Raw genomic sequence first — 288358 nt, forward strand, 5'->3', positions numbered from 1 at the left:
TTTTTTATTGAGTCACTCTGCCTTCATCAAAAAAATTATTTCTGTTATGCTGTCATTTCTTCATGAATGCACAGTGACTACAAATACAAGTGATTTAATTTGAAGTCTGAGGGCTCCCACCGGCAGCCTTGAGGCTTCCATGTCATGGGTCGATCCCCATGACATGGAAGCCTCTAGGCTGGAGTCCACCATGTCATGGTGTGGGGGAGATCTATGACTTCAAAAATAAATACTTTCTTTTTGAAGTCACTCTGCCTTCATAAAGAAACTATTTCCATTATGGTTCTGTCCTTAACGTGAATAATTTCTTTATGAAGTCGGAGTGACTTCAAAAAGAACCATTTATTTTTTAAGTAATAGGGCTCCCCTCAACCCCATGGTGTGTGAGTGTATGGTGAAGGGTGCACACTTAAATGTATAGGTGCCTGCCTTTGGAAGTGTATGGTGAAAGGGTGCACAACTAAATGGATGGGTGGCTGGGTGTGCATGTAGAGTGTATGGTGAAAGGGTCCACATTTAAATGTATGGGTGACTGCCTGTGTGTGCCTGTATGGTCAAAGGGTGCACACTTAAATGTATAGGTGGCTGGGTGTGCATATCTAGTGTATGGTGAAATGGTGAACACTTAAATGTATGGGTGGCTGCCTGGGTGTACCTGAATGATGAAATGGTGCACACTTAACTGTATGGGTGGCTGCCTGTTTGTGCCTGTATGGTGAAACGGTACACACTTAAATGTATGTGTGGCTGGGTGTGCATGTGTGTGTGTATGGTGAATGGTGTGTGTGCTTGTTTCCAGGGGGCAGCAAAACCTACATTTCAGGTGGCGGGGGTGCTAACACTTCAAATTTTGGCAGAGGTGCTTACTTCACAGGAGGTGGGGGAGGGGCAAACCTATTTGTGTGGGGCATCTAACTTTCTTTATGCATTCTAATGAGACTATTCTAGTGCAACTTCAATGTTACAAGCAGTTAACGAGAATAAAGGGTCTCCGTTCCCCTCTCTACCCTTCCAATCACTTCCCTGGCGTGAAAGTATTAAACCCACATCAAGATTTCAATTGCCTAAAGAATTATACATTTGAATGCAGGTACTAACACTGAAATGCTTTATCTTAGTAATTTCTGGGCCTTTGTTAACAGCAAAATCCAGATGCCGTTTAACATCTGTGTGCTGTACTGTCCGGCAACAGCTCTGTAAGCCAGCCAGGTCAAGTCAACATAGCGCAAATGTTCAAGTGGGATATGGGGGAGAGCTAAAGCCCAGTCAGCTCAATGGTGTTGTGCCACTATTTGTGTTTAAATCCTTGGTTACCTATTGGTGATCTTCATTACTCATAGCCATATTCGTCCTCGTCCCAGTACTTACCTATGAGTCAAGGAACCTCATACGTAAGCACTGGGACAAGGAAAAGGGAAGTGAAGGTAAATTCTGTGCCAAAAAGCTGATTTTGAGGGTTGGGGCAGGGGTTGGGAGCAAGAGGGGATGTGCGGGGTGGGATGGGATGGGGACTGTGCGATAAATTGTAATGGTAATCCATGTCCAGGCTAAGCAGGCATGATATGTGGTATTAGTGGCTAGAGAGGCATTTTGGTGCAGCCAGTGAAGTCATTTCTCAGTTTGGCGTAACTTTATTTTTTTTTAACTGGGCATCTCTGATAAAGCAGTCCTGCTAAGTGTAATTACCTGGTTAGACTGGCATTTGGGTGCTGCCAGTCTAGCCATTTCTTACTGCACCATTGTATATTCTTCTGGGCATCTATGATAAAATAACCAATTGCTTCGACTGGGATTTTGGTGCAACCAGTCTAGGTATTTCTAAATGTGGCCTGGCATGCTTTACTGTAATATGTTATTGCATGTTTAGACTGGTCTACATTGTGCAGCCATTTGGACCCGTTTTCATTGTAGCATGGCATTTTTAATAGCAAAGCATTCCATTAATTACAGCATTAATGTTCCCGTACACTGTTGGTGACTTGCATGTATTAGATTTTTAGATTGGTGTTACCCTACAAAACAATTGCAAACAATCAGTCATATTTATATGTTTTTCCTAGTGCAGTGTGTGGCATACCCCTGCAGCAAAACGTTTGTGCGTATTGTGCAAGTGGGGTAATCTAGGGAATCCCAGATTGTTGGGTACCTCTCTCTCTCTCTCTCTCTCTCTCTCTCTCTCTCTCTCTCTAATCGTCTCTTATTTATTTTTTATTTATTGTTAATTTCATTGGTGCTAGCTGCAGCACTCAGAATGCTTTGTGTCGCTCTTCAGTCCTTACCCCACCACCCCAGCTGAACTAATCTCCATCCAACAGGCCTCACACCGAACCCTTGCCCATTCTGACCCATTTTGTGTATGCAAACTATGACCCTCTGTTACACTCGGTGTTCTCCCGAGTAATAGGTTAATGTCCCTGCAGGATCTAAGACGTACTTATCGGTGTGCTTCTGCTCAGATTGCCAACCAATGGTTGGTGTTTTTGCCACTAATGCCTTTGTTTATGCAGCGTGGACTAGCGTTACAATGACGCGGCAAAAGGTCTGTCTGAACATAGCTAAAAAAACTACTTTTTCTGGCTCTCTCTACTAACTTTGCATCTTGCAGATTTTCTTTGATGCCAATGATAATACGACTACTACCACTAATTCTCAAATATTGTTCTTATCCGAGTGTACGTCTTAGAACGTGTCCCTGACATTGGAAAGATGGTAATGCAAGTGGCTATGAGGTTACGGTATGGGGAATGTTAACAGTGTTGTCCTTGCTTTTCCTGTCACCTTCACAAACCGTGCATAATTGATGCAGGCGATCCATTCACAGCCTGCCAGTTGCCCAAGATGGCCTGTGAATTTCAGGCACGATCCAAATTGCTCAGATGTTAATACATATCTATTTCATGAAACCCAGCCGGTGTTTAATTTGGGGATATAGGAGGGCAATTTCTGAGCCCCTAATTCCAGAATGATTATGTTGTGGTGTTTTGGCAACTTTATTATTTTAACTGGAAGGCAATCAGTCATAGTAATATAACAACAACAGAGCAAGGCTGGGAGCAGTGGCGTAGCACAAAATTGGGGGTCCCCCCTGTGTGCCATGCTGAGGGCCTGATCCCCTCCTCCTCCGCCCCCCCCCCCATGTTCAGCAACAAATCACAGGTCATGCCACACTCTGGGCCGGCCTAGACTACCACGCTTGTGAAATACACATGTCGCACACTAAACTAGGAAAAAAGGTATAAATATAAGTATTAATGTATTATACAGCACACTTTCTGTGAGAAATTGACTTGCACTTGTTTTGTAGGGTACACAAATCCAAAATTCCAATACATTCAAGTCACCAAAAGTGCACAGGAATATTAATGTTTTAATTAATTTAATGATTTACTATAAAAAATGTCATGCCACAATGAAATCATGTCCAACTGGCTGCACAATGTAGACCAGTCTAGGCACGTAATAAACAAATTACAATAAAACAGGCCATGCCACATTAAGAGAGACTGGTTGCACCAAAATGCCAGTCAAAGCAATAACAATTATCATGGCTATTTTATTACAGATGTCCAGAAAAACATACAATCCCACAGTAAGAAACAGCATTGGCGGCTGGTGATTTTTTTAAGTGGAGGGCGTAAATATTTCCCCAAATATGTCTTAGTGACTGAGCATAGTGAGGGAGCCTGAAACCAATGAAAAGGGTGCAGGGGGGGGGAGGGTTTCTCCCCTGCTGATTTTTTTTAAACTAATGGTCTAAAATGTTGCATTTTACAGCACACTGTTTTGAAAAATTGGGTAAAAAGGGAGACAGTTTGCAATTAGTGTTGTAGGGTAACTCATGAAAACAATCCAATTGATGGAAGTTACCCACGTGCACAGGAGCATTTCTCCAACATATTTTCATGATGCCTTTCCCACACTACGTGAAAGCATAAAAATAATGTCATGCTGACCTTGACCATACATTTTCATACTGGCTGCACCAATATATGCCAGTATTCTCATATAAGAGCTTATTCATGTATGCTTTGCACATTATGCCAATAAAATTAGTATATGAAATAGGTTCATGCTGGGTCTGCCAATATATACCAGTACCCCCACACGATACTCCTGTTGGCTTTACGAAAATGCATGCCACAGAGTGACTGGCTGTGCACCAAAATGCCAGTCTAGCTACATAAATCTTATCAGGCTTGCTTTATTGAAGATCCCAATACAAACTGTCATACCACAGTGCAAAATGGCTATGCTAGCTGCACCAACATTCCAGCCCAGCCATGTAATAACACTTATCATGCTTGCTTATCAAAGATGCCCAATAAAAAATGTCATGCAACTGTAAGAAATGGCTAGACTAGCTGCACCAAAATGCCAGTCCACCCACATGATTACACTTATTGTGCTTGCTTTATCATAGATGGCCAGTAAACAATGGCATGCCTTCCCGCTGGGCCCCACAGCTCCTCACACATGCCCAGAATCAATATGATTATGTGTGTATATGAGGGAGTGGTATTTTGTAATGGACATCTATCATAGATGCCCAGCAGAAAATACCATCCCTGTCCCCTGGGCCCCACAGTGCCTAACACATGTACACAGTAATCTATTATGTGTGTATGTGAGGTGCTGGGAGGTCCAGGGGGCAAGCACTGTATTTTTTTTACTAGACTTTAATGATAGATGTCAAGTACATAAATACCATGCCTGTCCCCAGGGCCCCACTGCGCCTCAGACGGAGAGCTGATTTTGGCCGGTGGGAAGGGGGATTGGGCAACAAAGGCATTATTAAAATGCCTTTGTTGTACAACCCTCCTCCCCCACAAGGGGGGGAAGCAAAATGCCCTGACCTTGCATGGCTCATTGAGCATGCGTAGCTGGTGAACAGAACTGCCAAAGGGAAACCACATTTCCCTTTGACAGTTCAGGCAGTCCAGGAGCGCTCCCTTAGCTAGAAAAAGCACCTGATGCATCGCTCATTGTTTCATTGGGCTGGCTCCTCCATTCCTCCATAATGGGAAAAGGGGCCTGTGGGGCAACGCCTCCTCGCCCATTATGGATGAGTCCCCACTGAGAAACAGCTAGAAATGCCAGTCTCTCCAAGTAATTTCACCTAGCAGTATTGCCTTATCAGAGATGCCCAGTGGAAAAAAGTCAATCCACTGTAAGAAATGATTAGACTGGCTGCACCGAAATGCCAGTCTAGCCATTAATAACACATATCATGCCTGCTTAGCCTGGACATGGATAACCATTACGATTTAGCATACACCCCCTGCACCCTCCCACCCCCCACACGACCCTCGCCCTCCCACACGCTAGCATAAAATCAGCTCCTAGGCCCAGAACTACCTCCACATCCCTCTTCTTTGTCCCATTTCCTATGTATGTGGCACATTGCCTCATAGGTAAGTACGGTGATGAAGAAGAGTGGGACTAGGAGTAATGAAAATTACAGGTAACTAAGCCATGCATTACTTCCATGTCCCGCTACCTCATTGCAGTACTTGTGTATGAGGCAACAAAAGCTGTTCTTATCCCTCTTCTTTTTTTCTTGAAATTGTGTTGATGTCCCACACTCTTCAGCCATATTACTAACATCTGTTTCAAACCAATCAAATATATCATCTGACCGAAGCATCGCTAGTTCCTTACAGCATGCCAAAACCATACGTTCTGCAGTTTCTGATGGCAGTGTATGCACAGTTTGCAGTACTTTGTGTCAAAATCATATTAATAATTTAAACTCTAAGGTTTCAATTGTGTTTCAGAGCCCCTGTGCATCCCAAAGTGCTTTTTAATTTGCATTTGGGATGCATCCATTGGATATTTGGCGCAATGCTGTGCTAATTAGTACTATCCTTTGTTTCATAGAATCTTCTGCCCTTTTACGACTAGCCCATCGCGTGTCAGATCATTTTCATATTGACAGGGCTGTTTCCTGTAGGTCATGCTCATGTTTCTCTTCCTGTAGAACTTTAAAGGGAGGCAGAATGCCAGTAAGGAAATTGTGCAGTGACTCAATTGTACCAAAAATAACTTTCTTTTTATGCATGAATGTGCAGCATCAAACAGCACAAGGTTTAAATTGTGTGCACAACAGTGAACATATATAGCTCTGGGCAAGACTTCTTTCACAAGCGCTTGCAGTACAGCAATACATCCAGACATAGTCCGTGCACCATCATACCCGTGCCCACGGATTAACGAAACATCAACTTACAGGGACTCTAAAGTTGATGCCAATAGTTTATAAAAGTCTGCCGATCCTGCTGCAGGAAGTTCAGCAAATGTTACAAAATGTTTAGCTGCAAGACCAGATGATGTAACATATCTAAGAGAACATTTATCAACTCTGCTGACATCTATTGTACAGTAAATAATGATGAACTGAGGATGCTTCTCAGCCCTTTAAGATGGGTTAGCAATACCTTAGAGATGGACGGTGGTTACTCAAACATCAATAATAGAAGAAACACAGGTAGTTGGGAAAAGATATTGTTTTAATATCAATATTCTAAAACAGGGACCACAACGGACATCAACAGACATCTCTCATCATGATCTCTCTCGAGACTTCTCAAAACATTTCATAAAAAAGAACATTCTTATAGTAAAAAATCATCATAGGTGACATTTAACCTGCATATTACTAATGCTATCCTATGTGGAAAACTACAAAAACCTAATGGTGAGTGTGATAGCTTCTACAAGGATCATCTAGGTGTACGATCCATACTCATTTAGGGCAGTGGAAGAAAATGATTTGTCTCTTAACATCAGGTGGGGCAACTAAGCCCTTCACTTAAAATATGCCACTATGTACGTCACTAAATATACAATGTCTAATTGGCTACACAACTATAGGCCCCTGTAGTCCTCTATTATTGGCTACTTTCCAAACTCCATCAGTACCCTCCCAACCTAAGTTGGCAGCATGCAGCATGAAAGTCCAGGTGCAGATGAGCTCATCTTAACTATAGGTTCCCACCAATTAGCATATCCATCCATCATCACCTCAGTGGTCCACTGTCAATTAGGTTTTTGAACTCAGCCTTGAACATTTTCTTTGCTCCAGGGAATTCATGGGAGTGAAGCCACGCTCTACTCTCGTGCGTAGGTGTGACCATCATGCTCGTCCAACTTCTTCTCCCCACATGAGTAAAGACCATGCATTTGAGCTTTCAGTGTATTAAAACACTATTCTTTAATAGACCTCTGATGTCTTCTTGTTTTTGTCCATGCCTTCTGAACAGGATCTCTGTTCTTTCACACGATTTTGTATCCAATGTCAGCTCAACCCTGTCTATGGCCTTAGCTCATCCAACCTCGCCTTTCTGAGTTTTTGCCTGTAATTAACTTGTTTTCAAACTGCACTACACTTGGAAACTGGGAAAAGCGGCTTTCTTTCTTTTGCTCAGTACTGCTATTTTACGTGGTGGAAACATCCATCTTCTACTGACTCCAATATATGTATGTTCATGTTGGCGCCTGCCACAATCTAGTCACTATAAAGCTAGCCTTTAAGAATACTTCATTTGCTTGTGTTTCTTTGAATGTATATATGTGTGAAATAGCTTGATCTCTTCATAATGTCTGCAGCATAAATGTATTCATCTTGATCCCAAGGTGTCATTAATCTCAATACTTTCCTGATGCCTTATAGAATTGTCTACATTCTCTAGTTTCTGCATCTCTTCCCTTATATGTCAGTCTTGCTCTGTATGACAGTGATGGTGATGACGTCCCCAACAGCTTCATCATTCAACCGTCCTGTTTCTTCCGGAATTTCATTCAGACGGCCATCATATTGTCTCGTATGCAGGTATCGTTTCCTCATTGGGAACCTTGCCTCCCAGATTCTCCTAGGTATCGGTATTTTCACTGGTACGGCACCTGTTTCACACTCCGGCATTCAACATACAGGTGCTGTAGGTGAGATGGTTGGGGTGGGGGTACTTAGCTCCTTCTCTACACTCCCCTCTCTGGGTGATTCATCGACCACTCTCCCCTCAGTCTTCATCTCTATACATCCTTTTCTGAAGACCTGTTTCTTTGGGACCCATATCTTTATGACTCCCTTCATGCATTCAGCTGATTTCACATGCTCATCTTTATTCCAATTGATGAGCATGCACTGTCCACTTGGACTGCAATAGATACATCTTCCCACATACTTCTTAGGTTCTTTGGATACAGAACTTTGTTCCCTCAGCACATGGATACTGGCCTTCAAAAACTCTCTAATCTCTTCATCTATTAGATCCCTGGCCTTCCATCCTGATTTAACATTGATCATGATCTTCATCCCTACAGCTTTCTTTGCTGTATTCTTACATTGTGTGATTATTATCTTGATCACACAGAATCCCAACAACACTAACACGATCAGGGCTCCAAGGAACTTGAACATGCCTGCCATCCATTGTGGAACCCAAGAAAAAAGTGATCCAAACCAACTGTCCTCAGCACTGTGCACTGTCATCTATTTCGTCTACCATCTTGACGTGAAACTTCATCAGCATCTTTATGGCCTCAGTCAAAGTGCCATGCGCGTCATCATGAGAATGTATGAATGTGCAACATGATTCTCCGATGTTTTCACAAACACTTCCATCCATAGCTGTGATCATGTCCAAGACGTACCTATTGTTAAGAGGCATCAATCTTATGGCTCTCAGCTCCTCCTTGATAGCATTGAATACCTTTATGGTTGTGTTGATCGTCTGCAGTAATTCCCATCTGGTTATCCGTAACCATTTACTATTTGCTCCAACCTGGATACTTGGCATGAAAATTATCGTGAACACTGATGACGTCTGGCTGAACAGTCTATGCTCATATGGGATAGAGTCAAAAGCTTCTATTGACTTGGCAGAGAATAGTTCTCCCTCTTCATTCGATGAACCAGCTTCAAGGATCTCTTCTTTCTTAGATGAGCATCTGCTTTTGGGAAACTGTCAATGTTCAGGTCCTTTATCAATCACCAATGCTGGAACATGAACATTCGCCAGTGTACATATTCCTCCCCAGTCTTTGGGCAATCTCACAGGATAAACAAGCACAATAATTATCCATAATTACTGCTGTCCCAAATTTAATTCCTGGTACATCAAAAATTTAACCACAGTTCTCATTCTCTCCAACTTTTCTGTGCCATTGTTTCTGAAACACAACTTTGAACTTTCCAACGGCACTATCTGCAAGGCTCCTCCTCTGTCTTCGACCCTAGTCAGTAGTTTAGCAAGTTTTGGCCACAATGGTTTGCCTCCATTCTGCACTATATCAATGGTTTGCTGATAACGACCAATGACCACCCAGGCTCTGCAGATTACCACTCCTTCTTCCCATCCATCTGGTGATAGCACTGATCCCCAAATCTGCATCTGGCATCTGTTCTTCCATCTACAAATTTCTTCTGCAGATTTTCCTGAAACCTCAAGTTTCCTGTTCCCTTTGCGTCTGATTTCTGCTCCTTTCACTCCAGATTTGCCATATCTGATCACAAGGTTCTTCATTTATGCCTTATTTCTTGTCTTTGTATCTTGAATATACTCATCTTCATCAGGATCTGTCCTTTCATTTGCCCATTTGAGATAAGCATCTCGACCCACGAACTGGCCTCTTGTTCTACAAAGTGCTACGCGTGAAAGACAATGTGCTATCTGGACGTCTATTTCAATAGCTATGAAGGTGTTGGACTTACCCATGCTATATGGCAGGAGTGCACACACAAAGCATTCTTCCTTTGAAGTCCTTCTTCTCACTTCTTTCATATGCTGGTTACATAGATTATTCCCCAATGTGCTGTACTGTCCAGGTAATCATTTAGCTCATGATCATTCTCCATAGTATTTCTCTTGGGCCTCATTTTTTTATTATGAGCCTCTGTAATCATGTCATGAAGTGTGTCAGCATGTGTTCTTCTTACTGGACCAACCATAGAAACATTAATCAGTGGACTAGGTGTATTCACGTATGCTTCATATGTAGGAGAAAGTTCTAGAAGCCTTTCCTTATTTCAATGCCATTTCCTAGCATCAGCATGTGAAGATCAACCTCTCTTCAACAGACAACTCAGGTTTATCTAGTAGAGGGATAATAACCTTAGGTTTTGGCTGCCTAGCAGTTGCCACGTTTGTATCCTTCTTGTACATAGGAGGATAGACAGGAATCTTTGCTTCACGTGTCTCTACATAAATCGCAGTACGTATTGTGAGTGAAAGCAATATCACTACGAATATAATGCAGGAATAAATAACACACATGTACGAAAACCTGCACCACGACCTTCGTGCACAACGTGGATGTCTCTTGTGATCTTCCATGATGAAGTTGCTACTGGTGCTGACCATACTTTAAGGAAGAAAAAAGTAACTTTAATAGGGCAACAACATGCAATACACTGGTAATACCTTAATTTTCTCAATACATTCTACAAGCAGCTGGCAGATCTATAGACGATTAACAGGGTTCCTGATGTAAAAAAAAGAATCATCCTTTCTCCAAATGAAATGTGGACTCCTTTCCAACAAGAAGTAGAAGACTACAGTAAGTTGGCTCTGGATCTCTTCCTCTAAAAGTCTCATTCAGGATTTCCTCAGTCTACTTTAGCTGACTAGATTAGTTCAATGACATACACCAATTCCCAATTGATAACCACAAATCTGTCTTAGACCAGATGACATAAAGATTTTTCTTTCAGCATAAAGCAAAAGGGTCCTCATTTCGCAAACTGTTTTCTTTTCTTCTTCACTAAGTCTCATTCAGTCCTCAAGGTTCTCTCTGATTACTCATTCACTTGATATATAATGTCTCTCAATATTCGGTTGTGTTCTGCATTGTTTCTCGGGTCTCTCAGGAAAGTTCTGACATCAGTTTTTCTCCCTACAAAATATGGACATTCTTCAATCAAATAACAAATAACTAGACTAGCCAGTCTATGTGCGTTCTCCGGTGACAGGGGCATCTGTATTTCCCCCACTGTACTCAGGAAGCTGAAGGATTTGTTCAGTGATAACTATATGCAATCTTCTCACAACTGGGCCAATCTTAGGCTCTTGCAGGAAAATAGGAATGCTAGTAGTTCTCCCCACAAGTGTCGGATATGCGCACAATACAAACTCGAGAAAAGCATGAATGATCTGTAAAACTTTGTAATTGGTCACCATATGCACCTCCAAATAGAAAGTCAGTTAGAAAGGAATCGGGATACTGCTCTCTTTTCCAATTGTCGAACAAGAATTCCAAATCTGGCATACTCTTCTGTTTACTCAAGGCTTAAATGTACCTCAGTCCAATGTCAACAAGCACTTTTGTGGCTCAGGAACCAATATCTTCCTTTAACTCTCTAATTTTTAGTAACTAAAAGAGTGTCCCGAAATAAGCCACAGTTCAATGAACTCTTTGCCTTTACTTGACTGCTTCTGCATCCTTCTTCCTCGCTATGTACTTATCCTGCATGTGCTGTGGTTCTTCCATGATGCTTGCTTCCAATGCTTGCTTCTGATGGGTGTGGGCATGCTATGGATTCTTGAACCTGGATCTTTACATTGTAGCAAGGAATGTCCAAACACGTCTGCCTTACACCGTAGCTACATACAGTATACTGTCTTTCACTATAAAGAGGCTACTTTAGCGAACGTGCCACCTTTTCAGCAAAGTTTGTGAGTCTATGATCGGATTTCCGGGAAAAAGTTTGGAAACACGAAACTCTGCATCTCTGGTTGTTGCAACATCTCCTTCTGTGTTCTGCGCTGCCCCACACCCTTTTCGCTTGAGTGGAGCTGAAATAACAGAGATACTTGAAGTAATACACATAAAAAGACACACATAGCTCCTTTCCTAGCAATTCTATTTTTTGCTGGGCATCACTCCCTATCCTATATAGAGGTGTACGAAATATCCTCCTTCACCTCCTTGTCACACTTGTGTGAAACAAGATGGTTTTCCTAAATCTGTCCAATTTCTCAAAGCATATAATGCCGGTGATAGGCAATGCAACCATCCTTTCTTCAGAGTCTGTTTAATTTCTCTATTCTCTTCCTTAAGCAAGCTATTAAGTCTTCTTACAGAGCTTATTCACTCGCTGGTGATTTTATCCATGAAACCTTGTGCCTTTTTTAAGCATCAATCTTATATATCCACAGACTTTTTCTTTGACACAAAATAAGGTTAAAATATAACGCTTATTAACTCCCATATTCTCCATCTAAGAAACACTTTGTGTGCTATGATTCTTAGATATGGTGACTTAATTCTCCTCAAGAGGTACATATCCCTATTGATCATATATCCGAGTCTATATGCAAGTGCTAAAGGAAGTCATTAAATCTCGGTCTAACTCCTTCTTTGTGCATAACGTGTGCCCAATAATAATCTATTCTACTATATGCAAAAACCAAACCAATCCTTGGCACTTGTTGCAGTGAGGTTTTTTCCCTACTAACGTGCACAGGGTAGAGTAGCAATTCCTAAACGCCACCCTCAATAAGGCTACAGGCATCACTGGTTTACCAGTACTGTCTTCTCGTCACAATGCTTTAGAGGGGTTTAAAGAACACCCTCTCCGCGTCCACAAGTCTATCTTATCTTGAGGCCCTTCTCCTTAAGTCTTTTATTCATTAAAATGTAAACATGTATCACAATAATTCAACATACTCAACATCATCATACTTCCATTCACTTCTAAGCATCTCAACTAAAATACCTGCTTCAATACATGCAATACATTGCCTTTCTTCTCTGCTTTCTTAATTTTTATATAAACTAAAATCTACCCGTTTAATGTGAACTGACATATTACAACTGCAATGGCTATTGGGAGTTGTAGTGCTCTAAGAAATGTGTCGATTAAAAATAAATGCTGCACCGGAGAGCCGCCCTCTTAGAGGTAGGCCCTTCTCCTTTTTTTAACATGCTAACCCTACATACACCGTTACTTCCTGGTCTGCATACTCATCAAGAGCGACAATCAGCACCACTAATTCTGCAGCCTTTGCCGAAAAAAGTGAGATGGTAGTCATACACTAGACACTACTTCAAGCTCTCTGTTGGCCCATTGGATCCCCTATATCTTTGCCCACTCATCAATTCTAAACGACTCTTCAAATAAAAGTATGTTCCTCGGCTATCAATGCATTTCCCTTTACCCTTGGGATAAAGTTCCCAACTCAACCATATGAGTGTTCACCCTCTGCCGGGGATTTCAATACAAACATGGCAGGGTTCATTACTCTACACTCAACCTTTTTAATCACTACATTCAATATAATCACCCTATAAACAGATCCTTCTAAAATGTCAATGCGCCATTAGGCTCTTCCTTCATAGCAAATAATACATATTCAATAACTAACATTATAAAACATCCCATTACAACACTACCAGTCCTAATGGCGAAAGCGGCGATCGTCAAAAATTGTTCATACTGAACATGACTTCATTCTTCTGGATCTGAAATTATTTTAAAAATATACAAAACAATATAAATCCTTTATAATAAACCTTTTTAATTCTACCAATACTCCTCAAATAGCCATCCTTATTGAACATACCATAATCATGTATTCTTATTTAAACAATACATACTTAATAAAAAATATTCTATGCCTTTATATCATAACAAAAAAACTAAAATCGTCATACTCAATTTTGTCATTTAATTTTACCCCGATATGTGAACCTTTGTCTGCCTTAAAATACAATAAAAAAAACCAATCATGTCTTTCTCCTATACATAGGCATGTTAAATCCGTGTTTATGCTCTCTCATGTCTTCAAAAGTGACTTACCGTATCTGAAAATTTTGCTGCACTCTTGGCGCTTGTCTACTGCACCTTCTGATTCTGGACACACTCAGCTTCATTTTACTGCTGATATGCAGGCAAGTTTTTCAATCCCTCTTCACATAAACTGGTTATCCTGTATGAATCATTAACCTTTTCATATAACACAGAAGTGTTCTGTAATACCCCATATCTATCCTCCATGCAAAAGTCTTTTCATATACCTTATCTTCATATTTTGGGTACTCCATGAGTTTCCCTAATCCTTCTAGAAGTTCTTACCTCGAGGGTCTCCTTTCTTAATAAAAGAACTGAAAAAATCCCAAATGCTCACATTTGTCACCTATCGTTTGCCTGCTCGTGGCATTGGTGCCACATTGCCTTTTATGTGGCAATGGCCTTATCCTTCTCGCATATAAAGATGAGTCCCCTCTCTGACCATGGGACTGCTATTTTAAGGTCGATTTAGCCGCGTCACTGTTTTTGATGCCCAAAATATTGTGAGGTCTAAATCCGACCACCTTACTTTCTTATGCCTTGAAAGCATTCTAAAAGGCTAAATACATTACCTATCTCCTCATACATTTGCTCTCTCTCCCTTTTTGCCATATTCTATTCTCATCATGTATAACCCTTTGTTTCATCATCTCTTTAAACAAAGCCAGTCTATTAAAAATACAGCTCCTCGGGTTTTACACTGCGCAAGGCTTTCTTCATGCCAGATAACTGCAAACTGTTGAATTGATCATCTTTACCCTTCCCCTACGGGACTTCTTTAGCTCTCGTGTACTGATAGCCTTTGTCGATCTTGTCCCCAATGCTTTTCGAGTCTGCCTCATCCTTCAAATTTGTTCTGGACAGATCTACTTAACAACTCATGTGTCGGGAAGAACTCTTCTAAGTCTTCCCTTGTCACTGCTGGATTTAGGATTCATTACTTCTTTGTCCATGCAATCAATGCTTTGTGCTCTCATGTCCTCAAGTCTGTTCAATCTCTGACCACCCATTCATTTGTTCTATATATGCGTTAGCCCATCAGTTTTGTCTTTTTCCTTCTTACTATCCCTTTTAGATCCCTTTTTATCTCTAAGATATTCTCAGCTATTGCTCCTTTGATGTCGTTTACCTCCTTGTCTCTTGGGACCTTAGAAGTCACATCTTTCTCGCAATATGTTTCTCCATGCCCTCATTGCTGCTTTGCGCAGACGACTCATTACGCCAGTCTACTATATCCTATTACTGCGTTGAGCTCCCTTAATAGGTACAAGCAATCCTTCTTTTCATTATCGCCATCTGTTTTTGGTGTGGTGGGTGGATCAGAAGGCTCCTCAACCCCCTTTGTGCATAAATTAACTATTTGATCACTAGAAGGTGACTCGTCTTTTACCTTTTGATCTATATTTTACAAAGTGCTAGCTCGCTAGTCGCTTGTCTAACTTTTGTTTTCTTGCATATACATCATGCAAATATATCGTCATGTACTGTAGCACTGCCTTCAGTGGCGATCCCTTTTGCTGTTATAATATGCATTTTTCGTCTGCGGTTCTTTTACCTTATTCCTCGGTGTACTAGCTATGCTTAAATATGTGTACTTTCAGCAATGTATAAGCAAAGTAATATCCTTCATATTTGACACGTCACTCTTTGACTGTTCATACTCACTGTTTACTGTTTGCAAAATTCAACATTACTTATTCAATGAAAAACAACATAATATGAGTGTGCACGATCGTTGCTGGCTCCAAACCCTCTATTTATCACATTTCTTACTTTAATCTGCTAAAAAACATCAGCAGTACATTTTTAAATACGCATTTAGTTCCTCGAACTTTCGTGTTTCTCCTCTTTATTTTTATCAACTTCATCTCATATTTTGTCATCATTACATAATCAAATAAAACAAACAAACAAACAAACAGACATACACGACCGGCCACATGCATTTTGTCTTCTCTCATAAGACTCAATTTACCCCTAAAATGTACTCCACACGGGCCGTCTCCTACGGCTTCCTCTATGGGATTTTACGTGCTGTTCCTTCTGTTAAGCTCTTTAAAGCGCAGGCACTGGGTATATTCTCTATCATGGCTCCTCCTCATAATACTTCTTAAATTGTTTAGCCTCTCCTCACATCAATTTCTACTCATCCTTCCTTAAGTTACATCATCTCTACTTCCCTCTGTTACATATTTTCCCCTTATCGTTCTCTTTAACCCCTGCCCATTCACTCTTTTGCCAACTTGCTCAATTTTTACTCACCATTTGTGTGTTTTCAGCGTCCGAATCTCGGGTTTGCCCGCCTCTTCAGTAGCTTACCTTTCTCAATGATTATATCTAACCATCCAATCTCTGCTACCACGTGAACTGAGGTTGCTTCTCAGCCCTTTAAGATTGGATAGCATTACCTTAGAGATGGACGGTGGATGCAGAGGTTACTCAAAGATCAAGAATAGAAACAACTCAGGTAGTTGGCAAAAGATACTGTTTTAATATCAATTATCTAAAACAGGGAGCACAAACGACATCAACAGACATCCCTCATCATGATCCCTCTCGAGACTTCTCAAAGCATTTCATAAAAAATTACATTCTTATAGTAAAAAATTGTCATAGCTGATGTTTAACCTGCATATTACTAACGTCATCCTATGTGGCAAACTACAAAAACCTAATGCTGAGTGTGATAGTTTCTACAACGATCATCTAAGTATACAAGCTATACTCATTTAGGGCAGTGGAAGAAAATGATTTGTCTCTTAACATCAGGTGGGGCAACTAATCCCTTCCTTTAAAATATGTCACTATGAACATCACTAAATATACGACATCTAATTGGCTACACAACTATAGGACCCTTGATCATGCGGTCATCTATCATTGATTACATTCATACCTCGGTCACTACCCTTCCAACCTACGTTGGCAGCACCAGTGGCGCCCTCAGACATTTTTCATAGGGGTGGCCTGATGAGACCACAGGAAATCTTGGGGTGGCACACAGGGTGCCACACAGGGGCAGATCCAATCTCAACATTTTGGCAGGGCTGGATGGCCATTTTGAAAACTGTTAGTGAGACAGAACATTAAAACTATTGTGCTACTGAACCCCCCTCGTCCTAACACCCCAGTCTCTAAGCCCATGAGGCCGAGTAGATATCACGCCTTCCTTTAGCCCATTAGATCCATCTTTCACCCCAACTCACCAGAGGCTTAGACATTATTCTGTAACAAGTGGGGCATGGAGCTAATGTAGTAGGGCCCACATTAAGAAGAGCCTGCGGAAGGAAGGGCACTTGTTCTGCCCCCAGCCAAATGCATCGGAATGACAGAGAGAAGTGAGGGAGGGCGAACCAATCAAGGGGAGTTTGTCCCCTTGAAAAAAGGTTTTAAATAATGGGTTAAAATAGTGCATTTTACAGTACACTTTGTGATAAATTAGGTAAAATGCCACACAGTTTACAATCGGTTTTGGAGGGTAAGAATTAAAAAGTATGTTAGATGCCAAGCCACAAACAATGCAAAGGAGCATTTTCAAACACATTGCCATAATGTCTTTGCTCGCTATATGCCAGTACTCTGCAAGTGTAAAAAAGCATGTTCATATTGATTGTGCTCACACATGTCCATTCTGGTGCACCTATATATGATACTATTCCCACATAGGAAAATACTCATGTTTGCTTTGTCGATAATGCCAGTAACGATACTATAACAAAGCATGTTTATGCTAGCTCTCCCAATACATGCCAGTATCCCCATGTAAGAACATACTCATGTTGGCTTTGCCTTAAAGCCATAGAAAAAAAACATGCCACAGTAAGAACATATACCCTTGCTGGCTACACAAATCCCCCGCTCCACATATAAGAACACCCACCATGTTGCATTTGCTCCCTAATGGCTGCAGAAAATGTCATGCCACAGTAAATAAAACATAGCCTTGCAGGCAGCACAAATGCTCCCACCCCAATGTAAGAATACTTATGTTGCCTTTGGACTTACCACCATTTATAAACTGCAATGCCACAGAAAGAAAACATGCTCTTGCTGGCTAGCCGGTAGGATAGCTCAGCGGGTTGGGCACATGCTTTTGTAATCCGAGTGTGATTCGCAGGTTCACATCCTGGCAAGGCCAACTCTGCCTTTCATACTTCAAAGTGACGACTGTGATCTCTACCCTCCTCTACGGACCTCGTACTATTATGTTGCTTTTGCTCCTTGTTACCTCTCTCTTACTCTGTACTGTACTATTTTCCCTGCTCACCAAGTTGTACCGCCGCCGTGACACTTACGGGTTTGGGCGATGTCAATAAAGGCAATAAATAAATAAAGCTCATTAAATGAGTTTAAACTTCGGCTGGGTGATACATTTGATGGAAATATGTTCTCTGTACATCGCTTTGGAGAAAGCGCTATATAAATAGCATATCATCACACAAATTCCTGCATATGAGAACACTTATGTTTCATGCATCATGTTATGTTCCCCCATGTAAGGATATGTATGTTGCCTTTGACCTTAAACACCAGTAAAATAAAGACCCAAGTCAAAATAAGGAAATATGCACTCCCCATGTAAGAACACTCAATGTTTCCTTTGACCTAAATGCAAGTACAACATTCCGTGCCATAGTAAGACCCAGCCAGGCCAGCCCCACTGTAGTACTTGGAGATGCTAGTCTAAGCTTATAAATGTGATTTGAAAACTGTACGGCTGTAGTGTAGTGTTTGTTTATGACGGCAGAACTGGTCGATGGCATGGCTCTCCTCAAATCTTGAAATCACATGTAATCCTTAAAATGTGAACACCCACGGACACATGGGAGAAGCTTGTTGCTCCCATGGGTCCTTTATGTAGTGTTTGGGTCTGAATTTCACCCACTCTGTATTCTAGGGGCTTAATTCACAGAAGCGTTTTATAATGGGAAAACCCCCAATGGAAAACGCTCTGTGAAGGAAACATAACCCAGCTCAGGTACTCATTTTATGGACATTGGAGCGTGCTTGGCCAGCCTTGTTGGGATTTGAACCACTGGCTGCAGGTTGCAATCAGATCTCCGAGGCGAGTTGGCTGAACACGTTTAGGGGAGCCATAGGGGACCTCTTGCCCCCCTCCTCTGGAGTTTCTGAGTAATGTTTTTAAAAGCAACATGCGCACGTGTCAATAGGAAACCCTCAAAAGCTGTGCTGTTCATATAGTAATCTACGGTCTACATCATATACACGTGTCATTTTTCCGTGTCCACTGTTGTAAAATAGTCAATTGACTTTGTACATGCAACATATTAATATAGACTTGTAGCAGTACAGGCTCCTTTAATATATCTATATATTGCCCGTTCAAAAATACACTCACTCCTCGGCTATTGCTACCCCTAGGGAGTAGGCATAGGGGATAATAGACCTCTGGACCTCTGATGTCTTCTTGTTTTCGTCCATGCCTTCTGAACAGGAGCTTTGTTCTTTCACAAGATTTTGTAATCAATCTCAACTCACCCCCGTGTGATAAGGCCTTGACTTCTTGGCTGATCCAACCTTGCCTTTCTGAGTTTTCGCTTGTAATTCACTTGTTTTCAAACTGAGCCACACTTGGAAACTGGGAAAATCAGCCTTCCTTCTTTTGCTCAGTACTGCTATTGTACGTGGTGGATACATCCATCTTCTACTAACTCCAACATATATATATACATGTATGTTCATGTTGGTGCCTGCCGCAATCTATTCAGTATAAAGCTAGCCTTTAAGAATACTTCATCTGCTTGCCTTTCTTTGCATGTATATACATGTGAAATAGCTTGATCTCTTCATTATGTCTGCAGTATAAGTTTCTTCATCTTGATCCCAAGATGTCATTCATCTCAATACTTTCTTGATCCCCTATAGAATCATCTACATTCTCTAGTTTATGCATTTCTTCCATTATACGTCAGCCTTGCTCTGTATGACAGTGATGGTGATGACATCACCATTCATCTTCATCATTCAACCGTCCTGTTTCTTCTGGAATTTCATTCAGATGGCCATCATATTGGCCCTCATTACGACCTTGGCGGAGAACCATGGTGCTATTAGCACCATGGTCCATGGCGCTAAGCTGCCAACTCCGCCATGGTGGTTGGCGGACTTACCGCCCCATTCCGACCTTGGCGGGGCGGTAAGTCCCCAATCCCCATTTACCCTTCCCCATTCCCATTTTTGCCCCATAGGGCATAATGGGAGTGGGGAAGGCGTTAATTACGCCACCGTAAATTACGGTGGCGTAATTAACAACAAGGACCCTTAGCGCCATGGATTTTAACACCTGCTAAAAGCAGGTGTTAAATCCGCCATGGCGCTACGGGAACTCGTACTCAGGCGGTAAGGGTCGGCGAAGTTTACGATGGCGTAAACCCCTTACCGCCTGGGTCGTAATGAGGGCCATTGTCTCGTATGAAGGTATGGTTTCCCAATGGGAACCTTGCCTCCCAGATTCTCCTAGGTATCAGTATTTTCACTGGAACCGCACGTGTTTCACACTCCGGCATCCAACATAGAGGTGCTGTGGGCGAGATGGTTGAAGTGGGGGTACTTAGCTCCTTCTCTACAATGACACTATAGAATTTGGCAATTTTAACTTCTTCAAGCATTGCGCGCATTGTCTCCTTCACTAGTGCACTAATGAAATCATTCTGGATGGCATGGCTCAAGTAGGTTTCATTTCCTCTTAGTATTAGCAATATGCTGTGCTAAACTATTGTCATACTTGGTCATCATCTTGAGTAACTCCAAAAATCTCCTTCATTGGACATAATTCTCAATCCTGCTTGTTCTCTGTGTCAATGGAGAGGCATACCTTGATTGGCAAGATACAATATGGCATCAAGCAGTCACCTTAGAATACCACGTTTTTTTTTTCTCTCTCTATTCCCTTTCAGCTTACATTAGCCCAGAAACAATGATTCTATCTCTATCTTGGATAATTCTAAATGTGGCTATTTGTAGCTGTTTTTCCGGTTCACAGTGTATCTTGGAATGTTCATGCATTACAATTGTTTCTGTTCCTTTTTTTAAATTGGAAACACCACAGCTAGGATCAGACCAAACCTTTGAAAAGTGCTCTTTTTGTCACAGGCAAATAGCCAACATGCAAAACAAAAAAAGACAGTTACTTGTAGGAGAATACACTAACCACTGCCTTACTACGCAGAATCCACTTGCAACCTGTTTTTAAACCAATCTGGACTAAATCTTCAAACATTGGAGTCGTAGGGACATTTTTTATAGTCATCTTTTAATTCAAGCTGACATGGGCTGCAAGAAGTGATCGAACTAAAGGTGTAGACATTGCCCTGCCCTAAAAGAAGTTTGGTTCTGTGGGCTATTCTAGCTGCATGTCAAGTGTGAACTGCATTTGTACATTCCTACTGCATACCCCAGTTTCCTCAGTATCCATTGCCTATGCTAATTGTGTGCCAACATTGATATATTCAACTGTTTCAGTGCAATCAGCAGTTGTGCGTCCAAATGTAACTTCAGCCTGGGGCTGGGTAACAGCATATGTTGAGTGATCAAGTCCCTCTGTAGATTCAGTAGAGCATTGTGGGCACTCAGTAATGTCAGTGCATAAAGGGTGATCTGTGGAATGTATCATGATAGGAGGAGACGCAGTAGACCGATGTTCATCGGCAGAAGCATGAAGGACAGAATGAGAATGAAGGAGGTTTTCCTGCTGAGTTCTGAAAGCAAGGATTGAAAGAATCTTGTAACTACAATAAGATCATTCAGTGGTTGAAAATGCTGGCATTATTTAAATCAGCAATAACGTACCTTTGCTCCTGCTTGTCAGTGGAACGTTTGGGCTGGATCTTGAAAGCTGACAAAATAACTTGAGAGGATGCTGTGGCTGCAACAAGTTTCTGTTTGCTGTCCTGTTTTCGTATTGTGGTTTTGCTGATGACTCTGGATTCATGTTGCTCTCTTTTCAATACTTCTGCAGGAAGTGCAAGAGAAGGAAAACAACACAGATTAGTGCATTTAATTAAATTCACACAGCTAACATACCTATGACCCTCTAGTTGAACTGCAAAACGTTTGTCTCTCACCATGCTGCGGCTAGTAGTTTGATCAATATTACTGAATACATATTCTTTAACCTGCACAATTTGCATCACATTTGAGCAAAAACCTCTCCTTTGCTGCTACCAAAACAGGGGGATGAGAGGGGGAACGGGGAGTCAAGTAGAGGGAAGAAAGCGGAACCACATAGGGATGGCAGCTGTTGAGGAGGAGAATAGAGGTAGCAGCAGGTACAAAGACATATGGAAGCAGGATAAGGGAAGCGTGAGAAAAACTGGTACAATGAGTGACAAAAGGAGAAAACAGGTAATGATGAGGCTGCGACTTAAAGGTAAAGAGGGGCGAGAGGCAGTACTAGAAAGAGTGGTGAGGAAGGAAATGAAAACAATGGTGCAAAACAGGTCAAATAACATGGTAGAGTGAGGAGAGGAGAAAGAGAAATGTATAAGTAGAGTAGAAAGGGAAGGACAGATGAGAAAGATAGAAGGGGAAGATTGTTGATTAATTACAGGTGGAGGGAAGGGGAAAGACTGGTTGGTTAAATAACAGTTAGAATGAGAAGGAAAGGAGAAACAGATGGAAACAGAGGTAGAATGAAGGAAAACATTGATCTAATGGAAGAATTGGGAAACAAAGAGCGAGGGCATGATGCAGAAGAAGAAAAAGGAGAGGAGATGAGATACTGGGAGCGAAGGGATACAGAAAGAATAAAAAGCAAAGAGGGAGCATGCAGAAAATAAGAAACGGAGATAGTGGTATAAGAGACAGGTGGAGCCAAGAGGCAATGAGGAAAAAGAGGAGACTCCGATAAGTGAAAGGAGAAAGAGGTGAAGCAGAAACAATTAGAAAGATCAAATGCTTCCAGTGACAGGCATTAATGCGAGCTGTGTTCCCCTACCCCACATTGGACTGCTGTCAATTTTTCGGCAATGTTCTGACATGCACAAATTGAAGAGGGTCACCACAAACTCCCCACATCAGTCAAAGAATAAGATACCACCCCCACACAGCCTAACTCTCAAACCTACATTTTCCTGAAGGTCCCCAAAAGTGCCAAGAGACCACGAAAAATATTGTGGCAGCCGTATGCTTCTGTTCTATATAAAACCCAGCATAATCAACAATCCTAACTGTACACAACTTTTGGCTACCATTCTGTTCCACGCTCCTTCCTACTCCTCCCGGGTTGCCTCTGGAACAGGCATAGAGCGCTTCATGAACAAGTATGACAGGAGGCACTACAAAGGCAAGATAACATAATCTCATACTTGAGCAATCTAAAAATCCTTAATTTGTGGTACTGGAGTGGTCCCCAGAGAGCCTTCAAGTAGTGCCAAATGCTAGGGTTCTGCAAATACAATAATGTTCACAGGTTATGGGCATGTCCACAATTTAAAATGGTTTATTGGAGCTCAGCAGCTCAGCTCACCGCACAGGCACACACACAGTGAGAGAGCAATTGAATGATGGCAAGAGGTGTTTGCAAAACCAATAGGTTTTTGCCGCCATAAATGTATCTTCAATATCCAATTCCGTGTACAATCAGACAGTAGATTGTACAAACAATGTATTATATGCAGCCACAGCCGAGGACACAAGTTGCACTTGTAAAGGCGGCAGCTGTGTGTACCTTCTGCCAGGGCCGTCACGAGCGGAGTGCAGGGGGGGCAAACTGCCCCGGGCCTTGCGCTTGCGGCCCCTCTCCTAAGGAGAAGGCAGCACAGTCTCCCGTGTCCTTAATTTACACGGGGGACTGTGCTGTCTCCTCTCTGCCCCCGCAATGATTTTGCTGTTTGTTGCAAAGCTATTTGGCTCCGCAACAAACAGCAAAATAATGGGAGACAGGAGGGCTCAGAAGTGAGCTCTGCTGCCTCCCGTTATTCAGCTGACATCATTGTAGACATGCTGAGTGACATGAGAGGGTTCTTCTCCTGTCAGTCAGGGTGTTCACTTTGCTCAGTGTGATTGAACATGCTGACTGATATGAGAGGAGCTCTCTCCTGTCAGACAGCATGTCCCTGTGTCTCTCCTCCCGTTTGATTTCCTCTGCGCTGTGCTCTCTCCTTTGTCTCTCCTCTGCCAGTGCGCTTGCCACCCACCCCAAGTCTCCTTTATCACTTTCCTCTCTGTTTCTTTGTGTTCTCCCATGTCATGCTCATTCCTCTGTCTCCCTCCACTCCAGGTGGGCTTTCTTCACATCCCGTCCCTGTGTCTCTCTCCTATCCCTGTTACTTGGCTTTCTCCTGCATCCTGCTCACCCCAGTGTCTGACTCCTTCACCGTTATTTTGACTTGTTACACATTCTGCTCACCCCTTTGACTCCCTCCTCTTCCCTTTGTCACTCTACGCTCTCTCTGCTACTTTGCTTTCCCCCATGTTCTCTTCTGCCTGTTACTTGAGTTTACCCCGCATCCTCCTCTCCCCTTTATCACCCTCCTCTCACTTCCATCTATCCCCTTTATCTCCCTTCTCTCACATCCTCCTCTCCCCTATGGCTCTCTCCTCTCACACCCTTCTCTTCTTTTGCCTCTATCTTCTCACATCCTCCTCCCCCTTTGTCTTCATTCTCCCACATGCTTCTCTCCCCTTGGTCTCCCTCCTCTCACATTCTCCTCTCCCCTGTGTCTCCCTGCTCCCACATCCTCCTCTCCCCTTTGTCTCCCTCCTCTCACATCCTCCTCTCCCCTTTGTCTTCATCCTCTCACATCCCGACCTCCGCTCCCTTTTGTCTCCCTTCTCTCACATCGTTCTCTCCCCCTTTGTCTCCCTCCACTCACATCCTTCTCTCCCCTTTGTTTCTTTAATCTCACACTCTCCTCTCCCCGTTGTCACCCTCTCACATCCTCCTCTTCCCTTTGTCTCTGTCCTATTACATCCTCCTCTCCCCTTTCTCTCCCTCCTCTCATGCCCTACTCTCCCCTATGTCTCCTTCCTCTCACATCCTCCTCTCCTCATTGTCTCTTTCCTATTACATCCTTCTCTCCCCTTTGTATCCCTCCTCACACCCAACTCTCCCCTTTGTCTCCCTCCTCTCACGTCCAACTCTCCCCTTTGTCTCCCTCCTCTTACACCCTCATCTCCCCTTTGTCTCTGTCCTATTACATGTTCCTCTCCCCTTTGTCTCCCTCCTCCCACATCCTTCTCTCCCCTTTGTTTCTTTCCTCTCACATCCTCCTCTCCCCTTTGACTCCCTCCTCTCAAACCCTACTCTCCCCTTTGTCTCCCTCCTCTTACATCCTCCTATCCCGTGTCTCTGTACTCTGAGATCCTGCAATCCCCTTTGTTTTAGGGCTTCCACGAACAGGAACTGAAGGGCCCACATGCTTGGCCAGGCCCCTTCCGTACTAGGACACAAGCCACGCCAGACATGTTTCGGCCTTGTTGGGCTTCATCAGGGCTTTGCATCTTGGTTGCCTATGGTGCATTGTTATGCACCTACAATGTTCATAGCTTATTTTTCCTTCCATTGTCCCTCTTATTTACTTTATTTTCTCCTCGGATTGTCTTGAAGCCTTCCTTTTGCCACTGCAGCCCCACACTTTTCTCAATCTCCGTGCCTCTTGCGTGCTACTATTGTCACCTATTTCTGTCATGGTACATACTTCTCCTATGTAACGGTTCTATCCAAACTGATCTGTCCCTGCTTTTTCTTTTGGTGTCCCTTCCCAGGCTTTCTTCCATAACCCCACCTCTCCTCTCTCCTCTCAGTCCTTGTGTTTTTTTTGTGCCTTTTAACCTCTTTGCACTCCCTGTCCACAAAGCACTTCAGTGGCACTCTGGTTTGCTGGAGTTGGCCTCCAATACAAATTGGTTCTGCGCTCTGGATGACAGGGCTGAGAAAGATTAGCACTGGGGGAGATTACAGGATGGCGGAGGAGTTGGCCAATAGCTTGTTTCATTTGCCAGAAACCTCTGTTTTTCCTACACTGTGATTTGCCCCCCAGTGTTCACTCACAGTTGGGAATGTCCCTTTTGCCCAGCGTGGAGGATGAGGGTACGAAGCCGGACCTGTTCTGCTAGTGGGCACTTGGGGTGATCTGACCATTTCAGTTGTAAAGGACAGGGGATGGGCGGGCAAGGGTGCGGGGTAGGTGCATTGCCCTGGCAGATGTATGCACTAGGCACATGCTCGTTCATATGCATTAATATGCAACCCACCACATAGTGTGTTCTATGTTGATGAATTGTGAATAAAAATATCAAATTGAGGGGGGAAAAGTGGATTCTAATGGCCTTCTGGACCATTCGGCCATAGCAGGCGATGGGACCGTGAACCTCATTGAGCACCCTCGCTGTGCTTGAGCCTTTAACTGGGTTTTCAGGGCCACTAAAACCCGATGCAGCCCTTTGTTTGGGTCTATAAAACTTTCAGCTCGAGAGGCCTCCAGCATGAAGCCCTGTGCTATTTGCCACCCGGGCCTTTGTGGGGGATGGTGTGTGCCTGGCACATCGCAGTTGAGCAGCAGAACTAATACGGCCTCTGAGGCCACATAGCAGCCTGTCATCAAGGCTCTTGTGTTGTTGTGTGGCATTCTCTTCTCACATCCTCCTCTCACCTTTGTCTCTGTCGTATTACATCCTTCTCTCCACCCTCTTACATCCTCCTCTCCCCTTTGTCTCTCTCCTCTCACATCCTCCTCTCCTCCCTTTGTCTCTCTCCTCTCACATCCTCTTCTCCCCTTTGTCTCTGTCCTCTCAAATCTTCCTCTCCATCCTCTCACATCTTTCTCTCCCCTTTGGCTCTCTCATCTCACATCCTTCTCTCCCCTTTGTCTCCTCTCACATCCTCCTCTCCCCTTTGTCTCTGTTTTATTCCATCCTCTTCTCCATCCTCTCACGTCCTGATCACCCCTTTGTCTCCCTCCTCTCATGTCCTCCTCTCCCCTGTCTCTCTCCTCTCACATCCTCCTCTCCTCCTTTTGTCTCCCTTCCCCCACTCCTCCTCTCACCTTTGTCTCTGTCCTATTACATCTTCCTCTCCATCCTCCTCCCCCCCTTGGACCTGCATTAAAATGTATACAAATCCATACAAAACCAATTGCAAACTGTATGGATTTATACCCAATTTTGCAAAGAAAGTGCTGTTAGATGCATCATTTTAACCCAATGTTTCAAACATTTTCTGAGGAGTGAGAACCCCCCTCCCCCTCAAGCAACCCTTGTTTGGTGTGGGCTCCGTCACTGTGCTCTGTTTATCCTGCCTAACTGGCACAAACCTTTAAGCCTCTTAAGTTCAGAAATGTACCAGCCTCCACTGTACATCATTTGTCACTGTGTATGATGTGTGTTTTAATATGCACACAGGTGCAGTTTAGTGTGCTCCTTAATGATATGATATGGCATTTATAACGTGCATGTACACAAGTGTTTCTATGCGCGACAAGGCAAGGAGGGGGAAACAAAAGACTAGGACAAAACACAAATCTTACTAGGCCTTGTGTCATTCAGATCGCACAAGAGCGGGGAAAGGGGGAGGGGAGAAGTGCCGAGGGTGGGGTAGGATGCAGAAGTGCAGGAACAAAGGAGAAACAAGAGTGCAGCCAACGGGCGGCAAGTGTAGGCACTCATAAGTGCAGCCAACGGGTGGAGAATAAGTGCAAGAGAGGGACTGTAGGGTTACAGATATAGACCACAAGTGCAGGGGAGCAAAGAGGCAGTGCAGGATTGCAACATTACACTGGGATGTGTTTTCGGTCTTGAACAATGATTTTTAGAATTTAGGGCAAGTGGCACTGTTGAATTGAGGATGTCTGTGATTTATTAGACAGATAGGGCCAGTAAGATAGTCCTTGCCTGTGTTTCCTCAAACTGAATTACCATACCGTGCCACATAGGTTTGCATTGATTAATTTGATACCCTTACATATCTATTACATCAAGGATGTGTTTCCCTTTCTTTCCCCATTTTATCTCACATTATTCATTCACAAATCTAGAAGAGATGACATTATTGTGAATGGGTTACGTTTTATATGCGTTGCATATAGAGTGGGGTATGGGTATCAATAGTGAATGTATATATTTTTCATATTGTTTTATATATTAATTTATGTCTTGGCTTACCTGTATAATTATACACAGACTTAATTAGCATTTTTAAGGTTGAATTTGTAGGACCTATGGCCTACGTAATAAATTATTCATGTTTTAATGTAACAAAAACACTACTCTTTTTGTGTTCTGTTCTTTGAGGTAAATTAGAAACCCATTGAATAGGGCCAAGTTGATGCAAGAATGTGCCTTCTGAACCAGTTGGTTAATGGTTCATTTGGGGGACTCCCTTTTGTGTGTTAGGATTGCAACAGGACAGGCAGCGACCTGGGCCCGAATTCAGAGCTTGACCAGGTGACCACTGCATGGATCAGGCAGGTGATCAGCAAAGGAGAGGAAGAGAGAAGGCAGAAGCAAAGAGACAGGTCTTGAGTTGCTTACGGAACCAGAGATGGTTCTGCTCAAGTTTAAGAGAGGCAGGGGGGGCTGTTTTCAGAGGGAGGCCCCAGCCGAAGAACGAGATCTGCCCTCAACTCTTTGCTTGGAATAGTGACTGAGCCTCAGGGAGTTGGAGGTGGCGGAGCGGAGAGCTCATGCCATCCTATATATATTTATGCATATGATACAAAAGTTAGTCCGGCCTAAACCTTTCTTTCGTAGAGAAATCTAACTTGGCTGTAGTTGATTTGGCGTTGTATTTATAAACCATATTTGGGATCCTGCACACAAACTCAAAGGGAGATTTCTCGAGTCTCCTGTTTGCGGAGGTGCCGCAGCTGGCTTAGTGCAAAAAATTGTAACGGGGCCTCACCAAATGTTTTGCCCGGGCCTCACCACATCTTCTGACAGCCCCGCACTCTGCAGGCAGGCAGCATCCAGCTTACAAAGCACGACTAAGTAAGAGACTGCAATAAATAAACTTCATCATGTCTGGTGGGCTGGGGCCAATGGGCCATGTCTACAAGTTACAATGGTTGCCTGGTGTGTCCTTTGACACATCTAATACCTGGCAGGCAGTCCCTGGCTGTCAAATTTGAGCTGAGAGATAGATGCCATGCATTGCTGCTGTCAAGGGAAGATCGCATCTGTTATGAAATGTAATTTGCTGCCAGGTCAGACTCAGGCCCGGGCCGGGAGGCGGGCTGTGAGTGAGTGAGTGATTGAGTGAGTGAGTGGAGACAGACCCCCAGGGAGCATGTGGCTTGAATATGCAGTATACCCGGGTGAGCTTTCTAGGACAGTGATTTTTCCTTCATCCTTGATGAGCGCAACACGCATCAAGACCAAGCCAGTCGGCAGGCTCTTAAGCTTAGTAATGGTTGGGGTGCAGCAAAGTGCTTCATTGGTGTTTCATTATTATGGACTCGTTCAGCCATCCCCCTCCCCTCTCCATCACATTGTTTGTGCATGTGTGGTGCAGTGTTGGCTATGCTATGGTACTGGTAGCCCGGGGGATTGGGCGCTGGCAGGCACAGCACCCACCCCCGTTGTCAGTCTATGCCTGATGCAGTGTTGGCTATGCTATGGTACTGGTAGCCAGGGGTCTGTCACTGGCAGGCAAACCCCCCCATTGTTTGTGCGTGCATGGTGCATTGTCGGCTATGCTGTGGTACTAGGAATCAGGGGAGCATAAACACTCGCAGGCACAGCACCTCCCCCCCTCATTGTTGTGCTTGCAGGTGCATGTGGGTTTAGGGCACTGTCACCGGGCATCATTCCGGCCTACTACAAACATCACATCTGATGGGAGCATGGCCTGGCCTGGTACCAAAATGTAGCAGCATAACTCCTTGCACCGACCCAGCCAGAACTTTCTGCTATCCAATGTAAGTTCCTTCACAGTGTGTCCCAGAGCCATCTGACTGCCAAGACCAGCTTCTGTTCAGTGTGAGTGAAAGGCTTGGGATTCCCAAGGTCTAGTCATGATCAGCGTGACCAAAGGCCTGGCAACTCCTAAAGTCAATCACCGTCCAATATCGCATTTGCACAAAGTCATGGAAATTCCAAGGTGTGGTCATGGTCATAGTGACCCTATGAGTTTCAGTGTCACTCCCTTGTGAGTACAAAAGTCTCGAGACTACAATAAATACATTTCAGGGCTGTGGGCCAGCCTCCGGGCCTGGGGCAGCAATGCATTCATGGAAATACTCAGCAGCCAGCATAGAGCAGGAAGTTACTTACCTGGGTTCTGGTGGAACGTGACAGTCTCACCCTCTTGACTCTCAAGATGAGTCGGACTGGACTGGAGTCAGAGACTCAGAGTCGGACGATGGACCAATGATGCGAGCAAGTCAGAGTCTTCTGGATCTCTCTGCTGCCTGCAGCTCTGGCAGGTTGCCTGGCCTGCCTCTCTTCTGCTCTGGTCTGCTGACCGACACCGGCGATCAAAGTGGGCCTGAGCCTGGCTGGGGCACTGGGGAGGCCCGGCGCGAGAGTTGGGCAGCTCAGCTGGGTTCGACTCGCCCGTTGTCCTATCGTCAACGTTGCTCGTGCTGATGAGTGAGTCACTCAGGGCCAGGCAGGGGCCAACACCAGCCAGGCAGCAGGGCAGGTAAGGGTGGACTGGCTCTGTCAGTCTGGCTGGCATGGCGACAAGTGTGGTGCAGCCTCTGGTTCTCTCCTCCTCATGACATGTAACTAACTGCTGCCAATGCACAGACTTTGACTTCTCAGTCCTCGCTCGGCTCACTCTCCAACTGCAAAGCAAAGGTCGCTCATGGCACCGGCAGGCACGTGCAATTGTTTGTGAATGGGCTAGATATGCTAGATTGCTACATTTATAGCAAATGTACCTGTAACAGTTGGCTAGCGGCTCCAGATAGTCTGGAGAACTCTCTGGTCTGCAGGCAGCCCCTGGGTCGGGCTGACCCAGCCCTGGGCAGGGGGGAAATGTATTTGGGAAGCTTCAGTCAATGAGTCAGTGTCATAATTATATCACACCATGGTGGCAGGTGCATCACAAAATCAGGCTGGCTTGGGTGACTGCAGGCAATGCACCTGCAACTGCCAGCACATGCCAGCCAGCAGCAGCCTCCTATTCTCCTCCATCCCCAGGCCGGCGCCTCTCATGCAAACTACCAAGCCCTTCAATCTATCTATCCACTTAAGCAAGCAACTTACTAGTAGCAAGAAATGTAAATGGTGCACCACGGTGCACACACTCAGTCAGTACTCAGAAGCTGCCTTCTGCAACTGTCTGAGGTTCTGAACCAGCGGCTAGTGTGACTACTGCTTCAGAGCTTACTTAAATAAAATGCAGCAGCTGGGCAGCCCGCTTGACGCAAACGCGAATACATTGATGTATGAAGAACTATGCAGCACACAGTAGCACCTCTGCACACAATGTGCACATGATGTGACATGCATGCATTCTGATTCTGAACCTGGCCCCCTGGCTCTGGCTGATTTAAATAAATATGAGTAAAATGATGCTGCAGTGTGGTGGTGAGGTGCGGGGGGCTGCGGCAGGACATGTGTGTCTGTGTCTCTGTTGTGTGCGTGCATAATTGCCAGTGAGTGAGAATGAGTGTGTGTGTGTTACTGTGTGAGTGTGTGTGTGTGACAGTGTCAGATAGTGTGTGCGGCTGGGCCAGGAGGCCTGAGTGCATGGCGTGGTGCATGCCACGGTAAAAATTAAAGTACAACAACCACAAACTTTGCCCAGAAAGAGCCAGGGGGCCCTGTGGGCACCAACATGAAACCGAGGGCGCGGGGGGTCGTGCAACTGCCCCTTTCAGCTAACCTGGCTCCACAACTGGTTCATGACAGAGCCGGTCCCCCAAGCCCACATTCAAACCTGTGATCCGTGGGTTAAACACATGTGCCCCCAGCTGACCTATGAACCCAATGAACTATTTTAAAAGGCTATTGGCACTGTCAAATCAATTTTACTCTGTGACCATGAAATTACCTTTAATATCTCTGGTTGCCTCAAACATTCCTTGAAGTTCAAGATTGCAGGGAGATTCTTAAAAGTCAAAGGAAGATGGTCTATCTTGTGGACTACTTTAAAGAAAGATTGGGAGGCCTATGAACCCCTCTACGGAAGGTTCTTCATTACTAGTAACCCGCCTCACTTTGGTGAACTGAACTTCATAAATTCTTCAAAGAACCCTGGTCCTTGATAGTGGTTCCGCTGACAACAACTATGGTGAATATTAGCAGACTTTCTCAAAACATTCTTTCCTCTATTAGACTATAACATACCATTAGGCTAAACTATTATATAGTCCAAAACCACCAAACATGAGCATTTTGTCAAAGCTCATCAGATGGGCTCTGCTTAGCACTGTAACTGCAAGTGCAGAAAAAAAGCATTAAAGAGGCAGGAAGGCTACAAAAATGCGCACCTTTTAAAGTTGCCACAGCTTAAACATGGTAATGATAAACAGGATAAGGCTGATTATTATAGCCTGCCAAATAGAAAATGCATTACTCATGTTTTCTGCTGCAAATTCGTAGTCTAGCCAAAACATACAAAAAAGACTCAAGCATTATGAAGTGTCAATTCCGGAAAATGAGGGAAGTGCATTACAAACCACACAAGAGTGTAAAACAGATACATTCGAAACATATAAGTAAAGTGTGTAGTGCTGATAAAAATACATACTGCAAACAACAATATAAGATGTGAGCCTAGAAATGGATTCCTAATGAAATAACTATTCACCGCAATTCACATATGTTAGGGAGAATTCTCTTATAAGGCTAATTTCCCAAACCTAGTGAGTCCCCCAGCAGTTTTGCTGGATGTTTGGGGTTTGTTTTTTTCTCCTGCTAAGAGTGAGACTCTTTTACTCACACTCTTAGGCATGATTTGAGGTATGTCCCTGACTTGGTATGTGCTTATGGGCTATGGGGTTTTCTTTTTACTCCATAGGGTATCATCGATTTTTTGTGTATGCAAAAACACAGGGTAACACCCCTGTGTTACTCAGTGCAGTAACACAGGGGTGTCATAGTGACCCCCAAACATAGACTCCATACCCTAGGACTGACTACTGTCTCCCAGGGCATTTAAAGTCACCAATGGCTTTACTAGTCCAAAATTGAGAACAGAACTAGTACAAACCATCATATTGTGGAAGTGCTGGAAGGGGTTAATTCGATTGCCCCTGGGTCTTTTTCCAAGGGGGCACTGTCCAGTCCCCCCTTGTCGAGTTTCTGACTGGTGGCAGTGGTTACCACACGCAATATTCCCCCGGAATATTTCCTATGGGATTTTCCCATTGATTTTAAACGCACCACTTTTTGGTGCAATGTTAAAGATACCGCCTGTTTATTTATTTAATATAAAATCACTGGTTGGGTCTTTTCACCAGAACGCTTTTCCAAAATGGTGTTTGTGTTCGTCTCTGTAACTCCAACCAAGGTCGGGCCCTTTGTTCCACTTTTTGGCGGGCTTCTCCGCAGAAGCCCTCTGTAACGCTCACCTGACTCCCACGGGGGCGATGGCCTGGTTCGCGCTGCTGTGACCTCATCTAAGGTGATGCGCAGGGTTTGGAAGACGGACTGGACCGGGCCCCAGATCTGGCTTGTCTGACTCGCAGAAGTATCCTTCTGTAGGTGAGAATAGGGGGTTAACTGTCTGCGGGGTAATGCAATCGGCCTCCCATTTACCCCTCTCACCCTCCTCAAAACCCTGCTGTGCTTCCCCGTAGCATCTCACCTTAGGGTCTGGAAGGACGAGCTCTCCATCCTGCTTCTGATGCAGGGGCGCGTTGGTATCCAGTTACGTCACTGGATTTTCGGATGGGTGAGAACCAAACTTGCTTGGCTTCCAGGTAAGTTTTTCTATAAGTGGTTCCCCTTGTGTCCATGCATTAATGTTCTAATGCTAGTGTCTTTTTCCCCATAGGGGCCGGGGTAAGGAATGCCGGGGAACAAGCACCGACCCGAGGTGAGCGTTGAAATCCTTGTGGAAATTAGGTAAGTCTTTAATGAGTGTTTTGGTAATGTCTTTTCATTCACTCATTAACGCTGATGTCTTTTTCCCCTTAGGGGCCGGGGTCCGAAAATGCCTGGATGCGGCGCGGACCCGAAATGAAAAGGGAATGACCCAACAGGTAAGTCTTGACATGGAGTTTTAGCTTCCCTTTTCCCTTCTTTCTCTCACCTTTGTTCTTGTCTTTTTCTCCCTAGGCGCGGAGGCGCGACTGCGAATCCGGATGGTCGCTGCTGAACATGCAGGCGCCCTGTAAAGGTGAGTAGAATGCGGCGCTGCAGCGATCGATGCGATGTGCTTTTAAAAATAAATGTCTTCCTTTTCAGGATTGTCAGCGAAATGTCTCTTGGATGCAGATTTAGCAGGTGAGGCCTTTTCCTTCTTCTGTTCTCTTGTTCCCTTCCTTTGCAGGCGATTCAGGATGCTGGCAGGTGTGGCAGAAGTCAGGATGCAGGAGCAGACACGGTGAGCGTCCAGCTGCTAGATGCAGAACAACGCGAAGCACGTGTGGCTGATCGAGTGTGGTTTAAATAGCCTTGGAAGAAGTTCCTAGAATGTGTCCTTCCTCCAATCAGGTATGTATCCTTCCCCGACCACGCCCGGGTGGTAAATGAATCCCACAGGTAAAGTAGTTCCTTTCAGGCCTCAAGGAGGCCCGGGTTTTGCAGCATGGTCTGCATCAGGTAAGTGCACCCAAACACTTTCATAATGAGCCTGGCGCCTATGGTGCCAGGACTGACGTTTTCTATGAGTCTGGCGCCATAGGCGCCAGGACGCTGTCCAAAGGGCCCCTATAAGAGGTTGCTGGGACCTTCCCCGGGGACTAGATATCCGCTTTCGGGGACGCAGGGCCTGAGCCGGCTCCCCGGGAGCGGGCATCGTGACACCCTCCAACTGGTGCCACTCTATCTGGGTTCCACAGGACGTGTGGGTGGGGGATTGGCACCCTGGACTGCATTGCCTTGGCAACCCAAGTCGCACTCTGTTCTGATTGGCCCAGTGGTGAGCCGCCCGGCTCACCACTTAGCATGTATGAGTGACAGCTAGGCTGTTGAATGGGGGTTTTCTGCATGAATGGTCGAAACCACAAACTGCACCCGCTGCCAGGAACAACTGCCACTGCTGGAGCTTCCTCACTCTTTAAGGTACTGTGTTCCACCTGGACTCCCTTTCTGCAGATTGCTAAAGGTGACACTTAAATCCTTGGCTTTCCAACTGGGTTGTCCCCCAGACCTTCTAACTTTATCTTTCGCATTAAACCAACCTCCGTTGAACATTTCTGCAAAGACTTGAGAGTGCTTTTTAAACTGTGTGATCTTGGGCACATTTCGCCTTGCTCCATTTAAAGTCGGCCTGGCCTATGAACTTTGGCTCTACAGTAGACTCTGACTTCACTAACTTGCTGTGGTCTTAGAAAAGTGTTGGGAACTGTTTTATTTTCATGACCTGCCTTTTTCTCTACCTTTAACTTAATTATTGGAGTGCCATCTAAGTTACGCGCTCCCATCTGTTTTTACAAATAGTGGTGTTTTGACCTAGACTTTTATAATATTTATTAAGGGAGGTGTGTATACTTTTTCTCATTGTGTTTGAACGTGCTTTGATCTCTAGTGCTTAGTGTATTTCCTAAAGTGTGTTTTAAATAAATAATTATATACTTTTGATACCAAGCTCTGGTCAGTGTTTGCTTGCGCTACTGTGTTTTTAGCCCTATTGTGTATCCTCTGTATACTGCCCTACTCATCTTGAGAGAAGTTTGACTGCTCAACCACAGCTACCAGGTAAATCTGGTTGGTGCAGACTGCTACCAATTGGGTTTACTGCTTACTCCTGTGGTCTCAATCTTCTTGCAGTGTTCCCCAAGGGAACTGCACAGGATTCTGCCTAACAACATACAACAATTTTCATCCCAAAAATGTATTTTAAACCATGATTAGTAAACTGCATAGTGCTTTCTTGCTGATTTTTTTTTACAGCAGAATTAACTTTTCAACGAAAAAATATAAAAAGGTATCTCATATAAAACTCACCAAATTTTGGATGCCACAAAAATAAATAAGAAAGCTCTAAAGTGACAGTGCTAGAGAATATATAACATACATAGGAACAAAAGACAGTTAATCATAAAACCACCCGTTCAATTAACCAGGTGAGACAATTTAATATGAATAATAACAAGATCAGTAAATGAATAGGCAAAATAATTTGCAAGACCAAAAATGTGTCTAATTTATGGAAAAATGGCTCGCTCTGAGTAACGAAATGAAAAAAGATTGAATCCAAAAAGAGAACACATTTGCACTGGTCTTCTTCAATTGCATATCTAAATCAGGATTCTAACAAGGAAACAAAAAACAATCACTCATTACTAAAATATAGATTCAAGAAAAACCCATGAAGGCACGCCCTAAACGCTCACACCAGAAAAACTACAACCCCCTAGGGAAAAAGGCCCAAGAAACTCTTGCAAGGATACACAAATAGGTGTGTCAGCAAGAAGCTCTCCTGCCTTGGAATGTTCTGAGCAAAAAGGGTGCAAGCAGAAGCTTAAAAGGGGACACAGCATCAGTTGTAAACAGTAAAAACCGACATGGCTGGTTGGTGTGACCCTATACATGGTTGGCCTACACCATAGCGGATGCCAGGTCATCATCTCCAGGGAACCAAGGCCAAAGGACCAATTAGTTACATTTGCAAACAGTGCAACTCTTTCATTATATAAGGCACCTGGTATGCTCAAAGACTGGCACAGTGGGAGTCTCAAGGTTGTACTGACCCACACATCCTTCACTCATCCTGATCAAGTCTCTCGGCTTCCAAGGCTTCCACCTTCACTTTTTAACTATAATTTATCCCTCTCTGTACCTCGCATTACAGATCATTTCATTATGAAATAAAGGTGGGACGACCATGATCTTAGATCTTTTATGGTGGATTTGTTTATGGTCGGTTGTCTGGGGTCAAAAGGTGTCTTGCAATTCAGGGGTCTTGGGACTAGGGCAGATGTAGGGGCTATAACTCCTTGTTGGCTGGGTGGGAGTCGGTGGGAGTCAGAGGATAGCTTAGGCTTGTGTGTGATAACATGTACACGAAGGTGCCCAGTGCTGTCTCGTGACCTTGCAGGGCACATTCTTTCTAGAACACACATATTGGCACCAATTTAAGAACAAAGGAAGGTTTCTGTGAAAGTTGGTAACGTGGGCCTCTCTTTGTCAGTGCTTGGGCCAATTCAGATTTTTCTTCAGATTCACTGCCTGTGTATAACACACTAAATGCTGCTTGGCCAAGCAGGCCCTATGCATTCGACTATGTCTACTTAATATCTGCAAATTGGCGTCTGCTTATATATGCGCACATTGCCTAAACAACTAAATTGCATACAATTATGATCGTGTGGGGACCTTTAGACCCCCCCCCAACCCCTTTGAGTGGGGCGACTGCGAATCCGAATGGTCGCTGCTGAACATGGAGGCGCCCTGTAAAGGTGAGTAGAATGCGGCGCTGCAGCGATCGATGCGATGTGCTTTTAAAAATAAATGTCTTCCTTTTCAGGATTGTCAGCGAAATGTCTCTGGGATGCAGATTTAGCAGGTGAGGCCTTTTCCTTCTTCTGTTCTCTTGTTCCCTTCCTTTGCAGGCGATTCAGGATGCTGGCAGGTGTGGCAGAAGTCAGGATGCAGGAGCAGACACGGTGAGCGTCCAGCTGCTAGATGCAGAACAACGCGAAGCACGTGTGGCTGATCGGGTGTGGTTTAAATAGCCTTGGAAGAAGTTCCTAGAATGTGTCCTTCCTCCAATCAGGTATGTATCCTTCCCCGACCACGCCCGGGTGGTAAATGAGTCCCACAGGTAAAGTAGTTCCTTTCAGGCCTCAAGGAGGCCGGGGATTTGCAGCATGGTCTGCATCAGGTAAGTGCACCCAAACACTTTCATAATGAGCCTGGCGCCTACGGCGCCAGGACTGACGTTTTCTATGAGCCTGGTGCCATAGGCGCCAGGACGCTGTCCAAAGGGCCCCTATAAGGGGTTGCTGGCACCTTCCCCGGGGACTAGATATCCGCTTTCGGGGACGCAGGGCCTGAGCCGGCTCCCCGGGAGCGGGCATCGTGACAGCACTCCCCCCCAAGGACCCTCCCAAGGTTGTTCCCTCTGGGGGTTTTGGTTTGTTTGGGAAGAGTCGGTGGAATTTCCTGACTAATCGAGGTGCACTGGGTTCCCACGACCTCTCCTGAAGTCCGTACCCCTTCCAATCAATTAGGTAGAAAAGCTTTGACCTAAACATTTTTGAATCTAAAATGTTCTTCACTTCGAATTCGGGTTCCCCATCTATTTGAATAGGTTCTGGAGGTTTGAGTAGTCGGGTTCCGGGGACCACTGGTTTCAGAAGTGACACATGAAAAACAGGGTGAATTCGTATATTAGCTGGTAAATCAAGTTTAACCGCTACTGGGTTAATTATTGCCGTAATAGAATAAGGTCCCAGATATTTTGGGTTAAAAGTTTGAGGCCCTTTGAGCGGTAAATGTCTGGTAGCTAACCACACTTGATCCCCAATCTGATACGGAGGTGCTTCACTCCGATGTAGGTCAGCATTTTCCTTGTATTTTCTCTTGGCTTTTTGTAAATGCGTGGTTGCCACTTTGAAGGCTTGGGTAATGGTAGAATGCAGATGTTCTACTGCGGGCACTCCGAGGTTCTGAGGTGAGTCGAGGTTCGAGGGTGATGTCCAAACAAGGTATAAAAAGGACTATGGCCAGTTCTAGAGTGTACCGAATTAGTATATGCGTATTCGGCTATCCAAAGAATGTCTTTCCAGTTGCTTTCAGATTGCTGTAACATACACCGTAAGTACTGCTCAAGGGCCTGATTTGTCCTCTCGGTCTGACCATCGGTCTGAGGGTGGTGACTGGTCGATAATCTTACGTCGATTCGTGCCATTTGACAACATTTGCACCAGAAGTGGGAAATGAATTGGCTTCCCCGGTCAGAGATTAGTATAGATGGGAATCCATGTAGCCGAACAATATTTTCGAGGAATTCTTTGGCTAGGACAGACGCTGAAGGTAAACCTTTCAAAGGAATGAAGTGGGCCATTTTGGAAAACAAATCCACAATTACCAGAATGGTATTGTATCCCGAACAAGGAGGCAAGTCCGTAATAAAATCCATTGCTAGGGTGTGCCAGGGTGCTGGCGGTATGTCTAGAGGTTGAAGGAGACCGGCTGGTCTTTTCTTTTGACCTTTATTTTGGGCACAAACGCCACAGGACATCACAAAAGATTTAACATCTTTTCGCCAAGAGGGCCACCAGAATTGTCGTTTCACCTTTTCCATTGTCTTGGCAATACCGGGGTGTCCCTCTATGAATGTATCATGATAACCTGAAATAACTAGTTCGTGTAAATCCTTGTGCGGCAGGAATAAGCGTCCTTGGTAATAAGGTAAACCATTATCTATGGTAAAGTCTGATCCCTTTTGTATCCAATTCTGTATGACTGTAGGGTCCAGGAGTTGTTTCACTCTGACTTGAATGTCTTCAAGCGTCTGTAACGAAGTCATGCCTAGAATTCTCTGTTCGGGAATTATTGGTACTGGTTCTGAGTTTGTATCAGATTCTCCCATTCCAATTCGGGATAAGGCGTCTGCTTTGCCGTTCTTGCAGCCAGGTCGATAGGTAATCACGAAATCAAATTCAGCGAAAAACAAAGCCCATCGGAGCTGCCGTGATGACTGAGCCTTGGCGGTTTTCAAATACTGTAAATTCCGGTGATCAGTGATCACCGTGATGGTATGTCGAGCGCCAAGCAGATAATGCTGCCAGGCTTTAAAAGCGGACTTTATGGCTAACAGTTCTTTGTCAGTGATTGCGTAATTAATCTCTGGTGCCGAGAATTTTCTGGACCAAAATGCTACGGGATGCAGTTGGTTGGTTTCAGGATCTCTTTGAGACAGAACTGCTCCCATGGCTAGGCTGGATGCGTCAGTTTCGACGACATACGGGAGATCTGGACGTGGGTGTTTCAATATAGGTGCAGAGGTAAACTTAGCTTTTAAATCCTGGAAGGCCTGCTCGGCTTCTTCAGACCATTCAAAACGTTTATTTTTCCTCAAGAGTGCAGTAATGGGTTGTACTATGCGTGAAAATTCCGGGATAAACCTGCGATAGAAATTGGCAAAGCCGAGCATGCTTTGAACCCCTTTTACAGAACTAGGTGATGGCCATTTGAGGATGGCATCCACTTTTCTTGAGTCCATTCGGACTCCGTTGGGTGTCAGGATGAAACCGAGAAACTCAACTTCTGTGGTATGGAAAACACATTTCTCCAGTTTAGCAAATAGTTTGTGTTGACGCAGTTTTTCCAGAACTGCCCTAACGTGTTTTCTGTGATCAGATTCCGAAGAGGAGTACACTAGAATGTCATCGATATAGACGACAACACAAACATCGATGAGTTCCCGAAGGACATCATTCATGAAGAATTGGAAGGCAGCAGGCGTATTGCACAACCCGAAAGGCATTACCTGGTATTCGAATAATCCATATTTTGTACGGAAGGCTGTTTTCCATTCGTCGCCTTCTTTTACTCGCACCAGATGATATGCCCCCCGGAGATCTAACTTGGTGTATATGCAAGCGTCCTTCACCTGGTCAAGGAGTTCAGGAATCAGAGGCAGAGGATAACCTTTTTTAACCGTTATCTGGTTCAATGCGCGGTAATCGATACAAGTTCTAAGGTCGCCTTCTTTTTTAGGCACGAAGAACAAAGCCGAGGATGCCGGGGACTTTGACAGGCGAATAAAACCATTGGCGAGGTATTGATCCAAATATTGTCTCAAATGCAGGTTCTCAGGTTCGGTAAGGGCATAAATCCTGCCACAAGGCGGTTGTGCACCGGGCACCAGATCGATTTGGCAATCGTACGATCGGTGAGGAGGTAACGTGTTGGCCTGTTCCTTTTGGAAGACGTCCTGAAAGTCCTGGTATTCCGGAGGTAATTGCATGGAGGCAGAGGTTACAGACGCTAGATTAATCTTCAGGTTTTCTGGGTAGTATGTTTGTGCACAATCCGGGAAGGTCATTCTCTTAGCTCGCCAATCAATTCGAGGATTATGTGTCTCTAACCAAGGAATTCCAAGAATAACCTGGAACTGTGGAGCCTTGATTACATCAAACACAACTGCCTCCCGATGGCCGTCAGGACCAATAAGAGTCACCCCAGTAGTGGAATGTGTTACCGGTCCAGAGGCAATTTCAGTTCCATCGACTGTGGTGATGACATCTTTGCTGGTTTTAGGACGGAGAGGGAGGTTAATCCTAGAGGCCAATTCACGATCCACATAGTTTCCAATAGCCCCACTATCGATGTATGCCTTTATTGCATGCAACCGCTTAGGCTTTTCTGGATCTACGAGAACCATTGGCACAATGAAATGCGAGGTCTGAGAGTTAGTTTTCAAGCTTGGCAAGCGGACCCCTACGCTTGTCGGGCTGAGTCGTTTCCCGAAACAGAGTCTTCATGGTTTTTATCAGCGGCTCCTACCGCTTTTCGGGGCGGTTTTGCCAGGCAATCTTGTAGAAAGTGTCCAGAGTTCCCACAATAAAGACATAATTTTAACTGCCGCCTCCTTTCACGTTCCTTTTGAGTTAAGGGTTCTTTAACCCCTCCAATTTGCATAGGCTCAGAGACATCAACTCCCTTGGGGTTAGCGTGGGTCTTGACCAACACCCGGGTCTCAAACCTGGACCGATCTGTTTTTCTGTTTTGAAGTCTGTGATCCAATTGGACCACTAAGTCTATATATTCTGTGCATTCTTGGGGCGGATTTATAACTTGGGCCAAGACATCTTTAAGTTCTCCGCGTAGACCTCGATAAAATAACGTGACTCTTTTATCCTCTGGCCATCCCGTTTCCACAATTAGTCTATTAAAGGTTGCAATATAGGATAGGAGGTCCTGATTGCCCTGTCGCAGGGATAGAAGTTCGTCATCCAGAGCCTGCCCCTGAGAGTGTCGAGCAAATAACCTTTCCATGCTTGCTTGAAATCCTTGAAAATCAAGGAGAATCGGGTCATCTTGAGTAACCAGTGGAACTGACCAATCGGCAGCGCAGCCGCTGAGATATGACAATACAAAGGCTACTTTGGTCTGATCATTAGGGAAGGCCCCAGGTCTGCATAGGAAGTGCAAACGACACTGATTCATGAATACGGCGAATCGTTTGGGGTCCCCAGCAAAGCGTTCAGGTGGGGCCAGCGGCATGTTTCCAGGTAGATTAATCTGCACAGGGTTACTGGGAACCACAGGAGCGGGGTTCCCTCCGGAAAAGGGTAGAGGAGTTTGTCCAGCTTGACCTTGCAAAAGCTGTCTGGCCAGGTCATCAGTTCTTTCCTTTGATATTATTAATTCCCTCTTGAGGGCATTAGTCTCTTGACGAGCGGCATGTACTTCGGCCCGTAATGCCCCCAGTAATTGGGCCAACTGATCAGTCTCAGAAGTTTCCATAGCGCCTGGGTGGGAATTTGTAGGAAGGCTTCGCGTTCTGTAACGCTCACCTGACTCCCACGGGGGCGCTGGCCTGGTTCACGCTGCTGTGACCTCGTCTAAGGTGATGCGCAGGGTTCGGAAGACGGACTGGACCGGGCCCCAGATCTGGCTTGTCTGACTCGCAGAAGTATCCTTCTGTAGGTGAGAATAGGGGGTTAACTGTCTGCGGGGTAATGCAATCGGCCTCCCATTTACCCCTCTCACCCTCCTCAAAACCCTGCTGTGCTTCCCCGTAGCGTCTCACCTTAGGGTCTGGAAGGACGAGCTCTCCATCCTGCTTCTGATACAGGGGCACGTTGGTATCCAGTTACGTCACTGGATTTTCGGATGGGTGAGAACCAAACTTGCTTGGCTTCCAGGTAAGTTTTTCTATAAGTGGTTCCCCTTGTGTCCATGCATTAATGTTCTAATGCTAGTGTCTTTTTCCCCATAGGTGCCGGGGTACGGAATGCCGGGGAACAGGCACCGACCCGAGGTGAGCGGTGAAATCCTTTTGGAAATCAGGTAAGTCTTTAATGAGTGTTTTGGTAATGTCTTTTCATTCACTCATTAACGCTGATGTCTTTTTCCCCTTAGGTGCCGGGGTCCGAAAATGCCTGGATGCGGCGCGGACCCGAAATGAAAAGGGAATAACCCAACAGGTAAGTCTTGACATGGAGTTTTAGCTTCCCTTTTCCCTTCTTTCTCTTACCTTTGTTCTTGTCTTTTTCTCCCTAGGCGCGGGGGCGCGACTGCGAATCCGGATGGTCGCTGCTGAACATGGAGGCGCCCTGTAAAGGTGAGTAGAATGCGGCGCTGCAGCAATCGATGCGATGTGCTTTTAAAAATAAATGTCTTCCTTTTCAGGATTGTCAGCGAAATGTCTCTGGGATGCAGATTTAGCAGGTGAGGCCTTTTCCTTCTTCTGTTCTCTTGTTCCCTTCCTTTGCAGGCGATTCAGGATGCTGGCAGGTGTGGCAGAAGTCAGGATGCAGGAGCAGACACGGTGAGCGTCCAGCTGCTAGATGCAGAACAACGCGAAGCACGTGTGGCTGATCGGGTGTGGTTTAAATAGCCTTGGAAGAAGTTCCTAGAATGTGTCTTTCCTCCAATCAGGTATGTATCCTTCCCCGACCACGCCCGGGTGGTAAATGAGTCCCACAGGTAAAGTAGTTCCTTTCAGGCCTCAAGGAGGCCGGGGATTTGCAGCATGGTCTGCATCAGGTAAGTGCACCCAAACACTTTCATAATGAGCCTGGCGCCTACGGCGCCAGGACTGACGTTTTCTATGAGCCTGGTGCCATAGGCGCCAGGACGCTGTCCAAAGGGCCCCTATAAGGGGTTGCTGGCACCTTCCCCGGGGACTAGATATCCGCTTTCGGGGACGCAGGGCCTGAGCCGGCTCCCCGGGAGCGGGCATCGTGACAGCACTCCCCCCCAAGGACCCTCCCAAGGTTGTTCCCTCTGGGGGTTTTGGTTTGTTTGGGAAGAGTCGGTGGAATTTCCTGACTAATCGAGGTGCACTGGGTTCCCACGACCTCTCCTGAAGTCCGTACCCCTTCCAATCAATTAGGTAGAAAAGCTTTGACCTAAACATTTTTGAATCTAAAATGTTCTTCACTTCGAATTCGGGTTCCCCATCTATTTGAATAGGTTCTGGAGGTTTGAGTAGTCGGGTTCCGGGGACCACTGGTTTCAGAAGTGACACATGAAAAACAGGGTGAATTTGTATATTAGCTGGTAAATCAAGTTTAACCGCTACTGGGTTAATTATTGCCGTAATAGAATAAGGTCCCAGATATTTTGGGTTAAAAGTTTGAGGCCCTTTGAGCGGTAAATGTCTGGTAGCTAACCACACTTGATCCCCAATCTGATACGGAGGTGCTTCACTCCGATGTAGGTCAGCATTTTCCTTGTATTTTCTCTTGGCTTGTTGTAAATGCGTGGTTGCCACTTTGAAGGCTTGGGTAATGGTAGAATGCAGATGTTCTACTGCGGGCACTCCGAGGTTCTGAGGTGAGTCGAGGTTCGAGGGTGATGTCCAAACAAGGTATAAAAAGGACTATGGCCAGTTCCAGAGTGTACCGAATTAGTATATGCGTATTCGGCTATCCAAAGAATTTCTTTCCAGTTGCTTTCAGATTGCTGTAACATACACCGTAAGTACTGCTCAAGGGTCTGATTTGTCCTCTCGGTCTGACCATCGGTCTGAGGGTGGTGACTGGTCGATAATCTTACGTCAATTCGTGCCATTTGACAACATTTGCACCAGAAGTGGGAAATTAATTGGCTTCCCCGGTCAGAGATTAGTATAGATGGGAATCCATGTAGCCGAACAATATTTTCGAGGAATTCTTTGGCTAGGACAGACGCTGAAGGTAAACCTTTCAAAGGAATGAAGTGGGCCATTTTGGAAAACAAATCCACAATTACCAGAATGGTATTGTATCCCGAACAAGGAGGCAAGTCCGTAATAAAATCCATTGATAGGGTGTGCCAGGGTGCTGGCGGTATGTCTAGAGGTTGAAGGAGACCGGCTGGTCTTTTCTTTTGACCTTTATTTTGGGCACAAACACCACAGGACATCACAAAAGATTTAACATCTTTTCGCCAAGAGGGCCACCAGAATTGTCGTTTCACCTTTTCCATTGTCTTGGCAATACCGGGGTGTCCCTCTATGAATGTATCATGATAACCTGAAATAACTAGTTCGTGTAAATCCTTGTGCGGCAGGAATAAGCGTCCTTGGTAATAAGGTAAACCATTATCTATGGTAAAGTCTGATCCCTTTTGTATCCAATTCTGTAGGACTGTAGGTCCAGGAGTTGTTTCCCTCTGACTTGAATGTCTTCAAGCGTCTGTAACGAAGTCATGCCTAGAATTCTCTGTTCGGGAATTATTGGTACTGGTTCTGAGTTTGTATCAGATTCTCCCATTCCAATTCGGGATAAGGCGTCTGCTTTGCCGTTCTTGCAGCCAGGTCAATAGGTAATCACGAAATCAAATTCAGCGAAAAACAAAGCCCATCGGAGCTGCCGTGATGACTGAGCCTTGGCGGTTTTCAAATACTGTAAATTCCGGTGATCAGTGATCACCGTGATGGTATGTCGAGCGCCAAGCAGATAATACTGCCAGGCTTTAAAAGCGGACTTTATGGCTAACAGTTCTTTGTCAGTGATTGCGTAATTAATCTCTGGTGCCGAGAATTTTCTGGACCAAAATGCTACGGGATGCAGTTGGTTGGTTTCAGGATCTCTTTGAGACAGAACTGCTCCCATGGCTAGGCTGGATGCGTCAGTTTCGACGACATACGGGAGATCTGGACGTGAGTGTTTCAATATAGGTGCAGAGGTAAACTTAGCTTTTAAATCCTGGAAGGCCTGCTCGGCTTCTTCAGACCATTCAAAACGTTTATTTTTCCTCAAGAGTGCAGTAATGGGTTGTACTATGCGTGAAAATTCCGGGATAAACCTGCGATAGAAATTGGCAAAGCCGAGCATGCTTTGAACCCCTTTTACAGAGCTAGGTGATGGCCATTTGAGGATGGCATCCACTTTTCTTGAGTCCATTCGGACTCCGTTGGGTGTCAGGATGAAACCGAGAAACTCAACTTCTGTGGTATGGAAAACACATTTCTCCAGTTTAGCAAATAGTTTGTGTTGACGCAGTTTTTCCAGAACTGCCCTAACGTGTTTTCTGTGATCAGATTCCGAAGAGGAGTACACTAGAATGTCATCGATATAGACGACAACACAAACATCGATGAGTTCCCGAAGGACATCATTCATGAAGAATTGGAAGGCAGCAGGCGTATTGCACAACCCGAAAGGCATTACCTGGTATTCGAATAATCCATATTTTGTACGGAAGGCTGTTTTCCATTCGTCGCCTTCTTTTACTCGCACCAGATGATATGCCCCCCGGAGATCTAACTTGGTGTATATGCAAGCGTCCTTCACCTGGTCAAGGAGTTCAGGAATCAGAGGCAGAGGATAACCTTTTTTAACCGTTATCTGGTTCAATGCGCGGTAATCGATACAAGTTCTAAGGTCGCCTTCTTTTTTAGGCACGAAGAACAAAGCCGAGGATGCCGGGGACTTTGACAGGCGAATAAAACCATTGGCGAGGTATTGATCCAAATATTGTCTCAAATGCAGGTTCTCAGGTTCGGTAAGGGCATAAATCCTGCCACAAGGCGGTTGTGCACCGGGCACCAGATCGATTTGGCAATCGTACGATCGGTGAGGAGGTAACGTGTTGGCCTGTTCCTTTTGGAAGACGTCCTGAAAGTCCTGGTATTCCGGAGGTAATTGCATGGAGGCAGAGGTTACAGACGCTAGATTAATCTTCAGGTTTTCTGGGTAGTATGTTTGTGCACAATCCGGGAAGGTCATTCTCTTAGCTCGCCAATCAATTCGAGGATTATGTGTCTCTAACCAAGGAATTCCAAGAATAACCTGGAACTGTGGAGCCTTGATTACATCAAACACAACTGCCTCCCGATGGCCGTCAGGACCAATAAGAGTCACCCCAGTAGTGGAATGTGTTACCGGTCCAGAGGCAATTTCAGTTCCATCGACTGTGGTGATGACATCTTTGCTGGTTTTAGGACGGAGAGGGAGGTTAATCCTAGAGGCCAATTCACGATCCACATAGTTTCCAATAGCCCCACTATCGATGTATGCCTTTATTGCATGCAACCGCTTAGGCTTTTCTGGATCTACGAGAACCATTGGCACAATGAAATGCGAGGTCTGAGAGTTAGTTTTCAAGCTTGGCAAGCGGACCCCTACGCTTGTCGGGCTGAGTCGTTTCCCGAAACAGAGTCTTCATGGTTTTTATCAGCGGCTCCTACCGCTTTTCGGGGCGGTTTTGCCAGGCAATCTTGTAGAAAGTGTCCAGAGTTCCCACAATAAAGACATAATTTTAACTGCCGCCTCCTTTCACGTTCCTTTTGAGTTAAGGGTTCTTTAACCCCTCCAATTTGCATAGGCTCAGAGACATCAACTCCCTTGGGGTTAGCGTGGGTCTTGACCAACACCCGGGTCTCAAACCTGGACCGATCTGTTTTTCTGTTTTGAAGTCTGTGATCCAATTGGACCACTAAGTCTATATATTCTGTGCATTCTTGGGGCGGATTTATAACTTGGGCCAAGACATCTTTAAGTTCTCTGCGTAGACCTCGATAAAATAACGTGACTCTTTTATCCTCTGGCCATCCCGTTTCCACAATTAGTCTATTAAAGGTTGCAATATAGGATAGGAGGTCCTGATTGCCCTGTCGCAGGGATAGAAGTTCGTCATCCAGAGCCTGCCCCTGAGAGTGTCGAGCAAATAACCTTTCCATGCTTGCTTGAAATCCTTGAAAATCAAGGAGAATCGGGTCATCTTGAGTAACCAGTGGAACTGACCAATCGGCAGCGCAGCCGCTGAGATATGACAATACAAAGGCTACTTTAGTCTGATCATTAGGGAAGGCCCCAGGTCTGCATAGGAAGTGCAAACGACACTGATTCATGAATACGGCGAATCGTTTGGGGTCCCCAGCAAAGCGTTCAGGTGGGGCCAGCGGCATGTTTCCAGGTAGATTAATCTGCACAGGGTTACTGGGAACCACAGGAGCGGGGTTCCCTCCGGAACAGGGTAGAGGAGTTTGTCCAGCTTGACCTTGCAAAAGCTGTCTGGCCAGGTCATCAGTTCTTTCCTTTGATATTATTAATTCCCTCTTGAGGGCATTAGTCTCTTGACGAGCGGCATGTACTTCGGCCCGTAATGCCCCCAGTAATTGGGCCAACTGATCAGTCTCAGAAGTTTCCATAGCGCCTGGGTGGGAATTTGTAGGAAGGCTTCGCGTTCTGTAACGCTCACCTGACTCCCACGGGGGCGCTGGCCTGGTTCACGCTGCTGTGACCTCGTCTAAGGTGATGCGCAGGGTTCGGAAGACGGACTGGACCGGGCCCCAGATCTGGCTTGTCTGACTCGCAGAAGTATCCTTCTGTAGGTGAGAATAGGGGGTTAACTGTCTGCGGGGTAATGCAATCGGCCTCCCATTTACCCCTCTCACCCTCCTCAAAACCCTGCTGTGCTTCCCCGTAGCGTCTCACCTTAGGGTCTGGAAGGACGAGCTCTCCATCCTGCTTCTGATACAGGGGCACGTTGGTATCCAGTTACGTCACTGGATTTTCGGATGGGTGAGAACCAAACTTGCTTGGCTTCCAGGTAAGTTTTTCTATAAGTGGTTCCCCTTGTGTCCATGCATTAATGTTCTAATGCTTTTCCCCATAGGTGCCGGGGTACGGAATGCCGGGGAACAGGCACCGACCCGAGGTGAGCGGTGAAATCCTTTTGGAAATCAGGTAAGTCTTTAATGAGTGTTTTGGTAATGTCTTTTCATTCACTCATTAACGCTGATGTCTTTTTCCCCTTAGGTGCCGGGGTCCGAAAATGCCTGGATGCGGCGTGGACCCGAAATGAAAAGGGAATAACCCAACAGGTAAGTCTTGACATGGAGTTTTAGCTTCCCTTTTCCCTTCTTTCTCTTACCTTTGTTCTTGTCTTTTTCTCCCTAGGCGCGGGGGCGCGACTGCGAATCCGGATGGTCGCTGCTGAACATGGAGGCGCCCTGTAAAGGTGAGTAGAATGCGGCGCTGCAGCAATCGATGCGATGTGCTTTTAAAAATAAATGTCTTCCTTTTCAGGATTGTCAGCGAAATGTCTCTGGGATGCAGATTTAGCAGGTGAGGCCTTTTCCTTCTTCTGTTCTCTTGTTCCCTTCCTTTGCAGGCGATTCAGGATGCTGGCAGGTGTGGCAGAAGTCAGGATGCAGGAGCAGACACGGTGAGCGTCCAGCTGCTAGATGCAGAACAACGCGAAGCACGTGTGGCTGATCGGGTGTGGTTTAAATAGCCTTGGAAGAAGTTCCTAGAATGTGTCTTTCCTCCAATCAGGTATGTATCCTTCCCCGACCACGCCCGGGTGGTAAATGAGTCCCACAGGTAAAGTAGTTCCTTTCAGGCCTCAAGGAGGCCGGGGATTTGCAGCATGGTCTGCATCAGGTAAGTGCACCCAAACACTTTCATAATGAGCCTGGCGCCTACGGCGCCAGGACTGACGTTTTCTATGAGCCTGGTGCCATAGGCGCCAGGACGCTGTCCAAAGGGCCCCTATAAGGGGTTGCTGGCACCTTCCCCGGGGACTAGATATCCGCTTTCGGGGACGCAGGGCCTGAGCCGGCTCCCCGGGAGCGGGCATCGTGACAGCACTCCCCCCCAAGGACCCTCCCAAGGTTGTTCCCTCTGGGGGTTTTGGTTTGTTTGGGAAGAGTCGGTGGAATTTCCTGACTAATCGAGGTGCACTGGGTTCCCACGACCTCTCCTGAAGTCCGTACCCCTTCCAATCAATTAGGTAGAAAAGCTTTGACCTAAACATTTTTGAATCTAAAATGTTCTTCACTTCGAATTCGGGTTCCCCATCTATTTGAATAGGTTCTGGAGGTTTGAGTAGTCGGGTTCCGGGGACCACTGGTTTCAGAAGTGACACATGAAAAACAGGGTGAATTCGTATATTAGCTGGTAAATCAAGTTTAACCGCTACTGGGTTAATTATTGCCGTAATAGAATAAGGTCCCAGATATTTTGGGTTAAAAGTTTGAGGCCCTTTGAGCGGTAAATGTCTGGTAGCTAACCACACTTGATCCCCAATCTGATACGGAGGTGCTTCACTCCAATGTAGGTCAGCATTTTCCTTGTATTTTCTCTTGGCTTGTTGTAAATGCGTGGTTGCCACTTTGAAGGCTTGGGTAATGGTAGAATGCAGATGTTCTACTGCGGGCACTCCGAGGTTCTGAGGTGAGTCGAGGTTCGAGGGTGATGTCCAAACAAGGTATAAAAAGGACTATGGCCAGTTCCAGAGTGTACCGAATTAGTATATGCGTATTCGGCTATCCAAAGAATGTCTTTCCAGTTGCTTTCAGATTGCTGTAACATACACCGTAAGTACTGCTCAAGGGTCTGATTTGTCCTCTCGGTCTGACCATCGGTCTGAGGGTGGTGACTGGTCGATAATCTTACGTCGATTCGTGCCATTTGACAACATTTGCACCAGAAGTGGGAAATTAATTGGCTTCCCCGGTCAGAGATTAGTATAGATGGGAATCCATGTAGCCGAACAATATTTTCGAGGAATTCTTTGGCTAGGACAGACGCTGAAGGTAAACCTTTCAAAGGAATGAAGTGGGCCATTTTGGAAAACAAATCCACAATTACCAGAATGGTATTGTATCCCGAACAAGGAGGCAAGTCCGTAATAAAATCCATTGATAGGGTGTGCCAGGGTGCTGGCGGTATGTCTAGAGGTTGAAGGAGACCGGCTGGTCTTTTCTTTTGACCTTTATTTTGGGCACAAACACCACAGGACATCACAAAAGATTTAACATCTTTTCGCCAAGAGGGCCACCAGAATTGTCGTTTCACCTTTTCCATTGTCTTGGCAATACCGGGGTGTCCCTCTATGAATGTATCATGATAACCTGAAATAACTAGTTCGTGTAAATCCTTGTGCGGCAGGAATAAGCGTCCTTGGTAATAAGGTAAACCATTATCTATGGTAAAGTCTGATCCCTTTTGTATCCAATTCTGTAGGACTGTAGGGTCCAGGAGTTGTTTCCCTCTGACTTGAATGTCTTCAAGCGTCTGTAACGAAGTCATGCCTAGAATTCTCTGTTCGGGAATTATTGGTACTGGTTCTGAGTTTGTATCAGATTCTCCCATTCCAATTCGGGATAAGGCGTCTGCTTTGCCGTTCTTGCAGCCAGGTCAATAGGTAATCACGAAATCAAATTCAGCGAAAAACAAAGCCCATCGGAGCTGCCGTGATGACTGAGCCTTGGCGGTTTTCAAATACTGTAAATTCCGGTGATCAGTGATCACCGTGATGGTATGTCGAGCGCCAAGCAGATAATACTGCCAGGCTTTAAAAGTGGACTTTATGGCTAACAGTTCTTTGTCAGTGATTGCGTAATTAATCTCTGGTGCCGAGAATTTTCTGGACCAAAATGCTACGGGATGCAGTTGGTTGGTTTCAGGATCTCTTTGAGACAGAACTGCTCCCATGGCTAGGCTGGATGCGTCAGTTTCGACGACATACGGGAGATCTGGACGTGGGTGTTTCAATATAGGTGCAGAGGTAAACTTAGCTTTTAAATCCTGGAAGGCCTGCTCGGCTTCTTCAGACCATTCAAAACGTTTATTTTTCCTCAAGAGTGCAGTAATGGGTTGTACTATGCGTGAAAATTCCGGGATAAACCTGCGATAGAAATTGGCAAAGCCGAGCATGCTTTGAACCCCTTTTACAGAGCTAGGTGATGGCCATTTGAGGATGGCATCCACTTTTCTTGAGTCCATTCGGACTCCGTTGGGTGTCAGGATGAAACCGAGAAACTCAACTTCTGTGGTATGGAAAACACATTTCTCCAGTTTAGCAAATAGTTTGTGTTGACGCAGTTTTTCCAGAACTGCCCTAACGTGTTTTCTGTGATCAGATTCCGAAGAGGAGTACACTAGAATGTCATCGATATAGACGACAACACAAACATCGATGAGTTCCCGAAGGACATCATTCATGAAGAATTGGAAGGCAGCAGGCGTATTGCACAACCCGAAAGGCATTACCTGGTATTCGAATAATCCATATTTTGTACGGAAGGCTGTTTTCCATTCGTCGCCTTCTTTTACTCGCACCAGATGATATGCCCCCCGGAGATCTAACTTGGTGTATATGCAAGCGTCCTTCACCTGGTCAAGGAGTTCAGGAATCAGAGGCAGAGGATAACCTTTTTTAACCGTTATCTGGTTCAATGCGCGGTTACCGATAGAAGTTCTAAGGTCGCCTTCTTTTTTAGGCACGAAGAACAAAGCCGAGGATGCCGGGGACTTTGACAGGCGAATAAAACCATTGGCGAGGTATTGATCTAAATATTGTCTCAAATGCAGGTTCTCAGGTTCGGTAAGGGCATAAATCCTGCCACAAGGCGGTTGTGCACCGGGCACCAGATCGATTGGCAATCGTACGATCGGTGAGGAGGTAACGTGTTGGCCTGTTCCTTTTGGAAGACGTCCTGAAAGTCCTGGTATTCCGGAGGTAATTGCATGGAGGCAGAGGTTACAGACGCTAGATTAATCTTCAGGTTTTCTGGGTAGTATGTTTGTGCACAATCCGGGAAGGTCATTCTCTTAGCTCGCCAATCAATTCGAGGATTATGTGTCTCTAACCAAGGAATTCCAAGAATAACCTGGAACTGTGGAGCCTTGATTACATCAAACACAACTGCCTCCCGATGGCCGTCAGGACCAATAAGAGTCACCCCAGTAGTGGAATGTGTTACCGGTCCAGAGGCAATTTCAGTTCCATCGACTGTGGTGATGACATCTTTGCTGGTTTTAGGACGGAGAGGGAGGTTAATCCTAGAGGCCAATTCACGATCCACATAGTTTCCAATAGCCCCACTATCGATGTATGCCTTTATTGCATGCAACCGCTTAGGCTTTTCTGGATCTACGAGAACCATTGGCACAATGAAATGCGAGGTCTGAGAGTTAGTTTTCAAGCTCGGCAAGCGGACCCCTACGCTTGTCGGGCTGAGTCGTTTCCCGAAACAGAGTCTTCATGGTTTTTATCAGCGGCTCCTACCGCTTTTCGCTGCGGTTTTGCCAGGCAATCTTGTAGAAAGTGTCCAGAGTTCCCACAATAAAGACATAATTTTAACTGCCGCCTCCTTTCACGTTCCTTTTGAGTTAAGGGTTCTTTAACCCCTCCAATTTGCATAGGCTCAGAGACATCAACTCCCTTGGGGTTAGCGTGGGTCTTGACCAACACCCGGGTCTCAAACCTGGACCGATCTGTTTTTCTGTTTTGAAGTCTGTGATCCAATTGGACCACTAAGTCTATATATTCTGTGCATTCTTGGGGCGGATTTATAACTTGGGCCAAGACATCTTTAAGTTCTCCGCGTAGACCTCGATAAAATAACGTGACTCTTTTATCCTCTGGCCATCCCGTTTCCACAATTAGTCTATTAAAGGTTGCAATATAGGATAGGAGGTCCTGATTGCCCTGTCACAGGGATAGAAGTTCGTCATCCAGAGCCTGCCCCAGAGAGTGTCGAGCAAATAACCTTTCCATGCTTGCTTGAAATCCTTGAAAATCAAGGAGAATCGGGTCATCTTGAGTAACCAGTGGAACTGACCAATCGGCAGCGCAGCCGCTGAGATATGACAATACAAAGGCTACTTTGGTCTGATCATTAGGGAAGGCCCCAGGTCTGCATAGGAAGTGCAAACGACACTGATTCATGAATACGGCGAATCGTTTGGGGTCCCCAGCAAAGCGTTCAGGTGGGGCCAGCGGCATGTTTCCAGGTAGATTAATCTGCACAGGGTTACTGGGAACCACAGGAGCGGGGTTCCCTCCGGAACAGGGTAGAGGAGTTTGTCCAGCTTGACCTTGCAAAAGCTGTCTGGCCAGGTCATCAGTTCTTTCCTTTGATATTATTAATTCCCTCTTGAGGGCATTAGTCTCTTGACGAGCGGCATGTACTTCGGCCCGTAATGCCCCCAGTAATTGGGCCAACTGATCAGTCTCAGAAGTTTCCATAGCGCCTGGGTGGGAATTTGTAGGAAGGCTTCGCGTTCTGTAACGCTCACCTGACTCCCACGGGGGCGCTGGCCTGGTTCACGCTGCTGTGACCTCGTCTAAGGTGATGCGCAGGGTTCGGAAGACGGACTGGACCGGGCCCCAGATCTGGCTTGTCTGACTCGCAGAAGTATCCTTCTGTAGGTGAGAATAGGGGGTTAACTGTCTGCGGGGTAATGCAATCGGCCTCCCATTTACCCCTCTCACCCTCCTCAAAACCCTGCTGTGCTTCCCCGTAGCGTCTCACCTTAGGGTCTGGAAGGACGAGCTCTCCATCCTGCTTCTGATACAGGGGCACGTTGGTATCCAGTTACGTCACTGGATTTTCGGATGGGTGAGAACCAAACTTGCTTGGCTTCCAGGTAAGTTTTTCTATAAGTGGTTCCCCTTGTGTCCATGCATTAATGTTCTAATGCTAGTGTCTTTTTCCCCATAGGGGCCGGGGTACGGAATGCCGGGGAACAGGCACCAACCCGAGGTGAGCGGTGAAATCCTTTTGGAAATCAGGTAAGTCTTTAATGAGTGTTTTGGTAATGTCTTTTCTTTCACTCATTAACGCTGATGTCTTTTTCCCCTTAGGTGCCGGGGTCCGAAAATGCCTGGATGCGGCGCGGACCCGAAATGAAAAGGGAATAACCCAACAGGTAAGTCTTGACATGGGGTTTTAGCTTCCCTTTTCCCTTCTTTCTCTTACCTTTGTTCTTGTCTTTTTCTCCCTAGGCGCGGGGGCGCGACTGCGAATCCGGATGGTCGCTGCTGAACATGGAGGCGCCCTGTAAAGGTGAGTAGAATGCGGCGCTGCAGCAATCGATGCGATGTGCTTTTAAAAATAAATGTCTTCCTTTTCAGGATTGTCAGCGAAATGTCTCTGGGATGCAGATTTAGCAGGTGAGGCCTTTTCATTCTTCTGTTCTCTTGTTCCCTTCCTTTGCAGGCGATTCAGGATGCTGGCAGGTGTGGCAGAAGTCAGGATGCAGGAGCAGACACGGTGAGCGTCCAGCTGCTAGATGCAGAACAACGCGAAGCACGTGTGGCTGATCGGGTGTGGTTTAAATAGCCTTGGAAGAAGTTCCTAGAATGTGTCCTTCCTCCAATCAGGTATGTATCCTTCCCCGACCACACCCGGGTGGTAAATGAATCCCACAGGTAAAGTAGTTCCTTTCAGGCCTCAAGGAGGCCCGGGTTTTGCAGCATGGTCTGCATCAGGTAAGTGCACCCAAACACTTTCATAATGAGCCTGGCTCCTATGGTGCCAGGACTGACGTTTTCTATGAGCCTGGCGCCATAGGCGCCAGGACGCTGTCCAAAGGGCCCCTATAAGGGGTTGCTGGGACCTTCCCCGGGGACTAGATATCCGCTTTCGGGGACGCAGGGCCTGAGCCGGCTCCCCGGGAGCGGGCATCGTGACACCCTCCAACTGGTGCCACTCTATCTGGGTTCCACAGGACGTGTGGGTGGGGGATTGGCACCCTGGACTGCATTGCCTTAGCAACCCAAGTCGCACTCTGTTCTGATTGGCCCAGTGGTGAGCCGCCCGGCTCACCACTTAGCATGTATGAGTGACAGCTAGGCTGTTGAATGGGGGTTTTTCTGCATAAATGGTCGAAACCACAAACTGCACCCGCTGCCAGGAACAACTGCCACTGCTGGAGCTTCCTCACTCTTTAAGGTACTGTGTTCCACCTGGACTCCCTTTCTGCAGATTGCTAAAGGTGGCACTTAAATCCTTGGCTTTCCAACTGGGTTGTCCCCCAGACCTTCTAACTTTATCTTTCGCATCAAACCAACCTCCGTTGAACATTTCTGCAAAGACTTGAGAGTGCTTTTTAAACTGTGTGATCTTGGGCACATTTCGCCTTGCTCCATTTAAAGTCGGCCTGGCCTATGAACTTTGGCTCTACAGTAGACTCTGACTTCACTAACTTGCTGTGGTCTTAGAAAAGTGTTGGGAACTGTTTTATTTTCATGACCTGCCTTTTTCTCTCCCTTTAACTTAATTATTGGAGTGCCATCTAAGTTACGCGCTCCCATCTGTTTTTACAAATAGTGGTGTTTTGACCTAGACTTGTATAATATTTATTAAGGGAGGTGTGTATACTTTTTCTCATTGTGTTTGAACTTGCTTTGATCTCTAGTGCTTAGTGTATTTCCTAAAGTGTGTTTTAAATAAATAATTATATACTTTTGATACCAAGCTCTGGTCAGTGTTTGCTTGCGCTACTGTGTTTTTAGCCCTATTGTGTATCCTCTGTATACTGCCCTACTCATCTTGAGAGAAGTTTGACTGCTCAACCACAGCTACCAGGTAAATCTTGTTGGTGCAGACTGCTACCAATTGGGTTTACTGCTTACTCCTGTGGTCTCAATCTTCTTACAGTGTTCCCCAAGGGAACTGCACAGGATTCTGCCTAACAACATACAACAATTTTCATCCCAAAAATGTATTTTAAACCATGATTAGTAAACTGCATAGTGCTTTCTTGCTGATTTTTTTTTACAGCAGAATTAACTTTTCAACGAAAAAATATAAAAAGGTATCTCATATAAAACTCACCAAATTTTGGATGCCACAAAAATAAATAAGAAAGCTCTAAAGTGACAGTGCTAGAGAATATATAACATACATAGGAATAAAAGACAGTTAATCATAAAACCACCCGTTCAATTAACCAGGTGAGACAATTTAATATGAATAATAACAAGATCAGTAAATGAATAGGCAAAATAATTAGCAAGACCAAAAATGTGTCTAATTTATGGAAAAATGGCTCGCTCTGAGTAACGAAATGAAAAAAGATTGAATCCAAAAAGAGAACACATTTGCACTGGTCTTCTTCAATTGCATATCTAAATCAGGATTCTAACAAGGAAACAAAAAACAATCACTCATTACTAAAATATAGATTCAAGAAAAACCCATGAAGGCACGCCCTAAACGCTCACACCAGAAAAAATACAACCCCCTAGGGAAAAAGGCCCAAGAAACTCTTGCAAGGATACACAAATAGGTGTGTCAGCAAGAAGCTCTCCTGCCTTGGAATGTTCTGAGCAAAAAGGGTGCAAGCAGAAGCTTAAAAGGGGACACAGCATCAGTTGTATACAGTAAAAACCGACATGGCTGGTTGGTGTGACCCTATACTTGGTTGGCCTACACCATAGCGGATGCCAGGTCATCATCTCCAGGGAACCAGGCCAAAGGACCAATTAGTTACATTTGCAAACAGTGCAACTCGTTCATTATACAAGGCACCTGGTATGCTCAAAGACTGGCACAGTGGGAGTCTCAAGGTTGTACTGACCCACACATCCTTCACTCATCCTGATCAAGTCTCTCGGCTTCCAAGGCTTCCACCTTCACTTTTTAACTATAATTTATCCCTCCCTGTACCTCGCATTACAGATCATTTCATTATGAAATAAAGGTGGGACGACCATGATCTTGGATCTTTTATGGTGGATTTGTTTATGGTCGGTTGTCTGGGGTCAAAAGGTGTCTTGCAATTCAGGGGTCTTGGGACTAGGGCAGATGTAGGGGCTATAACTCCTTGTTGGCTGGGTGGGAGTCGGTGGGAGTCAGAGGATAGCTTAGGCTTGTGTGTGATAACATGTACACGAAGGTGCCCAGTGCTGTCTCGTGACCTTGCAGGGCACATTCTTTCTAGAACACACATATTGGCACCAATTTAAGAACAAAGGAAGGTTTCTGTGAAAGTTGGTAACGTGGGCCTCTCTTTGTCAGTGCTTGGGCCAATTCAGATTTTTCTTCAGATTCACTGCCTGTGTATAACACACTAAATGCTGCTTGGCTAAGCAGGCCCTATGCATTCGACTATGTCTACTTAATATCTGCAAATTGGTGTCTGCTTATATATGCGCACATTGTCTAAACAACTAAATTGCATACAATTATGATCGTGTGGAGACCTTTAGACCCCCCCAACCCCTTTGACTACTATAGTTCTTCCAATGGGACTCACCTCACCCTAAACCGCCTAGGGAGGTGGGATGGGTACGCTCCGTTCCCAACATTGCCCCAATTAGTTTCTTCTATAGTAATGAACTGATCCTCATGCATACGCTCATTCTCCCTTCTCACCCCCTCTTCATATGTTTGGGTTGCCTTTTGTGGTATCCAGGCCCTACACAGGGACCTTAATCTCTCCCCTCATTGCTCATATTCCTCAGGTGTGCATGCCATATAAAAATATCCCCTATCACCTGCCAAGACCAGTGATTTTCTTTTTTTTTATCCAATTGAGCAAGCTGGCGAGACAAAGCTGGCACCCAGATAAAAGGCCCACTCTAATGCCGTGTTCCCTGTCTGGCCTGTCCAGCCTGGATGGCGTGCCATGCCGCCCACCCATGTCCCCTCTTTTGCCTCTTTCCCCCTGCTACAAAATTAACTGTCCACTTCTTACCCTCCTGTCTGCTGCCTCTCTACTTTCCGGTGCACCTTGGCAGTGCTGCGAGCAGTACGAACTTTTACCTTTGTCTGCCCGATCCGGCAGTATTGACCCTGCTGCTTCCTCAATCTGTGATGCCATCGAAGAAACAGAAACAGATGACTTCATTATGGAGGTGACACCATCGATGGGATCTGAAATGCATTAATGGAGATTTGAATCGTGGTGTGCTCTCACATTGCTACACCACCTTCATATCACCCATACTTCTTCATAATCTTCAGGGGCTGGGACAGTGATGGTGTGATACACACTGTACACTTCATCCCCATAGGGGATGGGAAGCCTGAGAGGGATGGCGTGGTCAATTTGTATTTCACTATCTTTTGTATTGTGAGGTACCTTTGAACCCCCAATTGATACCATCATCATTGCACTACTAGGCACTGCTTTGGCACAAAACCAGAGGCCCATTTGGCAGATGCAAAAGATTACCAAGATGAACACAATAACGTGTACCAGCATTTTCACTATGGCGCCTAACCGGGACAGGGCCCAGTCGAATGCAATGTCAAACCAATAATTTCCTTGTATTCCTCCTTGTTTCATCATATGAACTCCTACACCATCTATGGCTGCAACTATATGAGACAATGACCTGTTCTCCGCATCTTTGGGAGGCACGAATGTGCATCAGGATTCTCCAATTTTTCAGCACACACCTCCATCACCCTAAGCATATCGAGGAAGTAATCTTTCTGCATCATCATCAGCCGCAGGGCGCGCTACTTGACCTTTATGACGTTGAACCTATACTTGGTGTCATTTGCCAATTGGACCTGCTCCCAACATACAATTTGCAAGAATATTGCATTGGCCACTGCTTGCATGATGAGTAACAATAGGGAGGTGCAGATCTCTATATACACTCTATATTCTTCAGGGCTTTCAGAGAGCAATGTAGCTGAGGCACAACATAGCTAGTTTGATCTCTTCTTCCTGCACAGCTTCTCGTATTGCCCTTTTCTGGGTTGGATGCAAAACTCTGATGGCGGTAATGAGTTCTGCTCTTCAGTTCTTCTTTAACGTGGTGCAAAGCTTAGATAGCTTGCTCTTGAGAAGCTTGTTGATTCGTTCCACAATGCCGTTGGCCGGGGGTGATACATTGAACATATCCAGTGTTTGATGCCAGGTAGTGCTGTGATCTCTTTAAAGAACTCATTGGGAAAATGTGTGCCGTTATTGGTCCATAGCCCATCACACACACCCCATCTGGGGAAAACTCACATACATGAACTTTGGCAGCACATTTTGTATCCAGGTGTGCAGAAGGTCCTGCTTCAAATCACTGTGAAAAAGGGCAGACCACAACAATCAAATATCGGGACACATTTCACCATTCTCCCATGTCGGGGTAGTCTATGTGTAGCTGGCGGAAAGGCCCAATGGGGCAGGGCAAAGTGCCCCATAAAGTTCGGAGCGTCATGCCTGTGCTGAAATTTTGACACATGGTGCAGTGTATGATCATGTACGTGAGGTGCTCCTGATGTGTTGCTTTGAGCTGTGTGTGGGGTGGTGGAGTTGGTCGAAAGCTAATGCTAACAGTTCCTGGGGCATAACTACTTTACCAGTGAACTCCTGTCTCCACAATAAGTCAGTTTGGGATTGTTTACACCCTCTCCTCATCCATAGTTCTTTCTCCTCAGTTGGTCCATTGGCTTGCAGTTTGATAAGCTGTGCAAAAGGCACTGCGGTATATGAGGTGTTTGGTTGGGTAGTAGCAGGCGTGGTCACAACATACTCAGCAAGTGTGGGTACCGGGAGATAAGATGACATTTTGGCTGCCGCATCTGCAATGTCATTTCCCAGTGAAATGTCATCTGTGTTATTGGTATGGGTGGCACACTTAATGACCGCCACTACAGAGGGTTGGGACAAAGCCGAAATCAATATGTCTAGCAGTGTGGCATGCTGTACTGGGGAACCATCTGCTTTCTGAACCTCCTCCTCTTCCTTTGTGACAGATGGCATGCACTGTTGTAGTGGTGTATACCAAGTCCAAATAAATGGTCACGTGGCACCCTTCAGATGCTTGCAGTGCTTCAATGAGTGCTATGTGCCCTGTGGCTTGGGCCGAGTAATGCATCATGAGTCTTTTCATAATCAGTATCTCATATTCACCTCCTTCCAGGCATACCACTGAGGCTCCTGTATGTCTTTGCCCCATCTCCTGGTTACGTGTTGCTGACCCGTCAACAAAGAGAACCTCCCCCTCCTCCAATGGACTAACTCTCGACTTGAGAATGCCATCTTCCTCCCCTTTGTATGTGACACAGTCATGCATTGCTAAGTCCTCTTCTGTACACATTTCTGTGAAACAGGAGGGCTCACTGTTTTGCATCGCACAATATGAATGTTTGCACTTGAGAGGATATCATATGCTGGAGCTCTCTGTGTGGTCAGGGTGATTTTGATTCTGCAGCGAGTGCTTGCTCGTAGGCGAACAGTCCTTGCAACACTGAGTCGAATGTGCCACTTTAGTAGAACAATGCATTGTGGCCCATTGTATTCTTCTGGGTCAATACTGCAGTCATAAGTTTACTGTTAGAATGTGAGAATATGTAGAACTCATGTGTGTGTAGTCTGGGGTAGTGAGTACTGGGGCTGTATATATCACTTCCTTTAAATCATTGAAATGTGTCATCATGTCTGCTGTCCATTCAAGTTTGTGATTGCATTTTTGCACTTCCTTGAGAGCCTGCAGGAGCAGTCTGGTGTATGCTGCATAGTCTAAAATCTATGCTTTACAGTAGTTACATAGCCCTAAGTATTTTTGCATGTCTTTCACTGTGGTAGGTCCGGGGGTGGCGCACACAGACGCCGCTCTATCTGACATGATTCTTTTGCTGTTGACTGATTTTAACTGACCCAGATACAGCACTTCTTGTTGGCAGTACTGTAGTTTGGCCTTGTCAACTTTGTACCCCTTGTGGGCCAGGAGTTTTAGGAGTGTGATGGAGTCTCTTCAGCAGTGCTGTTCACTAGCACTACATAAAAGCAAATTGTCCACATACTGGATGATTGTGCTGGGTACTTGAATGTGTCCTAAGTCAGTGTGCAATAATCTATTGAAAATGCTAGGGCTCTCGCAGAACCCCTGAGGCAAGTGAGTGTGTTTGTAGCACTTTCCTCCATTGGTAAACGCTGTGAGATACTGTGAATTGGAATGCAAAGGTTTGGAAAAGAAGAGGTTTTTCAAATATACCTCTGTAAAGTGGGTTGTCTCCTTGGGAATATTGCACAAAACGGTGGCAGGGTTCGGAACCACAGGAACTACTTTCTGCACCACATCATTTAGGGATGACAAATCCTGGATCATTCTCCAATTTCCCCCAGTTTCCTTTTTGACATGGTAGATCGCTGTATTACACAGTGATGTGGATGGCACTATTATCCCTTGATTGAGCAGGACCTCTATTGTGTCTCTGATTCCCTCTTCTGCCTCTCTCAATAGTGGTTACTGTTTCACCTGGGGAAGCACTGCCCCTGCCTTTAGTGTTATGTGTACTGGGGTTACTTCCTTTAAATGACCATCACCATGTTGGTTGGTGGTTCACAACTGCTCAGGTACATATGTTAAGTCTGCTTCAATGAAGGGGGCCATCAGGGGCATTGCATTCTTTGGTACTGCACCATGATCTCACAGGGGACGCACATCTCCCAAATTATTTATGCATCATTGTCATTGTTTTCAAATAGTTCACAGCATCAAGAGGTACAGTGGGGTTGATGCAAAGCACTGTGTGCCATTCACAGTCTGTCCCTAGTACAACCACTGTTTTTACTGACACCAACAACCATTGAAGGTCTAGGGACAGGATTGTGCCTGCCACCAAATCAGGGGACGCTACAGGGCAAAAGACCAAATCTGTTGGTACTCTACAACAGCCCTTGGCAATTTGTGGGGCTGCCTCCACAAGCACTGGTATTCCATAGATGAACATGTCTGGGTCTACCGGTATCCCCCAGACCACCACCTAACCTGCGTTTGCATGTATTTTTACCATTACTCGTATTGCCCAAAATCCTGGCGTGGCACAAACAATGCCTTGATCAGTGAATGAGATTGTCATGTTCAACTTACTGAGCATGTCCCTGCCCAGCAAGTTGGCAGAAGTCTCAGAATACAATAAGGGAGCGCACACCACCTCCTTGCCCACCTCCTTTACATCCATATTTTTCATGTATAGAAATGTAGAAATAGCCCCACACAAGCCCTGCATGTCAAGAGTTTTGCCCAATAATGGGAAGTCCCCCCTCATTGATGCATGATTTTGCAGTGCTCAAATCAACCATAAGGCTGAATTGCTTGTTTCCTATCTGTGGCCCCATGAAGGGTTCCTTTTCAGGGTTAAGGGTCATTGACAGTACCAGACACGCAAGAGTTATCTGTGGGCTGTCCTAGTCAGGATATGTATTTGTTCTGGTAAATGAAAAGGGGTTTCCCCCCACCACGGTTGTGCCTTGAAATGGGGCAATTGTACCATTTGGTGTTCTGCTAAATGGGTTTGTGCCACCTCCCTAATGCCCCTGTTGAAATGTGTACGGGGGTGTGTATTGTTGCACTGCCTGCTGCTACTGCTGCACAGGTGGACCAGCTATCTGCAGGGGTAACTGTGTGTAGGCATGGCATACCTCACAGGGTATAGAAGTCATTCTGGGTGCTGTAATTGTACCCCATCCCTTGTCTGCTCCTGCACTCCCTTGAAGATTGCCCCGACTTCACACAGTTCCAACATTGTGAAGATCTCATTCCTTCCCCAAAGCCCCCTCCCCTTGTTCCCCGAAAGCCACCTCTCCCTCGCTGCTGTATTCCTTGCTGCCACTGTAGGATGGGGATACTGTGGGCCCCTACCCCCACTGTCCTTGCCCTCCTTCCAACCAAACTGCAGCTATTCTATCATTTGCGAACTCTTGGGTGCTTCCTGCTGCTTCTGTCTGCAGTAGAAAAAGGGTATTGACTGGTCCCACGAGCTACCCATCTCTGCTCCCCACATTTCTTGAACCTTAAGAATAAATTGAGAGGGTCTTCATCATCGCCCATGGTACATTGCATTATCAACTGTAGGTCAGATGTGTCAGGGAACTCTCACTGCAGCGCGTCACATATCTCGGCACAGATATTGTTAAACAATGGTCCATTGTGTACATCGTTCCCTAAATTCATTCTCGGGTATCCTGCTTTTACCCACACGTCCCCAGCCTAGTCTCCAATAGTCGCTACCTGAAAACATTTTATATCACCGACAAGCACAGGTACTCTGGCTGTCTGCTTTTTAATTGTGTAAATCCACTTACCTGCACCCGCTGTGAGGGACAGGAGCACCTTTATCAAACTGTTTTTATCCATCTGCACCCATTGCACATAGTGCAGCCTGCCTGACCCCTTATGTATGAGGGGCATCTGCATCTTTGCCCCATTCCTGTCAACCCTTTTTCCACCTGCTTTTTTCCTTGCGACTGCCACCTGGCAAAACCTGCTCCTTAACCTACCCTCCCACAAACTCTCCACCCGGGGAGTTTGTTCAGGTGCTTGTTCTGCCTCCTTGTCCTCACTATCCTCGTACTCATCAATTGTATTCCACCCGTCTTCCTCTCCTCGACGGGAGCCTAGATTCTCATATACTAGGCTGTAGGCCCGCTCGCCCCTTTCTTCTTCCTTTTCTACATGCACATTTTGTATGGCTCTGCTATCTATTCTGAAGAAAAAGTCTCCTGCTTTCCACTCATCTGATCTTTGCTCTGTCTACCAGTTTTCCCTTCTTTCTGGGCTGCTCATAATCCCTCATTCTGTGCTGCCCACAATCTAGTGAATTCTATTTGCACCACTGTCAGTGCCACTTCAAAGTTCCTTTTATTGACATCAGAATGTGCTGGGACATCCAGAGGGGATGCATATGGGGGTGATGTTGTCACTGTGGTGGACACATAGGTCAGGTTAGTGTAGCCTACTGTGGGGCGAGTTGTCAATGGGTATATTCCCCCACGCTCCCCTGCTCTCATCTTGCGCTCCTCTTCCCTCAAGATCTTCCATATCTTCAAATATTTTCCAAAGGTCTAATATCTCTTTCGTCTTTTGCAACTGTTTCTCCTTATATTTGGCTCTCAAAATATGGTCATGTCTTCCAGAATTCCCTTATTATGGGAGACCTGCTCTGGCCACAATCGGGGCAACCCCCCTTCTCTTGTTTCTGTCACACATTGCTTGTGATACTTCTCAATTCTGTCACGATCTAGTGGCAGGGCCTTATACATATACTCAATGGGTGTTTTTATTCATTAAAAAGGTCAATCCTTCATCACCTCGCTACCATCAAAAAATCTAAAAAATCCTTTCACCACCGCCTCCTTCTCTCCATGCCCCCATTCACACACTTCACACACTTCACACACACACAAAACAGACTATTATTTGCACAATGCCCCCCCCCCTTGGTCCTCGGCTCTACACAATAAAAACACGTACAAAACAAGGTAAAATCAAACGCTGAAATAAGAATTACTACTATTCCCGAGCCCACTAATTATGCAGGCTAATTATGCAGAGCTCCTACTTGTTTCCTTTTTCCTACATTACACAATATATATGATATCACCTTCTTCCCCCACTCAGGAAGGCTCCTTTACATTCTGTTTGCCTTTTCTTAGTATTCACCTTAAAAAACGAATAATACAAAAAAATACAATAAGCCACATCCACAGCATACCAACAACTTTACCTTCCACATGTTCACAACCTCCACACTCTCCCATATACCCATCCCCTACTTGTTATCACTTGCAAGGGTATAATCACATGCGCATGTTCATCTGAACTCCTCCGTCACAGGGTTCCCAATACCACCAGCCTGCACTCTCCTCTGACCCGCCCCCCGCTCCAAAGAGCAGACAGGAATTCTGCAAAGGTGGCTCCTGTAAATCCACTTGAAAATGCACATTATTTGGGTCTGGTTGCTGTAGGTGCATGCGGCCCCTCCGGAAAAGCAGCCTGGACACCTCCGCAGGCAAGGGGCACTGGGATCACGTTGGGGTCACCAATTGAAGGCACCGCCTTAAACGCTCACACCAGAAAAAATACAACCCAAAAGAGAAAGAGGCCCAAGAAACTCTTGCAAGGATAACAAGTTTTTATTTCGACAAAAATAGGTGTGTCAGCAAAGACCTCTGCTGCCAGGGAACATTGTGAGCAAAAAGGGTGCAAGCAGAAGCTTAAAAGGGACACAGCATTATTTGTATACAGTAAAAACCCACATGGCTGGTTGGTGTGACCCAATACATTGTCGGCCGACTTCATAGTGGATGCCAGGTTGTTGGTCCCAGCCCAGTTTGTCTGTCTTCTGTCACGTCGGGTCTGCTGGGCTCATCATCTACAGGGAACCAAGGCCAAAGAAGCAATTGGTTATATTTGCAAACAGTGCTACTGTATCATTGAAAAAGGCACCAGGTATGCTCAAAAACTGGCACCGGGGGAGTCTTGAGGTCATCAGGTCCTACACGTCCTTCACACATCCCGATCGTGTCTCTCAGTTTCCAAGGATCCACCCTCGCTTTTGAACTACAATGTATCCCTCCCTTTACTTCACATTACAAATCATGTCATTATGAAATAAAGGTGGGACGACCATGATCTTAGATCTTTAATGGTGGATTGGTTTATGGTTGGTGGTTTGGAGTCAACTGGTATCTTGGAATTCAGGGGTCTTGGTACTAGGGCAATTGTAGGGGCTATAACTCATTGTTGGCTGGGTGGGGACAGAAGACTGTTTTGGTATAATACGTACACCAAGGCGCCAATGTGCTGTCTTGTGGCCTTTCAGGGCACATTCTGTCTAGAACACATATATTGGCAACAATATTAGAACAAAGGAAGGTTTCTGTGAAAGTTAATAGTATGGGTCTCTGTTTGTCAGTGCTTGGGCATATTCAGATTTTTCATCAGGTTTGCAGCCTGTGTCTAACACACTAAATCCTGCATGGCCGTGCAGACCCTCTGCTTCGACTATGGCTACTTAATATCTTTAAAATGGCGTCTGCTTACATATGTCTAAACGTCTAAATTGCGTACAATGTCATGATCGTGTGGGGACCTTTAGACAACCCCTTCTCCCCTTGACTATTATAGTTCTTCCAATGGGACTCACCCAACCGTAAAGCGCCTAGGGGGTGGGATAGGTTTGCTCCTTTCCCAACACCCACAATAGGAGAAGTGCTATAGAAATACATGTCTCCCTTCACTTGAATTAAGTCCATTTGGAATCTTAGAACTGAACCACAAGATTAGTGTTGCTTCAAATCTACGATGGGTAAGTTCCCTATTTCCTTTGCGTGGATGCCTCTTAACTTGGGCTAGACCAATCCATTTCAGTAATTATCTATTTTAATTATGACATTCAGCAAAGTGGGTAGCTAGCGGGTAGCTGTCATCTCTAGACTTAATAGAACAAAGATGTTCCAAAATGTGTGGTTTCAATTTGCTCTTTGTGCTACGCACGAAGATTTTCTCACATGGGCACATAAGCACATACACCACAAAATCAGAGCTACCATCAGTACACAAATTGATATAGTGTGTCCAATTAATGTCCCTGACTTTTAAACATTTACTCTTAATAATTTGTGGACAGATACTATATGTCCCACAAGGAAAACAGCCTTTTTGTCGTTGAAGCCAGTTTGGCTGCTTCACTACCTGCAAATGACTCTCTGTGACAACGTCACCAATGCTCTTTCCCCATGTAAAAAGTGCTCTGTGCCTTCGAATTCAGTACTGTTTTAAAATCTATGTCCCTCAAAAAAATATGCCAATGCTTACTCACAACTTTATGAATTTTACTGGCTTGCAGACCGTATGAATTGCTAAATCATATTGTGTCAGATTTACATGCAAAATTTTGTTGGATATTAAGAGGTTTTGTCGGGTTCGTAAATCCATTTTATGTTTAGATTTACTGCATAATTCCTTAGACTAAGCTCTGTGCTGAAATCAGACGCTCCTGGCATCTTAAAACGATTCAAAGTCAGAGACATGTGAACAAATTCATTTAGCTCTTAAAAACTCAGCAAATGGAATTTTGATAATAGTAATCGGAGGAGGTTTGGGTCTATTTGACCTAAAACATTTGAATTAATCACGTTTGATCAAATTTGTTTGACCTTTTTTCAGTCTCAAATGCAGGGGGAGACCCCCATAACCCCCACCCACTTCCCCTCAACCTAATCTACACCCTTACCCACCAATATATATATATATATATATATATTTAATTAAAATTGACTGAAAAAAAATCAATCAAATGTTTTAGGTCAAATGTTTTTAGGTCATTTATGCTAATACCCTCGGAGAATGGCACCATTTAGCATGTAACATGGAATTACCTGCTGTCCATTTTCAGTGCACAGATGTGTGGATTGCATCCTCTACCACAGAAATCTTAAGATCTAAAAAGTCAATACTTTCTGTGCTCACGGACATCACGCATTTTAAATTTAAATCATTCTGGTTCAAAAACTCATGAAATAAATGAAGCTCTTGCCAAATAAGGAACACATCATCTATGAAAAGCAGCCAAATTGCTATATTTTCATTCCCTTTGTTTGTGGATTGTTAAAGACAAGCACTTCTTACCAGTAACCCATCAACAAATTGGCATATGATGGTGCAAATCTAGTGCCCATAAGTTATAAATAATAATCTCCATTAAATAGGAAATCATTTTGCACAAGAACAAAAATAATCGTCTCAAGAGCATATCATTGTGTCTCCTAAAAGTGGCAGATCTACTTCTGAGGAAGTGTTCAGCTGCTCTTAATCCATTGCTATTTTTGATAACTGTGTACAGGGATGTTACATCGAAGGTAACTAAGATAAAATATTGTGCCCACGGTATAGCCTTTAACCTAAGTACATCACCTTTGTCCTTAAGAAAAGAGGGTAAACCGGTTACAAAAGGGAGGAGGAAGGAATAAACAAAACTTGACAAAGGTTCGGTTAGTGACCCGATGGAAGCTTAGTGACTCTCTTAGAAGTTTGTAAGCTTCTTTCTCGTACCTTCATCTATCCCAAAGGACCACATTGCCAGCTTTATCAGAAGGTTTTATTACCAGACCCGCACTTCTACCCACATTTTTATAATTATATGTTGTTATGTGACATATTTTGTGGGGCTTTGAACCAATCAATATTAGTCAAGTCAGCTTTCACCATATTTTCAAATTGGGCAATCATCCTATCATCAACTGTTGGTTTTGTGAAATAGGTCTTAGGTTTCAATTCAGTATAATGGTCAAACAATTTAACATCCAGAACAAACAACTCGCTGTTATAACTCATTGAGTCAGATAAAAAGTCTGAATCTGCTAGGCAGGTTACACCTTCTAGTTCCCCAACACTCATAGTGTAAACTACCAAAACCAAAGTGCAGATTTAACTGCAGTATTTAAAAAATGCTTTTTCAAATATAATTTCTTGCAGAATTTGAACACATCAATAAGCGGATCTACCAAGTAAGTAGTTTGATCAGGAACAAAATAAAGACCCAATTCAAGTAACTGACAAGTATGGTCGTCTATTGGTATATCAGTTAAATTAATTACTGTGTTGGTATTGCAATTCTCCAGTAGCGTCACTGTTTCGATTGAGTCAACATTTGAGTTGAATTCTGTTTCCCTAATTGCTATCCTTTTCCTCTTCCTTTATTCTTTCTTTTTTCCTTTGTCTGCAACGTCTTGTATATAGCCCTACTGATTTACGGTACAACACTGTTTTAGTGATTTACATTTGCTGTGCTTTTATTTCCTCTTCATTGCTTAACTGGGATGTTGATAGTTAATTGTTCCTATTTTTAATCACTAAACTGCAGGATGAGGCAGAGCATACAATGATTCCTTGCGGGAATTCAGGACGAACATATCCTTAGCACTGTCTTCTTTCACACTGACTTCTATGCATTGTGTCTATTTGCTGCATAAGGCAGCATCTTTTGTGGTGTTAAGTCATAAGATCAGCCTAGTTAACTCAGTGATGAGCAATACATACCTTTAGAAAGTCTTAGGTCCCTTAGGCATGTAAGTGACTGGTTCAGCAGGGCAGTGAAAGCTTAGTGGAGAGCACTGGCCTTTATAATTAATAATGTTATCTTATGTTTCTCTTTCAGAACCAATGTCTTTTCCTCCCAAATGCACATGCTGGGTTTATCAATAGTGCAACAACTGTGATTCATTTCATTTTGATCAACCCCTCCAGTTTGATCATAATGACTTCATCATTACGTATCACATTTTCTTTGACCGGTGACTGCGAGGACTACACTTAATGAGGATAGTATGCCAAGTAGTAGAAATATATCTAAGCATCAGTGTCAAATTCATTGTCCACATTAGACATCTAAAGTTCCTTCTTTCTACTTCCAAGATCTGCTGGTGCTGAAGGCAATGTTGATTTAAAAGTCACATCCATTACAACCACCTTCTTAAAACCCATCTCCCTCTTCATAACACCTCTTCCATGCTCCTACAAAACGGATCACTTCTTCTGCCCAAAAGTTACCTCTTTCACCCTTTCTCATGGGGAGGACTCAGCGCTGCACCTGGGCCTTTGTTACAGGAATAGCGCCTGAGCCGGCAGCCAAGAATGGGCGGTAACGGCCAGGGGCCCAATTAAATAATTCTAATAAACATGGAAAATAATTCGCAAATCAATGAATCAAGCTATCATTAATTCTTGAGTAGCACTCCATTCGTGACCTGCCATGGCACAGCCAGACTTTCTTCTGTCACTTAAATTAAAATGCTAAGTAACTCAGATATGGGTACAGGGAGATATAAAATACTGTGGGGTAGTCAGAGAAGACGTGCTGTGAACTCTGACCTCTATTGAGTTGTCAGCAGAACGTTTAGATTTGTAAATGCTTCTCAAACACCAAGCCAAACGCTTGTGTATGTGTAAAACGTCCTTGAATACATCTGGAGATGTTGTTTGGCTGTGCACCATGAGCCTTCCGCTGCTCGATCCTCCTGTATTATATTCTATTGTGACTATAGATGACGTTTTAAGAAACAGCTTATGTTCCAGTGAAAAGTTAGGCTTTGAATGCATACCTTAAAATCTACATATTGAAGTGCGAGGTGACATAATAAGAGGTACTGCAGCTTTTCTCATGTTGTGTTAGATGCTTGTATTGCACTTAAGCCACTCTTTAGCTGCAACAGAGATGTTCGGGGAACATAAGAAGAGAAGCTAGATGGGAGGAGGGAAAGGAAAGAGGAAATAAGGTTGCAAACGGAGGTACAGACAGAACTAAATTATATAGTTTGGGATTTTTCTGTTACAGGTACCAGTCCCGGGGAGCATTTCAGATGACTGAAAGTCCACAAAGAGGCTGCTTTTAGGGCAATAGTACTTTTAAGCTTATCCCCGGCTGGCAGAGTTCATAGGAGATGTCTAAACCGAACGTAATTTCCTTTTCCAGGATACCGTCCTGCAGAGCCAACTTCTTCACAGTTTTCCTGGGAACCCCTGTATTCTCCGCTCTGTGTGGGGCAAGTCATTGGTTAAGGACTGTGATGAGGAAGAGAAGGTCTCAGTCTACTGGGATTACTTGTAAGTAATCACTGTAATACTGCTGGTAAAAAGAGAAGGTTTGTTTGACATTTGTTGGTTGTTTGTATTGCTGATTGGAACCTGGCAAGTGCAGGCATCACCTTAAAATAAAATGACGTGCATTAATAGGAGTAGTGATTTTGATAAAATGTAAAAGAAACACACAGCATGTTATCGTCATGTGTTCTCAGTACTACTTCCTTCTCACTTACAGATGCAGTCGGCAGCCATTTGCATTATATATGATTATGTAATGTGTGTGTGAAGGAGTGAGTGCATGATGTATGGGTGTGTGTGTGAATAAGTGAGTGAACTCTGTGTGTGAATGAGAGACTGAATGTTGTGTGATATGTGCGTTTGTGCTGGGCAGGTAAACTAAGTTTGGTGGGTGGGGGTGGCATAGATGCCCAGTAAAAAAAGTTGTTGATAAATCAAGGATAATATGTGTTATTAAATGGCTAGACTGGCATTTCAGTGGAGCCATTCTAGCCATGTCTTACTGTGGCATGGCATATTTACTGGACTATCTATGATAAAGCAAGCATGATATGTGTTACTATGTGGCTAGACTAACTTGTTGGTGCAGCCCGTCTGTATCTTAATGTGGGCTGTTATTTTATTCTGGGCATTTAGGATCAAGTAACCATGATAAGTATTATTATGTGGTCAGAATTGCATGTTGGTGCAGCCTTTCTAGGTGTCTTACTGTGTCATGATATTTGCTCCTGTGCATCTATGATAAAGTAAGCATGTTTAGGCTTATTATGTGGCTAGATTGACATTTTGGTGTTGGCAGTATAGCTATTTCCTACTGAGGCATGTTATTTTATTCTGCCCATCTATGATAAAATAAGCAGGACAAGTGTTATTATTATGTGGCTAGACTTTCATTTTGGTGCAGCCAGTGTAGCTATTTCTTACTCTGGCATGGCATTTAGTACTGGGCAGCAAGGGTAATGTTAACATTATAAATGTTATTATGTGGCTAGACAGGCCTACATTGTGCAGCCAGTTTGGAAATGTGTTCTTATGAAGGCATGGCATCTTTAATGGCAAAGCAAACAGGAGTCTGCTCCAGTGTGTGGATGCTATCATATATTGGCAGAGCACGCATAGACCTGTTGTCTTTAAACAACATGAGTATCTTCTTATATGGGAATAATTGCTGAGGCTTCATGAAAATGGATTGGGAAATGCTTCTGTGCACTGTTGGAGACTTGCGTCTATTGAAATTTTTAATTGGAGTTATTGCAAATTGTCTGGCCTTTTACCAATTATTGATAGGTTTTATTTCTAAGTTTTCCAGGCTCCTCAGCCCGGAAAACTTAGAAAAAAAAATGCAGCTAGTGTTTATTTTTATTTAAAAAATAGCACTTACCGAGATGCAGCTGCAGCTTTTCTGCCTGTAGTCTCCGGTCCCCGTCCTCCGCGTACAGCACCAATGAAGGAAAAGCCACCCAGTGGTAGCTTTTGTTTACTACAGCTGGCTGGCTTTTCCTTCATTAGTGCCGCAAAAGCCAAAGCGAGCACAGCGGCGGGCATCCATTTCACAAAATGGATGCCCCCATGTGCTTTCTTTGAGCTTGATTTGCTCAAAATTTGGCATAGGGACTTGGAAAAAAGAAATTGGCAATCGATTTTTTTGAATATTGCCTATCTATTTTTGAAAGAAAATTTTTGGGGTGAACCATCCCTTTAATCATCTGTCACCTAGGCCAATCCAAGATAGACACGGTTAGTGTGAGGCAGCAAAAGATCTCTGCTATGGCCAGGTAACTAAACAACTAATACCGGGGCCAGACAACAACACTAGGCTAGCCTACCTAAGGGATATCACAGTGCCCAGATAGCCCGGCATGTGACAAGTCCACCTCTAGAATAAAGCCACCCTCGGAACAGCACTTTTCCCAAAATGCCAGGTACAAAGAAGAGCGATTCGAAAGGAACAACCAAAACATAGCAAATGAAATGGAAAAATTTCAGACTACCAAACCAGGAAATAGACGCACACCAAGGGACAACACACCTGGACGCTCAATGGAAATAAGTGCATTCACTAGAACAAGACCAAAATCACTCTACCTTACACCCTATATGTCAACCCACCACCCACTTGGACAGCCACTGACACTCAATAGCATTAAGCACATCAGCAAGATAACAAGACAACAAGGGGAAAGATGTGAAACACACAGAAACTAAATAAAAGGAAATAACATCACCACACCATTCTTCACAAAAACTGGCAAGACCAAAGGCACCATCAACCATGACAAGGAGAAGAAGACATCAACCAAATTGGGAACCTAACCAAAATACTCAATGAAGAAACAGATTCCACAAACTTGGATGTTTTCAACCACGCATCCAAGCCCTACCACATCATTGTGCATTACTGACATGGGAAACATCATAATGGCCGCCGTAAAGCATGCTGCTTGCCAGAGATCATCCAATAATGCGCAGTGAAAACCTGACAGATAGGCTCCATCCACTTTTGCCTCTGTCAGTGTTAATACAGGAGACCATTGCCAGCCCCATCCTTTGGCTACCCACAGAGCAAAATCAGTGCAAAGGAATATAGTGCTGGTCAAAATCCATTTTAATTGATGTCAAAAATTGCTAAAATCATGGCTCACAGAACCACTAAAAAGGTCCCACCTCCTTGTTGGGGGGTCAACATCATTCTCCCGCACGTATCTACAAGAATCTGAGGTCCACAGAAGTGCACCTATATTTGAACAAAGTATAATTTGAGGACTGCTTACTGGTAAGGCAGTTGTCAAAAATGGCTGCAATACCGGTGCTTGACACTAACCGGCACTAGCGATCTAAATTCTGACAGGAGACCTGTATTTCAGAAGCTAAACAGCTTCCTAAATTAGCTGAGACTTCAAAAGGCTTGCTGGTCAATGAGAATTCTTAACACCTACTCTTCCCAGGCCCTACACCAACAGCACAGGATATCACAGGGTCCTGTTGATTAAAAGGGGAGGAGAGTTTCCCTGCAGCCTGGGGGAAAGATACAATGGATGCCTTCAGCTGAATAGAATATGCTGATTTTGGGTATGAACTGTCAACACTGCTCTGGGGAAGGCCAGACACATGATCTCTAAGTCAAGCCGAGTTCCCGGGGGTGGGGACAAACAAATGGGTGTACTGAATTGAGAGCAAATGTATGTTTTATTAAATTGCTTATAAAATATTGTATCAAGCTGACAGAAATGTACAATTTGGGGATTCTTAATATGAAAAATTCACTCAGAGTTGAAGACGAAGTTGGACGTTGTGGGAGGTTCTGAGGCAAAACCCGGGATTTATTAATATTGTAGACACTGTGTTTATGCTAGGACAATGCAAACTTACAGTAATATGCGCAGAGAGGGGGTGTACCTCTGTGAAAGATTTGATGAAAAACCAATATGGTGAAACCCACTAAAAGCGCAAAATGTTGTCATTTCTGAACCCAAGCTCTTAGAAAGATCAGGGTTAAACAGAGACCTGTCTTAATTAATCTATGATGTGTACATGTAATTTCAACAAACTTGTGTATCTGGGAAATATGTGTTTTGGGTAAAATTGATTTTCTATAAGAAATCAAAGGGGAGTGTTCTTTCCTTAAAGCCATAAAAATGATACCTGATGACACAGGATGACTCACTACTCCGTTCTCCAGTCAGAAGACAGTAAATCCTTTAACCTATCAGAACCCTTAGTGGGTTGGGCATAGAAAGTCAGCCTTCCTACCCACTTTCAAATGAAATAAAAGAACCACTGAAAGCCAAATAGGGACTGCTCTTTCCACTTTCTTGCGCAGCACTTTGCCGGACCAAACAATATCCAGAAGGACCTCAGGCTCCAGAACTTAGACTCCAGATAGACTCCAGAACTTGAAGCAGAGAGGCCTGAACCAAAAGCTGAATTCTTCTCAGCAGGCCTCAGAATCCAGCAACCTAACCAAACTATTCAACAGCCGGGCGAGCTGTTTGATTCTGGCTAGAACCCTGTGCCAGAACCATACCCAGACCAGACCGCTGTGCATTGCCGGTAGCAGACCCAGACCAGACCGCTGTGCAGTGCAGATAGCAGAACCAGACCAGATGCTGTGAGCAGAACCAGTGGCAGAGACCGTCCCGTGGCGAGAGTGCAGTCCAAGGCCCCATCCTGTCCAAAACTAGGAGTGAGTATCCAGCCAGGTCTGTACAGAACCAATCTCTTAGTTTAAAATAATTTTATTTAAACCATTTTAACCTGTCCAGAACTGCACCATAGAATTGTGTGTCCATTCTGTGATTTCAAAATCTGTCAAAGCGCAATTGTCCTTCTGAAATCTTGATTTTATTTCTGAAAATCCACCTCCATAAAAACGTCTGTATCTTTTGAACCGTATGTCCTAGAAGCGAGAATTAACTTTCATTTCAAGGCTAAGAATCTAAGCTTTCCAACAAACCTAATACAACATCCCAACTCCTTATAGTTTTTCTGTAATCGCGATCGATGCACTCGGAAAAAGTGGCACAAATTGCAAACTAGCTCAATTTCACCACATGTTAAAAATAGCTGTCTATTGCTTGCGCTGCTGAAATTCGTTTTCAACCTGATAATCATTCCTGAATCATTGCTAGTGTTGACCTGAACTGATTCAAAGTAGCTGTCACCTACCCTGAATCTCCAATAGGAAATTAAAATAATTTTTAGCATATTTTTCACTTCATTGCAAATCACATGTAAAAGTATTTTTGACCGTTTAAAAGCATACCGGTTGCTCTAAGATTGCTAGGGGGAAACTGAACTGCTTTTGATTGTATTACTGAAAACTTGTGTGCCCTCATTTCCATCTCTTCATATTGCATAGGGGGGGAGTGAGTTGTCATAAAGAAAAAAGTGATCATCTTATCTATTATTGAAACCATATCAGTTTATTTCTGTGCTGCATTCTTTCCATCATTGCTTTTCATTAAAACCATACAAAGTATTCTCTGCTACCTTATCCTTTCTATACCAACTCCTAAGTAATTAAAGAATTGTGCTACTATAATATTATCCATTGTCGATCACTGTCATATTCATAAGAGTGCTATCAAATATTAATTTATTCATAAAAGTGTGATATATATCTATATATAGTTTAATTTTTCAAATGAATCTTTTAATTTGCAAAACAAACCTACTTCTTGGCTCAGTGAGGTCAGGGGGATTCAAAGAGAGGGGCTTTATATAAGGGTTCATCATCCAGATTTATGAACTTGTCATAAAAATATATAAATTAGGGCTTCCATTGGGCATCCCAGAATAGGCATCGACTTAGTTGGATTGCTGAATTGAAGTCACTTACAATCTTGTGGCAGTAATGAACAACTCCAACATGACCACCAAAAGACACAGCCAAAGACCACCAAAAGACACAGCCAAAGACCGAACAGACCATCACAAACTAAAAGATTCACTGCAACCTAGTCCATGCCAAATCGATGTCCAAGCACACAACTGAAATCTACGGTTTGGAAGGACAGACATCCTATTCCTCATTGAAGTGTGGCTAACACAAAATTAGAATAACATATTGCACAACTACCAACCTAACAAATTCAAAATCAAGCAAGCCACCAGCGAAGGAAAAAGAGGAGGAGGGCTCACTGTGGTTTACAATAACAACAGCTCAACCATTAAACATCTCAACCTGCAAATCACTCATCATACACCTAGCCTCAGATCCTCAAACCACTCTAACGTTAGTACTCGTCTACAGGCCACCAACCTACGATGCTACATTCGTAAACACCTTTGTGGAAGCTTTCACCAACATGGCCATTAAGCATAACCACCAAATCATCCATGGAGACTTCAACATCTGGTTCAAAGAAGAGAACATCAACTTGCCCAAAACACTAACCAACTATCTAGCGACAATGAAACTATGACAAATGGTGAAAAGAGCTATGCACACAGCAGACCACACTCTAGACATTATCTTAGGCAACACAAACCTGGTCACAACTGCATCCCCAATACCAGTCTGTTGAAATGACCATCTCAGTATAATCTTTGTAATCCCATCTCCATCAAGAACACCCGACAAGCTCCCTAATAACCCTCCAACCTTGAAATGAAATTGGACAACCATTAACAGTGCAGACTTAAACATCAAACTAGAAGCCACAAAACTGTCACTTACCACCCTAGATGTAACTGAAGAAAGAACAGACGCAATCCTAAAATAAGTCATGAAAACAATAGACATCACATGAGAAAAACCTTTCAACCCATCATGAAAAAAAAATGGCAAGATGGTTCACGCACCATTGCAGAGTGATGAAAAAAACAAACCGGAAACTAGAACAAGAATGGAGGAAAAGCTATGACTAACACAAAAAAAACACATATCAAAGAAAGATTAGACTCTACAAAGCCGAAATACTTAAAGCAAAAAAGACATACTGCAATGAACGGATCGCTATAGCAGGCAACACCCAAAAAGACATGTTCAACATCATAAATGAGATGAGAAACCCATCCATGTACAAAAACACACTGATCCCCACAGAAAAACTATGCAATGACTTTGCCAATCATTTTAAGAACAAAACTACCAACATTCAGCAAATCATACAAAGCAGGCCAAAAAAAACACTTACCACCTCAACCAGCCAACCACGGAGCCACGAACCAGACCTCCTCCTCCCAAGCTCAACAGATAAATTCAACAGCCCAGTGAGCAAAAGCAACACAGCAGGTTCCCTAGCAGATGTCATGATCTCTGCTTCCAAAAGGTCAGGGTTTTCCCAACTCCCTTGGAAGCAAATCCATAACCCAGGTTCCGAGTGCCAACCAGTCCCAATTGGGACCTTTTGGACCCAGTCCTGGCGCCAGTGGCACCAGGCTCATAAATATGCCCAGTCCCAGCGCTGGAAGCGCCGGGCTCATAATGCTTGGGTGGACTTACCTGCAGCAGACCATGCTGCTTACTTGCCTGCCAGTTGAGCCTCTGATCCTCTTCTGTTTGGAACTACTTTTCCTGTTGGGTGGGGCTGGAGCCACTCCCTAGATTTAGAACACTGGAACTCTTCTGGAAGGCAGGAACTCTTTTCTTACCAGGAACTCTTTTCTTACTTAGGCGTGGCTGTGGAAGGAGACACCTAAGCACTACAGGAGGCTATTTAAACCACACCCGGTGGATGAATCTTGCTTTGCGTTATTCTGCACCCTCTGCAGCAGGACGCTCATCGTGTCTTCTGCATCCAGTCCTGGGCCTAAGGAAAAAGGCTTACCATCCTGAATCCAGTCTTCAGCAACACCTATAAAGACAAGAAAGAACAGGTTAGCATTCCGGCATCTGAAAGGCAAAGGCTTACCATCCTGAATCCAGTCTTCAGCAACACCTATAAAGACAAGAAAGAACAGGTTAGCATTCCGGCATCGGAAAGGCAAAGGCTTACCTACTCTTTGTGCGCTCCAGAGGTCTTCATACTGCATTCCGGCATCCGAAAGACAAAAGCTTACCAACTCTTCACACGCTCCGGAGGCCTTCGCCGCTGCATCCGCATCTGAAAGACAAAACAAGGTGCGTTTAAAGACATTGGGGAACTTTAATACTCACGTGCCATTACTCCTTTCCACATCTAATCCAGTGGGTATTCCGGCACCCTGCAGCCGCTCCGAACTCGTACCTGCAAAATAAAAAGACAGTTAGAGCGCATCGTGAAGCAGGCAACAAGCGCTTACTCACGTGCTTCCAGGCGCTTCTATTCATCACACGGGCTCCATCTTCAACTCACTTCAGCCCGTCATCCGCCATCGCCGGAACCCTGCAAAACAAGAGACATCATTACTAAAGACTTTAAAAAGACATTTGAATTACTCGAAACTTACCGTTCGTGCAGTAAACGACGGACAGCAGTCCTCTGAAGTCAAGAGGCCTGCGCTACCTATCCAGTGAAGAAACTGGCTACAGCACCCTGCCCCGAGGCAGATGGAGAGCTCGGCATTCACTTACCTAAGGTGAGAGCGTTAACCTTTGGGGTCTACAGGAGAGGAGAAGAGGAAAGAGATAGGGACACCCCAATAATCCCAGTTCATTAACCCCATATTTTCTATCTGCAGACATCTTACTCTACACGTCAGGCATACAGTGCACAGAGGTCCAGCCCAAAGAGCCAACCGGGTGCTACACATCACCTTTGAAGATACGGTAGTCGCCCAGTCAAGACCGGCGCCTCTGCGAGAATCAGGTGAGCGTTACAGCAGATCCCTGTCCACTGGATGTCTACAAAACCATTCTTTCCCAGAGAACACAGCAGAATACTATATCAACCTCTTCAACCTCTCACTAGCAACAGGAACAGTATCATGAGCCTTTAAATCGGCTTACATCGAACCACTTCTTAAAGACACCGCAGGAAACATGGAAGACCTTACCAACTACTGACCAATTTCAAATATCCCATACCCAGCAAAGCTACTAGAAAGCTATGTCTACAAACACATTTTGCAATATGTGGAAAACAACCATGTGCTAGATCAGGCACAAGTAGGCTTCAGTCCGAGGAAAGGAATGTAAACTGCTCTGCTATCTATCTGGGATGATCTAAAAACCAACGCAGACTCCAACATGAACTCAGCACGAATACTACTCGATCTCTCAGCAGCCTTCACCACAGTCAACCACGACACTCTCATAAAAAGATTAGAAGACATTGGGAACGGCAACACAGCTCTCCTCTGGCTAAAATTATTCCTGACTCAAAGAACAGAAACAACTTGGCTAGCACCATTCAAATCTATATCTCAGTAAACATGTCGAGTCCCACAGGGCTTGTCGCTGTCATCGTACTCTTGAACATCTACATGACACCCCGAATCAACCTCTTCAAATGACATGGCCTCACCTGCTCCAACTACACAGATAACACCCAAATCATCTATAAAATAGACACCAGTAAAGAGGAAAATCCAACACTAGCCCACTGTCTCAATTTACTAAACCAATGGATGAAAAACTGAAATCATGATTACACTCAATGACCTGGCAAACAACCAGCATGTTCCATGGCCAATGGAGCTGGGTAACTCGGCAGAACCATGCAAGGTGGTCAAAAATCATGGAATTCTAATGGACAACGAGCTAACTCTAGAACCACAAGTCAATGCGATAGTTAAGAAATGCTTCTTACACCTGCACAAGATCAAGCAGATACTTCCCTTCTCCTTAATACACACACTTGCCATCATTGCTCTCATCATGTCAAGAATAGACGATGCCAACAGAATCTACTTGGGAATGCCAGATCACCTTTGAGAAAGCTACAAAGAATACAGTACGCAGCAGCAAGACCACTCCTTAAACTCACCAGAATAGAACACATCACACCGGCCTCTAAGAACGCTGCATTGGTTGCCAGTCAAAAAACAAATCTTCTTCAAAACACCCTGTAGAACACTTAGTGAGATCCATGGCCAAGGAGTGGAATTCATACCATCTACAAACCAGCATGAACACTAAGATCCAGCAACAACATCCACCTTGAACGGAAACAATACTCAAAACAAATATTTGGGGGATCAGCATTCTCCTGCATAGCAGTGAAACTCTGGAACTCGCTCCCAAAGGATATATTAACAACAGAGGATCACCTCAACTTCAAGAAGCTGTTGATCTAACACTCCGAACTGAAGAAAACATCTGAGTGACATAATCCATCCACTGCAAAACAAGAGATATCCACGAGAATGAAACTGCCATTGGGCTGTGCCTTGGCGCACACATATTTTGTGGGTAGGCAAGGTATTGACCATGCGGGTGTTTAAGGCTGGCCAGTGTATTGGGTTTGGATGTGCTTGAGGGTGTCCAGTATGTTGACTTTGTAAGTGTTTGAGGTGATCAATGTGTTGGCCTTGGATATAAGTCAAGGGAAACTAATGTGTTCAGCTAGGAGGTTTAGAAGGTAGCCAATGCATTGGATTTGACTAACCGTGCGGGTGGCCCATGCATTGAACTTAGAAGAACGCGATAAAACTGTCCTCAAACCCACTAACAACTCTCAAATATTCTGCTTACTCACGTAAAAAACACAGAACAACATAAAACATACCTCTATTGGAACAAAACATAAGACCATCACAAACTAAAATGAACTACACACACCACACAACACCAAACAGGAAACCAAGCCAACCACACAACTGCACACAACCCTGCACACCAACAAACCAAGAACACAGCATCAAAATATCACAAACCTGCACACACTGATGGGTTTTTCTGAACTGACGCTTCCAACAGCACATCAAAACTCATGTGCTTTTCCCTCTCAATCAGGGGTGGGCTGGCCTATAGGGAACTCTGGAGATTTGCCAGTGGGCATCTGCACCCTGGGCCTCTTTTGTGTGGCATTTGCAAATTTCCTCATAGGCAAATGGTTGGGCTTGCTGAAAATGTGTAATATGGGGCCACTGAGAAAATTACTTTCAGGGCCTCTTTTGGTTCCCAGTCCACACCTGCTCTCAATCCCACTAGCAAAGTCCCTGCACCAGCCCACCATCCATTTAATGTCTGCCAAGGTGCCAAAAGACCACGTAAACTGGCAGCACTATGCAGTCTAAGACCAAATAACATAACATAACATGTAAAGGCCTTTAGGAAAATGTCTCATTTTTCAGGGAAATTATGCTTTCATTAATTGTTCATTCTGCAACATACCAACACACAGACCAGCCCTCCTAGGACCCCGTAAAGCAGTGCTGGAAATGAAAATATTTTTCTTTGGGATCCCACCAACAACATAGGGGGAGGAGCCAAAGTGATGGGAGGTGTTTCTCATAATCCCCCCGCCCCCCTAACCACTGTCGCACAAAAATGTTTGCCTCTCAGAAAATGTATGACGTACACCTGGAAAATAACTCAAGGAGGCAGTGCTTCCTTTAAGTTGCAAGCAAAGTACAAAAGGTATTTAAGTACAGGTTTTTAATTTTAAAAGGTGAACACCTTTTAAAGCTAAACATCTGTACTTAAATATTTCCTGATTTTGTGCAGAGTACAATCTTAACAAGCAAGTTCAGGGACTCCGGATAAGCTTCTGAAGTGGTTGTGTGGTTATGTGTCTCGCTTTTGGATGCGTCGATATTCTGGCACTGGTAACGCAGAGCACGTACTAAAATAAATCAAGGGTTCAAATGGATTTCCCGGATCAGAGACCAGAGGAGGCACGTTTTGCCAGATCCAGCAAAATCCAACTCAATTGACAACACTGCCTGTCTCCCTCTCCAACCAAAAAGCAGAAATGAGAATAATAACCACCCTCTTTTAGATAGGAAAATTCAGTGCATACCCGTTGGCAGAGTTGATGTTGGCCTCTCCAGCAAAGCTCTGGCAGGGAGCAAGCAGGCAGAAATCAATCAGACCAGATTGATAACTCCACAATCAACAGACATCATTCCATCCAATACTACACATTCAAACATGTCTAAGTTGATTACCACCAGTAACATGAAAATCAAAACAACAACGTAAATATGGAGTTCATCTACAAAATGGCAGCCGTCCGCTGCGCATGGGAGTCATTTTAGGGGGGACAGGGGTGTTTGTCCCCACAACTTTCATGGCACACAATTTGTCCCTATTAATTTGGCTGGGGCGCCTTTTCTTCAGATGTCATGTCCCCCCCCAACATTTTCAGCAAAGTTACTCCACTGCTACTGGGTGTTCTAAAGTTTGTTCATTTCGTAACATATCTAGGCAGCGTTAAGGCGAAACAAAAACAAAAACAATCAGACGATACCAATCTTCAACGAATTATTGGCGAATAAATGGAACTGCCAACATCGCCGAGACTATTCGCAATCCTAGGTGTCGGATAATCAATTATAATAAACTTGGTGACAGTAAAACTAATAAAGCTATTACACGCGTCGCATTCCACTGAAGAAAGAGAGCCCGAACGTGCAGCCCTGGCGCGCGCTCCACGCGCCTCTCTCACTGCTGGCAGATGAGGCGCCATCGACCCCGCAGATATTAACATGAATGAATTGTGACAGGTGTATGGGTGCCCATCGTGGCCTGACAGCACGCTGCTAATCGGCTGCTTGTCTGGACCTCGGATACTTCTGTAATTGCCACGATTCCGCCCAGATGAGGCGGAGGAAGAGGAGCGCCCGTCAAACCTATTGCTTGTGATGGATTAAGTGTCGCCTTTCGCCCTCCTTGAAGTCTCTCCGACGCTGGGTTTCATTGCTCGGTAACCTTTCCATGGTGCAAAAAAAACATCACTTCAGACAGAGGTCTAGAGCTCATATTAGCGGACAGGGCAGGAATCAATCTCCCACGTGCGCCCGAAAGGCTCCATTTGTTTTTTTTCTACAGTAATAATGACAGAAGAGTGACTCGTCGATACGGGACAGGAGTGCGATATGCTGTATTTCTAACATTGAGCAGGGCGGTCTGAGGGCAATATTGCGCCTTGGGTGATACACCAGTATAATTCCTCTCACCCGTTTATCCTTGGCTGCTACCCACCACTGCCCTGCCCCCCCTCTCTTTTTATTCTTTTTAACCGTAGTATCATGGACATTTAAATATGTGTGATTTTAGAGGTGTATCGTTATTAAGTGACTATTTATTAGAACTAAATTGATTTTCTAATGTTGTGATTGAATTGACTAAGTAATTTACTAAAGTATAAAGGTTTGTATTTTAGTAAATATACTAATAAAATACAAAAAACAATTTTGTCAATTCAATGTAATAACAGTTTTATTGACGTGCACTTAAAACTATTAAGTAGACACCATATACAGCAACATTAGAATCAGGAATTCTTTTTCATTAGCCCATGTTTTTGTTCACGTTTAAATGAAGGGCTAGCATTGCTGCTGCATCATCTAATTTTCCAATGATTTTGCTCTCAAGAGCCAATAGCGCTCCTCAGTTGCGGAACACATCATTCAGAGGCCGCTACAAAAGCTATAGCAGAAAAATGGAAGCCAAGCGTGAAATAAAGGGAATGCTGGGCTGGGAGAATAGCTCAGGGCAACACACTTGTCTTGGAAACAAGACATTGCAGAGCAGTACTTGAGACGAGTCCAGACTCCAGCATGAAGCACGATCTATAAAACAATGTATTTATATTTTTATTTTAAGAGGTAGGTAGTGGTGAGATAAGAGTCCGGTCCCCGATATATAACATAAGGTTACGGTAAAAATAGTGCATTGAAACTACTTAAAAGCGCTGCATGGGAGGACCGGAGAAGTAGGTAGGCCATGAGTGGAAGCAGTCATGTTGCGTTGCCATATGATCTGAGTACCTAGACAAAATATAACAATACCCGCTAAATGGCATGAGTCAGTGCTTTAAGTGTGCTACGGCAGTCCCCAGAAAGTGGGGCTGAGCCGGGGCCTGCCGGGGGCCCCCGGTCTCACCACACTATGGCGGGACACTTTATCCCACCATGGCTGCAGCCTTGACGGGGGATGCGCCTGCCATGTTCAAGTCAGGCAAGCTGCGACTTACAGACGTTCCACAAGCCTGGCAGGCACTTCTGTCAGTCACTGTAACTTCCTCTTGCAACACCTCGCAAGGGTTACAAAGCTCGCTGAGGGTCAAGAGAGGAAGTTGTCAGTGTTGTTTACTGTTCACTTCAATCATCGCTGCTGTGCTGTTCTTATGGATCCCTGCTGCTAAGTTTCATTAGCCGGGGTTGCAGCGGTGAAGAGATTGTGTGCCAAATATTAAGCCACAGGGAAGTTAACTCCCATTTCATCACTGAAATGGGAGTTAACTTCCCCTGGCTTACTGTACACATGTTCACTTCACCTGCGCTGCGGTGCCGTCCCCTGCTGCTAAGTGAGACTTAAGTGAAACCTAGCAGCAGGGATGGCGCCGAAGCACAGTGAACTGAAGAAGCCAACAATAAGCCTGGGAAAGTTATCTCCTATTTCAGTCATGCTCTAAATAAGAACATGATTGAAATAGGAAACTACTTCCTGCTTATTGTTGGCTTCTTCAGTTCACATCGGTGCCGCAGCAGGACCCTGCTAAGCTGTATTCAACAGCAGCAGTTAATGGGCAGCCAAGACCACCAGCCCCTCCAATCAGAATGTAGTGCACAAAATCATGATTAAATTCTGATTGGTGTGGGGATGGTGCAGTCGGTTCAGGTGGGGTGGGCACAGGGATGTGCACTGCGCACATATATAAATACGTTTCTCTTGTGCTGGCAATGAATGCCCAAATCTCAGAGGACAAAATAAGCCATTAGACCCACTGTACGTTGTCTTTTATGTCACAAAGAAATGTCTGTTTATTCAGCCCTGAAGTATATTGATGTTAGAAGTAAAAAATCACGACCTGTTCACTGTTGAGTGCACATGACCGTGAATATTTGCCCAGGATGGATGTAGTAAGAGTTTTTGTAATCCTGGAGACTGCACCTCATCAGATGATGGGACCCCAAAGGGATTTTAAAGTGGCAACGATAACATATTTGTGGGTACACCACTGCCATGGAAGGGATTTAAATTGGAATTGGTGTACAGTGTGGAGTTTGGAAAAGAAGCAGCATAAAAGAAATTGCAATTATTTGTAACTATTATTTTGAACATTTCCTTTGAGCGGAGTTCAACTGCCAGCTCTGCCCCCTCAGAACTCTGCCTCCTTATTTAGGCCATCAAAACTTAAACCATGCCTATCAGAAAAGCCACACCCCCAAATTAGCCCCCCCCTCAGTTTCTTCTTTTTACATATTCACGTTTTTATTAGATGTTCATATTACACCAATACAAACAAGTATACACAAACACGGGCCAGGCTGTACAAGGACAAGTCCAATATTTACATTAGCTCCAGAAATCTCCCCCATGCCCCTCATGAAGGTTTATTTTCTTTCTTTTGCTCAAGATCACCCTTTCCATTTGAGACATTCTGTGTAGATCATCAATCCATGTGGACTTGCTAGGTATTGTGACATTTTTCCAATCTCTCAATATTATCTTTTTTGCTGAAAGTGCAGCTCTATAAAAAAAAACACCTAGCGGGTAGCTGAAATCTTCCAGTAGGCAATCCTCCCCTAATATTGCAGTCTGAAAGTCAAAATCCATACTGCTTAGTAAAACTCGATTCATTGTTCTTTTGACTTCCAGCAACAACAATCTCACCTTTGAACAGTCCCAGATCATATGTGCAAATTACCCTTCCACAACCCCAACATACATCAGTATCACTCAAACTTCTCTCATGCATTTTGACTGGTCTCCAGTAAACATTATTCAGTATTTCACTTTGCGGACCCTCTTCCCTGGGTTCAGCGATGTCAAAGCAACATTCCCACATATCTTTTCCCACCACCAGGCTGTCACCTCTGTGCCAAGGCACTCAGACCAGACCCTAAGAAGTTGCTCATTCGGGCCCCTGTAACTCAATAGGAATTTGTCCATATTAGAAGCAGAGTGACCCTTTGTCTTTAATGTCAGTAGATGTCACCTAAGAACATCATCATTTGAAATATGACCCGAGCGGCGGGGGCATTACCGACTCAGGTAATGCCCAGGGGTCCATAGTTATAGACCCGAGCGAAGCGATTGCCTTAACGAAGGCCCCGGGGCATTACCTGAGTCGGTAATGCCCCCGCCGCGAGGGTCATATTGCTATTAGTACCCCGGCCTGCATTATATGCGTGACCAGGGCACTAAAAGCATTTTTTTCTGTCCCGAAAAGCCACAGTGTTTCGGGACAGAAAAAAAACAACCAAGAAAATGGCCGCCGGGAAAGGGAAAACAGGAGTCCGTTTTCTCTTTCCATGGCGGCCTTCGGGAGCGGACGCGCTGGCAACACAAGTGTTCCCAGCGTGTCTGTTCCCGAAAAAAAAATAAGCAGAAGGTAAGTGGGGTTGGGAGGGCGGGAGGGAGGGGAAGGGGGAGAAAAAAAAAACTTACCTTTGTTCCTGCCAGGGGACGATGGAAGCCTCCAGCTGTGTGGAGGCACGGAGTCTCCACACTGAGGGAGGCTGCCATTGTCCCCCACCAAGAAGGTAAGTAGGGTGGAGTAGGGAGGAGGGAGGGAAGGGAAAAAAAACAAAAAAAAGCTTACCCGAGTCCCCAGCGGGGGGCAGAAGCAGCCTCTCAGCCGTGGGGAGGCTCGGAGCAGGGATAGCCCCGCTTCGAGCCTCCTCATTGGCTGAGGGGCTGCCACGCCCCCCCGCCGAGGACAAGGCAGCTGGAGTCCCGGCCGAGAATCAAAGGATTCTCGGCCGGGTAAGGACCCGGCGAGAGCCAATCAGAATGTGTGTTGCATTCTGCTTGACTCTCGCCGGGTACTAATTTCCGATATTCACTGTATGTGCAACCCTTTAGCCCTTTTGCAGTAACCAAATTGTTGAATGGCAACCACTTTTCCTCCTCCATCAGGTTTCTGATCCACTGCACCCCACTCAAGAACCAGTCCAGCCAGAAAACTGGTTTCCCATCAATCTTAACTTTGATTTAACCAGACTGATGACCTTGCCCGTGCACTGCCCGTCCCCGAGTTATCTCCTCAAACTTCTGCCACATACTCCTCAAAATGTCTGTCACTGTTGATGCCAATCAGCCCCTTATGTTCATGGATGTCAGTAGTGCCTTAGCAGACAGCGGTGTGTTCAGTTCTGTCTCTGCCCTTGTCCAATCATCAGGCATATTCTCCAGGAATGGTATCAGGTGTACTGCAGAAAATGATAGATGATATATAGCAAAATTTGAGATTCCGAGACCCCCCTCTTGCAGAGGAGTTGCAGCTTACATAATTTAAGTGGTGGCTGTTTTTTCTCCCAGAAGAAGCATTGTAACAGGCTGTCAATCTCCTTGAAACTTGTCTTGTTAATCTTTAATGGTAACATGCTCAAACCATAATTCAAGAATGGTGTAGATTACATTTTGATGGCATTTACCTTCCCCACACAGTGATAACTTCAAGTTGGACCATCTTGTCAGTTCCATCTTCAGCTTTGAAGTTATAGACTTTATGTTTACATCCACCATGTGACGACCTTCATTTGTCAGCCAAATACCCAGATATTTCATTAGTTCTGGACACCATCGGAATCCCAGCCTTGTGACACTTGTATTGGAGCAGGTAGATGACGCCGGCATCGCTTCAGACTTTGCCCAATTGATTCTGAATCCTGAAAATGAGTGAAAATCTTCTATTTGATGCATTAGAGCCACCACCAGTGAGGAGTCCCTGAATCGTAGCACTAACAGCATGTCACCGGCATACAACCATACCTTCTGCAAAACATTTCCATACTGTACTCCTTCCATCTGGTCATTGCGATGGATTCTCTCCGGCACTGGCTCTAATGCCAGAACAAAAAGCAGAGGCGATAGTGGGCAACATTGCCTCGTTCCTCTGCCCAGTTCAAATGGCTCGGACGACCATCCATCAGTATTCACTGCAGCCGTAAGCTTTGAATAGAGTAATGATATCCATTGTATGATATCTGCACCAAATCCATAGTACTTCAGAAGTGCAAACAGGAAACTCTACTCAATTCTGTCAAATGCCTTCTCGGTGTCCAACGAAAACACTTCCACTTCTGAGTTCATTTTATTGCATTCCTGCAAAGTCAGTATTAATTGTTTTTCAGGGGTATTCAGGGATATTCCTTCTACAACAGCAATGTAATCCTAATGTTCACCAGTAACTCTTGAACTGTGTAGCATTCAGAGTGTCATAGAAGTTTCTCCATCCTCCAAACAACCATAAAATCAAAAGGCACTCTCTGCAGTGAGCCACATGTTCATTTAATATAGTGTTTCATGGCCATAGGTTAACACGTGTTTTGGCCTTGAGGCCTTTTCAAAACCGGACAGGTGCCAGTATTAGTTTCTGCATGTTAGCTGAAGCGCTCCTTCCTTTCACAAAGCCAGCCTGGTTTGGATGGATAAGAGGCACCAAACTGTTCTCGACCCTCAAGGAAAGCGCTTTGGCCAGGATCTTATTATCAGTATTGATTAGACTGATTGGCCTGTAATTCCCAACTGAAGTTGGTGTTTTCCCCATTCTTAGCAATGCAGTAATTGATGTGTGTCTTGTCATTGCAGGCAATACATCTCTCCACCTAGACTCGTTGAACACCTCGAGCAGAAGCTCAAAACAACTCTTGGCATGATTCGGGAAAACTCTGCGGGTAGCCCATCCGGTCCAGGGTGCTTCCGCCCATTTAAATGGCTCATCGCCCCCATCAATTCTTCCACCATCAGGGCTTGGTCGAAAGATGCTCTCTCTCCATTAGGTCATTTATTCAAACCACAGCCATCAAGAAAATCACTCAAACGTTCACCAGAATGTAGATCGTCAGAAATATATAAAGTAGAATTGAAGTCAAGGAATTCTTTGTTAATCTTAGCAGGGTCAAATATCAGCCTTCCAGAGGATTGAGTTGTTGCACTTAATGTTCGTTTTGCTTCTTGGACCCTCAAGCGGTGCACCAATAGCCTGTCACATCTTTCACCACCTTCATAGTAACTTCACCTGGTTCTAAATAGGAGATTAGCTGCCTTTTCAGATAATAAATTGTTCAACTGATATCTTTTACGGGTCAGCACCTCCTTGGCTTCTACAACAGTTGGGTTTAACCCATATCTTCTCTCTAGCTGTAGGACTTCAGCTTGCTGGGTGATTGCCTCACAGTTTAAAATGTTTCTACTCCTGCTCGACAGACCTATCAGCAAGCCACGCATTAAACATTTAAATGCTTCCTAGGTCGATATCACACACACTTCTGGTGACCAATTAACAGATACAAAGAATTCTGCTTCCTTCACAATCTTATCAACCAGATCACTATTTTCCAGCAAGGGAGTATTCATCTTCCAGCAATTGGATTTGGGCAATATGAAAGATAATGACATTTCTATCCAAACTGGTGCATGATTTGAGATCAATATAGCATCCATGTCAGCATGCAAGTAATTTTGTGTATGTTGGTCAGCAATCATTAACATATCATTTCTTGAAAAAACATTGTGGCATCCTTAGTGAAATGTAAACATTTTAACAGTGGGGTTGTCTAGTCTCCACACGTCCACAAAATGAAATTCATCAATCAATGCATGCAAAGACAATTAGCAATGGTCCCACTTCTGTCCACATACAGGTCCACTGTTTCATTAAGGTCTCTGCCCAGAATCAGGTCAACCTGATCGACCTCCAGAAGAAAATGGGCAAAGACCTGAAAAATTGACTGTCTCCCCCATTTTGGGCATAGATATTCCATATCTCAATGGTGGTGTCCTCTACTTTAACAGACACGTAAATAATTTGGCTCTCGTCATCCTTTTTGCTTGCAAGAACAGTAAAGGGGAGGCCTTTCCTCAACAAAATACATATCCCTCTTGAATTTGAGCAGTACCAAGATGAAAATACCGAGCCCACCCATCCCTTCCTCATATAATCTATATTTGAGTCTATCAAAAATGTCTCTTGAAGAAAGGACACACCCTTTTGCGTTTATTCAAATCATTGAGCCCATTCACATTCCACGAAATCATGTTTAGACTGGCCTTGCCCTGAACTGTCATCATTGAAAAAATACTCCTTATGCCCGACTCACTCCATAAAAACACAGACAAACTTACAAGGAATAAAAACAAAACAACACTAAACCACTTCCTGGTCTTATCATGGTGGACCGTGGCGCTCCACACAACTTCAATCGTGCTCAAAACTATTCAAAACCCTGTCCTCCCCCCGCATATACAACCCCCCAATTAAGTTCCAACCACTCCCAGAATGTGTCTGCAAAACATGGAGGCCGGTTCTGGATTCAACGCACCAAACCCAATGTTTGTCTCTGGTATGTCCCCATCCACTCAATTTCTTACCCCACTGCCGTGAGTGCATGAGCATTGAATGAGAAAATCTGGAATATGGTGAGAGAACCTGTGAATAGGAAGGCAATATCTAGAAAATGGAATGAGTGCTCAGGCATGTCATGGCAATAGCTGCCTAATAGGGTGTGTTTCTGGGCATATAATGTTAACTTCTTGCAAATAGTTGCATGCCGGGGGGATAAGTCACATGGCGCATGCTTGTTTTGTGAATGGAGCATGCCATGAAACAGATTTGAATCCCTGGTTGCTCCGACTAGGCTCTTCATCATTCTGAGGGCGATTAATAGATTACCATCAGTTGATAATAATGAGGTGATATGCCCCTCTGTGGCCCGCCGACCCTGTAGGTAATGGTCCGTCGCCCAAGCTAAGGGGCAGAGCGCAGCGAGTGTCCCTAGTGAGGGTGAGAGTGCCGGTCATGGAAGGCTTGGCCCACCACATAGGGCATATCGCCATTAGCCTCCGTGTAGTTCTCTACACAGGTGCTAATGTTTCTTAAAACAAAGAAAAAAGAATAAGAAACTGGCCTTTAATGCGTGACCCAACCGCCTATGCAGTGCTGCTGAAAGCCTCAGTCCATTTTCCACATTGATGACTTTGATGTCATCAGCTTGGAAAATGGACTGAGGGGCAGCATCATTGTCGGTGCCGGGCTGCGCAGGAAAGGTACTTTTCTTTTCTTCTTTTGAAGACATCATTAGCACCCACGTAGACAAGTACATGGGTGCTCTGGTGAGTGGGAAGGAGGAGCATGCAAGGAAAGGGGTTGCAGGCTGCCCTGGCAGCTTGGAACGCGGGCTGTGCCATACACTACAGCCCACGGTCTGATCCTCCTGATTGGCTTGTGCCCCCTTTCAGGGTGCTAATATTTCTATGAACCTTTGGCGCATTTGTTTTTTTCTTGTACTTATATTTTATAAACTTTTGGCGCTTTACAAAATGAATGAATTGGTACAAACTTAATAAAGATGACATAAAGAACAGGACACAAAAGAGAAGGAAAAGAGCAAGAGAAATCAGCAAGAAGAGAAATTATATGATGATCCAATAAGCAGTCAAGTTGAGGGTTAAGTGACATTAGATGTTGTCACAAGACAAAAAACCCAGCCATCCCCAACCCAAAAATTTACTTTTGGGGGGGCAGATATTAAAAACTGGCCAAAATAAACAGGCACATGCAAGCAAAAATAGTCTGGCCAAACCAAACTCATACAATTGCCTCCAAACTCCAGTCCTTCGACCTCCTTCAACCTTCTTCTACCACCAGGACCAACTCCAGCACCAAAGGAGAGAGTCAACACCAGCTGCAATGACTCTGGTCTGAAGCCCCCAACAGCGGGAGACATTGCCCGACAGATAACCAGCAGCTCCCCGGCCTCCAGCAACAAATGAGCAGGTGCTCTGAGAGCTGAGAGAGGGCAACAGCGGCCAATGCAGCCCTCCCAATGCCACGGCCACATGGAAACGCCATCGGACCGAGCATAGATAACCCAAGCTGGACCCCTGCAAGCTCCTCCACTCCACCTCTGCCTCCGCTGGCCGCTACAAACACCGGTATTGGCCCAGCTTGGCAGCCTGAACCGAGCACGTCTGCCCAATGGACGAACAGTGCCTCGAGCAGCAACGTTCACCGGCACCAGGGACCCACCTCAGCAACCCGCCCTGGATGGGCAGCCCGACCTGGTTGCATCTGCCAAATGGGCAAATAGCCCCACAAGTTGCAGCAGCAGCCCGTCCCGCAGCACCACATTTTTGGTAAATATATCTTCGCTGAATTGTCCAATCTATGTATCACAAACAGCAGGGAAGACCCCATGCACCCTCCTTTCCCCCCACTTCCCTCCTTACTATATCCCTTTTCCATACGTACCATCTGCAAGTTTGTAGTAAAAGAAAGTGGAAAAACCTTGGCGAAAAGTCATTCAGCAAAAATGCCATTGGGGGAAAAATGAGCTAGACTATAATAATAACACTGTTTAATAAAGAGATAAGAAATGGGTTCATCTACATGAAGCTCTATGAAAAATAGCCAAATTATAAATATATGATGCAAGTACAATGCCAATACATTGAAACGTCTAGTAAATGTTGCTAGTTGCTGCTGTCATTTGATAAAAGATGGCAAATTGTGTGAGTAGCTGGCAACAATACACGTTCCTTACGGTAGGAGCAAAATACTTGTAATAGGTTGAATTTTAACATATCCTGAAAAAACCTATCAAATGGTGGTAACTTGGATAAGTTATTGTAACACTAGGCTAATTGAGCAGGTACATGGTGCAGGTACATGGGCTTGTTATCTCATTATGTGCAGTTGCAAAAAACAAAAACCTTTCTCTACACACGTCACGTCAAAACACACACACATAAACTAAATTGCTCCTGGACAAATACTACATCAAACAAAGGAAGTAATCACCTTGCACGCAATCCCCCCAGTCTTCAAGCTTCCATTTTTTCAAAACCTGGCCTCTTTGCTAAAACTTAAAGGGTGGGAAGAAACATGATGGGTAAACATATTGGATTTCATTTACACATTATTTTGCACGGTGCAAAGCGATTTTGCACAGTAAAGGTACACGTCGTGCTGCGCCAAAAAACAATTTCCGATTCACAGATCAGTCTTTGCGCTGGCCCTTCACACTTTGCCCTGTGCAGAAGTGCTTTGCTTGACACAGAGCACAATTGGCGGAAGGGCAGAATTAAATAGAGGCGGAACAAGCAAAAACGCCATTCAAGGAGGAAAATGAGGAAGAGCATGGGCTTGAGGAGGGAGGAACGGTGAAAACATCAAAGACGCCCCAGCAAGAGTTAAGGAAACCCTATTCACAGAACATATCGCACAATCATCTTGAGTCAAAAGAAGAACGGTCATCCCGCAAACCTACTGCCACCAGTTACTCAGTTACTTGTGCAAAAGCCCAAAGCACAATGCGATCTCAAGCATAACAGCGCAATGCAACACTAATGAGCATACGATTGCCACAATGCCGGACCCTGCATTGCTAGCACTGATACTATTACATGGAAGGAGGAGGAGTCCCAGGATATGCCACCCACAAACAAAATTATTTGGGATGCCAGAAGAGGACGTGCATACTGCATCACTCTCCATGTCATCCTAGACCTGGTAAGGGAGTGGGGGAATCACCTGGTATCACCCACCATGTGCTCCCAGGTTGTTCTAACTCTGGCAAAGTGAAAGCCCTACACTTCCTGGCCACAGGATCATTCCAGCATAGCACAGCCATTGTGGGGGGTATATCATAGCCCACACAATCAAGGTGCCTCCACCAGTTCTTGTGCTGCATCCTTGAACGTGTGTATAGGCACATTCACATGTCACGCATACTGTAGGCAAGGCAGGGAGTGTTCCAGGAATTCTATTCATTTGGAAAATTTCTCCCAGTACATGGAGCCATCGACTGCACTCACATAGCACTGAAACACCTCCGAGACACAGAGCACATATATCACAAGAGGAAACATTGGCATTCCAACAATGTGCAGGGGATCTGTGATGCCAAGTTACACATCATGCATGTGAATGCCATTTATCCAGGATGCACCCATGACAGCTACATTCTCTGCCATCCCCCCATATACCAGGCCCTTCCATCAGGAATCTTCGGAAACACCTGGTTGGTGGGTGAGTATCAACTATCATGCACACACAAACAGTCACATGAAACACAGAAATGGAACAAATGCTAATACATGCAATTAACAACCATTTACTCCTTTGCAGGGGACAGTGCCTATCAACTGTCAACATTACTATTGACACACATCAGGAACCAAGCCACCCCAGATGAGGCACACTACAACGCAGCACACTTAGCCACAAAATGCAAAACATAGTGAAGCCAACCCCTGGCACAATATCTCCATATCATGTGCCCCCCCCCACTCAGTGACATGCATCAAGTGCAAAAAGGGCTCACCTGACAGCCATCTTAGTGATGTTTCCCTATGCACAATTGCTTTTGGTCCTCCCCACCTCCACAGACCATTACCATGTATGTACGTGCTCCTGCAATGGGACAAATCAACAGCTGCCCACCCACCCACTCCACGTGCATGTCTCTGATACCCTCAACATGGCCCCTGTCCAATCATGAAGATGCTCGCCAGGAATACCAGAAAGCAAACTATCCAATCACAGGATTGACAAACATAAATAAAAAGGTAAGGTTACACACCCCTCTCCATCAACAGCCTTTGATCATATCAATGGTAACACATCAGCATTACATATGACACATGAGAGGGACATTCCAGCCGCCGGCACCTGCACCTCACCAGCAACGCACTGCATACTACACACATCACCCACATGCATATTTTTCAACTGAATCATCCACCTATGTGGACTATGACAGTCAGGTGTTTCCCATGCCCATGCATTATGGACAGGGGTGGACTGGGAACCAAAAGGGGCCATGGAAATGATATCCAAAGTAACCTCATACCACACTTCCCAATAGGTCAGTCCACCCCTGATCATGGAGTGGCTACTGGACATTACACATGTCAGTCAAAGGCATGCAAGGCTGTCATGACAAGAGTTAAAATGTAATGGTACACAAAAAAAGAAGCTCCTGCTTCACCCCCTCACCAAAAACATGTGCACAGAAACATCCAGAGGAGACTGACTCCAAGCAGCAAGTCGTGAATGTGCAACCAGTCAGTCAAAGCACATGCATACCTGATCAAGGCGACATGCGCATGGACAATTGTGAAGGGCATCTCACATCTTGAGTGACAGTGACCATCACCCAATCATCACCAAATCACTTCTGCCATGCAAACCCTACAAGTGCCTCATCATACCACAATTGGGATGCACATGTCACCAGCCATGATAATCTATGACAGTGCACAATCGTACCTGGTGGATCAGCTGGGGTGCTGTGAATCACTCACCACCTCCAGCTTATACAAGGCCTCTGCATTGATGCCAGGAGTGCCAGTGTCCAGCAGAGGGAATGGACACTTTGGTGCAAATAGGCTGCTTGGGGTTCCTCTAAGGGAGCATGGCAGTGGATGAGGCAACATATCTGAAATAACATTGGACATATGTTTGGACCAGCTAAAGGAGTCTGTATGACAGACTGCACATTTACACATCAAGGTAAAATGGAATGTTCATCTGTATGTGGGAGGCTATGGCAGTGGTCAACACCATGTCAGTTTATTCCACTGAGAATGGTCGCATGTGCGGTCCCACAGTCCGAAATTGTGCCTACTATCATGAGCAGTTGACTCACTGTCCTTGTGAGCACAATAGCCCTGAAATGATAGCCCAAAAAGAATACAGCCCATCCTAGATGTGGGATGTATTTACCCATGCATCCGAGCCCTACCTCAAAACTGTGCAGTACTGACATGGAAAACCTCATGATGGCCAGAGCTTCCCAGAAAATGCACAGGGAAATGCATGAAGAATAGGCTGCCACTCATTTTTGCCGATGTTATGGGCACAGAAGGACACTGCCTAAAACCACCATTGGACTACCCACACAGTAGTCTGAAACCATTGGGAGTGGCAATGCTGATTGCCAAAAGCAAACCCATAACTGTTGGGAATTCATTTTCTTAAATCCCAAAAATGGGTGCAATACCAGTACTCACCACTATCCAAAAGCCGGCATTTTAAAACAACACCAGATTTTACTTTTTGCAAAACTGAATAAATGAACCCAAAACAGGCCAAAGAAAGACTTACTGAGAGGTGGATACAATCTAAAGTTATATTCTGAAGTGACTTGAAGGTTTATAACAAAACTGGCTGAGCTATGGAGTCAGCAGTTTAAGTTGCACTGGATTTAAAGACACTAAAATCGAAAATGTTTAGATTGAATGAGTGACCTATGTTTGGTGTCACATGCCTTTGTAACTGTTTAAATGTCATAGTTTTAAACTTAGAATCAGCCTTCTAGCTGCATATGTGAAAATGTTTAGTTTTATTTGAATGCAGAAACTGGGGAACAGAAATGACAGCTTAAAGAGATTCCAATTTGCCTGGCAACTACCCCCATCAGGAGTGAAACTTGAGTCACAGCTGTGTTCCCAGGCCTAGCTGCCCTTTTGCTGCTCACACTAAGGATATGCCATCTATCTGATAATTGAATTACCTGTGCTCTACAGGAGCTCTGAACAAAGCCTGTCTTGACTCAGGCAAAGGTTTTATTACAGCGGTCGTAAAATGTAGCTTCCTCTTGGCAGAAACTGGGAGGGGGAGAAACTGGAGACAGAAGCTGGCTTGGCAGAACTGGAAAAACCAGAAATTCAACCTTGTGCTGAGGGTAAACCACACCCCTTTGGAGCCAGAACATAACTTTAAAAAGATGGATCATTCATAGAGCGGACATGTGAAAATTTTATAAATGATACCATAATTCTTGTGATTTTTCTGCCCACAGTTTAAGAGGTTTTTAGAACCGGTGGTATGTTCAGGGGGGTGTCAGCGGAAAAGTGGATATTACTCTAAATGTACACATGTTAAAAATCTGAAACTTCATCAGTTAATGTCCATACTCCCTGCGCACATGTATGTAAAGTTGGGTCAATGTCCGGAATTGCAAAATCAGTTAAAAAGTGAAATATGTGCCATTTCTGAATGCAAGCTCCCAGGAAGAGCAGAGTTTGAACAGGGTATACCTCCTGTAATGCATGATGGGTGCATATGATTTTAAAACAATATGTACAATACCTCTGCAAATATGTATTTGTTTCAAATCTAGATTTGTGTGTAAGTTGACAGGAGGAGTGGACTCTCTGCAAGCCATAAAATGACATCACGCTGACACACACTTCCTTCCCCAATCAAATGAGAAATGGAAGTTTGACCAATTAGAAGCTGAGAGAGAGGTAGGGTCAGTGATGCTAGAACACACCCACATTCTAAAAACATAAAAGCAGACAGACAGGACAGATAGGGACTTTCAAATCCATCTGCCGCTGGAAGCTCTGCCGGAAAAATCCATACTTTACCTCCATCAAACCTCCAGAGAGCCAAACTAGAGACTTCAATCTATCCAGAACTAGAGACCCAGACCAGAGAACCAGAGAGAGCTGACCCAGATCACTGTGAAGAGAGAGACCAGAGCCCAGTCTAAAACCCTGACCAGATCCGTGATGAGGCCCATTTCACTCAAGAATATAGTGTGAGTACCTAGAAAACTGTGCAGAACCAATCTCTTAGTTAAAATAATATAATTCAATCTATTTAATCTAAGTAGAACTGCCTCCTAACTGTCACCTGTCATTTGTAAAGCTGTCACTTGTCATTTTCTAGTTGCATGCTGCACTTGTCATTTTGAGCTTTTAAAATTTGCAATACCAAAAACGACCTCTATTAAATCGGTCATAACTCTGTAACCGTTTGGGCTAGAGACTTGCAGTAACTTTTATCTGAAAGCTTAGAATCGTGGCTTTCCTATGAACCTAGAACCGCATTCCTACCCCTTATAGTTTTACCGCAATCGCGGAACGCGCATTCGCGAATTTTACCGCGATTTGCAAATTTCTTCACATGTAAAAACTGCTGCTGCTTGCCTTCCATTTGCCAGAAATTCGTTTAACCTGCTAACTATCCCTGCCTCATTGCTAGTGTGAGCCTGGACTAATATTAACTAGATACCACTCACCCTGAACCTCTGAAAGGGAATTAAAAAGCATTTCCAGCATATTTCTCATCCATTGCTAGCACATATCAAAGCATTTGGGCCTGTGTTTTCAAAACTCCTATCTGTGTTTTAAACTTCTGTTGTCTAAGCTTGGGGGGGATTGAACTGATTACATTGATTGCATTTCTGAGAACTGTGTGCTTTCCTCCCATTCCCTTGCATTGCATAAAGAGGGGGGGAGTGAATAGCCAGAGAAAAGTGATTACATTGTTTTGTTGAAATCATATTGAGTATTTTCTATACTGCATTTCATTCATTCAACCTTGCATTTCCTTGAACCCTATAAAGCATTCTCTACCACATTATACTTCTGTACCTATTTACCAGTGTGCTACCTTATCCATTTCATCTCAACTCCTTAGTAATTATAAAGAAGTGTGCTAGTGCCAGATTCTCTGTTGTTAATCTGTATCATATCAGATTAAGTGTGATATTCAATTATTAATTTATTATAAAGTGTCATATATATATCTATTGTTTAAATTATCAAATAAACCCTTTTAACTTGCAAAACAGAACTACTTCTTGGCTCAGTGGGGTCAGGGGGATTCCAAGAGAGGGGTGTTATATCGGGGGTAGTCATCCAGAACGCATGAACTGGACATAAAGATATATCAATAAGGGTTTTCATTCAGTATTCTAGACTAGGCGTTAACTTAGCTGTAGTGCTGAATTGAATCCTCTTACAAATTGGGGGCTCGAGCCGAGACGTTGGGTTAGGTTTACCACTTGTGCAGCTTAATACAGTGTGCTAACTGACGGGATACATACATCCGGTCGGATCAAGACGCTGCATTACGCTGTGAAGCATTCCTCAAAAGGGACACTCCAAGAAAAGTTCTGTTCTGCAAAAATAAAATACTAACTTCTGTAAGTCAGGACAGAGACCAATCTCTAAAATGACGACCTTGGTAGATATGAAAATAGCCAGAGAGCACTTCTTACATAAATTATTTGTGAGAGGTGAATGGGCTGAGCAGGGCCAGGATGCCTGGTTGCAGGCCATCACGCGACAGGTCACTGAAACAGGGTCAGACTTATGGAGAGATCAGGGTCCATTACATGTGGCCCTGAGTGAACTATATATGGCTCCTAAGGCCAAAGATGAACACGACAAGATTGTTAGGATAGCGGCATACCTGTACCTATATATGGGAGACATGCAGGTTAGATGTGCTGAAAGCCAAAATCTGGCAAATAGGCAACAGATGGCGTTAGAGAAGGTCCAATCTGACCTGAGGCTGCAGAGGAGCCAGGAGTCAGAAGATGATAGTAGGCAGCACATCATTAAAATAAAGAAGGATATGGATGTGCTGCAACAGGAAAAGGTAGAACAGGATACCAGATTTCTGGCCTTGCAGAAGGAATACCAAGAAGGTTTGGACTCCCTACTGCAAAACCAGAAAAAGCTGGAGCAACAACTGGACTTCAACAGGGTATGTGCTGAGCAGGTAGTCACCCTGCAAGGCCACCTAGATAGAGTGAAGGCAGAGAGCAACAAACTAATTCTGAAAGACCTGGATACCCAGGCAGAGTTTGATCAGGAGCGCCAGAATGCTGGTGCCTTCCAAAGGCAAAGGGACGACCTGGCGGCACAGATGCAGGCTCTTAGTCAGGAAAGAGACGCCATAGGCCAGGAAGTCTGCCATTTAAAAAGGAAAATGGAAGAAAATCACCTGTCCCTCCAGGGGCTGGGTGACCTCCAAAAAGAAAACCAGAACTTGTTAGAGCACACCAGGGGGGTGGAAGAGGCTCTGGCAAGAAAGGAGCAGGCCAATAGGGACATTGCCCAGGAGGTAACCCTCCTGCAGCAAAGACTGGCCCAGTGCTCCAGGACCAATCAGGAAGCACAGAGGGAAAATGAGGCTCTCTGCCAGCACAATGAGAGGCTCCAGCAACAGGTAGCGATGCAGGAGAAACTGATAGAGTCGAGTAAGGCCTTAACAGAGGAACTGAAAGCACAAATTCAGGCTCTTGCATTGCAACAGGGAGCAGGGGCGGATAGAGATGAGGTCCGCTGGGAAAGAGAGATTCCTGACCATAACCGCAGGAGCCCTAACACCAGGGGCCTTCATCTCCCCCAGTCCCTGGACTCTACCACCCCCATGTCCCCTGGCGCACATGAGCACAGGGCCACAGGGATGGCAGATTACTATCCAGCCAGAAGCATGGGGCTCATAGGCCAGTACCATCCAGGAATGGAGGGGCGGGCATCCGGGTATGGGCACCCAAGCATGGTGCAATTCAGTGGGGAACCCCGGGAGAATAGGCCCATTAAGGGCATCCTGAAAACCTCTGCCCAGTTAGGTCAGTGGGGGGGGTACCCAGCAAATCCTGGCAGCAAGGAGGAATCTGAAGACTCCTCTGAACTGCGCAGGACACAGGAGACCAGGTCCCCACATTCTGCCAGCCATTCCCAGGCTCGCAGAATCCGGGAAAACCTGGAAGAACAGACGGGAACCTCTGGGAGCAGTGCCTCTGAGTCCGAGGATGAATGGACAAGGGTTACCCGAACCAAAAAGGCCAATAAGGCAAAAAGGGCCTTGCTTAAGGACCCCTTAAAGCAGATTAAGGCGATCAGGAGCGTCATCACGCCTTACCATAAGAACGCTAAGTATTCTGTTTGGGAGCACTTAGAGTTGTTTGAACAAATGATGGAGACTTTCCATTTGAAGGACAGCCAAAGCTGTATTCAATATGTAAAGTGGACCTTCTCCCCGGAATACTCCAGTTTCTTTGCGGGGCTGGAGGACCAAAATCATTCAAGATGGTCCACCTATAAGGCGGCCATCTTGAAACATTTTTCTGTTCACAGAAATCCTCAAGAGGCTCGCAAGGCAGCCTACAATTTGCAATGTGGGGAGGATCAGGCCCCACAAGAATTTGTGCAAGAACTGAAACGTGCTTTTGCGCAAACCACCAGAAGGGTGCGCACAGATAGTAGAGAGTTTATTAATACGTTTTTCCATGCCTTGCCCAAATATATCATGACCCAGCTCGTGAGGGATTTTCACGAGAAAAGATCTTTAGACTGGGTCATTGAACAGGCTACCCGGATCTATGAGGTGCAGAAACCGGTAGATAGCAAAAGTAATGCCCAGAAAAACCCCAAAGCCAACACCACCCCTGCTGCTGCCAAGGTGGCAGAGGTAAAGGTCACCCCCGTTTTAGATTTGGAGATGGGGGGGCCTAAAAACCTACCTGCACCTAATAATGCTAGGCCCAGAAGGTCCTCGGGCCAGTCACAGACAGGGAGCCAAGGAGGCAGCCCCACAAATGGGGTCCCTCGCTCTCCTGATTATGTAAGTCCCCGTTACAAGGGAAATCGACCCATCCTGGGTTATGTGTGGACTCCTCCAGCCCAAGGGGGGGGGGTCCAGCCAAGCACCTAACCCAGGGAACTTCCCTCCTAACTTCCCACCGGAGGGCAGAAACTCTCCAAATCCTGGGCAGAACTTTTTCCCCAGGTATCCACCCAACTTTCAGCCCCAAAACCATCCATCCTTCTTTCCCCAATTCCCTGAGCCCAGACCACTGAATCCGGGAGAGGGGAGGCCAAGGGTGGAGGGGTACCCAAATCTTCCCAACCCGGGGTATTACCAGAGGAGGGATAGCTACCCTTCCCGGGATCAGCCCAGGGGAGAAAACAGGGCCCCGTATCAGCCTGAGCGGGTTTCCCAGTTAGAGCGCCAGGTTCAAAACATGGCGCGGGATCTGGGTCACATACTGAGGGCTCAGCAGAACCCTCAGATGGGCGTGCCGGCGCAGAACGCACCCAACTCTGGACCTGGTGCTCCAGAACAATGACGGGGGCAGCACCCCGATAACTCACCGGTTCCCAGGGAGGAGGCACAAAGGGAAGGGGGGTGTAAAGCCTTGGAGGAAGCTTCCTTCCTCACTTGTAAACAGCCCCTGGAAACCCAGGAACCGGAAACAAAATCTCTGGCCCCTGAAAGTCTGCCTCCTAAGGAGCAGAGGGGGGGTAGGAGAAACAAAAGACCCGAACAGACTCAGTTTGAGGAGGAGGTACAGATCTTCCAATTTGAGGGAGAGGGATCCTCAGAGGATCCTGGGAAAAGGATCTTCTCCTTCAGAGAGGGGGGAACTCCTCCCAAAGAAAAATGGGTCCCTAGGGATGAAAATCCAGACTGGGGAGATGTGGAGACTGAGCTACCGCCGCCCACCATCTCATCCCAGAACCAACAGCAAGAAAATCCCCTGGTTCAAACCCATCCTGGTGACTGCCTCCAAAAAGGGGGGGGCGGCCCAGAACTGGAACCAGGGGAACCCACAATGGCTCTGATCTCCAGTTGCCAAATTTTTCTTTCAGATTCCCAAGACTCCACAGAATTCTGCCCAAATCTCTTCGCTAGCAATGTCCAAAACCAGAAAGTTAGCCCACCAGTTGTCCAAAAATGTACATTACCTGTGCCCCCTTGAGGAGAAGGAGGGAAGATATTATGCCCCGGTACAAGTACAGGGGCAGGGTACAATCTCGGCACTGGTGGACACTGGATCTCAAGCTACCCTTCTGTCCAGAAGGGCCTTTGACGAACTGAATGCAGGAAGGGGAGAGAATTACCAAATTCCTCTCACCTCTCTTCCGGGACAACTACAGAACTTTGACGGGAAGGAAATTCCCGTTGAGGGGACTGCAGACTTGGACATTAAAATTGGGCGACATAAGTTGAAACACCCGGTCATAGTTGTGACCCCGGAGGGCACCCCTTGTTTACTAGGGAATGACCTACTGAGAAGGTTGTCACCCCTAATAGATTGTGTAAACGAGGTCCTCTGGACCCAGACTAGCCGACCAATAAAATTAAAACAGAGTGTCAACCATGTTAGTTTAAACGGCACCTGCCACATGGTTGAACAAAAATCTGACCAAGTAGAATTTCACTTCCAGAACAACCAAATTCCAGACGTGACAGTAATAGCAGTAAGACAACAGATTGGTGATGGGGAGTCCTCTCTATTTCTGAAAATCAACCTTCCTTCCAGTTTAAGGTGGTATTCCACACTGGAAGGAAACACTCTGAAATTCTTTACAAATCCACAATCAGAAACTCCCACTCCTATAGTCCAGAAAGATGTGAAATCAGCTCAGAGCCTGGCTGATATTCAGCAAATTGGAGAGCAGTTGTTCATCCCGGTTCAGTTAAATGATGGGAAGGACTCTGTTCTCGCTCGAGTGTGTGTGAACAACGGTAAGAGCTTCATCAGCGAAGCCATGTTTCGCCAACTCCCAAAAGATCCAGCCATTCCCACCTTAAAACTGATAGACAAGTGGGAAATGGACCTGGAAGCACCTAATTCCAAACATCTCCTGCCAAGCAGGTGTATGCTCAAAATCTCCATTGGCAACAAGAGCATAGTCCACAATTGTTGGGTCGTGCGAGACGTCCCTGCCGCCTTTTACTTAGGCAGTGACATTCTCAAATGCTTTGCCATTAGTTTGGACCTAATAAACTTCAAAGCTTGGTCCCGATTAGCGGATAATCCCATGAGCTTTGATGATCCACAAAAAGCATTTAGGTCAGCTCAATTGCTACCTTATGCAGTTGAAATTCAGGTTAAAGAGGAAGTCACCATCCCAGAAAGGACCCGACAATTCTCCCTGGAAGTGAAAGTTAAAAGGGGACAAGAGTTGAAAAACCCTGATGCTTACATACATCTAAATGCTTCTCTCCAACAGCAAGGGTTGGGGGTAAACCCAACACCATTAGTCAACATAGAACATGACACCATTCCAATAGAGGTGGATAACAGCGACTTAAAGAGTATTACTCTAGCCGCAGGCACCATTATTGGAATGGCGGTTGATGACCGACATTTCTCCATGGATCTTGGAAATGAACTGTTAGGGCCAATCCCCAAGGACTGCTTTGACAGTGACAGTGATGACAACACAACACCAGACAGGATTTTTACCCGGCATGGGGGGAACTTCCTGGTGTACACTTCTTGCCCTTATGGTAAGGAAGATGTGACTTGTGACTTCAGGAGGGATGAGGTGATTTTCCAGGTCCATGAGGGATGCCTTTCCCACCTGAAGCCTCCAGTCCAAATCAGCACTCTGACCAGGGACTTCTCCACCCAGCTGGAGGAGGCCGCTGAGATAGCCAAGCCAGAAGTCTTTCCAGGCTTCAGGCAGATGGTGGAAGAGAGAGTCAACCTAGCTGATGCCTGTGTGACTCTGGAACAAAAGCAAAAGTTGAAACAAGTTTTCTTGGATTTCCAAGATCTCTTTGCGGTAGACTCATATGACTGTGGTCGCACCGACATCCACACAACAACAATCCCCACGGACCCTGGCATGACTCCAGTGTTTGTGAAGCAATATCGTTTGCCTCTCGCATCCATGGAGTCCCTTACTGAAATAATTAAGAACCTTGAGTCCCGGGGAATAATCCGTCCAGTCCACAGCACCTTCAATAACCCGGTGCTGGGAATATTGAAGCCAAACGGCCAGTGGAGACTCTGCGCCGACCTCAGGGAGCTCAACAAACGGGTCCATACTTCCCGATGGCCACTGCCCTACATTGACCAAGGGCTGGCCCAGATCCAGGGGTCACAGGTATTCACTGCAATAGACCTGACCAATGGATACTGGACCGTGCCTGTCAGCAGGGAGGACCAATACAAACTGGCTTTTACCTTTGGGGGCCAGCAATACACATGGACCCGGACTCCCTTCGGATACCTCAACTCCGGCAATGAATTCAACATTTTCCTACATAAGGCCATGCCCGACCTGGGTGCAAGGGGTAACCTGGCTTATGTAGATGATGTCCTCATCAAAAGCTCAACTGCTGAGGAACACATAGCGGAGATCCGTTATGTTCTGACACAGTTGAGGGCCGCCGGAGCAAAACTTTCCTTTCAGAAAGCACAGTGGTGTAGAACCCGTGTTAATTTCTTGGGGCATGAGATTACTCCTCAGGGTCTCTGTCCCCAGGAAAAGAAAGTGAAAGCACTTCAGAAACTGAAAGACCCCACAACTCTGCGAGAACTAAGGAGCCTCCTTGGACTGACTAATTACAGCAGAAAGTTCATTGAGGGCTACGCAGAGATCACCAGACCCCTGATTCATCTCCTGAAGGGGGGGGTCAAGTGGGAATGGGGTCCAGAACAATCCGAGGCAGTAAGACAACTCAAAAGAAGCCTCTCACAAGCGCCTTGCCTAGCTTACCCTGTCAGAAACAAGGAGTTCTTCCTGGAGACGGGGTTCTCTAATACGTGCTTGACGGCAGTATTATACCAAAAGCATGACAAGGTCAATAAAGTAATCTCCTATGCGAGCAAAACTTTATCCTCTGTGGAGGAAAAATTCAACGATTGTGAGAAGGCACTCCTGGCAACGGTGTGGGCATTGAAGAATTACCGCCCGTTTATCCAGGGGGAACACATCATAGTGGAGACTCCACACCAGCCTCTGCAATATCTCCAAAGTGATAGAATCCGGACCGGAAATGTGAGTAATTCCCGAATTACTTCCTGGATTCTGACAATGCAAGGCTTTCCTGTGGAGGTCCGATATGGCCAAAACAAGAAGAGTCCCCTCGCGCAAGGTCTGGCTGACTTGCATGATTGTGCCAGAGAAAACGGTCTCGAGGACGAAAGTCTAAAAATCAAGGACAACACGGAGGCATACCTTAATTCCCCACACAAAGTCTTTGAAGAGGACAAGTGTGAGGGAATGCCCACTGTCTATGTGGATGGATGCTCTTACCATGTTGACAACAACGGGGAGAAAGAACTGGTGGCTGGCGTAGGGAATGCATGGGTGAATGAGTCCCCAGAACCCTCCGCTGGATACAAAATTGGTCCCCGAAGTAGTCAGGTGGCAGAATTGATGGCTGTGCATCAGGCCATCCTCACTGCTGTCCAGCATCAACTCCACGAACTGGTCATAATCACAGATTCGGATTATGTACGGAACGGGTTCGTGGAGCACCTGTTTAATTGGAAAACCAGAGGCATGTTATGTGCTAACAACAAACCCTTGAAACATGGGAAGTTGATCCAAAACATTGATGATCTGGTCACCTCGAATGAGATGACCATCTACTGGAAAAAGATTAAGGGTCATTCCAAAGTAGAGGGACCAGACAAGACTGGAAATGACTTAGCTGATCAGTTGGCCAAAACCGGGGCCATCCAAGGGGATCTAATTGAGATTGAGTCCCTGTTGGGGGAAATCCAGGTCACTGCTATCACTAGGTCCCAGACAAATGCTCACAACGACCTTCCAATTGCACAATGGAGTAAGGAGACCCCTGATGCTGATTTGATTACCGCTCAGAAGGGGGATCCAATAATTGGTAAATTTTACCAACACCTTGAGGACCCTGAGAACTTTCCCCTGACGGATACCGATTACATTGGGAAAGAGGACCTAAGAGTGTTGATGAAGTGTCCAAAAATGTTCCGAATCCAAGACGGTTTGTTGGTAAGGAAATCCAAAGCTGGCCACGATCAGTGGGTGGTTCCTACCTCATTCCGAAGCCTGATGTTAAGTCACGCCCATGATGCGGCCACCGCCGGTCATAGGGGGTTTCACACAACACTGGAAATCTTAAGAGAGGTTGCATACTGGCCACACATGGGGCAGGACCTCGACCAATACTTGAAGGGGTGTCTTGTGTGTGCACAATTTCAGCCATCATCCCTCACGCACCGTGCGCCTCTCCAAAAGCGGGGGATGACACTGCCATGGTCAGATTTACAAATCGACTTTGTAGGCCCTGTGATTCGCTCGGCTAGGGGGAATAAGTACATGTTGACTGTGACATGCTTGTTTACCAAGTGGGTGGAATGTCTCCCAGCCCCAAATTGCAAGGCAGAAACGGCAGCTGCCTTGATGATTAACCACATCTTTTCCCGTTTTGGTCTACCTCAAAGGATTGAGTCAGACAGGGGTAGCCACTTCACCAGTGAAGTAATGACAAAGATGTGGGAGATACTGGGGGTCAAGAGAAAGCTACACATTGCTTATAGACCAGCTTCTTCTGGGGCAGTAGAGAGATATAACCGGACAATTGTGAGCATCTTAAAGAAGTTTGTGGCAGATTCTGGGCCAAGTTGGGATATCCGATTACCTCTGGTCCTAATGGCCATCAGATCTACCCCTTCATCTGCAACCAAAATGTCACCATTTGAGTTGATGACTGGGCGCAAGATGGTGCTTCCTCAGCATTTGCTCTACAGGACCCAAGAGCAGACACTGATAAATGCCTCCACTACTCATGAGTATGTGGAGAATTTAAGGAAACACCTCCAACATGCTTTTGCTTATGCTCAGCGGAATCTAGAAATATCGGCTGATAGCATGAAGACCCATTATGACCTGAAAACTTCCAGGAAGGAATATCAGGTGGGAGACCGGGTCTATCTATACAACTTCCAAAGGAACCAGGCCAAGCAGCGCAAATTTTTGCCTACATGGAAGGGACCCTTTGAGATCATCGACAAGATCTCCCCTGTGGCCTACAAAATCCACATCCCCAAAGGTCCTTTGGCAGCGGGGGAAGACAAGTGGGTCCACATAAACCAGTTGAAGTGTTGCCATCCCAGGCACGCTCTGCAACAACTGGAGGAATCCTCTGGAATCCTAGCGGGTACTGTCTCAGACTAATTCAGTTCCAATCATAAAACATACCACATCTAGTCTCTAAAATATTGTGATTTGCATGAAACTGTCTCTTAGTTATACTGTTTTTTTTTTCAAAATAAGAATGTAATGTTTCGTTATGATGAAATGCATATGCTGCCCCACTATCTCAACAGTGGTGGAAAAACGTCTATGAGTAGGTATTGCCGCTCTTCCTTTGTCGTCCTAGGAGAAAGAAAACCTGGAGACGGGCCAAGGAGGACGATCCGGAGACCGCGAGCAGAGACGCAACGGGCCCGGGGTACCGCCCAATCTTCCCATCAGGACCGGCGAGGAGAACCGATCGATCAGTACCGGATGGAGGAAAAGATGCTGAACTGTGCCATCTATTGGAAGAAGATGAGGAAACATCCCAGATCTTGCGGTTCCCACCAGTGAAGGATCAGATGGCCACCGCAAGAAGGGGGGCTTGTGGGATGTATTTACCCATGCATCCGAGCCCTACCTCAAAACTGTGCAGTACTGACATGGAAAACCTCATGATGGCCAGAGCTTCCCAGAAAATGCACAGGGAAATGCATGAAGAATAGGCTGCCACTCATTTTTGCCGATGTTATGGGCACAGAAGGACACTGCCTAAAACCACCATTGGACTACCCACACAGTAGTCTGAAACCATTGGGAGTGGCAATGCTGATTGCCAAAAGCAAACCCATAACTGTTGGGAATTCATTTTCTTAAATCCCAAAAATGGGTGCAATACCAGTACTCACCACTATCCAAAAGCCGGCATTTTAAAACAACACCAGATTTTACTTTTTGCAAAACTGAATAAATGAACCCAAAACAGGCCAAAGAAAGACTTACTGAGAGGTGGATACAATCTAAAGTTATATTCTGAAGTGACTTGAAGGTTTATAACAAAACTGGCTGAGCTATGGAGTCAGCAGTTTAAGTTGCACTGGATTTAAAGACACTAAAATCGAAAATGTTTAGATTAAATGAGTGACCTATGTTTGGTGTCACATGCCTTTGTAACTGTTTAAATGTCATAGTTTTAAACTTAGAATCAGCCTTCTAGCTGCATATGTGAAAATGTTTAGTTTTATTTGAATGCAGAAACTGGGGAACAGAAATGACAGCTTAAAGAGATTCCAATTTGCCTGGCAACTACCCCCATCAGGAGTGAAACTTGAGTCACAGCTGTGTTCCCAGGCCTAGCTGCCCTTTTGCTGCTCACACTAAGGATATGCCATCTATCTGATAATTGAATTACCTGTGCTCTACAGGAGCTCTGAACAAAGCCTGTCTTGACTCAGGCAAAGGTTTTATTACAGCGGTCGTAAAATGTAGCTTCCTCTTGGCAGAAACTGGGAGGGGGAGAAACTGGAGACAGAAGCTGGCTTGGCAGAACTGGAAAAACCAGAAATTCAACCTTGTGCTGATGGTAAACCACACCCCTTTGGAGCCAGAACATAACTTTAAAAAGATGGATCATTCATAGAGCGGACATGTGAAAATTTTATAAATGATACCATAATTCTTGTGATTTTTCTGCCCACAGTTTAAGAGGTTTTTAGAACCGGTGGTATGTTCAGGGGGGTGTCAGCGGAAAAGTGGATATTACTCTAAATGTACGCATGTTAAAAATCTGAAACTTCATCAGTTAATGTCCATACTCCCTGCGCACATGTATGTAAAGTTGGGTCAATGTCCGGAATTGCAAAATCAGTTAAAAAGTGAAATATGTGCCATTTCTGAATGCAAGCTCCCAGGAAGAGCAGAGTTTGAACAGGGTATACCTCCTGTAATGCATGATGGGTGCATATGATTTTAAAACAATATGTACCTCTGCAAATATGTATTTGTTTCAAATCTAGATTTGTGTGTAAGTTGACAGGAGGAGTGGACTCTCTGCAAGCCATAAAATGACATCACGCTGACACACACTTCCTTCCCCAATCAAATGAGAAATGGAAGTTTGACCAATTAGAAGCTGAGAGAGAGGTAGGGTCAGTGATGCTAGAACACACCCACATTCTAAACACATAAAAGCAGACAGACAGGACAGATAGGGACTTTCAAATCCATCTGCCGCTGGAAGCTCTGCCGGAAAAATCCATACTTTACCTCCATCAAACCTCCAGAGAGCCAAACTAGAGACTTCAATCTATCCAGAACTAGAGACCCAGACCAGAGAACCAGAGAGAGCTGACCCAGATCACTGTGAAGAGAGAGACCAGAGCCCAGTCTAAAACCCTGACCAGATCCGTGATGAGGCCCATTTCACTCAAGAATATAGTGTGAGTACCTAGAAAACTGTGCAGAACCAATCTCTTAGTTAAAATAATATAATTCAATCTATTTAATCTAAGTAGAACTGCCTCCTAACTGTCACCTGTCATTTGTAAAGCTGTCACTTGTCATTTTCTAGTTGCATGCTGCACTTGTCATTTTGAGCTTTTAAAATTTGCAATACCAAAAACGACCTCTATTAAATCGGTCATAACTCTGTAACCGTTTGGGCTAGAGACTTGCAGTAACTTTTATCTGAAAGCTTAGAATCGTGGCTTTCCTATGAACCTAGACCCGCATTCCTACCCCTTATAGTTTTACCGCAATCGCGGAACGCGCATTCGCGAATTTTACCGCGATTTGCAAATTTCTTCACATGTAAAAACTGCTGCTGCTTGCCTTCCATTTGCCAGAAATTCGTTTAACCTGCTAACTATCCCTGCCTCATTGCTAGTGTGAGCCTGGACTAATATTAACTAGATACCACTCACCCTGAACCTCTGAAAGGGAATTAAAAAGCAGTTCCAGCATATTTCTCATCCATTGCTAGCACATATCAAAGCATTTGGGCCTGTGTTTTCAAAACTCCTATCTGTGTTTTAAACTTCTGTTGTCTAAGCTTGGGGGGGATTGAACTGATTACATTGATTGCATTTCTGAGAACTGTGTGCTTTCCTCCCATTCCCTTGCATTGCATAAAGAGGGGGGGAGTGAATAGCCAGAGAAAAGTGATTACATTGTTTTGTTGAAATCATATTGAGTATTTTCTATACTGCATTTCATTCATTCAACCTTGCATTTCCTTGAACCCTATAAAGCATTCTCTACCACATTATACTTCTGTACCTATTTACCAGTGTGCTACCTTATCCATTTCATCTCAACTCCTTAGTAATTATAAAGAAGTGTGCTAGTGCCAGATTCTCTGTTGTTAATCTGTATCATATCAGATTAAGTGTGATATTCAATTATTAATTTATTGTAAAGTGTCATATATATATCTATTGTTTAAATTATCAAATAAACCCTTTTAACTTGCAAAACAGAACTACTTCTTGGCTCAGTGGGGTCAGGGGGATTCCAAGAGAGGGGTGTTATATAGGGGTAGTCATCCAGAACGCATGAACTGGACATAAAGATATATCAATAAGGGTTTTCATTCAGTATTCTAGACTAGGCGTTAACTTAGCTGTAGTGCTGAATTGAATCCTCTTACATAGACAAGGACAAAAAACTCAAATACAGGCCACCTTGGAAGGGGATAAAAATCGAATACAGTCCACCTTGGACGTGATTAAAAACAAAAAAAATGTAAAAACATGTCGACTGTGTAGCGGGGTGGTAAAAATAATAATAAATGCAAATAAATACATGCACCCTCCATGAGCTCATGGACATCAGGGCTCATGAAGAAGGGGTGGTGGTGGCAAGAGGATAGGGGTGGGTGGTGACATGGCCAATTACATCACCTGCATGGTTCAACTGGAATCTCCATCCTGTGGTGGATCCTGGGATGGTGCACTCTGACAACGCAATGCCAAAGCCTGGTCCTATTGGCTACAGCCATTCATGACAGGGATGCGTGCATGAGGGCCCCAATAGCTATAAGGTCCTGGTGATGGATGTCACGACTGGCCAAATAATCATGTATGCTGACCTTTGACGTCTCCAACTGCATGTTGAGAGATTGTCTCAAGGAATCCATCTCTTGGCGGAGGTTGCCCATGTGGCAAACATTTCATCATGGACAGATTGCCTCAAGCAATCCATGTCTTGATGGCGGGACTCCCTCAAGGTCAACATCTCCACCTGCAGACATTTACTTTGGGATTCAGTGTCTTGACTGTCAGGTGTACTGTATAAACAATGGCGCGATTTGCCTTGTCGTGTAGGAGACACAGTCTTCCAAATAATGTACCTGTCTGATTGTTAGAAACTACAACCAGAATGGTCAATTAATGGAAAGACAGGAGACCGATGACACAGGCGCCGTAGGTTGTGATTACAGGAAAAACAGGAAGGACACCACCAAACTGAAAACAAAGCACGTTATCAGTTACCAGTAGACAGGCAGGGTTCAATATACCACCAAAGCTCTGTATGCACTAACCTGCTAATCACACGCTATGGCAGTAGACAGATTATGGAAAGCAGGCACCTGATCTTCTCTGTAAAGAGAAAGTCAGAATAAGTAACAGACTGTGGTTGAATATAACTCAAAGGTTACTAGATTAAATGTCTTACCAGAATGGACTCCTGTCCGACGGTAAAGAAAAGGGTCCAGGGTAACAGCAGTACTGACAATAATGTACACCCAGAAGTCTCTAGTCTGTGTACAATGTCCCAAAAGAAACAAAGAAAAAAACAAAGTTGAAAATTCCCAGGACCACGTATACAGTTCTGTGTGTTATATCCAAAGTTCCGTGGTTGAGCAAGGTGCAGGCGGCAAGGTTTTAAACGGTATCCAAACGCAGGTTCAGGTGTGGTCCAGAGCCATGCAGGGTGCAGGCAGCATAGAACAAAACGGTATGCAAAAGCAGGTTCAGGTGTGGTCCGGAGTCACGCAGGGTGCAGGCAGCGTAGAACAAAGACAGTATCCAAAAGCAGGTCAAATAGCGTTCCAGAGTCAGACAGGATGCCAGCGGCAAAGTACCAAACAGAATCCAATGCAAGGTCAGGGGCGTTCCGAGGTCACAACAATGAGCACAGTAAGAAGGGCAAGGAAGGGAACGGGTAGAAAGGAAGCGGGAAGGTCCAAGAATCAGAGTAACAAGGTTCACTAACGCCACCGAAGCTCGTTCAGAAGCACCGAAGGAGTACATGGGAGGGGCTTATGAGGAAGGATCATGTGATCGGATTGCATGAACCCTCAGCGCAGGGCGGGACATCCTGTGGTGCAAAGGACTCCAGCGTTGCCAGGCCAACTTCCAGGCACCTGGCTGCGTTCTCAGCACCAAGCATGTTTTGCTCCTTCGGTCCAGCCTGTTATGACTGGTAAACCTGTGTTTAATGCGGGCAGACTCGAACATGGATTGTGATGGAATACGCACTCTCCCAAATGCCTTAGTGAGACAGTATGGGGATCTGACATTGACGTTGGGATTCCCTTGAGGCCAACATCTCTGAATGCAGCGTTTCCCTCAAGTTGTCCGACTCCTGCCGCTGGTGGTCCCTTGAGGCCAACAACTCATCATGCAGGGATTGTCACAAAGCCAAACCATCACCATCAATAGCCTGCCTCAGTGTTGAATGTCCTCTCTCCTCTTCTGCCACAATAGGCGATGTTCAAGATTGTGTGCAGCATTTGAGGAGATGGCATTTTCTGCCAGGCGTGGATGTCCCTGGCCATCTCCTGCTAGACCTTGCACCATTGTGCACATGCATGTAGCAACTGCTCCTGCTACTCATAGTGCCTGGCAGGCACAAGTCCACCAGGTGCACGTGGTCTACCAAGCCCGGATGCCGAAGACCAATCCTGTCACAGTGAGTGAACTGTCATTGGCCATGTGGTAAAAAATGCTCGGACTGACACCAGCCTCCGCTGCTGGCTCCATCATGGGCAAAGGCACACTTTCAGACACTGAAGCCACCATTGTCACAGGGCTTCCCAGTGCCAGACCCAGGGTCTCCTAGCTCTCCACCTCTGACTGAGTAGCCACAAGGAACACAAAGAGCTCCATGGCATCTGGACTACCCAGTGGTGTACCCTCAACCATGTCCCTCAGTATGCCCTCCACATCAGATTCGCAACATCATCTGAAGAGTCGACAGGCTTACTGGTGATGGACTGTAACACAAGGGGTTTCTCACCAGGCACAGCAACCCGTGCTGCATTGGTTGATGGTTGTACCTTATCTGCCTCCTCCTTATCCTCCTACTCCACTCCACTTCCTCATCTGCTGGATTCTCACCGGCACAACGCCAGATAACAACATTCACAGGCCTATCTATCTGGCTGAACAAGCATATGTTAATTCAAATACATCCAGACAAAACAGGGCCTGCTACGCATACATCACACATTGAAACTGGGCACCCTGAAATGTGAAAGGCACAGATGACTGACATTCAATGCTCAGTGCAATCATGTTGGTGCATATCAGGCACTGTGTCAAGCCATGGATTGGAGGAGTAGGTGATCATACATATACACATGCATGAGAGTGGAAGGCCAAACAATAGGCAGATGGAGGTCCGTGCCTCATTTCTGTGCCCTTCTCTAATTCAACTATGCCCTCTTGCAGCATGTGGAAGCATCACGTTTACTCCTGTTGACCAAACCTGCTTGTAAGCATTAGTGTTGTCAAAATCCCCATCCTACCCATTTGTCACATTGTCCAAGGCCAGATTCATGATTACCCATGCTCACATACATCTCAACTATGTGTGAGGAGAGTGCAACATGGACATGGCCAGTGTGAACTTGCTTGACCCCTGAACAATCGACACTCCAAAAGTGGAATGGACATGACTCAAACCTCATTTGGCTAACTACTGCAACTCCTGCCTGGAACACACCCTCATGCGACTTCGCACTGACATCGTCGCTCATCCATGCCCACTGGCCAACAGGGCCAGTGAATGGATAACTCTGAGGGTGTCCACCGCTTGGTGTCATTCCATGTGAGTCATAATGTGTGTTCACAATTCACTATACACAAGCATGTCAATGTGAGCGTGCCCAATGACATGTGTCTTGCAGGCCATTGCCACTTACAGGTCTATTGGTGTCACTAGAGAATTCTGTATACAGTAATGTGTACTGTAAGATCGATGTCAATCGCAGAGTTCAAGCATCCACCTCCTAGGAAACACAACATGTAATGGAAGTGACCATGGACGCATTACTGCAGTACTCATGGATGGGCGAGAAGGATCCCAGCCAACTCTACCACAGCATTTGACAGCATATCATGTGTAGATGGAGGCATATATGACAGACACACATGGCACTCACCTGATGAGACTACACAGGTGTCCATGCCTCCCACGCCAACCACCTGCTCACTGATGCTGAGTCCACTGATTACTTCTTCAAATGGAGTCAGCTCATCCACATGTGGTGATCCAACACCAGCAGCCTGGGCAGAGGCTACATTGCTGCCAAGATTTCCTTTGTCCATTGCTTGAGGTCCCCCATCATCTTGTGGACCTCTTCCGCAGTGCACCTCTCCACACCACAGGCATTGATGTGATCTATGACCTTGTTCCACATCCTCCACTGCTGGGTCACCATAAGGGTACTGTCAGCCCAAGTACACCTTGTGTTTGTCGATGAAATCAGTGAAGATTGTTAGTTCATCATCTGTAAAGAGCCTCTTCCTTGGTGGCCCCTTCTCCTTGACCTGTGCCTCTTCATGGTGTGATGCCTACTCATGCTCTGCAGACTGCCCCATCCTGCCCCTAGTGGGCATTGGTGGTACAAGGGCACCTGTAGGCTCACCACCACATTTAGCAGGCGTCTCCTTCTTCTTCCCTCTTCCCCATCCTCATCCTCTCTGTCTTCGCAGAGACCTCCCACTCATACTGCAAGCCACATTTACAGAAAGTTATTGTAAATCTCAGCGCAAAATCTGGGGTATACCCCCTAAATGACTCTGCCTCTATGCACGCCAGAAACTTCATGTTGTACCCCCTAAATACCACCACCTCCATACACGTGGTCGCGCTGAGTGAAGTGTGGAAATTAAGTGCATAGTGCCCTGATTTCATCACTGCTGCCTAGTGTGTGGAGCAGAGACACCTGTGCCTTGTTGCGGCTCCTGTCTTGCACCATATCTTGTCTCCTCCAGCCATATTTTGCCTCCATACCTCAACATCTCCTGCTACCTCCTAGTGTGTCACAGGCTGCTGACCGCTAGCACTGCTTTGTAGTGCCTGGTATTCCTCTATGGCCTGCTCCCCAGTGGCTCTCCTGGCGGGCATCTGCCATATTAGGACTTCCATGCCTCTACATCACCAGCACAGCACTCCTGTACCTACAGTCAGGGCATCACCTCACTGGCCTACAGTACACCATGCCTGCAACATCCGCCATCGCCCCCAAGGCAAGGCTGTGGGCTGTCAACTTTGCAGCTGCAGAAATTGTCATCCTTGGTGAGCAGGTCCTAGTGAATTATGATGCCCTCTTCATTCCTCAGAGGCAGCTTGGAACGTGTGGCCATCAGAAGATCTGGGCGGACATCATGGCTACCATCAACACAAACGCAGAGTAGGTAGCAGTCCGTATGGTGGGCCAAAGGGAAGAAGTGCTGGAAAGACTTCAGAATCAGGAGCAAGTCAAAGCGGGCCCTTAAGGCAGGTGGATCTGTGGAGGTACGCCATGCAGGCCACCATTGGGTGTCACCCCTTCACCTCCGGATCCTGGAGAAGATAAACCCAATGGTCCATCCCCAGGTCCTTGAACTGTAGGCATGCATCCAAGCTGCTGGTGAATGCTCACAGGCTAAGCATGATATGATGCATCGTTTATAATGCACCAGCACACAAGTGTTTCTAGGTGTGACAATATATGGTAGGGAAGACAGACGGAGGACAAAACAAACACTCTTACTAGGTCTTGTGTCATTCAGAGCTGCTTCCGGAACCTCCGGCTCAAGTGTTAGAGGGACTGGGAGCCAATTCCAGAGGGAGGCACCTGCAGAGGAGAGAGATCTACCACCCACTCTCTGCCTGAAGAATTGAATTGAATTAGTGTCTGACCCTCAGAGAGTTGGAGATGGCTGAGCAAAGGGCACTAGAAGGAAGGTGTTAAGGAAGAGAGAGTTGGATGTAGTGCCAGCCGCAGCCCCAGAAAGCCTTGTGGACAATGCAGAGGGTCTTGAACTTGCAGCCACCAGGAGCCAGTGGAGAGATTTCAAGGCTAGAGAGATACGATCCCTGGGCTTGTGGCAAAGGACAAGTCTTGCAGTCCTGTTCTGGATTCGTTGCAGAGGGTGGAGAGTAGAGAAAGGCAGATTGAGAGGCTGGTGGAGTAGTTCAGCCTAGCCTAGAGAGAACTAGGGCTCTGGAGACAGTGAGCTTCTGGGGGAAAGTGATAAAAGGAAGCATGCCTCTGAGGAGGTGCAGCTGGTAGAGGGACTTCTCTCAGTGAGGTCCGTGATGTGAGGTGAGAAGGATAAAGTGGAGTCAAAGATGACACCAAAGATTTTTGCCTCACAGGAAGGCACAGGCAGAGGGCCCAAGAAGGGTGGACAGAGTGAAGGAGGGAAAGTGGGAGCAGGAGCCCCAATGAGAAGGATATCAATCTTACTGGCATTAATACAGAGATCGTTGGAGGTGCATATCTCCTGAATCACAGATAGACAGTCAGGAATGAGCGAGAGAGGAGAGGAGGATGAGGGGAGCCTAAAGGAGAGCCGAGTGTCATCTGCATAACACTGAGAGTTAGAGGATAAGGTAGAGATGTGGGGGGTCAAAGGGGCCAAGTAGACATTGAAAAGCCAGGGTGAGAGGTTAGAGCCCTGTGGAAAACCACACATGGAGAGAGAGGTGGTGGAGAGGAAGGACCCAAGTTGGACCTGGGAGGGTCAGTCCAGGAGGAAGGAGGTCAACCAAGCCAGGGCCTTATCCGTGATACCCAGGTTCTCACAGAGATGATTGAGCAGGATGGCATGTTTGAACGCGTCAAAAGCAGAGCAAAGATCAAGAAGGATGAGGACAAAAGGAAGGCTAGAGTCGTGATTGGTGAGCAGATCTTCACGGGTGTTCAGGAGAGCAGTTTCCATGCCTCTGGCTGTTCTGAAGCCAGACTGATGGCCATGGAAACAACCAACAGATTCAGTGTAGTGAGTAAGACAGGAGATGGCCAGCTTTTCCAGGAGCTTGTCCAGGAAAGGAGTGATAGAGATTGGGTGGCAGTTGGCGCGACAGGAAGGATCGGCAGAAGGTTTTTTCAGGAGGGGGTGCACAAGGGAGTGCTTTAGATGGAGGGGAAAGTTCCAATGGCAAAAGAGTGATTTCACAAATCGGCCAAAGCTGGAGCTTGGGTGACAATGTGGTTCTTGATGGTTCTGGAGGGGCAGGGGAGCACCTACTTGGATGACACTTTCAAAGATCGGGCTTGTCTAGAAACATCATCAGGTGTGATCGGAGAGAAACGAGGAGGCAAGGGAGAGGCAGCCAGAGGGGTGCCGGGAAAGGTAGATGGAGAGGAAGAGGAGAGAGAGGGCAGGATGGCCTGGGTTTTAATGGTTAAGTGAGTAGCCAGAGCCATGCAGAGGGCCTGGTAGAGAACATGCGAGGTGGAGAATGCAGTAGGATTGGCCAGCTCCTTGCAGATTTTGAAGAGTTTGCCGGGTTGTTAGAGGCTGCAGAAATGTAGGCTTGAATGTGGGCTCTCTTCTTGGACAGGACAACATTTCCTCAGACTTTTGCATGTCCTGCATGGGTATGCATGACATCAGCTAGTTAATGCTTTTCACAGGATGTGCGTTGCACTATGCTTCACTGGCATGCTGGCACTTGCTGATGACGGAATTATGAGATGGACAGGTGTAGATATGAGCACTGTTAGCCATTGGGTACATAATGTACTGGGGTGCATGCACTAAGTGATGCTGGTGGCAAGGCCACTGACAGGTACGGTTACCAGATTGAGATGTTGAGGCCATGTGAGGCACAACCATGCAGGCTCCCCTATGGTTTGTTCAATTGCATATGATAATATTATCATCTTCACTCAGCAGCAGTGACTGACACATGGGCAGGGATGTGTGGTCCTGTAATTTTTGTGCATCTGACTATCCCGATCAACATAGTATGTCATCATGAGATATGTTAGTGTTGGGAGCAAGAGCATTGCTGCTTGATCCTCAGCAACTAGTGAATGTACGTGTTACATGCTTTCATGTCAGACTGTCAGGGGTGCATGTTTCAAGACGTGGTTTGATGCAGATGTACATATGGTGCTATGGACACGTGGTCAGGTGGCCTTTCTGTGGCCATGCCTGCAGGATACACTTGGGTCACTGCTTCATTGTGATGGTGATGTCAAATGAGTTGTTGTCATGTGCATGTGGCCACACCTCAATGTGCTATGTTCACATAATTGTCATCATTGTGCTTTCACTTGTGAGACTGGATCCAATGATTTACCAGAGCATGGACCTGTGTGTGTGAGAAAGTTGCTTGTTGATTAATGCTGACAGCATGCTACTGTTAGAATTGATGGGAGTACACATGCATTGGCACTAATGATTGATACCTATTGTCTTTGTTCCCTTTCCCACAGTTGCAGCAGCATAAGAAAAGGGTTTGCCCGGTGCTGTGGAGCCGCATCCCAGGGGCAGCGACTTCCAGGTGCATGTCCATATCTTGGGTATGCCCTGTTGTTTCCAACTCCTCTTAGGGCAATGTGCCTGGGGGAGCACCTCATTCTGATGGCACTACTGCTGAGGTGGAATCCCAGAGTCCCATCATTGTGGTGGACACCTCAGCAGCAGGGGGAGAGGGTGGTGGTGGTGAGGTTGATACACAGGGGGTCCAAAGCATGGATACCTCATTGTACAGATCGGGATTGATGGAGGAGGAGAAGGAGAAGGATGCTATTGCAGGCCTGCTAACAGTGTCAGGTGGGGGTACCGAGAGGATGCGCAGGCTGCACACCTGGCTCAGAGACAGGAGTCTGTGCAGTCTACTTTGGAGGGGTCAGCACAACCTCCTGTCCCAGGGCAACACTGCAGCAGCACTGCCCACCTTCACTGATGCCTCCACCCAGACAGAGCCCGCACTTCTAGCCGATGTGACAACTTGAGATGAAGTGCTGCCCCTGCTGATGGGTGACTTGAGGCGACAGGCTTCTATGCATGGTGCTATGCAAGCAATTCATGGGTTTCTTGTAGAGCATCATGAGCAGATGGGCCGCCACTTGCCACAACTGGAAGCTGCACTGCTTTCCGGTGGGTACTTTTCTTTGGACAGGCCACTGCAATGGCCCCCTCCTACTCCTACTACTCCCCCTCATATGGACTCCAGTCGAACTCAGCTGATGCCTTCATGCCAACTACCACCATGGCCTCCTGTGACCCTGTCCCACCATCGACCAGTATGGATGTGCCTGTGCCCCTGGTGGAGGTGGAAGTCCCCACTCTGGCAGATGGGGTGGTCACTGAGACAGATCAGGAACAGACAGGGGAACAGTGGAGGAACAACAGGCTCTTGCTGTCAGAACAGATGCTGTACTCCCCGATACAGGGTGCCATGCAGCAGGAGATGGTTATGTTGAGGAGGCAACTAATGGATGGCATCACAACCAGGAGGAGGCAAGCAGTGGCACACATTACACACATAGTGTAAGTGGGACAGGAGGCACAACAGTGACTGTATGCACTGGTGTGTTTGCAGGTGTCATTTGTGAGGCAGCAGGAGGAGAGCTAGCGGGCAAACAAGGCGGCAATAGCCAAGGCCTGGCCTGAGGTGGAAGAGAGGTTGGCTTAGAATACCATCCCGGAGGAGTCTTGCAGGTCAGTGGAGGAGATTGAATCTCAGATGAGGGAAGCCCTGCAAGCCCTCAAGGAAACAACGGAGGCCCACCTGCAAGTGCCAAAAGTGGAGTGGGAGGATGTCCTATAGCTGTCATGTGGGTTTAGAGCACACTCTGTGGGTCATGTTGTTCATTAACTGTTTGCTAGGGCACATGTGTGCATGCTTCATGTGTGTGTGATGTTTAGTATATTGCATTCATGGTCGATGAACGTATGTCGTCTATGTAGAGGAAGGGAGCTGACATGTTTTAGGAATCACGTGTTTCACATTTTTGCCATGGGCATCTGTTGCTTGCCTACTTAAGTGATTTGCAGTACAGCCGTGTTAGCCAATTGTGTACTTGATGTGCGTGGTTGTGTGATACATGCATGCTGTGTTTGACATGGCATTTGTAAATAGGTTCATGGGCATTAAGTAATGTGGGTTGTTTGTGGTTGGTTTGGTGGAATTACTTTAATTGACTTGAACATGTGGACATGTGTTTCACATGTAGGGGAGGGTAACAAGGGATGGTTGTATGATGCCATTTATGTGCAGAGGCATTGCATGTTTGGTGTCGGTGTCTCTGTGTTCGATGAGTATGTTTTTGATTGTGTGTATAATGGTGTCTGTATAGGGATGCTTTTGCTGATGAGTGAAATGTTTCATGATGGTGTTTGGAGTCTCTCATTGGGGATGGCTAATCATTTCGTCATGTGGCTTGCCAGATGTTCCACAGGGTATAGATCTTTGTGGTATCTCATGACAGCTCATTCACCTCTACCCATTCACTACTCGAGGTTCAGTATATTGTACATTGTGTCCTTTCTGGTCCACTGATGTTTTGGTGTCCCTTTGGCACTTGCTTGTCAATGTGGATGTGCTCACACTTCATTCACCGGTACGGCATTTGGGCATTGAGGATGTTGAGAAGGAATGTGGCCTCACTCTGGATCACTGTGCTACATACATCACATTTGCCACTATGTCACCTGTACATCAATGGACCAAATTGTAACTGTAGTAACAGTATGGTTGGCTGTTGTTGTGAAGCTTAGTATGATCCAACAGGGAGCCATGGAAGCGATGACTGTCCTGGATTCAATGGCACTGCTTCTAGGTTTTCATGTTGATGTAGAATGTCTGGCAGGTGTACATCATGTTGGACATAGGCTAGAGAAGTTGAGGTAGGTTAGTGCTCCACATTGAACTGGGACAAGGACGGACTTGGGGTGCTGTCTTGAGTTAGGGGAATGGGGCGCAGATTAGTGGAGGTACTGGGACGAGGAAGGTATTGTGGGTGCTGCATTGAGTTAAGGGTTGGGGCACAGATTAGTGGAGGTACTGGGATGACGGCGTGCTTGTGCATGCTGCCTTCAGTTATGGGGTTGGGGTGCAGATCGGGGCGTACTGGTACGAGGGAGGACTTGTGGGTGCTGCCTTAAGTTAGGAGTTTGGGACACATATCAAGTTTGGGACACATATCAGTGGGGGTACTGGGACATGGCCAGACTTGTGGCTGCTGCCTAAAGTTAGGGGGTTAGAGTGCAGATTAGTGGGGATACTGGGAAAGGACTTGTCAGTCGCAGGACAAGACTGGAAGTAATGGTGATTGCTGGTAAGTAGTCCTTGATTACTTTTTTACCTGGTCCGGAGCAAAGGATTTTCGACAGCGCTGTGTTCTGTTTACCATGGGGGCGTGTTGTGGACATTCCAGGAGCTACTCGTTATTCTTTGCGTTGCATGTTTCGGCGCACATTTATTTCCATAAATCAGCTGCCAGTGCTATTCTTTTCATGCATGCAATGTTCTTGCTTGCGCTAACTACTTAGTGCGGATTTAGCGCTTTTTTTTGTAAATTAGACCTACTGTTTTTGTCCCTTGTCTCCAGTCCTGGGCCTTAATGTAACAGATCAATGCATTCTGGGAGTTGTAGTCTTTGTTGTTTCAACTGGATTAACATTCCAGAAAATAATGATATTGAAAAGAAACCTCAATGGTGCAAAGATGGCATGGAGACACTCATTTTTATCACCATAAAACATCCCACAAACAGGAAAATAAGTTTGGTCACCGGTTGCAAGAACATACATTAATGCCAATCTCTTTGCTCCTATTATGCCTTCCCTTTGCCATTTACTTCGGTCGCCCATCCCTTCCCCCACGACCGCCTACTTCTGCAGACAGTCTTGGCCCTTTTGATTAAGCCTGGAAAAAAAGCCATCTTAGTCCACCATAAGCCCTCAACCCTCATTATGGTATGTCAGTGCTATCCAGAAATGATCACACTGCTCAAGGTTGTGGGGCCATCTAACCATGTTTAGTTTCACCAAGAGATGGAGGTTGGAGCCTTCTTAAAAAAAAAATCTTTCAGCTGAGTATTAAGCCATTGGCTGCATCAAAGTGGGTAAATAGATATAGGGAGGGCCGGCTTTTGTCCTCTGGCTCTGCGCGCGTAGTGTGTTAAATTACAGTGTTCAGTAGGTTAAAATGCAAAGGCGCAAGCCGCTCTCCCAGGTGGCAGACTGAACAGGCTGTCCCCACTGCGTCCCTTGCCCCCAACTGTGCCCAGGGCTGCTGCCCCATTTGCACGCCCCTAGAAGCCGCTCTATTCCGCATTATCAAGTCGTATCTATTTTAGTCAAATGACAGGTTAAACGAGCTGATGAAACTACTCCTGAAATACTTTAAGCAGAACAGCAGCACATAATTAAACACTTAAGGCATCACTACAAGGGCAGCAGCATGATTTACACGGTTTGATAGTTGCAGAGTGCCTTACTGCTATTGGCCAGGCATCTGAGCGCTTTCGGTTGTCTGGGAGACCGCTGGACTGAAGTCTGCAGATCATACTAAACAATACACTGCATTGAAGGGGAAGGGCATTACATGATAATTAATAGTAAGATTTCAGGCAAATGGCAAGTTTTGGCAGGGATAACTTGTTCTGTAACATTATGTTTTAGCAGTTTTAAGGGTACGTCTGTGTGTGGTTCGCTGTGTCATTGAATATTTGGTTGCTGGCTGACATGAGAACAACATTTAGCGTGGAGGCCAGTCAACTAATATGGGGCTGTTGCACTAGAAGGTGCGGCGAGCAGCTTGTACACAGAAATATCTATTCCTCGAACAACTGGTTGAAGTTGTGTGCTCTGCATTTCCATCTTAGACAGTACATTGCATGCATATATGGTCAACATTAAATGATAAACCGTATGTTACCTTTTATATGTTAAAATTGCTAACATTACACTTTGTAAAGTCAGTTAAATTTACAATTGACTCACACAGAGGGAGAGAGGTTACACGGGAAATTGTGCAATACATATATATACTACATACGATTACCCACAGAAATGCTGACATGTTAGTCATTTAGTGATAACTGTTTATTTTTCATTTCTTCTGAAGCATTTTCACATTGTGGTTTTGAATGTGAAATTGCTCCTAAAAATTAAAGGGATGGTCTAGTAAAAATGTTTATTTAAAAAATAGATAGGCCACATAAAAAAAATATACTAGCATCCTCCGTTTTAAAACTTCCTATGTAAAATTTTGAGCTATTCAAGCTCAAAATTCGAAAAAGCAAGCACATGGGCGCAGCCATTTTGTGAAATGGAGGCCCTCCTGTGCTGGCTTTTGCTTTTGCGGCACTAATGAAGGAAAAGCCAGCCAGCTGTAGTAAACAAAGGCTACCGCTGGGTGGCTTTCCCTTCATTAGTGCCGGGACGTGAAGGACGTGGACCGGAGACCAGAGCAGGAAAGCTGCAGCTGAATCTCGGTAAGTGCTATTTATTTTTTTTACAAAAAATAAGCACTAGCTGCGTTTTTTTTTTCTATGTTTTCCGGGCTGGAGGAGCCCGGAAAACTTAGAAATAAAACCGCAGCTTTAAAAACGTTGTATTTATGTTTGCGGTCGCTTTTGAAGCGACCGCAAACATAAATGCAATGTTATTGTGTTGGAAAACGCTGCGGTTTTTCTTTCCAAGTTTCTCAGGCTCCTCTGGCTCGGAGGATCCTGAGAAACTTGGAAAGAAAAACCGCAGCGTTTTCCAACACAACCGCGTTGTGTCTGCCTGAATCTGCTTTACCATTTGGGGCTCTCGGGCTCCCCACGGGGAGCCCGAAAGCCCCAAATTGGAAATGCTAAATGCTGTGTTGTCTGCCTAAATCTGCTTTCCCCCACGGGGAGCCCGAGAGCCCCAAATGGTAAAGCAGATTCAGGCAGACACAACGCGGCATTGCGGAAAACAACCGTGTTGTGTCTGCCTGAATCTGCTTTTCCATTTGGGGCTCTCGGGCTCCCGGGGAGCCCGAGAGCCCCAAATGGAAAAGCAGATTCAGGCAGACACAACGCGGCACACAGCATTGCGGAAAACAACCGCGTTGTGTCTTCCTGAATCTGCTTTACCATTTGGGGCTCTCAGGCTCCCCACGGGGAGCCCGAGAGCCCCAAATGGGAAAGCAGATTTAGGCAGACAACGCAGCATTTAGCATTTCCAATTTGGGGCTTTCGGGCTCCCCATGGGGAGCCCGAGAGCCCCAAATGGGAAATCAGCTGCAGGTAGAAACAATACGCGGCATGTAAACATAACCGCGTGTGTTTCTGCCTGCTGTGGCTTTCACTTTGGGTCTCCGGTGCTCCCCTCGGAGCACTGGAGACCCAAAATGATAGCCACAGCAGGCAGAAACACACGCGGTTGTGTTGGAAAACGCTGCGGTTTTTCTTTCCAAGTTTCTCAGGCTCCTCCGAGCCGGAGGAGCCTGAGAAACTTGGAAAGAAAAACCGCAGCGTTTTCCAACTCAATAACGTTGTATTTATGTTTGTGGTCGCTTCAAAACCGACCGCAAACATAAATACAACGTTTTTAAAGCTGCGGTTTTATTTCTAAGTTTTCCGGGCTCCTCCAGCCCAGAAAACTTAGAAAAAAAAATGCAGCTAGTGCTTATTTTTTGTAAAAAAAATAAATAGCACTTACCGAGATTCTGCTGCAGCTTTCCTGCTCTGGTCTCCGGTCCGCATCCTCCGAGTCCTGGCACTAATGAAGGGAAAGCCACCCAGCGGTAGACTTTGTTTACTACAGCTGGCTGGCTTTTCCTTCATTAGTGCCGCAAAAGCAAAAGCCAGCACAGGAGGGCCTCCATTTCACAAAATGGCTGCGCCCCTGTTCTTGCTTTTTCGAATTTTGAGCTTGAATAGCTCAAAATTTTACATAGGAAGTTTTAAAACGGAGGATGCTAGTATTTTTTTTTATGTGGCCTATCTATTTTTTAAATAAAACATTTTACTAGACCATCCCTTTAAGTATTATGGAACTGAGTGCATGGGATTGATGGGATGACTTGTAGCATATATTTCAAATTGAATGAGGCAATGTATCCTGCTTTCCCACATGCGCTTCACTGTATGCCACTTTTTTCAATGCAACGTTTACATGTTTGGCACATGTAAGGTTTAGGAAACATTGTGATCCGCGGCTCGGTAAGGAAGCAAGAGGGCAGACAATTTGCTGAAGAGAAGGGTGGGTCCAGAAAGGTTTTATAGGTGGAAAAACGGGGCACCGTGCCCACCTGTTTGCTTCGCTCAGGCTTCTAATTTATAACCCCACCCGCTTGGGGTATATTGCTTAAGTGTGCTGATGAGGTATTGCAACCAAGTTCAGATCAGGTTCACTGAACCTCTAAATGCCCATTTTGTGCATTCACTACAGCACAACCTTTGTGGCCATTCCATCTTTCTTTGGGGAATATATTATTAAAATGCAATAATCAAAGTTGAAATGAATATTGATAAGTTTGAGTTCCACCATGGTGAGTGAAGATATGTGTTTGTGTGCTGGGGTTCATATTTATGTACATACATGCTGTTGATAGGGGCAACTACTGTGCTACTAAACAACATACCTGCAATAAAAAGAACTAGTTATGTAAACTAAAGTAGCGTCATCATGATGCTGGTCTAGTTAGTGGCGGTGCATGACTTTCATCACACCAATATCTTTTATAGCAAGAGCAGCATTGCAAGATAAATCATAGCTGCTAGATTTCTCACCCATCTGCTGGTTTATGCACAATGTGCAATGGGAAGTGATATTACTATTTCTCCAAGACTTCTTATAATTGTCCTCTTTTTTTCTTTGCTTTAGTTTGCGATTTCTTTGAGACATATCTTTCCTATTATGTGCCCCCTTTTATCAATGTCCTGTTTTTTTAATCAATTCCTGACCAAAACATACGTCATATTTTAGAATGCACAAGTGTGAAGAATTGCCATCTGACAAGGAAGCAAAGCCCTGACTTTTCTGATTTTTGTTAGTACATAAAATGATGCAAGTAATTCCATCTCAAAAGAGTAATCCACCAACCAGATTCCCCTTTTTGTTAAGTCAAGCCAAAGGCATAGTGCTCTTGTGCCCTGCTGCATTAGTAGCCTGTTCTGCAGCGCCTGCTCTGTTCATGGCGGAGAGCACATTCAAAGGTCACAAGATGCCCACTCTACAGCTGCAGCGACAGACAGTTTTCTGCCGTACAGGGGTGGCATTTAAGATATGCCCCCGTACCAAAACTCTGATGATCATGAGTAACCCATGCTGATGGCAGGGTAAACTCTAAATAAAGCTGTGCCTGAGGTAAGGCATGGTGAATGGTACTACTTATGATCATGGCCGTCACATCCCAATTGATATTGCACACGTGTCTTGCACATGTGTCAACTCCTGTGAGTCAGCTCTGCTGTGGAAGGTGATGTGTGTTTTGTCCAGCTGGGTGGAGACTACCAAATGGCAGTACAAGAACCTGGAGGACCGTGTCTCTTATTTGATCTCTTTGTGAAGGCAGGTAACACAATCCACCAGAGGCAGCTGTCCTAGGCACGGGTATCAAAGCAGCACACCCATTCAGAAGGAGTAGCCTCACAACAGGGTGCTGCATCTGTTAGGGCATTTGTTCTTAGTGGGAAAGGAAGGGGGCAGGATTAGTCTAGGCGGGAGACCCTGGTCAATGGAAGCAGACTTCCACTATCTTGTTTCGCTCTGACTAACTTTCTCTTTCCTGTGCCCTCCACTTCCCCTGGAGCAAAGAACTTTGGGTGTGACATCAGAAGGGCAATGTCCCTCGGTTCAAGAACAGGGATTGAACAACTAGGTCAACCTTCTTTAGATTATCTCAAATCTTCTCGGATCATCTCAAGACACGAGTATTCACCTGAGAAGAACTCACTGGACTTCCTTTGGTAAATATGTGCTTTCCAAAGCCCTTAGCCTGAGGTGAAGGAGCAATACAAGGCGGAAGCAAGGTCTGCCCCCCACCCACTCCCAGGACACATCAGGAGTGACCTTTACTGTGGAACAGGACGTATCACTCTGCGCCAGAAACTCCTGATGCTGGGAAAGGAGACCCTCCCCTGAGCAGGCTTCACAGCAGCTGGAGGGCCAGATCAGCCAAAGCTCTCTCTTCTACCAAACCGGTCACTCAGTGTTTATCACACCATGAATGAAAAGGAAGGCGCTGGTGCTGGTTTTTGGCGCTCCTCCACCAGGTTGAACTATTGTTCGCACTTTGAACCAGCTTGACGCTGCCTTGTGCCCTAGCTAAGCCCATTAGCTGCTGGGCCCGAAATGACTGCTCAGCACCGGGACCTGAACCAAATCACTGGTAAACCACACCGACTCTGACCAGGGTTTATAACCATGGGTCATTCCAGCTAGCCCTTCAATGGCCGCCTCATCGACCTGCACATCGACACCCCCAAAGTCATCACTTCGACGACCTCAACTGCACTCCTTCGGCTGCAGAGAGCGATCACTTTCACCACCACTCGGCACCCAACAAGAACTGAATCCAGGTACTGTTGACACGGAACTGCCCCCTCTGCCCACTTGGGTCCTAGAGACTGATTAGTTCACAATCACACCTGTGTTCAACATCGACAGATCCTTTTTGTGGATAGTAATTCTCCTACCACTCCTGGATCAACGCTCAGAGTGTTAGTTTCCTCTTACATCTTCTCTGTTCTTCCTTCGGGAGGGTTTTTCTACAGTATTTTCTATTCTTTCTACAAGTTGTGTGTTTAATTAAAGTATATATATTTTTATAGAACCTTGTTTGGACATTCCCTTTATTTTGGACTGTGATCCTGTGTTGTTTGGGTTACTACTGGTTCACTGTCACAACCCTCTTAAGAGCATTGCCTTCCCTGAGCCCACGCTACCACAAAAGGTAAAGGAGGTATATCTCTTACCTGTGCCTGTTTTACCTTTATGATTGAAGCCAGAACAATTCTTTGGCTTTGTTAAGCATCGAGTCGGGAATGGTTCAAGAGATAGAATTTCCTGACATAATTAATGATTTTACAATTTGCAAATGTAGATGGAAATATATAGTTTAATCTTGCCAGTATTTCAGGCACATCAGCCTGACTGGCTGCTTCTCATTTCTCATTCCATTCTTTCTATGATTACTTACATGCCTTTTGATGTTTCTGCTGCCTAGTCATGTAATGTTTTTCCAAGGGCATTTACTTTGGACACATTCCTACAGAAATAAAGGGTCAGGTTGAATTGTTAGGGTATCATTGTATGAAATAAATAATTGCTTAAAAATAATGTTACTTTATTTCCTTTCAAAATGAACATATTTTTTGAAAAACAAAGCGAAAATGTCTTCAATATAGCATCCTCTTGGTGAAACAGATCACAGAGATGTGTACTGTTTATATTTTATTAACTAGATAATCCATTTAAAGCACATGCGAGTTTATGTTGAATTTGACTCAAGGTATGTGATCCCTTCATTTTGCGGATTGGGAGGAGGCATGGGTTTCGGGAGGGGGTGACATGCGTTTCGGGGCGTGGGCGAAGGGCATGGGTTTCAGGGGGAGGGCCGAAGGCTGTCTGTCCCCCAGGCCTCAGAAACTGTTAAGTTGGCCCTGTGGAGAGGGAGTGGACTTTGTGTCCTCGTGGCTGGGCAGGAGGGGAGAGGGAAGTGACAGAGTTCCCTCCCACAGATAGGATGGTGCCAGTGAGTGGGTAGGATGGTGCAGGTTTCATGGTTCTCACGCACATGACGGCCCAACGTTAAGGAAAGTATAAGGGATAGCGGGTTGCGGCCGAGCCAGGAAAGGCTTTGCATGAAAGGGGGACATGGTAAAAGCCTCCTGTGCTAAATGATCACTGAACCTGAATATGTAATAAAAAAAAACATTAAAAGTACTTTAGTCATGAGGAAATGGAGCTCACAGTCTTTTCTGCCATAATGCGAGCCTTGCACATCTTTAGCCCCTTGTCTGTTGATGGATCTAGTAGAGTATCGTCATCAAATGGACTGTAAAAACAAGGAAATAATATGAGGCAGGGTAACCAAAAAGGAAACACACCAAACACAGGTTACAAAGGAACATACAAAGCACTTTATTTTATACTGAATCCAGTTACAAAAGAACAGAACAAAATTCAGATAGCTATCGACCCTCAGTACAACACAGCGAACTCCGGCGTGGTTCGGTGTGCTCAGTGAGTGCAAATATTCATTGAAACAGTCAGGCTTTTATACATTTCTCCAGCCTGTTGTCCAGCCTTTCTGCAGGTTAACCATTCCATAAATAAGTTACTGCTCTATGGTCCCTTGCCAGGTCAAATCTAGTTCATCTTAGGTTTATACATTAACAAGAAGAAATGGTAATAATGTATGCTCTAGGCCTAACATTACAATGCGGGACTTAATTTATACAATATAGTTAAGCAGGTGTTCTCATTCAATTATAAATCAGTTTCGGTGATGCAGGTAATCCATTGCACACAGGTCAGCAGAAGGACTAGGTCTCAGCTCATGACCCTAACAAGTGGCCTGCAGGCAAGTTATACATTAGCTGTACAGAGGTCATGACAATCAAGTTCTGTTCTGAATAACATAGGCTACCATTTTAGCTCACATGGTGACTTTATAGAGCAAGAAAACCTAAAATGGCGGCTTGACCCAAAATGACAGTTTACATGGTTTCTAAGGTCAGGACCTTGCAATGCGAGTTTATTCACATGTAGTTTATAAGCAGCTTGTTAGCAGCTTGGCGTAGGCCAATATACATATATTCATAGCAATAGGAGGCACGATATAATTTCTAGTTTGACAAACCCTCCTTTTGGCCTATGTCAAGTGCTAAACTACTTCTGATCTCCCTGCAAATAACTCCATGTGTCATCATCCATACACCCTGAATAGCTGTCAGAAATATCTATCGCCATTAGATCTTTTACTAAGATCTCTTTCAGTACATACTCCTTAGAGGTTTTATCCGGGGCATACACTTTTTGTCCTATTGTACCTATCGCCTGAGCGCAACATCCCCCTAGCATTGAACATATACTTGGTAGACATTGGATACAACAACAAAGAAATAGCAGAATTCCCAAAATAATCAGCAAGACTGAAAGCACTTCCCAACCCCAAGACCGCAAGAAGTCCCAGAACCAAGCGCTAGGATCCCAATTTCCCTCGGGAACATGCACTTCTGAACTAAGAATGTGCAGATTCTGTATTGCCTTAAAAATTTTCGGCCAGGAATCTGGTACGAAAACACAGCAAGTGGACCCCACTAATTTGCATACTCCACCTCGTTCTGCCAGAATGACATCTAATGCCATCCGATTTTGGAGTGCTACCAATCTTATTGCTTTTTGTTCTATTGTCATATTGCAGAGTATGTCCGTGGTCCGATTGATCGTTCTCTCCAGTACCCTTGCTAATCCCCTAATGTTCTCAGAGTTTGTTATTTGTCCCCAAAAGGGCACAACTGATTTTGTTATATCTCCCAATACTTGCCCAGGGGTATCTCCATTCTTGTCCCGCCGTGGGCGAGCCTTAGAAACCTCCAATGTACTAGCTACAAATACCCCGGGTAACAGGATTCCTAAATAACAGGTTCCCTGCCAATCCTTGGGCAACCAGGGAAATGCTAAACTACCACAAACAAAATAAACAGGCCCCCCTACATACAGATGCCTGTTTTCTCCAGTCAAATTTACAATGTTCATACAACCTTCAAAATCTCCCATTGGCCGAGTGCCATTTCTTTGTACACAAAAGGGGACCGAGTCAGGGCTATGATTTATAGAGTAAGAAGGAGGCACAGCGTCCTTATTGCCTATCGAAGCCATTTTAAAGGAAATTAAAGTTTGAAAAGTAAGAGACAGTTTATCAGACGGCCTAATAGAAGCGACATTAGGTTTACTTCTATTTGCAAAAAGCGAGCATCCCAGGGGAGTTAATTCACGTTTCTCGAAATCATTCAAATTAGTTCCATCAAAGTTCCCTGAGATGCTATCATTCCAACGGCCAAAGAATAGTGCTCTAAGAGAGGCATAGCAAGCAGTCGTTAAAGGTAAAGGGTGAATATACCATCCCAGTCCTTTGTTCCCATGTTGCGGTAAATGAGTGCAAATCCAACAATTACTCTTATTAAAAATGGCATGCGTTGCATTCATTACTATCATTAGAGTGTTATTATGATACTTTTGTCTAGGTTGGGAGTCTCTAGGGGACAGAGTGTGAAGGTGTAAAGAGGGAGTCAAAGCAGTCGGTACAATCTCGGTCGGTAGTAAAGGTTTTAGAGGATAGATTTCTTCAAAGTACCAAAGTCCTACAGCAGTAATTGCAAAAATAACAATTATCGTTATCAAAACACAGCAGTACGTTTTCGGGGCCCAGGCACATTGTTCATTGTCCAAGTTGGTCACCCCCTTATTCACAAGTCCAGTGCGGGGAGCAGCAGTGGAGGTGGCAGGCATTGTAGTTCCTCAATCGACGACCCCCATGTTCGTTGCTGGCGACGCTACGGTCGCGCAATTTCTTAGTCCTTCCCAACCCTAGCCAGCAGAATCCCTTTTTTTCCCTTTTGTTCAACAGAAACTTTCTTATACAAAGGAAAACTTTCGATCACTTCTCTTTCTCAAATGCACGGAAAAACCTGTGCCGTAGTTCTATTTTCTTCGTCGAAGGTTGTACCTGGTGGTACCCAAGATTGTTTGGTCTGAAAATAAGGTGTCGTCACTTCCTGAGGGAAGCGACGTATCGGAGGCGACGGAAGTCGCAGAGCTTGAAACAGTATTTTCCGGAAGTGATTTTTCAAAAGAGTGCGGAGACGAAATGGACTGTTCCCCAAGCTCCACGGGCTCAGAGAAATTCTCCGACGCACTCACAGCGCTGTTTGCTACTCCAAGATTAGGGACTGTAGCATCAGCGAGGGGTTCTGCTTCTTCTGTAATGTGTGTCGTCGGGTGAGGAAGTTTCTTGACATGCGTCGCGTGGATCCAGAGTTTCTTTCCAGCCACCCGCACTGCTGTCCGACTGACCAACAGAACCTGTTAGGGTCCCTTCCAACGAGGAGCGAGACAGGAAGACCTTTCGTAGGCCTTCACTAGGACCCAACTTCCAGGCTGTATATCGTGTCCTGGGCCCGTGAACCGTACAGGTAAAGCTGAAAACACCTGGTGATAAATGAAATACAGATTTTTAGTTAACTGGTTACAGTAGTCGGAGAGAAGTATATTTTCTACATCGCGCAATGCGCAGCTTTTAGGCAAACCCCAAATATTAGACGGTCTCCCCATTACCACCTCAAAGGGAGAGAGTCCAGTCTTAGTTTGAGGGGTTGTCCGCATTGAAAGTAACACGATCGGTAAGGCGTCCGGCCATTTTAGTTTGGTGCCGGCACACGTCTTAGCGAGCTTGTTTTTTATGATACCATTGTGTCTTTCCACTAATCCGGCGCTCTGAGCATGTCTGGCCGAATGGAATCGTTTGTCAATTTGCAATGCCGTACATATCTGTAGAATTACAGCAGCAATAAAATGCGGACCATTATCCGACCAGATAACTCTCGGCAAACCGAACCGTGGGAAGAATTCCTTTAACATGGTCTTCGCAGTGGTCATGGCTGTAGCGTCTTTAACAGGGAAAGCCTCGACCCACTTACTAAAGGCGCAAATGACCACAAGGACATATTTTAGATTGTTACATCGCTCCATTTCAATAAAGTCAAACTGAATCACTTCAAACGGGACAGAAGGAGGCCCAAAGCTACCTCTTGGAGTTGCTGTCCCCTTTCCCACATTGTGTTGTAGGCAAATTATGCAATTTTGGACATAATGCTGGGCAATTTTCGAAATCTTAACATTTACCCAGACTTTCTCTAACATTCTCGTGATCTGTTGAGCGCACACATGTGTGGGACCGTGTGCCATGGTAACCATCATTACTATATAGGCATTAGGAAGCAACCATTTCCCTTCAACCATGTCTACCCAACACCCATCATCATCGAGTTTCCCCAAGCACTCAGCCCACCTCTTGGATTCTTCTAATGTGGCATCGGCTTGGATATCCCGTACAGACCCAACACCCTCATCCATTGCATAGGCATCTACAGTCTCCCTTGAAACATACATCTCCGTGAAGAGATCAGAGGCAGTTTGTCTAGCTATTTGATCAGCGAAAGCATTCCCTTTCCCTACATCATCTATAATCTTGCGATGTGCTGCGCACTTAATGATTGCTAACTGACTAGGGAGCGCAAGCGCTGAAAGCAATTGTACTATCAGGGAGCCATGTTGGATCTTGGTGCCATGCGAAGTTAAAAACCCTCTCTCTGACCAAAGTCTCCCAAAGTTGTGAGCCACCCCAAAGGCATACTGGCTATCAGTATATATGTTTACTGTTAGACCTTCGGAAAGCTCACAAGCTCGAGTCAATGCTATAATCTCTGCGGCCTGCGCAGAGTTATGCGTAATTCTCTTGGTCTCCACAACCGTACTCAATGTAGTGACTGCATAAGCAGCTGTGGATATACCATCCAGTAGTTTGAAGCAGGAGCCATCACAAAACAGCTCCCATTGTGGGTTATCCAAAGGAGTGTCCCTCAAATCAACTCTGCCTTTTGTATCTTGTTCAGTAGTATACAGGCAGTCATGTGACTCTTCGTCACCGCAAACAGTATTTTGTGTAAAGGTAGGAGTTCAGCCGGATTAAGAACGCAGCACCCCCTAATTTGAATGTGGGGAGCAAACAAGATTAATTCATATCTTGTCAGTCGTGCGGAAGTGAGGTGTTGCGTTTGGGTTTTGTTCAATAGAATATCTACAGAGTGAGGCACGATCAGGGTTAAATCATGGCCTAGGACCATTCCCTCACTCTGTTTTACAGACGCAGCAGCAGCAGCGACAGCGCGCAAACATCTTGGCAAAGCGCATGCAACAGGATCAAGGGCGGAAGAGTAGTAACCGCATGGCCTATTCTTCCCTCCATGTTCCTGCGTTAATACAGCCAAAGCACATCCATCACATTCATGCACAAACAACACAAAGGCCTTCTCATAGTTCGGTGTGCCCAAAACTGGCGCCGAACATAATGCAGTCTTGAGCAACTCGAATGAATGTTGATGCTCCGTATTCCATGCCAATGGCGAAGAAATACCCTTCTTCGTCAAGGCCAACATTGGTTTTATCACTAGTGAGAAGTTTGGGATCCATAACCTACAGTAAGAAGCCATACCTATCAAGGCTCTAACTTCCTTTTGTGTATTTGGGACAGACATGCCAGAAATGTGTTTTATTCTTTCAGGTGTCAATCTTCTTCCCTCCTTTGACAGGAGATAGCCTAAATAGGCGACCTCCTGGCAACAATATTGAAACTTTTTAAGCAAAGCTTTGTGACCATGCTTAGCTAGATGGATGAGCAACAACACAGTGCCCTCTTTACAAGAGCTCTCAGAGTCAGCGGCTAAAAGCAAATCATCAACATATTGACGCAACGTACAAGTAGGGGGCAATCCAAGGGTATCAAGCAGCTCTTTCAAAGCCCTACTATAAATACTAGGACTCTCAGTATAACCTTGAGGTGCACGAGTAAATGTGAATGAGCGTCCCCCTAAGGTGAACGCGAACAAGTATCTACTATCCTCATGTATAGGAATACTGAAGAAAGCATTCTTTAGATCCACAACACTGAAGTGAGTAGCCGTAGCTGGAATCATGGTTAATATTGTCGTCACATCAGGCACAATTGGAAATTGCGGAGCGACGACTTCATTAATGGCACGTAAATCAATTATAAAACGAAATGGAATTGCATTATCACCTTTTTTGTACACGGGTAAAATCAGACTATTGCACAAACTTCCTGCAATCTCCTCAATCACCCCACGATGCACAAAATCGGAAACAATGCTCTTCAAAGCTCGCTCGCCTTCAACTGAGATCTTATACTGTGGAATACGGGGAAGCTTAATTCCATGTTTCAAAACTATTTTAACAGGCTCAATCTGCAAAACACCGACATCATTGTCATCAACTGCCCACAAACACTCTGGTACATTACTGAATTCTGGCGGCAAAGGTCTAGTCAAGAATTGCGAAACAGAACATTGCTGTGGGGAAATCGTCAAACGCACTCCATCAGAAGAACAATGAATTACTGCATTTAATTCCTTCAACAGATTCAACCCCAGCAAATTCTCTCCACAATTCGAAGTCAAGAGACATGGACAGTGGTCCATAAAGGGACCCAAAGAAATAGGTACCGGTGAAGAAACCGGACAAACAACTGGTGTGCCAGAAAACCCTACAGAAACATTGGTTTGCCCTGACAGTGGAATGTTTGGAACCCGAGAATGAGTGTCTATCAAAAATTGATGTTTCCTATTTCCCACTACCATTTCAACGTAGGGACCTTTCTGATTAACGGGAATAGGTGTAGGTTCCAAACCCTGCTTCGGGCAATCCTAACGAAACAAAATATCATCAAAAGGAAGCTCTTCAGATAGATATGCAGCAGAAGGATGATCAAATATGTTTCTAGTATCCACACTCCAAGTCTGATTATCCTGTGAAAAAGGTTGTTGGGGATCCTGCGAAAACTGGCCTCTACCAGGGCCCCCTACACCCGGGCGACCTCTGGATTGTCTACCCATATTGCCAAATGTGTTATTCGACCTCTGTCGAAGGACAGGGCATTGTGCACGCCAATGACCCTCCTGGCGACAATAGGCACACTGGTTAATATTCACAGGACCCAAGGGCACATTCCCTTGTGGAACATACTGACCTCTAATCTGCAAACTACCACCTCTGGGGCCTCTAACAATTTGCTGTAACAATACTTTAGTCTTCAAATCACCTTTTCTCTTCTCGACTCTATCTTTTCATTATTGACAAGGTTCTCGTAGTACTGAGCCATGTGCAGTACTTCTGATTGGGATGTCGCCTGCCAAGCGCTCTCAAAAGACATAATTTGTGACTGGATGTCAGGCAGAAATCCACGTACAAATTTGTCCACAAATAATCTTTTCCCAGACTCTGTGCCTAAGTCTTGTCCACTGAAATCCGAGAATACCTGTTCGAACCGATTAAAGAACTCGGTAGCACCCTCAGATTTTCCTTGGCCACAGGCCGTAAGCTTGTCCCAAATAATTCTCTTTTCGAGGATTATAGTTTTCAGTTTTGCAATGATTCTGTCAGGCAAAGTTAGTATCACCTGAGGTGGTCTCTCACCAGCTGGCCTTTCCCCATCAAGCCTAACTATGTTAGCCCATGTATCTCCCAACCCTGGTATATCATCTATAGTTCTAACTTGTTTCCACAAATCTACAGGCAGGAGTACAGGGAATAACAAATCAATGTCGCCTAGGGTAAACACTGAGGACTGCAAAACGGACTCTATCTCTTTATAGAACCCTGTCGGATTTTTCCTAATGTCAGGAATAGTTTGTCTAATAGTATTCACTTCCTGTCGTGAAAACGGGACGTGAACAAACTGCGATACATAATGTGCAGGAATGTCCACAGCAGGTGTACCTGCTGCAGCATTAGCAGGAATCTCAACCTTTGGGACAAATGTCGGAGGAACCTCTCTCATAGGCAACTGAGATGTAGGCAACTCCGAACGCTTACTAAGCAACAGAGCTAAGTCGAGCGCAGTTGAAGAAGTGTCAAGTGAAAAAGCTCTCTTATAAATGCTCAATAACTCTGTGGGGCAACTAACCTTTCTCTTTAAACATTCATCCTGCAGGTACTCTATCATTACCTGTATCACTCTCCTCTGCATTTCTAGCGTATATTGACTGTATGTGTCATATACCTCAACTGGAGTTATCGATATGTCTGAAATCCATCTAATAGCATCTTTTGTACAAATTCGCGCCTCCTCAGATGTCGATTTACGACACGGAAGTCGTTTCTGTACATACATACTTTCTTCTTCGTCATCCTCATTCCGTAACCTTTCCAACTCCTTTCTATACACAAATATCCTCTCAACATGCTCATGTACCTTCTCCACAGTGTCTCTTGAAAATGCTAAAGTATTCAGGTCCCTCAACCCCTGTGGGAGGTCTGCATTATTTAATTTACCCCACATTACACATAAATGAACCCCTAAACCTTCAATGAAAACATTTTTCTCAGGAAAATTATCCATATTAGAAAGTGTGGCAAGAACATTAGCTCGATCATCTCTCTCCATACAATGCTTAGCCCATGCAAACAAATCCTGTTTCTTTTCTGTAGGAACATTATTACGAGTAACAATCCTCGACCCCGCACCCTGATCAACTACAAGCGGTACAGAACTACTTGGGAGTGAGGATGCAGGCAAATTCAATGGAGGTACTATTACTGGTGCAATCGGAAGAGGCAGAGGAGCAGGTGGAGGAACAACAACCGGAGGAATAGGAACAACAGGTTGAGCAGGAAGAGCAGGAATAACAGCAGGAAGAGGTACAGCAGGAGGAAGAGGAACATACGGAGGTGGTGCAAAGGCACCAGGCCTTTGTTCATTTAACAATTTGTCGATAAACTCATCAGAAACATGAAGATCTTTAGAAGGATAGATTTTCTGAATACCGAGTGAGAAAGCCCTGTCCATATTCCTAACCGACTCAGACGTGTTTGTCCTGATCATATAACAACGCCTTTTCAGCATTTGTTTTATGAAGGCGCACATGTTTTTCCCTACTTTTAAGCTGCTGCAGCGCTTCTCTTTTCCAATTTTGCAAAACATCAAATGCTGCAGGTCTGGCCTTCTTTTTTTAACAAGACTGACTCTAAATATTCAATACGAGGGATCTCAAAACTACCACTGACTGGCCACTGAAGTTCGGAGGCATGTCTGGTTTGTCTGTGCCAAATTTTATTAAATACTACACTTCCAATGCCATGCTTACAGTACATAGTACATGCCGGTGACCCATCCTGTGGTGCCGGATGGCTAAATTCCAAAGATTGTCTATCGCTGCAGAATAATGCCCTAAAGCAGCTAGACAATTTCCCAGGCATTTCTCAAATACTCGGTGTTACCTGGTCAATAATTGTGTCTGCAGATACAATGCGCCAAATTCAAATTGTCATGGTTGAATTAAGAGTCGGGTAACGACTCACCTGACCAAACCTAAGGAGGACCGATCGGTTTACAAAGGACTTACCTAACAAATTGTACCTTGTGTATGGTGATTTCGGCAAATCTGCCCGCCTCAAAAAATTGACCCTCGTCAAGATGCTGTCTCAGACCACACGGCTATCGTCCAGGGAACGGATCATGCAGCGCTGTTGAGGTGTCACGTCTCGTTCAGTCGGGCCCGTTATGTCACACCGTCCGATCCCGGTCCGATAGCGTGCGTCAACCTTCAATAATCCGGCATCAATCTTGAGGGTCCCTATTCCGGGCGCCAACTGTGAAAACAAGGAAATAATATGAGGCAGGGTAACCAAAAAGGAAACACACCAAACACAGGTTACAATGGAACATACAAAGCACTTTATTTTATACTGAATCCAGTTACAAAAGAACAGAACAAAATTCAGATAGCTATCAACCCTCAGTACAACACAGCGAACTCCTGCGTGGTTCGGTGTGCTCAGTGAGTGCAAATATTCATTGAAACAGTCAGGCTTTTATACATTTCTCCAGCCTGTTGTCCAGCCTTTCTGCAGGTTAACCATTCCATTAATAAGTTACTGCTCTAGGGTCCCTTGCCAGGTCAAATCTAGTTCATCTTAGGTTTATACATTAACACGAAGAAATGGTAATAATGTATGCTCTAGGCCTAACATTACAATGCGGGACTTAATTTATACAATATAGTTAAGCAGGTGTTCTCATTCAATTATAGATCAGTTTCGGTGATACAGGTAATCCATTGCACACAGGTCAGCAGAAGGACAAGGTCTCAGCTCATGACCCTAACAAGTGGCCTGCAGTCAAGTTAAACATTAGCTGTACAGAGGTCATGACAATCAAGTTCTGTTCTGAATAACATAGGCTACCATTTTAGCTCACATGGTGACTTTATAGAGCAAAAAAACCTAAAATGGCGGCTTGACCCAAAATGACAGTTTACATGGTTTCTAAGGTCAGGACCTTGCAATGCGAGTTTATTCACATGTAGTTTATAAGCAGCTTGTTAGCAGCTTGGTGTAGGCCAATAAACATATTCATAGCAATAGGAGGCACGATATAATTTCTAGTTTGACAGGACGGTCTAGTACCGTGTTCAGTATGTCATGGTGTAAAGGTGTGGCAGAATCGTAAGCACCTCCTACCCCACACAAACACATAGTATCATTCATTGCCCTGGCAGCCATATCAGGCACATCGCATAGACCATATAGACCAAGAAAATGCACATCTTCACTATTATTATATATTAGTATAGGAAACTGCACTAATATTATATCATTTGTTCAGGAAGGATAGCTCAGGGGCAATGCGTTTGTCTTGGAAACAAGACACCGCAGCAACACAGGTTCGGATCCCGATCCTGCACCTAGAAACCACTCACTGGTATTAAGCATGTTATAAAAGAAAAATTGTGTAATAATAAATATAAGTGAAATAGACATGGAAATAGCCCAATGGCCTTCATTCTTCAGCTGGATCGGGCATGTGATCAATTCACAGTGACTTTAGGTTTATACATGCAGATTGCACTAAAAAAGAATGACTTTAGAACCTAACCTTCAAATTGTATACAAAGATAGCCCATGTGTAAGTATATAATGGGATAAAGCTGACAGTGATTGTGTGAGCATACACTAAAATTGGTCTTGTGCTTGTGGGAAAACATCAAACAAAATACCAGTGGGACATGGCCTCACTGTGCCTGTACCTTCAGGTACTATTGGCGTAACTACCAGGGGGGTCAAGTGTGCCTTACACCCCTTGTGGCCATGGCTACATGGGAAACTTGGGCTGATCCTACGTGCTTTGGTGGCCTGCCCTGGATTGTTGTCTTCTCCCCTGATGAACACTGCCCACTTTGAGTTTTTACCCCGCTCATCCATAGGCGATCTTTCCTTTATGCATGCTACCTGCTCCACTGCCTGGACCCCTCTACTGCGTCCAGCTCCATCTTTCTGCTCAGCATCTCATTGCTGCCCACACCGCAAGAAATTCCTCCAGGACACATCATGTCAGGAAGAAAATGTAAGCTCCATTTTCAGAAGAGTAGTCCACCTTCTCTGCAGATGAAATGGTGCAGGAAGATGTGTGCCTCTTCTGGAAAATTGGGACCAAGATGACTCTGGGGGACAGCTCAAGGTTGTGTAAGACCATTTGCACAGAAGTGAATGTGGTAGCAGTGCTCCCCTTGAGTCTGGATGGACTACCGCCATGTTTGATGGTTTGAAGGTGTGGCCTGTGTCATAGCAATTGACAATTTGACACTGAGTGTAAAGTTTCAAACGATTTACATTGAGCTTTAGGAAAGGTTGGGATGAACGCCTATGGGGCTTAAGGGGTTGACTACAACAAACGGGACATTCCCACCTTGGGACATTCCTAAATCAACAGTGTAAGGCTGGGAAAAACAATAAAGAGCCTAGGTTCTTCTTATGCTGTTAATACTGATCACCCCCAGGTTCTCCAAATATAATACAGTCTCAGGGATAAAGCGTCCAGTTGCTTTTTGGCTCAAAATTAGGAAGAGGTATGGATAAACAACTATAGGCATGTGGGCTTTCAGCTACACTAAAATAGGGGTTCCCTCCTTGGGATTTGTCTAAATCAACAGCACTAGAATAGGATAAATATTAAAGTGTCCAGATTGTTCTTATCATGGGAAAGCTGGTCTCCCCGGGTTGCCTAAGTGTAACCCTTTCTCAGGGATACTGCACCCAGTCACATATTGGCCCAAAACACACATACAGTGATACGGCACACAGGCACTTCCTTGCCCAAAACTCACAGTAGCAGTGATACCGCACACAGGCATTTGTTGGCCAAAAGCTCACACTAACAGTAATATAGCAAGCACCCAATCACTTCTTGGTCCGAAACTCACAGTAGCAGTGATACAGCACACATGCACTTCTTGGGCCAAAACTCACAGTAACAGTGATACAGAACCCAGTCACTTCTTGGCCCAAAACGCACAGTAACAATGATATAGTGCACAGGCATTTCTTAGCCACTGGTCCACTTGACAGGGGTATAGTGCCTTGCTCACTATTGGTACTCCATATCAGAAGCTTAGTGTATGGCTCACTGCTTCCAGTCCAGGGTTATTGTTCCTTGGGGCATGATAGGGGTTAGAGAGGTCCTCTTTCCCACCATGGTATCTTGTTCTACTCTTCAGCTCATAAGGAATATTTGTAGTTGTGTAACTCTATTGATTGAACCTGGATGTCATTCCATCTACTGAGTAAAAGTAATCATAGGTGGAGGCAGTCCCTGGGTTGGGTGCCTTTATACCAAGCAATGCTGCATTGGCTGGGGTCGATGAAGGGGATAGAATTGTAAGATCATCCTAGGAAATGATGGTAGAAGCAACATAAATATTCTGACAATAAAAGCCTTGGTTCAATTTTTACATACCTACAATATACATTGGGTCATCCTGTGAGACAGAAGTAGGAGAGGTGGGTAGGGTGGTTATTTGGGAAAGAAATGTGTGGCATTTAAGGGATCCCCTTCTATTGCACCATTCTGACTGTAGATTTGTCTCTCACTTCTTCCTACAAAGGATATGCTGTCCTTAAATCCTTTATCTTTCCTTAGTAGATGTAATGTCTTTCTCACTTCTGCCCTCCCTAATATGGGATGGTCTTTCCCTCTTCTATCCACGGGGAAATGGTGCCCTTCACACCCTTCAAGGTCATCTTCCCCTTTTCTATCATTGAGGCATGCAGTGCCCTCGTCACTGTTTCAGCAGTTCTTGTCTCTTACCATGGCTAGGCAGAACCCATTATCGAGACGTCACCATGTGCTCAGGCAAGGGCATAGAAGGATACTCAGGAAATCCACGATCCCCTGGGTCTGAGATCCTACTTCAGGAGCCTTATATAATTCCCAAGGGTCTGTCGCCCTCCCCTTTCTCAGTATAACTCTGCTGCCTCGACCTCTGTCTTTTCCTGGTTTACTTCTCCAAATTGTGTCTCTGTCTTCTCTCTTATCCAGCCTTTCATAGGCCTTTCTTTCCAATCCTCACTCTCCAATGCCCTATGATTTATGTACTCCTGCTAAACTTCGAAGGACCATTGGCTGAACATCTTAATCTCCTCCTCTATCCTGCTTACTGCCGATCTGTAGCTTCACAATCATAGAAATATCCTGATAACTATCTTGGAATCTGGCAAAATTCTCACATTTGCACCAGATCCATGCTCGTCTTCAATGTTTGTATGCCTATCAGCGGTGATGATTCACCTTAGCTCCTCATGGCTCAGGCACTTTGTGAGAGACTTTGCAGATTCCTTGCATCTCCTTGCAGTGGATAAGATTTGTACTGGTTCTCACGGGTGTCACTTCTCACGAGCTGCAACCCCCAGATACATGCTGTACATCTGTACTATTTGTCTCTGTAACACCAGCCACAAAGTCTGCATCATGTTGAACCGCTGGGTTCCCTTGGGACATCTTCTCTCACATCTGGTCCCAAAATATCCAGGGAATAGCAGGGTTCCATTGATCAGCAGTATTAGGCTTATCCAGCAATCCTCTTAAGGTATCCCCAACTTCACGCCCATTTTGTCAATGCATGGGCTATCCCCTTTGCCTCTCTTTGTACCACAATTTGGCATCCGGTACATAAGTACAGCAGCGATTTAGGTCTTCTATCAGCTGCTCCTGGCTCTGAGATCAGGTCGCTCCAGTCAGGATGCAACTCTTTAATATGAGGTAGGTGTCTCCTTTACCCCAACCCTCTACTATTCTGTCTTAACTGCCATGATAGGCTGACCTTCCAGACTGACAACCACTCCTCCATGCCCAATGATTTGGTCAGTGGGCTGAATTTATCACAGTATCACTTACTCTCTGTGCCTTAATGCTGGACTTCATCACTCCCTCACTGGTGGAGCTCAACAAGGTAGAAACATGTGTCCAATATCATGCTTTCGCTCCTTCTGTCTACTTGCCCCTCTTCATCGAAATGCCACCCCTCTGGACATTAAAGCCATCTATCGAGTCTCCCACCACTTGCCACTGCTGACTAACTGACCACAGTCTACCCCATTCTGGAATTAGGCCTTTCATGTACACCCTATATATGGCTGTTCTTTAGTGTTTGTCCCTGTTTTATGTCACATTATACTACCCTGCGCAAGCATCAAAAAGGGAAAAATCATATACAGTCAATGTACATCAGGGTACTCTCATACATGACCTTTAAGCGGTCCTGAAAAATGGACCTAGTCAGTCTCAATAACTTTATTAAAATCTGTATTTCTTTATTATATAAACATTAATACACTTTAAGTAAGAACCCCATTGGGGGCTATGCATATATTGATACAGCGCTAGCCCTTTCCATAATGATAAGTGACCTGGCCGTTTATACAATGTATTTATCTCTGAATGTAGGAATCACTAATCAGGATATGAGCAGCATGTAAGAAAGATTGATTTGGTAAACTGTGTTTACACACAGGTGGAAGGCGAAGTTTCCTAAAAAAACCCAAGACGTCCTTAGGTAAGATCTCAGAATATGGATAGGGTATCCATTCGTTTAGAGGTTGGTGGTTGGAGAAAGAGTGTCCTATTGTAGGTTTTCTTTGCAGAATAGCCAAATTTACTGGGAGGTGCATGATTAAATATACATCAACATTGAAGGTGTACAGAGAACCTTGACCACAGGGTGTTACCATGGACTTAATTTCCAGGTACCCTCCTTGATATGTGTGTTTCTATGGGGATCACTAAAATTGCTTCAAACTACAATAATTACTTAGTTGGAATGAATTGAGACTAAGCCTGTGTTACTCTCTATTTTTACAGAACTTTGCTATAGAAAAATCGATTTGGGGTTATGATGCAATAACCCTACAGGATCAGCTCAGCTATTTGAATTTCATATTACATCCAGGAACTCTATTTCATGCCTACTCTACCATTTCAGCCCCTGAAGAATGTTTAGCTTAGGGTAGCAGGAGAGGGACAGAAACATATAGGGCATTTGCGAGACTATTGTATTGATAAATGACTGCATTGTATGTTCAAGAACACATATATGTCATCCATTGTCTTGGAAACAAATGATGAGCGTGCACTATGAAATTATAACATTTGTGAATGATGCAATGGTGTTTCCTTGATTCATTGTGTAATTGTGTTGTAATTGCCCAGTAATATAGGTTATATTTTGATGCATTTTATAATCTGTATATGATAAAGAAATACAGATTTTAATTAAGATATTGGGACTGAGTAGGTCCATTTTCTCAGGACCTCCTAAAGGTTATGTATGAGCGTACACTGATGAACACTGACTTGATATGATTTTTTCCTTTTGGATGCTTGCATGGATGATGCTACCCAATAGGTAGGAAAGCTCATTTCTCCCTGTTGTAAGGATTGGATTTACCGTCAGGTTATTGGTCATTGTAATAACCCCTTCATCAATGGGCATGCTCTAATTCAATCAATCATACTTTATTGCCTCTATCATTTGCACAGTCTTTACATGTGTGCCATTTCTGTTATAAATGGCATTGCTGCTGTTCAATATATGCATTTAAAAAATACATATTTAATGAAAACATGTATTATTTGATTTGAACAGATTAACAACTTAATTGAACATTGTGTTACCACCCCTTTCCCAATCCAACCTCCTACCTCATCATCATCCTGAAAATAATCAATAATCATAGCATTGCTATGACCCGTCCACCCGTTCCGTTAGCAAATGTTGCATTTCCACAGCTATTCAGTACATGTGTGCAAAGTCAAGCAGTTAGTAAGGCCTGTGTGTATAATCCTTTAGAACCCAAAAAGGTTGAACATGTCCAGTCTGATTGGGGACTATGGCTGTCTGATTTGCTCTGCTATGGAGCGTATTACTGGAGACCCCATTTCTTGGAGGTTGCTGTCAGTATTTTTATTAGTTAATGTTAATGTTAATGTTAATGTTAAAGGACATTTGTACCGAGCACTATCACCACCGTAGTGGTCCCTTGGTGCTCTGGCGGCTCTGAAAGTGGAGGGGAGGTTGAGTTAGTGGGGGGAAGCAGGAAAAGTGCAAGAGAGCAGTGATGTGCTGTTGGCAGCCTCAGGCCAGTGGGTCAGTTGGCTGGGCCTGGGGTGTTTGCAGCCGTTAGCCGTCGTGTACTGTTGTGCAAGGCTATGTGTGTTTTTGTTTTGTTGTTGCAATGTAGTGAAGTTTGTGCGGTTTGTTGTGCTGTAGGTTTTGGTTGTGTTTGGTTTGGAGTTTGAGAGGCAGAAAGGGAAATTGTTAGTAGGGTTGGTTAGTTTGCATCTCTATCCTGAATGGAAGCGCTCGGCTTGCGTATTCTCCCCTGTTGATGCTCTGTCCTGATCTGGGTCTGACTGGCATACAGGTTCCATACTCCTCTAGTCCTTGCCTCTAACATGCTCTCTCATGGCTCCCCTTATCCTCCATTTACACTCTAGTGGCCAGTGCATCTGCTAATGACAACCTCTCAGGTAGTGGGAAGATTGCCAATGTCTCGATAATTCCACACCAATGTGGTATCTGGCGGTAATTAAATTACGGAGCGGACGAAAGTGTTGGTGGGAATGTCTGGATTAGTTGACTCAGTCTCCGTGTGTGCCGCCTGTGTTCCTGTCTGTCTAATGTCATCCATCCAGCTGCCGTGGGCTTTACTGTCCCCGGTCAGGGATGTCTGTGTCTTTTCAGTTTAGTTATCCTTTTTACCAGTTTCGTTTTCAGGTTTAGTCTGTGGTGTTGTAGAGCCAGGTTCTTAGTGATTTCCTGAATTTTAGGTGATCTTCAGTGTTTCTTATTTCCTTTGGGATGTTGTTCCAGGGTTTTGCGGCTAAGTGGTAGAAGGAGGTGCCTCCAGGTTTTTTCTTGTGGTATGGTTTGAGTTCCAGGCGGATTTCGTTGCTCGATCAGAGGGGTCTTGTTGGTTTGTAGACTGTTATTTTCTTTTGTAGGAATTCTGCTCCTTGTCCAGTGATTGCCATATGCGTTATGCACATTGTTTTGAAGGTGATGCGATGTTTAACTGGGAGCCAGTGTAGAGTTTTTAGGGCTGGAGTGATGCGATCTCTTCTGGATAGTTTGAGGAGTAGTCTTGCTGCTGCATTTTGGATCCTTTGCATTTTCTTCAGGATGTATTCAGGTATTCCGAGGTAGAGGCTGTTTGCATAGTCTATTTTAGACATGATTAGGGCAACGATAGTGAGTGTTGAGAGATGCTGAATGACCAGAACTTGGACTACCATTGCATACTTTCAAATAGGTAGGAGTGTGAAATAGGGGTGTTTTTTGGCACCACTCCTGTTTAACCTCTACACTAATGTTTTAGAGTCTGAGTTGAAGGCTGCTCTTACTGTAAATGTGATAGCACTTTATGGTGCTGAGCTTTGGGGATTTGAGGACACCTATTAATTCAATTAAAGGATGATAACTTTATTAGATGTCTCCTCAATCTCCTTTGCTCGGTCATGCCTTTTGCCATCCATGCACTCAAAATCCGAGCTCAGATTGAGGTGTATTTGCATGTGGTTAACCATATGACTAGTCCCACGGCTGTTCTGTCTCTTGAAATCTTGAGGGACCTTATGGTGAGAGAGAACACACATAGGATCCCCTGGCTAAACTACGTGTTTAAGGCCTTACTGAAAGTGAATGCAGGAGACCTCTTTATGAATTTGGGCATTATCTCCAAATACAGTGTTCAGCTGGTCAGTGGAAAGCAAAAATTCATATGGGATACAGAAAGGAGGGAACATCAACTGCTCAAACAGTCCAATTTGGAAGCACAGCACTATCTCCATCCTTGTACAAAGGAAGGATTACATGGACCAGATTGCTTCCGGCATTGGTAGGTCGTTGATAATGCATTTCAGGTTCGGCTTTCTGCTGAGTGGTAAGGTATATAACTGGAGAACACACTCCTCCCTCCAAAGGTCTACTTGCCCACACTGCCTCCAAATAGAAAAGGACACTATGCATGTTGTGCTCCTATGCAGGTTATATACAAAGATCAGTCAGAAGACCCTTTTCCCCTGTTTAGGTATTAGAAACATTAGGCTGATTTTTTAAATACTTATTAGCTGCTGCAGAGCCAACAGTTTAAGCAGCTCTATAAAGTTACATTTGTATTGCCTTAAGGCTGAGAAATCGTTATATAAATGGGTCACCTCCCCCTGTTAAGTATGTGGATCTACTTTTAAACATCATGTGTTGTGTTGTGTTAATATTTTTACTATGCATTTTTGCTATATATGTATATTAAAGTTGATGTTTTTAAAGTGATTGCCTTTTTTAGGGTTGTGTCACGTAAAGTTTTATGAGTGACTGACCAAGTGTCTCCTTTTGCGTTTATTACCCGCAGTGTTATTTTGGCAGTGGAAGAACGCCTAACAAGTAATATCCATGTTATCCTATGTGAAGTCAATACATTCCCTGCTGAGAGACCGAGGAGGGTAACACCCGGATCCCGGGGTTTACCAGGTCCTTGGAAAAGTTCAGTTAATTGGGGCTCAGCCATCCAGTCAGTATGCTCAATAAATGAAAAGGACCATCAGCAATACTAAAGGGGGTTCCCCCATCCACAGCCCTTCTATCACTGGATCTATTAGTAGTATGTGATGTACCATTTTTTGTGTTAGGTATCACAGCAATACTCATATATACAGTATTTATATGTGCAATCTGCCAGTGGTGGAAGCATATGTTCCCTTCAGCACTTGCCTCAATGAGGTGTCGGTAAAATCATGCAACAGATCCTTTTCCCATTTTCCAATGCATCACCATCAGATCCTGATGATGAATTTAAAAGAAACATATAAATCACAGAGTGCCATCCTTTGGATCCATTGAAGAACATCAGCATCTTCTAAAAAGGGGTCAGCAGCCTTAGTGCAGATACTTTGGCCACCAGAAGGTCATGAGTTGTAATATTGAAGCCTTTCCTTCCCTATAAGTTTGGTCTCCTGCTTGTGTTCCTTAAAGATACTAAACCTCTGGTCACTAAGCATGTTTTTTGAGGAAGCACGGGCCCCCTTCCTCCAACCGAAGACCCAGCCCACATCACACATTGGTATATCATGACTGGAAGCTTCCGAACACTTGCTTCTTTTAATTAACTTAATCTAATTTGTGTCATAATATATCTAGGGTGACTAGATTTGAAAAATCAGAAACCGTGACAGGTCACCACCATAAAAGAGAGACTACAATTTGAGAATGGCTGCAAAACACAAACATAGGAATAAAATTCAATAGTTCAGGGCTGGAATCCAATAGGAGGATGTTCTCTAGAGTGTAATGTCATAACTTTGGCATTGATCAGATAACTTGTATTATTAATCAAGGTCATCTTAATTTGAAAAACTATTAGTCATGTTAAAACAGTGTTATAACATGTCTTTGAATTTAGAATCTGCTGGTGCACAATTCTTTCAGACTGTTCTACCTGCGGATGTTCTATAAGGGAGCCATTTAGACCAGTTATCGGAAATTGCACTTTTTTTCAGGGTTACATGCAGGGTAGTTTCTGCAGGCCTCCTGTACTACATCCTCTCCAACTCACCCCTCCTTGCCTAACACATTCCTTGCTCGACATTTGTTAGAGCCAACCCAGCCATTGCTGACAGCAGTGCTACCAGAATAAAAACAGATATCTTGAAGGGGAGTGGAGGTGCTGTGGTTGTCATGGCTTGAAGTAGAATGGGAAAAGCATCAACATAAACCCCCCCAAATCCCCAAGGTGGAGATCAGCCTCGTATTTATAGACAGAACACAGCCAACAGAAATTACCTTTAAGGTCAGGATCCCCATTAATGGTGCATAAGCCCTGAGTAAAGCCCTTTGAAGCTCATGAAAGATGGTAGAATAAACATTGGTCCGAGCAGATGGCTGGTCACATATTTAAGAAGGAATAAGAACCTAAGAATTGGTGGGGCATTGAAAAAGTGAAACTGGGACCACCGTTTTTTCGAATATAAAGTGCATCCAGTGTCCTATCGAGCCCAACCCGTGTTCATTTTAAAGGGGATAAAAAGCCAGTTGGGACCATGACATTTTTGTGATGTAGATAACTTAGGTTATGGCGTTATGGTCAAAATTATGATTCTGGCATTTCCATAAATTTGAGGAATTAGAAATATTGATAGAGGCATAGATGGTGAGATTAATGTTGGAAATATGTAGTGTCAGATCTGTATCTATTACGGAGCAGCCACAAAGCTAGGAAAATGTAGAATTTGAAAATATATAGAATTATGTAGTTATCAGAAATCTTTGCATAGCTGGCATGTTTTTAGATTTTCAGAACCCAAACATGTAAATCCCACATTTCATTTTGGTATGACAAATGTTTCTCCTCCCTCAGCCTACATCATACACACCCCCCAACTCGTGGTTCTATCAGCAGCCAGTGTGCGTCTGGTTGGGAGGTGAAGGGAGAGTGCTAGCGAATCCTTACCATGGTAATTATGATAATGTAGGAGTGTTATCAGCCCTATAAGAGGTCAATTTTGCATCATAAGGGGGCTTTTCCACTTGATTCCGAGAGATAGCCTACTGTCGGACTCTTGCGAGGAACAGCTAGCAAAAAGGCCTCAATCCTTGCATTGAAGACTGAGACAAGGAAATCTAGAAGCTAGCTGGGACCCAATCAGAGGAGCCAAAGGGAGTCTAGGTGCAAGAGAACATCTTTGACTGAAAATCCTTGACCAGATCTGTGCTGTCCTCAGAGGAGCCCTGCTGCGTTTCCCTGACCAAATCCTCCCATATAAATAGAGATATCCTAAATGACATCAAAAGTGTGAGGGGGAAACTGCCAGACATAATCTCCATCTCGCATAGCAGGTGGGGGGGTGTTGTAGTGGGAAAACCTTGGCACATTGTATTAAATCTGATTAAAATGAATTCCACTATAGATAATCACCCTATCCATTTAAATTGAATTGTGTTGGGAGCAGCCCGCCTTAATCCTTTACATTAAATTGTGGGGAGGGGCAAGCTGTGTAGATCCTTAGCGCATTGAATTGAAGTTAAATCAATTAATTCCTATATAGAAAATCACAGGATGAGTGTTGTTAGAATTCGAAACTAACAAAGTTCATGCACAGGGTGTTAGAGCTGGCATACACAATAATTTTAAATTCCTGTTTTATGGTCTAACCCTGTATTTTAAATGTTGTTTTATTTGATTCCTTGATATTCCTACTTTTATGGTGATGCTGCCGAAATAAAGATGATTACTACTACTACTATAGACAATAAAGATTTGGGTGACTGTACTTCTGAAATCCCTTCTGTCCCAAAGGGCGGTGTCATACTCCCAAAATAAGTAACTCTAAAATGCTGCTATTCAAGTGAATGTAAGGGGTGCAAACCAAAATTGCTCATTTATTCCCTTGCATCCCAAACCAGAATAACCAACCATTGCTTCTCATTTGAATGTGTGTTGAAAAACGATTTCCCTTTGAGTTTCTTTTCCCAGCCTTGTTTTTTTAAATAAAATTTGAAAAAGGATTTTCCCATATGAGTTCCTTTTCCCAACTGTGCCTTTCAAATAAAATTCTAAAAAAAACGATTTTCACATTCAGTTTCTTTCTCAAACATTGCCTATCCATATCAAGCCAAAACGATGTTTCCATTATATTGTGAATGTTTCCTTTTGGTTAATTTGCAATTAAATATGATCTAAGTCGTGACTGTATGTTGCAGAATTTTACCTGTGTTGCTTTAATAACAGAAAGTTATTTGGAGTTGTGATGTTGGGTGTTGCCACAGCATTGGTGGTTGATGTTAGTTGATAATCCATTTTGTCAAACCTTAAATAAATATACATTCTTACTGTACACCGGTCTGGTTCCTAGCTCATTTTAGCCATAGAGGGTGTTTGTTGGGGGTGGGGGGTGCAAGACAGGTTCAAGGCCTCACTAAAGTTGAATCTGTATAAGCACTTTGGGTGCGTGCCACCTTGCTTTGGGGAGAAAGGAACTACCTGAGTTGTTTGTGACCGGCTTATTTATCACGACATATGTCTGTGATGAAAGGTCTATATTTAATGTGTGCACACTGGGCCTGGTGCTCATTGCATGTGTACAAGACTCATTTTAAGATTACAAGGTTTGTAAACATCAAACATATATACTCATTCAAACATCCTTAGTATTTATATTTGTGGATACAATGGATATGATATGATATGATATTATATGGCATTTATAACGTGCCTGTACACAAGTGTTTCTAGGCGCAAGATGCAACATATGTTATTCTATTGGACTCCTAGGCTGTTAAGGAATTTTGGAAGAGGGGGGGCTGCAAGGCGAATATTAAAGGTGTATGTGCCAATGCACATTCTCCAATGTACAGATATCCTTATTGAAGTATATCCTCCTGGCCAAGTTTCCCAGCACCATGCGTTACACCTCAAGCAAATCCTGGATTTTGCTTTCAGTTGCATGCTGGAACTTTTAGTTTTGTTTTTCCCATTGCAAGCATGGGCCTACAAGTCCCAGCATGCAGTGTGGAAAAAAACCAGGGCTGGCTCAAAGATACCGCATGGCAGAGGGAACCTTGGCAACTATGTTATATATATAAAGAGGAACGTAGAAACAATTGCAACTCTGGATAAAAGAAGCGAAGACTGCATTAAATTGGATTGAAATATATTACGATTGCAGCGAAATTGTTTATACTTCGCAGACAAGTACACAATCAAGCTTCGGGAATTGCTAGGTATGGGTCCTAGGATGAAGTATATATTCCAGTTAGAGAGGTGGCCATCTTTCAGCCATTGTATTAAAGAGTCCCAGGCCGGAAGTGTTTGTAAATACTGCGGTTATCTCCCACACGGAACAGCATGGTGTTGTGGGCAATGAATACATAATGGAATAACATTCGCTCTGCATTCTTCTGCGGCCATTGTCGGCCATTGTCTGGACCAGTAGTCCAGGGAGACGATCATCTGGCGTGGAGCTCAGGTCATGATATCTCTTGGAAAGCCTGGTTGGTTGGCTGCCACGTGATTACGATTACTTCAGGAAAAATATATTGTAAATTACACAACACTTTTGTACATGGTGGAACGCCTTCTGTAGCTCACGGCCATTGGTAATTGATTGAAGGTAGTTTTAAAAAGAGGGCTAGGTTTTGTCAGGTAAGATTTGTGGCATATAATTGTGTATCTATTGGAGGAACACAGTATCACAAAAGTGAGGGAAACACGCGAAGGGTCGCTGGTCATGGGGTTGTTAATATTTGGTGACATTTGGAAAGGCCAAGCAAACCTTGGCTTTGGGATGAATTGTTAAGGTACCTGTGAAAAACTGATGCATATTTGAATTGCATGTGAAGTGGAGGAGAGGGGGCTGGGGCGAAATGACCACATACCACTATGCAGACATAATGGCAACATTGTGTCAACATCCACACTTAAATAAATCCGTGATTTCGGCTGTTTTTGATAGGAAATGTCACATATTGCGTGTATTTCTTGCATCTTCCACACTTATATTTCAGCACCTTAAGAGGAGCAAAAGGTTTGAGTCTCCTACTTGGTTAAAATAGTCACACCTTCAGCAAACAAGCCCCATAATGACATCCCAAAGGGGCGGACATGAGGCGAATTCCAACCCACTTTGAAATGAAGTTGTATGCGAAATCTGTCAATTGTTTCCCATAGATACCTATGTGCAATCTGTTTTGATAAGCTCACCTCGGAGTGTTCAAAAAAGAGCAATAGAAGATGGTTGTTTTGCCCTTGTGTCTCACTTTCTTTCACTACATATTGGATGTGGAGTCCCACAGTGGAAGCACATCTCAACAAGACTTCTCCAGGGCCAGGGCAAGGAATGTTGCAGTCCTAGGAGTCGTAACATGGCGATTCACCTTACCCTATGAATCGTGCCACTGCCCACCTTGTGCAATCTTGGCTCTTGAAACCTACCACAAAAACATGTTATACAGTGGCATCAACAATACTTCTGAGCTTAACTTTACACATTTTATCAATCGTGAAAAGGTCGCCAAAGGAAGCAATCCAGCAGGCCAACCAATCGTGTCAGTTTAAATGACTCCTATGGCATTCAAACTCCGATTACATACCAGTAATCTTCATCACTGCTGGCCACTGTTGGCCTTACTCTTCTTCAGACCAGTTTTTACTCTTAAATATGCCTCACATTCTCCTGCAAGCTATACAACCATACTTTCTGGACACATACCCAGCCATACCGGGTGTGACACATCTACCAATGTTGGGGTGGAGTTTAAATTCTGGGACAAGGAAGAGTATTACTGGGACTAATGAAGAATACCAGTAAGTAATTTGAGCATTATCTCCATGTCCTTCTTCCTCGACCCAGTCCTTACTCTGCAAGTATACCAAAGATGAAATGCAGAGTCTCTCTGGTAGTCAAAGAGCAAACCACACCGGACAAAGAAGTACTGCACATCCAGCAAAATGTTATTTTTAGTGAACTATTGAAAGACCTTCAATAAAACACTGCACCCAAGACAGATAGGGCACTAGTCTGGACCTCCTGCGCCAGTAGAAGTAGGCAATAATGCTGAACTCAACTGTAGAGAGATTCCCATGTGACTGCCTTATAGATTTCCAAAATAGAGGCACCCATCACCACTGCCTAAACGGCTTCAATGCCACTGGTGCAACCACCCATGACTCCATAGTATCATTGGACACCTTTAAACTATAAACCACAGTAATTCTCCTTCAAACATTGGCTCGTGGCTATAGAGCAGGCTTTCTCGCTGCTCCAACAGGCCACAAAGGCCACACAGATGCTCCCTGAAAATCTTATTGCTGCTGACCATTCCAGATAGGTCCAGGAACGTCATTTCACCAAAATGTCAGGGGTAGCAAAAGTGACATCACATGACCCTTGACCTCCCCAATGACATCACAGGAAGTGATGACACACAACCTTTCACCAATTGACATTACAGGAAGTAGCATCATCTGCCTTCATGCCTTCTTCCATGGAGGAGACTCAGAATTGTCTGGATATTAAGAGTACAGTGCTAGAGTACCCAAAAGGAGCAGAATATTCGGATGATTGGGAACATTTTGGTAGCATAGGAGGCTGTACAGGCAAGCAAGAATGCCTAAGTGGTTTCCATTGGCCACTGGATCCATTTGGTGATCACCATGACCTACACAGCAACAGGGCGGGAGATCTCTAAACCCGTTCACAAACGTATGGACAGATCCTAATACACTTATAAGGCGTTATAGCATAGACTGAATGCTGATGGCCCACTGGTGAAAACATTCGGTATGAGTGCTATAAGGTCCAGTATTCACTAGAGGTGTGGTGCAGCAGCATAGGTTTGGTCCCTGTGGTCGGTCAAAGGCCCCTTACATTCAAGACCTTTAGTATAAGGCTATGGTAAGTACTGGTACTAGAGAGAGAGGGGAATGGAGGTAATAACTGGATTACTTAACAGTAAGCATCATTACTCCTAGTGCTACTCTTCCTCTTCATAGTACTGACGCCCCTCTACAGGTGTATGGAAGGGCCCCTGATCATGGGAAAAATTAACTAAGGATGATCGGAGAAGAGACAGTGTGATACCACTGCACGAGGATGTAAAGAAGCTTCAGGTAGGTTCCTGTCATGGAGTCAGGGCCTCAAAGATAAGCACTGTGAACAAGAAGAGTAGGGCTAAGAGTAACAGAGATTAACAGTAAATAATCCAGTTATATATGTGAGACGGATACAATGCAAATATGAAGCCTATCAGGGCCCACATCCTAACATATTCAATTGAGGGACTCTGAAATGCGCAATGGAAGTGACATCACAGGAAGTGAGCACATCCTACAGAGAAATATTCATGTTTCAATCAATTTCTCTTTCCCAATTGAAAAGAGTGCACAGGACAATCAAGCATTTGCCAAGAATATAGATTTTCCGATTACACTGCTGGCTAAATATAAATGTTGCACACCTTTATTACCTAAACATCTGCAAAGAAAACATGACCTTTATTGCAGAATATCAATATGAGATTTTAGACCACGATGCGAGACTGGTAAGTGTCTGGCCTCAAAAGTGTGCGACCTGTCTTTGAATCCCAGCCGCACGCTTTTTACTTCCAGTGGGTGCAGAACATTCCTTAAAAACTCTAAGGAGGATAGTGAAAAAAATGGTCGGACGCCGTCTGTTTGTGTACAATACATAACATACAATACATAGACAGACAGCAACATGGACATACAAGCCGGCTTTCACATATATATCTGTCAAAGCTCCTTGTGACTTATCTCTGTGCCCCTAAATGACTTCTAATGGGGAATTTAGATTGGTTTCTTTCACAAAATCTATTTTGTCGCCTATATATCTGCTTCAGATTTTAAAAGAATCTCTTCGGACGTTCCTGAACGCAGGCCTTTGGGCTCATCTCATCTTATGGATCGCTCCTCATCCATATACACACACAAAATACATTATAAACAATCCCCTGTTACTCTCACAAAACTAGCACAAAAAAACACTGACTACCTCTAAATTACCCCTTAAAGGATATATATTTTTATTTTCTTCCTCCTTACCGCCTTCCTAACTCAGTCTCCCTATACATACCCCAATCCACTGGTATCAAAGCGTACCCGCCATCATCACACATGCCGACAGCCAAAAAAAGGCCCCCCGGCGAGGATGGGGGCACACTGCAGATTGATTTGCCCTGCCATTCTTGCCAGGGTCCATCTTCCCTCATGTCTATCAGCATGTGCCTCTATCTGGAGGATCCCTGACCCTGGAAGGACAATCCTCAGAGTCCCTGTTCGTGGTCGTCTAGTGAACAGAAGGGTCCAAAGCACTCTTTGGCCCACGATGCGAGACTGGTAAGAGTCTGGCCTTAACACTCTGCGACCTGTGGTTGAATCCCAGCCGCACGCTTTTTACTTCCAGTGGGTGCAGAACATAATTTTTTTTATTTCCTTAAAAACAAAAAGGGGGATAGTGAAAAAAGTGATTGGACGCCGTCTGTTTGTGTGGTCCCCGAACGTGTGCCCTGAAGTCTATCCTATTGGCAATAAAAAGACATTCTATGCGGTTTCTAAAATGGAAAGCGCTGTCTACACCAGGAGAGGCACTGCCACGGACTCCTAAATGCTGCGTTCAAATGCACATGTATTACTGACTTTTTTGCCCATGCTTTGGCTGTAACTGGCTTTTTATCTAAACACAAGAGAGTGACAAGCTATTTGGAAAGCAAATGAGATAATCTAAGTTTCCACTAAATCCTTAAGTGTTTGTTTTGGATAGAAAAGTGGATATTTGAATACTGATACAAATCAAACCATCATAATAATGATGAAGGCGGTGACAGAATCGTGAACCTAAGCACAAAGAAGCTACAAAATAATACATGGAGCACTTCACAGGTTGCTGAGAAAGGAGCATAGTGAGTAGGATCATCTATAACTGAAACCTTAAGAAGAATGGGTTTGCTCTCACACTGCGCACACAATTGAAATAGCACACACAATTGCTGGTTGTATTGATCGGTTTTAATCAACACTGTTGCAGCCTGACACGTGTTTCGAGCTTCCTGCTCTTCTACTGAGGCTGCTTATACATAGTTGTATAGTATAATTATTAGAGTAGAACCATGTATCAAATCAATTACTGTGAATTAAGAAAAAATGCAAGTTATTGGTATGTCTTTTTAACCAATATATTTTTCTGAATGTGCTAACTTTGCCCTTCAGCTCTTTAAATGAGCTCCCCTTTTCTGTCTCATAGGGAGCCCACGGCCAATTTCCGAAATCATTTAGTTCTAACCTCTGGTAAGCGGGGCATTTTTTCTTAATTCACAGTAATTTTGCACGATTATGTAATCCCGTAGTAACTAATGTTTGACTCTATTCTACTCTCATTGTGCAATCATTTTCTTTAGTACACAGCTTATAGACAAGCCAAGACTAAGGTAAAATCATGTCATTTGGTCTTACCCATGTATTTTTGGTTGATGACTATTGCCATCCATCTCACTAAATAATTGTTATTTTATTTTTTTATCTTCTTTCCCCAGAGTGATATCCTTTTCAACCGAATGGCGCATCTTATTGTAAATATCTCCTTTGTATTGTGTCGAATTTAAATGTGCATTCGGTGTATCTGACTTCTATTATTTATTATATAATGTACTTTGGTTGTTTGTTCTTTGTCTGGTATACCCTAACTGCCCTTGCTGTCTTGGGTCCGGGGTAATGTTAGTTTTACTTTTTATTACTGATCTTTGATTTGATACATGGTTCTACTCTAATAATTATACTTTACATCTATGTATAAGCAGCATCAGTAGAAGAGCAGGAAGCTCGAAACACGTGTCAGGCTGCAACGGTGTTGATTAAAACCGATCAATATAAGCAGCAATAGTGCGTGCTATTTCAATTGTGTGCGCAGTGTGAGAGCAAACCCATTCTTCTTATAGTTCTACTCACTAGTGGGTAATTTGGCAGGTTCCCACTCCAGCTCTCAGCCGCAGCCTATCCACAACCACCAAATCTGCCGTCTATGCGCTGTACCCTGCTGGGCCCCTTTTTCTGCCACTCTCTTCCTATAACTGAAACCTTATCTCAGCTCTTCTGAGAGAAAATTCTAAATGTTGCTGCAGCGCAAGGTGCAAACCATCAGATTTACCGGAGTAAAGAGGTGATCGTATTAATTATAAACTGGAGTGCGTTCTCTTCGTTTAGGAACTATATTAATTGGAATTTAGGTATGCATACATGGATAATGCAACAATTCTGTGGTACAACTGTTCAAGTCTGGAAAGTAGAAATAAAAGCTAGCGGTGCATTGACACATGTTTCTCTTGTATTAAAATTGCCCATAAAGCACACCTGATTTCATTCACTCGCCACTGGCCTGCATTTGGTAATGGAACATGGCGATCTGTGACAGTCTCACTTTGACTGGCCCTAGACAAGATAATGCCGTCCGCTTGCATGTCTCCTCCTGGAGATGAAATGATGAAATATGCGCTGCCTCATACCTCCCTTGCGTGTTGCCTTGTGCTTGCATCGCCTGCTCCTGCAGCATAGTTAACAGCCTCCATGGAGAGGCCCTGGAAGAGTGAGTATTCACAAAACATCTTCCCGTGGTCGCAACACACGTATTTACCTGCAATATACATATTTACACACTTTAAAAGTCAAACACAGCATCATCAAACCAGTTTAAAAAAAACTGCAGTCCTTTTGCAGGACAGCTCTCGCCCCCTTCCTGCAGAGTAAGTCCAAGAGGAGAGCTCACAGTTACGTACTAGCCCCTTTTATAGGGCTAGCCGCGTAAGTGTGAATCCCATGACAGGCCCGATTTAGCTGTTCATCACTTTGCAGTTGAGTATCATTAAAATGGCACACCAATAACAACTGTTGTTGCAGCGCTATGAAGCCCGAGTCCGCTGGCATCAAGCAGGATACAAGAATCCATACTTTATTGCCGTACCAGTCGTAGACAGGGAACATGGAGGAGGGAGTAGGGGCCAGGGGGCGGGGAGTCCACGGGGTTCAGTGATGTCATTGGAGAATGCAGAGGCGACTACTTAAAGAGCGGCTGGACAAGCTTGGGTGGGAGCTGAAGGACATGTATGTGCACATTTAGATACACTGGGATAGACTTTGCCCACACGCAAAGCACCACATAGTGGCTGCTGCCTGAGGCTCATACCAACTCCATTGCGACAAATGGAGAGAATCTGCAGCAAATAGAAGAGCCATTTGCAGAGGGAGTGAAAAGAAGAATAAAATAGACGTACCTGAATCCCCAGCAGGGGACGAAGGCAGCCTCCAGCCATGTGGAGGCTGGGAGCGGGGATGGCCCCGCTCCCAGCCTCTACACGGCTGCAGGCTGCCACGGTGCCCGCCGTGGACAAAGGAGGCAGAAGGTAAGTGGGGTGGGGAGGTGAGAGGAAAGGGAAAAAAAAAACATACCTGAGTCCCTGCAGGGGGCGAAGGCAGCTTCTCAGCCGCGTGGAGGCTTGGAGCGGGGATAGCCCCGCTTCAAGCCTTCTCATTGGCGGAGGGGCTGCCACGCCCCACCAGGAACAATGGCGGTGGAATCCTGGCCGAGGGATTCCCGGCCGGGCAATGCCAATCAGAATGCCTGTTTCATTCTGATTGAGCCCTCACTGGGTACTAATTAATATTATCATGTTCAAGAAGTGATAATGTATCAAGCCGGCCCAGATTTAGTTTATTTTAGTTTATTCATTTGTATTGCGCACCAGACCCGAGGGTATGAGGGCACAGGAGCAACAAGGTTATTCACAGCTTGGTTACACATTACAATGCAATACAGTAATTACAATGTGATCAAAGAAGGTTACAGTAGTCATGATGAAGGCAAGAGTTTGCAAATTTACACATATACATATTTACATATTGGGTAGTGGTGGTGGGTTGGATGGACTTAGCGGTCATTGCTCTTTATCCAATGTATGTAGTTGCATCTAAAGTGTGTGTATGTTTGGGGTGTCCTTAGAGAGGGTGGTAGGGAGTTCCTATGTTGGGCTGCTTTAACCTGGAAGCTGTTGCCACCCATTTTGGTGTGTTTGAACCTGGGGACTGTGAGTAGATTGGCGTTGGAGGTTCTGGTGGGTCTAATGGAAGTGTGTTTGCTTATTCTATAGACTAAGTAGCGGGGGGCAGCGTTGTTGAGGCATTTGTGTGTTAGTGAGGCTACTTTGAGCAGGATTTTGTCTGTGGTGTTAAGCCAGTTATGGGCTCTCCTAAAGTTAGAGATGTGTTCTCTCTTGGGGATGCTGAGCGCTGCTCTGAGAGCGTTGTTTTGTAGCGTCTATTTTGTTAGTGACCTGTTTGCTAGCTCCTACATAGAGGGCGTTGCAATGGTCCATTTTAGATAGTACAAGGGCTCTGGCTAATGTAATGCGCTCTGGGTGGATAGGAAGGGTTTGGCTGCCCTTATAAGCTTACATGTGTAGGCCGTGGAGGATGCCATGGAGCTAACCTGTTTGTGGAAGGAGAGGGAGGAGTCAATATAAATTCCTAAGGTTTTCAATTCCCTAGCTACTTTGATCAGGTTCCCGTCTATAATGAAACTGGTGTAGTTGTGGTCCAATTTGGTTAGGTTTGCAGTGGAGCCAAGTATGATGAGTTCAGTCTTGTCATCATTCAGGCATAGACTGTGAGATGCCATCCATGCCTGGATGATGAGGTACACCTTGTTCACCAAGGCCAAATCATGGTTGTAATCTCCCGTCAATGGGTATCATCGGTATAATTAGTGTAGGTGATATCTAGACCATCTAGATCATCAAACAAGGGCTTCGTGAACATGTTGTACAGTGTAGGGGAGACGCATGAACCCTGGGGGACTCCGCATGTAATGGGGATGGGGTCGGCGGCAGCTGAGGTGGAGAAGACAAGCATGGATCTGTTGCTGAGGAATGACTCGATCCAGCCGATGGCTTCTTGGGAAAAGTGGGCAGCTGAGTCCAGGTGATTGCATAAGATTTTATGATCAACTAGATCAAATGCCACGGAGAGGTCAAGGAGAAGCAATAACGCAGTTTTCCCATTGTCTCTAAGAGTGTCAATTTGAGCCTTTAGGTCGATAAGGGCTGTTTCTGTCCCATGTTGGGGTCTGAAGCCTGATTGCAGAATACCGAGGAGATGGTTTATTTCAAGGAATTTTTGGATTTGTTGGTAGGCTGTCTTGTCTAATATCTTGAGCAGGAAGGTGGTGATGGGTCTGTAGTTGGTGGCAATGGAGGGGTCAAGAGAGGGTTTTTTGAGAAGGGGGAGGACCCAGGACTCTTTGAGGTTACTGGGGACAGTACCTGAGGAGAAGGAGGCGTTGATGAGTCTTGTGATGAATGGCGAGAGGTCTCTTGCCACATCTTTAATAATTTGTGGGGGGCAAAGGTCGCCTTGACAGTTAGATGGTTTTAGGCTGAGAATGATTTTTTCCACTTCATGAATGGAGACTTTGGAGAAGCTAAAACAAGATGGGTTGGGCAGAGGGTGTTGGGGCATGGGGCGCGGGGTCGTATTAGTGGGGTTGGTTGGTTTGGCTATGGCGTCTTTCTTATTTTTAATTTTAGTTTGGAGGCCTGTGATTTTATTATTTAGGGCATTTTGGATACTGGTGCACCATTGTTTGTCCTTGACACAAGTGTCTGGAATTACCACTGGTGTTTCCAGTTCTTTAATGATCGTGAACAGCTCTTTGGTGCTGGAGTTGGATTGAGCAATTCTCTGGTTGTAGAACTCTTGTTTGGCAGCTATAATTTCTTTTTTGTATTTGGACGTTATTTTATTGAACAGTATTTTGTTATAGTCTGTGGGAGATTGTCTCCAGGCGTTTTTCTAGTCTAAGAGTTTTGAGGTGATTAGAGAACCAGTGGTTGAGATGCTTTTTCGATTTACGTTTTCTTAGTTTTAATGGTGCAATGGAGTCTAAGACTGTGCGCATGGTTTTCTTATAGCCATCTACAAGGTCGTAGGGGTTAGAGGTGGCAGGGAGTTGGTTAAGTATGGGGAGGATGAGAGGGATCACTTTTTCCACTGTGATATTTTTCTTACTTCTCGTGGGGATGGCTGAGGCTAGCACATTGTTGGTGGTGGGGCTCGAGGCTTCAAGGGTAAAGTAAAGGAGATGGTGGTCTGACCAAGGTTGCAGAGAGTTATCGGTAATGGAGGCCGCGCAGTTGTAGTCTGCTACCCAGTCGAGGGTTATCCCTTTGTTATTGGTGGGGCCAGATACTTTTTGGGTAAAGCTTAATTCAGAAATAGTATTGTTGATGAGGGTAGCTTGGTGATCTTTGGGGTCTTTAAAGCCTAGGTTGAAGTCCCCTAGGAGGAGGCAATGGGAGGAATTTTTTAGGTTATTGGTGAGGATGGTGCTAAGGTCTTCCTCGAAGGATCCTAAGGGTCTGGGAGGTCTGTAGAGTAGGTGGATGGATATCGTTTGGGAGTTAGTAGTGGGCAGCTTAGCTGTGAGTGATTCACAGGATGGGAGGTGGGTAGAGGAGTCAAGTCTAATGTTGAGCTGTGTTTTGGCAATTACGGCCAGGCCACCGCCTCTAGATTCTGTTCTATCCGCTCGGAGGATGGTGTAGTTGTCGGGGATGGCTAACGAGAGAGCTGGTCCTGCGGCTGCATGGAGCCAGAACTCAGTTATGGCTAACAAATCTAGATCTTCTGCTAGAATGAGGTCCGCTATATCTGTAGCATGGGCTATTATAGAGCGTGCGTTAATGAGGGCGCCTTTTATAGGTGCGGCAGTGGTCTTGATGGGGGTGGGGATGGTGGCTGTATTGTAAGTTTTGTGTTTAGGCGTAGTGTTAGGAGGGCTGGACTTGGGTCTTTCCAATGTGAGGTTGGGGCAGGTGCTAATGGTCGTGGGACGGTTAGTCAGTTTGGGCTGGATTGAGTCCATGGCTCGAGGCTCATACAGTTTAGTTAATCTGGCCCGTAATCTGGAATTTCTTTCATAGAAGCTACATGCTAGGGAGGGTTGGGGCAGAATGGTTGTGGTGTAGGGCTCTATGGGGGGTGGTGGAGTGGTACCAATGGTGGCCAAGCTAAGAGTGGAGCTAGGCAGGCATGAGGAGTTGATAAGGTGGAGGATAGTTCTCAACAGTATTGAGTAGATGCCTGGTAGGAACATTTTGTTTGTGGTGGATGGCCTAGTTGGTGGTTGACAATCATCAGATGCTGCGTATGTGGCTACGATGTACACGAAGAACTTTTAAAGTGAGCTGACACAATGTGGGGCAGTGTAGATGCCCAGGCAGGAGCACTAGGTTAGCAACAAGTGTGGGCAAGGCGGTATCAATATCAAATCAGAAGGCACACCGAAGTTAGGCCATGCAGATGCATTGGCAACAGGTGTAGGCAAACAGACTCAAAATCAATTCAGGCATAACAAATCTAGGCAGTGCAGATACGCAGATTCTGATCCGCTAGTAGCAAGTGAGGGCAAGCAATCTCAATTCCGGTTATAAGGCACACGAGATATGAAGCATAAAGTGTATGTTGGTACTGTGAGGCATATAGCAAGCACAGCCAGTCGTGGCCGAGGAGAAATAGACAATCTAAAGGTAACAGAGACAATCTAAATGCAATTTTGTGCTAAATGAAAGAATATGAAGTTTAGAGCTAAGGTAACACAGACAATCTAAATGCCGTTTTGTGCTAAATGCAAAAATATGAAGTCTAGATCTAAGGTAACACAGACAATCTAAATGCAGTTTCGTGCTAAATGCAAAAATATGAAGTCTAGCGCCAAATTAACACTAATCCCATTTAAGTCAGTATAAAGTGGCCAAGACCAAAAGTAAGCACATCTAGGTTCGAAATGGAACCTTGCAGGCAGAATCTAGGCACTGTTTAAAGGCAGATTATACTGTGGGTGCTTGAAACACAGTATAGAGAGTTAATAAAGATGTGTGTAGTAGAATGGGCAGGGCAGGTCGTGGACGCATATGCCGGTGACATAGGAGTCTATGTTGCTAGTGCCACGATAGAATCATGGGAATAGTTTGTGCTGGCTGGCAGATAGCCAAGGGGCGGCTTTGCCGGTACTTGCTTAGCAGGATTGTTTTGCGGCCGTATATGCGGTGTTGCGGGTGGCGGTCAGATGCTTGAGAGTAAGGGGGTTTAAGCAAGGCAGGTGGGCGGGACAGCAGGTGTAGAGCGCTGCGGCAGTACATGCGCGAGTTGCAGGCGCAATTATGTTACATTGAGGACGCGGTGATTCAGCCAGGGGGACTGGCAAACGGCATCTCAGGCAGAAACAGGCTGCAAACAGTGGGCTGGCTAAGTGTGCCGGTGGCCAATGGAGCAGAAGAGGGCTCGGCCAGCCAATCGGAGCGGGGTAGGCTGTGGCCAGGTTAGGTGCTGAATGTGGCGAGGAGTGGGCGAACGGCCATCTTTGAGTGGCTGGGTACCTCGTGTACCGGGGTGACGGCGGATGTTTCAATTCAGCATTTACTGCTGAGAGAGGCTGCTGTGGGTGATTCCTCCGTCTGTCATGGAGGAGGTGATTTCTATATGCCGAGAGGCTGCTTAGAAGACGCAGATTAGGGCCAGGGGCAGCTCTTACCACACTCAGGTGGCATTGAGTCGAGAGAGCAGAGCAGCCTAGCCCCCCCACCACCACCAGAGGGGAAAAAAAGATTGCGTTTAAACAAACTCACATATGGCTGTAAAGGTGTGTTTAAAAATCAGCCCATCGTTCTAAGCCCTTGCAGAGGAGACACCAGGGGTAGCAGTTGCTAACCCAGGCAACCCCCAAATGACTTCCCTGGAGAGATGTGGCATACCTGCTGCAATTACAGACAGATATTCTGGAAGGGGCAGGATAACAAAAGAGGAGGCCATTTTATGCCTGAAAACAGGATTGTACCTTAAGACGATAGCTTTGTGGGAGACCACATGGTAAAGCAAAGAGCAGATTAGGGCTCCCAACTTCCCATTGCTGAAATGAGGGCCACCAAAAAAGCAGTTTCCAAAGTAAAGTGCATTAAGTCCAGAGGCAAAAGGCTAAAATGGAGGGCCCTGAGGGGGCCATCAGGAAGTCAGGAGATGACCTGAGAGGCTCTCTGCAGTCCTACAGGTTCCCATGAAGTGTGCAGTGTCACCCACTGGGCCCATAGTGAGGACAGTGCTAACCCAAGATTAAATCACTGTTGAAGAAACTGAGACCTGTGAAGCCATCCCAAATTCCAAGGGCAGGATTATCTGACCTCTGTACCAAGACACCAAAGAATCCCAGTGTTGGCCATCACATTTCATAGTACCAAGCTTCTGAGCGTTCCGCAGAAATCTTTGTTACTTTTTCCTGGATCCCCTGCCTTAGATACCCTTCCCGCCCAACAGCCATATCACCCAGTGGCAATTGTTTAGCAGCAGAAAGCCTTCTGAACCCAGAACTGGAGGAGGGGCCTGGGGATATCTGATGGGCGACTGGTCCACCAGATTTATCGGATGTGGCAACTAGGCTCTCTGAAGCCACCAAGGGGTCATTAAAATAACGATTGAGCATCTATTATTGATATTCTGAAGCACAATAAAATCAGAAGCATCAAGGGGAAAGCATTAAATAAAGTCTCTGGCCAACTCAAGGACTCAGCATTCTTTCCCCAAGCACCCTTCTACCTGGAAGCTGGTATGGAAAAGTATGAGAAGGTCAAACTTGGCTGAGGAAAACATGTTCACTTTGGGCCAGATAGGTTCAGGATAATCAACTTGAAGGCTGCTAATGGTAAGTGCCTCTCCAAGGACGTTGAGAAAGATTGGTTTAAAGAGTTTACCAGGGAGTTCTCCACCCTGCATCGCCATGAGAGACAGGAGATGGGACTTGGCTCATGAATCCAAGGTGCAGGTGAAATGTACTCCTTGCAATTGGAGAACATGGCCTTGTCCCGCCTTTTTCAATGTTATTGTATGTTCTTCTTTCCCAGGAAAACACTCCAATCCACAGATGTGGCATTCATAGTAATCACCACAAGCACCATTACAGAATGTGAAGAGGGAATATGGGAATTTGAGTCTAGAAATCCTGGAAGCAAGGGTCCTAGTCTTGAAGATGGGCCAGCAGCAGACAAAGATGAGGGTGATGCCTGGGGAACACAAACACTGTTGTAGCCAAAAATCCCTGGACCCAAAACCTCGACTTGGCTGGCACCAGCAGAGACAGGAGCAATCTCTCCAACCCCTTCCTGAGTGAGATGGTTTGGTCTTCAGGAAGGAGCGCTAAACCCAGAGACGTTTTTATGGGAGGGCAAAAGGGGCATTTGCCCCAGGCCCCCACATTGGAGGGGGCCCCACAAGGCTGCCTGATCTAAAGAAGTAAGGTTCCATTGTTCACCAGGCTTAAATAGCACACGCTAGGATATTTTATGACATGCTGCTGAGGCTCTAATCCTATTGCCTGCTGGTTGTTGGCAAGTACATTCTGCCTTGACCAATCCATCCTGTCTGTGTTCACTGTGGTATACATAGTCTGTGTGTTCACTACTGCAGAACTGCTGTAGCATTCTTTTCTTCCTGGGGAATTGTTTTTGTGTACATTTCACACAGGAATGGATCACCATATGTAGCGGTAATATAAGTGTGTATAGGCCCATATTACCAAATTACTGAGAATGTAAGCAGAGGTGCAAGGTCAAATGATGCCACGAAATAGAAAGAAAATACATGTGGCTGTTGCATGAAATGAAAGAAGGTGGGTCAACAAATTCAACCCTTAGAAACTGAGCCAGAACCAAGCAAATCTACAGTCATCCCCTTTCGCGAAATGCCGCAACAAAAAATAGATTGTAGCAGTTTATATATATTTACAGCTGTTGGAAGCTTTCTGTAGCATTTTCATTTGTTAGACAGTACTCACATATTGAGTGCGGCAAGGAACATGGAGAGAGACATTTGTTTCCTCCCCTTTGGCTGGAGGCCATATGGAGACTGAGCCAGCATAATGAGGCAAGGCCTGCCACAAGCCCACATTCCTCACTAGCAGTTGTGTGTGGTCTACGGTGACTGCACGAATATGTGCTGTGTTCCCATATAAGAACATACTCATGTTGGCTTTAATTCCAGTAATGATACTATAAGGAAACATGTCCAAGCTGGCTCTTCCAGTATGCCATTTGCCCCACATAGCATACTGCTGTTGGCTTTGCCATTTAAAATGCAGTGCCATAATAAGAAAACATACCCAAACTGGCTCCAATGTAGCCCAGTCTAGACACGAAAGAACACTTATGTTTGCTTTATCATAGTTGCCCAGTGAAAACATTTAATGTCACTGTAGGAAAGGGCTAGAGTGACTGCACCAACATGCCAGAACATTCACACTGCATGCTCCACATTGGCACCCACCCAGAACATGCACACGCAAACGCATTCATATCCATTGACTCACAAATCACTTACCCCTACCCGTTCTCTCACACTGCATTCTCTACACATGCACCCACCCACCCAGATAATTCACAGTCACATGCATATCAATTCACCCATCAGTCCCTCAGACAAACACCCACCTTTCAGAGTTTCTTTAAAAAAATAAAATTTTTGAAATGTTTCACTTGCAATTGATTACAAGAATTGACAAAAACAAATGGTATGGGCTCCTTTTTAAAATCTGGTCATGGGTGTACCAAGAGTACCGTCAATGGAGTCTAGTCAAGCCCCATTCCATGATCAGGGTACCGTATGTAACTCCCAAGCCTGAGAGTTCCATATCCATGTTTTCTATGGTATTCACTTACTTCTCCTACTCTGGATCACCTTCAGGTTCATGAACTGTGGTTCCACCAAAGAAGGTCATTTCTCATCAATGTTCTTAAGTCCAAAGTGGTGTTATTGGTCGTAAAGGCATTCTTACCATCAGTTCAAAGCAAAAGGATCTTGATCTACACAGACAATATGACTTCAATGTCCCATGTGGACAAGAATGGGAGAGCCCAATCCCTTGAGCTGTGTCCTCTGCTCAGGACCTCAGGGGTTGGATGAGTGCTAAAAGTATAGCATCTTGGGAACACACTTGGTGGGTGTTGTGAGACACCCGAGGGCATCATCACATCTTCACATCTTCCCCCTTGGATCCTCTGCGCAGGTGGCCAAGGAAAGGCCATCACTTTTGGATCCTGACCATGGGGGTGGAGAAGCGAGGGAGCATCATCTGGGTGGACAGATGTGGGAACTGATAGTGGGATGCCGTTTGGGGAGACATAGTACCCCCTTTCTCTAATAATGACCAAACAAACCCTTAACCCTATCTTCATGAGGTATTACAAACCAACTCCCTTGAATTCTTCATACATGACTACAAAAAGTACTGAGACGAGGAAGAAATAACTGGGAGCAGTGAAGACTAGTTACTCTCACCACTTAGGTACTGGGATGAAGAAGAGGCCTTCTGAGAACAGTAGAGGTCAGGCATGTCTTGTTAATGATGGTCAGGCAGGGCTAATTGTGAACTTGCACCTGCAGCCTGTAAAAGGGCTGCAGGAGTGTAAAAAGCCCCACCAAATGAGAGTGAGAGAGGGAGTGGTGAAAGGAGCAGTGGAAGTGAAATTACAGCAGCAGTAGAGAGGCCAGGAAGAACAGCAAGGAGCTGCCCATGTGGAGCATGCTTTTGGTTCAGGGATGAGCGGCCCGAGAGCTGGGAACAAAAGGAAATGTGAAAGGGGAGCCGTGCTGGAAAGCTGCCATTTTTTATATTGCTCAATGTGCTCATTCTCCTGGGGCCAAAAGCTGACACAGGAGTGCCTGAGGGGCAGGAGGTTGAGCCTTGAAGCAAAGACCAGGAGGCCGGGAGACCTGTGCTGCAGGAACTCGCATCAAAGCAACTGGTGAGTTTCTATACAAACAGAAACCCGGTATGCAAATGTTTGAAGATACGTGCAAGGATATTTTGTAACAGAGTGGTCACGTGAAAGGTCGCACGTTGTTGCAGGTCTCCAAGTGGAATCCGTGTAAACCAGAGAACAATAAGACTTGTTAATTTGTGAATTAGCATGAATACCTTGTTACAGAGTAGCTACGGGCTGACAAAAGCACGTTGTTGAAAGTCTCTGAAAGCTGGACTTATTTAAAGACATATTACAAAGACAGATTACAATGTAAAACGAATTGAAAGTGACAACAAAGTTACTTAGCATAAAGTCTTTAAATATCTTGAATGACGAATGGAAAACAATATTTAAACAATGAATTTGCACAATACTGAATGCCGCACTGAAGGAAAACCATCAATTATGAAGAGAATAAACAGAATAAAGCTTTTTCCATACAACTAAATCCACTGTGTGCCAATTCATAAAATGAATGAAACTTACTTTGCAAGCAACTTTCATATATATTACACAAGACCAGAAAACCCAAAGTGCATTATTACCCGAAGTGAATGGAACTTTTTAGACGTGAACTTTAAAAGATGATTATAACTGAACTACCATTTTCAACCAAAACATGTTTGTTGTGCTAAGACCAGCTACATGCAGAGGGTGAAAATGAGGCATAGAACATTAAGAAAATTGTGAAACAACATCATATTAACACATCAATGAAATTGTGTCTTGGGGAAGGGATCCCTGAGGTTGGAACAGTTTATTGTCTTGAGGGTGGAGCCTCAGGATATTTTGTGTTTTGGAACTTTGTGGAAGGGAACCCAGAGTATTGGCCAATCCGATATTACTTTGGAATTTAAGGCAATCCTAAAACAATTGTAAGAACTGCTTTATTCCTGGGGAAGGGAGGTGAAACAAAGCTGCAAGCTGATCCTAGCTCAGAACCTTATGCTGATCACTGTTTTGTTCTTTGCTGACATCCCTAAACGTTGTATAAGATTAGTTGTGAGGGCAAGTATAGGTTTTGGACAGAGACAGATTCCTGAGTTGAACTTATGGACTTTGACTTTCCTTGGTTTTGGTTTGGTAGGGAATTCCCAACGTAGTATAGCGCAAGATCAGCATTTTCCCATCCTGACATTGAAGTTAATAAAAGTGTTTACTTTGAATGTTGAATCCATTGCCTGTGTCTTACTCTAAGATGCCCTCACAGTGTTAACACGGTGAGGTTTCCCTTAGTAGACTCCTAACCCAACCCTTACCCGTGGTAGCTGCATAATCAGCCTGAAACCCCCTTCTTCAGAAGTGGGAATTATCCATCATCAACCTATTTATGGCAACACTTCAAGTGCAGCCCGTTTATGTTGCTGGTGGACAAGGTCCCTCCCTCTCTGTGAGATGCCTTTCTGTTCAACTGTTCCAGGACGGTCACTTTTGTGCTTTCACCTGGGTCTTGTCCCCCCAGTTCCCAAGTGGGCAAACAGAGTTTGATACGCTGACATCGCTCACCTGTACCTCACCTGTCAGCTGCACCGCCTTTCTGAGGATAGTCCAACTCTGATACTCAAGTCTCAACCCCAGTCTCAATTCTGTTCTCACATTGCGATGTCTATTTTGAGAAGTAACTTTACACTACAAAGTGCTTACCTACACTTCTGTGTTCAATCCCTTGGAAATGTGTGTACTCTGTCATGCCCCCACGCCCAATTCGACTACCTCTGCCCCAGATAAATGGGAGAAAGGGAACAAAAGATGAAAATACGATTTCTGGCACAAGCTACATTTGATGACTTCACGCGTGCTGTGCCTTTGCAGTGTAAGAGCACAGGAGCCAGAGCCATTCATGGGGCTGTGGGGCTGTGGGGGGAGGGTTAGCTCGGATTTCAAAATGAAATCATTTTTTTGCAGTCATTCACATTGACTTAGAAAATAAATGATTTCCATTTCGCAAAACCAACATGGAAATCGGCCTGTCAGATAGCAGAGCAAGTAGATCGCTTGCTTTGACATTAGTACAAAGCCTGCCGATGCAGACTCGAATCCCAGCAGAGCCAAACTCGCTTTTCATCCTTCCGAGATCGATAAGGGAGCACCACACACCGTGGGTAATAATAAGCAGCGCTCAGATGCCCGAGGGTTCGTAGCAGATATAAATGCTAAATTATTATTATTTTTTTGTCATGATTTCAAAAATAAATTCTTTCTTATTTCAATCCATGGCCCCCACCCTCAGGGGTCACCAAAGCAGTGCGAGGGGTTGCATGGGGAATGCCAGGAGTTGCAGTTGTGACCCCTAGAGAGCCTCAAATGATGTCATGGCACCGGGATGGTATCTATGGGAACACACATGAGAGAAAGGAGTTACTGTGAGAATTTCGGTGTGGACTGCTACAGATTGTGCGCTTGTCAGAGACACTTTGATTCCAGAATGGGAAAGTCTGATTGCAAATTGAGTAGGTGAAGGGCACACTTTTGTTTCCCAACCCTAAAATGACATAAGTCATTCCAGCCCAGAGACCCGAAGCAATGATTCCCAGGAAAAGCCGAGGAGCGATAACAGGAGGAGAGCTCCCTCACTGAGTCTCATCCAGACCAAAACAAAGCTGGAAGCGCGCCTGGATCTGGACAACTCTGAAGCTCTAATTAAAAAGAGAAATGAGAATGTGCCAGGCAAGAATCTCAAGGAAGTGGTGAATCCAGATGTCAATGGGAGATATAGTTCTAAAGAGCTCAGGCTAGCCCTATCACAGCACATCATGGAGATATTAGAAGCATATGGAAAGTAGACCAACCCAGAGGAGGAAGAAGAGCATGTCCTTAGTCTCTATGACTTCAGGTCTCTACCATCAAGATGATTACAAAAGTGATTGCAAGGGAATGGGATGACCCTGAGAAGATTGTGCCTCTGAAATTCACATGCAAACACTGCCGGGTGAAATGGTGTGAGACATGTGGAAGTGGGCCTAATTGTAGCCTATTTGATGAGAAGTTTGTCCATGGTAGCAGAGGATCTGGCTGTGATAAATTGATTCCTGTGCTGCAGGAGTACAAGGTTGACTAAAGGCTAAAGCGCCTACTCAGTCCTGATACTTCTACAAATCATGAGTAAACCCATTCATAAAGGCAAAACAGGCACTTTTAAGAGATATACCGCCTTTGCCTTTTGTGCTGATGTGGTCCAAGAGAAATCTATACACTCAAGAGGGGTGTGAGTGTGATTCAACAGCAACCCAAACAGCACTGTATAACAGTCCAAACTAAAGGAATATCCAATCAAGGTTCTTTAATCAGACATACCTTTAGAGATAATAACTACATAGAAGAAACTACTAACACTCATCCCTTTCAAAAGAACACACTATATACAAGACATCAAGATGCAGCTCTCTGGGTAAATACACAGGCGGGGAAAAGGCAATAACAATCACAATGTTCAAAATGGATATGTTCTTGAATCACAAAAAGGGATGTGTGTTGTATAGCTGTCTCTAGTGCCCAAAATAGACAAGGGGGGCAGTTATCAGACAATAAAACCTTTTCAATGTCTTGGCAGCTGGACAAAGTCAAACCAGTCTTCTGGGTGCTGTTTGGTAGTTCAATTCAGTTCGAAATGCATCAGTTGTGATAGTCCAGCAGCAAGCAGATGTCAAGGAGAGGCCAAACTGTAGAAGATGCAGTTAGAAGAGATGCTCGTGCAATGTGGATTGTGGGTATCACCAGGTTCGGTTCGACAGTTGACTGGCTGATGATGGGATGCGCAAGTGAGTTGGTTCAATGCGGGGCTCAGAGGATGCGGTTGGTAGAGAACATCAGTGGCTGGTTTAGCGATGAAGAGGCTGGCAGTTCAAATGATGGTTTGAGCTATGCAGGTGCAGTGAGGCTTCTTTGTTTGAGGCTGAGGCAACTTTGCACTTTAGGTGGTGCTGTGCAGTGGCAAACAAGAATTTGAAGTCAGAAAAATGTACTGATCCATATGCCCTTCTGGAGAAACTGAGATGTTGACCGAAACTGTATCAGCCAGTCCAAAAGACCTTTGACAAGAGGACATATTTGCAATCATTGCAAGTAAGAAACCAAGAGAACAATGGTCATCAGAAACAGCTATTCACATGCTGGGTATTCTAAATATGTGTGCAGGCTGGCTGAGTCAGGTGTTTCCTTTTTCCATAGAAATGAGCCTGTGCGGAAGATCATTCAGGGTGATCTGTCAGAGGTCTTCAATTTCAAAGGGACAGTGCTCAGTTGGAACTGTTCTGCAGGAGTGTCCATGTCTCTCTTGCTTGAGGGTCATACACCTTGATCTGGCTGAAACCACTGTAATATACCTTGCCCCCAGTTCTCTTGATCCTTAGGGTCCTCTGATTTGATGGCTTAGGGGGCAGAACTGTTTCTGGTGTTTCCCCATTGTCCTCAGAGGGCTTGGTTTCCTTTCCTGCAGAAGCTATCATTGACTTCAGCTCCCCCAGATTATCGAATCTACAGTTATCCAGACTCAGACTCTCAGCCTGGAGATTGAAAATCAAGGCCATATGAACCTAGGCCTCTTGCATGAGGTGGCTTTGGGAGTGCAGAATGCTAGGACATCATCTACCAGCCGAGAGTATGTGCATCAATTGTGCTCTTTCCAGTCCTGATGTCTAACAAAAGCACTTCATCTCTTGTAATGCCCCCTTCGAACATCTAGATTTCTTATTAGAGGGGTTTGATAAGAGTTTGGCAGTGGCATCTCTGAAGGTCCAGTGGTTTGCCATCAAGAATTTCAGGAGTCCTTGGGGGTGTGGAGTTGCTGGAGGACCTGATTCCTTGGCTTTTTAAGGTTTTTATTTTGTTAAAACCTCTGAAAGAGCCCCTGGATGCCTTGACTAAGCCCCTCTTTGAGCCTCTGGCCGCTGTGGATGTGGGATAGCTGTAGTTCAAGATACATTTCTGGTAGCTGTGCCTTCCATTAGAAGGTTGGGCGGATGAGTAGTGTCGTGGTGTAGACCCTCTTATTTGCTCATTGTATCAAAACCCCTGATTATGAGACCAGGCCGAGGCTTTCTTATTTGGATCTGTACTACATATAGCCTGGAGCATAATGTGGTCCTCCCTGCCTTAGATTACATGTCTGGTTCGGAAGAAGAGAAGAAGCTGTCTTTTCTGGGCTTTTGAAGGGTAGGGCTCCTGTACCTGTCTCTGACGGAGTCCTTTTGTTTTTGGTCTTTTTTTAGCATTTGATGGCAGCAAGAGGGGCTTTATGCCAAATATTTCTACTCTCCATCAATGGATTAGGCTGGTGATAGTAAATCTGTAGCAAGCAATGTGCGCTTGCCCTTCCATCTTTATCAGGCTCTATAGGGTTCTCTTCCAAGGCACTGAAGCTCTGGCGGTGGTCTAGGCTGTGCATAGGGAAGTTACTATTTGATTCATTTCGTTTTCCAATTGAATGCACATTAATAAAGGTGTTGCAATGGTATTCAGGTGGTTTGTGTCATGATGTCTGGGCTGTGTCTCTGCTTGATATATCGCCCGTCCTGATTTGGGGGGAAGGCGATGAGGGTGGGCAGCTGAAGGTAATTAGTAGATTACTGGTGGTAATCCCCAGTGCATCAGCTACCATCCCATGTCACCTTACTCACATCCTAACCCACCTCCCTTTGAAGCAACTTATTTAGGTCCAAGTGTCGGGAAAAGCAAGGGACGGGAGAAAGGTAAGTGCCCTGCCTCTCTTATTCGCCCAGGAAAGAAGGGGATCTGAAGAGGAGAGAAGGCAAAAGGGTGGGGGGGGGGGAGGTGAACAGAGCTGGATACGTCTCCTTTCATGAGGTAAGGAACACCTCCTTAGTGAGTAAGGTGATGAGGGATGTTAGCTGGCATAATAAAGGTTACCAACAGTAATCTAGGCATTTTTGGTATTTATTTAAAAGAAACACTATTGTGCATTCATAATCATGCAGTGAACATTCACACAGAGGTGTTAGGGGAAGTGATGGAGCTTGGGCATGTTGACTACACATTTCAAAAGGCCAGAAAGAGTGTGCATTGGCAAGATTATCTGGGTGTGTCTAGAGGCAGCACCTCTCGTCTACTCTTTCTATGGCCAGTGCATTGAAACCTGAGCTGGCCTTGGGGGAGGTTGTAGTGTTTGTGATGGAAGCTGGGAAGAGCTGGGGAATGGGGGTAGGCAGCTCTGGTCTAGCTATCAATGAAAGACAAGACACAAGAGGATTATTTCCAACACCTGCGTTTAATAAATCTTAACTGACTGTCCCTCCCCATCCTGTCACTTCCGTTTCCCCATCCCACCGCAGCTCCTCTACTAACATAATAAGGAGGACTGTCTCTAAACAAAAGTCAACAATACAACGTCCCTCTTTTTAACCAAACAGTTCCACTTATCCCATTTCCTCTATTAGCCTTGCAGGTCTGATTCTGGTGCACGTGGGGCCGGCCTCACCTGAGCAGGTGCGTCAGTGGTGAGTTCCTTGCAACTTTGTCCTGCTATCCCTCCGACATTTCGCAGTCACCTAGGTAGGAAGCGGAAAAGTATCTGGTGCTCTCCTCTTCATCTTCACTCGTCACTGTTACACCTCCTGCTTCTTCATACGACTTGAAATGTGACACATTCCTGTTGATTACTCTCTGACAATCACCAAATGTCTGCATATGGAATCTATGGCATCACTGCGGCACCCGTAACTGTGCCGTTGGAAATGTCGATGCCAAATACGGTGCGGCGCAGTGATCAGATAGACCACTTTTCCCCTACAATACTCCAACCCCCACTTACCTTTACCGTGGCACACTTCTGTGTGCGCTGCCGACTCCCTTGTACCCCTGTGGCGCCAGTTCCTCCCACTTATGTGCGGCGGTGCTGACTCCGCTGGGTCCTTTTTAAAAATGTTTTCATTTTATTTTTCCTGTCCCCCACTTACCGTAATGGTAAGCGGGGGACACCCCTGCACCCCTCGTCTCCCATTACTGTGACCAAGGAGAGCGGGGTACACACCTGCAACCCCCGCTCTACTTGGACGCAGTAATGGGAGTTGGCATTCTCTAAAATGCAGACAGTGCAGTAAATGCCCCGTAGGCATTTTAGAGTCGCAGTTATTATGAACTTCATTTTGTACTTCAGGGCCTCACCCCTGTCATGCAACTCCAGATCCCCCCCCCACATGATCCTCTTTGGGTGCATATGGCATGTGTGCTTTTGGGCTGCTGTATAATGCCAAAAGTGTCTGGTGATCAGTGCCAATGCTAAATACTTTTCTATATAGGAATACATTAAAGTATTCACAAGCCCAAACTACCGCCAGACCCACCTTCTCAGCCTGAGAATATGCCTGTTCAGTGAAGATAAAGCTCCTGCTTTAGTATGACAAAATGTGCTTGTCTTGCGGTGTTAGGCAGAATTACATGCAGTACCCTTTAGGAACACCACACACAATTAAGACTACAAGTGACAGTACAAATTCACCTTTGGTACAAACTTGTACTACACAGTTAAAGTGGTAGCAATGGCTGAGCATCTAGACTTATCTCAAGAGAAAGTGAGCAGTATCAGATAGTTAGACAAAGGACGGCAATTAGTATGATTCAGGCAAACACTGACTCAAGGTTTTCAAGTAAAAGAATATACATTTATTTCACTCTTCAGTTGTATAACATTACACTATTATAAGCAGTCTAAAAATCACACTCTTAATACACCACACCACTTCCCTTAAATTCCAGGTAAGGTAAGCTCACAAAATGAAGTGGGAGCAAAATGGTACTCCAGCAATGTAAAAGGAAGGGAAAGACAAAGTTATTAGAAATTAAATCAAACCAACAGGTAAGTACTCAGGGCAATTGAACAAGAGGAACTACAGAGATAGAATCAGGTAGAAAAGGCTTAGGGCCAAAGTCAATGGGTCAAAAGTCTTTTGCTCAAGATCACACAGTTCAAGGTAGTTTGCGGTAAAGTTCGTGGCATGGTTTCCAGATGAGGTTGGTTGATAGAAAAGTTAGTTCTCCTCGGATTGGAGAAAGATTTCAAACACTTTCACCGCAGTTGAACGAAACAAGCAACCGGATTTGCACAGTACCTTAAAACGGAGAGGAAGCTGTAGCTGAGGCGGATGTTCCTGGTAGTTCCTGCAGGCTCACGGTTCCTGAAGCGACTGTCAGACTGACAAGAAGTAGGAAGACTGGAGGGTCCTGCGCTGCCCAGGGAAGAAACCAGCAGCAGAGCAAAACAACTAATAAAATGTGCGCGCCTTAAAACCCAAGCAGGGTCCGACCTTCCTGGCTATCTGGCCCACTTTAGCTCTGTACAGCGAATTCGACCAGAGGAGGGGTCCTGGCTTGCAGTTTGGGCGAATTGGTTGGTCCCACCAGCCCAATGGAAGAAGTTTCCTGGAGAATCTTCTCTGTCGTCGGATTCTGGAGATTCGGACCTGCAGCAGGGCTTCACCGGGCGGTTCTGTCGTTGTAGGGGTCCTCTTCTGCCAGCTCCACGTTGGTTCTTTCGTTACAGTGGCGACTCTGCCTTTCCAGTCCCAGAGACCTGCTTTTTATGCAGTTTTCCCCCATTCATACAGCCTGGCTGTCAATCAGACAGCAGGGTGGCTGTCCTGGCAAGGACCGTCCCCTCAGCCAATCAAACAGGAGTGCGACTTGGGTTACCTACCTAGACTATCAGGCACCTTAAGGAGGGCTTCTGTCCAGAACCCCGCGAAAAGACGGCAAACAAAGGAATAATCCCCGGTTTGGAGCACAGAGAAAAACAAAAGAAAGACTTTAACAAAAAGAAATGGTGAATAAACCCAGCTGGAGCCAAAATAAAATGTATTTGGTCAAGCAGGTTTATGTTCGAGGCTAATATAATAGCCTGAAACAATACCATGGTTATATAAGATAACCTCGGCAGAAAAGTTAGGGTAGTCACCACTGCCACCAGCCAAGTCTTAATGTAAAGGGAGCGAAACAATGCTCCAAGAGACACAGACAAAAAGGGATAAGAGTTAACCCTTTCCAATACTCGAAATAAGATGGGGTGGTATGGTCTGTGGTTAAAAGTGACTAAAATAAAGTTAATGGCAACTTTACTTTTTCTGGGGGACAGTCGTCAGCTCCAGAAAATTGAGTCAGTGGGAAGTCTCAAAGACAACCCTATGTCACTGCACTGAAGGTGATGTGTAACACACATGAAAAATATGAGGCCATGCAGTAGGTGAGGCTCCAGTGCTCAAGATCACACAAAAAGTGAAAACACACACAGCAAAACACATGTAAGAGTGGAAAAAAAGGCTCACACTCTTACCAGGTGAGAAAAATAAATCCTAGAAATCCAGCAAAGCTGCTGAGGGACTCACTAGGTAAGGGAAATCAGCCATTTATGAGAATTGTCCCTAACATGCGGCAATGCTGGATCATACTGTGCCAGCGTAGCCCCCAAACCTACAGGGTTTGCATCCACGGTTAATTTAGTCAATCTGTCTGAATTGAAGTAGGCCATGTCCTCTGCCACTGTTTTTTTAGGTTGGATGGACGCTAATGCTCAAATGCTTCCTGGCACTGTGCCATCCACCCCGAAACTCCACCTGGGCTTTGTTGTGCTGAAAAGTCTCAAAGTCTGTATTTAGCGAATACAGTAACTCACCAGACTCAGAAACGAGTGACGATCTGACACATTGGCAGGCCTCAGGGTGTCATTAAGAGATGCAACTTTGTCAGGGTCATAGTGCACAGAGAATTTGAGTTTGGATTTCCTGAATTCGCACTTCTCTTTTTCAAAAGAGAGATGAGCTGCCTCCAGTCCTGTGCACACCTGGTGCAGTGTGGCGCCATGATGTTCCCATGACATGTCAAACTCAAGGATATTATTGCTGTCATTTATACAGTTTGGTATATGGCTGATGACTTTATGGATTTCCTCCTGGAAAATTTCCACCAAGGAGGAGACCCCCAACGTGAGACGCTTGTAATGGTATAGGGCTAGATGATCACAAAGGTGGTTATGTATCTTGATTCTTGGGCTAGCTCCAACTGATGATAGCCCTTATTCAGGTCAAGCTTAGGAAAGATTATTGCTTCATTCAGTGAGTGAATCATATCTGTGATTCTTGGTGCTGATGTCTCTCCCTTTGGATCGCCTCATTTGGTCGTCTCATATCAACACACAAGTTGATGGGCTTGTCACAACTTTTCTTGGGGACAGGAACAATAGGGGACACCCATTGCATAGGCCCTGTAACTGGCTCAATAGTATCCTGATCCAGCAGCTTTTGAAGCTCCTTCTTGACTTGGTGCTGTATATTGATGCAAATGCCCCGGTAGTGCTGTGCGACCGGCTTGACAGATTTATTGATGTGCAGTTTGATCTGACTGTTCTTGTGTTGCCCCATGCCTTGGAAGAGCAATGGGAATACTTGTTAAATCTTTTCTGATGTTGACATGTATTATGAGCCATCAGGTTGTAGAGAATGTGTACCAGCCGCCTATCCACCTCTGTCTTGAAACTCAGAATGCATCCTCGTTCTGCCACTACCTTGATGATGTGCAACTGAACATGCGCTGAGTAACTGCATATGGCCGAGAATGTCCTCACGTCAATACAAGGGCATTTGAGCGCTATAGGGGTATATGTTCACTTCAGATGGCCATAGCCGAGGGGGTTCCAGTAATCTGTCATATAAACTGTGGTGACATTGTTCTGCTGCACTAGTGTGACAGGTGTGTGTACCAGAGCTGACTGATTTCCCCATGACCACATATAACTGATTTTTCGATGGTTGTCTTGTGGCGAGCTGGACTGAATCCCTGAGGGCAATTTAGTGTTCATGTATGTCATGTTTCGCCAGGGCTGTCTGTGTTCTCTAATTCCAGAGAGTTGTATTCACTTCTCCAGTGATATCTTCTGGTGTCTGACATGGAATGTTTACATCTACTCCCATCCACTGAATGTCTGGAAGTGTCACTCCCATATTGCACGTATTAGGGACATGCGTGGGGCGACTGCAGGTATGGCGCTTGATCTGCATTCTGCCAAACTGCCTTAAACTTATTCTCACCTCCAAATGCTGAGAACATTTGTCCCATCGCAAGACATGCACCCCTTATGAGGGAATTAATAGTCGCACCTAAAGCAGAATTGTTCCCATTTTTGCCCATGGGCACTTCTTCTGTTATTGCTGGAGAGAGTTGTTATGACTGACGGTTCCTTCTCTGGTGCATGTATTTTTAGTCTATCCATGGTCTCAACCAGTAGCTCAATAGCAGATTCTCTACGAGCCATTGTCAGTATTTCCTCCAATGTGTGAAGCTTTTGGACCAACTGTTCCTAAACAGGGATGACGCGCAGCCCAGGAAGATGTGTGACCTCAAAGCCTCTTTGTTCGAGTCCCAGTGGAAATCGCGGTCTTTGGGCCTGATGCGCAGATGCATGGCAACGTTGTCCTTTGTTTCACCTCTGCCATGCATGGTGGCATGGGAAATGTCTATTTCATAATTGACGTTAGTATGTGCTGTGAACCATCGTGGTAAGGTCTCTTTGAGTTCATTAAATGTATAAGTTTCATCAACAGGAATATCGTACAGTATATCTCTGGCTGCCCCTCCTACCACTAGTGTCAACAGGCTCATCTTCCTGTGATCTTCCAGTGCCCACAGTGCATCTATGTTCACTTTGAAATTCCTTAACCAGCGTCAGCGTGCCCATCTGGGACCCAGATTGCTCGTGTCAGTCACATCAAAAGTCGCTGGCAGGTGAAGTGATAAGGACTTATCCCTCGCCTGAGGGAACATCGCTGGTGAGGTTGTCGGACCGTGGCTGGGATGTCTTCATCCAACATAGTTCACTGTGGCACACGTGGCTGTATGCAGGCACACAACTTCTCCTCAGATGCGCAGGACACCTGTCTTTGTTCTCAGAAGGGATGCTGTTCTGCCCCGCCCCCCCACTCTCTGGGGGCTCGGCCAGCTGCTTTATTTGGGCCCTGGGCTGTATGCAAGGCATCCTGTTACGGCCTCCTTTTGTCCCAGTCTGCCCGCTCTCCCTGCAGTGTTCCATCGGGAACCACGATGGATGGGATCTGCATCGTGCACCAGTGCACATATGAATGCACAGCTGTGCCGCTTTCTCCAGCCCCTGTGCGGACCGAGGCAAGTGCGCATGTCTGCGCTACCACACAGCAAACGCTCTGGTTGCTGACTCCACCGCCATTGCTTCCTCTGTGGGGGCCACCGTGCACGTGTGTGCTGGCACCAGCGCTCCAGCAGACGCACACGTTTCTATCTAAGATGCCTTGATCTCCCCAGTACTGTGTCCAGTGCACGAGTCAGGGTGCCTTCATCGCCAAAGTGGTGTTTGCGATGAAAGCTGAGGAGGGGGACAGCCGACCCTGCTCTAGCTATCAATGAAAGACAGGACACGGGAGGCATATATCCACGTCCTATGCTTAACAAATCTTAACTGACTTCCCCTCCCCATGCCATCACTTTTGTTTCCCCCATCCCACAACAGCTCCTCCTGTAGCATAATGAGGATGACTGTCTCTAACCAACAGTCAGCATTGCAGAGGTCAGACTTAGGGAAGCGACCAAGGAAATGACGCTTGGACAAGTCACTTTTCTGTGGCCCATCTGGATGCCACTGCCAGCAGCCAGTGTCATTCTGCATCAGCCTGAGACATAGAGTATGCCCTTCTGGGCTCTACACAGCTCAGGGACCAGAGCAGCTGGCAACCACAGTGCTTTGCTGTCGACTTCCCAGACCATCAGCAGCTAAACAAGTCCACGCAGTCCAGGAAGTCAGATCATGCCATCCAACTCGGCTGCCTACAAGTCACTCAGCTGTCAGCAGATGGAAGATGATGTGGACAGACACATTATCACAGGAGTGGGGCCTCGTGGGTGAGGCTCCAGATAAATGCTCTGACTATGTCTATGGCATGTCTGCCTGAGAGCACAACTAAGTCTTCTTACAGCTAGCTCTCATCCCAACACAAAGTAAAGCAAGCATACATGTACACAATTAAATACAGTTGCACTGTAGCCAGCAGTTGCCGCATGTGAAGTGCCACCCTCTGCAAGCTGCGTGCCTGCACTGGCCCTGTACTGCCAATTATGCACATACTTTCTCCCAGGGGTGTTGCTAGGTTTGGAAACGATCCGGGGCTACGCTAATGTCAGGACTGTCGGGACTCGGGGCTTGCTAGCCTTTTGGGTGTAGCCCCTGAGATTCTATCTGGGGCTACAACCAAAAGACCCAGGGCTATAGCCTCGGCTTTCTTCCAGATCCATGCTGCTACTCCTTTCTCTGTCTCCCTGAAGCAATTGCCCACAACCTGGTTTATTCCTGTGAAGACATCTGTGCCCCGTGCATGCATGCTTGACTTGCAGCGGGTGCATCTGCCTCACTCTCCATGAGTCTTTATCTGAACCAGGTCATGTTTCCTCCTTGCTCCCTTCGAATTTCTTAGAAGTCACTCTGCCAGCGGAATGGCATACAGTCCGCAGCCATCTGCACAAGTCTCAAGGAAAGAATCCGGATGACTCATCTTTAGCTAATATGCAGATTGGACAGCCTAGTCTGGTGGCAATTGGCATTATGCAACATACAATCTGTTCTTCGTTGTACTGATAGAGAGCACAATCCCAAACCCTTCTCTACCCTCAGAATGACCTATAGAATTGATCACATCTACCAATTACTAATCTTCACAACCATACAAATAAATCACAACCATATGCCAGTCACAATATTAAACTGCCACTGCACCACAAAACTATAAAAAAAACCTGCAACTGTGCCCAGACCACAGAACATCACAAGCAATGCAACCTCAGACTACCCGTGCAATATCTAAGCATAAGCAATCACTGAACTTGTACATGAGCACATCCCATACTGTACACCACAGCTTACCCAATCAAAAATGACCAACTTTCCTTCTACCTAATTCTCTGCTGTTCAGCAGCAAACAAGGGTCTGTACCCAACTGACACAGCTTGCACTCCCTCTGTGTGATATACATATCAGCACCATTTCCAATGGACGCCTGTAGACTGAACACCTGGTGAACCATGTTGTCTTGCAAAATGAGTATGCCCCTACAATGCTCTAATTACTTACCTGTAATCATCATTATTCCACACCAACCCTTCTGCATCACAGCACATACATGACAAGGTATTTCACCTTTTTTTCTTACCTGCCTTCACCCAAAGTATCAAACCCCTGAATTAACCCAGAATCCTCTTGTTAATACCAAAGAATCCTGATGGTCTGGTCACCAGGGCGATTGAGACAATGGTGCAAGTAGTGTGATAAAGACAAGTAGGAGTGGGAGAAAAGAAGAATTCCTGCAAGTTCTCAGAGCATTCCCTCCACCACCCACTTCCACATTCCATTGCTTACTTGTGAAGTATACCAAAGACATAAGATCGGACCCGAATGGAACAATACCCTTATGCAGAAAACTGCACCAATCCCCGCTAGGTACTCATCAACTGCATCTAGTGGAGTTCTGAAATCATGACTTTATGTGACCATTATTTCATATATATATATATATGCAAGTCCCTTGTTATATCTGTTTACAGCTGCTGAGAAGTTGGGACAAGGACCCCTCACTACTTTAGCTATGGATGCAGGAACCTCACTTTGTCTCCGTAGAGATGTTTTAGTTATTCAGTACACATTCTAAGAGATTGTGAGCAGTGTTACTGTTGCTGAAGCTGAAACCATCTGCACGAATTGTACTGTTGGCTGTGCAGTGATGTACTGCAGTATCAGGGTTCGATATCCGAAGTTGAATCTTCTAAAAGTTGAATGATGAAACCTCCATTTTAAAGCAGCACAAGAATCTCAGCAGGTTGAGAGACTTATTGAGATGTCATATGATCAGAGCTGTAAGTAAACCCTATATCCCTCTTCTAATTGCTCATGAAAAATGTGCTTTAACTGCACCATATCAACCTGGGCAGAGGTCCGGATCTCCTGCATCACTGGGTCATCCTCTTACATTCAGGGGGGCTTGGGGGTTGTGGACATGTCTGCCCCCATAGAGAAAATGTTGGCACACATGTGCCTGTGTATAGAAGCAGTAGTCCAAAGGGATGGGTCAGTGAGGACAGGGTTGCAGCTGGATTTGAGCCAGGCCTCAGCAATTACTGTTACCTTTCACCATATGTAGGGCAATTTGCAATGAAACACCCAGCAAGGTCAGCTAATGACACAAGCTTTAACGTATGGCTATTTTGTGGTGAACCGCATAGACTGCCGCTGGAAGACATTCTGGTTATCACATGATCAAGAATTGACAAAATGGCTGCAAAGTTGAATGGGGACTGAACACCCCCGCTGTGGTTGTAGATGAGGATCTCTCCTTTCATAGGCGAAGTGAAGCCTCCTGGATTCAGAAGATATTGTGCACAAACCCTGGGAGAGTTCTAGAGCTATCACCGTTAGGATGGCATTGGAGGAAGGCGTTCACATTGCACCCGAGCCAGTGTGTGTGTGTGTGTCAGGATGACTGCTGCTTTGCAGGACTACAGGGATGAACAGAAACTAAACTACTTACAAAACCCCACACTACAACAATCCACGGGTGGACTGGGAATCAAAAGAGGCCCTGGAAATTATTTTTAAGGGGACCCCATATAACTCATTTTCAGCAAGCGCAACCCTTTTCCTATGATAACATTTGAAAATAAAATAGGTTACCACAAAAAAGAGGTGTAGTGTGCAGAGCCCTACTTCTCCCCAGAAATCTCTAGAGTTCACTATAGGCCAGTACACCCCTGCAACTATCCAGCAATGATCCCAATTAAAGGTGAAACAGACACAGTCCGAAAGTTATACCTTCTTTGTCTCTACAGGAGAGCTGTTAGCTGAAAGAAGTAGCAACTGTGACAAATCCGGAGGTTTTGTCCCTTCTTCACTGTGGGAGACACCCCCTTTGAGGCTAGGGAGGTGAGCTTGATAAGCAAAACCCTCCCTAGCTGTTTTGGAAAGCAAGACCTCATTGGGAGTGACTCAGCACAAGCGGACAGCGGCTCCCATTCCATTAAGGAACACCCTTGTTCTGAGATTTTATCTGCATACATGGGAATATCAGAAGTGAATCTGTCTGAAGGCTGTGGAACTAAAAGTAATGTAGGAAATACATTTAAACAGTTGGGTTAAGGCAATGCTGGTCTTTAAAGGGGCGGACTGCGGCTCCCATTCCATTAAGGAACACCCTTGTTCTGAGATTTTATCTGCATACATGGGAATATCAGAAGTGAATCTGTCTGAAGGCTGTGGAACTAAAAGTAATGTAGGAAATACATTTAAACAGTTGGGTTAAGGCAATGCTGGTCTTTAAAGGGGCTTGACAAACACACACCTTTCGTATCTGATACCAAGGATAAAAAGACATACTCACTTGAATGGAGGAGACACACTACGCATAGACGAGCTTCCGATGTACTAATGTCATTAGGAGGCAGAGCAGAGCTACGTCTGGAGCCAGCTGTAGCGCACAGTAGGAACCGGAAGGAGGTCCAGCTAGAGACCCGAAAAGAAACCGCGAGAGAAGCCAGAGGGGAATAGAAACTTGGCCAATGAGGCATAGGGCTATGCGGAGCTGGAAAGTCTGATTGGAGCCAGGCTACGAGAAGGACCCGGAAGGATGTCAGACAGAGACCCGGAAAGATACCGGGAAAGAAGCCCAAGGGGGAAATAACTTGCAGAGTTGTCAAGGCCGATAGAAGAAAACCCGGAAGGAGGTCCAGACGTAGATCCATGGAGACACTGGAAGAAACGCAGAGAGAGAGAGAAACGTATCCGACGGGCACAGGGCCATGCAGAGTTGGTAATTCTGAGCAGTGGCAGACCAGATGGAAGGCGTGACCACGTGGATGTGGTGGGTTTGGAGCCTAAGAAACAATGTCGAACTCAGCGAATGCTCGCACCACGAGAAACCAGCGAGTGAGTAAAAAGGTGGTGAGTGAGGAAACACTATGGCTGGTTTACCGGAGAGGACGCTGCGGAGAATGTCAGTGTCAGTGGACGGCAGCCAACTCGCGGAAGCGGGACCTGATATAGAGAAGGTATGCAGGATCCTGCCAGTCCAGGGGCACAGAGATCAAACCCAGTCGAGGGGAGAAATAACAAAGAGTATAAAACTCTATGAGGGGAAACCCAGCCAAGAAGGAGAACCAGACACATATAATAAGAGCGCTTATGGGAACCCTGAAAACCCAAGCCTTGGAATCCACCAAACAGCTCAAAGGCACACGCAGAAACCAGGGGAAAGATGCCCAGGAGGAGATTCATATATCCCTATGGACTGAGTGAGAATCTAGTAACAAGATAGTCATGGAAGCCAGGAGGACCCTATAAAGCAAAGAAAGAGTGAGCTCAAGGGGAAAGTGGAATCAAGCAAGACTGGACTATTTTGGGAGAAATCCAAATAGTGAATGGAGGAAGATTAAGCAAACAGCTCTTCATCTACGAACGTTTGAGAGAATTGACTTACTTTGGAATTTGAGAATTTAGGATAGGTATATCTGAGAAAAGAAATTATTTTTATTTGTTGAACTTTGACAAGATGGAAACTGATAAACTCAAGATTAGGCTCCAGTAAGCAGCCCGGAGGTCAGGCATGTGGGCGGGTGCTGTTGGTGGTTTAGGATAGAGCGCTAGTGCTGTAGACTCAATATGTGCCCAGTTAGACTGACATTTTTCGTAGGTTGTCGCTGTATACTAATGGCAGGGTGTTGAGGCACATCGGGAGTTTCCGTATGGATGGCTATGCGAGCTGTTAGACTATATTTGCATAGCCATAGCCATAGCTAGACTTTGGTTATATTTTCTAAGTGGTAAGGCTAGATTAGAAGTTAGGAGTTGGACAGAGGGCAAGCTTATTTGTTTTGGCTAATATTGACGAGCACCCTTAAATTAGTTTGTTAGGTCAGGAACTTCCTTATTAGCAGCAGATCAGTAGGGCATTTTATTTAATTTAAGTAAAAGCATTTACAATTGAATATGTCTTCCTGTCCGAGTCTTTCTACTGATACGCCACACAATTCAAACAACTTGTACAATGTACAATGCTTCCAAAATCAAAAAATTGTCCAATCAAGGTTCTAAAAAAACAAAATGTTTATTATATTTATTATGATAAAGTTTGATTAAATAAATAATCAAATAATAGTGTGCATTCCACTAACTAGAACATGCTAGAAAAGCTGAGAATGTAGTCTTTTGTGAAAAGGGGTCGATGATCATGGGTGTTCAGGCAATAGATTAGCAATGGCCAGCGGTCGAGTCGGTGGCAAGACGATGGCTCTGCTAGATTTGGTTGGTGTTTGAGACAGGCAAATTGATTGCTTCCAGCAGTCTAATGGATGCTTGAATCAGTTACTCCCATGATGTTGAGTCCAAGATTGGGTTGAGATGAGTCTGTCCGCTTCAATGTGTCAAGCCGACATTTGGATAGCTCGAAATACAGCAAGCGGTGCAATCGTTTTTAGAGTGCCAAAAGTATCACTACAGTGCAAAGTGCATTGAGTGAGGGAAATCTGCTCATAGATGTCTTGAGGTATTAAAACAAGATTCCAAGCTGTTTCTGGACATCTAGGTTGCTGTGAGTCCCAATCAACGGGCTCTAGGACAAGGTGAGACCACCTGTTCTGCATTTCTTACTCCAGGGAGCTTGTCTGGTGCCTACACGGTATCCTTCACCACCAGTGAACAGGTCCCTGATTCCAGAGCAGCCAACATAGAGTCCTTGGTCCACAGCAGGCAGGTCTTCTACAATGTTCCCAGGAGATGGTTAGGGGACAGAGATCTCCTCTGCCTAGACTATCTTCTGTCTTTACCTCTATGGTGGGGAACCTTGGAGAAGGCTATACTCCCAGCAGAGGTCGAGTGAAGCCTTCTTCTCCAAAGATAAATAAAAGAATGATAGATGTCCATCTCTTTTTTGGTCAAAATGTTACAGGGGATTGATCCAAAGCAAACGTGCTGTAAGGAGTCCAATCGCTGTGGTTGTAAGAAGTTATCCTTGCCTTCTGAAATCATACCAAGATTGCCTTGTACTGCAGGAAATGTGGGCGCAATCAGGAAGTAGATGGTGGAACCCCACTCTTATCCCATCTCTTCTTTCTGGTTACTCAAACTCAATTCCGCTGCCAAGTCTGCTGACTTGAAGGGGATTCCACTGGTAAGTATCCTTGTGTGAATGTGGCATTGTTATGTTAGGGCTATCTTTAAATTACCAATTCCTAGGAGATTTCCTGGCGGGGTTTGTTGGGCCATGAGAGGAAGGTGTTGCTCTTTCTGCAGGAAGATCAACAGGCAGCATACTGGACATTCTTAAACATGGCAGCTGTTGAGCCAGTCAAACCAGAAACTCAAACACACCAGCCCTGTTATTGCCTGAGTCTTGCTTACAGAGCACTTGGATGATACCAAATATCTGGTTTCACTTTGCATGATACCAAATTGCGATAGCTTTATCATTGCGTCACATTAATAACTACCATGCCCCAACCAGACAAGATTATATTTAAAGATATAGGTGCCTCCAAACTGACTAAGGCTTATTATTATTATACTTTAGATAAGAGGTGCAGACAGTCAAAATACCATCTTGTGCCTTCAGCTACTTTGCGTTCCAGCAGCTGTCAGGAAGGCAACTTAGACATGTGTATCTTTGTACCTGCCCTCTGCTACTGCAGGGCTGGTACTGAGGGTGCCAAGAGGCTTTCTCAGCCAACTGTGTGGGCACTCTTATTTTCCTTTGGAGCTTTTATGAAAGAGGTGCCCGAGTAGCAGACCTCCCTTTCATTAACATAATTACCTGCATCACTGTTTGTATTTGTATTTGTGTGCATGTGCATGTGTATGTGTGTGTGTGTGTGTGTGTGTGGGTGTGTGCCATGATAGGTTTGATTGTTGTGGTGTCACACAGCCATAAAATAGTGTAGGCCTTAATACAGGGTAATTGTAATGCTCGTGTTAGCTTTTGTTATGGGATATTGTCATTTTGGATATATACTTACTTGTGGTGGTCCTCTTTTCATTAACTGATGAAAGACACCCAATTCCTATGTATATTTCGTGTATTTGTTTGAGCATATATAATTTGCAAAATATCCTACATTTTATTTAGGTTGAGTTTAGGTGGTCAGGTATTAGCCTAAAGTGCTTTTGAAGCGTTTCTCAGGCTCACGTTTGGGTATTGAATGTGACACTATGCCCGTTAAGAGTGTGATTGTGTTGGCGGTAGTGATTAACTTTTGACAGTTTTGAACGGCTACTTCTGTCTGAATTAACCGTATTTGTGTCAATGTGCTAGCTTCATACCATTGTTGTGTCCTTTGCTCTGGTGGTTGTTTTTGCTAGTAGCATGTGTGGGGCACGAGTCTGCCAATACTCCAAGAACGTGCCCTTCTGACCGTCATCTAGTTAGTTATTTGTGTGGCCCAGGGGTCCTTTTCCTCCATGTCTGTGTGCACCATCTTACCTTGGCCTTCATTTCTCTGTGGCTGATTGAGTGGGGATTGGGAGCCAGTTGATGGAGTCCAAGAAGCCTCTTATTTTTTCTTTTTCTAATTCAAAGTGCATATGCTTTAAATCAAAACCGTGTACACTAGTTATACATAGCATATCAATAAAAGAAAAGCAAAAGTAGAACCATCATTAAATAATAAACCACCACATTTCATAATATACATTGCACATGATATCAAAAAGGTAATACGTTATATTAATTAGTTCTATTAATAATCATATTAAACATAGTTATTACATTACGGTCATCAATGTAATATTAACATCAATTAAAATATAGATGTATAATAGGTTGCCTATACTGCCTAAATATTTCTCAGCCTCACAACATACAAGTAAGAGACAGCAGTCATCACAAAGGAGTTAGCCATAAATAAACAAGACCAACTTTGATCAGATTGTATATGGTCTATGTTGGTCAAAAATGTACTATACCACATCACATAAGTTCAGGACAAGCTGTCAATATATGTCAAGCAGTTTTAATATCTGTTTTTACAAAACCTTGCATCTAGAGCAGGGAGTACATTACAAAGCAATTTCATTATGAATCTCCTCAGTCCATCATCAAACATAACCAAAATATATGCACACAGCTTTAAATATGGGAAACTTTGTCTGATACACTCAGAATATTTTTTTCTTATTGCCCAGCTTCTCTAAATTAGTTTTTCTATCCTGAGCTAATGCCTTGGTCTTTAAGTCTCCCATAAGTATTCCCAAATTATGGGTATCAATAAGGAACCAGCCGATATCCCTGTGGAACTTCTCACATGAATTTTCAATACACTGAGAACAACATATTGCCCCGAATCAACATTCAGCATACTTGAAAATAACCCAAATGAGAATGGACATTATCTTTCCCATTCAGTATCTTCAGTTATTGTCTACTTCTAGCAACTCTCCATGTCAACTAAGAAGTCAAGCCTAGCCCACAGTGAACAGCTTCGACTGGAACTGAATTAGAAAGACAAAGGGCCTCATTACGAATGTGGTGGTAAGGTATCACCTGTTAGCAGCAATGTATCCCTTAATAGCACCAACATTTCTAAAAACCTCAGGTGCCAAATTATTTCCAAAATAAATGCAGTGATGTTATTGGATATCCAGATCCCCAGGTATACATATGATTCAACTTCCTCAATCCTACTATTGTCAAGCTTTCAAATAGAATGATTGTCTTTCTTTCTATTACTATTCATAATTAGTATTTTAGTTTTTGCCAGATTAATTTTCTAATGATTAGCCTGGTCATAAACATGCAAAGAGCTCAACGTCCTCTGCAGACCCACCTGAGTTCTTTCTAATATTACAGTGTCATCTTCATACAATAACCAAGAGAAGTGATGGCAACCAACACGAGGGGCAAAATTGTTGCAATTATTTAGCATCTCATGCATATCGGCTACGTATACATTATATAGCAAAGGGGCCAATACACAGCCCTGTTTTAATCTATCATTTTTATGGATACTTTCAGAAAGGGACCCCTGAAGGTTGAGTCTTATTTTTACCATGTTATTCTGATACAATTATCTAATGAAATCAATCAGAGCCGGGTCAATCCCCCACTTCCTTAGCGTCCACCACAAGCGAGATCTACTAACAGTCAAAATCTGCAGCATTATCAATAAAACACAAATAAAGTTTTAAACCAGGTGTAGCATGGTGTCAAGGGCGGCGTCCCACCGGAGTTTCGTACCTGTAAGTGTTGTCAATGAGTTGCCTTTATGATCCGGGAAATCAGCTTGACAAAACCCCAGGAATATGGTATCTAGCGTTGCTAACCCAACTCCCCAAAACCTGTATTTACGTGATGTTGGGACAGTGCAAACACTGACAGGGGAGGCACAGCAAGAATAGCTGGATCCGGTGGCGTGATACCTCAAGGCGAATACAACAGCCGAGGAAGTTGGGGACTCTGTGGCCAAACAAGCAGATGGTAAAGATGGGCAACCAGGCTGCCAGACAAACAGGCAAGGAAGGGCAGAACTGGGCAGCAGAAAGCAAGTTGGTAGGCAGGAGAAAAGAAGGCAGGGAAGGCAGGGATAAGATGGAAGGAGGAAGACAAGGCAAAACAGCAACAACAGGCAGCTGAAAGAGAGCAAGGCAGGTGAAAAACGTAGGGAAGTAGCAGCAACCTAGATTACTGCTGGAACGCAATAAGGTGCATCCTGCCGCTGTAAATAAGCCTGCAGCATGAAAGAGAGGCTTGTCTGTGTCTGGTTGGCAGATTTTGCCTCCCAACGCTATTGCCACCACAGCGCGCAATATGACGGTGACCCCTGACACCAGGATGGGGCATTCCATGATGCAGGGACCAGCGCCAAAGCGGATACAGGCGCAAAGAGACAGGACGCTGATAGGTGAGTGGGTGCGCTAAGCGTGGCTTGAGTGGGATGTTAAAGGGCACAACGGCATGTGTGTGGCATGGGTGCGTGACACATGGGCTGTCTTTATAAGATTCTACAAAGTCCAGATGTTATGTGATGTGCCTGTTCCATAACAATCCGGACTCCTGGATCGTCAACAGATTAGTCTCAATGGCCCAATTATTAAGCTTTTGCAGAAATATAGTATTTTATTTTATTATATTATTGTATTTGTAAAGCGCCGAAGCCAGCAGGCATCAGGGCGCGGACATAAAGACAACAGACTAAGCGAGTGACAGGACAAGAGGCAAGCTAGATCTTACTTAAACTGTCACTCATGGCCTATAATCAATAATTATTAGAATCATCCCTTGAAACGTACTTGTGTACTGGTATGAAAGCATTTCTTTTTCCAGCTGATGTGCACATATTGATCAGCAAGAATCTTTTGAAATAGCGTAGCTATGTATCAGCCCAAAATATAGGAGCTTTTTCATAACCACATGCAGTATTGTGAGAAAGTTGCATCCGGCCTGGCGCAACAGAACACAGTATGACAAGCCTCCTGGCCATTACAATTATACCATTTGTTTCACCTGTCTTGAGGTTTAGGAGGCAGTGACATAAGTATTCTAGTAACTGCTATGTAGTTGGTCTCTAAACCCCTTTGTATCGTTATGGTGGGTGTACTGTGTCCTCTGAACGAATTTGTAATAATGGGACGGCTTGTCTTAGGAGCTCGGAGCAGTGACAGTTTTCGTGGTCCAACACCAGAATCATGTTGCAGATGTTAACGCTGCAGGTGTGCACTGGGCTCCACAACGTAATTGTATTGTTGTAAAATAAATTACACTGCAGTAGAAGTCAGCTTGCATTGAAGCTGCCAAGTTGCAAGCTCTCATGGCTGAGAGGTATTCAGGTTGGGCAGATTGTGCAACTGTTATCATTGTTGGTAATGTGTCTGGTGCCCCACCTAAACGTTGCTTACTATGCTTCCAGAGACGATTGTTGAGTGGCCAAGAGGTAATCTTTGTCAAAGTGCCTCTGTGGCAATGCAAGCACAGTATACAGTATACAGAGTCCCTCCACTTCAGTGTGACTTTTCTAGTGTGGTAGCCTGGCAGTCTGAAGTGTAGCTGAGTGGCTCACTATTGCTCTTCGCCCTGGGCAATCGATCTCTGGCCACCCCTGCCTGCTCTGAAAGAACTGGCTGGTTCCCTGTTGTTTATTAGCCAGAACCCCTGTCATTAGCAGGGATCAGCCACCTTAGCAAGCAGATTCGAGTGCTGGAGGAGCAAGCACCATTGATTGCTCTGGGATGGTCTTCCAGACCAACACAGAGATAAATCACGAGGCGGCGGCATTGCCATTATATTTAAATCTAGCCTATCTATGAGAATTACGCCCTCTCAAGATACCAAATCATGTGAAGTCCTCACAACTAAGCTTCTGCTACTCAAAGTCCAGACCCTCAGCATTCACCTTATCTACAGACCTCCTGGCCCTATTGGGACATTAGAGGAGGACATTTACAATCGTCTATCCAATAACCTTAAAACTACCTCTCAATTACTACTACTTGGGGACTTCAATTTGGGCTTCAACAATCCACTAGACAAACATGCCACGTCCATCACCAGTATTCTATCCGAACTTGGCATAGCCCAACAAATTACCAAACCCACACATAACAAAGGGAGAATTCTTGATTGGGTGGCGGACTACGAAGGTACAGTCAACATCACAAACATCTCCCCACAAACTTGGACGGACCACTTCCTCCTGTCCTTCGAACTCTCTACCATCAGACCACTTCCTCTAGTCATCCCAACTGCCCCTCCTTGCCTAACAAGGAATAAAAAGAGCACCACAGTGGATAAAGTGATTCCAGACATCCTCCCCATCCTCAACCAGCTGGATGATCATCTTGACCCAGAAACGCTAGTTGAGGAGTACAATAAAAGTATGTTAATTTTACTTGACAACATTGCCCCAGTCACACTCAGACCCAGCAAATATAAGACCCATCTGATAAAATGATTCACCCCTCAATTAAAAGACTTACGACAATGAACGAGGAGCTGCAAAACCTCCTAGAGGTTACTCCCGTCAGAAGCCAACAGAACAAAATGAACAGAAATTTCATCCCATTACAAAAAGGAAATACACTTGGCCAAACGTAACTCCTACAATAAGCGTATCTCCAATGCTAATTCTAGTATGAAATAATTGTTCACCATCCTAAAGGAACTAGAGACCCCCATCCCCATTCTGACATCTGTACCAGATAAAACATGGTGCTCAGATATACAAGAGGCACTTTCCAACAAAGTAACTACACTCCAAAATAAAATAGCCACTACAAAAGCCTCTCTTAACCAACCATCTCATCCGAACAACATTAATCCTGACCTCCCTCTGAAGGAACCTCTATCTGACCCCATTGCCCGATTCAACTTCACCAAAACATCCATTCTTGAGGTAGAGAACGTTATTCTCTCAATCAAGCCGTCCAATTGCCAGGGTGACATCTGTCCAGCCCAACTTATAAAAGGCCCTGCAAGAGATCTTGCCCCATTTATCTCCAAACTCATGAATGATTAATTTGCATCTGGCATTGTCCCTTCCAGCCTCAAACAATGTTGGGTGCTCCCATTGCTAAAAAAGAAAACCCTAGATCCACTCATACCCACCAACTACCTTCCCATCACAACAGTTCCCTTTCTGCTAAAAATCCTGGACAAAGTCACTTACAATCAAGCACGACAAACAGGACTCTGACTTCAACATGGAACTGAGACCGCCCTCATCGACCTGAAGACACAAGTCGATGAGCTAAGAGATAAAGGGAAAACAACCCTCCTCTTACTGCTCGACCTCTCGGCTGCATTCGATCTTGTGGACCACAAGGTCCTATGCAGCCCCCTAGACTCAGTCGCTCACTTCTCCAAAGAGACTATAACTTGGATTGAGTCCTTCCTAGGCGATAGGACCATGAGGGCGATCTCCCCCTAAGCAGCAGCAGACCCTATCCCCATTACCTGCGGTGTCCCACAGGGCTCATGTGTCTCCCCTACACTATACAATATATTCACTAAGCCCCCTTTTGATGATCTGGACCTTCTTGGTATCACCTACACGAATTACACTGATGATACTCAGATTCTCCTCCCACTTTCTGGGAATTACGTTAAGGATTTGGCCTTGGTGAATAGAGTGTATCTCATCATCCAGGCATGGATGGCAACCCACGGTCTATGCCTGAATGATAACAATAACAAACTTATCATCCTAGGAACCCACTCCAACCTTAAGAAACTAGGCCAGGATTACTATTCATTTATAATTGATGGCAACCTCATTAAGGTGGCTACGGCGGTAAAGACCCTTGGTTACTACCTTGATTCAACCCTCTCCTTCACCAAACAGGTGAACTCCATGGCCTCTGCCATGGCTTACACCTGTAAGCTATCAGAACTCTGTGACCATAACTGTATCATCCTGGCCAGTGCCCTCATTCTCTCTAGGCTTGATTATTGTAACGCCCTATACATCGGTGCTAACAAATCTATTATCCAAAAGATTCAAATCCTCCAAAATAATGCCCTAAGAGCGGCACTTGGTGTGTCCAAAAGATCACATATATCTATGATAAGACGACAAAATAACTGTCTATCTACACACAACAAACTTCCGTTAAAAGTGGCTTCCCTTACGCATAAATCATGAAACAAAGCAGCCCCTAGTTATCTTATGGATAGAGTCCAGAGGAGAACCTCTACCAGACCTATGAGACTAATCAATACCAACTGCCTCACCATCCCTAGATTCAAGTTCTCAAGGGTAGGTGGTTGCAGTTTACCGGTCAAAGCGGCCCAACTTTGGAACTCCCTGCCACATCGAATCAGAGAAGAGCAACCCTATCTTAAATTTAGACTTAACTATATAAATTGGCTCAAATCTACCGATATTTAGGCCCATACATGTATGACTCATATTGCTGCACCTTTCTTGTATATACGCCTGTATTTAGCTCTGTCTATGTAATCTTTCTGAATATTTACTCTCCATCTATTTATGGACTTATTCCTGCTACGCACATGTACGTTTCCTATGTATATTCTGTAACCTGTTAACCTAAGCCTCGCATATTCTGTACTCCTGCGCTCTGATACCACCGGGTCTGGTGGGCATTATAAATGAATAAACAAACAAACAAACAAACTAGTGTCTGCCGCCACATATGTGCCCCTTGCAAAGCTAAGTGCCACTTCAATTTCCAACTAGTATGGCATTCACTGCAGATGCTGATGCTGTTGATGAAATTGATTTGAACATGAATACATTCCCTATCTTTAAGGAGTATGACTTTGAGGGCTAGGCAGCAGTGTTCAGAACTTACCAGTTCATCCACCAGCCCCTCTATGCAGGCGTGAGATGGTGAATGTATTAACTGTGTCAAGGGCACTTGACAAATAGACACTGACTGGCTGGCATTGGACTATGTGTTAAGCCGTGTACACGCAAAGGTAAATGTTTGTATTGCTCATATAAGTTTGAATAATGTTCTCAGGAATCAATATGTTCTGTTTAGAGTCCATATGTATCCCACATTTTATGAATGTGTGAGTGCAGCTCTCTATGGACATGTGTATGTGACTTTTGTTAAACCTGACTTTGTTTCGTTTTGTTTATCTGTGTTTGGGCGAAGGTTTGGGAATTGAAAATGTTATGTATTCCCCTGGCATATTCCTGCATTTTAGTGTTGGATAGGCGCTGCAAACTGCCATGTTTAAATAACTGTATCTTGCCTGTGCAAGGCAAGATTGTAGATTGTACTGTGCATGTCTTACAATGAATGCTCGTCACCCATTGTGTAGGAATGCTTGTCTTCTCATCTCTCACTTCTGAGGTGTTTCCCTTTTGGCATATGTAAGCGTGTTTTAGGCTCCTGCTTCCTTTGAAAAAGCGGCATTAGCAGATGGAAGCAATTATATTGAACAGGTCTCACCTGCCTCAGAGCATGTGTGAAACTTCAAGGAGCATATTCACCTTCACTAACTATATTACGATATGCTGTCCTCCCTGATAACACTAACTAGCATGAAAGAGTGCATCTGGTGTTGAAGCCTTGTATAATGAGGCTTTGTTCTCTGGCAGCAAAATTATTTCGAGGTGAGACCTTTCCCTGTTGGGACCACCCCTTCCATTGAAACACATGTGTTGCTTTGGGCATAGGAGAATGGTGCACAGAGGGAGTGGGGATTCTGTGTTGTTATTGTTTTTTTACTAGAAATTTCTCACCAATCCACTGGAATCGTGAGTGGTCATTTTTTCCACCATAGGTGTGTATGTGTGTGTGTCTTTCCTTGAACCTGAATGTATTACTTTCAATGCAGATGCATGCACAGTTTTAAAGGGGTCTACATACAATGCTTTCAGTCTCTTCATATTTCTGAGCTGGAGATGTACTATTCTCCAGTAAGAGATACTTAGATGAAAACCATGTTCCCTTCCACATTACACTTGACTCTGCTTGAGTACATGGGTATCCTGAGGATTGCACTTTGCACAGTTCTTAATTAATAGAATCAAATGTATTGAAGTATCCATTTTGTTACACAAACATCCACTCTATATTATGGTTTCCATTGATGGCATTAACAGCATGATATCATCCCAGGTAATAGTACTTGCTATTGCACCATGATCCGAAGTGACTCAGCACCAGCTGCAACCACTAACTATATTTACAAATGATACTTAGCTTTACAAAGGCAATCACACTTTAAATTGGCAGCCAAAGATTGTCACTGCAAGTGGGCTGGCCTTCAAAGAGACAACACTCCACTTTGTGTTTGATATATATATATATAGATATGTATGGAACACAGACCATGGGGATATTAGCACTTGTGTCCCTATTTTTTAATTCAATTTCCCTACATTCCCAGTTGGGTTATCCTCCCATAATTTACTCTGATCAAAATTGACTAATTTTGGGATTGGGGTTGATTTACCTTTTAAGATGTAACTTTTTTTTTTGGGAGGACCAGCAAGGGACACAATGAGCAAGGCATCATTCCGCCAGCACACCCTCAACTCAGAGGGCCTATTTGGAAATAAGTCACCAAGCACTGACTGGTCTTACCTCTATGGGCTGTACTCTTTTTGCCTGGGTCAGTGGCTAAGTTTTCCCTCTAGGTAGAATACGTCCCTTTGCTCTCCATTTGCTAGTGTGTTCCCCTTCCCAATCTTCCCCAACTAACATTCCATAATTGTCCCCTCTGTCCTATGGGTGTTGCATTATATTTCCTTCTAACCCCACCACTGCCTTGTTAGAGGTGTGGTTTTCTGCCATCTGACTAGAAAAGGTGGGAGGAAGCTTCCACTTTCTGTAGAAATACTAATTTAATCTGTATACTCCAATGTCTAGCTCATCTGTGCTACCTTGATAAAACTTATATTTTTAGATTCTGCAATTCGGGTAAACATTCTGAGATCAATTATTACATTCTGATAACTTTTGATATCATACACATTTAGGTATTTGCTGACAATTCTTCACACAGCAACATATAATTACTCTTCGCTACAAACTGTGCAAATATGGTGTCAATCGGATTTTTCATTGTGATGTACCACTTACTTCCGTTTTACACATTTGAAGTATTTTTCTTTTCCTTTTAAATGCATTTAATAATGATTTGGTGTTCAATTGAAGCAGTTCGCCAACAGATGACAAATATGATAAATCACCTAAATATTCCCTTTCCATGTTACCACTATTCAAAGCAAATTGTGTTGGTGTGCATATTCTCAAAGGCCTTTCACCTTGACTAATCCAAGGCAGGTGTATGGTGCTGGGCAGCTGAATATCAGTCACCTTCTCTGTTGACCCCTCATGGCTAATGCATTTTTACAAGCCTCTGACTTTGATGGATTATACAATATGTTACAAATTTTCTTGGAAGGTAATATGTAATCCCATTACATAGCCTCTTGATTAGGGAGTGTTGATACAATCTCAAGAGCAAGCACAGGCTGGATACAAGGAATCCATTATGTGTGTCCTTCATGCACATTCATACTGTATCTGGCCAGGAAAGGTAAACATGCAAAGTGGAATCCATTATGTGTGTCCTTCATGCACATTCATACTGTCTCTGGCCAGGAAAGGTAAACATGCAAAGTATTTCAAGTTCTGTTCCCAACACTTTCCAGGCTTCCCCTTTCCAATATGCTTAGCAAAGTAGAAGTGAAGCCCAAAGACTGCTTCACCTTTAATCTTTCATTTAAAATTGTCTTGGTTAATATTAACCCTGTGAAATGTTAATCAAGGATTCTATACTAAGGTTCCCATAAGGTTACAAAATGGTTTACAAAATGGCTTGCACATTTCAGAATGTTTGTCTGACAGTCTAGAGAAAGTCAGTCACTTTCCACAAATGCATTTTTCTCTGCTTAAAGCTGCACTTGGCCTTGCATCTTCTTAATTTTTTGATCTGTACTGCAAATGTGCAATATCCTGTGCTTGATATTTTGGGCTCATGAATTCACACATAGCAGAAACATGCTTCACTGATATTGATCTATGTTCTCAAAATATCTATTAAAGATGGACATTGAATAGGAAATGCAATTCCAATTCAATTTATGTAGGTAGGTTGTGCAATGGCTGAAAGAAAATATGATATGTCATTCTTCTTTGGACATGATAAATAGCAATTACACAGTCTGATTAATGTCTTTGTAAAGAGTGATTGCATGTCATTTCCCTTGCTCTTGCCAGGAAGGCATTTCTCATTGTATTTATTTGCAGCCTCATTTTATTATAAATCCCTGACAACACAATGACATCAAAGGAAATAACATTGTATGACCTATGGCATCATTGCAGGGAGTGATACCATAGGACCTTTTGCCCAGGTGGCATCACAAGTGAAATCATTTTTTAAAAAATACAACACGTATGATTAATGAAATAACAAATAATTATAAAGCTGACTAAAGGCTATTTTAGTTAACAACCGTATATTAACTATGGTACTTTCCCACCTTTATAATGGGTGCAGTCATGATATGCTGTTTTCCTATGTCAGTACTGACTTATCTAGCCAGTGATTGCCATTTTATATCTGTTAACACAAGTCAGATTTCCATAATATGTACTGCCTATAAAGTGCAAGCTCAAATACAATATAGTGCCAACATCCACCAGGCTAATCTTCATATGAAATGCATAGTCATTGTATGAAAATCTGCAGCCACTCAAGCTCGCTGTGATCAGTGCAGACTGAATTACCCAGGTAATGTCATCCCATGCCACGGAAAGCCTGAAATGCTAGATGCATGATTTAGTGTCTGTTTTTGTAATACTGCAAACTTAACTGTATCACTTTGGTGATTTCAATTTCAGAAGGCATGTCAAATTAAGCCCTGTGAAGTAAAGTGATTTGCCCCGGGCTCACACATGTTGGTGAAGTGAAGAAACCAGGATGGGATATGTGCCTATTTCACCGTCTCCAGTTTAACAATAGAGCACATCTCCTAGTATCCCAGCTGTAATTTTACACCACTATAACGAGCATGTAAATGTGTGTTCTTTCATGAGCAGGCACAGTTGTTTGTGTTTTAAAAAGTGGTTATGTGATGCACCAAACCACATTCTAAATGAATCTGAAAATATAAAATAAATAATTATCGAAACCCATTGAGCAAACAAAGTGCGTTTGAAAGCATGCAGTCTTGCAGGGTGAACATCGTGGTTGCTCTCTTGTGCCTGAACTTTGGATTCCATTGCTCTGGCTGACAATTCAGCATGCTACTTTCTCACCTGACTTGGAGGCGGATTCAAAAACTCAGACGCAGCACGTAGCACTTACGTTTGAAAGTGCTCTGCAGAACAGCATCGGCAGTAGGAAAAGAGAAGCAGAGCCCTTGGTGAGCATCTGTACTGTTGTACCTTTGCCATGTAAATATTCATCACCGAGTTATTATATTGCATGCCGGGGAAGTCTAAAGAAAAGCCTGGTACATACTGACTGCGCTCAATGGGTGTGATAGTTGCGCAGCCGCCCTCTGCCGACACCCAAGCAGTAACTGTGGGGGCAACACACCCCCCCCCCAGTACAGAGCACAGCGATTCAGATACCGCAGCGCAGATGCAAGGGGAGCAGCTTGGGGGAAATCAGTGTACTGTGAAAGATTAACAGAGAAAAGTGCGGAAGCCAACTTCAGTTAGTTGCCCAGCACCAAATCCACAGTCGTGGACAATGGGCCTCATTACGACCCTGGCGGAAATCGGAAAACGATGGCGGAAATGCAATACCGCCATCGAATAGCGCTCGGTGCGACTATGACCCGTCACCGCAAAGTACGAATCCATTAGCGACACCGTAGTGAACGCCAACGCTAACTGCACCAAGTACGCGCGCGCGCGCCATGCCAAACCGTAAATACCACCATGGCGCAAGGGTACGCGAATTCCGACCCTAGCGGACATGTACCTAACGCCATCAAGCATGGCGGAAAGTACCATTCCGCCATGGTGAGAAGTACGGCATCGCGAATCAACCGTAAACGGCCCCACTGAGTGCCTGTACATCGCTCCCTGCCCACAAAGTACAACTCCCCGTAGGTGCAATGAAGTCACAATGCAACCAGTGAAATGTACAAGTCACCCATGCATGCCAACGAACAAAAGATTCACAAGAGGGGCCAATGGGAGCTGCAGGGCACAGATGGCACGAATACAGAAGCCATTCCAATGGACATGACCACAGTCCCCCCCCCGAAACGCACGCAAACACAGGCACCTGTGACCAGCAATATTCCGAAAAGCACAACATTCCACCAGTCCACCTGGCTGACCGGCATCTGTTACACAAAACCCAATCCCCCGCCCCTGAGCATGACAACATTCAAACAGTCATATTGGCAGCCCCCATCCCTGACCTCACTGGGCTCCGTAGGCAAACGCGCCCAGCACAGTACCACGCAACTAAACTCCGAAGCTGGAACCCAATGCAGATCTCATCACAATACATCGCTCCCCAAATAGGAATATGCCACATCACTCGCAAAGAAGAACGCTACACGGCCCATATCAGAATAGAAATTTAATGCACAACAAAATCACCAAGCCCATACAGCCATTAGTCCATGAACTCCAAAACACATATCACCATTGTGGGCTGCATCCGCAAGGAATGACCAGCTACTACTTGTGAGACGCCCTGTTCCATCATGGTACACAGAGCCACATTCACGTACGAAAAGGCAACATGGAAGCGCACAGAACCGCAGGGCCGTCCCAATGGGGAGGCACTAGTCCAGCTGAAAGGCCGAAATGTTGCTCCGAGCCACTAGTACTGCGTAAGGGCATGTGGCCCATTGGCGATCGTCCCATAAGATCGTAATGCTGCTCCACTGATTAACACGAAGCAGCAGGTGTCGGGAGTAAAAGCCATCTGCAGGAGTGGCATACAGATGGCAGTGGCAAAAGGGGAGGAGATACCTGTCAACCAAAAGAAAAGAAAAAGAACAGAATGGCCATCAGAACTACATTCGAACAACTCACTTCAATGATCACACTAAATCCACAGCCATATGCATGCTAGCCCACTCCAAAGGATCATCACCACCCCAAAACCACTTGCGACTCATAACCATCTATATCGAGGTGTAAACACCATCACAAACGAGTGTACCTGTGCATGCGTCAGTCAAAACAGATTCCATCAGATGGGAATGTTAACGTGCATGGACACAAGTGTCTGAAGGCGCGTCGAGACAGGGAGGGCTCAACAAGGCCAGATAGACGATGGTCCCACTATGGCAGCCCTGCATCACATAGCGCAGGGGAGGCGGATAGATTCCAACAAGCCCTGTACATGGCAAAACCTGTATCAAATCACCTGCCCATGCATCCATTCATCATTCCCTCATCCCGGTATAAAAACGCCTGAATATTTACTCACATAACATTAGAAATTTCCATTGAGTCTGTGCGTCATGCAGCCTGCAAAATCCACAGTGCCCCAGCCCGTAATTCAAGTGTTGTGAAGTAACATGTATTTGGGAACGTCCGGCCTCATCGCCCACGTCGCTATTGCGCATCCCAAACTATTCATATCAATCATTGCATCCTCGCCATGGCCCCTGTCTCAAGGACATTGAACAATAGAACGTTATATTTGCAGTCAGACCTGTGGGCATCTCCTCGCCGCTAGCTGAAAACCGAAAGCGCCGCCCTTCGAATTCCTCATTTGCAACATCACGTCGTAAAGGCATCTGTGGCCGTTTGAAATCACAAATTAATCCATCTAGTGCGGCTGTGTGTGAAAATGGCAACTGCCTTCACCCACTAATGGGACTCCCCGCCCGTCGTTGCAACTCGGTACAGTGATGCATGAGGGCCCACCGTTACTCGAGTATTACGTTCCACTGACCCATCACAAGTCTGTTCGCGGCTGCAAAGATTGTATGTGAAACAATGGGACCATAGCCGATTGTACATATCAACAAATGTTACACGGCCATCGGGTACAAATACCTGATTTCATTTGCAAGATGCCATTCCTCGATTTGCAGCGTTGTGTGCGGGACGTGCTCGCCCAAAGGGGAGAGCTGCTTGCACAGGTGGAATGAATCACCACAGGTGGAGGCCATACAGCCTGAAAACACATGAATTGCACACCCGGTCTCCTCCCACAACCACACCGAAATGCTACCGGCAGGACTCGCGATGTTGGCCCTGGGGGACCTGATAGCACTGCAAGTACTCCAACTCCAAGAAGAAGACGAACACCAACTACAACCGGCCGCACGGAGGAGACGCAGGAGGAGGAGGAGGCCAAGGCAGGGCCAGCAAGGGCCGCCAGCACAGCCACTACCACCACGCAGGCAGCCCGCAATCCCACGCCTCCGAGCACATCCGTTCAACCTCACTGATGAGCAGATCCACACCCTCTACCGTTTGGACCGGGACACCATAGCCGCCATTGTGGACATGACACAGGCTGACCTTGTCAGCATGATAGATAGCCCAACCGCCATCCCACCCCTACTGAAGGTGGTGTCTGTACTACACTTCCTGGCCACAGGCACCTACCAGCACACAGTCGGACAGTTGCATGGCATTTCTCAGCCACTGTTCTCACGGACACTATTGCAAGTGCTCGATGCACTCCTGCAGCACGCAGACGACTACATCTCTCTACCACGCTCGGAGCAGGAAATTACCAACACAAAAGTGGGATTCCATGCACTTGCCGGCATACCGGGTTGCATTGGTGCCATCGACTGCACCCATGTGGAATTGGTCGTCCCACATGCCATGGAGGCCCAGTACCGCAACCGAAAACAATTCCATTCCCTGAATGTACAAATGGTGTGTGACTCCAACAGGATCATTACACATTGTTGTGCCAGATTCCCTGGATCAACCCATGATTCTATGGTCTTGAGGAACTCCACTATACCACGCTACATGGAGCGACATGCAGGGAACAGATCCTGGCTACTCGGTGAGTCTCATTTCATGCATGATGATGTGGGGTATGTGATGCGGCAATGACCTGGCAGGAAGGGGGGGGGGTGTGCGTACGTAGCAATGGCATTCCACATCATACGTTTATCGTCCACATACAGGTGATGCTGGGTATCCACTGAAGAGATGGCTCCTCACACCAGTCCGTAACCCACGGGACCAGCATGAGGAGGACTACAACCATGCCCACTCACGTACCCGTGTAGTCATTGAACAGGCATTCGGCCTACTGAAGACTCGTTTCTGCTGCCTCAGCAGGTCTGGCGGGGCACTCCTGTACCGCCATGAGAAGGTTGCAAAGATGGTCATGGCATGTGTCATGCTCCACAACATGTGTGTACGTAGAAATGTGCCCATGCCCCCTGACGCAGAACTGCTAGCACCTGATGATGGTCATGATGAGGGTGGGGATGTGGCAGCACCTCATGGAGTCTGCGAGGCACCGGAGGGCCGTGACATTCGTCAGCATCTCATTGATGCATGCTTCTAGCACTCACGCCTGGTGGCTGATACATGGACACGGGACTCGTGGCACTGTGTGTGTCTGGTACATGCACAATATGGACTGTACGCCTATGATGGCCTAGTACACAAAGATCATTGTCCACACATCTCATTGGTTGATCGTGCACTGTTTATGGCATATGTGATATCATGTTGAACACCCTATCGACCCGCCACCCAAGTGAGCCCAACACACCCCCTCCACCCTCCTACCTCCCCCCCGAACACCAGTGTCCAAAGATGCTCATTGTCAGTGGGCTGTCGCTATTGCAAGCCCCCTCTGCGGGTATCAGGGGCACCCCTGCCTGTGGAGCGCAGGTTCCTCCCAGATCTACGTTGGGGGCTGCCCTGGACGGAACTTGCAACGGATGATGTCTCTGCCTGCTCACGTCCATGCATGTCCCTAAGGGTTTGTGAGAGCTCAGTGAGCACACGGCGCACTGCGGCAAGTTCGGCACATACGTCTTTGGACGTCGCATGCAGTTCCCCCCTCAGGCTCTCGGTGCTTCTCTCCATTTGGACTCTCAGGCTCTCGGTGCTACTCTCCATTTGTGCCCTTAGTGTCTCTGTACTTCTCTCCATTTCTGCCCTAAGTGTCTCAGTTGATGTTTCTATGTCTGCCTTAGTGCCCCCACATTCATCGGCATGGTCCTTGAGGAGCGTGGCCAGTTGCTGCTGTTGCACGATTAACTGGTCGAGGGACTGTTGCCTCTGCTGGGCCATGGCCATTTGCGGGGGTGTCACAGAGGGGCTGTTGTCCTCATGTTGCCTTGCCACAGGCCTTGTGGGGGATGGTCAGTCGTCGTCTTGTGGGTGCCCCTGCGTGGTATCCTCATGTTGTACGGGATGGGACAGACAGGGGGATTGGGACAGGTCATGGATGGATCTGACTTCGACATCCCCGTCTTCTGTGTCAGAGCATGCTGCCATCAATGGGGTGTCACCTATGGTGCTGCTGCCACCAGAGGCAGTGCGTTCTGTGGCATCCGTTGGGGGGACCTGTGGTGGTGGTGTTGTGGGCATGCTGGCTGCTGGGGTGCCTGTTGATGTACCCTCCTCTGTGCTGCCACCTGATTTGTGCTGCTGCGTGTCTTGATGCGTGCAGCTGAGGTGGAGGGTCTTTGGCCGTTGGTCTTGGCCCTCTTTGCAGGTGTGCTGGTAGGGGTGTCCTGATGCTCGTCGTTTGGATCGGACCCTGTGGTGGAGTAAAGGAGGGCGAGGGTTATTAATGGGTCTGAGGGTATTGGAATGGCATTGTATCACATGCATTGGGGTGGTACCTGAGTGTGATTTGGGTCGGGGCCTTGGAGGTGCTTTCATTTGTGTGTGGAGTGAGGGTGCAGTTGTTTGGCAGCCTGCAGTTAGGGTGTGCCTGCTGCACGTGTAGTGGTTGTTTTAGGTGTTTTTAATTATTTATGTATTTATTGTGAGTTTTAAAGTGCGCTATCAGGGCGATGTGTGTGGACGTTCTCCTGGACATGTGTTTCTGTTGCACTATGTGGACACATGGTACTTCACATGATTGGACATTGTGGATTTAGCATTGTTTTATCTGGCCCACCTACCTGAATCTTCGGATGTCTGCACTCCTTTCTCCATCCCTCCGACTCCCTCTATGCTCTCCATTCCGATGGTGGAGGCACAGATTTCTTCCCAGGGGGTCAACTTGATGGGTGATTCAGGACCTCCCCCGGTGGCTGTGGCAATGTTGCGGTTGGCAGAGAGTATGCTGCGGACGCGTATCCGCAGGTCGTCCCATCGCTTTCTGCATTGCTGTGGTTTGCGGGGTGCGGTCCCCACCGCACTTACCCGCTGTGCCACCAGAGCCCATATGGCCTTCTTGTTCGCAAGTGCCGTCCTGGTCATTTGCGTGGAGAAGACGACGGCAGCATTCTCCTGGAGGGTCTCTGTTAGCACGGTGAGTTCCTCACGGGAGAAGTGGACCTGCCGCTTGCGGTCGCACGCTTTCTTCGCTACTTTTCCCATTTTTCTTGGTTTCGCTAGGGTGGATGACGGGTTGGGGTGTGTCTCGGGGTAGTGTTTTTAGTGCTTGTGTGGTTTTTGTGGTTTTATAGGTGTACGGCGGGATGTTTCCCGTTCCGGGTCCATGTTTTTGCTTCCGTTTCCGTATATTTACGGTCACCGTACTTTCCGGTAGGCGCACACTGCGGTGTCCGCTGTGATGGGTGGCGGTATTGCACCTAGGGCGCCGTACGGCGGCGGTGTGGGCCGTTTTGGGGTCATTTCCGCCATCGCAGACTTTGCACTTCCGCCATGCCGTGGTGCTCGTGCCCGATGGGTCGGAATGGGCCGCACTTTGCTCCTTCGTGCAATGGCGGAAACGCTATTTACGCTGTGGCGGTCCGGTCAATCACTTTCCGCCAGGGTCGTAATGAGGCCCAATGACTCTAAATAAAATGGATGGTAAAAGCAGGTGCAGTCGCCTTTATGATTTACTCTCACTGCCTGCTGTCGCACTCTGTTTTGCAGAAGCAGAAAAGTGCATGCCCCTGTACGTGCTATCGTTCGAAATTGCCTCCTTGCAATTAGCACCTTTTTAGAAAATAAGCCCTTTTAAAAGCCGAAACCAAAGTTATTTATTTCAGGCTCACAATAATGCGTTTTCTCACTGAGCAATAAATCACTCTGACGTCTCATTGAGAGGCCAGTAGGCCTGGGGTTGAAGAGGAGTGGCCAGGGCGGCCATCGCGATTGCCAGGGTTAGCAGCTAGTACCCCTGGATGCCGCAAATGACGTGCACGTTACATTATACGCATATGTGAGGCGCAGCTCCTGCCGGACAGTGAGGTTAACCCGTGTCAGGCGGCGGCTGATCAATGTCCCTGCAGTGCAGTGCTGCTGTTCTGCCTTTGGGATATGAGGACACTACGTTAGTTGCATTGATCCACATTCCGAAAGACTGCTTATCTGCTGCTGACAGTGTGCCCTGGCTGCAGCACACATCCTTTTGCTGGCTGTAGGCACTGGGCACCGAGCCCATATGTCTGAACAAGCGCACTCAGAATGTGAGGAGGGCGAAACTAATCTTTTCCGAGTCAGAACTTTTCAGGACAGGCAAGATAGAAATTAAGTGCATTCTAGATATATGTTTTCTAGCAACCTGTCTAATAGCCCCAAGTCTTGTATATGTCAAAAAACCGTACTTAGAAAGGCTCGCTTTTTAGCGTTTCAAGTTTAACACATTCAGATCACGGTTGGCTAGCTCATGACTTAAGTGCTCGCCTCTCACAGGGGGTTAGCCTGTAATTCACAAGTTCAAATTCCAAGGTAGGAGGAACGCAGCATTTCGTCCTTCTGAGGTCGATCAATTGAGTACCAATAAGTGGGGGGAAAAGAACACGTGTCATTACAGTGGTTCGAAGCTTGGTGAATCCAATGTACCATTATACTAGCCAAGGCCAAGTAAAAATGGGTTAAACATGGGACGAGTCCATGTGGAGCACATGACAACAAAGGAGGGTGGGCTAAGCTGTTTAGCATTGCTGGCAGCAGCCCCTCATTTTCAAGAACTCTCTAGGAGAATGACACTGAGTCTCTAGGATGGCAGTGAAGGGAATCGAAGAAATACATAAAACATTCAATTCCTTTTCTGATTATGAAGAAGGAACAGCAGCCTCCTAAAATCCAGCACAAAGCAGAAGTTACCGAGACGACAAGACATCTTCACGGGTCAAATACTACATTTTTTTATTGAAAACAAGATTGTTTTCTCGTGCATTATTTGCAATAACTCCATCGGCTTTTAGGCAACTTTGATTTTTTACTTTTTTGTTTTTTTGTTTGAGATACTCTGATGATTAAACAAATAAAACATACCCCACTCGTTTTAAAGTCCTCTGCAGTGTGCTTGGTTTCTACTTGGCTTTGCTTCTTCTTGGCTTGGCTTCTACATGGCTTGGCTTCTACTTGCATTTCCTTTGATTTCTCGCCGATACGTTTAGAGAAAAAGATGTTGGCTTATTTTTTATTTTTTTACTGAATAGAAAGGTTTGCTGCGTTGTGAACTATTTTGTCAACGAAATGCTCACAAATATATAGTTCCCCTAATATTCGAGTACAAAATATGCCGTTGAATTGCGAAAACCTCCGGGTCTGTTTACAATATTTGTAAATGCGTTTCGCGGCCCATGCGGAATCCTGTTAACCTCTGATCTACCCATTGGATACGCCTCTGCACATATGCCAGTTAGTGCAAAAGATTGGCACAATGTGAAAAACACTTTAGAGGTTGGTTTTATATTATTACTTCGCAATGTATTATTCCTTCTCCATCCCTCTACCTTTCCCTCCCTCTCTCTCCCTTAATGGAGCATCCACAGGTTTGCCATGTGTGACTCATCATTCATTCTCCATCCCTCCATCATTCCCCCCCTCTCTCTGTCCTGATGGAGCATCCACAGGTTTGCCATGTGACTCATCATTTCTTCTCCCTCCCTCCATCTTTCCCTCCCTGTCTCTCGGTTAATGGAGCATCCACAGGTTTGCATTGTGTGATTCATCATTCCTTCTCCATCCCTCCATCTTTCCCTCCCTGTCTCTCGGTTAATGGAGCATCCACAGGTTTGCATTGTGTGACTCATCATTCCTTCTCCATCCCTCCATCTTCCCCTCCCTCTCTTTCCCTTAATGGAGCATCCACAGGTTTGCCATGTGACTCATCATTTATATTCCCTCCCTCCATCTTTTCCTCCCTGTCTCTCTGTTAATGGAGCATCCACAAGTTTGCATTGTGTGACTTATCATTCCTTCCCCATCTTTCCCTCCCTCTCTGTCCCCTAATGGAGCATCCACAGGTTTGCCATGTGTGACTCATCATTCCTTCTCCATCCCTCCATCTTTCCCTCCCTCTCTTTCCCTTAATGGAGCATCCACGGGTTTGCCATGTGACTCATCATTTATTCTCCCTCCCTTCATCTTTCACTCCCTGTCTCTCTGTTACTGGAGCATCCACAAGTTTGCATTGTGTGACTCTTCATTCCTTCTCTATCCCTCCACCTTTCCCTCCCTCTCTCTCCCTTAATGGAGCATCCACAGGTTTGCTATGTGTGACCCATTATTCCTTCTCCATCCCTCCATCTTTCCCTCCTTCTCTCTCCCCTGATGGAGCATACACAGGTTTGCCATGCGTGACTCATCATTCCTTCTCATTCCCTCCATCTTTCTCTCCATTAATGGAACATCCACAGGTTTGCCCCTGTGTGAGTCTGAAATCAGTGCCACTCCATAGAAAGCAAACGCCACACAGTACAAATTTAACGTTTGCCTTCACTTGGGAGTTCACTTCCCATCCTTAAATGTTCATCCCAAAATCTATACACAGCAAAAGCTGGTGGGACTCCAAAAAGGTCTGTACCTTCCCATAAGTGTGTACCTTCCCATGTCAGTATGTTGTAGACCAGTCCTATTGTATGCAAGCCCCAAACCCTGCTCCCCGCCTCAGTTTCAGAGCCAGGGACACAGTACTCTGTCTTGATTAATTTGCACAGGAGAGTGCAAGTAACTGCAAGTATCCCTATGATGGGCCAAACCATCCGGCTGGGGGTGAGAAGCCACGAGAGACCCACTGGCCAAGAGGGACATTGGCAGATAGTTCCACAAAGGCAGGGAGGGCATCGTCCTTCAAAGACTGAGTTAGGATTTAAGATTAGGTGACCTGTGAGTGGGACCTGTGCCCCTAAGATCGACCCAACTTTTCTGAGGACCAGGTTTTCATCGCTAACCCGCCCCCCTCTTTTATTTTCTCTCCCATCCTCTCTGCCAGCATTCTCTCATGGATGTCCCCATGAATGTTGGTTCATAGTGACATTTTCGAACGCCACACGGACACAAAATTGCCAAAAGTTTATTTTTACAAATGTTTTTTTTTAATTTTATTTTTGAAATGGGGGGTTCCCCCAAACCCCGGTTGTTTTTTATTCCCCCCAACCCCCTGTTGTTTTTTATTGACACTTTTTTTAACGAGCGAAACAAAAAAAACAAAATAAAAAAAAAATCACATTTTTTTTCCTGCATTTTGTTTTTGACAAAATGGCATTTCGAAAATATGTTTTCGAAAAATGAACCGGATACCATGAATGTTCTATCCTTGAGGCATCACTTCACCTTTGTGACCTGTGTTTTCATGTGTGTTACTGTGTGGGTCCAAGGGAGTCATTAGCGTTTGTTTTTTGCCCTGACCTGTTTTTTTCCCAAGAAGATGTCCACATAAAGATGTCATGCATGCCTTCTAGGTGAATATGGGTGCACCCTTAAACGCCCTGCAGTAACTGGATGCATGTATATTGTAAAATATAAAAATATGTGTGGACTTGTATGTCAATATTAGTGCAGTGTCTGCATGCGTAGTACTTTATACATGTATCATGTAGGGACGCTCTTCTATAGTGCGTGTCAGGACAGTGACCCGTCACCCATTATGGATCATCCAAGCCAGCCCAGGGAAAACACTGAGCTGAACCTCAGCAGCATCACGCAGCTAATGGAGCACTGCTGGGCTGGCTTCAAATGGAAACCTGTTTTTCCATTGACACTTTAATTGTACCCAAGCATGCATGCCCAATGGGCCATGCAATGCTGGGTGCCATTTGCTTGTCCAGTGTTGCAAGCCCCATTGGACCGGCAGTTTGGGGAACTTCAGGGCCGTTTATCAGGGCTGCACCTGAATCCCCCTGCACGTTCAGAACCCGCGGGATAGGAAGCAGGAAGCTCTCCCTGCTCTCTGGTTTCTGATGGGTGTTGCATGGGAGAAGGAGGCCTATCGTGGCATGCATTGTTTTGAGTAAAGGGCCGTAGGTTAGAAAACGTATGTATGGGTGTATGGTTGGACGCCTGCATGCAAGGGTTTCTGTCTGCAATTGTGCATGTGAAGGAAAGAGTGTATGTTTGTGTGTGCGTGTGAATGCGAGTGTATGTTGCTTGTGTGTAAATGTGAATGAGAGAGTGCATGTTGTATTAGTGTGCAACTGAATGAGAGAGTAGGAGTGTATAAATGTCATATGGGTGCACAGATGCGTGAGAGAGTGTGAGTGTATGCATGCTGTATGATGTATTAATGGATGTGTTCATGCACTGCCCGGGAGCTGGCCTCTAATTGTTGGAGTGGAGGGGGGAGGGCACAGAGGGGTGTCCATTTGTGCAGCAGCAATGATTTGGTTAATTACTGTGGCGTGGATTTTTTTCCTTATTTGTCAATAATGACCTACCTTGGTAGAGCCAGTATGAAAATATTTTATGACTGTGGCATGGAATTTATTAATCCTACATGAGCAGTATGCCTGCATAGCCATACTGGCCTACATTATGTGAGCCAGACTGGACATATTTTCATATGGTGACAAGACATTTTGTTTTGTGCGTTGTGGGCAAAGTGAGGAGCATGCAGAGTGTTCTTAAGTGGGCCATACTGGCCTACATCGGTGGCATTAGTCTCTGCCATATTTTCATACTGAAGCAGAGGATTTCTTCCTGGGCATTAAGGTTAAAGACAGCATGATGAGTTTTCTTACTTGGTCTTTCTGACGTACAATGGTGGCGCAGGTCTGGATATGTTTTTTGACTGCAGCATGGCATTATTTACTGTAAAAGCCTGTGTAAAGATCAGAGCAAAACTGTGCATTTGGGTAGAAGCATCTTACCCTTGTTAGAGTTTCTACTGTTTCAGTGGTGTAAGGTAACTAGACCCACTTTCTTCAGGACAGTCTTCGATAAAGAACACAGTGATATACTCACTACTGTCAGGAGTGTCATGGACAAGCGCTGTATATCTTACCGCACTGTCCTCAATTGCCTCGAGTGGATAATAAGATTGTGGCCCTTTAAAAAAGCAAGGAGTAAAGGGTCACACTTTCGTTGCAAGACTAAATCAATTAGATACGAACATACGTGTTGTAAGCGATATTCAATCAACACTACAGCCAAGTCAATGCCTAGTCTGGGATGCTGAGGAAAACCCTTATTAATGCATTTTTATGTCTAGCTCAGTACTCTGGATGACCACCCTTGAATAACACCCCCCTCTTAGAATCCCCCTAACCCCACTGAGCCAAGAAGTAGGTTTGTTTTGCAAATTAAAAGGTTTATTTGAGAATTTAAACAATATATATATATATATATCACACTTTATAATAAATTAATATCTGATAGTACACTTAGACATATGAGGTTGATCAACAATGGGTAATCTGGCACTAGCACACTTCTTTACAATCAATGAGGAGTTAGTATAGGATGCATAAAGTAGCAAAAATACTTTTATGATTTCAAGGGAAAAGCAATGAGGAATAAAATGCAGTACAGAAATACTTGATATGATTTTAGCAAAAGGTAAGATAATCACTTTTTCTCTGGCAATTCACCCCCCTCCCCTATGCAATGTAATAAATGGAAGGAGATGGAAAGAGGAGCACACAGTTCTCAGGAATGCAATCAAATACAATACGAAATTCAATTCCCACCCCAGCAAGCTTAGAGAAAACAGGTATGAGTTTTAAAACGCAGGCCCAAGTGCTTTGAATGTGGTGGCAGTGAAGTGAGAAATATGCTGAAAATGCTTTTAATTCCCTTAGGAGGTTCAGGGTGAGTGAGAGATACTTGGGATGAGCTCAGGCTCACTTTAGCAATGATTCAGGGATGGTTATTAAGAGGCAAACAAATTTTTAGCAAAGGAAAGCAAAAAGCTGCTATCTTTTTACAGGTAAAGAAATCAGGCCAAATCGCAAATCACGGAAAAATTCGGAGATACGGACGATTAAATAAAGGTAGTTTTTCGGATTTAAAGTAAACTCAAAATGACAGGTGACAGCTTGCAGCTGCAGAATTGACAGGTGACAGTTGTGCAGCTTTAAAAATGACAGATGACACGATTTCTAGGAGGCAGTTCTACTTAGGTTAAAATAGTTTGGATTAGATTATTTTAACTAAGAGATTGGTTCTGCACAGTTCTGCTAGGTACTCACAATATAACTTTGAACTAGGCCTCGTCACGGATCTGGTCAACACGTCTGGCTGCGGTTCTGTCTGCTCGGCGGGTCAATCAGGCACCGGTTCTGCTCACAGCGATCTGGGTCAGCTCTGCTCAGCTGGTCTAGCCTCTCTGGATTCAGCGGCCTCTGATTCTGGATACTGCTCTGCTTTCCGGTCCGGATCAAGTGGATTCTGGATGTAACACTGCTTTCTGGGTACTGGCAAGAGTTCTTGGCAAAAGAATTCAGACATCTCGCCCGGCTGTGGAATAGTTTGCAAATGATTTTGAGGCCTGCTGACAAATACTTTTGCTTGCAGTGGGCCTTCTTGGTTCAAAGTTCTGTATTCTCTGTTTAGCTTGGAAGTCTAAATGTTGGATCTCTGGATGTGAAGTCGTCGGTCAGCATGCTCCGCAGCAAATGGAATTGAATGTCTCTACCTGTCCCAGCAGTCTCTTTTTATGTGTTTTGAAAATGGGTGTGTGCCTGGGCCCAGCTAAGCCTGCCCCTCTCTACTTGTCATTGGCCCAATTCTCCCCTCTCCCAACCTCTAATCATTCGGATTGGGGGAAGGAAATGGATTGTCACCATGATGAGGTCTGTTTATGGGTCAGAGGATCCTCCCTTGGTCAGTTTGCCCACAAATCTATATTTGATTCAAATACATCTTTCCCAGATATGCAATTTGTTGAAATTACATGTGCACATTATATATTCCTTATGGTCCATGCTTGTCCGCCTCTGATCTTACCGGGGGCTTGCATTAAAAAATGACAACATTTTGCACTTTTAAACTGGTTTTGGAATATCGGACATTTACCCAAAATTACACACATGTGCGCAAGGAGTATGGACATTAATTGATGAAGTGTCAGATTTTTAACATGCAGATATTTGGAGTGAGACCCTATTTTCCGCTAGCATCCCCCCAGAATACACCACAGGGTCCTAACGCCTCTCAAAATGTTCACAGAAAAATCACAAAAATAATGGTATTACTTATATAATTCTGACAAGTCCGCACTATGAGTTATCTAACTTTTTAAAATTATGCCCTGGTCAAAAAGGGGTGTGGCTTCCCACATCATGGGGTGGAATAACTGGTTTAATCACTTCCCCCAAGCTCAGCTGCTAGCAGAGGCACTGCCCCTCCCAGTTTCCCCTAAGAGGAAGCCACTTTACGACGCCCCCAATATAACATTTGCCTGAATCAAGGGAGTTGCATTGTTCTGTTTCTTCCAGTTCCCAGGTGCTCCACCCCTAATCTAATCAGAGAGGTGACAACTCCTTTTGGCAAGGGGCAGCAGGATGCAGCTAGGCCTGGGAAGAGTGGCTGAACAGGTTTCTCCTGTCGGGGGTAGTTGTCAGGCAGAATCCAGTTTCACTAAGCCAGGTTTCAGCTAAATGTCACTTTTTGTTCCCAGTTTTCTACATTCAAATCAAACTGACAATTTTTACCTATACATTAAATAATTACTCCCTTCAAGTCATTTCAGAATATAGTTTTACATTGTATCCACCTCTTAGCAAGTCTTTCCTTGGTCTGGTTTTGTTTCATTTGTTCAGTTTTACACAAAAGTCTGGTGGTTTTAAAACACTGGCTTTCTGATAGTGGTGAGTACTGGTAATGCAACCATTTTTGGGATTAAGAAAATGAATTCCCCACAGTTCTGGGTTGCTTTTTTGGCAATCAGCATTGCCATTCCCAATGGTTTCAGGCTACTGTGTGTGTAGCCCAATGGTGGTTTTAGGCAGTGCCCTCCTGTGCTCACAACATAGGCAAAAATGGGTGGCAGCCTAATCTTCATGTTTTCCCTGTGCACTCTCTGGGGAGTTCTGGCCATCATGATGTTTTCCATGCCAGTACTGCACAGTTTTATGGTAGGGCTTGTATGCATGGGTAAAAACATCCCACAAGCCCCCCCTCTTGCGATGGCCATTCTGTCCTTTCGCTGATGGAACTCGCAAGATCTGGGATGTTCGCCTCCTCTTCTTCCAATTCCATGGATAGCACAGTTCAGCATCTTTTCCTGCCTCCAGTGGATCAATTAGTTCTCCTTGCTAGTCCTGATGGGAGGATTGGGCGGTACCCCGGGCCCCTCGGGTCTCTGCTCCCGGTCCCCGGTCGTCCTCCTTGGTCAGTCTCCATGGTTTCATCTCTCCTAGGATGATAAAGCAAAGCGGCAATACACATTCCTAGACATTTTTCCACCACTATTAATGGTGTGGTGAACATGTACATTTTATACATCCAAATGCATTTTGCAGTCTGATTTTAAAACAATATATAACAGGGCACATTTGCATTACGTTACTATATTTTTGATATGTGGAATATTTTAGAGTTTGAACTGACTTACTCTGGAGCAGCCCCCTCTGGTATTGCAGAGGACTCCTCCAGTTGCTGCAGCATGTGCCTGGGATGGCAACACTTTAGCTGATTTATATGTACCCACTTGTCTTCCCCTTCCGCCAGACTGCCTTTGGGGATGCAGATCTTATAGGCAACAGGGGAGATCTTGTCTATAATTTCAAATGGTCCCTTCATGTAGGCAAGAATTTTCGCTGTTTGGCCTGGTTCCTTTGGAAATTGTATAGATAGACCCGATCACCCACCTTATATTCCTTTTGGGTAGTTTTTAAATCATAGTGGGTCTTCATGCTCTCGGCTGATCTTTCTAGATTCCGCTGAGCAGAGGCAAAAGCATGTTGAAGGTGTTTCCTTAAATTCTCCACATACTCATGAGTTGTGGAGGCGTTTATCGGTGTCTGCTCTTGGGTCCTGTAGAGCAAATGCTGGGGAAGCACCATCTTGCGTCCCGTCATCAACTCAAATGGTGACATTTTAGTTGCAGATGAAGGGGTAGATCTGATGGCCATTAGGACCAGAGATAGTCGGATATCCCAACTTGGCCCAGAATCTGCCACAAACTTTTTTAAGATGGTCACAATGGTTCGGTTGTATCTCTCTACTGCCCCAGAAGAAGCTGGCCGGTAAGCAATATGCAGCTTTCTTTTGACCCCCAGTATCTCCCACATCTTTGTCATTACTTCACTGGTGAAGTGGCTACCTCTGTCTGACTCAATCCTTTCAGGTAGACCAAAACGGGAAAAGTTGTGGTTAATCATCAGGGCCGCTGCTGTTTCTGCCTTGCAGTTTGGGGCTGGGAGACATTCCACCCACTTGGTAAACAAGCATGTAACGGTCAACATGTACTTGTTTCCTCTAGACGAGCGAATCACAGGGCCTACAAAGTCGATTTGCAAATCTGACCATGGCAGTGTCATTCCCCTCTTTTGGAGAGATGCATGGTGTGTGAGGGATGATGGCTGAAATTGTGCACACACAATACACCCCTTCAAGTATTGGTCGAGGTCCTGCCCCATGTGTGGCTAGTATGCAACCTCTCTTAAGATTTCCAGTGTTGTGTGAAACCCCTTATGACCGGCGGTGGCCGCATCATGGGTGTGACTTAACATCAGGCTTCGGAATGAGGTAGGAACCACCCACTGATCATGGCCAGCTTGGGATTTCCTTACCAACAAACCGTCTTGGATTCGGAACATTTTTGGACATTTCATCAACACTCTTAGGTCCTCTTTCCCAATGTAATCGGTATCCGTCAGGGGAAAGTTCTCAGGGTCTTCAAGGTGTTGGTAAAACTTACCAATTATAGGATCCCCCTTCTGAGCTGTAATTAAATCAGCATCAGGGGTCTCCTTACTCCATTGTGCAATTGAAAGATCATTGTGAGTATTTGTCTGTGACCTAGTGGTAGCATTGACCTGGATTTCCCCCAACAGGGACTCAATCTCAATTAGATCCCGTTGGATGGCCCCGGTTTTGGCCAGCTGATCAGCTAAGTCATTTCCAGTTTTGTCTGGTCCCTCTACTTTGGAATGACCCTTCATCTTTTTCCAGTAGATGGTCATCCCATTCGATGTGACCAGATCATCAATATTTTGGATTAACTTCCCATGTTTCAGGGGTTTGTTATTAGCGCTTAACATGCCTCTGGTTTTCCAGTGGACCAGGTGCTCCACGAACCCGTTCCGTACATAATCCGAATCTGTGATTATGACCAGTTCGTGGAGTTGATGCTGGACAGCAGTGAGGATGGCCTGATGCACAGCCATCAATTCTGCCACCTGACTACTTTGGGGACCAATTTTGTATCCAGTGGAGAGTTCTGGGAACTCATTCACCCATGCATTCCCTATGCCAGCCACCAGTTCTTTCTCCCCGTCGTTGTCAACATGGTAAGAGCATCCATCCACATAGACAGTGGCCATTCTCTCACACTTGTCTTCTTCAAAGACTTTGTGTGGGGAATTAAGGTATGCCTCCATGTTGTCCTTGATTTTTAGACTTTCGTCCTTGAAACAGTTTTCTCTGGCACAATCATGCAAGTCAGCCAGACCTTGCGCGAGGGGACTCTTCTTGTTTGGCCATATCTGACCTCCACAGGAAAGCCTTGCATTGACAGAATCCAGGAAGTAATTCGGGAATTACTCACATTTCCGGGCCGGATTCTGTCACTTTGGAGATATTGCAGAGGCTGGTGTGGAGTCTCCACTATGATGTGTTCCCCCTGGATAAACGGGTGGTAATTCTTCAATGCCCACACCGTTGCCAGGAGTGCCTTCTCACAATCGTTGAATTTTTCCTCCACAGAGGATAAAGTTTTGCTCGCATGGGAGATTACTTTATTGACCTTGTCATGCTTTTGGTATAATACTGCCATCAAGCACGTATTAGAGAACCCCGTCTCCAGGAAGAACACCTTGTTTCTGACAGGGTAAGCTAGGCAAGGTGCTTGTGAGAGGCTTCTTTTGAGTTGTCTTACCACCTCGGATTGTTCTGGACCCCATTCCCACTTGACCCCCCCCTTCAAGAGATGAATCAGGGGTCTAGTGATCTCTGCGTAGCCTTCAATGAACTTTCTGCTGTAATTAGTCAGTCCAAGGAGGCTCCTTAGTTCCCGCAGAGTTGTGGGGTCTTTCAGTTTCTGGAGTGCTTCCACTTTCTTTTCTTGGGGACAGAGACCCTGAGGAGTAATCTCATGCCCCAAGAAATTAACACGGGTTCTACACCACTGTGCTTTCTGAAAGGAAAGTTTTGCTCCGGCGGCCCTCAACTTTGTCAGAACATAACGGATCTCCGCTATGTGTTCCTTCACAGAAGAACTTTTGATGAGGACATCATCTACATAAGCCAGGTTACCCCTCGCACCCAGGTCGGGCATGGCCTTATGTAGGAAAATGTTGAATTCATTGCCGGAGTTGAGGTATCCGAAGGGAGTCCGGGTCCATGTGTACTGCTGGACCCCAAAGGTAAAAGCCAGTTTGTATTGGTCCTCCCTACTGACAGGCACGGTCCAGTATCCATTGGTCAGGTCAATTGCTGTGAATACCTGTGACCCCTGAATCTGGGCCAGCCCTTGGTCAATGTAGGGCAGAGGCCATCAGGAAGTATGGACCCGTTTGTTGAGCTCCCTAAGGTCGGTGCAGAGTCTCCACTGGCCGTTTGGCTTCAATATTCCCAGCACCGGATTATTGAAGGTGCTGTGTACTGGACGTATTATTCCCCGGGACTCAAGGTTCTTAAATATTTCAGTAAGGGACTCCATGGATGCGAGAGGCAAGCGATATTGCTTCACAAACACTGGAGTCATTCCAGGGTCAGTGGGAATTGTTGTTGTGTGGATGTCGGTGCGACCATAGTCATATGAGTCTACCGCAAAGAGATCTTGGAAATCCAAGAAAACTTGTTTCAACTTTTGCTTCTGTTCCAGAGTCACACAGGCATCAGCTAGGTTGACTCTCTCTTACACCATCTGCCTGAAGCCTGGCTAGACTTCCGGTTTGGCTATCTCAGCGGCCTCCTCCAGCTGGGTGCAGAAGTCCCTGGTCAGAGTGCTGATTTGGACTAGAGGCTTCAGGTGGGAAAGGCAGCCCTCATGGACCTGGAAAATCACCTCATCCCTCCTGAAGTCACAAGTCACATCTTCCTTACCATAAGGGTAAGAAGTGTACACCAGGAAGTTCCCCCCATGCCGGGTGAAAATCCTGTCTGGTGTTGTGTTGTCATCATTGTCACTGTCAAAACAGTCCTTGGGGATTGGTCCTAACAGTTAATTTCCTAGAGCAATGGAAAAATGTCGGTCATCAACCGCCATTCCAATAATGGTGCCTGCGGCTAGAGTAATACTCTTTAAGTCGCTGTTATCCACCTCTATTGGAATGGTGTCATGTTCTATGTTGACTAATGGTGTTGGGTTTAACCCTAACCCTTGCTGTTGGAGAGAAGCATTTAGATGAATATAAGCATCAGGGTTTTTCAATTTTTGTCCTCTTTTAACTTTCACTTCCAGGGAGAATTGTCCGGCCCTTTCTGGGATGGTGACTTCCTCTTTAATCTGAATTTCAACTGCATAAGGTAGCAATTGAGCTGACCTAAATGCTTTTTCTGAATCATCAAAGCCCATGGGATTATCCGCTAATCGGGACCAAGCTTTGAAGTTTATTAGGTCCAAACTAATGGCGAAGCGATTGAGAATGTCACTGCCTAAGTAAAAGGCGGCAGTGACGTCTCGCACGACCCAACAATTATGGACTATGCTCTTGTTGCCAATGGAGATTTTGAGCATACACCTGCTTGGCAGGAGATGTTTCGAATTGGGTGCTTCCAGGTCCAGTTCCCATTTGTCTATCAGTTTGAATGTGGGAATGGCTGGATCTTTTGGGAGTTGGCGGAACATGGCTTCGCTGATGAAGCTCTTACCGTTGTTCCCACACACTCGAGAGAGAACAGAGTCCTTCCCATCATTTAACTGAACAGGAATGAACAACTGCTTTCCAATTTGCTGAATATCAGCCAGGCTCTGAGCTGACTTCACATCTTTCTGGACTATAGGAGTGAGAGTTTCTAAATGTGGATTAGTAAAGAATTTCAGGGTGTTTCCTCCCAGTGTGGAATACCACCTTAAACTGGAAGGAAGGTTGATTTTCAGAAATAGAGAGGACCCCCCATCACCAGTCTGTTGTCCTACTGCTATTACTGTCACGTCTGGAATTTGGTTGTTCTGGAAGTGAAATTCTACTTGGTCAGATTTTTGTTCGACCATGTGGCAGGTGCCGTTTAAACTAACATGGTTGACACTCTGTTTTAATTTTATTGGTCGGCTAGTCTGGGTCCAGAGGACCTTGTTTACGCAATCTATTAGGGGTGACAACCTTCTCAGGAGGTCATTCCCTAGTAAACAAGGGGTGCCCTCTGGAGTCACTACTATGACCGTGTGTTTCACCTTGTGTCGCCCAATTTTGATGTCCAAATCTACAGTCCCCTCGACAGGAATTTCCTTCCCGTCAAAATTCTGCAGTTGTCCAGGAAGAGAGGTGAGAGGAATATGGTAATTTCCCCCCCTTCCTGCATTTAGTTCCTCAAAGGCCCTTTTGGACAGAAGGGTAGCATGGGATCCAGTGTCCACCAGTGCCAAAATTGTACCCTGCCCCTGTACTTGTACCGGGGCATAGTATCTTCCCTCCTTCTCCTCAAGGGGGCACAGATAATGCACATTTTTGGACAACTGGTGGGCTAACTTTCTGGTTTTGGACATGGCGAGCGAAGAGATTTGGGCAGAATTCTGTGACGAGCCTGGGGAATCTGAAAGAAAAAGTTGGCAACTGGAAATGGTTTCGGGTTCTGGGCCGCCCCCCCTTTTTGGAGGCAGTCATCAGGATGGGTTTGACCCATGGGATTTTGGTATTGTCGGTTCTGGGATGAGATGATGGGCGGCGGTAGTTCAGTCTCCATATCTCCCCAGTCTGGATTGGAATCCCTTGGGACCCATTTTTCTTTGGGAGGAGTTCCCCCATCTCGAAAGGAGAAGATCCTTTGCCCAGGATCCTCTGAGGATCCCTCTCCCTCAAATTGGAAGATCTGTACCTCCTCCACAAACTGGGCCTGTTTGGGTACTTTGTTTCTCCTACCCCCCTTCTGCTCCTTGGGAGGCAGACTTTCAGGGGCAGGAGATTTTGTTTCCAGTTCCTCGTTTTCCAGGGGCTGTTTACAAGTTGGGAAGGAAGCTTCCTCCAAGGCTTTACACCCCCCGTCCCCTAGTGCCTCCTCCTTGGGAACCAGTGGGTTATCGGGGTGCTGCCCCGTCATTGTTTTGGAGCACCAGGTCCAGAGTTAAGGGCATTCTGCGGTGGCATGCTCATCTGTTGAGCCCTCAGTATGTGACCCAGATCCCGTGCCATATTTTGGATCTGGCGCTCAAGTTGTGAAACCCGCTCAGGCTGATACGGGGCTCTATTTTCTCCCCTGGGCTGATCCCGGGAAGGGTAGCTATCCCTTCTCTGGTAGTACCCCTGGTTGGGAAGAATTTGGTACCCCTCCACCCTTGGCCTCCCCTCTCCCGGATTAGGTTATCTGGGCTCAGGGAATTGGGGAAAGAAGGATGGATGATTTGGGGCTGGAAATTGGGTGGATACCTGGGGAAAAAGTTCTGCCCAGGATTTGGTGAATTTCTGCCCTCCTGTGGGAAGTTGGGAGGGAATGTCCCTGGGTTAGCTGCTTGGCTGGATCCCCCCCCCCTTGGGCTGGAGGAGTCCACACATAACCCAGGATTGGTCGGTTTCCCTTGTAGCGGGGACTTACATAGTCAGGTTAGCGGGGGAACCCATTTGTGGGACTACCTCCTCGACTCCCTGTCTGTGACTGGACCGAGGGCCTTCTGGGCTGTGAATTATTTGGTGCAGGGAGGTTTTTAGGCCCCCCCATCTCCAAATCTAAAACGGGGGCAACCTTTACCTCTGCCACCTTGCCAGCAGCAGGGGTTTTTCTGCGCATTATTTTTATTTTCGATGGGCTTCTGCACCTCATAGATCCGGGTAGCCTGTTCAATGACCCAGTCTAAAGATCTTTTCTCATGAAAATCTCTCACGAGCTGGGTATTTATGTATTTGGGTAAGGCATCAAAAAATTCTCTGCTATCCGTGCGCACCCTTCTGGTGGTCTGCGCAAAAGCACACTTTAATTCTTGCACAAATTCTTGTGGGGTCTGATCCTCTCCACTTTGCAAATTGTAGGCTGCCTTGCGAGCCTCTTGAAGATTTCTGTGCACAGAAAAATGTTTCAAGATGGCCGCCCTGTATGTGGACCACCTTGAATGATTTTGATCCTCCAGCCCCGCAAAGAAACTGGAGTATTCTGGTGAGAAGGTCCACTTTACATATTGAATACAGCTTTGGCTGTCCTTCAAATGGAAAGTCTCCATCATTTGCTCATAGAGCGCCAAGTGTTCCCAAACAGAATACTTGGCGTTCTTATGATAAGGTGTGATGACACTCCTTATTGCCTTTATTTGTTTCAATGGGTCCTTAAGCAAGGCCCTTTTTGCCTTATTGGCCTTTTTGGTTCGGGTAACCCTTGTCCATTCATCCTCCGACTCAGAAGCGCTGCTCCCAGAGGTGCCCGTCTGATCTTCCAGGTTTTCCTGGATTCTGCGAGCCTGGGAATGGCTGGCAGAATGTGGGGACCTGGTCTCCTGTGTCCTGTAATGCTCAGAGGAGTCTTCAGACCCCTCCTTGCTGCCAGGATTTGATGGGTACCCTCCCATTGACCTAACTGGGCAGAGGTTTTCAGGATGCCCTTAATGGGCCTACTCTCCTGGGGTTCCCCACTAAATTGCACTGTGCTTGGGTGCCCATACGCGGATGCCCGCCCATCCATTCCTGGGAGGTACTGGCCTATGAGCCCCATACTTCTAGCTCGATAGTAATCTGCCATCCCCGTGGCCCTGGGCTCATGTGCCCGAGGGGACATGGGGGTGGCAGGGTCCAGGGACTGGGAGAGATGAAGGCCTCTGGTACTAGGGCTCCTGAGGTTATGCTCAGGAGTTTCTCTTTCCCAGCGAACCTCATCTCTATCCGCCCCTGCTTCCTGTTGCAATGCAAGAGCCTGCGCTTTCAGTTCCTCAGTTAAGGCCTTACTAGACTCTATCAGTCTCTCCTGCATCGCTACCTGTTGCTGGAGCCTATCATTGTGCTGGCAGAGAGCCTCATTCTCTCTCTGTGCCTCCTGATTGGTCCTGAAGTACTGGGCAGTCTTTGCTGCAGGAGGGTTACCTCCTGTGTTGTGTCCCTATTGGCCTGCTCCTTTCTTGCCAGAGCATCCTCCACCCTCCTGGTGTGTTCTAACAAGTTCTGGTGTTCTTTTTGGAGGTCACCCAGTCCCTGGAGGGCCAGGTGATTTTCTTCCATTTTCCTTTTTAAGTGGCTGACTTCCTGGCCTAAGGTATCCCTTTTCTGACTAAGAGCCTGCATCTGTGCCGCCAGTTCATCCCTTTGCCTTTGGAAGGCACCAGCTTTCTAGCTTTCTAGCGCTCCTGGTCAAACTCTGCCTGGGTATCCAGGTCTTTCAAAATCAGTTTATTGCTCTCTGCCTTCTCCCTATCTAGGTGGCTTTGCAGGGTGACTACCTGCTCAGCACATGCCCTATTGAAGTCTAACTGATGCTCCAGCTTTTTCTGGCTCTGCAGTATGGAGTCCAAACCTTCTTGGTACTCCTTCTGCAAGGCCAGAAATCTGGTATCCTGGTCAGCCTTTTCCTGTTGCAGCACATCCATATCCTCCTTTATTTTAGTGATGTACTGTCTGCTGTCCTTTTCTGACTCCTGGCTCCTGAGCAGCCTCTGCTCAGAAGAGTCCAGATCAGATTGGGCCTTCTCTAACGCCATCTGTTGCCTATTTGCCAGATCTTTGCCTTCAGCACATTTGTCCTGCATGGCTCCCATATTTAGATACAAATATGCCGCTATACTGGCAATCTTATTGTGTTCCTCTTTTGCCTTAGGGGCCATATATAGTTCACTCAGGGCCACATGTAGGGGACCCTGATCTCTGCAGTAATCTGACCCTGTTTCAGTGACCTGTTGCGCGATTGCCTGCAACCAGACCGCCTGGTCCTGATGAGTCCACTCACCTCTCACAAATAGCTTATGTAAGAGGTGCTCCCTCGCTATTTTCATGTCTACCACGGTCGTCATTCTGGAATTTGAGTTCCTTCCTGACTTACAGAAGTTTGTATTTTATTTTGCAAAACAGACCGTTTCCTTAGAGCGTTCCTTTGAGGAGTGCCTTGCAGCGTAACACAGCGTGTTGAATCGACCGGATGTATGTCTCCCGTCAGTTAGCACACTGTATTAATCTGCACAAGTGATAGATCTAACCCAGAATATCCTGGACAAGCCCCCACTTTTGTAAGCGATATTCAATCAACACTACAGCCAAGTCAATGCCTAGTCTGGGATGCTGAGGAAAACCCTTATTAATGTATTTTTATGTCTAGTTCAGTACTCTGGATGACCACCCTTGTATAACACCCCCCTCTTAGAATCCCCCTGACCCCACTGAGCCAAGAAGTAGGTTTGTTTTGCAAATTAAAAGGTTTATTTGAGAATTTAAACAATATATATATATCACACGTTATAATAATTTAATATCTGATAGTACACCTAGACATATGAGGTTGATCAACAATGGGTTAGATTCTAAGCTTTCAGATGAAAGTTAAATTTCGTTCCTAGCCCAAACGGTTCCAGAGATACGGACAATTAAATAAAGGTAGTTTTTCGGATTTAAAGTAAACTAAAAATGACAGGTGACAGCTTGCAGCTGCAGAATTGACAGGTGACAGTTGTGCAGCTTTAAAAATGACAGATGACACGATTTCTAGGAGGCAGTTCTACTTAGGTTAAAATAGTTTGGATTAGATTATTTTAACTAAGAGATTGGTTCTGCACAGTTCTGCTAGGTACTCACAATATAAATTTGAACTAGGCCTCGTCACGGATCTGGTCAACACGTCCGGCTGCGGTACTGTCTGCTCGGTGGGTCAATCAGGCACCGGTTCTGCTCACAGCGATCTGGGTCAGCTCTGCTCTGCTGGTCTAGCCTCTCTGGATTCAGCGGCCTCTGGTTCTGGATACTGCTCTGCTTTCCGGTCCGGATCAAGTGGATTCTGGATGTAACACTGCTTTCTGGGTACTGGCAAGAGTTCTTGGCAAAAGAATTCAGACAGCTCGCCCGGCTGTGGAATAGTTTGCAAATGATTTTGAGGCCTGCTGACAAATACTTTTGCTTGCAGTGGGCCTTCTTGGTTCAAAGTTCTGTATTCTCTGTTTAGCTTGGAAGTCTAAGTGTTGGATCTCTGGATGTGAAGTCGTCGGTCAGCATGCTCCGCAGCAAATGGAATTGAATGTCTCTACCTGTCCCAGCAGTCTCTTTTTATGTGTTTTGAAAATGGGTGTGTGCCTGGGCCCAGCTAAGCCTGCCCCTCTCTACTTGTCATTGGCCCAATTCTCCCCTCTCCCAACATCTAATCATTCGGATTGGGGGAAGGAAATGGATTGTCATCATGATGAGGTCTGTTTATGGGTCAGAGGATCCTCCCCTGGTCAGTTTGCCCACAAATCTATATTTGATTCAAATACATCTTTCCCAGATATACAATTTGTTGAAATTACATGAGCACATTATATATTCTTTATGGTCCATGCTTGTCCGCCTCTGATCTTCCTGGGGGCTTGCATTAAAAAATGACAACATTTTGCGCTTTTTAACTGGTTTTGCAATATCGGACATTTACCCAAAATTACACACATGTGCGCAAGGAGTATGGACATTAATTGATGAAGTGTCAGATTTTTTAACATGCAGACATTTGGAGTGAGACCCTATTTAACCCCCCAGAATACACCACAGGGTCCTAACGCCTCTCAAAATGTTCACAGAAAAATCACAAAAATAATGATATTACTTATATAATTCTGACAAGTCCGCACTATGAGTTATCTATCGTTTTAAAATTTTGCCCTGATCAAAAAGGGGTGTGGCTACCCACATCACAGGGTGGAATAACTGGTTTATCCACTTCCCCCAAGCTCAGCTGCTAGCAGAGGCACTGCCCCTCCCAGTTTCCCCTAAGAGGAAGCCACTTTACGACGCCCCCAATATAACATTTGCCTGAATCAAGGAAGTTGCATTGTTCTGTTCCTTCCAGTTCCCAGGTGCTCCACCCCTAATCTAATCAGAGAGGTGACAACTCCTTTTGGCAAGGGGCAGCAGGATGCAGCTAGGCCTGGGAAGAGTGGCTGAACAGGTTTCTCCTGTCGGGGGTAGTTGTCAGGCAGAATCCAGTTTCACTAAGCCAGGTTTCAGCTAAATGTCACTTTTTGTTCCCAGTTTTCTACATTCAAACCAAACTGACAATTTTTACCTATACATTAAATAATTACTCCCTTCAAGTCATTTCAGAATATAGTTTTACATTGTATCCACCTCTTAGCAAGTCTTTCCTTGGTCTGGTTTTGTTTCATTTGTTCAGTTTTACACAAAAGTCTGGTGGTTTTAAAACACTGGCTTTCTGATAGTGGTGAGTACTGGTAATGCAACCATTTTTGGGATTAAGAAAATGAATTCCCCACAGTTCTTGGTTGCTTTTTTGGCAATCAGCATTGCCATTCCCAATGGTTTCAGGCTACTGTGTGTGTAGCCCAATGGTGGTTTTAGGCGGTGCCCTCCTGTGCTCACAACATAGGCAAAAATGGGTGGCAGCCTATTCTTCATGTTTTCCCTGTGCACACTCTGGGGAGTTCTAGCCATCATGATGTTTTCCATGACAGTACTGCACAGTTTTATGGTAGGGCTTGTATACATGGGTAAAAACATCCCACAGTGTATTTGCATTTCCTACTTGCACAATCATTTTCAAACAATACAGTTTCTATGGTTTTTGTCTATTTAGACAAGAACCTTGTGAGACAGGTACTGCTAATTTACCTCAAAATTCATTATGATACTAAACTGTCATATAAGAAGCAACACCTAACATTGGGCAGAGGTTTTGGGAGTCACTGACCTGGGTGACTGCCAGTATGTTCATCCACTTGTTCAATTATATGGACTGAGCGGTCCAATGTAGGTGGGCTGTTGGGCTGTAGGATGGTCCTTAGCCCACTCACTCAGGGTGAGCTCTCAGAGGGACAAGGAAGCAGAGTGTAACAACATGATGCACTTAGCCACCCTGGTTAAATACATATACATATCTTGCGGTATAGTGCGTTAAACTGCCTGTCTTACTCCCATGGGTAATGCCTTGTCGGGGGGAAATTCTCCCGGGGTCGGCTGGGCCGTCCGCGGACCTCCGGGCAGATAGGCCCCAACTCCTCCCGTATATCCCAAAAGAGATAGAGTATGAGACACACGCAAGAAGCAAGGTGATTCTGCTGTTTATTAAACAAAACGGCAGGGATGGGTCAAGGATCGTACGCGTCCGTCCTGACACACTCTCAACATCGTGAGGCTCGCAGGCCCTTTTTACCTTAGTATGACGCGCTACTTGCGTCACCTGAGAAAGTTAGCAAAAAACCTATCGCCACTCTGGATTGGTTCTCCGAGTGGTAGGGTTAGTATAGCATACGTATAGAGAACGTTGTTAGTGGTTAAGGGTCAGTCAGGTGGTATACTTGGGTTGTCCCTTCAGTTTGATACATAAAAATTGTTACATGAAAACCCCTGAGGATTGGTCAATGTTAATGGCGTCAGTGGTAGGAGCCCCATGTTCTGATTGGTCCACCCGCGAGCCCCCCAGTCTGGGACCATCGCTGTTCCCAGCTCGCGGTGCACCTGTCATTTGCAACAATGTTTCACTATGGGTATGTGCAGACAATGTGAGGATTTATTCATAGGCAGGAAGGCCGACTACTCCCACTGCCGCAGATGTCCATTGAGTCGCTTAATTGTATCTGCCTGTGCCTTGAGACGGGGGATCCAGGCGCCTTCTTCCTCCTGGGCTTGGCACCCTATCAGGTTCGGCTTGGTCACGTGAGGTGGGACCGTGGTTGAGGCAGAATTCTGCACAATTAATATTGGATTTTTCACTGTGTGCCTGGCTTATCTTGCAGGTGTGACCTTGGCGTCGGCTTGCGGTATGAGAGTTTGCAACGTTGTGCCCTTGACTGTCTGCTTTCGCTGGGCTCATTCTGCAGGGTCAGCAACCGAACTCTTGCTCATTCAATGTTCATGGAAGCTTTTGCTTGCGGCCTACTTGGGCCTGGTGCATAGGTGGAACCGTTTGATACAGAGCGCTTTAGGTTATGGTATCATATTGCCCTATCCCCAGTATCGTGTCTTCGTTATATTTCTCATTATGATACATGGGTTTAGGAGAAGCGTGAGGAAGCCTTTTTTAGATGAGTTCATTGTGCGTCTTGCGTTTCTGCATTTTGAAAAGCCTATGTGGAAAATAATAAAAATGCACGTCCGTGGGTGTGTCCGTCGCCTACGTCATAGCACTGAGTATGTTCTTCGTGTGGATTGGTGTGGGAGTGTCCAGTGTGTGTGTTTGCACGGGTGTGCTGACCGTTGGCTAGGTCGTCATGGCATCTCTAACGATGTGTTGATTTGGTGCTGGATGGTTCAGTCGAGTCCATCCATGCCGCAGGTGTCGGCATGTGCAGGGCAGGCTGGTGGGCAGGTTGGTGGGCACGCGAGTGGGCACATCCGTATGTTCCTGTACCAGGGTATTTGGTCGTCTGGTAGATGGGCAAACTCCTCTCGTGACAGGTGTCTGGGCCGTGATCCTCTAGGCCAGGGTTGAGAGGGGATTGGTGGGAGCCTTTTGTTCACTTTTCCCACTTCAGCCTGATGCTCGATAGTGCACCCAAGTTGATACCTCCCAGCTCCATTGTTACCGTCACTGAGTGTCTTGCTTGTTAGCAAACGCTGCTCCTGCAGCCTATTTCAATCCACGGCAAAACAATAATCCAAACAGAATGGATTTTGACATCTGCGACTCGTCATGTGATTCTCTAATATGAGTTCAAACGCAAGCGTACGTAACGTGTTGTGTCGCAGCGTGTGTGTCTGTCTCATAGGTCAGGCAGATGAGGCATCCCCCAGTAATTTTCCTTTGTATAGCACTGGGGGCCACGGGGTTGCAATCATTGCTAGGAATTACCTTGCTCTATTCAAGGTACCAAATGACTGCAATGGCTGTGAGATCCTACACCTGAAACTCTGCCCAACTCCTTGTAGCGGCATGAACTTCATCCTGATCTATCACCCTCAAAATATGATGGATACTTTTAATGAGGAAATCATACTACTCCTATCAGATCCAAAGGGTACTAATAGTGCCACCCTGTTCCTGGGTGACTACAACCATTGGAGAGTGAACCCCTTGGACAAAGAGGCTATTTTATTTGAATCCAATTTCGCTAACATCGATCATTTTGTACAGAATTCTGATCCTACCACTGATAAAGGCAATATCCTGGATTGGATTGTTACACGGAATCTGAACATTTAAATTACTAACACTACCCCCTTTATCTGGTCAGATCATTCCCTGATTGAATTTGTTATTGCCTCCCTAACACCTCTCCCCACTCTACCAAATCAACCTAAGACGACCCTGAGTCGGAATCTGAAGAAAATTGGATGTGACAATTTCAAAGACTGTATCACAGACATCATGCTCTCAACCGCAGAGACAGATTCCCCTGACACCCTTGTTAAAAGGTATAATGAGAAATTGTCACTATCTTAGACAAATGTGCCCCTCTCAAATCTAGGGTTGTCCGTGACAATCCTAAGCATCAGAACTGGTTCTCGGTAGAACTTAGCTCTCTGAAAATTAAAAAGAGAAAGGCAGAGAGATTCTGGCGTAAGCACCCATCAATTGACAACAAAAACAGCTGCATGACTCTTGAGGTAGCCTACATAAAGGGTATTACAGAATCCCCAAAAAACTTCTTTAATTTACAAATCCAAGAAGCTAAGAATAAACCCAGGAAACAGTTTGACATACTAAAACTCCTCGAGAAAACCAAAGGCCCTTCTAACGCCTTTTACGCTTACTGACACGGACTGCAGTAGAATACAGAATGCCTTTCAGGATAAAATTCTCAAGGCTAAGGATAAAATTCAAACTCAGATTTCAACTAAGTTAAGTGCCTCCACCTCAGGAAGCACCTTCCCATCTCCCCGACCACACTCGGCTCAACAGGAATGCACTCCTTTTGATTTCAGATCAATGACCTGCTTTGAGTTGGCAACCACCTTGGAGTCCATACGTCCTACCACTGGCCCTGACAACATAATCCCCCCAAAATTTATACTAGAGAATAGAGACCTCTTCATCCGATTCTTGACTCCATTTATTAACACTTCCCTGTACACACAGGATGACCCGCTGAGTATTAAAAACATCATGGTTACCCCTCTACTATAGAAACCCGGTCTGTAACCCAAGGATCCAGCGAACCTAAGACCTATCACCACCTGCATCTTTTTCTGAAAATTCTGGATAAAGAGGCAACTCCCCAGATCCAACTTTATAGAGAAACCATGAACATTCTCCATACCAGGCAATCAGGTTTCCGCCTTGATCATAGAACGGAGACAGCCCTCGTGGATTTACAGAGCCATATGTTGAGCATTATCGATCATAGCAAATCTGGGCTTTTAGTGCTGTTGGACTTATCAGCAGCATTTGATTTGCTTTACTGACACCTGCAACTTTTCAGGCTTGGGCTGCAAATGGATAGCGTCCTTCCTGAATGGCAGAAGATCAAAGGTCTGCTGGGATGATACCTCCTCAAATGTCATGGCATCCATGTGTGGGGTTCCACAGGGGACATGCATGTCCCCTATATTGTTTTATCTCTATATCCTCTCCCTCTGTACTGTCTTGGAAGACTCAGGATTTTTTGTACTAATTATGCTAATGACACTCAGCTGGTCTTGGAGCTTTCTGGGGATTACTCTGGTGACAGTCTTTCTCTTCAAAATATATTACGCCCAAATTGACAAGTGGATCATGAACAATAGGATGTGCCTTAACAAAGGCAAGACTGAGTTGCTTATTTTTAGCTAAGCCCAAGCTCGGGCTAGGCTCTCAAACTCCTACCAGTTGTTATTCATCCGAGACTGTCCTATCCCTGTCAGTAAAAAAGTCAAAACACTTGGTGTTCAGACTGACAGTACCGTAATTGCTGAGCAACATGTCGACCTAGTCTCCAAGAGTTGTGCTTACCATCTCAAACTTCTTAGGAATATCCACCCCTACCTTAATGAAGAAAACTTGGCTACTCTTGCTAAAGCCACCATTCTATCAAGAATAGATTAATGCAACCTATTTCTTGTTGGTGTGGATAAGAAAAGCCTTCAACGTCTGCAAATCATTCAAAATGACATGGTATGAATTATCAAGAACGTTCCAAGAAGGAGCCATGTTTCTGCCTTCTGACAGGAACTCCATTGGCTACAGGTGGCGGTAAGATGCCAGTTTAAAGCAGCAACCTTGCTCCATAAATGCATTCATGAGAAGGCGCCTAGCTATCTGAAATTAGCAACCTCACGGTATGTCCCCTTAACGTCACTAAGATCTTCCAATACTAACCTTGTCCTTCATCCGCCATGTAAGAAATCAAAAGGACTAGGCTGATCATTTGCTAACTGCGCCTCTAAGATCTGGAATGACCTCCCTCCAGCCCAGTATATCAGTTGGTGCATAATGATGTTGTTGGAAATGTGCCACCATGGGTGCGTTCTCACGTCACAGTCTGATACGGGACTTATGCTCTTGAATCCGTTTTTTAATAGGTCTACTTGTCATTCCAATGTACCTAAATTGGCATGGGCACTTGATCAGTAGATCACGTTCATAGTGTTAGAGTTTGTAAACAACTTTTGTTTCCATGGTGTTTTAAGGCCAAGGTACAAAGCTTTTGTCTGTGTTGTCAACAGACATATACTACACTGACCACACAGAGAATGTCCCGAAGGTGGCTCCATATCCCACAGCATACTTTGACGCTCAATCGGGTACAATGGTTGATAGGATTGTAAAAGTGTACCCCGTACATTTTTCCTCTTTTTGATTGCATATCTTGGTATTGGTAGATTTGAAGATAACACATTCAGTATCAGCCTCAATTTCAGAATCTCTCTTTTGATCTTATTGGTTTTATCTGAATGGCTGAATACCACTTTAATCAGTTGTTTCCCTTCCGGCTTTTTATGTTGTTATAACGTGATGTCTCGTGGAATATTTCAAGCTCTTTTTCTAGCATATTTGATCATCTTTACAGGGTACCCCCTATCTCTAAGACGATCAGTCTGCACAACAGCTTGTGTATCATATTCTTTTAATGTAGAACAATTCCTCCTGTAATAAAGAAATTGCCCAAAGGAAAAGTTATCCCTTAAGCTTTTAGGATGGAAACTCAAATATTCCAATATGGAATTCCGATCTGTGGGGTTTTCGGAAGATGGTGGTCATAAGATTCCCATTGCTAACTTGAATCTCGACATCGAGAAAATGAATGACCTCCTTGCTTACAGTATAGGAGAACCTCAAGTATCTATTCCTAGAATTGAGGCATTCCATGAACTCAAAGAAAATGGGTTGCGCTCCCGTGAACACAACCAGTATATCATGTAACTTGCCCATAGAGTGATCAGATTTTTGAAGGAATTATCATCTCTATAGATATATTTGTTTTCAAAATCAACATATAAGTTAGCCAGTAAAGGTGCAAATGTCACCCCCATTGTGGTGCCAGAACATTGTTGGTAAAAACCATCCTTATACATGAAGACATTTCTAGTTAATGCGATCTCTACAAGTAATAGAAAGTACATTCTGGGGCTCTCTCAGGCTGGTGTTAAATCTTTGAGTACCTTAACAATTTGCAATAGTGTCTCCATTTGTGGAATGTTCGTCTACAGTGATTTTATGTCAAGTGTTATCAGGAACTGCGTTTGACGATTAAATTGGACTCCTTTTACCACATTGAGTATACCAGTGGTGTCTTTCAGATAGAAAAGTATTTTGGGGATTTCAGTTTTTAGAAAGAAATCCACAAATTGCGATAATGGCTCTAAAATAGAGTTGATCTCCCCACCACTATTGAGCGACCTGGTGGTGGAGAAATGCCTTTATGTACCTTAGGCAATGCATAGAAGGCAGGAGTCTTTAGATATTTAGGACATAGGAGTTTTCCTTCTTTGGGGCTGATGTGCCCTTCACAAAGAGCCTCCTCTACTGTCCCTGTGATCAGTGTTCTTAGATTGTTTGTTTTTTTTAAATATATTTTTATTTTATCTCAACCAAACAACATTACAACGAAACATAAATAAAACACTTCAAACAACAAAACCAAACGAACAAAAAGTAAGGCACTGCAATCCCCATCCCACCCCCCTATGAGCCTGTAGAGTGTTCGCCATCAGTGTCCGTTCCGTGCGGTGGGGCCTCATCGCTCTCAAGTCCAGCCGAGGCCGATCCCGCACCAAACAGCTCAGCTAACAACAACTTCCATGCCGTGAGAGAGCCTGTTTCTTCCCCATCCCCTGCCATACTGCCATCTTGCCACGCTGTCGTTTCGGCATCCGCCCATTTTTGGAGATCCCGCCACAAGACCTCCACTCGCGGCTTGTGACATTTCTTCCACTCCATGGCTATCCTACGTTTGGCAAGCACATAGGCCAGATCTTTAAGTTTATCAACATGTCGAAGCTTACGCGCCCTGGGATACCCTCCCAGCAGACAAGCCCAAGCCGAATCCACCCTAAGTGTGATACCCCTCCCTGCCAGCTTCCGCGCCACTTCACCCCAGTAAGCTTCAATCACTGGGCATGCCCAGAACATATGTATCATGTCCGCATTCTCTTCGTTACACTTGGGGCACGCCTGGCGCCCACTACCTAGGAATTTGGAAATTCTAAGGGGGGTCATATATGCCCTGTGCGTAATATAGAGCTGTATCTACTTAAACCTGGCGTTCCTCGATACCTTTTTGTGGTACCCCAGGGCGCGCTCCCACATCCCATCCGACATCGGGGCCCCCATCTCCGCTTCCCACTCCAGTCTCAGGTGCCCTAAATCCTTCCCAACCTTTGTCATCAACATCTCGTACAACCTAGAGACCTCGTGTCCGCCCTCTGATGCGTCATACATCGTCTCCAGCATGGCATCCGGTTCATCGGCCAAAGTAGTTTCGGGCCACGTGCTCCGGACCTCCCGGACCACCCTGTGATATGTTACATATTGACCCCTGTGTAGTCCCGACCCTGCCTCCAGTTCATCGAACTCCATCAGGGTCCCATCCTGCCAGATGTCGCCCATTGTAATCAATCCCACTGACTCCCAATACGTCCGGATAATAGTTCTCAGCTGCCCGTCCTCCTTTGCCAGGGCGATCAGAGGGAACTGCGGCATACACGGCAAGGGGTCACCCATCATCCGACAGGCACGCCGCCACATGTTCCTGCCAAGGGCCAGCATCTTAGGACGCTCTCTCATCCATGAGCCAGTCACCCAAATCACCTCCCGCAGATAGAAGGGGGAACAGTCTTTCCCTAGCAGCCTATGTTCGGGGTTCTCTTCATCTGAAAGCCACCTGGCCACATATTGCAGTTGCGCCGCGATATAATAGGCCTCAAAGTTCGGCAGCTTCACGCCACCTTTCTCGTAAGAGTTCTGCAATTTCCATAATGCGACCCTGTTGCGCGTGCCGTGCCACAGGAAATTCCTACACACGCTATGTAATCTAGCGAAAAACTTCCTAGGTATCATATACGGGATGTTATTAAAGTAATGCAGGAGCCTGGGCAGCACCACCATTTTAAGCATAGCTCCGCGACCCATCATTGCTAAAGGCAATCTTTCCCAGAACCTCATGCACCTCTCAATCTTTCCCACAGCTAGTTCAGTATTATACTTGTGTTCTTCCTCGGTCGTGTGATACACGTCAATGCCCAAGTACCGGAAGGAGCTTGTTGCCCACGGAATCCGCAGCACCGGCAACCTCTCCGCCGGTATCCCCACATAACTGCCCAGCGGGAATAATACGGATTTCTGAGGGTTAACCGCTATGCCGGACAACCAGGCGTACCTCTCCAATACCTCCAAGATATACTGCAAATTCTCTTCCGGATGTTTCAAGTATAACAGCATATCGTCTGCATACAGGGATATAAGATGGCACTCTCCTCCCACCTCTATGCCCACCGGATCATACTGCTGCCGGAGGTAAACTGCTAAGGGTTCGAGGGCCAGTATGTACAACATTGGGGACCAAGGACATCCCTGCCTGGTACCTCTGCCTAACTGCCATCTGTCTGACACTACTGCACCCGTACGGACCCTAGCCAGAGGCGCACTATATAATAGCTCGGCCCACCTCATGTAGCATGGTCCCAGTCCGAACTGCCCCATAGCCGCCAGCAGCCATGGCCATCGGACGGAGTCGAACGCTTTAACCGCGTCCAGCGCCACTATTGCCATTTCGCTGTCCTCACTGCCCCCCCATTCCACCACCCTGTGAAGGCGCCTGTGATTGTGAGTAATATTCCTGTTCGGGACATAGCCCGTCTGGTCAGGATGGATCAGCTTGCCTATTACCCTCCGCATTCTGGCCGCCAGGACCGCTGTCAGGATCTTGCTGTCCTGGTTCAGCATCGACAGGGGCCGGTAGGAGCCACAATCATGCCCCGGTTTATTGGGTTTGGGGAGCGGTACTATAATCGCCTCCCTGAGTGATTCCGGCAGCCGCCCCACCTCGAACGCTTCATTAAACATCTCCAGCATGGGCGGGAGCACCTCCTCCCCATACGCTTTATAGAATTCACTGGGGAACCCATCTGCACCTGGGGCCTTACAAGTGGGCAGCTGCCGCACAATCTCCTGCAGCTCCTCCAGAGTGATCGGAGAATCCATCTCCTCTCGCTCTTCGTCACTTATCTTGGGCAGGCCTATTTCTTCAAGTACTACCTCTATCTCCTCCCGGCTTCCCCCCTCTCGATCCTCATATAATGCTTGATAATATTCTGCGAATGCTCCATTCACCCCTTCCTGGGTGTCCTGCTCCACTCCCTTTTCAGTGTTAACTAATCGGATCGGGGATCTTGGGGTCTCGCTCTTATACAGCCAAGCAAGAAGCCTGCCCGTCTTGTCTCCCCCGGCATGCAACCTCTCAATGTACTTCCTGTAATTCAGATTACAAAGCCTGTCCCAATTATCTGCGCACCTCTGTTGCAGATTAATGACCTCCTCCATGTCCGTCCCCCCCTCCCCCAGCTCTCTCTCCAACTCAATCTCGGCTCTACGCAGATCTGCCAGGACTCCTCCCATTAATCCTTTGGATTTAGCAATGGCAACCCCCCTCATTACAACCTTAAAGGCCTCCCACAAAGTACCAGCCGACTTGACGCTGCCCGTGTTCGCTTCAAAATAAGCAACAATCTCCTCCCTCACTTCCTCTCTGAAGACTGGATCCCTGAGCGCTTCCGCCCTAAGGCGCCATGTTGGAATACGCGCACGTGGGGGACAAAGCTGCCAACGCATGACCAGGGGCGAGTGGTCCGAAAGGACTCTCGCCCTGTAGTCTATCTGGTCACACTCCGCGACAACGTCCGGAGTGGCGAAAAAGTAATCCAGCCTTGTGTGTAACTGGTGCGGGGCCGAGTAATGTGAATATTGCCTCACGCCAGGGTGTCTCGTCCTCCACACGTCTGCTAGGCCAAAGTCTACCAGCAGCGCCTGCAGTACCCTAGCCGCCAGGCTGGGCCTGTCCACCCTGTCATCTGACCTATCCTCCTTGGGGTCTAGTACACAATTAAAGTCCCCTCCCCAAATCACAGGACCCCCCATCCCCTCACCCAGTCTAGTGGTCAGTGTCCTAAAGTATGTCGCCGTGTCCCGGTTGGGGGCATAGGTATTTATAACGCACACTACTTTATTTTCCACAAGCCCCCTTACCATGACCAGCCTCCCATCAGACTCCACAACCTCCCCAAGTAGCTTAAACGGGACATGTGGTGCAACCCAAATCAGCACACCTCTAGCATAGGCAGAATATGTAGATCCAACTACAGTCCCTCTCCACTTTCTCCCCACCAGTTCCAGTTTATCCCGTGTCAGATGTGTCTCCTGTAACAAGGCGATATCTATCTTTTGTCTTTTTAAGTACAACATGACCTTGTTACGCTTAAGGTAGCTGTTAAGCCCTCTAACGTTCCACGTTAGTATCCTAAGGTCCCCCATGATTCATCAGTAGCTCCCATCCCTCTCCCAGGTCCACTCGCCTCCCCCCTACCGCAAGGGCCCCCATCCCCAGTTTCTCTCCCAGGCTCATATAAAAACTGACCCACCCCACCCCCCTAACCCAACCAACTGCCCAGCTCCATCCCTGGATCTCAGGCATCCCTGTGTTCGGTTCTCTCTGGAACCCAAGTAGAGAACCCGACAGGGTGTCACCCCACACACCGTGACTAACCTAAACTCAAACTGGGGTACAAAGAACAGTCCCCGGAGGCTCCCCTCCCACACTACCGTATCCGCACACATGGACCATGTTTCGAAGTCCTAACGCATACACTACCATAACAAAGTCCCACCGACTATATTCCAGTCCCAATATTCATCGCCCAACCGGGCCCGCAGCGTCACTTATCTCTTCCCGTTCCATCCGCCATCCGCTCATCTGGCTCTTGAGGACAATTTTGTGCATCGAGCCATTCCATGGCCTCCTCCGGAGTGTCAAAAAACAGTGTCTTAGTCTTAAAGAATATTTTCAATCTGGCCGGGTAAAGCAACATATACTTATACCCCGCTGCCCGCAATCGCCTCTTGACCGCCCCAAAGTTCATGCGACTACGCTGCACTTGCAGGGTGTAGTCGGGGTAAGCAGTGATGGTCGCCTCTCCTCGCTGTATGGTACCCCCCTTACGAAAGTGCTCAAGGATCCTTTCCCGGTCCCGATAGTTAAGGATCTTGGCGATCACAGGCCTAGGTGGGTTCCCCGGCGGTGGTCTTCTGTTCAAGGCCCTATGTGCCCTCTCCACCGCAAACCCCTGCGACAGGGCTCCCCCAGTGATCTCCTGCAGCAGCAAGTTCTCGATAAACTCCGTGGGGTTCTGGCCTTCAGCCCCCTCCGGCAGGCCCACGATGCGAACGTTATTTCTCCGAGCGCGTCCTTCCGCCTCTTCGGCCCTACTTTCCAAGTTACCCACCCACTGCACCAGGGCATGGATATCGCTCTTATATGCAGTGCAGTCCATCACAGTAGGGCCCATCTCCTTTTCCAGAGTTTCCGTACGCTCAGCAAAGGCTCGTACATCGTGCCTCAGGAGGTTCACGTCCTCCTGCACCGCCCCAACCTGTAGTTCCAACGCAGTTTTCAATTCGACCACAGCAAGTTGGAGCTTGGTCTCCCACGTCGCCGTCAGGTCCGCGATCGCAGCGAGGACCTCTTGGTTCGCACCCCCGGCGGCCATCTCCTTGGTCTGAGCTTTATCCCTGCTCCTGGCACCTTCCAGGCCGAGCGACGTCTTGGCATATTCGTCGAGCGTAGGCTGCTTATTCTTCGCCCTCAGAGGTTTGCTCGACATATCTCCAGTCAGGAGCGTCCTTCTGGCCGCGCACCGGTCCAGGCCAGGGAGGCACCGTGCCCATACACCACGACTCAGTTGAGAGTCCCAGCTCGCCCCACAGCCTCAGGCACCGCTGTTGTACGGCGCACCTCCAGATGGGCCAGGTCGCGCTGCCCCCTTCGTTCCGCTGAGAGGGCGCACGTATGCTGTGGTCCCAATCTACCGCTCCTTTGTCCCCTCGTCAAGCGGCCATTTTGTCGTCAATCGTGATCTCGCCACCAGTGCTTCATTCGGCTCTTAAGTACACGTGCGCACCACGAACCCGTGTAAAAATATGTCCTCGCGTGCAGCCGGACTTCATGTTCACAATCTTCCCACTTTCTGCCAAATCACAGCGGTCCTTGCGCGGTATCAGTCGGATTATGTACGGATCAGCGGGAGCTCCCGTACAGGCACGTCCTTTCACATGGCTTCCAAGCCACGCCCCCTGAGTGTTCTTAGATTGTTAGTCGGATCACCCGGCAGTGGTTGGTAATTGTCTCTGTTGTTCAATAAACCTGTTACCATTTTATCATAGTCTGAGGTGTCTACAATTGCACCCCCCTTTATCGACATGTTTGATAATAATTTCTTTGTTGTTACTCAGATTGTTCAGTGCTACACGTTCTCTATTGGATATATTCTGAAATGTACGGTTAGGTTATTTTTCCATTTCTTCAATTTTATTTATTATGGCCTTTTCAAAAGTGATGGATTCTGCAGAGATTATGGTTGGATAGAATGTGGATCTCAGATGCAGGCCCGTCTCATCTGTTTGTTGTTCAGTCTCTTCAGTCTTGTCTTTTTCTCCGAAATATTGTTTTAAACGGATCTTAAGCATAAGGCAGGCTTATTCAATCTTTGTTTCAAAAGGGTCATGCTGAGCTGACGGAACAAAGCTTAAGCCTTTTTGTAGGACTTCCAATTCCTCGTTTGAAAGTGGATGCGTAGACAAGTTTATTGCTAATAATTCTGTTGTGGGAAGATACCTCTCCTTTGGCTCCTTGTTATTCTTGGGGAGTTCTGGTCTTGTCTTCTCCCACTGCCTCTGCCTCATGGGTATAAAAAAGGTCTCCTTCCTTCGTCTTGTCCTCTTTGATTTGATCTGTCATGGAATTGGATGTGTCTATCTCTGGATGGATCTCGGTTCCTAGAGGAATTCCAATCATCCCCTCTTGAAGTACTTGGTCTGCTGTCATCATCCGAGCTTCCACTCGAGAAGGGATATGGACACAACTTCGGAACATTCTCTGTGTGGTCAGTGTAATATTGACAACACGGACAAAAACACCATGGAAACAAAGGTTGTTTACAAACTGTAACACTACGAACATGATCTACTTGATCAAGTGCCCATGCCAATTAAGGTACATTCGAATCACAAGTAGACCTATTAAAAAATTGATTCAAGAGCATAAGTCCTGTATCAGACTAGGACTAGAGAACGTGCCCATGGTAGCACATTTCACACAACATCATCATGCTCCAACTGATATACATTGGACAATAATTGAGAAAGTGACCTGTCCGTGGAGGGGAGGTGACATTCAGTCCTTATTACTAAAAAGAGAACAGAATTGGATATTTTGCCTAGACACAGACCGGGAGGGCTTAAATGAGTCCATAGTCTGGCAGTCCCTGGCTACGCAACAATAACCTTCCATAGAAAATTGAGGTAGAGACCACAGCCCTTGACTGGTATGTTGTAAGGGCTAAAGGCATTAATGTACCCACTGTATAGACCAACAAATAGACAGGACTGTCAATTATTGATGGTCTTTCCCTGTGTCTCCCGTGGCAACCCTTTCCATTGTGCTGGCACCGGTGCATTACCTAAACTGTGCGGGAGCCTGCCCCGTGCCACGTCTGTGGATGGACTGCAGGCCTACAATCCGTGAAAAAAGTGGTAATAGCTACTGCCATATTGAGTTATCTCGTAACAACTCAGCACAGATGTTGGCTCATTACCTTTCTTATCCTAGCCTTCACCGCACTGTTCACAGTTAGACAGGTATCAGGTCTTCATTCATCTATAGCGCTCCATGGACTCTTGTTGTATCCATCTACAACATAGGTGCAACATAGATGTAAAAATGTTGTTCTAAATAAAAAGCTTATCAATAATGACTCACTCGATGCGGGTATACTGGCAAGTGCACTGCTTTCGAAGGAAAACCACCATGGGGGTGCCTGATCTGCCTGACCTACCAGACAGACGTACACGTTGCGACACGACACGACACGTTACGTACACTTGCATTTGAACTCGTATTAAAGAATCACATGACGAATCGTGGATGTCAAAATCTATTCTGTTTGGATTATCGGTTCACTGTTGATTGAAGTATGCCGCAGGAGCAGCGTTTCCTAACAAGCGAGACACTCAGTGATGGTAAAAACAGAGCTGGCAGGTATCAACTTGGGTGCACTATCGAGCATCGAGCATTACATGGGAGTAAGACAGGCAGTTTAACGCACTACAACACAAGATAGTTAATTAACCAGGGTTGCTAAGTGCGTCCTGATGTCCTCTGCTTCCTTGTCCATATCACAGCTCAGCTTGAGTAAGTGGGCTAAAGACCATCATATTGCCCACTGGCCTGCCTATGTTGGACCGCGCAGTCCACATAATTGAACAAGTGGACGAACATACTGGCAGTCATCCAGGTCAGTGACTCTTAAAACCTCTGCCCAATGTTAGGTGTCGCTTCTTATATGAAAGCTTAGTATCAGAATGAATTTTGAGGTGAATTAGCAGTACCTGTCTCACAAGGTGCTTGACTAAATAGACAAAAACAATAGAAACAGTATTGTTTGGCAATGATTGTGCTTGTTGGAAATCCAAATACACATACCTGCCTACCTAATTGACTTAGTTCTGCAACTAAAGTGTGACCCTGTACTCCTTGCTTTTCACAGTGCCACAATCTTATTTTCCACAGACGGCCATTGAGGATGGTTCGGTAAAATATACAGCACTTGTCCATACACTCCTGACATTAGTGAGTATATCACTGTGTTTTTTAACGAACACTGTCCTGAAGAAAGTGGGTCTAATTACCTTACACCACTTAAACCGGTAGACATTAGAAACTGTAAAAACGGTAAGATGCTTATACCCAAATACACAGTTTTGCTCTGAACTTTACGCAGACCAATTAAAGTTATAGGGGTCTGTATAAGAGATCAGACGTCCTTTCGTCTTTGCAAATATACAACGTGGGTGTTACAGTAAATACCTTATTCTTTTAGCTTTTTAGAGATTTTAGGGAGATGTTGATATTGTCTATAGGTCATTAAAATGTAATCATACCAGGAATAGACAATTGAACTATGTCACAATGTCTCTCTCGCCCATTTTAAAGTATGAATGATAGAGAGTTACTGGTGAGGAGGAGACAATAATTTTACCAAGAAGACTGCCCTTTGAAGAATATAGGAAACAACATACCATCTTTGTTCCTTTCTCATTCTGTCCACTTTTTGATAAGCGGCACACCAGCAAAGCCTAGTATTCGTATCATACGAGGCAGGTTTAGTTAGACAGTCACGCTATCCTTGTGTCTCTTGTAATGTGTGTGCAGACTTCTAGACCACCTCCTCTCCAATATAATGATGTGTGTGAAGCACGTTGCAATGCATTGTTGTACAGATGTGTTAGCCCTCCTTTTGTGTTAACAAGTGACTGTCAGGGCAAACCCTGTTAATTTGGTTATTAGGCACCCCTTTGTGAGTTTTAATGTAAAAGCCAACAATGGTTTGTTCTTGTGTGGGGGTACTAGCATATATTAGCAGAACTAGCATGGGCGTGTTCTTAAAGTATAATTACTGCCCTTGAGAGCAAAGCAAACGTCGATTTTGTTAATTGGAAATATTGGCATTTTTGGCTGCAGTCAGCATGAAAATGTTTTTTATACTGGCATACGTTGTGAAAAAAGGCATCATGAACATGTGCTGGAAAATTCATCTGTTACCTGTAAAGAGGCTTGCGTCTATCGTATTGTATTTTCTCATGTGTTTTCCTAGAAAAACAATTGGAAACGATGTGAGGTTTTACACAGTGTGCTGTAAATTGAACCACTTTAAAAAAAAAAGCTTCTGGGGGAGAACAGTCCCAAACTACCTTGGTTGGTTCGGCCCCCTCGCTTTGCTCAGTTTCTCCCACATATTTGTGAGAAAAGCTCACAGCTGTCACTGCACGTGTGCCATGTGCCCATGTGACAGAGCACCAAACGGCTAGAATTTTCTCGGGTAGCAACTTTGTGTATTGTGCATTTGATCCAATATCTTAAGTTAAATCATAAAAAAGCACAGGCAAGTAATCAGAAACAGCCAGGTTCGGTTCCCTCCAGCGCTTTGAAGCAGTCTAAAGGCAACCTGAGTGCTTTATAAGAAAATTATATGACGCTGCATTGAATGACACAGGGTAAAGCTGCAGACCACGTCGAGCCTGTGTTCAGCTGAGGGAGGAATAACTGAGACACATTTAAAAACATTGATGTGAGAACATGGTGAATGGGCACATTGCACGCTAAATTGTACATTACAAATAATATTAATTATCATTCTTACTATTAATAATTTCTCTATGATAGATAAAACATGTACTACTCATATCAGACCTCTGGAAAATGCAGTAGCCTCGCCGGGGCTGTCTGCTGTGCACAGTGATTTTATTAATTGCAGAACAATTAAAACATCTCGTGATTTGACAACATTGTACTGGATGGAATATGTGCATTCCTATGGAAAATATGCCCAGTCTGGAATGTTATTCAGGAATTATACTAATGTGACACATATCCATGTTTCTGTCATTTATATCAGGATTGGGCGAAGGCTGTGTAAATAATGCTGTATATAAAGTGTGGAAGTTTCACTCTGGGCCATGTATGGTGCCTTCACCACGTGCCAGACTTACTTCTCAGTTCTCCGAATTCTGTGATATCCAGCCACTCCCACACCCTTCGCGACATGCAGCAGTTATTTATAAAATACAAATGTGATGAAAGAGTCCTGAGCTGTACATAAACAGTGCAGAACAGCTGGATAGTCTATATTGCTTACCCATCTGTAAGCCTAAAGTGTGTCATTATAACCATTATGTTGTGGACCTACAAGAAGTGTTTACCAACTGTCATAATTTCCCGCCATGTATTGGATAACAGCACGTGGTGTGGTTATCATTCGCTGATGACACCATCTTACTCAATCAGACGGCTGTTGGTCTCCAGTGCAGTATAAACACATATTACATGGACGCAGTAGCGTCCATGTAGTTATGGTTAAATTGGTGTATCCATAGGAAGAGCATTTTTTGGGTGGCTTATAACTTTGCTCCCTCTGGACGAATCCTCACCAAACTTGGCAAAAAAAAGTATATGGCCCACTCTGAATTATTTTGCAAAGTTTGGAGAGGTTTGGTCCAGGGGAGGGGCAAAGTTATAAGGGGGGTCCCAAAACTTGTGTTTTTCCCATAGACATAATGGGAAAAAACTTTGCGCACGCCTACAGCCCAAACCGCTAGACAGATTTACACCAAATTTGCAGCAGGAGCGTGGGCTTGGTCCCGAAAGCGTGCTTTTGCAAATTTGGTGTAAATCCATCCAGTAGTTTTTACCAAAATGTAAGGCAAATAAATTAGTGCTATCTCTGTTCGCTTTGCTTCGCGGACGGACTTCCCTGTTCGCTCCGCGGACAGTGCCCTGATTGGCTGAGCGGCTGACGTGTTCGCTGATTGGACGGCGTGGGGCGTGGAGCACGTCAGATTTTTGGTGGCGCCCGCCATCTTGCATTCGCGGACGACCACGGACAGCGAGGTGAAACTTGGTTTAAAAATTGTATTTAGTGGAGTGTGATGGTGTGTAAGAGTGTTTGGGGAGGGTGGGGGAGTATGAGATAGGTGCAATGTTGTATTTTTTTATGTGCTAGACGCTTTTGTTGTGTTCGATTTGTCTGCGGACAACACGGCTGTTCTGAAATGTTCGTAAATTAATAGAATGGATTTGGTGTCAAGTTGAAAGTGTTCTAAGAAGATGCGTAGGGTCCTGGAATGTTTGCAGTGGGTGTCCTGAAGACGTTGTCTGTATTGTTCGTTGTCAAGCTGAAAGTGTTCTAAGAACACTGCCGGTGTCCTGAAATGTTCGTACATAAAGAAAATGGGGGTGTCCTGATGACGCTGTCCGTATCGTCCTCTGGCAAGTTGAATGTGTTCTAGGAACTTCCTTGTGTCCGCGGACATTAAAATGGTTGAAATGCTTGAATCTATGGGTGTGATATGCTGCGGTGGTTGTGGCCAGGGTATAGAATGTTTGGCCATGCAACCAAGACTCTATGCCCTGGCCACAACCACCGCAGCATATTACACTCATATGCCATGCACCCAAGAGTCTATGCCCTGGCCACAAGCAGCGCAGCATATCACACTCATAGTGGCTTATAACTTTGGGTCAAAAACAAATTTATAAGGAACAATGGTATAAGCCATTATGGGTGTGATATGCTGCAATGGTTATATTTATCATGTTATACTTACTATTTGGTTTAGTAACGGGAGTCCATGTTTTTCTTGTTAATTTCTGTGATAAAAGAAAATAGCATGTTAGTATTATTATTTTATAAAGACTTATTACATTGTACAATCACAATTTTTTTCTTTTTTTACCCTCATATTTAGTAGATGACAAACCAGAGTACTGTGCAATTTGCTCAGTTTCCGTGTTTGTTGCTAAAATCATTGGGTCTGTGGGAGAAAAAAAATCCATGTTGGATTAAAAAAAAACCTTTTTCTGTTATGCTACAGTTTATTTGTTTGTTTGTTTTCAGTGTTTACTTGTTGTTTCTGGCTAATGCTTTATACATTGGATTGTTTTTGGGAGCAGTAAGGTATTTGTTTGGATATTGTAAAATTTTGGAGCAGTTAGATACCAGTAGGTGTATTGTAACTGTTTATTTTTTTATATAATTTCGTGGTATTGCTTTATCTATTTGGATATTTCTAAATGTTGGGACAGTTAGATACCAATTGGCGTATTCTAACTGTCTATTTTTTGCTCTATTTCAGTGGTATTAATTTATCTGATTAGTTGTTGTAGCATCTTTGGGCAGTTAGATAGCTTTTGGAATATTGTGACAGTTTATATATTTTTACTACAAGTGTACTTATGGTTTAAGTACAGTTTAGTTATCACATTTTGGTTTTAAGAACATTAAATAAGCGTTTGTAAGATTTGCTGGTAATCTCTGCTTTAGAGTAACGGTACTATCATTACATTCAAACCATCCATATTTCTTTTTTATATGTGCAGTGTAGTGCCCTGAGTTGGTTGTGGCTCCTGCGTGGTAGATTATACCTATTGTTGTGAAGGTTTTCCTACCAAGTGATATTTGACCATGTGTGAATCCAGTCAGCTTGCAGTTCTTTTTGGTACCATCTGCATTGTAACGTAGAAGCATTAGTATTACGTATTTACTATGTGTTTGTATTACTAACGTGGAGCGATTATCTGTATTGCTGGTCGAACATAATCTACCGTGGTTTGCATTTTGTACAAGTTGCTGAAATGGAACGGATTCACAATTAGGTATTGATATATACACAAAGCGCTCATTGGGGATTTGTTCTTGTGTCACATTGTTGCAGAGAGTGCATGTATGTTTCCACATGTATGAAATCTGGAAGATTTCATTTATAGGTATGTTTTTGTTTTCCAGTACTAATAGTAAGTACATTAGAAATTCTTGTGGATCTTCCTGTGAGTTTATAGTGAATTTCACCATTCCAGCACAGTAGTCCAATTGTTGTCTTATCCCATAAACACTATACGTGTTGTCAGGATTGCTTGCTGCATTTCTGTGAAGTACTAACATTTGCAAACACAATGGGTCTGTACTGTGTAAGTAAATGTTCTCAACAATTGGTGGTAATTGAAATAGAATATTCATTGCTCCATTTGCGTAGCAACTTACACCAACTATATTTGAGAGTTTAAATGGACCAGGTAGTTCTGTATCTGACTGCTTTTTTGGAGTTTGTCTTCCTTCTTTGACCTGGAGTACCTGGAGTACCTGGTTTACTTTCCCTAATTGATTATTTTTTGCTTGTGCTACTTGATGAAGTGTTACTTTCTTTTACTCTCTTTGGAGGATTTGCAGTGACATCCTGTTGCTTTTCTGTTTGATTTATTTTTCTTTTATAATGTTTTACTTTTTGTGGAACAGAATATGTGTTTAGATGGGGAGTGTATAGTGAATGAAGTCTATTGTGTTCTAAAATGCAAGGAATATCAGCGTTTATTTTACTTGCATCAAAGTTGATTAGAAATAGACCGTCAAGTGTACGTAAGCATGATAGTGCTACTAGCTCACGCCTTCTTTAAAGACTATGTTACCAATGTCTATCATTGCTTTGTCTAGGGTAAGACCTTGTGATTTATGAATGGTGACTGCGTATGCAAGAGTTAGAGAAAATTGTTCTCTGCGTACATACATGTCTTTGAAGAGAAGGAATCGAGCTGTTGAGCGTCCTATTCTTTTTACTTCTGAAAGTTTGTCAAACAGAATATTGACAAACTGAATTTTGTTGTCACGTGGGTATGTTTGAAAGCCAACAACTGTACCCAGTGCTCCATTAACTAGTCCTTGGTCCACGTCAAGGTTACGTTTCAGCATTACTCTGCAATTTAAAGATAATTTTAATATCTTTTCCAAGCCTGCTGTGTTTGAGATTGATTTTTCTAAACTATTTAGTCTTGTTGTGGCTTGGTCACACATGGGTAGTGTCATTCCATGTACATCTAGTTTGTCTGTGGCGCTAATTTCCATTATTGGTTGCATTTCTTTACTTAGAATTATTTCATTGAATTTGAAACAGCTTGCAAGAGTTGGCATTAAGGCCATACAATTGACATTTTTGTAGGCTAATTGTTCCATAACATCTGTAGCACATGCATTATCACCATAAAGTGCATGAATGTGCCGGGTTTTCAATATTGCTTCTGCTTCTTTAGAAAGTATACCAACTCTGATACTTTTTAAGATGTTGGCATAAGTGAGATCTGCAGATTGGCACATGTTTTCTCTTAATTCTCTGTATTGGAAATGTTGCCAAAGGTTGACATTTCCAATGCTGCCAACAGTTTTACGGCAGAGTTTGTGTCCTAATGTTTTAAAAATAGGCTCACCTTTTACTGGTGTCAATTGAAGAAGATCTCCGAAAACAATAATGTGTTTTCCTGCAAAGAGTTCTTCATAGTTTGTTTTGAGAACTTCTTGTAATCTGAGGTGAATCAAAGCCAACATTAGGTTGGACACCATGCTCACTTCAACTATTAGTAGCATTTTCATTTGTTTCAATACTCTGCGTAGTTCCATTGCAGCTTCTGCAGACAGTTTGTAATAATCTAATTTGTTTTGGTGTTATACTGGCAGGATAGTAATCGGTGTAAAGTGACACCACCTATGTTGTAGGCAGCTAAACCTGTGGGGGCAGTGACCACAGCTGACAGTTTGTTGTTTGTCAATTGTTGAAGGAACTTACTGATGATTTTGATTAGGAACGTTTTGCCAGAACCAGCTTCACCACTGACATACAATAGTATAGGTTTGTAATTTTGACAGGTGCATTCTTTGTTTTCATGTTGTACACCATGTGCAATTTCTTTTGTTACTTCTTGAAAAATGCTACGTTGCTCATTGTTTAGCTTTGATTGTAGTATAGTTAAGTCTTCTTTCTCTTCATACTGACACATGGTGTTTTCTACTTCTGTCATAGCTAATTCTGCCTCATTTGTTATTATTGGCTCTCCCAGTGGTTCTTGGTTGACTACTGTCAGGGGTGTCATTATGTAGTTGGGCCTGGAGATATTCTTCGTGTTGCTGTTCTTTGTGCAACATTGTTTTGTACTGTGTAAAGTTTACATCAGTTATAGTGCTTTCATTTGCTTTGAAAGCGTCTTCATATGAGTCATAGTTATCTAGTATTTCTTCTTCTTTTCTCCATGGTTTAAAGAGTTGTAGCAGGGACATGTAATATAGTTCTTTATGTTGAGGAGTCTTTAATGACAATTTGATATGATTAATAAAATTTGGTTTGGTGAATTTTACTAAGCTGCCTTCACAATTTGTCACTCTGTATTTACTTTTTTTTTCATCAGGTTTTATATTATTTTTGTATGTGAAGTTTTGGGCTATGTGGTATAGACAAATGGTTTCCAAAGTGGTACTTCTGTTTGGGTAGTATGTGTCCAATAAATTGTTTTTTAAAATGTCTTGACTGTTGGGATCATGTTTGGCTATTGTTTCTATATCTTTGTATGATTTTACAACTCTTTTTCTAGATTTAGCAGGACCAAGACTTAGCCATACTATATTTTCAGATTTTCTATACAAAGCAGTACTAGTTAAACGATCTGCTGCTTCATAGGAGCTACATTCTCTATGGGAGAGCATTTTTATGCCCAAGCTGTATAATTTCGAAGACAGTGTTTTGTCTGATGACAGGTCATTCCAGAGGTCTTGGTGCTCTGTTTTTTCTGCTTTGGTTGAGTATGCTGTAACATATCGTGCAACTGCAGTGGAATTGTCTGAAATGTACTGCACATCTATGTTTGCATTCCATAAGTGGCAATGATTGCATTGTTATCATTGATATATTTTTCATCTTCTGTTCTTTTTATGTAATATGTATTTTTTAGGCGATTTACCTTTAACACTATGTCTAACTGAAGACATGAAGTTGTTCACTTGACCTGTTTTTGTAACCGGTCTATGGAAACCAAAGCGACATTTGGTGTAGTATTTCCCTTTGTTTTCGTATTTGCGACGACAATATTTGCCACATTTGTGTCTTTGAAATTGTAAAATTTATGCATGAAGATCACTATTTGTTGCTTCTGATGGAATTTCACGAGTGACATATTTTTCAATAAACTGTAACACAGTGGCGTCATTGTCTTGACCAAATTTAGGAGTATCATTAATCCATAAAAGCATGTGGATATGTGTTGCTCCTCTGTCTTGGTATTCTTCTCTCCAAAAGAAGTGTTGCACTTCTCCGAGGGGAGGAGCAGTTTTATTACAAATAAAGTGTAGCATAGCAATGAAGCGATGGTGAAAATATCTTGAAACATTAACAGGATCTAGAGAACAAAGTCCTCCAGGTGTTAGTATATCTATGTTTGTTTTGTTTTTGTTTGATATGCGTAGGAAATCATGTAAATCTTCCCATGCATATTCTGCACAACTTAATGTAACAAACCAAGTGGGTGGGCCAAGGTTTCTTATCATACAATGTACATCTCCATGAGGTCGAAAACAGTACTGGTAATAGATTTGTAATATTTGATTGTAAAACCTCATCTTTTTGTTGCACTTTTTGTAATAATTGTGTAGCTGACATATTTTGAAAGTGGGATCCTGATTTTAATGTGTGTGCAACTCCATAACATAAAGTTGCTAGTTCACTTTCAAAGAGTAGTTGGAATATGTATTCCACATTTTGTCTAAATCTGGGATCTTCAGAATACATCATTAATGAGCGGTATTCTGATGCTGTTATTTGAATAGGTCTATCATCGTACCTTCCTACTTTGCCAGTAGGAAAGAGTAGAGGGAAAGCACGTGCTTCTATACTTTTTTCCCATATGCTGATTGTTGATCCTTTTGTTTGACACATTTAGAAAGTTTCTAGTGCATCTTCTACGGTGTCATTAGAGTGTAATGGATGAATTGTATAATGGTCTAAAGTATTGGATATTGTAGCAGGATCTCGGAGCTCAAATTGACCAGCTTCTTGTGTCTCTTGACTGTATTAGCTGTTTTGTTTGAACTTTTTTTTACACATTCTGCTAGAGAGGGATGCTTATTTTGGACACTTACATTTTCATTTGCTCTGCTTCTGTGTTGCTTTCTATAGACTTGATTTTGCGTAGGCATTCTTTAGGGTCTGTTGAAAAAAATAAAGAAGGTATGGGTTGGGGTGTTCTGCAATGTATGTGTGCTGTGTGCATGAGTGTCTGAGTAAGATGATAAAGATGTATGTGATGGTGTGTGATTATGCATTGGGCAACTACAACTCGTTGGGATGTGTATTCTTGAATTTATGTGCTACTAAACTGGGGTTCAGATGACAGGAGAAAGTAAGCTAGTGGTGTGGAGAAGTACAAATAGTAAATCTAATGATATACAATTAAAACAGTTGTTTGTTCCATAATATAAAAATTCTAGGGGCTGAGTTGGGTCATTTGTGTGCCGAAAAATAGGAATTTGTGTGTCATTCTGCTTGTAAATCTCTGTTTAAAAAATGGGGATTTGTGGACAGAATGGTGCACAATCTCTATTTTTAGGGGTAGAAATAGCATGAATTAACCTTACAGTGCGTTTGAGTAATATTATGGTGGTATTCAACTTACTTTTTTCTGGAATGAGCAGGTTTCTTCTTAGTTGTTCATGGTACTTCAAATTCGGCTGCTTCTTTTCAGGAGAATGGTCTTCACTGCAATTGTAAAGGAAACAAATTAGTAATTTTGTTTGTATATAGCACTGTTTTTAATGTAGACATTGATTTTTTTTAATTGACATTGACCCTCAACGCCTTCCGCAAAACCATGAAAACTATCTTATTCACATAATAATCGCACCAGTTGAATACATATCATATGTTCTTAATGCATAAGCTGTATTGTAATGACTAACTGTACCAACCAAAATATCAGTTCTATGCCTTGTGGAATTCATAATGTACCACTGAATGCCACTATTCCTGTAACTAAGCACTTGCAAGTAACAGCGCCTCAATGCCCATGGGCTGCATGCGCGCTATATAAATATAAATAAATAAATACATTTTCATGTTTTGTACAAGTATTGTTGTTTGATATCTGAACATACTGTGTGCATCACTTTTGTTAGAGTATCTTAACTCTTTATATTGTACTTTAAATATGTTAGTTCAACATGTTTTGCAAATGTGTGTGTAAAAAGAAATTAAATAACAGATAGCTTTGGAAGTGACAATTGATTATAGGAGATGGAAAAAATGACAGTAAACTCATTTTATAGATTATACAAGCTAAAAGTCAGTTAATCTGTTTATATGAATGTATAAGAATTTTGCATGTACTATACAGAAAATATGCATACCTGTAGTTTGTGTTCATGCATATGGATATGCATGCAGCTGCAAGTAGTAATCTTGGAGACTTGTACAGTATTTCTTGTAGAAGGTGCTTTCCAATGATACGACACTTGTACTCAGAGAGATTAACAGTACATTTGAAGTGCTGATCCATGATGATGCAGTTAGATGTAGAGGTCTTGGATGTGATTGGTGGATGGTCGTGTGACTTCTTAGCTATATCCAATGAGGGAATAGCACAGGAAGTGAAATGAAAATGGTAGGACTGTCCATGTTACGATATGTCCGCGGACATGGCAGAAGTCCGCGGACATCACGTGTTACATCCGGGAATTTTGGGGTGGGGAGGCATGCAAATGAGAATGAGCAGACCAAGGGATTGGGCAGTAAATTTTAGTGGGTGTGTTGTGCCAGGAGAGAGTTTCTCAGATACTCTTTTTGCTGAGAGAAGAATAGATAGCTATGGCTGTGTGTTTCAGAAAACATATTGTTTGGATTTTGGGAGACTCGTGGATACATTGGTTGAAGGTGCATGCAGAAAGCTGTGGAGTAGCTGTAGATGGTTGGACTTGCTACCTCTCTGTGCTACTTTGGAGACAGAGCAACATCCAGACATATTTGTAATTCATTGCTTAGGGAACATTTTAGGACATGTGTCTGGAATTTCTTTGCAATTTGCAATGAAAGAAGGACTTGGGAAGGTCATGGACATGTTTCCAAATTCTCAAGTAATTTTTTCACGGATTGCGCAGAGACAAATGTGGGTTAGTTCTTCTTCATTTGGTCCACAAATGGAGAAAGCAAGGTGCAATGTCAATAAGGCTGTTTGTGCCTTTCTAAGAGATTTTGGCATGTCCACTTTTCACAATGAAAATATTATGTTTCGTAGCACATACATTTTTCGCAGAGATGGAGTCCATCTTACTTATGCTGGCAATCAGATTTTTCTGAGAAATGTACAAAATGCATTGCAACCTTTTTTGGAATTACAGCATCCATTTTGTAGTAGGTGTTGAGCATTTCAAATTTTTCAAACTCAAACAAACACCACCAAAAGGCTCTTTTCAGAGCCGCCACTTCCTCTCAGACAAAACTGCAATGGTTATGATAGGGCAGCACCCCAAAATTTGATGTTCGCGGACTGACCGCGGACTTCTAGAAAATACAAAGGGCCCTGCTTCATTTATTTTCACTTCTCTGTTTTGTTGTTTTAATTTTTTAGGGTTTTTTATACACAACACACTAGGAGAGGAGGGAAAAGGAGGGTAAGGGGGGGACACCAACCATGGGGATAAGAAAGGGCGGGTGGAGAGAGGAAGATGTAGAGTGGGTTTTACTTGGGTAGTGAGCTGATCTTCTCGTTCTCTGAGACCAGAGCCTCAAAAGCACTTCGAAGTCTCTCCCCTCTGCAGAGTACTGCGTCGCAGTACATACACACAACTGTGACCCTCGAAAGGTAAGGGTCATGAGTATTGCGTATAGCCTGTGAAGCAGTTTGAGGAATATGCTGTCCCACAGGAGTGTTCCTTGTGGTGACAGGATCGGAAACAGAGGATGAAGTAGAGGAAGTCAACCTACTACGCTCCTCACAAGGTACAACCTCGCGAATGGCCCCAGTGTGGAATGACTTTAGGTGTCACTTCATGGTAGTCATCCCAAAGCTGTATGAACCAGCCCTCCCGCGACTGAGTACCATTTTGCACTCTTTGCAGGTGATTCGGTTTGCACGTGCCTTAGGAACATTACCATGAATGGTAAATAACCGCCACACCCAAGTCTCACGCCGATTGCTGGTAGTAACGAGTTCCTCTATCGCATTCACGTCATCCTCTTCATCCTCCTCTGCATCCTCACTCCTGTTCCCCTCTTCAGGCCCTTGGGGAGGTGGTGGTGGTGGAGGGGTTGGGGTGGTGCTGAAGCAGATGTAGCACCAGGTGGCAGTACTGCTGCCATGGATGCCATCCGGTTTCTTATTAAAATCTGGAAAGTTGGCTGGAAAATGCACTGTGTTCTGTAAAATAGCCAGAAACACAATGAAAATGAGCTCTAGGGTGTGACCTTTTATAGGGGTGCTTGTGCGCAGTTCGCAGACATGTGCGCTGTCCGCGGACAGATCGAACACCAAAAAAAGGTTTAAAAAGTCCCAAAAAGTATGTAGAAACTCAGGATAACGACGTGGGACTTGTGCTATGGTGAGTTATTATTGAAAAATATTGTGGATTGCTTGAAAAGGTAGTTTTAAATTGTTCGGGGACACGAACAGTGTTTGCAGTCAGAACACGCGCTCAGCGTGGGTGCGGTCGTATGATAGCTTTGCGAACATGTCCACGAAGGGAGCGGGTGTCCACAGGACATCAAATGCACTGAAACTGTTTTGCGCATGCGCGTTGGTGTTCTATGGACACTGTTCGGGTCCTGAAACTAATTAAAAGTGCATCACAAGTGAAACGAACAATTACGGACAGGCGTTTGTTCTTAGAACAGTTTTAACTCGCTTGCGAACAATACGGCATAGAATCCTCAGGACACCCCATTTTGTTTATTTGCAAACATCTCGGGACACTTGATGTGTTCTGAGAACAGTTTGAATATGCTTACGAACAGCACAAACAGGTCTAGCGTCCTCAGGACACCCCGATTTTGTTTATTTACGAATATTTTAGGACACTGTTTGTGTTCTTAGGAGAGTTTCAGCTTGCTTCCGAACAATACGGACAGGTATAGCATCCTTGGGACACCCCCATTTTGTTTATTTACTTACACTTCAGGATAGTGCCTCTGTTCTTAGAACAGTTTCAACTCGCCTGCGAAGAATACTGACAGATCTAGCGTCCTCAGGACACCCCCATTTTGTTTATTTACAAACATTTCAGGTCACAGCGTTTGTTCTTAGGACAGTTTCAGTTTGCCTCTGAACAATACGGACAGGCATAGCGTCCTCAGGACACACCCAATTTGGTTATTTACGAACATTTCAGGACACCGCTTGTGTTCCTAGAACAGTTTCAACTCACCTGCGAACAATACGGACAGGTCTAACGTCCTCAGGACACCCCCATTTTGTTTATTGACAAACATTTCAGGACATTGCATGTGGTAGTTTGATTGCGGACATTCCGAACACCGGCTCTGTTCTTAGAACAGTTTCAACTTGCATGCGAACATTATGGACAGGTATAGTTTCCTTAGGACGCTCCCATTTTCATTTGCTTACGAACATTCTGGACACCCGCGCTGTAAAAAAACTTTGTTAAAGGGACGTTATGGTTAAGTTGCGCTACTAAAAACCTATGAAATTCAGTGAAAAAACTTTGTTAAAGGGACGTTATGGTTCCAGGTAAAACGGAAAAACCCTTGAAATTCACCAATTATGGTAAGCTAAGCAACCATAACTCGCGCCACCACCGTGCACTGCTAAGCCTAACACCCAGGACATCAAAGATAACATCACAAATGTCATTGATGACATCACTGATGACATCACATGTGCATTTACATTTCATGAAAAGTCTGTACAAGGGATTCTTAGTGTAATGTTAATAAAAAAAGTGTCAAAGATTATTGGAATAAATATCAAGTGCTAATCAGTGCATTAAGCTATGCATTGATATAAATAGCATTCTATTATTAACTTCAATCCAGTATACTAAGGTACCCATGTAGAAACATAGGCATTGTGTGCAGCATACATGATGGAGGTGCAATATTCCTAAGCTTGCCATGTTGAACAGTGAAATGATAACTGTTTTCATATTAGAGTTTTGCGTACAGTGAAACTTGTGATAAGTAGGTAATAAAACCCACTTACTACATAATTGCATTATTATAGACAAATCACAAAGAGACAACACCACATACAAATATGAATATATACAAGGGAATTGAAGTAAGAAAAAAAAACAGCAATAGTAGCAGAAAGTGTTCATAACCTAACTGATTACCTTTATGCAGAGAAATGATTGCTCTGTTTCAAAGCTGTTACTTACCCTATCTATATATATCACATGATGTGTCTGGAGCCTAAGGAAAATAGGGTGAGTACAACATATACATATATGAGCATATACAGGGAAAGTACAGTAATAAAAAAACATCAAAAGTATCAGAAAGTGCTGATAAATCTAATGATAATTTTAATGCACAAAAAGGATTGCTGTCTTTCAAGGTTCTGTCTTCCCCTATGTATATGTTTCATATGATATGACTGGACCCTAAGGGAATTATTGTAAGAACATACTTGAAGGATAAGTTTAGGAATATAGTACATTTACAATTTTTAGTTCCTGACTGTTACTGAAGAAAATCATGTGGCCTAGATATGTCAGGAAAGGAAAAAAGGGGGAGTCAGACATGTGATGTCATCAGTGATGTCATCAATGACATTTGTGATGTCATCTTTGATGTCCTGGGTGTTAGGCTTAGCAGTACAGGGTGGTGGCGGGAGTTATGGTTGCTTAGCTTACCATAACTGTCGAATTTCAAGGGTTTTTCGGTTTTACTTGGAACCATAACGTCCCTTTAACAAAGTTGTTTCACTGAATTTCATAGGTTTTTAGTAGCGCAACTTAACCATAACGTCCCTTTAACAAAGTTTTTTTACTGAATTTCATAGGTTTTTAGTAGCGCAACTTAACCATAATATCCCTTTAACAACGTTTTTTTACTGGATTCCATAGGTTTTTAGTAGCGCAACTTAACCATAACGTCCCTTTAACAAAGTTTTTTCACTGAATTTCATAGGTTTTTAATAGCGCAACTTAACCGTAACGTCCCTTTTACAAAGTTTTTTTACTGAATTTCATAGGTTTTTAGTAGCACAACTTAACCATAATGTCCCTTTAACAAAGTTTTTTTTACCGAATTTCATAAGTTTTTATTAGTGCAACTTAACCATAAAGTCACTTTAACACATTTCGTTTAACTGAATTTCATAATTTTTTATTAGTGCAACGTATCCATAACGTCCTTTTCAATGGAGGAAGACCACTAGCATCCTAGGTTCTCAAAGTGGGAACCCGAGGTGGTAAAAAAAGATTTGTCTTCCCAAACCGGGACGCCACAGGCAGGCGTCCCGGTGTAGGAAGGAAAATCTTTTACCAAGATGGACACTAGGGAAAGGGAAGGCGGGGTGTATAAAGAGAACACAACAGGGCATCGACGGGGGTCAGGAAGACCAGGAGAGAGACACGGGGCATGAGTGGGAGGTAACACGAGGGACACACGGGGCATGAGCGGGGGGGTGGGAGGGCTAAGAAGGAAGACATGGGGCATGAGCGGGGGGTGCGAGGGAAGAAGGAAGACACGGGGCATGAGCGGGGGGAGAAGGGAGACACGGGGCATGAGCGGGGGAGAGAAGGGAGACACGGGGCATGAGCGGGGGCCGGGGGGTACAGGAGGGAGACACGGAGCATGAGTGGGGGGTGGGGGGAACAAGGCAGACACGGGGCATGAGCGGGGGGTGGGGGAGGAAGAAGGGAGACACTGGGCATGAGCAGGGGGTGGGGGGTAAAGAAGGGAGACACAGGGCATGAGCGGGGGGTGGGGGTACAGGAGGGCGACACGGGGCATGAGCGGGGGTGCGGGGGAAGAAGGGAGACATGGGGCATGAGCAGGGTGTGGGGGGAAAGAAGGGAGACATGGGGCATGAGCGGGGGGTGGGGGAAGAAGGGAGACACGGGGCATGAGCGGGGGTTGGGGGAAGAAGGGAGACACGGGGCATGAGCGGGGGTGGGGGGGAAGAAGGGAGACACGGGGCATCAGCAGGGGGTGGGGGGAAGAAGGGAGACACGGGGCATGAGTGGGGGGTGGGGAAAGAAGGGAGACACGGGGCATGAGCAGGGATGGAAAGAAGGGAGACACGGGGCATGAGCAGGGGGTGAGGGGAAAGCAGGGAAACATGGGGCATGAGCGGGGGTTGGAAAGAAGGGATACACGGGGCATGAGCGGGAAAGAAGGGAGACAGGTGGCATGAGCGGGGGTGGGAGGGGAAGAAGGGAGACACGGGGCATGAGCGGGGGGTGGGGGTGAACAGGGGAGACGCGGGCCATGAGCGGGGGGAAAAGGAGGGAGACAGACACGGAGCATGAGCGGGGTGGGGGTGAACAGGAGAGACACGGGGCATGAGCGGGGGTAGGGAAAGGTGAGGCCCCCACCCCCGCTCCTGCCCCGTGTCTGCCCTGTTCCAACAGGGCAGAAACGGGGCATGAGCGGGGGGTGGAGGGGGAAAGAAGGGAAACACGGGGCATGAGCGGGGGGTCGGGGGGAAGGAAAACACGGGGCATGAATGGGGGGTGGGGGGTAAGAAGGGAGACACGGGACATAAGCGAGGGGTGGGGGGAAGAAGGGAGACACGGGGCATGAGCGAGGGGTGGGGGAAAGAAGGGAGACACGGGGCATGAGCGGGGGGGAAAGAAGGGAGACACGGGGCATGAGCGGGGGGTGGGGGGGAAGGAAAACACGGGGCATGAACGGGGGTGGGGGGGAAGAAGGGAGACACGGGACATAAGCGAGGGGTGGGGGGAAGAAGGGAGACACGGGGCATGAACGGGGGGTGGGGGGGAAGAAGGGAGACACGGGACATAAGCGAGGGGTGGGGGGAAGAAGGGAGACACGGGGCATGAGCGAGGGGTGGGGGAAAGAAGGAAAACACGGGGCATGAACGGGGGGTGGGGGGGAAGAAGGGAGACACGGGACATAAGCGAGGGGTGGGGGGAAGAAGGGAGACACGGGGCATGAGCGGGGGGTGGGGTGGGAAGAAGGGAGACACGGGGCATGAGCAGGGAGTGGGGTGGGAAGAAGGGAGACACAGGGTGGGAGCGGGGGGTGGGGGGAAAGAAGGGAGACACAGGGCATGAGTGGGGGGTGGGGGGAAGAAGGGAGACACAGGACATGAGCAGGGGGTGGGGGGTAAGAAGGGAGACACAGGGCATGAGCGGGGGGTGGGCGGTACAGGTGGGGGAGGGAGACACGGGGCATGAGCGGGGGGTGGGGGAGGTACCGGAGGGAGACACGGGGCATGAGTGGGGGGTGGGGGAAAGAAGGGAGACATGGGGCATGAGAGGGGGGTGGGGGGAAAAGAAGGGAGATACAGGGCATGAGCGGGGGGTGGGAGGTAAAGAAGGGAGACATGGGGCATGAGCAGGGGGTGGGTGGGAGAAGGAAGACACAGGGCATGAGCGGGGGCTGGGGGTGGAAAGAAGGGAGACACAGGGCATGAGCAGGGGGTGGGAGTAAAGAAGAGAGACATGGGGCATGAGGGGGGGGGTGGGCGGGAGAAGGAAGACACGGGGCATGAGCGGGGGTGGGGGGAACAGGGCAGACATGGGGGATGAACGGGGGGTGGGGGAGGAAGAAGGGAGACACGGGGCATGAGAGGGGGGTGGGGAGGAAGAAGGGAGACACGGGGCATGAGCGGGGGGTGGGGGGGAAGAAGGGAGACACGGGGCATGAGCGGGGGTGGGGGGGAAGAAGGGAGACACAGGGCATGAGCGTGGGGTGGGGGGGAGAAGGAAGACACAGGGCATGAGCGGGGGGTGTGGGGTGGAAAGAAGGGAGACACGGGGTATGAGCGGGGGTTGGGAGGGTAAAGGGAGACATGGGGCATGATCGGGGGTGGGGGAAGAAGGGAGACACGGTGCATGAGCGGGTGGTGGGGGAAGAAGGGAGACACGGGGAATGAGCAGGGGGTGGGGGGAAAAGAAGGGAGACACAGGGCATGAGCGGGGGGTGGGGGGTAAAGAAGGGAGACATGGGACATGAGCAGTGGGTGGGTGGGAGAAGGAAGACACGGGGCATGAGCGGGGCGTGGGGGTGGAAAGAAGGGAGATACAGGGCATGAGCGGGGGGTGGGGGGAGAAGGTAGACACGGACATGAGGGGGAGTGGGGGGAAGAAGGGAGACACGGGGCATGAGCGGGGGGTGGGGGTGGAAAGAAGGGAGACATGGGGCATGAGCGGGGTGTGCGGGGGAAAGAAGGGAGACACGGGGCATGAGCGGGGGTGGGGAGAAAGATGGGAGACACGGGGCATGAGCGGGGGTGGGGGCGAAAGAAGGGAGACATGGGGCATGAACGGGGGTGGGGGGGAAGAAGGGAGACACAGGGCATGAGCAAGGGGTGGGGGGGAAGAAGGGAGACACGGGGCATGAGTGGGGTGTGGGGGGGAAGAAGGGAGACACGGGGCATGAGCGGGGGTGGGGGGGAAGAAGGGACACACGGGGCATGAACGGGGGGTGGTGGGGGAAGGGGAAGACATGGGCCATGAACAGGGGGTGGGGGAAGAAGGGAGACATGGGGCATGAGCGGGGGTGGGGGGGAGAAGGAAGACACGGGGCATGAGCAGGGGGTGGGGGGAGAAGGGAGACACAGGGCATGATGAGCGGGGGCTGGGGGGGTAGAAGGGAGACACGGGCCATGAGTGGGGGGTGGGGGGTTAGATCGGAGACACGGGGCATGAGCGGGGGGTGGGGGAAAGGAGGGAGACACGGGGCATGAGCGGGGGTGGGGGGAACACAAGGGAGACACGGGGCATGAGCGAGGGGTGGGGGGGAAACAGGCCACACACGGGGCATGAGCGGGGGTGGGGGGAACAGGGCACACACGGGGCATGAGCGGGGGTGGGGGGGAACAGGGCACACACGGGGCATGAGCGGGGGGTGGGGGTAACGGGAGGAACACACAGAGCATCAGCAGGGGTGGGGGGAACAGGGGAGACACAGGGCATGAGGGGGGAGCTGGGGGGAAACAGGGCACACACGGGGCATGAGGGGGTGTGGGGGAACAGGGCACACACTGGGTATGAGCGGGGGTGGGGGTGGGAAAGGAGGGAGACACGGAACGTGAGCGGGGGTTGGGGGGGAAAGTAGGGAGACACAGGGCATGAGCAGGGGTGGGGGGAACAGAGGAGACACAGGGCATGAGCGGGGGTGGGGGGGAAGGGGAGAGACACACGGGGCATGAGCGGGGGGTTGGGGGAAGAAGGGAGACACGGGGCATGAGCGGGGGGTGGGGGGACAAGGAAGACACAGGGCATGAGCGGGGGGTGTGGGGTGGAAAGAAGGGAGACACGGGGCATGAGCGGGGGGTGGGGGGGAAAAGGGAGACATGGGGCATGATCAGGGGTGGGGGGAAGAAGGGAGACACGGTGCATGAGCGGGGGGTGGGGGAAGAAGGGAGACACGGGGCATGAGCGGGGGTGGGGGGAAAGAAGGGAGACACAGGGCATGAGCAGGGGGTGGGGGGTAAAGAAGGGAGACATGGGGCATGAGCAGGGGGTGGGTGGGAGAAGGAAGACACGGGGCATGAGCGGGGGGTGGGGGTGGAAAGAAGGGAGATACAGGGCATGAGCAGGGGGTGGGGGGGAGAAGGTAGACACGGGACATGAGGGGGTGGGGGGGAAGAAGGGAGACACGGGGCATGAGCGGGGGGTGGAGGGGGAAAGAAATGAGACACGGGCATGAGCGGGGGGTGGGGGGGAAAGGAAGACACGGGGCATGAGCGAGGGGTGGGGGGGAAGAAGGGAGACACGGGGCATGAGCGGGGGGTGGGGGGGAAAGAAGGGAGACACGGGGCATGAGCTGCGGGGAAAGAAGGGAGACACAGGGCATGAGCGGGGGGTGGGGTGGGAAGAAGGGAGACACGGGCATGAGCGGGGAGTGGGGTGGGAAGAAGGGAGACACAGGGCATGAGCGGGGGGTGGGGGGAAAGAAGGGAGACACGGGGCATGAGCAGGGGGTGGGGGAGAAGAAGGGAGACACGGGGCATGAGCAGGGGGTGGGGGGTAAGAAGGGAGACACAGGGCATGAGCGGGGGTGGGGGGAAAGAAGTGAGACATGGGCCATGAGCGGGGGGGGGGAGAAGGGAGACATGGGGCATGAGTGGGGGGGGTGGGGGGTTGAAGGGAGACATGGGCATGAGCGGGGGGTGGGGGGAAAGAAGGAAGACACGGGGAATGAGTGGGCGGTGGGGGGGAAGAAGGGAGACACAAGGCATGAGCGGGGGGTGGGGGGAAGCAGGGAGACACAGGGCATGAGCGGGGGCTGGGGGGAAGAAGGGAGACACGGACATGAGCGGGAGTGGGGGAATGGGAGGAAGACACGGGCATGAGCGGGGGTGGGGGGAACGGAAGGAAGACACTTACTAGCCAGGCTCTCACCGCAAACCACAAACAAAGATGGCGGGCGTCTTAAAAATACGATGCACTGCACACTACAGTGCAGCCAATGGGAAAGAACGTAACATGTCCGCGGACACGACGCAACCCGCTTGCCCAATCCCTGTCCTGTCCGCGCAGCGAACAGGGAAGTGTGTCACTAATTTTTTTGACCTACTTTTTGGTCATTTTTTAAAAAACTACTGGACGGATTTTCACCAAATTTGCAAAAGCACACTTTCGGGACCAAGCCGCTGCTCCTGGTCCAAATTTGGTGAAAATCCGTCCAGCAGTTTGGGCCCCCCGTATAACTTTTCCCCCCCTGGACGAATCCTCACCAAACTTTGCAAAAAAATTCATAGTGGGCCATATACTTTTGCAAAGTTTGGTGAGGATTCGTCCAGGGGGAGCGAAGTTATAAGCCGCCCAAAAAGTGCTCTTCCTATGGAAGCAGCAACTTATCCATAATTACGTGGCCATGTAATATTCGGTAGGGCATGGCCTTTTAATCAAATTAAAAAAAACTAAAATAATGGTCTTTCAAGCAAACAGAAGCAAGAAAAATATCTTTGCCTGGAAAATTGAGGATGAAACCATTGAAGTGGTTGACACATATGCATATTTGGTAATTCCTTAGGGCAATACTATGCTTTGTGTGCAGTTGGGGAGATCCATAATGAATAAAACCCACAAGTTGAATGACATTAAAAACTTTGTCAGCATAAAGGGGTCTATTCTATTGGATATCTACTGAAGATTTACTCAGCCAGTATTATACCTAGAGTGTTATATGGCTTTGAGCTCTGCACCAATAAAGAAACAACATGGTGCAAGCTTATTAAGGCTAAACTGTGGCACATGGCTCTCAGTCTTCCAAATTGCACTCCAGTAAAAGCTAATATCATCGACCTTGGTTTGACCTCTCTAGCTACGCAGAAAATAATTAATAGTGCTATTTTCTATCTTAAAATGCTGAGTAACGAGGGCAACCCTAATTCAATGTATAACAACTTTGCGGATCTCCTTAAGATTGACTCCCCATAGAGCACTTTGAAAGGTTGGATTATAGAGGTAAATACTTTTTTGGAAGAAATCGGTTTTGCTTTAGAATCTCCTGTAAACATTGCAGTTGCAACTAAAGAGATTTTTTAAAAAGCCTGTATTTGGGACAGGGATAATAACGGAACCTGACTGTCATGGTCATGAAGTCAAGGGCACAGGCATGCCAGGGTCGCATGCACAGAAGACCTCGGTGGACACTGTCCTGGAGCCTTTGGCATCAGGCTCCTGAACAAAAGTAAAGAACATCAATTTAACACCAAAAAGCTTTTAGTATGGACATAGCACTTCAGATGCATTAACCTTGAACATTCCATCCATTAAGCAGGATTCATTAACCTTGAACATTCCATCCATTAAGCAGCCCCAAGTGTATTCTTGGGTGTGGCTGCTAATGGATTGCCTTCGCACGTGCTCACTCTCTAGGAGTGGCAAGGTGTGACTGGTAAGCCGGCCCTAATGGGCGTGCCCACGATCTCAGCTATAAAAGCTGCCCCGATCCTCAAGACAGACGCTTTGCGTTATTCTGCACTGGCAAGCAACGTAACGTTCACCATCGCCTGAGGTTAGACTTACCTTTGAAAATCATGCTTCCTGGACATCCTGCTTCCTGCCAGCATACTTACCAACTGGGGGAAGCTGATCTTACCTGTACATCTCTCCGGGGAACCAAGTATTCATCTTTACACTTTCCGGAACGCCGATATCTTCATCTTGGCACCGCAGCATTACACGCTCCATCGTCGACAGCAGCGCCTGCAAGGAAAAACAGAAGACAAGGTTAGACATTGAAAATACAGTCAGTTTAAGGTTGCACTTCGCCATACTTTGCGCTTTCCTTAAACCATCACTTACCTGCTGTCGAACATTGCGCTAGCATCCATCTTCCATTCGGCCGCGTCTCGCGTCTCACAGCTGCATTGAGGCCGCATTTCCATCTAAGGGAAGAAAACAGGAGAGAGACATTATTGCGGGCATAAATAGAAGCAACATATAAAGACATTAAACAGAATGAACAGCATCACAAGAGGTCAAGAAAAACTTACCAATCATAAGGAGAAGCATAGTCGCAGCTGGACTGGACTAATCCTTATCAGGGATCAGTGAAGGAACTAGATCCCATTCGACGCGCCCCTGCCAGAAGTAGCAGGACAGAGAGCGTATCTTCCATAATTCACAGGCGAACTTTATGGGCTGACATATGCACACAGAAACCCTACTTTTGGGTGAAGGGTTCGAGAAGTACAATAATCACAGATTGGCGCACTCACACACTCTTATCTCCACACCGGAACAGTATCAACACTTACCACCACTCAGCTTTTCTAGTGAGGGAGAGGCCTGATAGGGGTGATTCAAGTTCAGGGAGGGCTGCAACCGTGCCCCAACACCTCTGCAGAGACCAGGTGAGCGTAACACTAACCAGTAAATCCAGTAAATCTTCATTTTCTTTGTATGTGCTCCAGTCCTTTCCGATAAATAAACCAAATATTTACATTACAAAGATAACTAAAGCGAAGGTCAGATGATTTATTACCCGGTTAAGATTTGGTTCGTTACCCACAATGTCCAGGTTGGGGCGTGTGGACTGATAAACCGTTCTCAGAAATATTATGCCATTTGTACAAAGCTGGGGTTGAGACTTCTAGGAATTTGTTGACAAACTGATTGGCACTTGGGCGAATATATAATAAAGGTTACCTCAATATTTGTTACCCGTTAGATAATTATAGTTCTGACCATCCTTGGGACCTATTATTTGCAGGAAGTAGTAAGGTTCTCAATTATGATCTTTATTATCTATGGCAACAAATTACTAGACTTATAAGTGTAAATCCATGAATTAATGTAGCATTGTGACATGTCTATGAAATTCTATGAATGATATGTTTTTACATATGTGAATATGTACTATGTATTGTTTTTTTGTTTGCATGCATCTTATATTACTGATTGTATGAATGTTAATCTATTTATTATAGTATTAAAATATTTTGCTTTAACCATACCATACCTTTAATTAAATACAAAATAAGAAAGTGTATAATTTGAGCATCTTAGTTGATGCCCAAGCATATTTCCTATTAATTTAATTGTGTTGGCCCTGGAATATGTACACATGCATTATAATCTCACCTTCTGTCATTGACCAAAAATTATCACACAAAATGCAAGTTCTGATACCTTTTATTTAGTTATTATGTTCTTTCTTAAAATAGATCTAACAACATTGCGATAAATGTGAATCTATGAGGGGTCCTCAACTTTTTTGGGCATAATTACATTTTGCTTATTTCATTTTAATGCTTTAATCATTTTTTCACTGCAACACACCCATGCCACATCCCCTCTTAACTCCTTTCCCCCTTTCTAGACCCCTAACCCAAACCCACCATCTATCTTTTTTGCAGTAACAAAATTGTAAACATGTGGCAAAATGTAACTTGGCCAATGGTTGGCTGAAGAAAGTACAGGATACCAGAAATGTGAACTGTTTTCAATTGATACTATTTGGTGTGTTCTCTGCTACAGGTTTTAAGGTGCTTTAGTTAAGCCAGTTATCCCCATCCTGCATTCTATTCCTTCACTCAATGAAGTTTAAACTGTGAATTCTCTATTTTTTTCTATGGGTAGGAACTGTCCGGCGTGTCTTTCTTTGTTACTCATTTCCCCCTAGACCATTTGATGAAGAAGTCAATGGGGTTCAACCTCTACCGAAAGTCCAATAAACGGTATACAAATCTGCATTTTCTTTGATTTTGACAATGGATTAGCATGGCTTGAAAACTTTCTTTGCACTAACAACTTCCAAATTCCAAATAAAATCACTTTTATCTTTGTGACTGCGCTGTAATTTCTCATGCACTGAAGAAGTCGTTTTATCATTTAAACCTTGGAACATGTAAACTTGTTTTTTAATCATTGCTCAGACAACTGCCAAAAAAATGTGCACTGCTGAATAAATCGTTTTCATCTCCCACAAGCCTCACTCTATAACCTTTCTGCAATTTCTCACGTGCTAAAGAATTTTCTCCTTTTATTAATCATTTAACCAGCTGTAAGCTTGCTGCCAATAAGGCAACATTTGAGCAATTTAGACAGCACACAATTACCTTTCCAATCACTTTAATTTTGGTCAAGTTGTGATATGTTATGTTACTGGGACATATTCCGGGCACCACGAACATTTGCATGCAAGAGGCTGAACAGTTGATATTAAATGAAAAATCCAACTGCATGGTTTGCCAGATAGTAACCTCAACTAATGTTCCCAGCACTGATGACTAGCACAGCTTGATTCCTGTAATGTGGTCCCAAACAGATTCCACCAATCAGCTTATTCTTTGAACAGCCGCTCCGCTGACAATCATTCTTTTTCAAATCAGTTTTCTATGTTGACTGAGATAAATGTTGTTCTATGTCAAAATACGATACATCCAAATACACAAGGCATCCTTTCCTTTGCTTTACTGTGCACTCCTGTGCACACGCACTTCCTGTCCCAGACCTTGGAGTTCCACTTATTTGAATTGCTCAGAAGCACCAGTGTCCTCGAGAAATCAATATCACTTCCGGAACATGCTGGAGAGTTGAGAAAGAAATGTGTGCCATTCTGCTGGAAGCTAAACGAACATTGGAACACAAATGGCATGCTAAATGAGGTGGACCCGGGGATGTTGTTGATGGGTTGGGATTAAACGCGAGTAGGTTTGTACATAGACAAAAAGATGAAAACACTCTACACAGCGTCTACCCAAAGCAATTACCAATGTTTGAGAAGCAACAGTAGCAGAAGCGTTAGGCTGAGGATTGCATTCCATCACTGGTTTTATGAGTGTGTCTGATTTCGAATGAAGGAGTATGCCCAGACGTGGATCACTTGCTCATTGTGTCTCCAAATCAAACTGTACCTCACCTCAGCCCAAGACCTAGTAGCAGCAGACCTTCCAGCATGCCTGCAGGCTGTTGCTGCTGCTGCCCTGTTGATAGAAAAGACTGGTTCATTGGTACAAGATTATCCTGTCACAGTTTCTGTATCCCACTCTGTATTGGATTGGCCCTGCTGCTTAAGGGAGGGACACAACATGTATCTAATTCCTGCCTCACCAAGTATGAGAGTCTGCTTATATATGCTGTGAATATGGGCATACTTTGAACTGCTGTCCTGTCTTGAACCCTGCTCCCCTTTTAGCAACCCTGCGGGACGGAGAGCCATATGATTGTGTAATTGTTGTTGAAACAGTTCTCACGTCTCATGCCAGCACACCCGCACTTTCCAAAACAGCCCTGCGCGAAAAGAAGCACAGCTCGGGAAGGGGTTGTTGCTGGGATGGGTTAACTTATACCAGCCCTTGGGGTCAAGGTAAATCGTGACAAGCTGACCCGATGTTCATGTCAGATTGAGGATGTTGCGAATACCACTGCCTCCTTCTTGACACTACTGTCCTGTGAGCAAATAGCCATCCGAACAATGGTTCATCAGACTGCATAAATGGATAAGAAAGTGCAGTGCTGGATACTCTCTTATCCTCACAAGGAGGGGTTTGCACAATCGAGAAGAGCGAGTGCTGCACTTTCTTACCCATTTACGCCATCAAGATCTCTGACATTGCCTTACACATCCATAGTACAGTATGCTGCCTTCACATCAGCCCACAATCCACCTGGACCTTTAGTTCCTGGGTACTTAGCATTCTGGGACCACTGGGCGTCTCCATCCACCAGATCCTACTCATAATCTCAGCTAAAATAAGCTTGTCCTGCATTGTGATGAGTTGCAAACATCTCTACTATCACACCTGCGCCCATTGCTGAGAGGCTCCCCAGACCACTCAGGTGTTTTAATGCAAGACTACGGAGGAAGTAAAATGTTATGACTTGCCAGAATGTGATATCTTATCCCCCAAGGATGTAATGGATGAGACCGCAGTGTAGGTTTCATTGGAGGGGTTTGTGGAGGGCGGGGGGTTTGGTTATGAAAATGTGTGATGAACTCTTCTATTACTTTGCTCCCTTATAATAATGCAAAGACAATGTTAACGCCCTGTTTAACAAGTGCCTTATTGCCAATGCAGGGTGAGATCTATGTTCTAATGCACATGTCCTAAATCATAAGGCTTTAGCCCCTAATATCGAGAGATGCTCACTTCCATAGTTCTCGCTTCTGACGTGTTTCCATTTTGAAATATAGAAGCGTGTTTTAGAGTGCAACTTTCCTAGGCAAGGCTGCTTTAGCAGACAGAAGTTATATAGTAAGCGGGCTTGTATGCCTAGAACCGTGTGTGAATTGAAGAAGTAGCTTGTGCAGCACAACCGGAATGTATCACTGTTTGCCTTCTCTCCTGATTATGCCTAAGACGTGTGTGCTGAGACACTGGTCTTTCACTTGAAACATTGTTGCTTAACGATAACATGCCATCTCTGAGTCCTCCCTCTCCATTGAAATGCATGTGTGCACTCATAAAAAATCGGATGTGTGGAGGAGAAGGGGGTTGCTGCGTCAAGTCGCGTTTGTCCTTGGGTTGTGTTTTGTCCCATGTTTGCTGACTTTGCTGACTGCTATTAAAGTCGTTCACCAATCCACTAGTAGAGTCTGTGGTTCTTTTTCCACGACATGCTGTTACCACACAATAGGAGCAAAGTTATTCTTAAAATGTACAACTAGCAGGAACCTGAATCTTACTGATAGCAGTTATTTGCATGCATTGCTAAATACGCCCTGCAACGTGTGTGCCTCTGTAGACGCTTACTTCTGAATAAAAACAGTAAGATTTATTTTTCAGTCTTCCGTAGTTTTTCTGGACTCCTAATAATTGAGAAAATGTGAATGTGTTAATGAGCTAACTTCACTTACCTTAAAATAACAAGCTTGTCTTTATCTTGATTGGTGAACTCTTTGATTGCTTCCTTTTTGTGCTCTGCTAATACTTGGAGTGTCAGAGAAATAAATATGCTTATTTATTTATTTGGTATGCATGTCTTGTTAATATTGGTAGGAAGCACAGCTTTTGTGACCGGGTTGTCCCCTGCCTAGCTTGACATGTTTTCAAAGGAAACTCGTTGTGGCTGCTATTCATAGCCGTGAACCCCAGCATTATAAACTCAAGGCTTTGTCAAATAATACTATGTTGCAAATGCTGTTATAAACACATTTCTACAGAAGCAAGGAAAATGTCATTGACAGATGCTTTCCCTAATGCGACACCAAGAGCCAACATTCAACAGTGTTTTTGCTCAGACGCTCTTTCAGAGAAAACACTTTCTCAATCAGGCCCTCTATTATCAATCTCAGTTTCTGACTGTGGGGAAAACAGACCAGTTGCCCTTTTCTCTTTCTTATGCTCCATAATCTCGATACATGCTAGGCGCTCCCAGACAGTGCTTTACCAGTTAAGGAGAAAAATACTTACGTGACTTCAGAGTAGAGCTGCCGAGTTGCAGCTACAGACGAAATCCAATCAAGCATCATTTAAAGCCATCATTCCTTTGGAATTGTCTGTGGCTAACCCCGGTCAAGAGACACCCAGCTACTGCTAAGATATCCTGGCCTAGAAGGGGCTTTATGAATCGAATCTGAGCTGGCTTATAGAACAATCACACAGGAAGTTAGGGATCAGCAGTCTCAGTGGATGACTGTTACAAGATGTTGTAGCATTAGAGTATCACTTTAATGCTCTCAGTTCTTGGAGAGGACATTTTCTTTCTCCAATAAAGATATTTTGGTTTGATAAACATGCTTTATATTTAAAACTCACGATACATTTAACCTGTTTTGGGTTGTCTACTATTCCAGGTAGGCACGGCTAAAAAGTGCTGCCACTAAATATGTAGAGAAAGATTTTAATGTTCAAAGTGTAAATTTGATTTGTTGGTGTTGATCTTTTTTTAACATGTTCACTTCCACCTTGTATCTTATGCATGCATCATTTTTATTGCCTTGTCTTATTTTTTGGACAACTAAAGTTTGAGGATAGTGATGAGAGAATATTAACATTTCTACTGAAATGCAAACCTGCATCTTTACAATTTTCCATTTCACTCTAACATTACATTCATTTTAAAAATCACAAACCTAACACCTTGATGAATAAGCAGTTATGTCAATCAACACTGCATTATAAATATGCTGTGTTTTTATAATGCACTTCACTCTGATGCGATTTCATTGTAAGAAATACCAAGAAGGTGAACTGTCTACTTTATGACAAACCTTGCATTGAAATAACTTGTTTTAAAGCGTTTAATGTAACCTGAAATACATTTGAGTAATTGTCAACTATGTGGACATCATAACAACTTATAATGTAGATTAGCATATTGTTGTTTATCATGTGGGTTATTTATTCAATGCATTTTATGTTTGGTTGAAAGGTGGTGCTTGAACCACCTTGCTTGCAAAATAATGTAGGTGAGAGTTGCACATTTTTGTAAGCATACAGTGCTTAGTTTTGCTCTTTTCCTCCTGTATTGCATTCATGGATCTACGCTACGCCATCAACATTTATTTTCCGAATCTCATAACATCGTTTTCTTTTCTTCTTTTAAATGCTTTCCACCACAATTTAATGCTGGGGAGACCCCCTCAGGCCCCTGTATATCCTCTGAACCGTAATTGTTCCCCTTACCCAATCCCCCATCTACATTTTCACGAAATGTATTTTAAAACACTAGTCGTTATGGGATTCGAAAAAAATGGACTTTGATGTTTTGATAGGATACTACATTCAACCAGTCAGTGCTGTATCCTTGGCCGGTCTACTTCCCAGGCAAAGACTTTAACATTCATTTCTTATTATGTGAGAAGCGCAGATACATGGGGAAGGAACTGTGTGACTGTGGTGTTATTTCTCGTCATCTCGTACACAAAAGAAAGGAACTGTTTGTTAGTGGATTGCGTTACATGAGTTTGGAAAAATGAGTTATGTTTCTGTAGAGTTATCCCTCATTATGCGACATGCACAAAGCTAAGATGGTGTTACATTTTAGGAGAGGGGTGAAAGACCGCACAGACAAGGATTTGAGGGCTTAACCGCTCTGTACTTATTCAACATACAACTGCCTTTTCAAACCATGCACTTCCCTTTTCTCTCTCCTCCCCCTTTGGCCCACGTGTTCACAGCACACGTGGCTTTCCCTTAAAGGTAACACCACCCCCAATTATGTTCTTGAGACACGCTCAACATTCTTCTATAAGTCGTGGGGGCCTCCTGATCATCCTTTGTGGGCGCCCCCGTTCACTGCTGGATGGCTCTTCGTCAGGCTCCAGTGACTGTCCTTGTATTCTCCGTCGGATGGTGATTGGTGGTCTCCATGGTTTATTTATTTCCATTTTGCATTCTGTTACAGTTGTGGGATACTCACTGCTTTTCATTAGGAGCTTGAATTGTGACACATTCCTGGCCAGTTCTTGGCCCGCATTTCTTGCTGTTATCATTGCCCCATTTATTGCAACAACGTTGAAAGGGGATGGCTTGTATAGGGGGGTCTATTTTCTTTTGTACCTGTTTCCTTACGAGGACCTCCTCACCCAGTCCTAGTTCTTTTGGTCTGGCGCCTCTCCTGCAATCGGTCTCTTCCTTGACCTCTTTCTTCCTTCCGGTGTCCCTTCTTATAATTTCACGATCAGTGTCACCCAGGTCGGGTGGCATGTTGACAAGTCTGGTCCTCACCTCGTAGGCCATCATTATTTTGGAAGGTGCTTTCCCAGTGGCTTCTTGGATCGTGTTCTTGTAGTCTCTTATCATGCTGCAGAGCGCTTGATGAGGGGAGGTGCCTTCTATATGGGCCTTCTGAATCATTCTTTTGATGGAGGACATGAATCTCTCAACCATTCCATTCAGTTGGGGGCATCTGGGTGTTATATTTTGGTGGTTGAATCCCAGGTATCTTGCAAACGTTGTGAAGTCATGACAGTTAAACGGGGGTCCGTAGCGCGATTTTGTTTCCCCACTCGCTCAGTACTTTGTTGATAGCGGCTACCTGGCGAATCACCATTGTTAGCGTCTTCTTTATTATCAGAACCCCGAGAATTCGTCTAAAAAGATGAGTAAATAGTCTCCTGTGTCAATCGGTCCATACAAGTCAATTGCCACTCAGTCCCATGGTCTTTCTGGTATTTAGGTGTGCTGTATCAGTAGCGAGGGTTCAGCTCTTGTAGTGCATTGTCATGGTAGGCATTGTCGCACCATGGCTTTCACTAGCGTGTCCATATATGGGACCCGCACGTGTCACTGTAGCTGGTTCTTTGTGTTCTCTGTGTCCCTGTGGCTCTCATGCGGCATGTTTACAATTGATCATCTCATCGCGGGTGGTATTATCAGTCGGCATTCCCTGAGTATGATTGCATTGTCTTTCACTGCTAGTACTCGGTGCGCTTTTGCCAGTCGGTCCGATTCGGTCTGATTCGCTTCTGTATTTGCTTGGGCTTGTCTGTGATAGTCTTTCCATTTGTTTTTGTTTGTGTATGGCTAGTGCCATGTATGGGTCTTTGGCTGACTCTTGGGCCACCGTCTCCAGGGTGAGCGCGGCTGGTAGCGCATTTGCTGTCACATAGTTAATGTATTCATGGTCTCCCTCCCTTGATGTCTGGTTCCATCCCAGGTGAAGCAAAATGTAGTCCACTGGGTTGCGGTTCCCCTCTGGTCAATGGACGATGGTGTAGTTGTAGTCCTGAAGGCGGATCCCCCATCTTTCAATCCTGGGCGGAATTTTGGCGTGGGGGTTCCCGAACAACGTGAGCAGTGCCTGGTGATCCGTTACCAACGTGAATGGTTCCAGATCAAAGTTGTGGAAGTGCTCTCAAGACCAGACTGCATCCAGGCTCTCTTTTTCCCCCAGCGAGTATGCTCTCTCTGTAGGGGAGAGGGCCTTGCTGGCGTAGGCCACGATGTGTTTGGGTTCAGTGTCCTTGTCTTTCCCCTGAGCTAGGATGAGGCCAAGGCCAACAGGGTTTGCGTCAACAACGATACCAGTGTGCCACTCTGGCTCAAATTTGGCTAGTCTCTTAGCTTCCACCAATGCTTTATTGATCCCTTTGAATGCTTCTTGACACTTCTCCATCCCTTCGAAGGTAGAGTCTTTCTGTAGGAGCCGTTGCAGAGGCTTTGTTTGTGACGCATAGTGTGGAAGGTACCTGGCGCTGTAGCCAGCCATGCCTAAACATTTGCGTACCTCTGCGGCCTGCATAGGCGCTGCCAGGTTAGCGATAGTACTGACTTTTTCGGGGTTAAGGGCCATAAGTGCATCTGAGAAAATGTCTCCCAAAAACCTCAGCTTCCTTTTATTGATATTGCATTTGGTCAGATTGAAGGTTAGACCCACCCTCTGTAGTGCTGCACATGTAACTACCAATGCTCAATCATGTTCCTCTTGTGACGTCCCATAGACTAGAATGTCATTACTGTAATTTTGTGCCAACTTGATCGTAAGGATTACTTGACGTATGGCCTCCTGAAATATCTCTGCAGCGGCGCAGATGCCAAAATGTAATCTTCTGTAACGAAAGAGGCCTTTGTGCGTTGAGAAGGTTGTTATGACTCTGGAGCCATTCTCTAAGCTTATTGATTGCCCACTGCTAAATCTGCCAAGGTCACAGAACTCATTGCACTCACACAGGCATGTACTTTGTCGTGGGGTAGATCACCCCTAGTTTACACTGCCTCCAGGTATGCTCACAGTGTTGTGTGTGATTTCAGTGTCCTATGTAAGCAGTGTGGGTACCTGCCATTCACTGGTACCCATTTAATGGCTGGAAAATATGTGTCACCCTATTGCATGTGCTACTGCTCCCATCTGCTCTGACCATTGTTAAATGCAAGGGACATAATCTTGCTCAGTGTTAGCAGATATTGCAGCTCATTCAACAGCCTTAAACAGGCCTGTGGCTCCTATTGATAATCATGTTTGTGTTGCAGTCCAACAGTCACCGATTGCCACCCTTTCCAGCCTGGTCATTCTCCAAGACCAAGCCTCTGAAGCAAAAAGGGAAAATTGGATTCAGTGGTTAGGTAAATTGGGGAGAGATTCCCATTGGAATTCCCCATGCGGCTGCCTTGTGGCACTCAAGGTACTCCTCCCCTACCTGGCCCAAGAGGCCCACAGCATTTCTCACTCAGGTAAAAATGCCATGATTAGCACAGTGAACCAAGACTGGGCTGCCTCTGGTTTGGCATCAATAGCATAGGATTATTGTGAAATATGCGCCACATGTTTGACTCATATTGTTGGGCGAGCAGTTAGAGCAAACCTTTCTGCATGTCCAGTACCGGAGGGTCCCTTCTTAAATCTTTAGACAGATTTTATGCAGCTCCCCACATGCATGAATTTCTTGTATAGCCTCCTAGCTGTTGATGTGTTTTCAGGTTCGGTTGAAGCTTATCCCTGCAGGAGGGTGGATGCTGTCATAGTTGCAAATAAATTGGTTGCTGAAATCATATCCCATTTGGGCGTCCAGTTGTTATAGACGGTGACCTAGGTACCCACTTTACTGACCACATTTCTAAGGAAGTGTGCAAGGCACTAGTTTTGCTGTGTGTACCACCCCAATTGAGCAGATTTGAAGAACGCGGCAACAGTGACCTCAAGCTGAGGGTTTCCAAAGTGTGTACGGAAACAGATCTGAAATGGCTACAGGCAATGCCCCTAGCACTGTTTTCCATGCACACTAACCCCCAGCGCAAGCATTGTCTGTCTGCCCATGAGATCCTTGCAGGGCGTCCCATGAGAGTAAACCCACTGCAGCCCCACACTTCCTGAACCTCCTGAATCTGCACCTAGAAGATGACCCTATACTTACTTATTGTCGCATATAGGTCAAAACTGTTCACTCTGTTCTTGTCCAGGTCATAGCATCCTTACCAGAACCAGTGAATGAGCCCTGCCACACTGCCTGGAGACTGAATCGCTGTGAATGTTCACCAGTAGAGGTCTGCATTCCAGGTTATGGTGGCACTGACTACACCAGATACTGCTGACAGCATACTGCTGTGTAGTGTTCCGGTTGGCGTGGGTACATGCTGCCCACTGCCTCAAAGCTGTGCTGCCGAAGACACCGCCTCCACTTCGCCGATCTTATGTGGTCACTTCCTGGCCCCACTGCAACCACTGACTCCTCCATCAGTGGCAACACCTCTAACCTGCCGGGACCAGTCCAACTCAGCACTGCAGGCCTTCCACGAGCAGTGGCAGAGACAGAGTGCTGCTCCCTGTGCACCAGTACTCCCAGATACTGAAGCAGGACCCCCAACCCCCTAACTTATTCACACTTGTGGAATCACTGTGGGACCTGCTGCTCAAACTCCTGCAGCAGACGATAGAATCAACGGAGAGAACAACCCCAACTCACGTTCAGCTCCTTGCCTACCACCCCCAGCACCTGACCCCATTGAATCTTTCAACTCAGACCCGGGAAGATAGGCCCTCTGATCCTGCAGGGGGCCATCCTATACCCAGTAGCATAGGGCCGAGTACCAATCGGCACACCTACTTGCCCTGGATTCGACCACTCGCTGATGATCAATCCCCCTGGGGAGATAGAACACTGGCACAAACTGGAAGCTGTTACCACCAATATGCCAGTGCCTGCTGGGTTTGGACCCTGTCATTATCACCTCTTGGTCAGACTCTTTGCCCTAATGACCACTGTGAGCTTGTGGCTCTGGTATTTTCGATATTTCTTGCCTGAACGTTTAGTAAAGAGGGCACAGACACACCCATGAACACTGAACTGTGATAACATTTTCTCAGCACTTGGAACTCTTTTGAACATGGCCATTTGTCCTGTTCCCGAGCTATCGATTGATGTATTTTGAGATCTGACAGGATTTTTGCAGACTGAAACATACACTCAGCCTCCCCAGATGAACTGAACTTTATCCCCTGCAACAAACTTTGATAGTGCCGTACAAGTCTGATTCGCTGCATTTCAACATTTGGGCTCAGCCCCAGTTACACGCCATGTCTGGTTATTTCACTACTGTTGCTGTTATTGCTGTTATTGTTGGTTTATTGATTCAGTATCATCTCACTGTGGTTACTGCTTTTACAACATGTCATGAACACGATGGTCCTTCGGCTCACCATTGGGTTTACAATGAGAATACATACCTGCACCTCACCTGGCAGTATGACTGCATCTTCAATGTCACTGATTGTTGGGTATTGGCACATCTACCTCATGATTTGTCCTCCAATTTCCTCTTTGCCCCTATTCTTATCAACTGGGGGGATATCTTCCTGGATCTCAACCTGGTCACCCGATCCCCAGGCCCCAGACCCTGTAGCAATTCACATTCCCAGATGGGGTTTACTAGTCATCCAAATGTACCCACCCCGGAGCAGGCATGCAGGAGGACAGCAGCACTTCACCATTCATCTTAGGCTACAGGCCTTGTGTGTTATGTCCACAGGGGTACATTATTCATGGGAATAAGCAAGTGTCACTATTACCTGTCAACCAACCCCAGCGTAGTCATCAATAATGTCATATTTGCCTTTGATCCTAATGTTTCCTGTGCCCAATACAGATAGGCCACCTATTCTGGGTCCTATGTCATCGGTAGGACAAGGTTTATCCCTGGTTGTCCATTAATTGGAGAAGAAGCTTTACATGGGATATGTCCTACCTGTTGTCCAGCACACCCACACTTTTCAACACAGTCACGCGTGAAAAGAAGCACAGCTTGGGAAGGGTTTGTTGCCGGGATGGGTTACCTTATGCCAGCCCCTGAGATCAAGGTGAATCGGGATTGTGTCACAGGTTTCACCCCTTCTCACCTGTCTGTGTTGTTTACTGGAGCTCTTTGAAGGAGTCTTCTTGCGCACAGTTCGGGTTTTGTATAACCCCATGCGGACGCCGTCGGGTTCCAGCGTGCAAACAGCGTTCGAATCCAGGAACGTTCAGGATGTCTGGGAATTCCAGGAAAATGAAGAAGAGTGTACTCGGAGACGGGTACACAGAGGTCTGGGAATCAGGAGCAATGAAAGAGGGGAATGAATGAGGAAGGGAATTAGGGACCAGGAAACCAGGAATCAAGAAGTCAGCGGGAGCGAACTACGGCAACACATGTCTAGCCAAAGCAAGTGGTAGTGTTGAGATGTGCGGGGCCGCGGGGGCGTGGCTTATTTGTAGAACGTGCAACGTCCGACGCAGACGCTGGTAAACAACGTTCCGAGTTTGATGGCCATTTTGGGAGTACTGTAGAATGCAAGCCCTGATGTGTCAGGGACCAGGAAGTCCAAAAGGGACACGTCCGGCGGTTCATGACAGATTGGCTGACCCAATGATCATGTCAGATTGAGAATATTGTGAATACCACTGTATCCTTCTTGGCACTACTGTTTTGTGAGGAAATAGCCATTCGAACAATGGTTCACCAGACCCATATGGTGCAAAACACTCTCTTATCCTGACAGGAGGGGTTTGCCACAATCGTACCTATTTATAGCAGCAACATCTCTGACATTGCATCACACATCCGTAGTACAGGACATTGCCGTCACATCAGCCCAGAGTCCACCTGGTCCTTTAGTTCTTGGGTACTGACCATTCTGGGACCACTGGACGTCTCCATCCACCAGATCCTACTCATAATGCTAGCATTTAGCACTTATCCTGAGCTTGTCCTGCATTGTGATGAGTTGCAATCCTCTCTGGAATCACACCTGTGCCCATTGCTGAGAGGCTCCCCAGAACACTCAGGTGTTTTACTGCCAGGCTACGGAAGAAGTAAAATGTTATGACTTGACAGAATGTGATATCTGATACCTCAAGGATGTAATGGATTAGACTGGAGGCAAGGTATCATTGGAGGGATTTGTGTGCGGGGGTGACAGGGGGGTTATGATAATGCAAATAGAATGTTAACTGCCCTGTTTAACAAGTTCCTTATTGCCATTGCAGTGTGGGCTCTATGTTCTAATGCACATCCTAACTCAGAAGGCTGTATCCCCTAATACCTAGAGATGCTCGCTTCCATAGTTCTTGCTTCTGATGTGTTTTCCTTTTGGCATATAGAAGCTTGTTTTAGAGTACAACTTTCCTAGGTAGGGTGGCTTTAGCAGACAGAAGTTGTCATATAGTAAGCAGGCTCTCATGCCCAGGACCATGTGCGAATTGAAGAAGAAGCTTGCATAGCACAACCGGAATGAATCACTGTTTGCCTTCCATCCTGAGTATGCTTTCCTGAACGTGAGAACACAGCCTTTGCCTAAGACATATATGCTGAGACACTGTTCTTTCACCTGAAACATTGTTGCTTAACGATACCATGCCATCTCTGAGTCCTCCCTCTCCATTGAAATGCATGTGTGCACTCTCGTATAAAATCAGATGTGTGGACGAATAAGGGGATTGGTGCGTCAAGTCGCGTTTTTCCCTGGGTTGTGTTTTGTCCCATGTTTGCTGGCTTTGCTGACTGCTATTAAAGTTGTTCACCTATCCACTAGTAGGGTCTGTGGATTTTTTTTCCACAACATGCCGTTACCACCCAATAGGAGCAAAGTTACACTTACAATTTACAACCAACAGGAACCTTCTATCTTCCACAGAAAAATTATAAATATATTCCTTTTCGTAAAATGGTCCTTCTTGGGTTATAAAAATATACCTATCATGCATGCAATGTAGCTTTTTAGATTTGCCTCTTAGTTAACCAATCTTACTGATTTAAGTTATTTGTGTACATTAACAATTCCTAAACACACCCTGCAACGTGTGTGCCTTTGTAGGCGTTTACTGTCTGAATAAAAATAGTAAGATTTATTTTTCAGTCTTCCATAGTTTTTCTGGACTCCTAATAAATGAAAAAGGGCCTCATCACTAGGGGCGGTAACCATTAAATAACGCAATCACTGCAGCATTTAAGGGTTTGCCGGATCAAGAGTACAAATACTGCCGGCGCCATTACAGCCGGCGCAAGTACTTCCGGCTGTGATAGCACCGGCAGTAAAAGCACCGGAACCCAATTGCGCAATCAAAGAGCTATCACGAGTTCAGCAAAGGCACTATTAGCACCAGAAAACTGGCAGATAATCCGCCGAAAATACCCCCAGCCAAATGCTGGAGGTAAAAGACCACAGGAGACAGCAAAAAGTGCCCAGGTGAAACCAATGCCAATCAGAGGCCTACAAAGGACCCACCCATGCACGACACACACTTCCAAACACCATGCTGCCATTTGGAGCCGGGAGCCCTGACGTGGGCAACTACCTGCTGTGCATTGACCCACAGAGGCCAGCCAACCAGTCCAGGGCCCTGGGAGCACAGGGGGTGGTGGGGATGAGGAGAAGGAGGAGGAGAGTAACACCAGCAAGGCGGAAAGTCCTGTAGCCTGACTGATGGGCAGTCGTTGAACGAGTATAGGCTGGACATGGCAACCATCACACAGTTGCCAGACACAATCCAGGCAGACATAGGCAGCCGTACGACTATCAGCACTGCAGTGCCCCTGCTCGTGTAGCTTGAGTCTGTGCCACAACATCTTGGCACTGGCAGCTACCAACTCAATGGTGCCATGATGCATGCCATGGCCCATTCCACCCTCAGTGCCGTGGTGGGACAGGTGCTGGACGCACTGTTGCTCCCCACCCTGTCACACCTTAGTCATCTCACCCTGGCCACCTGACAGTCATTGCAATGGTGTACAAATGTAGGCACATCCACAACAAAATAACACACAAGTTGCTTGATCCACGACAATGTACATCCCTGACACAATGAGTCCTGATCGGCCAATCACATGCCAGGATTAGTGGACATTACAGTGCAAATTGGCAAACGCAGCACCACCAAAAGGGAATGCCAATGACACATGGCCTAACAAAATGTTGCATGCACATGCAGATGCAAGTGTCCGCTCCTCCAGCAACAAGGGACAGATCTGATACAACTACACACGGGTGTGGTGCTTACAGTAAGTAGTCCATCGATTTGATGCTGCCCCTAGCACACTACACACCACAATGGAATTGACCAAATGACAAGTAGTGCACATGTACCACATGAGTGCAATACACATGAAGACTCACACATACATCGTAACACAACTGCATGTCGACCTCAGATGATGCATGTCCTGCAAGATGCAGTGTGCATGGCAACAAAGCAATGTGATAGTAGGACCTTATCAACGCAAACGTGATTCTGCTTCCGACATCACTGATCACTGAGCCCTGTGCACCCACTGAACCAAACCTGTCCTCTTACCTGGATTCCCACACCTGCAGGTGAATCATTGAACCATGAGGTCCCCAGCACACATGGATCATGACCCCTTGCATCATCCACACACTCCAGCTGCGCGTGCATACAACATTGCGTAGGGACCTACACACATAGGCGTTGAGAGGGCATTTGGACTGTTGATGGCATGCTATTGGTGCCCATACTGTATGAGGGGGGCATTGACATATGCACCTTGAAACATCTGCAAACAAATCCTAACATGTACCATGCTGCACAACAGCTGCTGTTGCAGGAATGGGCCACTGCCCCCCGATGCCGATGTGCAGCCATCAGGGGATGGAAGACAGGATGATGATGTGCCGAAGCTGGTGCATGTGTTTTCCAAACTTGATTTATTAACTGTTAGACAATCCCCCCTCCCCCCAGTGAACACCCAGCACACATCCCCTGTCCCCCAGTAAACTCCCAGCACACATTCCCCCCTTCCCCCATTGAACACCCAGCACACAATCCCCCTCCCCCAGTGAACACCCAGCACACAATACCCCCTCCCCCAGTTAACTCCCAGCACACAATCCCCGCTACCCCACTGAACACCCAGCACATTATCCCCCTGCCCCCAGTGAACACCCAGCACACAATCCCCCCTCCCCCAAGTGAACACTCCCAGCACACAATCCTCCTACCCCCAGAGAACTCCCAGCACACAATCTCCGCTATCCCCCAGTGGACTCCCCAAAACAGTGCAGGTAGGTGCATGTTCTCAGGGCACCCAAAACAGTGCCGTGTCCATCTATGATGGTTGCAGGCGCTTTCCAAGTCCTGGCCCCTCTGGTGGGCAGGATCTCAGGTGGTGCAATGAACAGCGCCGAGGTGAAGGCTCCAGGGACCCCTCCGTGGGCGTAGTGGAGGACGATGGGATTGCCCCAGTGACCTGCAGCTGCTGGCGGAGAAGGTTGTTGGATTCTCTTGTCTGCTCTGCATGTGTGGATAGTCCCTCACACAACTCCTGTACATTTTGGCCGAAAACTGTCAGGGCCGTGGTGCATCCCTCCACCACTTTCCGGGTGCGCACGTTGTCTCAGGCCATGTACTTGGTGGCATGCCATATGGCTTCGCTGATGGCCTTGATGTGCCGGCTGTGCACTTTGGACATGGACTCTATTTTTGCCTGTTTGGCCTCAATTATGTCCAGAGGTGCCATCACGGCAGCTCCTGTGATCAAAGATACCCCGGGTGCGACGAGGACCGGGCTGACAGCTGTGCGCTGCCTGGAGTGGGGCTACCTGGGCACATGTTGGCAGCTTGGATGTGGCTGCTGCAGTCCGAGTGCCTATCGTCTGGGGTGCCATATGATGGTGTGTCAATGTCAGGCTGGTGTGCGGACACAACGCACATGCACACGTGAGGTGTGTGCTACCTGTGCTACTGGCTCTGTGCTCCCCTGAGGTGTGGCCATTCCTTCTCTGTCACTGCAACTGGGTGAACTCTATAGTTCTGGCTGAGGTACAGGTGTAGCTGTCTGTCTCTCATCGGGCTCTGACCCACAGGTGGCGCCCTCTACCTCCAGTGTCTGCATGATGGGTTGGGATGAAGGAGGCGCTGACCCCCTGTGGCCATGTGGGTGCTGCAGCTGTCTGGTTTGGCTGCCATGTGGTGATGTGGGATGGGTCCGGCGTCGGATTGCTCCTGGGCGGTCCCTTTGCGGGGTGGTGGTGCTGGTCGAGGAGCACGGCCTCGGGCGCCGTGATGTAGTGGCCTCCTCACCGTCATCGTCGTCCTGTGGTGATCGCCGTGTGCCTGTGGGGTATAAAGGGTGTGAAATTAGTTCAGGGCGGCCTAGATAAGTATCATGCATATCATGCCTTCAATTGGAATTGTAGACTGTAGCAATCATGCATTGCACTTGCATTATGTTCACTGCCCATGTTGTGATTGGTGGAATGTGTCACTGTGGAGGGACACTGCACAGACATGTTTGTGTGTCATCATCACATGCATGCTGGGGTTGCACCGTGCACATGATGCTGGGTTTTTTTCATGCACACTCACACATCAAGTAGCTGTGCCATGGCCATGGATGTCTGTCCCCTGTCCCTTGTATTGATGCAGTGCGCGTACAGGGGAGTCTAGGGGGCGCTACGGTACGGTGGTACAAGGGGTCAGTATGGTTGTCTACAGTGCCTCACAGACATTGCATGCACATTCATTCACTCAGTGTCTGCATGTGTGGGCCTTACAGGTTTTTAGGCAGAATTATATGCAGTACCCGTTGGGAACCGCACAGACCTATCTCGAGAGTAAGTGAGCAGTACAAATAGTTACACAAAGGACAGCAATTACTATGATTCAGGCAGACACTGACTCAAGGTTTCTAAGTAAAAGAATATATATTTATTTACTCAAGAGTTGTATATTATTTCACTATTCTAGCAAGGTCAAAATCACAATCATAAATACACCACACCACTTCCCTTAAATTCCAGACAAGTTAAGCTCACAGTATGAAGTGGGAGCAAAATGGCACTCCAGCAATTTAAAGGGAGGTAAAGACAAAGTTATCAGCAATTAGAGTAAAGCAACATGTAAGTATTCTGAGTAGTTGAACAAGAGAGACTACAGTGAGGAGATCAGCTAGAAAAGGCTTAGGGCCAAAGACAATAGGTCAAAAGTCTTTTGCTCAAGATCACACAGTTCAGGGTAGTTTGCAGTAAAGTTTGTGGTACAGATTCCTGGACAAGGTTGGTTGGTAGAAAAAATAGTTCAAAGAGAAGAGAAGGACAAGCGCTCGGATAGGAGAAAGATTTCAAACACTTTCATCGCAGCTGAGCGAAACGCACAACCTTGGAGGATCTTCTCTGTCGTCGGATTTGGAGATTCGGACCTGCAGCAGGGCTTCACACGGTGGTTCAGTCATTGCAGGGGTCCTCTTCTTCCAGTTCCTCGTTGGTTCTTTCGTTCCAGTGGCGACTCTGCTCTTCCAGTCCCAGAGACCTGTTTTTTATGCAGTTTTCCCCCATTCATACAGCCTGGCTGTCAATCACACAACAGGGTGGGTGGCCTGGCAAGGCCAGTCCCCTTAGCCAATCAGACCAGAGTGCGTCTTGGGTTACCAAGGGAACCCATGGCAGGGGGCTGAAGGTCACTCCATCACATGCTGCCTACCTAGACTATCAGGCGCCTTAAGGTGGGCTTCTGTGCAGAAGCCCGCGAAACGACAGCGAACAAAGGAGTCATCCCCGGTTTGACGCACAGAGAAAAGCACGAGAAAGACTTTAACAAAAAGGAATGGTGAATAAACCCAGCGGAAACAGAAAAAAAACATATATGGTCAAGCAGGTTTTATGTTCAAGGCTAATACAATAGCCTAAAACATTCCCACGTTATGTAAAATAAACACGGTAGAAAAGTTAGGGTAGATACCACTGCCACCAGCCAAGTCTAAATGTTAAGGGAGTGAAACAAGGCTCCAAGGGGGACAGACAAAAAGGGGTGAGAGTTAACCCTTTCCAATACTCCATGTAAGATGGGGTGTACTGGGTCTGTGGTTTAAAGTGACTATATAAAGTTAATGGCAAGTTTACCTGTTTCTGGGGACAGTAGTCAGCACTAGAAAAATGGAGTCAGTGGGAATTCACAAAGACAACCCTGTGTCACTGCACTGAAGGTGCTCTCTAACACACACAAAAAGTGGTGCACATGGAGTAGGTGAGGCTCCAGTGCCCAAGAGCACACAGAAGGTAGAAATACAAATAGCAAAACACATGTAAGAGTGGGAAGAAAGAATCACACTCTTACCAGGTGAAAAAAATAAATCCTAGAAATTCAGCAAAGCTGCATGGGGACTCTTTAGGTAAGGGAAATCAACCATTTATGAGAATTCTCCCTAACACAGGTTCATGCATTTTGGGGTTGGGGGCTCACTTGCAGCCTGCTGGATACCTGTGCCAGCCTCAGGTCCTCTGACTCCCTCTACGGTGCCCATGTCGATGAGCGTTGTCATCTTCTCCTCCCAGTGTGTGAGCTTGGGTGGTGGTGGCCCTCCTCCAGTACCCATGCTTGCACTCCTGTGCTGGGATAGTATGCCACGTACTCTGACACACAAATCATTTAGGCGCTTTCGACAGTCCTCCCCATCCCGGGGCACGTGCCCCACTGCAGACACCCTCTTGCTGATTTCCCACCAGATCTGCGCCGGCGCTGCCCGCTTGTCTTGCGCTGCTGTGCACCATGTAGTTCTTCATGATGGGTCACTGCCTCCTCCACAAGTACGGCCAGCTCCTGGTCACTAAATGTGGGTTTCCTGACCCTGTCCAGGGCTGACTTGCCCCTAGTGCGCTCCTGTGACATTTTGCACTCTTCATGGGGGTGGATGGCTTGCAGGGGATGTGATATTCGACGGATTGTGATTTCCAAAATGGCTGCGCTTTATTTCCCGTTCCGGCGGTGACGCGTTTCCCGCACGCAATTGGCACGGCGGTAGCACACAGTGTGCTGGATTTACGGGTTCCTGGCCAATTTCTACATTGAGCACTATTTGCGTTAACGCCATGTCCCTGTGCGCGTGCAGGCGTACTCGTGATCTGGTGGGCTTTCCGCTGGGGGGCTTGATGTTAGCGCAAATACCGCTCGACGGAAAATCTGCCGGATTACCGCCCAACTCGTGATGAAGCCCAAATTGTGAATGCGTTCATGAGCTAACTTCACTTACCTTAAAATAACAAGCTTGCCTTTATCTTGTTTGGTGAGCTCTTTGATTGCTTCTTTTTTGTGCTCTGCTAATACTTGCAGTGTCAGTGAAGTAAATATGCTTATTTATTTATTTTGTGTGCATGTCTTGTTAATATTGGTAGAAAGCACAGCTTTTGAAACCGGGTTGTCCCCTGCCTAGATTGACATGTTTTCAAAGGAAACTCGTTGCGGCTGCTATTCATAGCCGTGAACCCCAGCATTATAAACTCAAGGCTTTGTCAAATAATACTATGTTGCAAATGCTGTTATAAACACATTTCTACAGAAGCAAGGAAAATGTCATTGACAGATGCTTTCCCTAATGCGACACCAAGAGCCAACATTCAACTGTGTTTTTGCTCAGGCGCTCTCTCAGAGACTCAGGCTTGATTTACAAACGCGTTTTTCAATGACGCAGACGCGTTGGAAAACACTTTCTCAATCAGGCCCTCTATTATCAATCTCAGTTTCTGACAGTGGGGAAAACAGACCAGTTGCCCTTTTGTCTTTCTTATGCTCCATAATCTCCATACATGCTAGGCACTCCCAGACAGTGCTTTACCAGTAAAGGAGAAAAATACTTACGTTACTTCAGAGTAGACCCGCCGAGTTGCAGCTACAGACGAAATCCAATCAAGCATTATTTAAAGCCATCAGTATTTTGCAATTGTCTGTGGCTAACCCCGGTCAAGAGACACCCAGCTACTGCTACGATATCCTAGCCTAGAAGGGGCTTTATGAATCGAATCTGAGCCGGCTTATAGAACAATCACACAGGAAGTTAGGGATCATCAGTCTCAGTGGATGACTGTTACAAGATGTTGTAGCATTAAAGTATCACTTTAATGCTCTCAGTTCTTGGAGAGGACATTTTCTTTGTTTAATAAAGATATTTTGGTTTGATAAACATGCTTTATATTTGAAACTCATAATACATTTAACATGTTTTGGGTTGTCTACTATGCTGGGTAGGCATGGCTAAAAAGTGTTGCTGCTAAATGTTTAGAGAAAGATTTTAAAGTTCAAGTGTACATTTGATTTGTTGGTGTTGATCGTTTTTTAACATTTTTACTTGCACCCTGTATCTTGTGCATGCATACTTTTTACTGCCATGTCTTATTGTTTTGACAAATAAAGTTGGAGGATAGTGATGAGAAAATATAAAAATGTCTACTGAAATACAAACCTGCATCTTTACAGTTTGGGCAATGCTGCATGGGCATCCCACAAGCGAGGCAGGGTAACTGCTGTTACCATCGGCAGCTGGGAGAGGGCAGCCCCAACCTCCCCGTGTCTGCTCCTCTCCTCCACCCAGCTACGGAGACACGCAGTCTCGGCAGCACAAAGCCACGGAAGGGTAAGGTGCGAAGTCATCTCACCCTTCCTCCAAACAGCAAGGTGCTAAGCAGGTGAGTGGCTAGGTCTGGAAAAGACCCAGGGCTAAGCTGATCTCGGAACTGTTGGGACTGGGGGCTAGCTAGTCTTTTGGCTGTAGCTTCTGAGATTCTATCCGGGGCTACAACCAAAAGATCAGGGGCTATAGCCCCGTTAGCCCCCCCTTAGCAACGCCCCTGGTGCTAAGCACCATAAGGAAAACAACCGTCAGGCAGGGCCCAGGTTCAAAAGATCTGCCCCCACCAGGGGGCCAGACAGTCGGCTATCCGGCCGGGGGCTGCGACAACAGCAGCCCCCACCACATACACAACAAAGATCCAGGGCCTCCCTGGGTCCTATAAATATGAGCAGCATGCTCAGAGTAAACACAATCTGTTTGTGGACCCTGAACGGGGACCCAAGCAAATAGGAGGTTCACTGTTTACTCAGTTGTTAGGGAGAATTCTCTATTTAGGCAGAATTTCCTAACCTAGTGAGTCCCCCAGCAGCTTTGCTGGATTTCTGGAGTTTGTTTTTTTT

This window comes from Ambystoma mexicanum, chromosome 2q (assembly GCF_040938575.1).
Source record: "Ambystoma mexicanum isolate Mex_15411 chromosome 2q, UKY_AmexF1_1, whole genome shotgun sequence".
Taxonomy (NCBI): domain Eukaryota; kingdom Metazoa; phylum Chordata; class Amphibia; order Caudata; family Ambystomatidae; genus Ambystoma; species Ambystoma mexicanum.